At 39.3% G+C, this 279,578-nt stretch overlaps 8 protein-coding genes across 22 annotated transcripts; 6 read left to right on the top strand and 2 right to left on the bottom strand.

Annotated features, from left to right (window-relative positions):
- The first annotated feature begins 7,645 nt into the window (after positions 1–7,645).
- On the top strand, positions 7,646–25,897 carry LOC121525423 (huntingtin-interacting protein 1-related protein-like). Its single transcript, XM_041811420.1, has 33 exons — positions 7,646–7,726; positions 8,022–8,085; positions 9,383–9,525; positions 9,608–9,664; positions 9,994–10,074; positions 10,174–10,250; positions 10,337–10,398; positions 10,522–10,662; positions 10,744–10,801; positions 12,176–12,251; positions 12,715–12,852; positions 14,372–14,485; positions 14,579–14,762; positions 14,846–14,934; positions 15,052–15,168; positions 15,299–15,397; positions 17,408–17,602; positions 17,808–17,918; positions 18,010–18,204; positions 18,297–18,444; positions 19,808–19,894; positions 19,966–20,073; positions 20,174–20,310; positions 20,542–20,652; positions 20,747–20,805; positions 20,908–20,938; positions 21,028–21,090; positions 21,215–21,315; positions 21,413–21,518; positions 21,827–21,950; positions 22,993–23,054; positions 25,057–25,647; positions 25,759–25,897. Exons 1-33 carry the CDS (start codon positions 7,646–7,648, stop codon positions 25,792–25,794), a joined length of 3,846 nt encoding a protein of 1,281 aa, XP_041667354.1. The 3' UTR covers positions 25,795–25,897.
- Positions 25,898–28,322: 2,425 nt separating this feature from the next.
- Positions 28,323–53,340, top strand: rilpl1 (Rab interacting lysosomal protein-like 1). 5 transcript variants are annotated; one of them, XM_041810949.1, is made up of 10 exons: positions 28,323–28,872; positions 34,317–34,464; positions 36,044–36,162; positions 36,389–36,634; positions 39,933–40,103; positions 42,988–43,038; positions 43,124–43,278; positions 44,872–44,976; positions 47,207–47,294; positions 49,264–53,340. In XM_041810949.1, exons 1-10 carry the CDS (start codon positions 28,585–28,587, stop codon positions 49,267–49,269), a joined length of 1,377 nt encoding a protein of 458 aa, XP_041666883.1. In that variant the 5' UTR covers positions 28,323–28,584; the 3' UTR covers positions 49,270–53,340. The 5 variants fall into 5 exon arrangements, with proteins under 5 accessions (XP_041666883.1, XP_041666882.1, XP_041666885.1 ...); XM_041810948.1 differs by lacking the exon at positions 47,207–47,294; XM_041810951.1 differs by lacking the exons at positions 39,933–40,103; positions 47,207–47,294.
- Positions 53,341–62,131: 8,791 nt separating this feature from the next.
- Positions 62,132–75,147, bottom strand: kmt5aa (lysine methyltransferase 5Aa). Its single transcript, XM_041810563.1, has 7 exons — positions 74,892–75,147; positions 70,746–70,896; positions 70,373–70,658; positions 70,192–70,279; positions 68,831–68,890; positions 68,352–68,542; positions 62,132–68,112 (listed from the first exon to the last, which is right to left on the bottom strand). The coding sequence occupies exons 1-7, from the start codon at positions 74,898–74,900 to the stop codon at positions 67,902–67,904; spliced, it is 996 nt and encodes a 331-aa protein (XP_041666497.1). The 5' UTR covers positions 74,901–75,147; the 3' UTR covers positions 62,132–67,901.
- Positions 75,148–77,440: 2,293 nt separating this feature from the next.
- On the top strand, positions 77,441–100,256 carry sbno1 (strawberry notch homolog 1 (Drosophila)). Of its 6 annotated transcripts, XM_041810557.1 has the most exons (34): positions 77,441–77,764; positions 80,412–80,531; positions 80,627–80,725; positions 80,840–81,067; positions 81,210–81,345; positions 81,697–81,797; positions 81,964–82,060; positions 82,337–82,497; positions 82,825–82,958; positions 83,060–83,150; positions 83,233–83,394; positions 84,108–84,243; positions 84,352–84,457; positions 84,561–84,714; positions 84,814–84,996; positions 87,805–87,902; positions 87,988–88,139; positions 88,226–88,435; positions 88,516–88,686; positions 88,770–88,939; positions 89,060–89,191; positions 90,351–90,486; positions 90,610–90,722; positions 90,836–90,907; positions 90,992–91,091; positions 91,178–91,252; positions 91,360–91,506; positions 91,708–91,802; positions 93,532–93,618; positions 94,081–94,218; positions 94,307–94,383; positions 94,781–94,974; positions 97,223–97,371; positions 97,459–100,256. In XM_041810557.1, the coding sequence occupies exons 2-33, from the start codon at positions 80,412–80,414 to the stop codon at positions 97,363–97,365; spliced, it is 4,218 nt and encodes a 1,405-aa protein (XP_041666491.1). In that variant the 5' UTR covers positions 77,441–77,764; the 3' UTR covers positions 97,366–97,371; positions 97,459–100,256. The 6 variants fall into 6 exon arrangements, with proteins under 6 accessions (XP_041666491.1, XP_041666495.1, XP_041666493.1 ...); XM_041810561.1 differs by having other exon boundaries at positions 81,213–81,345; positions 81,700–81,797; positions 97,223–100,256; XM_041810559.1 differs by having other exon boundaries at positions 81,213–81,345; positions 97,223–100,256.
- A 2,474-nt stretch (positions 100,257–102,730) lies between these two features.
- LOC121525354 (cyclin-dependent kinase 2-associated protein 1) lies at positions 102,731–109,085 on the top strand. 2 transcript variants are annotated; one of them, XM_041811306.1, is made up of 4 exons: positions 102,731–102,937; positions 107,206–107,306; positions 108,226–108,352; positions 108,445–109,085. In XM_041811306.1, exons 1-4 carry the CDS (start codon positions 102,910–102,912, stop codon positions 108,510–108,512), a joined length of 324 nt encoding a protein of 107 aa, XP_041667240.1. In that variant the 5' UTR covers positions 102,731–102,909; the 3' UTR covers positions 108,513–109,085. The 2 variants fall into 2 exon arrangements, with proteins under 2 accessions (XP_041667240.1, XP_041667239.1); XM_041811305.1 differs by lacking the exon at positions 102,731–102,937 and adding an exon at positions 103,396–103,530.
- Positions 109,086–110,634: 1,549 nt separating this feature from the next.
- On the top strand, positions 110,635–141,173 carry LOC121525623 (M-phase phosphoprotein 9). 3 transcript variants are annotated; one of them, XM_041811694.1, is made up of 24 exons: positions 110,635–110,753; positions 111,535–111,806; positions 117,164–117,311; positions 118,973–119,062; positions 119,155–119,663; positions 121,518–121,683; positions 121,855–121,927; positions 123,738–123,841; positions 126,131–126,247; positions 126,420–126,877; positions 127,493–127,642; positions 128,461–128,548; positions 130,063–130,278; positions 130,386–130,433; positions 130,549–130,613; positions 133,403–133,504; positions 133,682–133,918; positions 134,007–134,173; positions 134,427–134,684; positions 136,719–136,836; positions 137,088–137,179; positions 137,682–137,884; positions 138,608–138,676; positions 140,259–141,173. In XM_041811694.1, exons 2-24 carry the CDS (start codon positions 111,571–111,573, stop codon positions 140,358–140,360), a joined length of 3,816 nt encoding a protein of 1,271 aa, XP_041667628.1. In that variant the 5' UTR covers positions 110,635–110,753; positions 111,535–111,570; the 3' UTR covers positions 140,361–141,173. The 3 variants fall into 3 exon arrangements, with proteins under 3 accessions (XP_041667628.1, XP_041667627.1, XP_041667629.1); XM_041811693.1 differs by having other exon boundaries at positions 121,852–121,927; XM_041811695.1 differs by lacking the exons at positions 110,635–110,753; positions 111,535–111,806; positions 117,164–117,311 and adding an exon at positions 117,714–117,867 and having other exon boundaries at positions 121,852–121,927.
- Positions 141,174–143,305: 2,132 nt separating this feature from the next.
- Positions 143,306–232,928, top strand: LOC121524995 (membrane-associated phosphatidylinositol transfer protein 2-like). 2 transcript variants are annotated; one of them, XM_041810664.1, is made up of 27 exons: positions 143,306–143,547; positions 159,690–159,717; positions 190,491–190,703; positions 199,190–199,404; positions 204,731–204,852; positions 204,939–205,172; positions 207,160–207,501; positions 207,589–207,684; positions 209,551–209,655; positions 209,769–209,833; positions 211,602–211,692; positions 211,986–212,139; positions 212,237–212,426; positions 212,511–212,630; positions 214,683–214,894; positions 215,657–215,832; positions 217,216–217,386; positions 217,505–217,645; positions 217,813–217,974; positions 218,772–218,920; positions 220,556–220,672; positions 221,737–221,853; positions 221,964–222,112; positions 224,100–224,249; positions 224,361–224,544; positions 224,624–224,752; positions 225,020–232,928. In XM_041810664.1, the coding sequence occupies exons 3-27, from the start codon at positions 190,626–190,628 to the stop codon at positions 225,386–225,388; spliced, it is 4,038 nt and encodes a 1,345-aa protein (XP_041666598.1). In that variant the 5' UTR covers positions 143,306–143,547; positions 159,690–159,717; positions 190,491–190,625; the 3' UTR covers positions 225,389–232,928. The 2 variants fall into 2 exon arrangements, with proteins under 2 accessions (XP_041666598.1, XP_041666599.1); XM_041810665.1 differs by lacking the exons at positions 143,306–143,547; positions 159,690–159,717 and adding an exon at positions 167,759–167,926.
- A 20,693-nt stretch (positions 232,929–253,621) lies between these two features.
- On the bottom strand, positions 253,622–273,501 carry LOC121524669 (kinesin-like protein KIF2A). Of its 2 annotated transcripts, XM_041810115.1 has the most exons (21): positions 273,339–273,501; positions 272,349–272,443; positions 270,339–270,458; positions 268,364–268,418; positions 267,757–267,879; positions 265,534–265,634; positions 264,950–265,045; positions 264,301–264,355; positions 262,737–262,899; positions 262,447–262,537; positions 262,285–262,348; positions 262,106–262,197; positions 259,914–260,056; positions 259,334–259,538; positions 258,895–259,005; positions 258,734–258,801; positions 258,493–258,582; positions 256,614–256,758; positions 256,358–256,459; positions 254,541–254,676; positions 253,622–254,360 (listed from the first exon to the last, which is right to left on the bottom strand). In XM_041810115.1, exons 1-21 carry the CDS (start codon positions 273,397–273,399, stop codon positions 254,275–254,277), a joined length of 2,202 nt encoding a protein of 733 aa, XP_041666049.1. In that variant the 5' UTR covers positions 273,400–273,501; the 3' UTR covers positions 253,622–254,274. The 2 variants fall into 2 exon arrangements, with proteins under 2 accessions (XP_041666049.1, XP_041666050.1); XM_041810116.1 differs by lacking the exon at positions 258,493–258,582.
- Between the last annotated feature and the right edge of the window lie 6,077 nt (positions 273,502–279,578).

Genomic DNA, 279,578 nt, shown 5'->3' with positions numbered 1-279,578 from the left:
AATAAAATGTGAAAAACAACAACAACAAAAAAGTAGCACTGATGATAAACGACTTGCCATTTCAAAAGTTAAAAAGATCAGTTTAAAGGCTCACAATCTGAGAAAAGAAAATTTATTGGTTCAAAAAGGTCAAAACATGACATTAAAATTGAAAAATAATGTTTATTTTAAAGGCATATATATTAGAAGGAGAGTCAAAATCATGAGTTTAAAAGGTCAAAATATGAAATAAAATTTGTAATCATGAAATTAAAAGTCAAAATATGATTCCAAATTTTAAACTGTGAGTCTACAAGGTCAAGCTATGGCATTATGAAGTCAAAGTTTGGAGTTGAAAATAAGAGGTAAAATACAAAATAATTGGTAAAAAGGTCAAAATATCACTCAAATATTAGAATACTGAATCTTTAAGCAACACCTTATCATTCACAAAGCAATCCTGTGGAGAGGCTGAATAGAACGTTGTTACAAATGCTGCACACTCTCCAGGAAGACAACAAAGCAGACTGGAAAGAACATCTTCCACACATGGTCCATGCATACTATTGCACCAGACATGATGCTACAGGCTATTCATCATTTTTCTTGTTGTACAGAAGACATCCAAGACTGCCAGTAGATCTGTTGTTTGATCTCAAGTCCACAGAACATAAAGAGACACGAGTCATTTGCACAGAAATGGTCATCAAGAATGCAAGAAGTCTCCAGGATGGCTGCAGAAAACAGCAATAGGGCTTCTGCAGAAAGCAAAAAGTACTATGACAATGAATTCAAGGCATTACTCTCCAACCAGGGGACAGAGTTCTTGTCAGAAACCTGTCAGAGAGGGGTGGGCCTGGGAAACTCTGTCCCTACTGGGAGAAGGTTGTTCAACGGTTCGTTGAGAGAGTTGGAGAGGGGCCCGTTTATAGGATCCAAGCAGAGACGGGCTCCAAAGCAATGCGTGTGTTGCACAGAAATCTCCTCCTGGCTGTGAATAAACTTCCAGTTGAGCAAGACACTCCCAAACAAACAAGGAAAAGACAAAGCCAAACAAGAACTGAAGACACTGAGACTGATGGAGTAGGGGTGGAAAGTTGTGATGATGAGGAATGGTATTATCCACGTAGCATCACTACCTTTGTCAACCAGAGCCATCCAGCCACAAAAATACCTGCAAAAGAACAAAGCACGACACTCAGGCCAACTGCAAAAGAGTTTGTTCCAACACCTGTTTCAACACCTGTACCAGCTGAACCGCCACAAGTCACTGATGCTGAAGACGAACATCTGTTGCCAGAACAAACATCACTAAATAAATAATGAATTATGATTTTTTTTTAAGAGGAGAATTGTGGCTCTACTCAAAAAGGTAGCTTCATTTAATAAAATCACTTAAATTCAATTTTTTTCAACTCAAGTTTAACAAGTTGCAACTTAAGTTATCTTCATGCAACTTGTTTAACTTGAGTTGTAAAACAATTCTGTTGCTTGCAACTAAATTGAGCAATTTCTAAGTAGGTCCACAGTTTTATAAAAAAAAAAAAGCCACTGAATAAACCAGTATCTGTTGAGCTAATGTGCAATACTCAGATTGTCCAGGAGATGGTGCTCTGCACACACAGTGACAAGAAGTCTTGTTCTGGCTAAGGGGAAAAGAGCCAGGAAGCCATGAAAACGTCAGAACAAGTTTGGTTTTGAAACTTTATTTGTGAATACAAATCTTATAAGCACATGAAGTTCCAAAGACAATCACTTTTGAGACTGAGCAGAACAATATAATAAACAAACAACAAAAGAAAATAAAGTAAAACAAAACAACTATAGATAGCCAGTTAAAGGGGGAAAGAAAGAAACAGTCAAATTCCAGAAGAAAAAAAAAACTGTTATAATTTCTATGTCCTGGGGTCTGATCAGAGGAGAAGACTAACAAATGCTCATAAAGACACTGTGCATTTTTAGCTTTGAAACCTTTTAAAGAATTAAAAAATATGGAAAGCTCTTTGAAAAAGACCAGGAAGTGTGGATTAACATTCATAAACTTACATTTATGAATAAAATGTTCTGCAAGGATTAATGCATTATTAAACAGAAATTCCACCTTTAAATCCTCCAAAAGTACACCAAGTCTTACATTATTATATGTTAATGTTAAAAAGGAAAGTTATGATCAGAAACCCATTTCTGAAACTTTTTCCAAAATAAATCAGAAGTATTACAAGAAAAGAAAAGGTGTTCCTGAGTTTCAATAGCATTTTTGCAGAATGTACATTCATTTGAATGGATATTAAACTTAAGGTGCATAAAATGTCTACATGGTTACATCTCATTCATTGTTTTAAAGTGCACTTCTTTGGCTTTAGGGGAAAGTTTCAAATACAGTGGTGTGAAAAAGTATTTGCCCCCTTTCTGATTCCTGAATTTTTTGCATATTTATCATACTTGAATGTTTCAGATCATCAAACCAATTTTTATATTTCACAAAGACAACCCAAGTAAATGGAAAATGCAGTGTTTGAAAGATTATTTAATTTTTTAAGGGGGGAAAAATCCAAACCTGAGGCCTGAGTGATTAAATTCATGACCAGTGCATAAGAGTTACCAGCAAAAAACAAACAGGTGATAAGAAATAAATTCAAGGAACTTTATAAGATTTGAACAATGGACTTCATAATTGAAAGTCTGCACCTCTATCACTTTACCACTTCATCAGCCTATCCAACCTTGCCAAAGTAATGTTATTTAAATGTTAACATTGTGCGTTGCCATTGAGCTCTGTACAAAACTGACAATCTTTGCTTTCCCCTGTTATTTATATAAATATAAATGTTACAGACCACTCCATCGATCTTATTGCTAACATCACATACAGCATCATAATGGAGATTTATGTTAAATACAACACCATGAACCACCGCTGTGATACCATTTTGGAGATAAGGAAGTCATTATTTTATTCACTCTTTCAATGAAAATATAAGTAATAACAATAGCAGTATAATACGATAACATTTCTCCTTCCACACTGCTTATAAAAAGCAGTTACTAAGTCTTAATTGCTGCCTCCTGTGTGATGCCAGTCTGATGAGAAAGGCAGCCTTGCCTGTGAGCCTGCGCTGAGGGCAACAGACCCAGCCTTTATGCTTACAGATCTGTACACACATTTGTGGATTTGTGCACACATTTGCAGATCTCTGCACGCATTTGTGGATTTGTGCACAGATCTTTGTACGCATTTGCAAATACTTTTGCAACAATAATAGCTCCATATCAAAGGTTACAAATGTAATCCAAGCAAAAGCTGCTCAATGAGGCAAGAGGAACATGAACAACCATGAATGAACAGAATACTCTTACATAAAAATGGTTAAAGTTGTCAGAGAATACGGGTTTCCTCGTTCCTGCTGTTGTTGCTGACGTCTGTGGTGATTTTCTGGTTTGGCAGCATACCTCAGACTGATCTGTGGTGTCTTTACTGCGGATGTGTGGCTCTGGGTCACTGTCATGTCCTTTTGTTGTTAATTCATAGTCTTTGGAGATCAGTTTTTCTTAGATCTATTCCTGTGTCCCTGTTTTTACTTTATTCGTTATTTTATTGAGACATTTTTCTTTTCAACTTCATCATCAATTCAAATATGATTTAGGGTGACCAGCTAACCTTATCTTTTCCATAAAACAAGTTCCAGTTAGTCTTTGGATAAAAATATGTCCCCTTTTTGCAGGCCTGCCCACAGATTTCGCTGGGCCCCCGACAAACCTAGAGAATAAGCCCTCCCTCGGTTGTGATTTATTGATAGTATCAATGTATCATTATCCCATTTTTGTCAATTTAAATCATATTTTATCACCTTTTGTGTCCATTTTTGCCACTATCCGCTTATTGCTGTATCTGTTAACCATTTTTTTGTCACTATTAACCCATTTTCACTGCTTTTCATGCCCATTTGTGTAATTCTTTTTTGGGGGGGGGCTTTTCATGCCTTTATTTGATAGAGGAAGAACAGTGGATAGATTCGGAAACAGGGAAGTGGGTGGGGAGAGACATGCGGTGAAGGGCCACAGGCTGGATTCGAACCTGGGTCATGGGTGGCGCCTTAAACCACTCGACCATCTGGGATCCCACATTTATGTAATTAAACTAAAAATGATCTGTGTTTATGCCCAACCAATTTGTGCCACTCTCCGCTGATTTTTTTGCCTCTGTTGACTACATTTTTGCCACTTTTTTATCCAATTTCACCATCCCTTTCTCATTTTTCCCACTCTAAACCTATTTTGCCAAGTTCCGCATATTTTTTCCTATTTACCCGTTTTGACCTCTTTTTACCCATTTTTGCCAATTTTTAATCCAATTCCACCATCTTTTCTACCCATTTATACCACTTTAAACACATCTTTGCCACTATTAACCCCCTTTCACCACTTTCCATGCCCATTTGTGCAGTTCTAATCAAAATTATCTATGTTTATGCCCTTTTTTTGCCACTTCAAATCCAATTTTTGCTTCTTTTCCCCACTTTTCCTGGCTCTTTTTGCCATAATCAACCAACTTGTGTTAACCCATTTTTGCCTGTTTTGACCAATCTTTGCCACTTTTTAATCCCATTTCACCATCCTTTTTTTTTTTTTACCAATTTATGACATGTTAAACACATTTTTGCCACTGTTAAACCATTTTATTCTGTTTTAAGAAAGGGGGTTTAAATTTTGAAGGCTATACTGCAGCATAAATAAACAACAATATTTGTTGCTTTGACAGGAGTGCTTTAAGCATAAAATATGGTTATCATAGCTTAACTTTTCTTGATCTCCATGGGCCCCCCAGTTTGGCTGGGCCCCAGAAAGTTACCCCTTTTTATGGGTGGCCTTGCCTGTTTGGAAAGGTAGTGTATTTTCATTTCAAAGATTTTGGTTAAAGTTAAATGGGTTAATTCTCCCTCTTCTTGAGCTAATCTAAAGAGTAAGGGGGCTGTAGATGGGTGGTAATCCTCTGTAGCTCCATGCATCTCTGTCATTTCTAATCATGCTCACTTTGCATGGATACAATCAAAAAAGGATCCCGTATTTCTTGTATAAACACATCCCGATTATATCAAGTTCTGCTCATAAAGAAGCTCTGACTGCTGTTTTACTCCACCTTTAGGTGTTGGATAGTAATATTCACAAATCTAAGTTTAAACCAATAACTAAATATGTATAATGTTGTTCATGTGTTATCAGGTGAATAAAAATCAGCGAAGTGACCTTCAGCTTCTGCAGTTAAACTTGGAAAGTGCCCGTGAAAACCTGTGGGAGGGCAGCAGTCAAGGATTACCTCCCAGGTGAATAATGTGCAAAGAAATAATAAAAAAGAAAAGGATTAGATTCAATGGACATTTGTGCAGAATCTAAAAGGGGCGGTGCCCTGGACTATCACTGGCATGGAGGCATAACAAACAAAAGTGTAAGATTATGCAAGTGTGTATTACTTTTTGTTTTTGTGTCTCAGTCAGGATGAAGTAAGATGTGCCTGTGCAGAAAACCGATCACCTTCATCAGTCAGAGGAAAGAATTTCAAACTGGCTCATGATGGTGAAACTTTACCGGCAGCAAACCAGCAACGGACAGCCAACAGTGACCGGGGAGTCTGTGCAGCACACCTGATGGATGTAAGGCCCTAAATAAACAGCAGTACGGTATTTTTTCTGCACAAGTGGAGACTAAGCACACATAATCAAATGTGGGCAAAATTTTTATCCCCCCAGATGAAAATTTCAGTGCTCTTAAGCAGAGCAAGGAGTTTTTAACACAGCTTTTCCAAACACCCTCATTTCATTTTGGATGCTTACATTATTTTCCTTTGCACACAGAAATTACAAAAAACTACCAGGGTCTGAATAAAGCTGTGTTAAAAATCCCTTGCTCTGTTTAACAGCACTTGGGAAATACTTAAAAAAAAATACAATTTCAGAGGGGAGCTGATCATTACCTCTGTCTGATCCTTTGGGAGCAGCATCCAGCTTTCCAGGACTTTGGATTTAGCTGGCCAGAAGCAACAAAGGGCTTCCAGACAAGACTTACTTTCTCTTTTTTCACTGTCTGTCTGCAGAGACGGGGAAAAGTTGAGGTTAAGAACAACATCTAAAGAGTGAGACGTCCGTTCATAATAACACCATTGTCAGATGGCAGGTGATAATTTCTACAGTTACTGCTGATTTTTTCCTGCTTCTTTGGGTTTGCTCTCCAGTCAAACTTTTTTTCTGCATTCAGCAAGGCCTGCCAAAACAGTGTTGGATAACACCACTTCTACACTCTTAAATTAGACTGCACAACTCAGTAGAGATTTGCTTAGTAGAGCATAAAGGCTGGAAATGGGAAAAACAGTTTGCCAAGCTTTGTCCAAAAGTGGCTGGTTTCAGTCATAAATACATATAAAACACAACAGAGTTAAGCTAATTGTGACTTTAAATCTAAGAAATAAACACAGTGCTGTAAATCCTCCTGCAGTGATGCTCAAAAGTCCTTTGCAGTCTGTCATTTTGAAAAATGTCCAATCCTTCTTCTACAGGCTGATGTTTTCCTATCCAGCCGTTCTCTGCAGCAGCTCCTAGATGAGTCCAGGCAGGTCATTCAGGCCAATACAGAGCGAGGGACCACTGAGTCTTTGTACCATAATAAGTACCAGACCTCCCCCCAACACTACCATCACCCATCTCCCCAAACATACAAGCTAGGGGAGTTTCAGTCCTCTTTATTCATGGGGTGTGGCATCAAGGGGTGTAAAGTGTTCAGCTGTAGCTTGGGTGTGTTAAGACATAACAGCTTTATTTTTTCTTTTACCCAACAGGTTGGTGAACTCCACCCAAATCCTGCCCTCAGCACAGTGCCTGCAAAGATGTGTGGACGACCTGACATGGACCGAAGCAATGTCAATATTACAAACTCGTTAGGTTTTCTGAATCAGTGTTACTACAGAAGGACAGGGGTTGAACTCAGCCGTCTCTCAGGGACATGAAAATCTGCCAATAAATGCATACTGTCATGAATTAATAGTTTATATACCTCTAAATCGTGTTTAGAAATTTGTGTCTCTATGTTGGGGTTTTTGGGGGATAAATTTTGCTTTAAAACTGTATTTTTTTTAACTCCCTGCAGTATTTTAAGAGTTGTATTGTGTGAGATGTGAAACCAGTCCTACAGGGCTGTTAGGTGGTGTGGCCTTGTTTTGTCTTTCCAGTTTCACTGCCTACAAATCTGATTTGTGACTCAGAGGAAGCGTGGATAGCTGTTTTAGACTTTTATTTCATATTTTTGCCTTTTTGTCACTACTTTTTCTATAAAATATTTATACCAAGTACGTGTAAGGCCTGTTTTGTTGCCTCATAATATCAGATTTTATTTTTCAAATGCACTTATTCAGTTATTTTTCCTCTGGTGCGTGTTTTTGCGCAGCTGGGATGGTTTTACGCATGAGCTAAGCTATTATGTTTACATCTCTGCTGGAGACCGCTGCTGTATTTCTGCTGGAAGAGGAGACTCTTTGAAGGACATGCGCGCGGAGCGTCTGGCGCACCTATTATTGTTTAGCAGAAGCACGAGAGCGCAAAGGTGAGGAGCTAAAACCTGGAGCCGGACTATCTTACATTTATACTTTTGACTCTTGGTTTGAGTGGACTACCGCAACAAAATGAGTAAAAACAAGAATAAAAGTGAAAACAAGACGGAAAAACAACTGGCTGCGGAAAAAGAGCAGTTTGGTAAACAACAGGTGAGTCATTATTTTAATAATTATGATTATCAAACCAGTTTTGAACTGTGAAGTACTAGATCGTGCTTTGGTCCTTCGGGAAATGTAGATTTATAACCTTATAGCAGGGCCTAAGTAATGCGTTTTATAGTAACATTTATATAAAAAAATATGGCGACTTAATAGCCTACTTTTAAAAACATGGTTCCAGAAAAAGTTTTAAAAGATTAAACTTATAACCCATGTCCTTATCTAGATTTAACATCTGTTTTCTAGATGTTAGCTGTGACCTGTTTACCTGTGTCTTTTCTTTCAGCTACAAAGCATCAGCAAGATCGTCGCCTCTTCTGAAACACCGCCCAAAGAGAAATATGTCCGAAGTATCCTTTTATGTCTGACGTTAAATTGATTTTTTTAAATTCCCAAACGACAAAACTACAACTTTAAAATAAAACTTTTACTATTTTTGCTGCAGGTCAATCATAGCCAGTTGGCAACAATACTGTTAGCATGCTAATATGCTAATGCTTAGCAGATAAGCCTATTTAATTCATCAGTAGAGTATAACAATGTAGAAGTAGTGGAATGTATTTTAGTTTTACTTTTATGACGATGAAGATATTTCAATTTTTTTATTAGTAAGCAGGAATTAAGCATGCTACAATACACCTGGGTACACACTGACTGAACACCTTAATCAGGTTCAGTGCCTATAAAAGTATCCCACCTTGGATGTTTTGCCCTTTTAGTGAGTTTATAAATCAGTCATGGTCAATATACTGTAATTTGTCTTTAGTGACAACCCCCCCCCCCCAAAAAAAAAAGCGGTTGTGACGCATCCCCACAACATGATGCTGCCACCACTGTGCTTCACAGTGGGGATTGTATGTTTGTGGCGGTGTAGTATTTGGTGTCCACCGAACGTAACTGGTCTGATGGCCAAAAGGACCATTTTGGTCTCATCAGACCAAAGAACTTTCTTCTCCTTGACCATGGAGTTTCCCACATGACCTTTGGTGATTTTTAGTCCATATTCAATCTGATTTTTCTTCAACAGTGGCTTTCTCTTTGCCACTCTCCCTTAAAGCTTTGACTGGTGAATACAACAGTTGTATGCAGAGGTTCTCCCTTGTAACTCCTTCAGAGTAGTCATAGGTGTCTTTGTGGCCTTTTTCACTAGTCTGTGTTTTGCAGAGTCACTCAGTCTGTGAGAACCGCCTGATCAAGGAAGATTCACACATGTAATATTCCTTCCATTTCTTGATGATGGATTTAACTGAACTCTGGGTGATGTTCAGTGCCTTGGAAAGTTTTTTGTATCCAGTTGCTTGAAGTGTTCTTTTGTCCTCACGGTGTAATGGTTGCCAGGAATACTGATTAATCAGTGACTGAACCTTCCAGACACAGGTGTCTTTATAGTACAATCACTGAGACACATTCACTGCACCCAGGTGATCCCCATTTCACTAACTGTGAGACTACTAGCACCAATTGGCTGTTGAATTAGGTCAGTCCCTTTAAAGGGGGTGAATATTATGCAGTCACTTTTCTTACATTTCATATTTTTGTTTAATTGACACTACTTTGTAGAAATATTTTCTCCCTTTTTCATTAAAAACACTGTACAGTGGTGAGATATTGCAGGAGTGTTGTGGGGTTTCCTTGACAGCTGTAAAGCCATCATCATGGGAACACATAAGGAGGCTGGAGCTACGACTTTCTGGTCGTACGCTCTCAACCTGCCTCTGTCCAGTAACTCCATGGTCAGCTGGAAGTTCTGCTATCTGCTGCACAAGGTTCTCAGAGATGGACACAGAAATGTAAGTTATATTATGCTATTTGCCTCTGTAATCATATTCTCCTCTGCATGTGTAACATCTGTTGTGTTGCTCTTTTTTTCAGTGTGTCAGAGATTCACACAGGTACTGTCCCAATGTCAAAGATTTGGGAATTCTCTGGGTGAGTAACTGCATTTTCTTATTAAACAAACAAATGAGTGCCACAGTTTAAATTGCCTACCACAACTTTTGCACTGAGTTGATAAGTTTAAAATGGAAGATGAAAAGTGTTTCAGTACATTTTTAAGAACTGTGTTTTTGCATGAATTTGGATTGATAAAATGTAGAGTCCAATAGTATGTTTTTTTTTATGTTTTATATCATCTACAACCATAATTTTACTATTTTCTCTGCTCAGAATGGCTCCAACTGTGCACCCAGTGTCACCATGTCATTGTGTTTTCATGAATGACTGGCAGCTTATTCTATATTGTTCATGTTATTTTTTAGGGAAGCTTGCACGATCGATATGGTCACATTGTCGCCTTGTCAGCCAAATATCTCTGCCTAAAAATGGACTTTCATGTGAAGGTAATTCTAAAGTAATATTATGGTTTATTAAATGAAATTTGGTAATCATAAAATCATAAAAATATGCAATTTCATGTATAAAAAAAATCTCCTCCCTAGCACAAGGTGATCCCAGGAAACATGGAGGTCAGTGATGAGACTTTAGAGAAAGAAGCAGGAACTGACATGACCAAAGTGTAAGTATTTTGAATATACGAGCCAGTAAGTGTCTAATAAAATCTAACATTTGCAAACTTCAAAATATTAATATCATGTGTTTCAGGTTGGATATGACACAGGAGCTGCTGGATTGCCTGGATGCAGGGCTGAAGATGTCCGAGACAGGTGAGTCCACTTCTTCATATGTAAAGGAATATATATTAGGTTGTATCTTTTTTTTTTTTTAATACGAATGCCTCTAGATTTGTTTTCAAATCTGTATTCTTGTTTTCTATTTCCTCTCTAAAGTTCTCCGTCAGCTTGATGCCAACGGGGCCAAATCTACAACTCCAGCTGGACAGTGCAGACTGACTCCACTGATCCCGCTCATCCTGGACTGCAGCTTCCTCTACCATTTCTCTGTGCTATTGATGTTCAAACTTCACAGCCGTGAGTGACACAGAAAATAATAATCATTAAAACAAACCTTTCTGTTCTACCCCTTAAATTCATCTCATCTTCTGTTTCTAGGCATTACACCGGATGCTCTTTTGGGCCATCGAGAGCGGTTCCGTGATTTATTTGCAGGGTAGGTTACCAGTGTTATCAAGCAGAAACTAGAGGCAAAAAGGTACTGAATTATCAAAAATTTAAGTCAATGAAATATACTGTTGCCATTTTTTGGTGTTTGTGGTATGCTAAGCATCATGATTTAATGAGTTAGTATATTAGCATCTTTAGAAAATTGAACATCATGAGAAAGTTCTTTTTTCCTATGTTTTTCTAGATTCATCTTGTTTGTTTACATTTTGATGATTATGGCTTACAGATCACAAAAATTTTCCATCTCAAAATATTAGGATTTCCAAAAAAACAGTCAAGCACAGTGATACCATGGTTAGCAAACCAGTTTCTAGTACTTCTTGCTTCACTGAGGGCAGGTGCCAAGGCCCGCTGGAAAAGTAAATTAGTATCTCCATAAAGCTTCTCAGCAGATAGAAGCATGGAAGTCTCTAAAATCTCCTGGTAGACAGGTGACAGTGTTGACTCTGGACTTGATAAAGCACAGTGGACCAACAGCAGCAGATGACATGGCACCTCAAACCATCACTGACTGTGGAAAGTATAAACACTGGACTCAAAGGACCTTGGATTCTGTGCCTCTCTGACCTTCCACCAGACTCTGGGGCCTTGATTTCCACATAAAATTCAAAATTTAGTTTGATCTGAAAACATGACTTTGGACGATCCAGATCTTTTTCTCTTTAGCCCAGGCGAGACCCTTAGGACGTCTGTGGTTCAGGATTGACCTGACACTAGGAACACAACACTTGTAGTCCATTTCCTGAACCTGTCTGTGTGGTGGCTCTTGATCCACGAACTCCAGCCTCAGTCCTGTCCCTGTGAAGCTCCCCCAAGTTCTTGAATCTGCTTTGTTTGACAATCCTCTGAAGGCTGAGCTCATTCCTGTTGCTTGCCCATGAACATGCTTTGATACAAGCTCTGAGAACAGCTTGACCTTTCAGCAGTGACCTTCTGTGTTTTGCCCTCTTTGTGCCAGTGATTGTCATCTGGACATTTAATTGCAGCGATATGGGAAAAGCAACAAACCTGACCAACACAGGCAGAAAACATGACAAACTCATTCTATGTAACTGTCTTCATAGTTGAGCTCTTTTCAGTGTAAACATTAGATGGTCTACTTTAATATTACAGGTGCTTTGGATAATGGAAATTACTAGAAACAGCTTCAGTTACTCAGCGGTTTTAAAGTATATTACTGCAGAGCAGAAAATTCATTTTTTAACTAGCCGTCTATCGGTCAGGCTGATTGTTACTTTTGGAATTTATAACAAAGTAGCTCAACAGTGTGCTTTATCTACTTTGTCCGACTTAACCAGTGAAAACTCTTGAATGCTTCATTTCTGTGGTTCGTTCAGTGTCTCTCATGTTTTCCCCTCAGCCTTACACAGTTCTTCAACAGAGCCAGAGAGATGGAGTTCTTTAAGACCGTCATTCGGGTCCCTGATCTCCCTGATGTGAGCATTAAGTTTTCTTTCATGTTTGTTTAACGTTCTCTTGTTTTGTTTTCTCCTGTCGTTAAATCAAACTTTTGTATTTCAAATACTGTAAAAAAAAAAAAAAAACTCTCTGTGGTAAAAGCCTCGCCTCATATGCACATTTGCACTAATCAGCTGTCTAAAATTATATTCTCCTTATGTAAATCTGCCCACATCGTTGCATATTTTATACACTGATCTTGTCTAGTCAACATTCTTGCACCCTTTGCACATCTTCTAACCATACTATCAATACACATCAACGTGTATATAGTAGAAAACATACCTACAAGAACCTGCACGTAAATCTTTATAGATTTTATTTGTTTTTGTATTTAATGTTTATTCTTGTACACTGAGAGCAAAGCTAACCAGAGTCCAGTTCCTTGGTGCATAAGCATACCAGGCCAATAATGCTGACTCTGATGTACCTGTCGATTAGGAGCCGCCAAACTTCCTCCGTGCTGCATCGTTGGGGGAATATAAAAAGGCGGTGGTGGTGATGCCGAACGAGGACCGCCAAGATGAAGAGGAGGTGGAGCCACAGCCTGAGATTAGAGAGACACAACAAATGCCACAGGTGAGAGTAAACAGACACAGTTCAGAAAGAAGATGCATTTTCTGGGAATTCCCCTCATATTTATACTTTTTGTAGACTAGCGACAGGCCCTGAGTCTACTAAGAACCTGGAGAAATATCATGGATTTTGAATGTCTGAGAAAAACTAAATTACATTTTAGTCTAATTTTAGTCATCTTAATGAAAACTAGACTTAGTGTTTGTCAGTTTTAGTCATCACAGATCTATTTTTGGTAAGTTTTAATCTAGTTTTAGTCATCACAGATCTATCTTTGGCTAGTCTTGGTCTAGTTTTTGTCATGGAAAAAAGGGCTGTCGACGAACATTTGTAGTCATAGTTTTAGTCAACGAAATTAACATTTGGTGGAGGGCTGCAGTGGTGGTTGTCCTTCTGGAACTTCCATCTCCACACAGGATTTTATAAAAACAGATAGATTAGATTGTTTACATTCTTTGAAACTCGTTTGTGTCACAAGACTTGATAACACAGATTTCTATCCAGTCACCTGATCTGGCTTTGACTGTCTACCCTCTGTAGGTACTGTACCACCATGGCTGTTGATGTTGTTTGGATGAATTAATTAATGTTTTTCTTTTTTTTTTTTGTTCAGTTACATATGTGTAGATAAAAAACAAGCATCAAATAAGATCATTTTTACATAAAATGTGTCAGTCAGCAACTGAAAAAGGAATAGGCTAAAGCCAGTGGCTAATTTCAGCCTGTCCTGTACCATCAAAGGATTAACCCAGTAAATCAGTAGTAGAATGAGAAACTAAATACATGATAGTTTAAATTAGAAAAACATTTTCATCAAGTAACCAGTTTTAACCAGTTCATCAGTCATTTAGTCCATTCCATAACTTTACTTCCAAAACTGACAAACATCTGTATTTCACGTTTGTTCTCACTTTGCAGGTTCCAAACATGAGCATCCCCCTTAAATTATAAATCCCCTTTCTTAGTTTAAAGAATTTTCAAATTCAGACCAAAATGCTCTTATGCACCACATGAAACATAATTTCTGATGGTTTTGAATATATAATGTCCAAAAATTTTAATGTGGATGATCCTATGAAAAGCAAACTGGTAGAATCACAGTATCATTATTTATTTATTATCCTAATAGCTTTTTATGCAGTTTAGTTATTGGATCTAAGTTAGTTTTATAAGTATTTCTCCACATGATAATATAAAGAAAGTTTGAAGAAAATCCCTTAAAGCATTTTTGAGGTATCAGATGTACAAGCAAGGAATCAACATGACCTTTAACCCCTGAAATCTAATCAGTTCATCCTATAGTGAGAGTTCATGTTTGTGTAAAGTTTGAAGAAAGTCCTTTTAAGAAAGTTGAGATAATGCATTCACGAGAATGACCCAAGTAGATGAACAGATCTATCCATCAGATGTTTATTGGTTGTGAGGAGGCACAACCAACAAACACTAAATGAAAAGATAAATATACTTTTAGATTTTCTATGTAGCAATGCTGTCTGCTTTAATTTTTCTGTTATCCTTGCAGTACTATATGCTGAGCCAAATGACAACACCTGAAGAGCAGAGAGAAATAGAGAACGACTGTCTGAAAAGAGAGCTGGAGGTGCTCAAACCAGAGCTGCAGCTCATCAAGACTGAGGTTGGTTTGAATCAGTTTGCCTGGTCAGCACATATTTCCATTTAAATCCTTGAATAAAAATGAAACACAGCCTTTTACTCCTGCTTTCCTCAGGCTCAGAGGGCTGTTACTGAGTTAAAGTCACAGGTGAATCGTCTGGAGGCCGAGGTGGAGGAGCAGCGCACGCACAAACAGATGGCTATGGTGGAAAACGAACACCTGAAGATGGAAGTAGAGACTCTGCGGTCTGCAAATGCTGCCAGTGTCGGGGCTCAGATTGGATTCAAAGAGGCAGATAGTGAGTAAGCATTTTTTTTTTCATGCAGAACTGAAATATGAATCTAAATCTTAATGAGGCATTGTTTCTTCCTCACTCTGCAGCAAGAGCTCAGGCAGCAGAGCTTAGATTCACTCAACTTAAAGAGAGACACGCAGAGCTGATCACCAGCCATGCCGACTTAATGAAGAAGGTGAGCTGTAGCATCATGGGTGTTAAGATCACATTCAAGGAAAAGTAATTTAGGAATTTGAATGGGTTGCAATGTAGAAGGATTCCTAAAAAGGTTTGTCTCCTTTTGTCTGTGCAGAATGCAGACACAGTGAGGTTGCTGTCCAGTACCAAACAAGGCCAAGATGATTTGCTGCGAGCCAAACAGCAGCTGGAGAATGAGCTGGAAAATCTGCGGCACGAGAAAAGAAACATGGTGCGACCTTGTCAACATGTTATACATAGCCACTCCAGACAATATGGCTTCACTGACTGATATAATCAGTTTCTACCAGGAATTTCTTGTCTGAAAAGATTCTCCTGATTCTGCCCTCTTTTCTGTTCAGATGAATCAGCAGCAGGAGGCTGAACGCCTCAACAAAGAACTTCTTGAGCAAAGAGCAGAGATGGCTCACCTTCGCAGCGCACTGGACAGTAAAGAGAGGGTGAGATTGAATGAAAAAAGTATTCAGACCCCTTCACTTTTTTCAGTTTTTTTTATGATGCAGCCTGATGCTGCAGTTGAAAAAAATCTTTTGTATTCTCATTGGTCTACACTCAGTGCCCCATAATGACAAAGTGAAATTAGACATTGACATAAGTATTCAGACTCTTTGCAAAAACACTCAAAATTTAGCTCAGTTTCCTCCTATTTCTCTTGATCGTTGCCGAGATGTTTCTACTCCTTGATTGCAGTCCACCTGCTGTAAACTGAATTGATTAGACATGATTTCAAAAGGCCCACACCTCTATAGAAAAAGCTGACAATGATTTCAGAGCTGAAACCGAGCCATGAGGTCAAAGAAACTGCCTGCAGAGCTCAGAGACAGGATTGTTGCAAAGCTCAGATCTGCAGAGGACAACAAAAAAATTCTGCTGCACCAAGTGCATAGTGGCCTCCATAATTCTCAGATTGAAGAAGTTTGTAACAAACAGGTCTCTTCCAAGAGCTGGTCACCAGACAAAACTTAAAGATCAAGGGAAACAGGCCTTAGTGAGAGAGGTGACCAAGAACCTGATGGTCACTCTGACTGAGCTCCAGAGATCCTGTGTGGAGATGGGACAGTTCTAGAAGGATAACCATCACTGCAGCTCTCCACAGATCTGGGCTCATGGCAGAGTGACTAGACAGAAGCCTCTCCTCAATGCAAATTAACACATGAAAGCCCACTTAGCTCCATGTGAAACATGGAGGTTTTTTGCAAACTTCTTTCATGTGTTTTGCACTGAGGAGAGGCTTCTGTCTAGCCACTCTGCTGTAAGTCCAGATCATTGGTAGGCTGCAGGGATGTTGTCCTTCTGGTACTTTTCTCCATCTCCACACAGGATCTCTTGAGCTTGAGTGCAAATAATACTTTGATACATTACCATTGATAGATATATCAGCAAAAATAAGTCAGAACATTGTTGTCAAATACAGGAAAGTAAATAACAGTTTAAGTGAATGCATCACAGATGAAGGGCACCATGGTAAGTAATAAAGAAAGGGAACACCTAGCTTTTTAGTTGGTACAACAATAAATAAACACTTGACTGTTCAAAGGTGCTTTTTGGTATAATGTAGGCCAACATTTCTACATTTAAGGAACTTCAGTAAGCAGAAGAGTTGAAGTGTCACTGCTTAAATGGACCTGGATAAGTGTACAAGTAAGTGAGTGCATTGCACTTAAAATGCAACTTAGTATTCTCACAAAAAACTGAATGCATCATCACTGGAATTCATGTTAGTGCAAAAGTGAGTGAAAGCAGCTCCATTTTAAATGAACCTCAAGTAAGACAACAATCTGTGAATGCATTACACTTCTAAAGCACACAATAGGGACAAAAGTAGATAGACATACCTAATTAAGCAAACGTTCTGTTTTTACTCTCAGTAGTATGGGAGGTTTAGTCATTAAGAGGCCTCAGGCAAAGACCAATAGGGCCTTTCACATTTAGCTAAAAGCAGTAATAGCAAGTGTGTGTTTTGTGGTACCTCTCTCTGGTATAAAAGTCAGAGATTTGCAGGACATACCAGAATCTGAACTATAGATTGACCAAGTTTAACAAAAAAAATGTATGCTCACTAATGGTGCAATATCTGTGCTTCTTTATCTGTTACTTGCATTTTACCATGCAGTAATCCACCAGTGCATTAGGGGTCCACTTAACTCTAAGCTGCTTCATGTGAACATATTTTGGGGCTTTTTTTTTTGAGACATTTCTGGAAAAGTCTTTAGCACCACCATGTGGTCAAGTCAAAAATTGTAAACTGAGCTGCTGCTCAAGCTAGAGGACTAATTAGTTGAACATTTGCTGTTAAGATGTTGTGAAGTTGAAGTATGAGGCAGACTAAAATTGAAATTCTTATGTCCATCTTAAGTATTTGCAGAATTGCAGTTTGCAACTTTATCCTGTGCTTCATGACCTTCAGACGTGTTTTATTCACCTTAATGTTTCTGTGTGATTGTCTCCAGGAGGGATCTCAGGTGAGCAGCAGCCTGGCAGCTCTGCAGGCCGAGCGGGACGTTTTGCTGCGCTCTGCCAGAGAGAAAGATGCGGAGCTGTCCTCGCTAAAACAGCAGGCCCATCATCAGCAGGGCTCCCTAGACCTGGAAAGAGACCGACTTAACCGGGAGATCGAGTCTCTGAGGGCTCAGCTGCAGCAGCAGGTAAGTCTGTTTGGATCAAAGATAAGTATCATAAAGATGCAGTCAACGGTGCATGTTTTTGGTCTGTGTTTTAGCATAATGTTCGTTTTCTGAATTTTTAAGACTTCTCAGATAGTTAGAAACGGTATTTCATGCAGAGGAAGCATTCACTTTTTTTAGCCCAACTTAAATGCAACAGAAATAACCTGGCCTCCTGTTTCATTAGCTCACCATCAATGCAGAGCAGAAGTTGGAGATCGACCGGCTGAGACGAGAGCTGGACTCAGTAAGAGGAGAACTGACAATTGCAAAAAACACCCTGCAGAGCAAAGAGATGGTATAAATATTTCCTGTAGCTTCATCCTCCATCACTCTTCATATGACAAGACACAGTGGGAGAAAAAAAACATGTCCTTTTTGATCCTCAGAGCGGGACCCAGCTGAGCAGTTCACTGGCAGGGCTGCAGGCAGAGAAGGACGTGCTGCTGCGCTCAGTGAGGGAGCAGGAAGCTGAGCTGAGCTCCCTCAGACAGCAGGCTCAGCTCCACCAGAGCTCCCTTGAGCAGGAGAGGCAGAGGAGCAGCATGGAGCTGGGGAGCCTGCACGCTCAGTTACAGCAACAGGTGCTGCACTGTGTTTTAGACTGCATGGTAGGGCTGTTACTGGTGTCTTTTAATGGATGGTTACTGATGAGAATGATTGTGTGAAACTTCAGGCATGTCGTGAAGGTGAGCTGGCCCAGAAGCTGCAGGAGGAGCAGTTCTCTCTGCTGCAGTGTGCTGTGGTGGAAGCTGAGGGCATCATACTGGACGCTGTGGCCAAACTGGATGACCCCATACATGTCTGCTGCATCAGCTCACCTGGTAATACCTCATTTACACCCTTTTATAGCCACATTTGTTCATCTGAGCTAATGCAAAGAGGATGTTCTTATACCTCTATATTGCAGTGTGATGTCTTGTTGATTGTGAAACAATCATATGGCTTGAAGATGCCATATAATCAGATTCAAGCAGATAGTACAGTTTCTATAGAAAGTAATCATCCCCTGGATGTTTTACTCTTTTATTGATTTAATAAATCAATCCTGGTCAGTATATTTTGGCTCTGCACATAGTAACTGTTGCCCAGGTTCTTCACCAGTCATAGCTTTATGGGAGAGTGGCAAAAAAGAGAAAGCCACAGTTGAAGAAAACTCATTAAATCTTGACTAGAGTTCACCAAAAGTCATGTGGGAGACTCCGTGGTCAAGTGGAAGAAAGTTCTTCGGTCTGATGAGACCAAAATGGTGTTTTTTGGCCATCAGACAAGACACCAAACACACCATCCCCACGTACACACCATCCCCACCGTGAAGCATGGTGGCAGCAGCATCATGCTGTGGGGATGCTTCTTAGCAGGCAACCAGCCCTGGAAGGCTTGTAAAGGTAGATGGTAAAATGAACGTTGCAAAATATTGGAAAATCCTGGATGACAATCTAATGCAGTCAACCTGACAGAGCTTTAGGAGTTTTGCAAAGAAGAAAAATTAAGTAAAATTGCAGCATCTAGATGTACAAGCCTGATTAAGACCTTCATTCTTCAGTATTGGGGGTTTCTGCTTGGGGAAATCCAATTTAATTTTCAAGATGGCCTCTGTTTGTACATGTAGTGAGAGTTAAATTACTTCCATCCATCCATTGTCTATACTGCTTATCCCGTCAGGGGTTGCGAGGGGGGGTGGAGCCTATCCCTTCTGTCATTGGGCGAAAGGGGGGTACAACCTGGACTGGTTGCCAGTCAACTGTAGGGCTGAGACATAGAGAGACGGACAACCATGCAAGCTCTGACGTACACCTTCGGTCAATTTGGAGTCACCAATTAACCAAACACCACACAGAAAGGCCCTGACTGGGAGGCGAACCAGGGACCTTCTTGCTATGAGGCAACAGTGCTAAGCCCTGCGCCGTGCTGCCCGAGAGTTAAATGACCAAAACTTGTGAATTTTCTCCAGTCTGATAGGCTCAAAATAGGCTGTAATGACTTCAGTCCCATTCAGTCTAGCTAGTAGTTGCAAATCTGGCACTGACAAGATTAAAAAAACATAAGTGTTTGACATCACCTATAGGTTTAAGAAATACTGCAGTTTACCTCTAATGTCATGCACTGTAATCCAACTTAATCCTCACTCCTTGATGTGTTGCTTTTTGTTGTAATTCCCTTATCAGTTCTCTTTTTGTTTTCCAGATTATTTGGTGAATCGAGCTGAAATCACCCTGGGTTCAATAGACAAAATGCAGCAGAGCCACATGCTTTACCTGGGAAACAGGAACGGTCAGTAAGCTGTGTCTTAAGTTGTAGATAATGTTTGTCCTTGTATCTAATTTTTTTCTGCTCTCGTGCAGATGCCAGCGGTTTGTTGAGAGCGGTCACACAGTTCTCCCACCTTGCTGCTGACACGATTGTTAACGGAGCAGCAACATCTCACTCTGCTCCAACTGACCAGGCCGACCGTAAGAGACTCATCCACACATCAGCTGCAAGATTATATATATTGAACACATTATGTAAGCCTACATTACGCATATTTTTGTCTTTCCTTGTGCTGTGCAGGTTTAACAGACAGCTGTCGAGATTGTGCAAACAACTGCCTTCAGTTCTTGAAGGATATGAAACTGCAGGCCAGCTTACCGAGAGCTGATCCATCTGCTGTGCGCTACACTGTCCAACGCCTTCTTGCTTTGGGTCAGGTGAGAAGGATCTGAAATCTTTATCTAAGTTCTTGGCTGTGGTTGTTTAGAAAATGGAAAAGAAATAGCATGTTTGATTGCAATGCTGGGTGGCTTGACTAATTTAAACCTCCCTTTTCAAAGGGTAATTTATCTTACGTAAATCTTTTACCAACATATTCTTCTGCGGGTATAACACCATGCATCTTATTACTTTGTCTCTATAAATTTGACTCCATGTTTCATCTTTAGGATTTGCGTCCCAAAGGACGGGACGTGCGTAAAGAGGAGCTGGGATCCATGGTGGATAAAGAGATGATTGCTACATCGACTGCTATTGAAGAGGCTGTGCTGCGAATGGATGTAAGGACACGCTTTATCATAGATATAAAACATTCAAATGAACCTAAACCTAGCTGGTAATGCTGATTTCTATGCTTATTTTCTTGTGTCTTAGGAGATTCTTCATCAGGCAAAGAAAGACACCAACGGTGTTAAGCTGGAGGTCAACCAGAGGTAAATCAAGCTCTTCATCATTCAGGAATTTCTAGTATTTTAAGCTTCTCTCTGTTCCTTTGTTAGAGCTAATCTGTGTGATTTATTTCTATTTCATCACAGTATTCTTGGCTCCTGTTCAGACCTGATGAAGGTAAAAATGTCTAGACGATTTTAATATAGGTTTATAAACTTTGATGTGAATTTATTCAGCATTTTTTCTGCTCTTATGCTTCCCTCCAGGCCGTTCATATGTTGGTGACAGCTGCTACTGACCTTCAGAAAGACATTGTGGAAGGAGGCAGGGTAAGTCAGAGTGTCACCTAAAGAAGACTTAAATTATTTTGATTAAAACGGCAGAAACCCTAGAGAAACAAAAACCAGATACAACTTAATTATCAGCAATAATTTCAATTTAATTCTCTCACAGGGGGCCGCTTCTGTGACAGAATTTTACGCCAAAAACTCTCGCTGGACAGAAGGACTTATCTCCGCCTCCAAAGCTGTGGGCTGGGGCGCCACACAGCTGCTGTAAGTGCCAATATAAATGCAGAAATTATTAGTTATACTAGACCTCACCATAACATCAAACTTTTTGATGAAACTTTGCTGTCTTTTTTAATATCAGAGACTCTGCTGACCGGTTTGTGGTTGAAAATGGTACTCATGAGGAGCTCATCGCCTGCTCTCATGAGATTGCAGCGAGCACAGCGCAGCTGGTCGCCGCCTCAAAGGTACAAAATGAATACACAACACTTACAGGAAGTGAAGTGCTGCATTACATGAAAGTGTTTTTTTAGCAGGGTATGCCACAGAATAGTATAACATGAAGTTGCTCATTTAGGCAGAGATTGAAGTAAATCTGTTACATGTACTCAACAGCTGTGCAGTTAAATTTAAAGTACTTAGTGGAAAACTTTAATTTTATTGGACTGTAAATTTCTATTTCTACACATTTTGGAAACATATAATGTGCTTTTTACTCCATCAGTGTGGTTCTATGACTTTTCTTAAATTCTGCTGTGATGTGTGATAATTTCAGGTGAAGGCTGATCGCAATAATAAGAAGCTGCAAACGCTGCAGCAGGCGTCTCGCCATGTCAACGACATGACTGCCATGGTCGTTACCTCCACCAAACATGGGCAGAGGAGGCTCTCTGACGAAGGTGAGAAAGAAGCTCCACCCAGGGTTCTTGCAGATCCTTGAAAAGTCTTCAAAAAAGTCTTAAATAGACTTTTAACATTTAAGGCCATTAAAAAGTCTTAAAAACTCCTCTATGTATTTTTACTTGTGCGAGGTCTTAAATTTAAAAGGTACATTGACAAATATATACATTATGTCTTCATTCAGTTTGTTTTATAGCTAAATTTATTCAATTTTATTTTTATTTTTGAATTTATACATTCAGAAGTTAAAATCTGTTAGGGGAATAACATTTTCTTTTTGTTATTAATCAATACTTACTGAATTTTCATCACATATTGTTTCATAAATTTTCACTGCAGGGAATAATGTATTCAATGCTCAGAATTTCCTCTGCAGGACCTCATATCCCCTGAATTTTTATCACTTACTGTGATTATATATTCCTTGTACAGTTGTAAAACACGAGTTCAGTTCCCTAATTTCTGAGTTACCAAGTTTGCAACCTAAATCATTCCTGCTAAAATATGTTATAAATATATATATACGGTATATTGATACAATACAGGCATGAAATCCCACGTGCCTTTCATTTTTGCCATGCAAAAAGTGAAATTCATTTTTTTTAGGGCAGGTCAAAAAATGGTCTTAAAAAGTCATATTAATTTGATTCTTTAGGTTATGGTTTATACAAGGCATGTATGTATCTGTGCTTGCATTTGCGGATATTTTTTCCTTGCAAATTAGTGTTTGAAAGAGAGTATCTAATGTGATGTCTGAAAGAGTGGGGGGAGGTGATGAATGTAAAAAAGGAAACATCTACAATATACCGTCTGTAATTTTTTCTGGCTTATGCTGCAAAAAACAATAAGATATTGTTAAAAAAAAAAGTCATTTTAGATTTTTAAAGGAGTGTAGTGTCTACTAATGTTGTAATATTCAACAACTAGTTAGTAGTTCCTTAGTTTTATATGCTCAACAGACGAGATGTGGACAATAAAACAGAATAATGTTGCAAACAGGGATTTGATGTACACATAAAATAAACTCTGATGTCCTCATAGGTATCATGGACTTCTCTGGCATGTCTCTGATCAAGCTGAAAAAAGAAGAGATGGAAGCTCAGGTAAAGCTAATGCTAACACCTTGTTTTGGTTCATTTTTTGTCTATCAAAGGGTAAAATTAGACCGTGGTGGGCATCCTCTGGCTAGGCTATCTAAGGGGCAAAGAAATGAAAACGCACCAACCTGCAGAAAGTTGTTATACACTGACAGTGTGACGGTTCAGTACTATGGTTAAGATTAACATTGATTTGTTCTGTTACTGACTCATGATAACTATAATCTTAGAAATAAACACTCATGGGGCACTGTTAACTGTAAACCAAATGTAATTGTAAGCAGAGGTGGAAAAGCACATGACTGTTGTACTCACTTGAAAGTACAGTTACTTTGGTTAATATTCACTTTGATTAAAGTTAAAATATTAGTCTATAGATCCACTCAAGTAAAGTATAATGTAATGGATTGAAAGTACTGAGGAGCTACTGCGTAGCTGTACAGTAAAATACAATATTTCCTTATTGGCAACTGGTCTCCTCTGGCAAGAACAATATGGAAAGTACACCTCAAAGTAAGGTGTTTACTTATAAAAAGGGTGCACTGGGCATCTTTTAGAAGCACCTTAAGTTACAAGCTGTAACTCTAACTCAGTAGGTAACTTCACTTAGGGTGCAAATGTGTCATACATCAAAGAATGAAGTTGAAATTATTCTTCAGGAGTTAAAATTAACTCTGAAATGTTTCATCCTGAGATATCTGCACTAGTCTATGCTGTGTATAGCAGCTGTTTTGTGATGTGATGTGGAATGATTCTCTCTATGTGCTACTTTGTAGTCAACAGAGAGGGAAAAGTACAAGGGTATTGTACTCAATATAAGTACAGTTATTCTGGTTAAAACTTATTTAAGTAGAAGTGAAAGTACTGATTACAAAATGTACTCAGAAAGCTCCTCAACTACAGTAATTTGAGTAAATGCAATTTGTTACTTTACACCCCTGGCTGTAAGTATAAAGATGTACTAAGCATAAAATTATTTTTTTGCACTGAGGGCACTTTTTGCATTCTCTCAAGACGAAACTGTGAAGGTTTCTGCAACAAATTCTCCCTAAGAGAGGGGCATTTAAAAGTTACTTCATCTTATTTTCTGCACCAAGAGAGCACTAGATAGGGTACTTTATGTGGCTTTTGCACATTTTCTCCATCATGTGCAAGATTCTGTGGCACTTTCTCCACTAGAAGGGCACCGCAGAGGAAGTTTGATCAAATAGCCTCAATTTAGAGGAAGTTTATAATGGACAGTGCAGACAATGGAGTCCATCCTGCAGACTACTATGTATATTTTCTTATTTTTAATATGCCAACAAGGATCCTCTTCCTACTTCCACATCTATCGTACAGTACAGCTCTGTGAAGGAAACAGGCCATGCTGCACAGATGCATGGTTTTTGAAGAAACGGGAGACATTTAGATTTGCAATAACAACTCTACTTGCATACACCGACCCTGTGCTCAGGCACTGTTGTGCTCCCTTCTTCACTGTACTATACTTGAATACTCATGCTCCAGACCACCTCTTCAAGGAGGACTCAGGCACAGTGTTTACACACTCAGACCCAGCCCAGATCCTACCCATAGAGTTCTTTTTCCTTCAGTGCATTTTCTCTGCTTTAAGAGCACCACATCCTTGGCACCCTGTCATATTCACTTCACTAAAAGTCCATCCTTGGGAGCCTTTATTCAGCTTTTCTCCTCTAGAGAGGCTCCCTATGTGATAAATGAGTACTTCATCTTGTTTTATCTGCCAATGAAGCACCATACATGCCTTGTAAAGTGCTTTTTATTGTAAGAGTATCTCAGAGGAAACTAGTAACACAATTTTTCAGCACAATTCTTCTTTTTTCCTCTCTATGAGGGTCCCTATCACATGTCTTCGTGGAACAAACACCACTAAATAGCTTTCTCTAGTTGAAGGGTATACCAGATGTCACTACTGCTGCATTTTTAATGGAGAAAGACTTGCTATGGTCATTGTTGTTGATGATATTCTGCTCCCTGGACCTCTCAGGTGAAAGTGCTGCAGCTAGAGAGCCAGCTGGAGCATGAGCGAGTCCGTCTGGGCGAGCTGAGGAAGAGACACTATGAGCTCAACGGCTCCAGCGCCGACGCCGAGGATGGACTGGACAGCTTCCCTCCACCGCCACCACCCACTCTGCTTGACTCCTCACCTGTACCTCCATCCTTCTCACAGACACAGCCTTACCTGAACACCCAGAGTTTTACAAACACCAACCCGTTCACGCCGGCTCCATCAGTCTCGCTGCCTCAGACTTACACTCCGACACCGACCCAATCATACACACCTCCTCAAAGCTACACCCCCTCCAGCAGCTACACCCCTCCTCAAACCTACACACCCTCCCAGCCGTACATCCCTTCTCAGCCTTATGTCCCACCTCAGCAGTACACACCGAATTTATCACAAAATTACTTAACCCCTCAGTCATACTCACTGTCACAACCTTCCTCAAACACATCCAGCCACACCCAAGCTCAGTCTTCACCACAGGCCAACCCCCAGAGCAGCTCCCACAGCCCCAAACTGTCCATAAGAAAACCCAACATCTTCACCAAATCTGGGAACTTGCTTAAGAATGCGGTAAGCACTTAAACCGATCTGTTTGACCTGAATATTATCAAAAATATGCACTGAATAAGAGGATGACTTCCGTGGATCGTGTCTGTATGAGTCTTTTTTTTCTAATTTCAGTTCAAACGAGGTGAAACTGGATCAGGGGAATCTTGAAGCCTGATTGCAGAGAATCTGACATCTTACCAAAACTCACTGGAACTACAAATAACCTTTATTAATGTTAGAAACACTGCCATAAAGCCTATCTTACCTGTAAAATTTATTTTGGAGCTTACAAACAGGATTAATGTGCAAATATATGGCCTTTGAACTTGTATATTTAATCATTCTAATGCCTTGTGCTTTGTTTCCATTTGCTGTTGTGTAATTAATTGATTTAATGCATTTAATAAATGTAATCCAATCCGCTTTATTTATATAGCACTTTTTAAAAACATTCAAGTTTACCAAAATGCTGCATTTGTACCAGGGCCAGGATTTACTTGGAAGACACTAAAGGGGCCACATTGCCCAAAAATTAAATTTAACCAAAAATTTTGGCAAAATTAACATATAATTGTTTAATCTTTTTTTTTGTCATTGAAAATGTAAATATTTTTTGGATTTGGCAGTGAGATCAGTCCCAATTGCCTGAACTGCAGCTGCCACTAGGGGGCGAGTGCCATATTTTGGCTATATATTTGTGGGGCTGGCATCCATCACTGGGTTTGATGTTAAAATGCTGTGTTGTGATTGGCTGGGAAGTTGGTCAGGAAACCAGTCTATTGTGGCTCTCTGGCAGGAAAAATGGAACCCTCACTGTGCCTAAAGTGGAAAGTTGAAGTGGAAAACAGCCACTCTAATCAAGAACTAATTCATGAGTATGTCTTTATCATGCATCATATTCTCTAATAATGACTGACGGGTGGATTTCTGTAAAAAGGATCAAACCTTAAGCCAACATTTAAAGCCTATTAGGATTTTTGAAATAACACAACACATTTTTCCTCTGCACATTTCAAAAATCTCCTGGGGCCATATGGGAAGCTGTGGTGGGCCTGATTTGGCCCCCGGGCACCAGTTGATTATTACTGCACTACACCACTGTGCTGTCTTATACTTTTTGTCAGTATGGGTTATAAACTCTCCAGGTGTTTGCAGTAAAATGGTCATGGTTTATGAACCAGTAGTGACTTTAAATACAGAAAGTCTACTCTGTTACAGTAATGTGAGTAAATATAATTCGTTACTTTCCACTCCTGCCTTTATAGAATTAAGATTACAAAGTTTGACTTGTTTTGCTCATCTTTACTTGTGGTGTATCCATGTTTCACTGGGTTGTGTTTAACTAAATGACCTGAATACATATTTAAAGATAGTCTAATCTGGTTATTCTGGTTAGTTTGTGGTTTTTCAGTGTCAAATCAGTGGTGCTGTAATCTATTCTCACAGCGACCTCATCTGTCTGTTATGTCTGTCATGCGCATTACAAACTGCAATCTCACCACCATGAAACAGCCACTGTAGACTCCCGTTGGGACCAAAGTGGAGCTTCATCAAGTTAGAAAAAGACAGACGGAAAAATACAGGATGTGAATACAGGAGCCTTCAATATAAAAGCACTCCAGGAAAGCAGTGGTCTCCAAAAAAGGTTTAAATTATTTTACATTTTTCATTCATTTTTATTTTAAGTTTTTAGTTTTCATTGTAAAAGTCAGATTAGTTTTAATTCGTTTTAATACTGTTGGTTTATTTTTCAAAACTGTTTCATGTTAGTTTAGTTTTTAATAGTTTTAACCTCCTGAGACCCTACATGGACATATGAGGACATTATGTTTTGGCTTACCTACAACGTATTTATAATTTCTGATATTAGAATTTCCAGTGGAATTTTTATGTAATTTGCTTGGAATTTTGTAATGCTGGAAAAATTAGCTTTCAAATTTGCAGGAGTTTAATGACAATTTCTCAGGATGTGTTTGTGCATGTTTGGGGACTGGGTTCTTTCAAATGTGTATGTATGTTCATGAGAATTTGAGAAATTCATTTGTAAATTTGATAATTTAATTAGAAAATTTAGCAGAATTTCTTTGGATGTTTTGGGGAATATGTTTGAAAATTTTCTATAATTCCCCCAATTTATTTTTTCATAAATTGGGGGAATTTATTTGTCAGTTTTTGGGGATTTGATCGGAAATTTTCGGTAGACTTTTCTTTGACTTCTGGGGAAAATGTGTTTGATTTTTTTTCAGAAAAAAGAGTGTCTGATGAAATGTTGGGCTTTTGTAAATGGAAATTAAAAAAAATATTTCAGGATTTTCACACACATTTTTTATAATTTCCTGGAAATTTTAAGAAACTTTAAAAACATATTCTTTGTGAAAATTATTTCTTACAAACAAAGGAATCGTGATTTTTTTCTGTGTTGTACAATAAGACAGACCTATTGTCCTCAAATGCAGAAACCATTTTCTGGTTAAAACTACATCCTCAATGCCTGTCATATTTAAGTTCTAATTAACCCTAATGGTACTGCTGATATCATTCGTTGTAGAATTTGTAATAGGCTGGTAGTAATAGGCCTAGTTGGAGTAAAGCAGAGGAAGGCATTAAGCGGCAGTGATTTTATTTTGAAAGGTAAAGTCGGAAGTACGAAGTTTCAATATGGCGGACTTGATAGTTGTGGTCACTAGCTTGTGGAGGGACAGGACAGGCAGGACAGCGATGGGCCACAGTCGATATTTATCTTCAGATAATCAAAATATAGTCTGGTTTCAACCGTTAGTGATGGAAAAGCGATAGTTATAGTGTTTTATGTTGTTTTACAGTGTATCAGTTTATAGTTTATGAACGTAAAGCGATAGAGTTTATCTAACTTAGCATAATTGTTCTTCCTGGGGAAGGAAGTTTTACTCTAGCGGAGGAAACATCATAGGAAGCCGGGCAGGGCCGAACTATCCCGACATGGAGGACTCCGGCTCGGCCCTGGAGAAAAATGTGGCCGACCTCACGGTGATGGACGTGTACGACATCGCCGCGGTGGTGGGCCAGGAGTTCGAGCGGATCATTGACCAGTACGGCTGCGAGGCTCTGTCCCGGCTTATGCCCAAAGTAGTGAGGGTATTAGAGATCCTGGAGGTGATGGTGAGCCGGAATAACATCAGCCCGGAGACCGAGGAGCTGCGGCTGGAGCTGGACAAGCTGCGGCTGGAGCGGATAGACCGGCTGGAGAAGGAGAAGAAGCACAGGAAGGTCTGTCCGAGCACAAACACAGGCCTGATGAGTAACTGATTACACTGTAACTTGTACTCTAACTTTACTGTAACACTCTACACATTTCAGGGAAATACTGCACCTTTTACTTCATGACATTACTCTGATAGTTAAATAATTCTTCTAGTTAGAGCTCTTGTAGAGAGATTTTAGCTTTTGAAACAGAACTAAATCAATAAACCCATTGATTCCCATGCTTTTGCTTTGCAAAAGCAAAAGAGGGCATCAGGCGTAAGATTTTTTATTTTCTATACTTTTATTAGTAATAACTGGAAGTAGGTAAGTGATCAACAGCAAGCTGAAGAAGCAGACCTCCTTTAAATCAGCAAAGATTCCTGGTTAGAAATACATTTAACATGAGAAAGAAATAAGAATAAGATGTTTTGCTTTGAAAATATGGGTTAATCATCTACAGGACAAAAGCAGCAAAGAGAAAGAGCTGCTAAAAGTGATAAAGGGGAGTTCTTCAATGGAGCTTTAAAGTTTGACTAACAATACTTCAGTTCTGCCTCCAAAAATATTGACAGACTGAAAAAAACACTGGTTATTAGTACATTTTTATTACTGTGTTATTACTAAACAATAATACAATTATGAAAGTATAAGGATACAGTACACAGTACAATTCAAACAGATAACATGGGCTAGGGGTCGCCAGATTATTGGCCTGACCACTGAATACGGCCGATTATCAATATCAGCATTTTATTTCACAGATAGTCAATAAAGTTAATAAATCAAAAATTGCTCTACTTTGGTTCCACAGCAGAGTGTGTCTTCCTCTCTGGCTTTATTTTCACTCACTAATTGTCCATTAAACAACACAATCAGACTGACTAGATGTCACAGTACTAGCCAATCAACAATCCTGGGTACTGCTCCTATTATCCTGCTTCTACTGTGTTGCTCTAAGCTGTTTCTCATGCTGATAAAGCAAAGACTAAAAAGTTTATTTTCCTTACTTTTTTGGATTATGCAGTTTTACTTTTGCAACATTAAGTACGTTTTGAACATCATAATAGATGCATATCAGTTCTAAATATTGGTTATCGGCCTTATAAACTACTAATAATCAGTATCAGCTCTGGAAAAACAATATCGGTGGACCCTTAATAGCATTTTAAATCAATATAGATAGTACATAGCTTATAGATAGATAATTTGTTAATCCTGAGGGTAATTAAAGTAATTCAAGATATGACAACATGGCAACAGTGATGTTGCTATGTGCTATTTTACTGGCTGAGGACGCTATGGACCTGTGATTTCTCCTGTTTGACATCAGTGAGTGAGGCAGTAACACTTATCATCATCACTTATCACAAATAAAGAATATGTGTTGTATTATTCATAACTATACAACTTAGAAAATAAAAAAAGCATTTGTTATATTTTTAAAGAAATGTAAGAAAATTAAATAAAGTACTTTATGTCCAAACTTTTGGTCTACTGGGGTACAGATGGTAGTGGTTCGTGCCCCATGTACATGGGCAGCCAGGGCTCCTTTCCTTTCCTGTTTTCATCGACAAAATCCCAACGTAACTGGCCTACAATCACTTGTTTTTGAAAAAAGGTCTATGTATAAATGATCCCTTATTACAACAGCATACTTGGACCACTCTTTAAAAATAAACGTAATAAAGAGGAGATAAACTAAAAATTTTCAAGTTTAAAAAGTTGTTCATTTAGGAGAATTTTTTTTTTTTAACCTTAATAGTCATAAATGTACATGAACAGAAATGTTGAAGTTTTGGGGTTTTAAGATCAAAAAGTTGAAAATTCGACCACTGTTTTTAATTTTTTCTTTATTTATGTACATTTTTGCCATTACAGTGTCATTAGTTTTTGAATTTTAAAAATGTCCTTTTTTGAGTTTCTATCATCAAAATTCAGGACTTTATAAACTTCAACTCTGAAATTCCAAGTTTGTTTTCTTGTAAATATCTGACTTTATAATTTTTTTTTTTTTTTCAAAAATACACTTTTTGCTAAAAAAAAAAAAAAAAGAGAGATTCTATTAAATTGTTCTATTTTGTAAAGGGGGCCCTAATATGCCTTCATACATTATGTTTCTAATAATGCTTTATTTTCATTAAAATATAAGTATGTACATCTAATTTTGACAAAGTCAGAGCAGACAGGGCTCTGTGTGTCCCCCCTAGGGGTGTCTGGACCTCAGGTTGGGAACCACTGTCCTACAGAACACTAGAGCTGAAGACTAACACAGAACTGTTGTTGACAAAGTTTGCCTGATAAGGGGCAATGAAAAAGACCAAGTAAGATCTGATGTGAGTCAATCAGAGGTAGGACAAGTATTCTGATTTGTTACTTATTTAAAAGTATCTACAGTAATAAATTGAAGCAAATGTATATGTCTTAAAATCATTCTAATAGCCCCTGTGACCATTAAGGATTCCTACATGTCAGAAGGAAACATTGCACAGCAAATTTCACTGCAAAATAATGCAACTGAAATTGAACTGATTTAATGTATAATCCCTTCAATCAGCTTATAGGTCATGATGCACAGATTAAAGGCTTCAAACTATGATTTTAAGTTTCTTAAGTTTCATTTGACCAGTCATGAGTTTTATGTTAGGGCACCATGCACAAGGGCTGACTGGCAATGCCATAATTTACACTGCAAAATCTACTGATTCATGAGAGTAGTAGTTAGTATCTCACATGCATTAGATAAATAAAGATACGTATTAATAACAAGAGACCTGTTTTAATGCTCTAAAAGGATCATTTTTAAATTGTAAGTACTTTAGTTTGTCATGCATCTTGCAAATAATACTAATTCTCTTGAAATGTTTAGTGCAGGACTTCAGTATAGACATGATAGAGGATTTTAACACTGCATAACTGATGCATTTCCATTCATTAAGCAATTCAAGTAATGACTTTTTTGGACTCTTCTTAGTATTATTTTATGTAATATGTTCATGATGAAGTTTTTTCTTCTCTTCATAAATATATGCATGCTAAACTTTACCTCAGCATAGATTTTTGTATACTTTTAGAGCCAAATATAAACAAAGGTATCCAGCAGTTGCACCTGCAGATTTGCATATCATAGAAAACTGTGTTGATGTAACTCTGGCTCTAAGCTAGTGCACATATGGAATATCCTTCGAGCGCACAAGTAAAGCTGATATGAAGATGTGGTCAGTAATCTGACCATGCCAGCCAGGGCAGGAAAATCCACTTTATCACACTCACGAGACACAGTTAATCAGTGTTCACTACAGCTCAGTCATCGTCACGAGAAACTCACACATGGCCGTTTTTTTATAGCTGTGAAGCAGACTGACTCTGAGCTTTAAAACAGCAATGATAATGCTGTAGAGATTTTGTTAGTCTGAAGAGATCCAGTTAGCATCTGGGTGCATTTGAGACTATGTAGGAGGATTTACAGGCTCTCCATATACGCGTTCTTTTTACTGTTAGTCCACCACATTTATCTAACAGCTGTTACTACTGACAAACACAGGTAGATCCTTCTCTTACCGGCTCGTCTCAGTTTGTAGCTGTAGCTCCTTATCAAACTCAGATTTCCCCTCCGACCTTTTTTTGATAAACTTTAGCAGTAATTTATGGATTTATGTTTTTGCAGCAGCACATTTTCCTTTCCTTTCATCATTGTGCAACTTTTTAAGATTTACAGGTGACTATGTTGGGGAACCCAACTCATGTGTTGAGACAATGAAATTAATTGTGTATATAATTATTTAAATCTAGGCTTAACTGAACAAGCCATATGGTAAAATGCTGCCTTTAAGGCCTGCATGCAACAAACTCAAACCTAAATGATCTGTCGCTATGAAACCATTCAAGGCAGTAAAAGTAAAACGCTGTTTTTGTTAAAGAAGTTTGGAGGGTTTTAAGATAGAGGGGTAATAGCTGTGTCTGGTTTATTGAAAAATTAATTTTAATTTTATTTTTCTGTAGGGAAACTTTCTGCACATGGGAATGAAGAGGATTGGGCGTGAATAGCCCTTTTCAAGCCCAGCAGCAAATTCTCTATTGTAATGAGGTCTGGGCTTTGACTCGGCCACTCCAGAACATTCACCTTGTTGTCTTTAAACCATTCCTGTGTAGCTTTCGCTGTTTGCTTCAGGTCATAAATCTTCTCCCAAGCTGTAGTTCTCTTGCAGACTGAATAAGATTGTCCTCAGGATATTAATAATTTATATTTTCCACATTCATTTTACCCTCTACCTTTACAAGCCTTCCAGGGCTGGCTGCTGAAAAGCATCCCCACAGCATGATGCTGCAACTACTGTGCTTTACTGTGGGGGTGGCAAAACATAGCGTCTCATCTGAGGGCCGAAAGCACCATTTTGATCTTGTTAGACCAGAGAAACTTTCTCCCACTTGACCATGGAGTCTCCTACATGCCTTTTGGTAACTCTAGTCCAGATTTTATGAGTATTATTCAACAGTGGCTTTCTCTTTGCCACTCCTATAAATCTGTGACTGATGAAGAACCCAGGCAGTTTGCAGAGTCTCTCCCATCTCAGCTACTGAAGCTTTATCTCCTTCAGAGTAGTGATGGGTGTGTTGGTGTCCTCTCTCACTAGTCTCCTTCTTGCATGGTCACTCAGTTTGTGCGGATGGTCTGATCTAGGCAGATTCACACATGTGCCATATTCCTTACATTTCTTGATGCTGGATTTAACTGAACCCTGGGGGATGTTCATTGCCTTGGAAATTTTCTCGTATCCATCCCCTGACTTCTACTTTTCAATAACCTTTTCTCTGAGTTTTCTTGGAGTGTTCCTTTGTCTTCATAGTGTAGTGGTAGCAAGGAATACTGATTAACTTGTGACTGGACCTTTCAGACACAAGGGTAAATATTTTTATAGACACTGTATAGATTTGAAAATTTCACTCAAGGTATACATTTCAAGGATGCTCATTTGCTCATAATGAAGTATTTTTACATTATGATATTGCAATTTAATTTTTTTTCCACCACTCCCTAGTCACCTAGAGTCAGTACAACAGCTCCATAGCATTCTAGCAGTAACATGTAATGTGATAATGTGGCAGTTAAATCTGTATTTATTCTGCTAACATCAGTGCCATAATCTGTGACATGTTACTCAGTAGTGTCTACATGTAGGTTTCATTCAGACCAGATTGTGTAATCTTGTATCCTTCCTGTAATCTGATGACTAATTGGAAACAAACACACATTTGATAAAAATAACCAGAGTGTGAGAGGAGAAACATTTTCCCGCTGAGTCGGGACAAATTTTCCGTCAGCTGTCATTCTGGGTCACAAAGTCCAGCGACCTACCTCAATAAAATCCCAAAACTAAATCTTAAAAAATACAAGCACAAGAAAATGAAGTGTTTTAATGTGGCTATAGCCAGCAGCCTAATCGTTTATGTTTTAATGTCTCTATATCTAGGAGCTGGAGCTGGTGGAGGACGTGTGGAGAGGAGAAGCTCAGGACCTCCTTTCTCAGATCGCTCAGCTGCAGGAGGAGAACAAAAGCCTCCTTACTAACATGTCCATCAAAGACCCCATGAGTGAGGAGGACCTGCAGCGGCATGAGGGTGAGGGGGGCGCTAGACCACATATTCATGCTTAAACACAACCTTCAAAGCTTTCAACTGTGCTACACAGTCCCCCATGTCCAAAAATGTCAACTGTTTTTAAAATAGCATTTTTTAAACATAATTTAGATAATCTAATACGATTTTATTTTTGGATTTACTTTATTATTATTATTATTTTAATAAATGAGTTATTATTTGTAGTTTTGCCTCAGTTGTGAGAATTTAATAATGATTTATTTTATAAGTTTGGAAATGTTTGGCAATATTTGGAATTGTGGCGTATAGACTCCCATTGTGATGTCTTTATGGACAGCAGGATAGGATACCCCCCTGGAGTCTAGACACTGGTGGTGGTGATGGAAGGAGTAAGATAAGATGAGTAAGAGACTTCCGAGGAGTAGATTTCAGAGGAGCTTGATCCAGATGCTGATGAGATTTAATGGAGGTGGCTGGGGAGGTGGAGCTATTGCACTGAAACGACAGACTGACTGTGAATATGACAGCTTCAGGATGATTGAATTGAGAGAAGTTGTGGCTGAAAGGGATCGGCTCAAAGCTTAAGTGAGTAGACGCCCATTGATGATTGAGGGGGGGCAGATGAGTGAGTGGTTAATAATGAATGAAAGGGTGAATTGAAATGCTGCTTGAACTTAAGCATAACCTTCGATAGAGAGAGCAGGCATTGAAACCGATACCTTGTGGTGAGGATCATGCTTGAAAATATTGAATGTATGTTTTTGTTGTCTTTAAATTAAGCAGTTTGATTCTTACAGAATCATCAGACCCAAACATTCCTTAATGCATCATTTAGATCTAAAATAATTTTATTGCATTCACTTGTGAAAAAAATAAATCTGCTGTTCATCTGTATAAACAACAAAGTTGTCTTTTAAATTCAGAAAGATTGTTGTTTTCTGTGATGAAATCTGTTGACCAGCAGAATATCTTTTCTGGTTTTGTACACAAACCCTCTCTCTCTCCCTCTATCTGCTGGGGACACAAGCCTGCAAACTCAAATAAACAACAAATACACACAGACACACAAAGGATGCTTTCTCTGGTGCCTGACGGAGAGCCAGTCTCGTCTCTGCATCAGAGGCTCTGGTGGTTTCACACAGAGGACACAGTCACTCTGACACAGTGTGCACAGAGCGGCCTCAGAGTGCCAGCACACCTGCTGCACCCTCTCGCACATGCAAACATACGTGCACATATACAGGACATACAGACGTGCATGAGCATACATGACAGCTAAATATCTGCCACGCCAAAATCCAAGACTAATTTGCAAATCTGTAATGAAGCATATCCTCCTGTATTATATCCTATCATATTACATCACATTGTACCATATCTTAATGTCTCACATTGTCCATCTGTACCATCGCCTATCTTATCATATCATATCATGTCTCAATAATAATATTGTGTACTACTGTAAATCAAAAGTTCGCTTTGTGCAAATCTAAAACTTTTCCTTTCTGTAAAAACAGACATACAGAATGCACACTTTTTCTCCTGAGAATGTGCTGGGGTTTTTTGTTTTTAAGCTTTCCCTCCTGTCTTCTTTATCCAGGTATGACTGAGAGGGAGAAGCAGGTGATGAAGAAGCTCAAAGAAGTGGTAGATAAACAGAGAGATGAGATTCGAGCCAAGGATCGAGAACTGACCCTAAAAAATGAGGACATTGAAGCAGTAAGACAACAAACATGCACACTCATTTAGTAATGTTTCTTCTTTCAAGTCTTCAAGGCTCAGAGACTCTACATTTATTGTTTACTCATGAGTGTAAATCTGAATGTAGGAGCTGCAAATATCAACTGCTGTGGGTGAGGGAATAGTAGGCTCAGATTCTGGCAATTCACTTTACAGCCTGCCAACTTTGTTTTGCCTTTCTCCCACTGTTTCTGTCTTTCTGCAGCTCCAGCAGCAGCAGTCTCGCCTCATGAAGATCAACCACGACCTGCGACACAAGATCTCAGTAGTGGAGGCTCAAGGGAAAGCACTGATTGAACAGAAGGTGGAGCTGGAGGCTGGTGCTCAGGCACGAGGACAGGAAGTCAGCGCATTACGGCAGGAAGTGCAACGCTTGAGGGAACGGCTTCAAGGAGACGCACCCACCCAGAACCCGGAGGAACCTCCACCTCAGCCCCCATCTCCTGCAGAGGTATCACAGCATAGTAAACACAGTTAAAGTATTAAAATAATCATAATAGCACCACCCCTCATTACACCCCATGTTATTCTAGAATTGCTCTCATCGCCAGCAGTATCAAACTCCCTTAATCTGACATTCTTTGCAACATTTGAACTATTTGCACCAATGATGAAAAAAGAATTTAAACAAATACTAACAAATACTCCAAAATTAAACTGCATACCCAGGGTTTGAGCACAAGAAATGCCAGAGGATAAATTGTTTTTTTATATCCTTATTATGGTCTGTCATTATGTTTAAATTGTCAACTTCAATGGTCGACTATCACCCCAATATAAGTGAAGTGCATCATGGGTTTAAGTCTGGTCTATTGTCCATCTTCATCACCTTTTTTCATTTTTAACCTATTGTGTCTTCACCACAGTAGGTTAAAAAAAATCCTTAGTAGATTTTGATCATGTGTGAGCTTTAGAGAAACAGGTGGACACACGACCTTTAGGAAGAAGCATTTGATTCATATGGCTACAAACATTAAAAATACACAATTGTTGTTTTTAATGTTTGTAGGCCTATAAATTGAAGGCTTTCTACATTTTTCAAACCAACTTGAGTGCCTGGACGGGAATCATTTATTCCAATGTTTTTGGTCTGATGTTTTAACCCTTTTTAAGGAAACGGTCTACGTAGGGAACAAGGGGTGGGGGTGAGGTCTTAGGTGACAAGACATAACATAAAAAGAACTGTGGAAGTAGCAGATGAGGCAACAGACTTCACTATACTATGATTTAATGTGGGTATTTGCCTATTTTTCACAGCTATGTGTAGCTTTGCATATTCACAGTATCAACAGAGTTGGGGATTTTTACATAATGGCACACAATGGAAATTTTATGGGCACAGGGATCTTACCAGTTGTTAGCTTTACTGTTTATGGTCAAATGTAAGTACATTTTACTGTATATTTCCTCGCAATAAAATATCATACGTTTTGTTACGTTATGTAAAATTACATTTCCAAGTATTACAATGCGTTACCATATGTTACAAAAGCATGCAAATTGATAAAAGATGATACAATACAAGACAGAAGTTGATACTATATGTTATGTTATGATACATTATGCCATAGTATGTTACAGTTCTTTACGATACAATATGTTATGTAATGTTATGATACAATATGTTACGTTATAATACAATGGGATCCAGTTTTTCTAGGACCACAGTACGGATTATATCATGATACACCAATTCAGCATCGTGCAATATGATAAACGATGATACAAGAGACACTATAAGATATGTTATGTGATAATACATCATGTTACGATATGTGACGTTACGATGTGTGACGTTACGATGTGACGTTACGATATGTGACGTTACGATATGTGACGTTACGATATGTGACGTTACGATATGTCATGTTACGATTTGTCGTGTTACGATATTTTATGTAACGATATTTCCTGTTATGATATGTTGTGTTACAATATGTAACATTACGATAAGTAACGTTATGATATGTTGTGTTACAATATGTAACATTATGATAAGTAATGTTACGATATGTTGCGTTATGATATGTTGCGTTACGATATGTTGCGTTACGATATGTTGCGTTACGATATGTTGTGTTACATTATTTTGCGTCATGATATTTTACGTTACCATGTGTTACATTAAGATATCTTACGTCATGATATGTTACAATACAATATGTTATGTTATGATATGCTATGTTATGATATGTTTTACCTGGGCTACAATACGGATAGTATCATGATACTGAAATTCTGCAGCACACCAGTGTTAATATTGAAAGTTTTTTGAAATTTTATTTTAGTTTTAGTCTTTTGATTACACGTCTTTAAGTTTTAGTCACATTTAAGTAATTTCTACCCTTTTTAGCTTAAGTCTAGTTTTAATTGAATAAAACTCTGAAATATTTTAGTCTAGTTTTAGTCCCTAAAAATTCCTCACATTTTAGTCTTTACTTTTAGTCCAAGCATTTATTTTCTTGCCTAAATCTGGTACCAAATCATGGTAGTGTGTTCTATAAACTCTGCCAAACCTGGGGTCCCTGCTGTCTACAGCTGAGAGGCAGGATTGCTACAGATGTATTACATTTTGACAAATTTACCCACAGCAGAGAAATATCTAAACTAAATTTAGATATTAAGTCAATTGAGTCATCAAAGATCTCTTTCTGGTTAGTCTTGGTCTAGTTTTTTTCATAGAAAAAAGGATATCGACGAACTATTTTAGTCATAGTTTTCGTTGACGAAAGTAACACTGAGCACACAATATGATACACGATGATACAATACAAGACACAATAAGATACGAGATGAGTCATTATGTTATTTTGCAATACGTTGTGTTTACAATAGGATATGTTATGATATATATATATATATATTATAATATAATACAATATATAATATAATACAATACTTTTTACATTATGGATGATTTGACTCAGCAATTCTGCAGCATGCAGTATGAAACAAGATAAAACAATATGAGAAAAGATACGATATGTTACGATATGATGCGATACGTTAAGTTGCATTACAATACATTATGTTAAGTCATATTATGATGTTTTACTTGGGCTACAATACGGATAATATTACACAAAGATTCTGTGATAACTGATTATAATAAGTGATTATTACAGGATGATAGTACAATGATAAACCACAATACCTGAGTACATAAAGAATATAAAATGCCCCTGAAAAGAGAAAAGTGAAGGATTAATGTGTTTATTCACTGTAAGTTGGTGTTAGTTTCTCCTTCTTTGACACTGTGCCTTTGACTTATTTCACCACTGTCTGATCATTCTGCTGTCATCTTCTTTATCCTCCAGTCAGTTTTGTTACATCAGTTAATGTTAACATCATCCATGTCAGAGTGAGGAGTCATGAAGAGGTGATATAATGAGTCAAGTTTGCAGGGAAATCTCTTTCAGTCCCTTATAAAAGAATTTTTTATACATATATTCCATAACTCTATCATAGGTGTCAGGACAATGATGTGTTGCCGTATTGATTTTTTTCTCCCACCTCTATTAAAAAGTGGTCATGTTTGTTAAAGTTAAAGGTGTTGATATGATAGTGAGAAATGCAGCTATACAGTCATAAAGCCAACTGTATGTTGGTTTTAAAAGAAGTCTGGGCTCTTATTTGTGAATTCATTGTAATAACCGATCATTTTCCCCTGAAACCATGTAGCAAACAAGCACATATAATAAGGAGTTTTGCTTTGTAAACAGATATTAAAGTGTCTTTTACTCCACCAGTGTGGTAAAGCTGCTACAGTGGTGGTTGGTGCTGAGGGCTGGTCAGACAGACCTGACCCCTCTGAGCTGACAGTGGGTGGGTTTGACCCTTCCCCCCGACCCCTGCCTGGTTCCCTCAGCCCGGAGGGACACGAGGATGAGGAGGCTGAGGACGAGGCAGTGTTACTCTGGGTAATACACAAAGGCTAGCTAGAAAACCAGAGTGCTGTGATTGTCCTGTGTCTAACTCCAAACCTGCACAGAGAAAAAGCGTATCATTAGAGACACAACAAGCTAGCAGACTAACATTTCTACGACCCATGAGAAGTGCTGGAGTGACTCTGCATGGGTTTTCAGGAACTAACTGTGTCAGTAGGATTTCACGCTGGTCAGCCAACTGGGTGAGACTTTGTGGACGACCGCACTGATGACCTTTATAAAAATAGATCCCTCCAGCTTCTTGGCTTTTAACAGCACTTGTCCTTTAAGTTGTCCTTTATTGCACCATGATCCAGGAATACTGACAGTAGTATAAAAAAGTTCATAGTCCAACTAAAATCAAGATGCATGCCTGTAAATCATGTCCTGTGTTTTTCTTTCAGCAAATCAATCAGATGCCAAATTGGTGAAAATGTATATTTTTAGTTCTGATATTGCAACCAATACAACCAATCATACTGCTAGAATTTATCTGGTAATGCATCTTAAATGGCTTTCTGTCCTTTACCTGAAGTTGCGTACTAACCAGATGTTATGCTTTATTGACAATAAAGTGTGGCAGATGTATTTTGTTGTTCTTTAAAGAAAAATACACTATAATTTTGATTAGATGGAAGATCTCAGTAGATATCCATTTATAATTGTTAACATAAAAAGGTAATGTTGGTATCCTGTTGGACCCAGACATAACATAATTCACGCTTCCTTCCACATAGTTTGCACATTTTTAAACCAACTTCACTGGAAAAACAAAACCTGCAAACACAAGGCAAGCTTACCTGAAAACAGAGTTTTCTACATTTTTTTGCAATCCATTAAAAAGAAAAAACTGAAATGTCACATTGACATAAGTATTTATACCCTTTAGCAGCAGTTTCAGCCTTGAGACTTTTTTTAAATTTGATGCCACAAGCTTTGCACACCTGAAGTGGGGGGTTTTCAGCCAGTCTTCTTTGCACATCTTCTCAAGCTCAGTCAGGTTGGATGGGGACCATCGGTGGACAGACATTTTCAGGTCTCTCCATATCAGTGGTTCCTAACCTTTTCTAAGTGCCCGACCTTTTCTTATGTAAGAAAAACTAAGCCCCCCTAGAGCCCATTTGGAAAAAGTACACATCAATTTTTTAAAACTTCTTTTTTTTTTTTTTTTTTCTTCAAAAATTACAGAAAATGCTATGCAGATGCATGGTTCACACATTCTATTAGTCTGTAAAGAAAAAAAACATAATAATGATCATAAAATAATGACTTCAAAAGAAAAAAAGGAGTGTCATGTTACATCACTTCTTTCAATCATTCTCTCCTTCATGAGTTTGTCTTGTTAAATGATCCATAAAGTTAACATGAATTTAAACTGTTTTCACTGACGAAATCCCAGCATTAGAGGCCTACATATTCTTGTTCTTGACAAAAGATTAATGTATAAACGATTCTAAATTAGGATGGTGTGTTAGGGCTACTATAGAAAAAAAAGAGGATCTGTCAATTTTCAAGAAAAATCAGACATTTTCAAGTCAAAAAAATGCTAATTTTGAAGAGAAATAAATATATATTTTTGACTTTTAAAGTCAAATGTACATGAACCAAAACATGGAATTTTTGAGATCATAAAGTCAAAAATCCAACCACTATTCAGTTTGGTTTCTGGTATTTCTTGACTTTACACTGTTGTAAATTTACAATTTAAGAAACTTGAAATTTTTCACTTTCTAATGTCAAAATTTAAGATTTTTTAAATTCGTAAATTTTTTGCCTCTGGTAAACTTTTTAGTTTTTAAACTCTGAAATTCTGCAATTTTTTAAACGTAAGACTTCACATTTTAAAAACATGTTTTTTCCCCACAAATTTTGACCTTTTTCATCAATAATAGACTCTCATTATTTTTTAAAAATCTTTTAGGTTTTAAAACACCGTTGTACATAACGTTTCTAATTACGATTTAAAAAATATATATATATATACACATACATACAATTTTGGCAAAGTCAGAGCAGACAGGGATCCCCCCCACTCTGGTCAACCCTGACCAGTCTCCCAGCCCCTGCTGCTGAGAAACACCCCCACAGCATGATGTTGCTACCACCATGCTTCACTGTTGTGATGGTGCTGAGCAGGTGATGAGTAGTGCCTGGTTTCATCAGACCAGAGAATCTTGTTTCTCACAGTCTGGGAGTCCTTCAGGTGCTTTTTTGCAAACTCCAGGCTGGCGTTCATGAATTTTGCACTGAGGAGAGACTTCTGCCACTTTGCATTAAAGCCCAGAGGTCTGCAGTGATGGGTGTCCTTCTGGAGCTTTGTTCCATCTCCAAACAGGGTCTCTGGAGCTCATTCAAAATGACCACTAGGTTCTTGGTCACTTCTCTCACTAGGGCCCTTCTCCCCTGATTGCTCAGTTTGCCTAGGCGACCAGCTCTTAGAAGAGTGTTCAAGAAAGTCTGAGTGTTTTCTGGATTCACTTTATTCATACATATAATAATACCATACGCTACAAACCTCAGAAGCTGGATAGAGGTAAAGGAGAATTAAAGTGTAGTATTATTCCCTTCTTAAAGGTAAAACCTGATTATGACTTTAAAGAAATTAAAATATATATGAACATTTAAGTGCGATTTCAGTTGGACTTGAACGACTATTATGGAAAACACTTTAACTGGAGTTGTTTTTTTGACTCAGTGCATGGGTGCCTTCTGTAAGCTGCATGTGTTTTTAAAAGTCTTGCAGATGTTTAACAGACGTTGAATGTCTCCAGTGTGCTGAGTTAAAAAAAACATAGTCTTAGCTCAAAGGGAGGAGGGAAGGGCGACTGTATTGGAACAAGGCCTGATGTCTGACTTAGAGTTCAATGTTTGCCACCAGGAGGCGATGTGCGATGAGGACATGCCTGCTGTGTTCCAATATTTTACCAAGGTATCCTCACCTCCTTCCCGCCTTCCTTCCTTTCTTCCTTTTCTCTGCTTTTGTTTCCTCTTTTGATGCATTTGTCTTTTGTCAGGAGGCGTTGTGTGAGGAGGAGTCTGGAAGCCTGGACCCTAAAGACCCCAACCGGCCCCGGTTCACCCTGCAGGAGCTGAGAGATGTTCTGCATGAGAGAAATGAGCTGAAGGCCAAAGTGTTCCTGCTGCAGGAGGAGCTGGCCTACTACAAAAGGTAACCATAGATCAGACGTATTTAAACAATTTACCACGATATCCTAATTTTAAATTAGATTGAGGTTTGTTTATGAATACGCATGCTTCTTTACTTTCAAATACCAGGAAATTAAAATGCAGAAACCCCTCTTCCTAAATTTTCTTTTGAAATACAGTATATGTTGTCAAATCAATCTGAATGGTCCATATTTGCATTTTAGTAACTTTGTAAGATATTGTTAAATCATATCAGTCAGTGTTTTGTATTTTTGTTTGGGAGCCGTCTTCTTGTTCATCTTACCAAAAGCGACAATGCTGACTTAAAGACCATGTAAAGTGAAAATAAATCTTTATTTTATGTTTGTTGTATGACAGGTCAATATGTTATGAACCCCTAAATCAAATTTCAGTCAAATAAAACTTCTCCAAGTTTATAAAATTTAGCCTCAAAATCATGAAAAACGAGGCAGTAGAATTTGCTCCAGAATGGTGTGGGCGTGTTTGTTGAATGAGCTGAAGCCACGCCCACTCAGGAGAAAAACGATCCTCTCTGACTTAAAAAAAAAATGCTACAATCTGAATAGAGGAAAGCACTCATGCCATTAGCCTGCCCCTTAAAGAGACAAAGTCCATTTTCTGGCTCAAATCTCTGTCATGAAACTTTAAATGATCCATAGACCACTGTGGCTGAAAGATTTGGGAAATTTACCTCACAATGAACATAATAACAGCATTTTACTGACTGTTATCTTTCAATAAAGGCAGTGACATCAGCTAACAACAGACTGGCCTGAGATGAACGGCTCTGTGATGTTATATTTTAGTGTTAGAGGGAAGGGGTCATTCTCCACTGTGGGCTCATGACATCACCAGCCCACATATTAGCCCCACCCACATTAAACCCAGCCAGGAAAGAGGTAAAAAAAAAAACTCTCTAATGGTCTAAATCCAGAATTCAGTCACATGCAGATCTCAGTGTTTTCACATTTTTACAGCAACCATATTCCAACATATCTGGTGTGTGGACACAAACTTTGGATTTCACTTTACAGGGTTTTTAACAGTTTAAGCTAGCTCTAGCATAGCTGGCAAAAGTTATCTGGAGTACCGAGTAACTGGGATATTAGTTGGGATGCTAATTTTAGCCACTGATAAACAGGATTTAATAAAATTTTAATGACCAATATCAATTTGGGTGAAAAGGTGTTGATCAACGGGTTGTAAAATCCTTAAGTGCCTCTTTCTTGTCATTGATTTTACTAAAAATTAGAACATAACAAAATAAAAATGTCATCTAGTGCTGGAGGGAACTTAAAACTAGTGATATCGACCTTAAACATATAACGAAATTGTTTAGTGGGATAATAAATCAATTGAGAAATAAGATTATTTTCTCATAGACCTTTAACAGTCCAATCAGCAGAGTCTCCCCCTGCTGGCAATGACAGAAAACATGGGTTTAAGGCAGTTCCCTTCCTAGACTTTTCAGACCCTGAGGCTCTGTACACTTATATAAAATGAAGCTCCTACACTGCGTCAGTCTGAAGGGACCAGTTCTTCTCATTACATCGGATTAATTTTACTTTGTTGAGAGTTCTTCTCTTTTTTGCAGCGATGAGGTAGAAGATGAGATGGTTACTCCCTCTCCGTCTCCCTCACCTGAGCCGAGGACTCGCTCCCGCTCCTCTGCACAGCCAGAATCTGGAATCAAACGCCTGTAAGTTGTTCTCACATCTGCAGACACTCTCAGGAATATGTGTTCATGAAAACACTCATACACAGCACCTGCCTTCACTTTTACTACTCAGCTGGTTGAAGTCAAAATCACTCGGTGTGGTCGCTTTGCATGCGCTGAGTCAAAGCTCTCTAAAATGGCCTCCGCATGCTTAAACATTTACATTTTACTTCTTTGGAGACATGATAGTGAATCTTTGGCTCACACTCAGTCTTTATGGTAGAAAAAAGTCACTTTATCAATGGTAAAAGATTGTTATCAGTTTTTTCTGACTGGCTTCAAGAGCTGTCTTTTTAGGTAGTATTTCAATTGTCTTGATTTTAAGAGATGGCTGAAGTAGAAGCAGTATTTTAATTAATTTTGAGTAGTCAGTCGAGCCAGCTTAACAGCTTGTTTTGGCTGAATCCAACCAGAAAGAAAACCTGTCAGTGATTCCCACTAGACACAGCTCATGTCTGTGCTTGCTTCCTGTGTTTCTGCATCCTGTTTGTCCTGAAAAACAACAAACCAGCAAGTTATTTAAATGTTTAAAGCTACTCTGCATAATAAAATTTGCTCAGAATTGTAATTTATATTTACAGGAAAGTTGGTCTAGTTCCAGTGACATGATTCAAGCTTTGTATGAACGTGCAAGAACATTATGTCTTACCTTTAAAGTACATTTAAACAGATTTCAACAAAACTGGTGACTTTACTTAGAGTGCGTCTTTGGTTGTTCTAAGGCGGGCAGGAAGAAAACAGTCCACAGTCTTACAAACAAAGTGGACATATACAGTCATGTGCTTGAGCTTTAGGCATTTAGGGCGCTAATGATGCATCACAGGACCTGAGGTGCCACAAGCTGGGGCTGGTGAGGGAGGGGTGACCAGAGTGCTGTCACTCAGCAGCCAGGGTCAAGCTCCACAACATCTCTTTTGTCCAGGCCTTTTCATTCCTGGTAATACACATGGAGACCACTGGCAGTTTCTAGGTCTTTGGGACATCCACAGCACAAACCAGGGCTCTTGGCAACCATGTTACTGGCCCACATCCACCTGACTCCACCCTAAAGGTGTGGACTTTATTTCTTCATCAGATTATTTTCCCTTGCTCCTGGTTTTTAAGCAAGGATATCCAGAGCAGGGCTGGGGTTGTGTCAGTCATTATTCCCGCCCAGTGGTGACCTCAGACAGCTCACTCACTACATCTACACCTTACTCTGCTCAAAAGGTGTGGGCTTTGTTATTCTTTCAACAGATTACCCCTGTTTTTATGCAAGGACATCCAGATCATGACCGGGGTTTTGTAAATCCCCCTTACCATCTAACGGCGCCCTCAGGCAGCTTGTTTGCTGCCTTACTCTTCCCTAAAGGTGTGGCTGTTATTTTTTTCAACAAATTACTTTCCCATGCCCCTGGTAATATGCAAGGATATCCAGAGTACAAATGGGGTTGCATCAATCCTCCTTCCTGTGCAGACGGTGCCCTGGGACATGCTTAATCGCCCCATCTACTCCTTACTCTGCCCTACATGTGTGGGTATAGTTATTTCTTCAACAGATTGTTTTCCCATGCCACTGCTTTTATGCAAGGACATCCAGAGCATGACCAGGGTTGTGTCTCTCCTCCTTCCCTTTCTTAGACTGCTTATTTGCCACTTCTACACCTTTCTTCAGCCTCATTTTTTGTCCAAAACATGCCTAAATGCCTAGCCACAAAGCCAGAAGCCCCCAAGAAATATCTTAAATACCTCACATTTAAAAATACCAAAACAAGCCTTAAAGTAAGAATCTGACTGCTTGGTCACCCTCTCATAGATGAATGTCCTTGCAAACAGCATGTGTTCATGTCGACGTTGTTTTTGTCCAGTGCAATGAGCATTTTCTTTGGTATAATTCCACATTTTGATGATTTGCACCAAAGAAAGAAGTTATCTCACTTGACTGTTCCACCCTCAGTTATCAGACTCCCACCTGTGTGCACAGTTATTGATTAGCAGGCTCAGGCACCACACATTATGCACAGACTCACAACACTGATAGTGCAAAGAGAAGAGAGTGTTTTCTACCCACACCTCCTAGCATGAAACACAGCATGACTTCTCTTGGTTTTCACCTTCACATGTGGTCAAAGGTTGATGTGGTCCCTGTCTCCCCCCCGTGTGCCCCCCCCCCATCCCTCCCCTCTCTCTCTGTGTATCTCTTCCTGTTTGTGCCTGTGTGTCTGTGTAACAGGATCTTCACAGCCATTATGCCGATGGTGGCGGCTGGTTTGATCCCAGATGACCCCACTTTACAGCCAATCAGACGTCTCGTATCTCTTGTATGACTCGTTATGTGGTTGGCTTCAGAGTCTGTCACCTCTTAGCTAACAAACCTCTGTCCGCTTGCATGTGCAGGGCCGCTTTTTTCCCACCCTTGTTGTATTCTGATTGGCTGATTGTGGGGCTGTCTCATTATTATATTGGGGATCACAAAAAAAATCAGCCAGTCAGAATATGAATGTGTAGTCTTGTTGCTTCTTGTCTTTTCCCTCACTGACCACAATAACAACTCCTCTGTACTCTAAAGTCATTCCACTGATTCTATGGCAGCTCACAAACTAAAATGCTTACAGATCCTATGCAGTAGTTAGCAAGTTTTGTTTAGTTACACAAGTTTAAGATAAAAATGAAAGTTAGTTGGGTGAAAAGAGAGAGGTGTTTACTGAGTTCTGCTTTCAGCTTATTGGCTCCTTTATTTCATTGGATGCCACCTAAAGAAGTCCTATCACAGTGGACTTGAGTGTAGTTGTGCTTTGCATTGCTTCTGTAGCTGACTTAACGCTGCTACTGCCGATAAGACACACAAAACTTCCCCTTCATATTGATAAAAATAAACTATTTCCCTACCCTGGTGCGTACCAACATGAGAGAAGGCTCTCACTGAGCTTTACGTCAGCTTTAAAGGTACAGAGCATACAAAAAGTATTCACCTACTTGGATGTTTTACTCTTTTAATGATTGTATAAATCAGTCATTGGCTTTTTGGCAAAAAAAAAAAAAAATCCAAGAAACCCTTTTACTGTCAAAGTGTGATCAGATTTCTACAAATTAATGTCAGTTAGATACAATTATGTAAGGTAAAATAAGCGACTACATAAATATTTACCTCCTTCAAGTCAGTAAGATTGTCTTCCAGGATTTTCCAATATTATTCATTTTACCCTCTATCTTTATAAGCCTTATTTTCCAGAACCATCTCCACAGCATGATGCTGCCACCACCGTGCTTCACAGTGGGGGTGGCCACATAGTGTCTCGTCTGATAGCCATAAAGCACCATTTTGGTCTCATCAGACCAAAGAACTTTATTCCATTTGGCTGTGGAGTCTCCCACATGCCTTTTGGTGAACACTAGCCAAGATTTTATGAATTTTCTTTAAGAGTGGCTTTCTCTTTTCCACTCTCCCATGAAGCTTTGACTGATAAAGAACCCGGGCAACAGTTGTCATATGCAGAGTCTCTCCCATCTCAACTGCTGAAGCTTGTAGCTTCTTCAGAATAGTCGTAGGTGTCTTGGTGGCCTCTCTCACTAGTCTCCTCCTTGCACGGTCACTCAGTTTGTGAGGACGGTCTGATCTAGGCAGATTTACACATGTGCCATAGTTCTTCCATTTCTTAAGGATAGATTCATCTGAAGTCTGGGGGATGTTGAGTGCCTTGAATTTTTTTTTGTATCCATCCTCAGACTCATATTTTTCAGTAACCTTTTCTCTTAGTTGCTTGGTGTGTTCTTTTGTCATCATGGTGTAATGGTAGCAAGGAATACTGATTAACCAGTGACTGGACCTTCCAGACACAGGTGTCTTTATACTGCAATCACTTGAGACACCTTCACTGCACTCAGGTGATCCCCATTGCACTAAAAAATCCAAATTACATTGACCATGACTGATTTATAAAATCAGTAAGAGGGTAAAAAGTTAAAGGGGATGAATACTTTTTAGGCACTCTATATACCTCTTTAAGTGACTTTATGAGTTATGCTGTAGGCATATAGCAAGTGTAAATAATCACAGTTTGTCCAAGTTTATGCCTAGTGTTGATTTCATGATGTTTTTAATATTATTATGATTTTATCACAGTATTTTTTTGTTTAAAGTGATAGTTTTTATTGTCGCCAATTGTAACACTCTAACACTGCTTTAAAATGACAGATCTTCTCTGCACCTTCACTACAATCATGTCAGTGTTATTTGTTGTCTTCTGACACGTTCCCTAACGATGTTCCCTCTGTCTTCTCTGGTCTCAGGTTTAGTTTCTTCTCCCGAGACAAACAGCGGAGCCTGCAGCGAGGCGTACAGTTTGACAGCTCGTGGGCGGGGAAGGATGACGTGTACACCGAACAAGCACAGGAGGCGTTACAGCACATGTAGGGACAGGACGCACTCCGAAACTGTTATAGCACTCCATGTCCATCACTCTTAGAGCATCGACTGCAATTTAAAAACCTCCACTAAGAGAATCTCACTGCTTAAGATCTCATTCTCACCTCTGCTGATGGAGAGAAGGTTGAAGGAAAGAGGAGTGGATGGACATTAAAGAGGCTCCGATTGAGATGAAGACATTCACAAAATCTTCCCAAAAAGGTTTCACCTGAAAGCCTTAGTAGGTTTCCATGTGAGTGATAGCACATTCAGACAGCAGTCAGACCAAACAAAAAGCTTCGCAACCTCTCAACAGCCCATGCGAGTAAAGCAAGTGCTCACTTTGTCTGTAGTAAATCTTAGTAGTTATTTTATTAAGTAACAGAGGCATCTTTCTATAAGAGCAACACAACTTCTTTGAGCTTCAGCAAAGAGAATAGAGGTACCGCTTTGTCCACAGGGGGCGCCAAAATTGAAACTGAAAGTTCCTCGCAGGAGCTTTAATTTGCACAGATTCATATGCACAAAAACAGCAAAAAAAAATCATGCAAATAATCAATTAAAGCATAAGGTTACAGCTAGAAAACAACCTTTAAAGAAGATAAAGTGTGCCACATAAATAGATGGATCACATCGCAATTCTTTCCTAAAGTTGAAACATTTCTATGAGTCTGCCCTGGACCAGGATGTAGAGAGGGGATCCTCGGTTTGTCAAAGTTGAGTTTTGCACTTCTTACATCATTGCATTGACTTTACATGTTGTAACCCCACTGAAGAGTGTGCTTCTTGTTTGGTCTGACCTTGTATTAAGATACTACTGGTGCTTTACACTGAGTGATAGATGAGAGAGAACAAGAGCGTGAACTCAAGTTGCATGATGGAGAATAGAAAGTTGTCAAAGGTGATTCATGAAGGTCGTGGTTAATGCAAAAATTGTGCTGCAACATTTTCTGCCTGATCTTAACAGCCTATAGATACTGGGGGTATTAATATAAATTTATTACATCATCTCTGATCAATTTAAAGGGCCAGTCTGCAAAGAAAACAACAATTCTGAGATTCAGATTTCCCTTTGTGCTTCATTTCTTGGTTTGAAGTGGATAAAGGCAGCTTGTAGGTCCATCACCAGCAAACTATGCAGCACTATAGATCACTTGTTGTGTGTAAAGTGAAGCTTAAACACACAATTTAAAAGCTGTGTACAAAATAATTAAAACAAAAGCACACAAATGCTTTCATTTATAAAGATATTCCTCATTTAGCATGGAAGCCCATTACTGCACAGAAACAAAACAGAAGTTATTTGCCACAATGAAAAGAGGCTTATTTTCCTAAAAGATCAAAATCGTGAGGTTATGTTTTAAGAAAGATTTTTAGGATTATGTTAAAGACAGAGAAGTTCCAGCCTAGTTTATACAATTATTAGGGATGCACAGTATTATCAGTGTGATATCAGTATTCGCAGATATGGACATTTTTGCGGTACAAGCAGATGAGAGGAAGTTTCAGGCTGGACCAACAACCCTACTGATGAGGACAAGATTATTAGCTCCCTATGAAAATGTCATTTTTAAAGTATTTTCCAAGGATGGAATATTTAACACAGCTTTTCCAAACATCCTAGTTTTATTTTGGATGCATTCAAACTTATTTCACAAAAACTAAAACTACCAGTCAGTTGCTGTAGTTTTCAACAAGTCTCAGACACGTCTCCTGAGGAATCCCAGCCCTTTCTTCTTTGACCAATCTCTCAAACTCCTCCAGATTTGATGGTCTTCTAGCATGGACTTTGGGCTTCAGTTCACCCCACAGATTTTCAATGGGAGTCAAGCCAAGACTTTGTGCAGGCATGTCAGTAAGGTTCACCTTGGTCTTCTGGAGATAGTTTTTCACCAGATGCCATGTATATTTTGGGTCTTTGTCATGTGTGAAGCCAAAGCGATGACCCAGGTTCACAGTTGCTGCTGACTGCTTGATGTTTTCTTTCAAAACCTTCACATATACTTCTTTCTTCATGATTCCTTCCATCTTTACCAGATTCCCAGTTCCAGACACACTGAAGCATCCCCACAGCATGATACTCCTACTGCAGCATCTCTGTGGTCAAAGAGCTCATCTATGGTCTGGTCTCATCTGACCAAAGGACATGTGTCCAGTATGCATTATCTTTCTCAAGGTTGTTCTTGGCATAATCCAGTCTAGCTTTAAGGTGCCCCTTCTGCAGAAGTTAACTTTTTCTTAGTCCATTCCTGTGCAGGGCTCTAGTGATGGTCTTCTTTGAGTCTACAATTCCTGACTTGTCTAAGTCCTTCACTAGTGTCTTGGCAGTTGTTCTGGGGTCTTTGGACACATCTCTCACTAGTTGTCTTTCCAGTCTTTGAAATCTTTCTCTTCCTATATCTGTCAGGTTTGTTTTAGACTGTGTAGCTCTCTTTGGATTTCTTCTCACTCCAGTTCTTGACACTTGCAATCAGCTTTTTTTCTCAAGTGTACACTGATTTCTTTTGGTTTTGCCATAATGCTTCTCTGGTGACAGCTCAAACCCTTACTGACATTTTTATACTACGTGTAAATTGGAAGATAACCCTCAGTTTTAACTTGATTTTAAAGCTTTGAGCATTACAAAGTTAAAGGACATGATTGGCAACAGTGGTTTGTGCTATAGCTCAACAAAAAGTTCAGTTCTAAAGAGGATAATAGTTTGGACCTTGGTAGTTTTTGATTTTAGTAAAGTAATTTTGTCTTTGTGTGCAAAGTAAAATAATGTAAGCATCCAAAATAAAAATAGGATGTTTGGAAAAAGTGTTGAAAAGCCATTGTTGTGTTTAACATTTGGGAAATACATCCAAAAAAATCATAAGGGAGTAAATAATTTTGTCCTGATCTGTAAATATTGGTATCAGCTTTTAATTCAAAGGCATTATTTAAATTCAAACTGTTTATTTTCATAGTGATGACATACCTGTAAATTCCAGAAAAACTAAATAAAGCATCTTGTGTGGAGGAGGAAAAATAACTCTATGGGATAAATTTTGTTCAATGAAAAGACCAGTTGTGTCTTATATGATAATATTTGTAATATTTTATCCTATTATTTTTATGATAATTGAGCTGTTTTCCAGTGATAAATCTGGCATTATTTACAAATTTTAAAAAGTCTTAAACTTAAAACTTTAATAGGATGTTAAAACAATGTTGTATCAAAATAAAATTGGCTTAAAATATGATTATTTAAAAAAAAAAAGGATTTGAGACAAGCATGTTCTGTGTTGTACTTTGTTGTCTTAACATTAGTTTAATGTCATGAATTTCCCCTTTATAGAAAAAGCTTCCTGTTTCATGTCTTTTTGCCCCCTTTATTATGACAAATTGTCCTTTTTGTTTACATAAATTGAGATAAATTACTGTCATGAGGAAACAAGCTCTGCATTAAGGCATTTAAAATAATTCTAAAGCTCAGATATTCTCTGTTTCTGAAGCTTCTGCATTTACATCTTGATTTCAGACCTTACATTCTCACACTTCTGTGTGGTGTGACAAAGTGCATTTAAATATTAACGGCATTTAAACCTCATTTATTCCTGCCCAGCAAGGTGGGAATATGACAACAACACTGTAATCCATGTGTTTTAAAGCAGCTCCCTAGTTTTACACATTTACAGTGGTAATAAGGATATTTATTTTTGGACGGTCCCTTATGACTGAATATCAAAGGGACTCTGACAATAGTCGCCAACACCACGAACAATTAAAAGGGATTTTTTTTCACAGCATCATGTCCAAATGTTGACTCCAGCTCTGATGTCCATCAGCTACTCCACTTTTTTTCCTGTTAAAATGCATATTTAAAAGATGTAATGAATAAATGAGTGCTTTATTTAACAAGCTGGCTTTTATTCAAACATGCCCCCTCCAAATAAAAATATCATAAAAGGTTTCAGGTGTTTGACTCTTAATTATTACCTTACAGTTATCACTCAGCATGTAGAAGAAGATATTATGTCCAGAGGTAAGCTGAAATGGACATCAAGTGTCAAATTTGTGTCTTCACACTGAAATAAAGGTTGGAAATTAATCTAACTTGATTTTTAAAGTGTTGTTTAGTTTAATTTGAGCCATATTTATGTTATATTTATATAAGAAACATAAAATTTTTAGCCTTATATGTAGATAACTGGTACATGCTTTTCCAAGAACTGTGCTGTAGTTTTAAGTAAAGCATTGTGGTATGTTGATAAAAAGATATTCACTATTTTGGTTGTTTTTTGTGATTTTGGAAAGTTTGAAATACAAAGCACTGAGACAGTGCAGCATGATTTCCCCTGCAGTCCTGATTTTTAATTTTTTTTGAAGGGTATTGATACATATGGCTGCACAGTGTGTAAGGTACAGTGGTTAGCGTTAACGCCTCATAGGAAGAAGGTTCCTGGTTCGAGCCCCTGTCAGAAGAGGTCTTGCTGAATGGAGTTCCCATGTTCTCCTGGTGCATGTGTAGGTTCTCTCCAGCTTCCTCCCACAGTCCAAAGGCATGCTCATTAAGTTAATTGGTGGCTCTAAATTACCCATAGGTGGGGGTGTTTGACTCTGTGATTGACTGGGTGCAACGTCACTTCCCTCTTTCCAATGTGACCACGCACCAAGGTTATAATAATTTTGGATTTTTCATTGGTTTTTATTTTTATTTCGTTGTCACTTTCTGTGTTCGATTTCAGTTCAGTTTTTATTAGTTTTGACTGCTGGTTTGTTAGTTTAGTTTAGTTTAGTTTTTATTTTGCAAAAAATGCTTCATATTAGTTTGGTTTTTAGTTTGGTGTTAGTTTTAGTTTTTTACGGATAGATGTCGGGGCCGAGTGAGAGCCATACATTTTCAAAAACATATCAAAACAGGCTGCTCTTCACTTATCACTTTATTTACTTAATGATGATGTTTGAATACAACTCCAGACATAAAACTACCACTATGTGAAGTCTTAGCCAATCAGATCAGGCAATTTTACACTCCCCAGACTTGGGTTGGGTTATCCCCCAGAAAGTTTGGGCAAAGTATCTGGATGGGTTACTCTGCATGTCCAAGGTGTACCCCACCTCCAGCCCAGAGAAGGCTGGGATTGGCTCCGGTCCTCCCTCAATCCTGCTGTATAAATAGTGGCTGGATGGATGGAGAATTCAAACAATTTCTGGATGATTACGTGTGCACACTGGATTAAAAGAACACAGATTAATAAAGTTTAATCTATTATTCAATCTAAGAGCAACACATCTGTTGCTGCTACCTGTCTCTATGTGAAGCCAGCACAAAGTTTAAATTAATTCATTGGGAAAAATGTTACGTTTTATGCATTCTACAACATGTTTTGGTCTTTAAAAAAAATACTGTTTCAAGTTTACAAGAGCTTTGTGGAACCCTACACCAGGGGGGATCAAGTACATTTGAACAAGGACCAGATTTAGTCTCGACAGAAACTCTGGGGGCCGGACATTCACATAAACAGACATTAAATAAATATTTTGGTCTGACTGAAAAATTATTATATTAGTATTTGTATTTTCTTTCAAAACACAGGACATTTTCAGTCTTTACCAGTGAGATCTATCCCTATTATCTATAATGCAGCAGGCCACAAGTAGACAGGCCTGACAACAGAACTGGCTGGGCCCCTGAAAATCCCAGAGAAGGGGCACTCCACTATTGTGATTTAGTACCAGTATGAACCCCATTTTGATACTTGTAAACCTTTGTTGCCCCTTTAACCCAATTTTTGCAAGATTTTAACCCCTTTTGAAACCACTTTCCTACATGTTTTTTCCGCTTTGTGCCACTCTTATCCATTTTTGACACTTTTCTTCTATTTTTTCTACTTTTAACGCCTTTTCATTACATTTTTTTCAACAATTTTTGCAACTTTAAAACCAATTTTGCCTTTTTTTTGTTAAAGGTTTATTTTGGGCATTTATTTTGATAGACGAGGATAGTGGATAGAGTCGAAAGCAGGGATGAGAGCGGGGGAGAGACATGCAATGGGGGGCCTCAGGCCGGATTCGAGCCCGGGGCTGTCCGCGTGCATGGGGCACGCGCCTTAACCACTTGGCCACCTGCACCCCCAATTTTGACATTTTTAACCCATTTTTGATACTTTTACCTCTTTAACCAATTTAAACCACTTTTCCTGCATGTTTTATCCTGTTTGTGCTACTCTTTAATCCATTTTTGCCACTTTTTTATTCTGTTTTTGCCATTTTAAACCCCTTTAATTGCTTTTTTTGCACTATTTTTTGTTATTTCTAACCAATATTTGATAAGTTTTGCCCCATTTTGTTTCCTCATTTACAAATTTTGACCACATTTTTACCTCTTTTCACCACTTTTTCTGCCAATTTTTCTCCCTTTTTGCCACTTATCACCCATTTTTGCTACTCTAACCATTTTCACCACTTTATCTGGACATTTTTGCAGCACTTCTGCCAACCTTAACCCTTTTTTAAATCTCTACTAATTATGACAGTAAATGTCAGTAAAAACAGATCAAATGTTCAGTCATTCTAAAACTATTTCAACATTAGTTGTTTTTAGGGATGGATTTAACAGCTGCAGACATTTAAAGCCAAAGGATATTCTTAAAACCACAGAATCTTCTTTTCTTCCTTTTCTGAATTTAATGATGTTTTAGGGGCCGGACAGGAAGCTTTGGGGGGCCTGATATGGCCCCCGGGCCGCCAGTTGACCAGTGGTGCAGAGGCTTTGACTGATGATTTTCTGCTCCATGACTCAGGATTGGATGATCTGTGTTTGTAGTTGTTTGTGCCTCTTTTGTGTTGTTTGTCTTGCAATCATTTTGCTGCACACTTTGGCCATACAGATCTTGTTAACAAGATTCTTCATTTCAATGAGGCTTACATGATCAATTAGACAAAACAAGTGTTCTTGTTGTGAACCTGTTTCCTACAGGTTTTTTTTTTTTTTTAGAAACCACAGAGATGTAGCTGATTTGTAGAAAGTGTGTTTGACTTTCTCTGCTCACACTTTTCCAAACATACCAGATTGTAGACCGTTTTTGTTATTCAGAGAATACTGTACAACACTGATTCATGACCCAGCAAGAGCAGAGAGAAATACCTTTAAAAGATTTGATACTTGGTCTGATAATGAACCCAAAGACTTTTCACCTGAGTTCCCTGTTAGTCAGCTTTAGCTGTAGATCAACACTCACTCAGTATTAATATGCTCAGAACCATGAATCATGGTGACATCACACTGAATAGAAAAGAAACTGGTTGATGCAAATCAACTGTAATAGAAACATGAATTTATTCGTTTGATTTGAACATTTATTTACAAAATTGGCAGGGGAATACAGACACATTCTCAGTCTTCTGTTGGAGAATTCAAGCAGCAGAGGAATGTCTTTTTAAACCACCTGCAGAATCGATAAAATGCAGACTCAGACTCCTCCTGCCTTGGAGCAAGGGGGACCTGAAGAGCTGCTCTACTGCTGGGCAGCTGAGCCTTAGCCTTACCCTGCACTGCGTCACTGAGGACCGGAAGAGGTGGTACTCTCTTCGGTTGCCCGATGATCACGCCACTCTCCAGGTCTGGAACCATGAGTGAGGGCTCAGCAGGTGGGCTTACAGGTGGTGATAAAGTTTTACACATAAAATCCATATAATCCCCTGGAAGAGGTGCAGAGCGCCTGGTCTGGTCTGGTTCTCGGATGGGCTGCTGGAACACAACCTCACCCCCCAAGGACTGAATCCACTGCTGAAAGTTCAGCTGGTGAGGTACAACGGAGTTGTGGCGACAGTGTCGCAGCAGTAGTGTCTGTCTGTTGGACTGTTGGAGGCTCTTCATGAACACCCTGACAGAGAGATGGATGTTCATCAGCATCATCTAATGGTGACGGTAGAGATGGAACCACGTCTGGTTCTTGGTCGTTGGCTGGCTGCTCTTCCACAGCCTCACCCCCCAGGACTGAACCAGAGAGAAGAGGTTCAGCTGGGAGGGGATCTTCAGGCTGTGGGGACGGCGTCCAAGCAGCGTTGTCGATCAGTTGGCTGGATTGCTCCTCCACAACCCCACCCCCCAGGACTGAATCCATGGCTGAGAGTTCAGCTGGAGGGGGATAACGGGTTCGTGGTGACGGCGTCTGAGCAGGAGGGTCTGTCACATCAGTAGTGAAGGCTGGAGGGTGGGCAGTGGCTGTGTTTGAGGGAGTTTTTGGCTCAAACAAATCACAGACATGCTCCACTGTTTCATCTGAGATCCTCTTCAGCACCTCTGCCTCAAAGCTGTTGAGCTTCATCCTCAGAATGTCAGCAGGGTACATGTTCCTCATCTTCTCCTCGATGGAGCGGGCCATGGCGTCTCTGGTGGGCCGAGAGAAGGTGGTCTGATGTAGCATGGAGGACAATGACGAGGAGACTCCATCCAAGACAGCTTTGGTCATGCTCACAGCCATCGTGGAGAGCTTCTGGGAGGGCATTGCACTTGAGTTGGTCTTCTTTGGCACCCAAAGCGCTTGCACAACTTTGGGCACCACAACCAGGACAACCTCGTGTGGGCTCATCTTTTTTGCCTTTGGAGCCTCCTTTAGGTTCTTCACCAGGACCCCGGCATGTTCAAGGGCCTGCTTGGAAATCTTCCAACTCCTGGAGGTGGCGATGTAGTCTGGGGAGTCGAGCAGTTTGTTTGCTGCCAACTCCAGATCTCGTTTCAGCAGGCTGTTGTTTACCTCCATCACTGTTTTGAGGAGAGGCTCTTTAACAAAGTCCTTTGCCTTAAAATCCCCGAGTTGCTCCCTCAGGGACTTCTGACTTTCCTCCACCAGCAGGTCGGTCATGTCTTCAGTAGTGACCTCAGACGAGAGCTGGTTTTTCTGCTGAAGGTGTAGCAGCTTAGCCATGACAGCTGCCTGGACTTGGAAGGACTCGGGGTGCCAGCAGATCTGCATGGCACGATTGTAAATCAGTTTGTTAAATAACGCCCTAATGGGATCATCTGATGGTGATGATGAAGATGGAGCCATGTCTGGTTCTTGGTCGTTGGCTGGCTGCTCTTCCACAGCCTCACCCCCCAGGACTGAACCAGAGAGAAGAGGTTCAGCTGGGAGGGGATCTTCAGGCTGTGGGAACGGCGTCCAAGCAGCGTTGTCGATCAGTTGGCTGGATTGATCCTCCACAACCCCAGCCCCCAGGACTGAATCCATGGCTGAGAGTTCGGCTGGAGGGGTATAACGGGTTGGTGGTGATGGCGTCTGAGTAGGAGGGTCTGCCACATGAGAAGTTAAGGCTGGATGGTGGGCAGTGGCTGTGTTTGAGGGAGTTTTTGGCTCAAACAAATCACAGACATGCTCCACTGTTACATCTGCGATCCTCTTCAGCACCTCTGCCTCAAAGCTGTTGAGCTTCATCCTGAGAGTGTCAGCAGGGTACATGTTCCTCATCTTCTCCTCGATGGAGCGGGCCATGGCGTCTCTGGTGGGCCGAGAGAAGGTGGTCTGATGTAGCATGGAGGACAATGACGAGGAGACTCCATCCAAGACAGCTTTGGTCATGCTCACAGCCATCGTGGAGAGCTTCTGGGAGGGCATTGCACTTGAGTTGGTCTTCTTTGGCACCCAAAGCGCTTGCACAACTTTGGGCACCACAACCAGGACAACCTCGTGTGGGCTCATCTTTTTTGCCTTTGGAGCCTCCTTTAGGTTCTTCACCAGGACCCCGGCATGTTCAAGGGCCTGCTTGGAAATCTTCCAACTCCTGGAGGTGGCGATGTAGTCTGGGGAGTCGAGCAGTTTGTTTGCTGCCAACTCCAGATCTCGTTTCAGCAGGCTGTTGTTTACCTCCATCACTGTTTTGAGGAGAGGCTCTTTAACAAAGTCCTTTGCCTTAAAATCCCCGAGTTGCTCCCTCAGGGACTTCTGACTTTCCTCCACCAGCAGGTCGGTCATGTCTTCAGTAGTGACCTCAGACGAGAGCTGGTTTTTCTGCTGAAGGTGTAGCAGCTTAGCCATGACAGCTGCCTGGACTTGGAAGGACTCGGGGTGCCAGCAGATCTGCATGGCACGATTGTAAATCAGTTTGTTAAATAACGCCCTAATGGGATCATCTGATGGTGATGATGAAGATGGAGCCATGTCTGGTTCTTGGTCGTTGGCTGGCTGCTCTTCCACAGCCTCACCCCCCAGGACTGAACCAGAGAGAAGAGGTTCAGCTGGGAGGGGATCTTCAGGCTGTGGGAACGGCGTCCAAGCAGCGTTGTCGATCAGTTGGCTGGATTGATCCTCCACAACCCCAGCCCCCAGGACTGAATCCATGGCTGAGAGTTCGGCTGGAGGGGTATAACGGGTTGGTGGTGATGGCGTCTGAGTAGGAGGGTCTGCCACATGAGAAGTTAAGGCTGGATGGTGGGCAGTGGCTGTGTTTGAGGGAGTTTTTGGCTCAAACAAATCACAGACATGCTCCACTGTTACATCTGCGATCCTCTTCAGCACCTCTGCCTCAAAGCTGTTGAGCTTCATCCTGAGAGTGTCAGCAGGGTACATGTTCCTCATCTTCTCCTCGATGGAGCGGGCCATGGCGTCTCTGGTGGGCCGAGAGAAGGTGGTCTGATGTAGCATAGAGTACAATGACGAGGAGACTCCATCCAGGACCGCTTTGGTCATGCTCACAGCCATCAGGGAGAGCTTCTGGGAGGGCATGGCACTTGAGTTGGTCTTCTTTGGCACCCAAAGCGCTTGCACAACTTTGGGCACCACACCCAGGACAACCTCATGTGGGCTCATCTTTTTTGCCTTTGGAGCCTCCTTTAGTTTCTTCACCAAGACCCCGGCATGTTCAAGGGCCTGCTTGGAAATCTTCCAACTCCTGGAGGTGACAATGTAGTCTGGGGAGTCGAGCAGTTTGTTTGCTGCCAACTCCAGATCTCGTTTCAGCAGGCTGTTGTTTACCTCCATCACTGTTTTGAGGAGAGGCTCTTTAACAAAGTCCTTTGCCTTAAAATCCCCGAGTTGCTCCCTCAGGGACTTCTGACATTCCTCCACCAGCAGGTCGGTCATGTCTTCAGCAGTGACCTCAGATGAGAGCTGGTTTTTCTGCTGAAGGTGTAGCAGCTTAGCCATGACAGCTGCCTGGACTTGGAAGGACTCGGAGTGCCAGCAGATCTGCATGGCACGATTATAAATCGGTTTGTTGAAAAGCACCCTGATGGGTTTGTAAATTCCTTTGCTTCCCTTGATGAATGCCATGGTAAATTCGTTTCTGTTTGTTCACAGAAAAATCTCACAAAAAAGTACACTAGCCAAACGATTTCCAAAATGCAACACGACAGACTCGAAAGTAGACCACTCGCTTTGAAGTTTCAGGCTGGACTTGAGAACAGAGACTAGAAGATTCTGTGTATGCTGTCATCGTGGCCAACATTCTGTATTTTAAAGCCATGAGTTCCAATATAGAACTCATGGCTCAGGACTCTTGTTGCCAGGGCAACATAACATAGAACAGCGGTTCTCAACTGGTTGAGTCACAGGACCCACCATCATCTCCTCAAGGAGAACTGCCACCCAAATTTTGGAGATCTTTTGGTCAATCAGATGTATTTGATAAAAAATAATACCCCACTTCTGCCAAACTTCACCCTTTTTTTTAAATCTCTACTAATTATGACGGTAAATTTCAGTAAAAACAGATCAAATGTTAAATCATTCTAAATCTATTGTCAATATTAACTGTTTGTGGGATGGATTTAACAGCTGCAGACATTTAAAGGCAAAGGATACTCTTTAAACCACAGAATCTTCTTTTCTGAATTTAATGATATTTTGGGGGCTGGACAGGAAGCTTTGGGGGGCCTGATATGGCCATAAACATACAATCACCAAAACAACAACAACAGAAAATTGTGATTGAAAACATCAGAATGAACACTGGGTATTGGTATAGGTGTATCAGAATAGGATCTGGATTATAAAGTGGATTGACATGTATCTAAAGAAATTTCCATGCAAAAATGAAGTGTTCAAGTCTGCAATCATCACTTTGAATTGATGCTCTTAATGAAAAAAAATATATGTTGTTTCCTTATAAGTTTGAACACACAGACAAAATTATGCTCTAGAGCAGTGGTTCTGAACTGGTGGGTCAGGACCAAAAATGGGGTCACAAAGCTGTTTCCTCTGGGTCGTGAATGAGTGTCAAGAAGAAAAGAAGTGGCTAAATGTTTATGATGTATAAAAGCCCTAAGTAGGGCTGAACAATCTGCAGAAATAATCTAATTGCAATTTTTTCCACAATATTGCGATTGTGATTTAATATGCAATCATTCTTAGGTCAATCTGAAGTATTTTTCAACAAATTCAAGCAATAAATAATTCCATAAATAAGACCATGTGCATTGAAATTATTTCAGAAGCAGTTAATACATAGCGTGAATCTGAATATGGGGGTGCAACAAGCTTTAAGCTATAAAGGAGGCAGCTGGGGTGGAGGAGGTGAAGTTGGCTACCAGCTGATCAAAGCTGGGGTATGATGTTCATGAAGTAATGCTAGACTTCATCAGTTTTATTAAGAATGAGCTAACTATTTTTGTCATCATTTGCTTTGTTTAAGAACATTAGCATCTTTATGTCACTAATTTTGATTAAGAAAAAAATACATAAAACACAAAAAGGAGGATTTTTGTAAACCATTATAAAAAATGACACTTGAATGTTTGCATAAAGTGCATAAAATCACTGCTGCTGCTGCAAAAATGATTTATTAAACCGGTATTTTGACACATTTCAAGTTAGAGAAATATTTTAACTATAATTTCCCAGCCCTAGCCCTAAGTGAATGAAAATATTATTTATGTTTTTTCTTGTGATGACAAGAACATTTCAGTTTTCTCAAGATACAACACATCCATCTCCTTTTGTGGAAGAAAAAGCTGGTTTTCCCACAATAAATAGGAAATTTCTTGAGAAATTGCCAAAATGTAACAATTTTTATGAACTACATCTAAGTGGTTGAACAACTGGAAGAATTTGGGTCATGATGGTGGTGGTTGGTCCTTATGCCAGCCAGCTGAGAACCACTGCTCTAGAAATATTATCTTAGCTTTGGTCAGAAAATGTAAAATCCATATGATCGTGATTTAAGAACAAAGAAATTGTGTTCCAAAATATTTTATCCAAGAACAAACAAGATTCTCACTTGTGTTTCTTGCATATCACATCTTTATTCATCAATGACTAAACCCCAGCATTAAGATTTATTCAACGCTACAACAGCAAGGACCAATTTTTTCTAAAATGGCCAACAGGTCAGTTCTGCCCCTCAGCTATTATTGCATTAGTTCTGAAGACTTCAGTAACCCTTTATATTGAGAACTTTTCACATGTGTGGATTAATGCTACAGTAAGAGGAGCCTGGGGAATGTGGAGAAAAACACACTTTGGATTTCAGGAATATTTTCACTTCTTATCAACACTGATAAATAATTTTAATGATTTCAATAACATACTAAATATTTTTGAAACCTTAAGACTGGGTGGCTCTTTAATATCTGAACACTTAAATATGACAAATGTTAAAATAAGTCTAAATAAGAGGGATTGATGAAACAGTATGAGAAGGTAAATTTATATCACATAAATCACATGTTCCAGTCTGTCAGTTGAATTTATAATTATAAAGACTGTTAAAGAGGGAAACGGCTAACTGAAGTCTTTTTATTTGTTCATCCTCATTTCTGAAACTTTAAGGTGTACTCTTGTTCACTAAACTTCAAACTTTGTTTAAATGAATAAGTTTTAAGGCTAAACTAAATTTGTGAATCAATATTGATAACGGCTAAAGTGGATTTGAAAATATTAACAGACTGGATTTTAAAAAATAATAAATTTCTGTGCATTTGTAGAGTTCAGTCTCAGTGTTACTGCACAAATGTTAAATTTTTTAAACTACTCAGAAGTTGGCTTGCATTTTTGTTACAGAAATCCAACCTGAATCAAACCCTCTGCTGTCATTTTTAATTCATAAGTACTCCGATTCTGCACAGAAATTTTGGAGTGCAACAGAGGGAATTAATCTTCATACTGGATTTATGACAGACATACAGGTGCATCCCAAGCAAGTAATAACATCATGTAAAGGTTCATTTCTCCCTTTGATTTACTTTAGAAAGTTAAACTCCCACATATTCTAGATTCATATTATACAAAGTGAAATATTCCAAAACATTTTTGTTTTAATTTTGATGATTATGGCTCACAGCTCATGAAAATCTAAAACCCACTATCTCAAAATATTAGAATATTTGCAAAGGTTTCCTGAGCCTTCAGTCTCTCACTCTGGTTCCGTTCACACAACCACAATCGTGGGGAAGACCGTTGACTTGACAAATGTCCAGAGGACAATCACTGACGCCCTCCTCAAGGAAGGTAAGCCACATAAGGTCGCTGCTGAAAGGGTAGGCTGTTCTTAGATTCTGAATCAAAGCATATCAGCTGCCTAACAGAAGATTTTAGAGCCCTTCCATCTGCTGAGAAGCTTTATGGAGATGCTGATTTCCTTTTCCAGCAGGACTCGGCACCTGCCCATAGTGAAGCCAAAACTACCAGAAACAGGTTCACTGACCGTGGTATGACTGTTTGATTTTCCAGCTGACTGGTCTGGCCTGAACCTTGTAGAGAATCTCTGGAAAAATGTAAGGAGGAAGATGAGAGACGCCAGACTCAACAATACAGCTGAGCTGAAAGCTTCTAACAGAGCAACCTGGTCTTCATAACATCCAAGCAGTGCCAGTGACTGATCGCCGTCATCATATCGCTGCAGTAATTTGTGGAAAAAGGAGCTCCAATGAATTATTGAGTGCATAAATGAGCATAATTTTCTAGCTGGTCAACACTGACTGATGATATTCCAATATTTGAGATAGTATTTTTTTTTAAATTGCTGTAATCATCAGGATTTTATGGAAGTTTTGCTTTTTGGATTAAGTCACAGGAAAAAAAAAAAAATTTAATAATATCCTTATTTTTTTAGATGCACCTGTGGATCTTCTTGAGTTGGTACCCAGATTCTTTTGGTGCTTTTGTGGTGTGCTAGGCTAGCTGTTTCCCCTCATTTTCAGTCTTTATCTTAAGCTAAGCTAAAGTAAAACAAGGGGTACAAACTCCCAAAACATCGAACTGTTCCTTTAATGCACAGCTTCAAAATTGTGTAACTTATTTAAAAAGATTGATTATAATTAAGATAATACTGACAATACAAAAGAACTGAGTGATAAAGAGAGTGCTGTACTACTAAAAAATATTAGAACAAATGTTGAATCATTGCATGTGTACTAGTAAGACTTTTAATTTTGCTACCTGACTTTCTTTGTATAATATCTACTGTTATAAAATTACAGTGAGTGAAATAAGTTAACCTCCTTAAGTTATTCAAAAGTGTTGTTAGGGATTCAAGCCTTCAATAGGGTTAGGGTTAGCTTGTTGCTGAGAGTCACAGACAGTCGTACAGTATCGAAAACAGTCGAACATGTTGTATTCTAATAAGATTTGTTTGCAAGAAAAATATGGAATATCGTAAATCTTATGCTCTAAAACTGAGTTTTATTGATTGAGTTTTAGTCCATTGTTGCTTTAATTTAGTGTAGCAGTGATTTCACCAAAGTAGTGTGATTTGGGAGCGCTACTGTGATTCATTACAGAAAAAATAATGAAGAAAATTCAGATCACCCATACCCTTAAAGAAAAATAATCATGTGTCTTTTGAATCTTCAGGACAAATCAAACCCAAATTAAAGTGAATAAAATAAACACAGGGTTAAATTGACCTTCTGGCTACAGTTCATGCAAAACACCCAGGAGACTTTAAAAGTATTAATAAATAAAGTTTGAAAAAAATGACCTGTTGGCAGTTCAATACTTTAACATAGAATATCTGATTGAGAAAATGTGACAACCGTGAAAACAAGAAGAACATTTGTGTATAAAACCTGCAAAAATCCTTAGAAAGAGCAGGAGTGTAAAAGTTCACCGAACCCGTTTCTGTTTGATACCCCAGCTCCTGTCTGCACCACAACACCCTGATTTCTTAGTGGTCGAACACAAAACGCACATTTAAATAGGATAGTTTTATGTTTTGGGATTCCCATGTGTTTATGAATACACTGAATATATAAGTGAGCACATGCCGTTTAAGTTTAGATATCAAGGCTGGAAAATGGAAAAGACCAGGATGCTATTGTTTGTTCGGTTTAGTGCTCTGATTATTTAAGCATAAATGGTGTAAAGTGAGCACTGTATTAGCCATTTTTACCAGTAAGGATATAAGTGAAGGTTTCCCACAGAGTCTGTAGGTTAACAACAGCTAGATAAATAAATATATTAACAAAGTGCAGTGATATAGTGGCAATAATTTGTATCTAAATGACCTTAACAGGACTTTAAAGGCATACTATTGGATATTCTGAATGCTTTTTTATTAAAAAATATTATATACCCTTTGTAAATATACTGTAAAAAAGCCCTCCTGAAAAAGAGAAAAGTAAAACTCCCTCTGAGTTTGTTGTTCTCAGCTCTGTGTTCACACTGAAAAGACAGCACTTCCTTCAGCTGGTTCGTGTTTTGCTTCGAAGCTCAAAAATGTTGAGAGGTAAATCTCTGACGGCCACTCTCAAAGACTGTTTATCCGAGACGTCGTCTCTTGTCAGAATGGAAATAAACACTATAACTGTGGAAATAAAATCCGATTAAACTTCCATTTAAGGTAACAGCTAGGATACTGAGAGTTAAAGTTAAAAACCTGACCTGCAAATCCTGATTAAAGTATGTTTAATAAAGCCGAGTAAACAGTTTACTTACAGGAAAAAGATGTCCTCCATGAAGACATTCTAATGCAGCAAATGTGTCTCTGATTGCTATGTAGATAATGTAGCTACATAGCTAATGTAAGCAAAGCTAAGCTCACAAAGCTACGTAAGCTATATCGTTACATTATCTACGTAGCCTTGTTAGCTTTAGCTAAATTTTCTTAAGTTCACTTTGCTAAAGCTAACTTAGCAAAGTTAACTGGTTAGCTTAAGCTACCAAGGTAAAGGGAGCCAACATTTGTGTAACTACTTCTCAAACGGGTTGATACATAATTTAATCCCAGTTAGAAATCTGACTGATTGTTTTTCCAGATGTATTTATGAAATGTTGCTTAGTCTGTAATGTTTGCAATGTGGCTATTTCCTGAATGTAACTGCCAGACTTTGACAGAGGCAGAATCTCACAAGAACACTCTGTGAGACTCACCGTCAGAGATGTACGGTCTGCAGCCAGACTGTCTAAACTTGTCTAGACTTGTCTTGTTAAATATTTTTCAGCCCTTTCTATTACTTTCTCTCTCAGAGAGTTACAGGCTTGCAGAAGTAGTGAAAGGGGAAGTCTCGAGAGGGATTAAAGCATTTGTTTTGGTCTGAAAATCTACTCTAAAAGCCTCTCTGAGTCCCCCAAAAAAGAAGATATTTACCTTACACGCAACTCTATGTAATGTCAATTATCCCTTACTTTCTTAATGAATATCTTCAATATTTCTTAAATAAATAATTTTTTGGTCAATTAAATGTCAGAAAATAATAAAAAATGATGGTAAAAGATTCCTAAAGCTCAGCTTCTAATGTAAACGTAAAGAAAGTACTCAAAACAGCTATCAAAATAACTTGTGAGTGTAGACAACTTTCTGATCAATTTTTGCAGATTTGTATATGTACCAAAGCATGCGTAAGAAAAAGCAACAAAAACCTGTATGCGCTTCAGGAAAACTTGAATTACACAACCATTAACTACATGATACTTCATATGATTATTAACTTAGTTAAAACTACAATATATCTTTAAATAAACTAAAAGAAAGCATGAAAATATCATAAAACTCTTTTCTGGTGTATTCCTATGTATGGTATTCCTTCAAGTATTTGTTTCATATTCATTATTTTACGAGTAGAAGTTAAATTATTCAACACAAAGTCATTGTTTTTGTTATTCAGACCCCAAAATGCAAAACTAACCATGAGTTTGGTGCACTTTTACACTCCCACCAATGATGTCCTGATGTCTGAAATTAAACTCCACTTGAACAGAGTGTGATTTTTAAAATGATTTTGTAATTTCTATCTCATACTTTTCTCGCACCCAAACACAAGTTTCTGGGGCCTTAAATACAAGTATTGCTAACTACTAATTAAGAAAAAGCAGTATAAAAAATGCAGAGCGTTAACTACCACCTGCATGCTGTAGAAGCATTGCTCTAATACAAAATGTACAAAATAAATGTGCTGCAAAACAACCAGAAGGTTTTATAGACTCATAAATAAAAAGTACTGAGGTTATTTGACCTCAATCAAAATGTCATAAGTACCCCTCCCCCCTCCTATTTCCTCAATACTAAAACAAAAAGGGTACACATTCTGTTTCTAAGGCATTTGTACACTAGTTGAAGAGAAACATGAGTGTTACTGTACGTTTCCCTTTTTCTTCTTTTGTTTTAAAGGAGAAGGCCTGGATCAATATTTGAGCCATGGGTGGGCTGCGATGGAGGCTTTACTGCGGTCTCCGTAGTCGTACAGAAGCTCTTCCCCCTCGTCGATGTTTCGAGAAGCGACGAGGATAAGGTGGGGGACGCCGTTGATGTCGTGGAGTTTGGTTTGGCAATTTCCATTTTTACTGTGGTTTATCAACCTGCCCATTCGACCAGTCTCTTTAGTGGCATCCACACTGTAGAAATATAAACAAAGGCTAATGTAAGACTTTATATCTACATATGTTTAATCTAGTCAAGTCTTACAAAGTAATATAAATTAGCAAAATCTTACCTACTTAACTGAAGAAGAAGATGTGAGAATTCTTTCTAATACTGTCATTTATTATCAATACTGTATATTACATGCAAACATATTTCATATAAGATGTTAAAAAATATGTCAAAAAAATGAAAAGGACTTAGTTTATCTTACCAGTAAGTTTTGCAAAGGTACTGGAAGTAGTACATGTAGCAGCCTGTTGCAGGGTTTTGAGCGTACTCGGTCTCCCTCTTCTTGGCGTCGGTGATCTGCAGCAGGTCTCCGTGATACTCAACCACGTACTCGCCTTTCTGGAAACACCGTGTCGCAAACACTCCTCTCCCCTTTCCTTCTATATGCTGCACCTATTGGAAAGTTTGAATACAAGGTTTTTATCATGACAAACAGCTTGAAAACTTAAATACTATGAATAACAGAGCAGGTTTCAATTGGCAGGGTCCATTTCAGAGAAATACTGTTTTTAATCAAGTGCAATTTAAACTTTTTAAAATTGCAATGTGGAAATGTAATCGTCTGAGAGTAAGAAACAAGACAAAGAGCTGCAAAGAGAAGGTGTTCTTTTCTTAGAGACCTTGACTGTGTCAAAAGCTGCAAGTGTTCTTGATTCCCTTGAGATGGAAACAGAAACTTACCTCCATTCCTTCTTCTATTCCCTTTGTGATGAGTTCGTCTAAGAGCTTCTTTTCTTCACACTGGTGACAAAAGCAGCATCAGTGAACCACATTGTGCTGAACATAAGGCAAAGTGGAGAAGGTTTCAAACACCCGTTTTCGACTAAAAGGTGTAGGGGAGGGGTCATCAACTACATTTGTACAAGGGCCAACTTGTTTCTATGTAGATACTGTGGGGGGTGGGCCGTTAAATGACCTCAATTAAAGAAAAAAATTCAGTTTAAATAGTTATATTTTCTTTTAAATGTACCTTATTTTTAGTCTTTAGCAGAGAACTCAGTCCCTATTACCTATACTGAAGCCAGCCACAAGGGGGCGATTGAGGTATTTAAGCCAATATTTCTGGGGCTGCCATGTATTTATATGTGAAAATGTTGCATCGTGATTGGTGAAAAACACAAGAAGGAAATAGGTCTTTTGTTTTGATTCTCAGGCAGTAAAAAAGAAACTCAGCCCCCTGAATTGTTTAATTTACACAGAAATCTGCAGCTTCAATCAAGGATGGACTTAACAGTATATGTTTGTCATGCATCTTCTTTGCTCATAATGGTAAATAATAGTTGGATTGTTGTAAAACTGAACATCAAGCCAATTTTTAAAAAAATCTTTCAACCTCACTTGTTTTTAGTTACTTAAATATCTGTAGGGATTCAAATGGATAAATAAAGAAAAGATTTCCTGAATACAGCAATATTTTCCCTTCTCAGCACATTTTCTGAAATTAATTGAGCTCCTGGGGGCCAGATAGGAAGCTGTGTGGAGTCTGATGTGGCCCCCGGGCCTCCAGTTGATGATCAGTGGTGTAGGGGAACAGGGCGAGAAAGGTGTGGTTGAAATCCTTACCAAGGAAATAGGGCTCATTAGTTTTAGTCACATTCTAGTAATTTCTAACCCCTACAGCATTAGGCGAGTTTTAGTTGACAAAAACCCAAATTTTTCAGTGTTGAATAAGAATTTCTTCTTTTACAGCAGATTTTCGGTATATTTGAATGGTGAGACGATGCTGCTCACGTCAGAGCAGTTTATTTTCAGATCAAATCAGAGATCAGAGATGCTGTACATTATGATTCTATTGGTTGAGCCATGTTCTGAGCCAAATACAGGTCTAAAATAATTTGCTAGTCTGCACAGTCGGTCCAGAAAGTTCACACCTGTATCGGATCAGTACCGGTACTTGGTTTCGGCCGATAGCCAACACTTTGGTATCGGTATCAGGAAGGATAAAATGGTATTGAAAAAAATCTCTTATTTTTAGCGATAAATGCATCTAGATTTGGGATTAAAACAAACCAGTAACAATTAAAGATGTAGACTCCTCTTACCTTCAGCTCTGTTTTACTTTTTCTCGAGCTTCGTCGTATTGGATAGTAGTCAGTAACTTTTCGGTTTTGGGAGTTTTTCCCCCCAGTGCTGGAAACGTAGAAAAGGACAAAGTAACTACATAAGAAAAAAACAACTGCTGTATGGATTAAGAAGGGAATTAAGAAGTAGGTTTCTGCGTACATTCTTAGTGTGGATTTCTTTCCTTTAACCTTGAGGCGGAGCCCTCTTCTGGGGAGGCTGTGGATGGGGCTGCTGTTGTTGGCGTGGAGGGGAGGGGGAGAAAGGCTGTTACTGAGAGTCAGGGGGAGATCCGTGGAGGAGCGGAGGCAGGGCTGAGGTTGGTGAAGCTGCAGAGGCGTCTGTCCATCTGACCAGCAGGGAGAACACTGGCTGTAGCTACTCTCCATCTCTGGGAAATCTGTCGGCGAGTCTTTTGGTGAGAGGTTGACGATGTTTGTTCCCTGGCCTGGAGGAAAAGAGGAAATGTGGAATGAAAAGATTTTATCTACAAACACAGAAATAAATACTGCAAGCTGTTGGAGGAGACACTCACCCTCTCCTGGCCTCTGAGCATCAGTTTGCTGGCAGCATATCGGCGAGCACCGTCCTTCCTGTGTCAGCTTGATCGTGTTTTCATCGTGAACTGGAGATATGGACTTTGAACAGCTGAGGACACTGATTGAGTGACTACTGCGGACAATCTCCTGTGAATAAAAGAATAAATGTTCCCAAAGTCAGAGGAGCCTTACTGGAGATTCAAATATAGCTTCCTTTACCACCAGCAAGGCTTTTATCCTCAGTGAGTGGGAGGGAGGAGGGTTGTCAACTCATCCTGCATGCTATGAGTAAAAGCTGCAAGTTTAGGATGACAACATGACTAAATAAAGAGAAACAACAAATGCAACACCAAAAAACACTGAAGTGTGCTTTCTCCATTTTCCACATATCTTAAATCATAACATATTTTATATGCCCAACATATGATGGCCTTCCTCAACAAAAGAACCTCACTGCTTTTGGAAAATGATGCTTTTATTAGTTGGGAAATCAGCCAGAATTCATTGGAAGATAATAGTTAATCAGCAAATATTAAAGGTAATACAAGCATATCAAAATAGTATTAAAACACTTGTTTTACCCAAGAGAAGGGCAAATGGAATATAGTGGCCAATAAAGCTAAAACTAGAGGGACACTGCTCTTTGAAGCTCCTGTGAGGAGTTTTAAACTGGTTACGTAAAAGACTGAAATCAATACTGAGCTGATGCCACTGTATTAGCTGAAAAAGTAAACAATACTATCAGGTAGAAGACCGCCATTTTTTATAAAATTATCATTAATGCCATGACTTCCTCACATAACTGTGTCAAGACACATTTTCAGCATCCAGAAGACAGTGCATTTTTATGTTTTTCCTGATTTCTTACAGCACAATGAGATGTGACATTTTGTCAGAAACCCCTTTCTTCACAGTGTGCACAAGACCAGAGAAAGAGACAAGGCAACCTGGTTTGTCCAGAGGGGGCGCCAAAATCAACAGAAACCAAAAGTTCCTCCAAGGAGCTGTCAGGCTTTTACCTGATATATTTCTAATTTTATTCCTGAAAAACAGACGCAGAAGTGTATCGCATTGATTTCTTCATTTAAACAGGCAAACTAAAATCAAGCCATTAATGTAAAATGACAAGTACGAGAGATGCCTCGGTTGTGAAAATCTCAGCTGACAGCAGAGAGGAGGATCGGGAGAGGAGGGTGGAACTTTCTTCCAAACGGGGAGGGCCAACCGAACCTGGGGGGCAGCGCCAACTCCCCACATGACATCATGAGGGGAGTTAGCACCGCCAGCTTGTTTCAGCACACATTTTCTGAAAGGTGGAGAAATAAGGTGAGGGGGTACTTGAGGGGATTGTGGGCAGGTCAGGGGCACAATTTTTTGTTAGAAAAGCCTGAAAAAGTGATTTTGCACAACATGTCCCGTTTAAGCGTGATAAATTAAATCCTGCCATTGATTTCGGGCCAATATGTAAAAAACAACTAATGTGCGCATATGTATCGGCACATATATACTCGTACCACATGGCCTGGCACAGCAAAGGCACTGCGTTCTGGTCCTCTCTGAAGTCAAACTGTTGAACTTGCACCGCATGGTGTAATGTGAGTTAAAAAAAACATGTTAATTCTTCTTTCTGTGTAGATCAGCGATGAGAGATGGTGAGGTTTAGGCTATCATTATCCAAAGATGCTGTATGCTGCAGTAGCAGAGTCAAACCATCAACAGTTTTTAAAAACATTTAAATCTTAATCTCTTTTTTATGTGAAATGTGATTGTGCTAATGGGTGCTTGTTAGTTATTTTAGGCCAGCCACACACTACAGGACTTTAAGCCTGATTTGGGGCAAGATTTGATTCCCCCGAAGATCGTCGGGGTGTATACTGACTGGAGCCTCGTCACAAACGATTATTTGTCTGAGTAGTCTGCATGTGTGTGGTGTCAACACAATTAATTTACTGCTCCAAAATGCGTAGCCTCCCAAACCCAGAATCGTAAATATCAAACATGTTTGATATTTACGATTCTGGGTCGTAGTGCCGCTGACAGAGTACCCACAACAACCAATGAGAGCGAGCACACCGGGTAGCGTCACCAGATGATCATACGTACTTTCACCGCTCACAACCATAAACACAACGGTACCTTAATTCCAGCCGGGATTTCGTCCTGAGTCTTTCCCTTGTTTTATGATTGTTACTGCACCTGTAACGCATGCCAGGACACTCTGTTGTGGAGAGACAGCAAGATGGTATCAACAGACATCCGTGTTCGTAGGCAGGTCGTAGGCAGGTCGGAAGGTGTGTGGTCTCCAGTGATCTGACAATCTGGCTGAGTCAACTAGTGTGTATGTTCAGAGGATTAAAGATGAAAAATCTTTGGAAATTGTTCCTAAGTCTGTGGTCTCCCACGGTTTTAAAATCGTTTCAGATTAAAAAAATCGTCTAGTGTGTGGCCAGCCTAGGCTATGAAGTTGTCTGTAACTTTGAATAAGCTTTTAGTTGAGTGAACCTGTGGCAGTATGAGACTCGCTAATGTTGTGCATGGAAATAAGTATAATTAAGAACAGTTTTTATTTGACAGGCAGCCCACATACATTACTACACATCCTTTATACGGCATTATAATAGCTGGGGATTATTATTTTCATATTTTCTCTTTAGGATGAGGGATAGAGAGGAAGAGAGAGGAAAAAAAAGAGATGGATGATCATTTGATCCAGATGTAACTCAGAAACAATGCTTCAGCTATAAATCACTTCCAGCAGCCGTGTAATCAATGTCATTTTTTTCTTTAGACTCAAACAGTTGTCACAGGGTTAAACAAAGTGCCTGCAGGGGTGCACTCTGCTCGCTGTGTTTGCACAAGCACGGTGGAAAATGCTCGTATAAAGTGTGTTTTAAACACCTTGCGGTAAAGCACTTGACTGGCAATATTCTGTCTAATGGTTGACCGTGAAAACAGATCAAAGTTATTTCCAACAAGTCACATCTTCTGCCCAATAATAAAGCTGCTCTTCAAGTCAACAGTTAGGGCTGCTAAATGCCAGCATTATATTATTAGAGCATATCAGATAAACATCTGCAACTGATATCTGCTCATTCCTTCTTTATTTCCTGATGCCCCATGTTTCTCAAAAGGGCTCATACCGATGTTGAACCGATGCATCTGTGCATCCCTATCAAGTACAGATTTAACAACCCTTTATTAAATCACAATAACAATAGGCTATGATTTTGGGGGAGTGCCAAGTGTCATTTTTTAGCTTAAAAAATACAAAATAATAAAATTCCTCAAGATGATACAAAGACATTGTGACTATTTTGTAAAGAAAACAATGCTTTACTTTCTTGACCTGCAACTTCAAAGTTATTAAGTATTAGTTAAATTTCTGAAGATTTTATGCAGATTTTACAGTTTTGATGTTGTTGAACTAATATAAACGATCATATTAGCTGATATCAATTCAATCCATTCTTATTAAGACTTAGAAAACTGTGGAAATTCGTGATGAAGTCGTTTAGTCCAGCCCAGTTCCTTAGTACATATTGTACTGTGACGTCTCATCTCTAATGACAAGCAAAAACCCCCTAAAACTAAGTCGCATTTATAAATATATACGTCGAAATTGATTTATCCACCGACCTCTTAACCCTGGCCAATATTAATCCACCGATAGTTAACTTGGTTAGTTTACAGTAGCATTGTTGTGGGTGGGGCCCTGAGGAGGGAGCATGCTGGATCCACACCCACAACCACACAGTCCCTTTAAACCACACACAAACAGGCCTTTTCTAGCCCTTTACCTACAAGTCAAAACCACTCCAATTAAAACATGTATCACGAGCAGCTCGTATGCTGTACAACTACTTTTAAACGGCGTATCAGTCTGTTCCTTTTGATATTTCATAACCAAAACACAGTTATGTATTCAGCTAGCAGACACATGAAACAAGCTAATGTTAGCACTCTTCAACAATAGGGCTCTGGTTTACTCTAACTACACAAAATAACAGTAGAAAATACCACAGAGTTGCACTGTTGCTTTTTAACTCTCTGACTAAGAAGAATCATAGTCAAATAAAGATGTTATCCACTTATTCTGTCTTTTGTAATCCTGGGTTTAGTGATGTCCTAACAGTCAAACTTACCCCGTTCATGTCCGACTTGTTTTCGTGGCTCCTCGTGCGGTTCTGTCTTCTCGTTTCAAGGAAAATAATAAATGAACTTTTACAGCAGGTCACGATTAAACCTATACCTAATCGTAAAGTAGTCTCCAGCCTGCACGGTGGCCTCCCTCCACGGTGGCTTTCTGCCCCCGCTGTTGTTTTTAAACTGCCAGCAGCTCAGCCGATGCAGCCTCCACTGATCCTGTCCGCCATGTTTTTCTCCATGTTATAATGGTGGGCGAGAAGACGAAGCAATGGCGCCCTCTGCTGGCCGGTAGTGAGAGGATGTTGTCAACCGCCCTCTCAAAATTTAGTCACAGTGAGTAATCATTTACCAAACTGTGAGAATGGTTTCTCATATTTTAACAAGGAAACATAAGCGTGGAAAAGTACAATTTAAAAACACTTTAGTAAAATTAGGAAAATGCATAGAAAGTAGTGTAGTATAGGCAGGGGTGGAAAATAACTACATTTACTCAAATCACTGTATTTCAGTAGTATTTTGGGTACTTGAATTTGTTTTGGTACATTTTGAAATCAGTACTTTTATTTCTACTTAAAAAAGCATTAACCAGCGTGCAATGATATTGTACTTTTCCCGCGTCTTTGACTACACAGTAGCACACTATAGCAAGAGAACGATTCCATATCACATCCCACATATTTTATGTCTGTTTAGTTGTGCCTGGATGTTGCCTGTTGTACAACGCTCTATTCTGAAGTTCTTTTGGTCAAATTTCTGTTGGATTGTTATTGTTTTGCACCATAAGTGAAGTTACTCACTGAGTTAGGGTTGCCATCTATTACCTTAGGTGCTCTTAAAGGACCCTTGGGTGTACTCTTCAGTGTGCATTGCGTTGTTTGTTGTAGACTCCCTGCTTTGTTCTTGCTAGAGAAGACCCACATTGCCATAGATATTCAAATGTTAATGCAGCACTGTCAAACTACAAAATATTAAACACTATCAATGTAATGCGGATCAACATAAACACTATAAAAGTGTTAAATCAAGCCCTGTATTTTACAGCTAATACAATATGTGAAAACGACTATAAAACTCTCAAAAGAACATTCAGAATGACTTATAGTTGAATTATCTTCCTGTTCACAATTTGCAGAAAATATTTTGACATGTCCTTATTGACAAGCCCACAATGACTGCATTACTTTGATATAGTCATCGCTGCATTAAAGTATTGTAAGAAAACCAGCATTTTATTTCCGTTTGCGCAGTCACCCTGATTAAACCTCAAAGAGACAGGATACTGAATGAAACTTCACTTGACCTTTGTACTTTTCATGTGTTCAGCACTGTACTTCAGTTAACTAAAACAGTTTACTGGTTTAAATATAAAACATCAAACACAACTTAACTTTCCCTGCACACGTGGTATTCAGTGCTTAGAATTACTTTGTAAAACCATGGTGCATAGAAGACCTTTTTGCAAATCTGCAAAAACTACAACACACCAAAAAAAAAAAAAAAAAAAAAAAAAAGAAAGAAAGAAAGACCCCAAAGACTCAGACCAATTCATAATATACAGCAAGACTTGGAAACTGTTATTTACCAAGTCAATATTTTTGGAGCAACTAAGATTACTGAGCCAGATTAACAAATATTGTATATTAGAATAGGAAAAATAATACACTGTCAAAGGGTTTTTCAACATACTGCTGTAGATATTTGATGTGTCTACCCATGCAGACAGATATTATTTTTTCCCACTATGTACTTTGATATAAGATATACAATATTTGGAGGAAAACCTAATTACCTTAAAAACAATTAACCTATTCCTCCATTTGTCCGTTTTAATTTTATCTTAGAGTAACATGTTTACCTGACATAACAGAAGTATTTAGAAAAAAAATTGTTTTCTTTTCTTTATGACTTCTCCATATGAAAAGTAATTAAATTTATTTGGTGCAGTATTTTATCCTCATTAAAATGAAAATGTCCTATAATAACTGCAAAAGACAATCTAATCTCAAGCAAATCTTTTAGAACAAATAAAACGTTTGTTTAAGATTTTAAAGTTTAACTTTTCAACTTTAGCTTGGGTGTGGAGCCCGTAATGAGTTGAGGGGAAAAAAAACAGAAATAAAAGCTTTGTGGTAAAGAAAAAAACAAACAAACCTGAAAGTATTTTTCAACAATATCACTTCCCCTGACTGTATAACCGGCTTCCTCAAATTCACATAACCTATGTTAGAGATAAGTTTTGTACTTTGTCAGTCTCACAGTTTTCAGTTCTACTGAATAATGCAATTCAATATCATACAATTGATTAAAAAAAGGATTTATAAATGCGACGCATACTTTATATCAAGAAAAACATTTGTGCGTACATTTTTTTAATTGTTTTTCTCACTGGCATTAAATATTTGTTTAAATTAAAAGTGATCTGTAAAAAAGATACTAAAAGATATTCGTTTAGTCATAAATAGAAAAAAACAGAAGCAGAAGAAGAAAAAAGGAAGAGGACAAACGGATATTTTTTTTACGTCGTCACTTCCTACCCAGGCTCCGCTGGATCACGTGATGCAGTATTAGCTCGTTGACTCTGCTATGTTTGTCGTTTGTGTTAACGTTTAAGAAATGCTAAATTTTTCGCTTGTAGTGGGTTCTTGTCATGTTAGGATGCCCTGCAGCTCTCTGGAGACCCGCTTTTATCGACACTGGCTGAGGAGTTTGACGGTAAAAACGCCCGCTGTTGGCCTACTCATCACGTGACCAGCATGCGGCTGAGCGTTTGATAAAAGATGGCGTGAGCGCGCGGCGGAGCGGAGAGGACAACACATCTGAAATACGGAGCACCGCCGACCGAGACACATCGCGGTTGTTAAACTGCCAGGCAAGTCTATTTTAACTCCCAGACTGTTGTTAAGACCCCCTTATCCTTCTGACAACACCAGCTTGTCGCTACGTGGTGACACGTCACGGTAATATAGAATTGTTTCCCCCCGTTTTAAGCTTAGTGTTGCTAATGCTAGCAACCAACAGCAATGACAGTGCGTGAGAGCACCATCAACAACATCTCAGCAATGCGAGTGCAGTTAGCTTAGCAGACTGGAGAGGTTTGGTAAGGACGCATTGTGACAAATGGTTAACGGTGGTGTTTTGTAAACTAAATTTTAAGCCCATCTAAGCTTTCTTGTACCTTTTAAAACCAACTCGACAAGTTTAAGAAGCACAGACGTAACGAGCTAGCTTACAAGTCGTTGCGTTTAAACGTTAACATCATGTACGCTGTTACCAAAGTTTGAGAGTCGTTATAGAAGTAAACATGCAGTTATTACATATTATATAGGGTTTATTTTCGCTTTTACGAGGTGGCCTACTACAAGGTAGGCATAACGTCAGGAACAACTGACATTTATGAGAACATCAAGTCTCCCAGTCGACCGTTAGTTAACATTCAGCGGTTGTTTTATCACCTTCTGTGATATTAAATGCCCATTGTATGTCACATTCGAAGTTGTCTCAACTCTATTGTAAAAGAATTGAGAAAGTCTAAAGTCATTGTCATAAATATGAAACCATCTGCGTTAGCTTTCGGTTATTATGCTGCCTTCACGTGCTCCTCGGAGTTCCCATGTGGGGAGGTTCTGTGTGTTGACGAGCTCAAAGTCGTGATGTGTAAACAGCTTCGATGGAACAAGAAACTTAGATAAACGCAGGGGTAAGCTGCCGATCAACAAGTGCAAAAAGTCTGAGCTGACTTTAAATTTAAATCTAAAGTCAGGTAAGCCAGCCAGCTATAAAATATTAAATATAATTACGTAAATCACGGTAAGCTAGTCAAAATAAAGCCAAAGCGTTCTTATCACCATCGTGCAACACGGCTCAAATTCTTAACTCATCCCTTAACTTTCTACGCTGCTAAGTTAGCTTTTACTTTAATTGTCACAGGTGGATGCGAAATTTTCCGATTGTTTCCACACCCCCTGAATGCAGGGTTAAGCAAGCTAGCATGGCTAGCTAAGCTGTGTCACCCTGATCAAACCGGGCCAGTTTAGCTGGTCTGAAAGCTTCAAGTCAAAGGTTAGCATGTGCAAATTGACCGTGCTGAAAAATGAACCAGAACAGCTAAAATACTGTCCTGTCATACATTGAGTGCATTTTTTTAGAAATAAATAATTATTAACCAGCGGCGCTAACTTGTAGACGAGGGTGGCTACATTCAGAGGCACCAGGAAGCTTCACGTACCTAGGGAGGGCATTGCTAACACGTGTCTTGTTTTGGGTGACTTTGGAACAAGTCTGTAGCCTGACCCGAAGTGCAAACATTGCTCCCATTTAATTTTTCTTTTGTTGGGATTGATTTTTTTAATTAAAGTTGCTTCCTGTGGTTAGAATTACATGTTATTGTTCCATTTACACATTCTGGATGTGTAATGTACACAGAAATGTCCCACGGTGGACATAACTTTACCTGTGTCTTTTATTTGCACCATGGAAAGATGTACTTAAAAACTGTGGATGAAATGTCTTCACTCCTTTATTTTTCACTGAAACTGGGCTGTGACTTTTTGTTGCAATCTGTTTTGGATAACACGCATGTGTGTTGTACTAATGTTTATACAGTTTTGTAAACAGATCTTTTTATGCTGACATTTCTACTGATGTATCTATTTGATATAAAAGCTGATATTGGCATAAGAATGTTTTAAACATATTAACACTGATGTGCTTATTACGATGCCACTTCTGCATCATAATTAATATTTACATAGCTAGGTCTCTTGAGAATTAATCCTTTTGTTTTGGCAGGATAATTAGTCTAAATAGATTGGACATGAAATGTAACAGACTTCCAGTATTCCCAGGAAAGATTTTTTTTGTGCATAAATGCAGTTTAAATTCTGTCAACTGAAACTCTGACTATGAATGTTTGCTGACTACCTTGTTTTTCCATGAAAAGACAAGACTGAGACGAGCTAAAAAACAGATCTTGGATTATTAAAAACTAAAAGTAAGTTTAGCTTTTGTCAAGGAAACAAAATCCAGACTCAAATGTTAGTGCTGGACATAAAAATACATGCTATTTCTCCACTGTGCAATGAAGGTCTAATTTTTTTTCCAGTATATTTTGTATGTAGAAATGACTAAAATGAAACCAAAACTAAAAAGAAAGTTATTCTAAAGACAAAGACTGAAACTAAATGGAAAGTAGCTGCTGAAATAAAATCTGCTTAAATAGGGGGCTAATATTGTAAAACATTGGGCCAACAAGTCTTTATTTACAGAATATGTTATAAAATAAAATAAGAGGGACATGGAAACATAGAGGGTACTTGTCTTTTTTTTTTTTTCTTAAAATGTGATGTAAAACATTTTGTGACAGTCAAAATTAATGTCAGTCATGTTTCTATTGAAAACTATATCTTTTAATAAACATGTTTTTTACATTTTGCACTTTTTCTATTTTTTTTTTCGTGTTGATTCACGAATAAGCAACACTGTACATAAAATGACAAGCATAAACATTTGTGTTGCAGATGGATCCGGGACAGGATTTGCTTCTTGCCGCCCTCAGTGAGAGTGGCATTTGCCCAAATGACATCGGTTTGTTTGATGCGGAATCTCAGGATGTTGCACAAGCCTCTTCAACACAGCAAGTAAGATGATATTTCTTCTTATCTAATGAATCATTAGAGATTTTTAAACATTTTCATAGCCTATTATCTATGTTTTGGGTCTGTTTCTCTTCTAGTCTATCTCCATCAATTCCCTGGATGTTGGCATGGCGACAGAGTCAGTGGAAGTTGTTCGGGCTGAGCCTCCAGCTCCAGTCCCAATAGTTACTATCAGGGTGAGATCACAGAACATTAGATTGCTTTATTAATAATTGAAGACACTTAGTTGGGGTGCAGCTCACATTTTTTTGTGGTGTCTATTAAAATATTTTTCTCTCTGCTCTCAACAGCACAAACCTCAGCCATCAACCACCACGTTTGTCTTAAATCAGCTGAATCAGTTGCCATCACTTGGTGGTGTTGTGACCAAACCATCAGCTACAAACAACATCAAACACACCATAACTGTCACCAAGGTGGTTCATGTCACTAACTCAGCCCTGCGTGGTTCACCCATCCCCTCCACCACAAGCATCCCCCCTTCGGTGTCCACAGTTGTGCCTTCTAACAGAGATCAGGTATGCTTTTAGAAACATTGTTTTTTATGCCCAATCTTTGACTCTATAAGGAACAACACAGAAAAATCATTTGGTTTATTCTACTGCCCTAAGGTTGTTTACTTTTGTTTTTTTTTTTTTGTTTTTTTTTGTTTTTTTTTAGCAGATTCAGCTAAAAGATCTTCTAAGGACTAGCAGTGTAAAGAGCACAGGCCTAAAAGGCAACAGCCTGATGGAGCTTATGAAGCTAAAGCCTCCACCTGACATTGCCACACCTGTGGCCACAGCAGCCGCAACAGGTAAGTGATTGTTTTATTTAATTTGGATCTTTAACTTGCTTTTCTTTTGTACCCATTGGGCTTTTTACCTTGCAAAATGTGATATGTTTCAAATCACCATACCTGAATGAGTTTATATGAAGGCTGTATATGAAAATAATGACATAGCATTCTGAAGCATTAATCAGTCTTCATCGTAGTTGCTGATATTTTTGATGCTAAGTTAAGATACTTACTGTGTTGTAGCATTTGCTAGATTGAAAACTTGACATTCAGTTACCCCCTCAGAGCTCTGAAACTTTCAAATGAGCATTTGTCAGTACTTGAGAAACTGAACTAACTTGCCTGGTTTTGTTTCTCTTGGTGTTTCAGCAGAAACCAACAATGGCTTCAAGAGGGAAGTTTTGGGTAAAGATGCTGCCAGGATCTGGATAAATGACAACATTAAAATGCAAAACTTCACACATTCACTGGTAAGCACTACAACATTGACTTGAGGAGATGAAGACAAATCCAATGGTCAGTTAAGGCACCATTAGTTCGTTTGAATCAAATATGGAAAGGTTCAGTTCATGCTTCAAAGCAGAATGATGTCACAAAGCTTTATGTGTCACATGTATGTATACTCTCTTTCTTCAGAAACCTCCAGGAATAAAAGAGGAGGAAGAGCCTGAGGAGGAAGAAGAGGAAGAGTTGGGTCATGCAGAGACTTATGCAGAGTACATGCCAATGAAATGTGAGTAAGGCCTGTTGTGTTTAAAACAATAGTATAGGAGAAAAACTGTTTTACAATCCAGTTAACAACATATGCGAAGAAATAGTCTGAAACATGCCTACCTTGGCTTATCTGGATAACACCGATGTATACCAAATGGTTAAGAGTAGCCATATTTATTCAGGAGTGTTCTATAAATCTAACCAACCTCTGAAAACAAATGAGAAACAGTGCTATGATCAGGCTAATTGAAACAGTTAATTGCTTGATCCACTGACAGTCAGTTTGTCCCTGCAGTAAAAGTTGGCCTGCGGCATCCAGACCCTGTTGTGGAGACCAGTTCCCTGTCTAGTGTTAGCCCCCCTGATGTGTGGTACAGGCTGTCCATCCCAGAAGAAGCCATCGATCGAGGCTGCCTGTCTGCACTGCAGCTGGAAGCCATCACGTATTCAGCTCAGGTAAGCAGCATTTGGGTTTAGTTCAGTAGTTGACAAACAGTAATAATCAACAGTTATAGGAGTGGGAAAAAGATCATTCAAAATAACTTAAAGGAAAAAAACTCAATGCATCTTTAAAATAATGTTTTATAGACTGTACTATATCGTACCGTATTACTCTTTTTAATAAAGTTGATTCTGCCAAAGTGAAAAGGAGGCGGACTCACTGTAAACGAAATCTACAAATGGTTATAAATGAAGTTATTTTACCATACCTTAAGTGTATCGGTTTGAAAGACAAGGTTTGGTTGTTTTAATTGACTGTTAATTTGCCTCCATGTATTACAGCAACACGAGACGTTCCTCCCCAGTGGCGACCGTGCTGCCTATCTGATCGGTGATGGAGCCGGTGTGGGAAAAGGCCGAACCATTGCAGGGATAATCTATGAGAACTACCTTTTAGGCAGGAAGAGATCACTTTGGTGAATACCTCATTACATTATTTTCAAACAAAAGTTTAAAATTTAAGTTTTCAGTCAATCATAAATACTCATTTTTCTGTATATCATCTTCTGTTGTTCAGGTTTAGTGTCTCAAATGACCTGAAGTACGATGCTGAGAGGGATTTAAGGGATATTGGAGCCAAAAACATCCAGGTTCACTCGCTCAACAAGGTGTGAAACTTTAACTTTATGCAACCAGTTTGTGCATTTATGTTTTATCAAATTGTGACTCACTTGTTCTTTGTACTTCTAGTTCAAATACGGCAAAATTTCCTCCAAACACAATGGGAGTGTGAAGAAAGGAGTCATATTTGCCACCTACTCTTCGCTGATTGGTGAGAGCCAATCAGAAGGAAAGTATAAGACCCGGTTTCAGCAGCTTCTTCACTGGTGTGGAGAGGACTTTGACGGAGTTGTATCCTTTTCAGAGAACCTAGCATTAGTACATAAAGGTCTTGGTAAGATAGAATTTTTTTTTTTTCCTGAGTTATACCTATTCGATAAAATTGAGTTAGAAGAACCTCTTCAGCTGTGTTTTTCCTGCAAGAACTTTCCCCAAGGAACCTTTCTAAAATCTGGTATGTGTAGTGACTACAGGTACCGGGCTTTAGATTCCTGGGATTTAATTTCCCGCCTTAAAAGGCCCTGTTTGGGGGCTGTAGTTTAAAAATAGTTGGGTTTGAGCTTGTAGAGCTTAACATTTCTAACTGATAGATTATGAAGGATTCTGTAGTCCAACTTCTAAAGAAAGATTTGCTCTTGTTGGCTGCTTTTTTGCTTGCTATGTTGTCACATTAGTGATTATCAATACAGACAACCTGAGTCTTTTCCATGCCTGCTTTTGTTGCAGTTTTGTGAAATCATTGCTTTCCCTCACCATGTGTTGCCATCAGTTTGTCACACATTTTCAAAATGATTTGCCAGATCTTTGTAGGTCTTTAGGTGGGGGTTGAATTGCAGACAGATGGCTGATATAGTTGCCAGAATCACATTTAAAGGAACACTTTCTCTCTCAGAATGTAGATCCAGGGATTAAAAATTGCAGCTATTTGGGTAGAAACAAAACCATATACTGGTTCAGTTACAGTTTTCAAAAATGTGGTTTGTTCCTTGACCGAATGTCTTCAGATTGTCTTTGATGAATGTCACAAAGCCAAAAATGTTTGTCCAGTCGGATCATCCAAACCTACAAAAACTGGGCTCGCTGTGTTGGAACTGCAGAACAAACTCCCAAAGGCTCGAGTTGTTTATGCAAGTGCTACAGGTAAGAAACAAAGATACTTGCTTTTAATACTTTGGCAGTCAGTTGTAAATATGTGGCCAGTTGGTTAGAAAATATCTTCTAACCTGAAATTGCAATTCTCCTCTCTAGGTGCCTCTGAACCGCGAAATATGGCTTATATGAACCGCCTGGGTATCTGGGGACACAAAACACCCTTTAGAGAGTTTGGCAACTTCATTCAAGCTGTTGAGCGCAGGTGAGTTTCTCTCTTTTCAGATGATGTTGGCAAAAGAAAGAGGTATCACTTGGCTTGACAGTTGACCAATCATTAATGTCCTTTGCTTTACCCTCAATTTCAGAGGCGTGGGTGCCATGGAAATAGTGGCTATGGACATGAAACTGAGGGGGATGTACATTGCAAGGCAGTTGAGTTTCACAGGTGTCACCTTTAAGATCGAGGAGGTTCCCCTGAGTAACAAATACATCAACATGTACAACAAGTCAGTGCGACTGGTAAGCCTAAGAATTAAGCGTTTAGATTTGTTTACCAAGCTTGTTCTTTTCTTTGCTCTTTCGGTTGGTAAAAAATATTTCTTCTCCTGCCTCTCCCAGTGGGTGACAGCACGTGAGAAGTTCCAGCAGGCTGCAAACCTGATGGAGGCAGAGCAACGCATGAAGAAGTCGATGTGGGGCCAGTTCTGGTCCGCTCACCAGAGGTTCTTTAAGTACCTCTGCATCGCATCCAAAGTCCACCGAGTAGTCCAGTTGGCCAGAGAGGAGGTCCAGAATGGAAAGGTTAGATAGCTTGTTAAAAATAACAAGGCTGAAGGCTGCATGACTAATTGATCAAGAATCTAAGTTTTTAAGTTTTATCAAATTTACTGGGATAAAATTCTATGGAAAACACACACCGTTCCTCTTTTAACCAGCCTGAACTACTGACAACACACTGCTGTGAGAAGCAGGGGAGTTACATTGGAATTTTGGAAGCTTTCAAGTCTACTAAAATTCAGACACATTCTTCTAGTTTAATTCTGTTTTCATTCTATGCCAGCTCGGTAGAAAGGTCTGGCTTCACCAATTAAGTTTCAACACACAAAAAGTACAAGGTTGTTAGGCGTTAAATCCACTGCAAATATTAAGCTATTGATGCAGCGGTGGCTTACATGCATAACAGTGTCAGAGGGAAATTTGTTTCTGTGTAACACTTGAATTTATAGAGGTGACCCCTGGGGCTGTAATGATTGCACCCCTGCAAAAATAAAATCTAAATTATTTAAGATGTTATCAACAAACCTGTTTTGATTGTTAGTGATACAGAGGTGGTGTAATCTTAAAAATGAAGGGAGATATCTGTTTAAAGAATAGTCTACAGCAGTGATCATTGACTGGTGGCCCAGGGGTCATATCTAGCCCCCAAAAGATTATTACATTTAGAAAATGTTAGGAGGAGAAACAGGGTTCCTGCAGATCCACAAAAAGTCTTTAAGTCTGTCATTGTACTTTTGAAATTTAAGGCCATTAAAAAGTCTTACTTTTAATTTCAAGAGGTCTTTCATTTTAGAAGGCAGATTGGCAAATACATGTCTAATTTTTCCTAGCCAAATTCAGTTTTAATCTTTTTTTTTTTTGCATTTATGCTTTAAGCATTTAAGCATTTAAGATATAAAGGAAATAGCATTCCATTTTTTTATTGATTATATATTTTGCCTTTGTAACTAAATTTACAACATAGTTGAATCATTAATATTTATAAGAATGCAGGTAATGAAGTGGAGGATGCTCAGTTTTGTTCAAGTTATATAAGCCTTGCACTGTTGTCCAACACTAGTCTACTTCTCTAACCTGTGGATTATTATGTTTCCCACCTTAACCTTTTTACAAAAACACTGTTCTCCTTTTCAAATGTTACTGTTGAGTCATCTCAGCATACCTGCTAAAAATGTTATGAATATCCCTATATGTTATATTGATTCAATAGAGGCCATAAATTCTCAAATTTGGGGATTTGTGACCAGAAACTTCTTGGCCCTATACCTTTTGACTTTTCATAAAACTGGCAGTAAATCAGAAAATTCAGTCTTGGTCCAGAATATTAAGAATCGCACATTTCTTTAATTTTTTTCTTTGTAAAAGTGCTACTCATTTTTCTCAGCTCAGATCTTTCAAAGTCCTTACAGTCTTAAATTAGATCTTTTAAAACAGTGGTTCTCAAACTGGGGTCCAGGGACCTCTGGGTGTCCCTGAAATAATTCATATTAAATTATTCAAGTAATGCCATGTAATTAAAAATCAAATAAATACACAGAGGGACCACGGCACCATAAAACAACCATACTTAACCAATAACTCCAACACAGTTCAGCTTTGGGCCAATAAAAACTCAGATATGATTGTGAGATAACACGTAAATGTACCGCTCGCCAAGCATAAAAAGAACCACAAGAGAAAGCACAGAGGGCTTCTTATTTGGCTGCTCAAAGGATCACAAAAAGTAAGAAGCCACACTCAGCTGGACAAGAGCTTGTATTTAGGTTGAAGAGTTTAAAATACAGCATCTAGGAGTACGAATGGCAGTAATGTTTAATCAGGGTGAGGGTTATGTGTGGGTCTTTGGACAATTTTATGTTCTGTAAGGGGTTTGTTTTAAAAAGTGTAGGATCACTGAATAAAGATATTTTGGTATCTTTGGTATCTTTTGTCTCAAATTAACCCCAAAACGATCAAGATTTAAATAGTTTTATCAGTAATTACTCGATATTCGAACCATTTGATTAGAAATGGACCTGTCAGCTATTATAAGTTAATGGGATGCATGATTAACATGTACTTATCAGTCCAGTCTCAATTGAATCTGCAGTTTTCTGTGTGAACTTTTCACTTCAGGCTCTTGGAGAGTGAGATTTTCCTGCCTGAGAATCAAAACAGAAGATCTATTTTCTTTATTTCCCTCCACCGCCAAACCTATGGCAGTCCTAGAAATATGTAGCTAAGATATTGTGATTGTAAGAAAAAAAAATGTCTACACGCACATCCAAACCTAGGTGGGCAGGTGCTGAGCCGAAGAAGAGACTGATAAAGGACAGAATGACGTCTCGCACACTGCAGGGCTCAAAAAACACAACAATTTATTGCACCAACGTGACGTTTCAGAGTTGCTCTACAACTTGTTTTTCTGTCCTTTATAAGATATCGAGATTGCCCATTGGTGATAGGGACTGATCTCTTTGTTGATGCTTAAAAATAACTTACATTGTAAAAGAAAATACTAATACAATAATGTTATTTGGACCAACATATTCTAATTTAGTTCATTTTGAGGTCTAGCTCCTAAAGTGGCTGTCTAGACAAAATCTGGCCCCTGGTCTACAACCTCTTGTGGGACTGGAATAAAAGAAATTAAAAAAATATACCTAATAATAATAAACCTGGCAGACTTAATACGCTGAAGCTGAAGCATTAAATAAAGTTTGATTTACTTGTTCTTGTTGTGTTACTTTTATAAGTGTTATATCTTTAAATGTGTTGACATTTTTTAAAACACTGAAGCTCAGTGGCATCTTCAGTCCAAGTGTCTAAACTACTGAGGTGTCTCCTCTGCAGTGTGTCGTCATCGGTCTTCAGTCCACTGGAGAGGCGAGAACTCTCGAGGCCTTGGAAGAAGGAGGAGGCGAGCTCAATGACTTTGTGTCAACAGCAAAGTAAGCATCTGAGGAACTAAATCTCATTTTGAACCTGTAGACTGTACTGTATGTCCCTGTGTTAAAATATTGTTTATTGTTGTAGAGGTGTGCTGCAGTCTCTGATTGAGAAGCACTTTCCAGCTCCTGACAGACAGAAGCTTTATAGCCTGCTGGGTATCGACCTCTCAGCCAAGAAAACTCCCTCTCCCAGTGAGACTGCAGCAAAACCAGAGCCGAAGGGCAAGAAGAGGAAAGGTAATAAACAAATCAAGCTTGAAGTTAATTGAATAACATCCCAGTAAATGGTAGAATCATTTACATATCTTTGATCATCTTTCCAGGTCCAGAGGTGAAAAAGCAGCCGAAGAAGAAGCAGCGTAAGCATGGAGGTTTATCAGGATCCAGCTCGGACGAGAGCCAGTCAGAGGAATCGGACAGAGATTCAGGGAAAGACTGCGACAGTGACGACAGCTTCAAATCTGTCAGCTCAGGGGACGAGGACGATGACTTCAACCCATTCAGAGATGAGTCCAATGATGACGAGGAAGATGGTGAGACATGTGAGGAACATTAAATGGAAATGATTTTCAATTAACTACAGTAATCACAGAAAAATCTTCCTCTGCCCCAGATCCATGGCTCATCAGAAAAGAACCAAAGAAAGGGAAAGAAAAGAAGAAGAAAAAGAGGAGGAAGAGTATCGATCCAGACTCCATTCAAAGTGCCTTGTTAGCTTCAGGGCTGGGCTCCACCAGGCCTGCGTTTTCTGCCCAGGTTAACCCCCCCAGCACACCTGCAACAGGTAAGCAATAAGTCACAGACTTGCTGCATTCTCAATAATCCTCTACTGGATTAATGAATGTTTTGTCCCTGCTTGTTCAAAAGTCAAAGCGGAGAGTCAGGACAGCTGCGTAACAAGTCAAGACGCAGTGGAGCACGCCCAGCAAATGAAGAGAAACTTGCTGGAAAAGCTGGAGGAGCTGGCTGAGGATCTGCCTCCCAACACTTTGGACGAGCTCATTGATGAGCTGGGGGGACCAGAAAATGTGGCTGAGGTAGAATATCATAGCGTTGTGTATTTTTCTTTCTTGGTTTATTTTTTTACCTTTAGATTTTTGGTTACCTTTAAGTTTTTTGTCTAATCTCCAACAAATCATTCATCACCTGTTCTCCAGATGACTGGCCGTAAAGGTCGTGTGGTCAGTAACGATGACGGCAGCATCACCTATGAATCCCGCTCTGAGCTGGATGTACCAGTGGAAATCCTCAACCTCACAGAGAAGCAGAGATTCATGGATGGAGAGAAGGTAAACACAAATGTGAATCATCGCTTTTAGGGGCTGGATCAACATTTGGGCCCTGTACACAAAAAGTTTTCAGGTAAAACGCAAAACTTTTGTAGCGTTTTGGGTGCCTGAAAACTGAACAGTTTGGAAATGAGCTCCAGAGTGAAAAGTTTTCAGAGCACCGCCATCTCCATGTAGACGGGCAAAATTGACACTTTCTGAAAACACGTGCACTATGGTAGCAGTCAATTGCCACGTGCAGTGTTGCAGCAGTCTGATACGAGCCATCGCAGCTCAAATCAAGCAGTCTGGTGTAGTCGCTTGTGATTCAGCTTGTCAAGTTTAGTTTAGTTTTTTTGGTTCATTTGACAGGGGCCATGCAGAACAAAACCGTTCAGCCAGAGTTGGCTATAAAGCTCATTTAAATCTGTGGCAGGAAGATGTAAAAAAATGTACAGTATGAATGATAAATCACAGATAGCTGTTTTTTTTTAGAAGGTTGCAAACTAATTAATGTGAAAAGGGGAGGGCTGTAAATGCCAATTTTGTTGGATAAAGTCGTGCTATTAATTTTGGAAGTTATATTCCATCTATCTTGTTTTTTTTTTTTCACTGATCATCATGATATTAACTTGTCCTCAACATCGTCCATCGTAGCGCAGCAGTGAAGTTTCACGACACATTTGAACACAAAAATGCTTTGCTAGCTCAGTCTTGTTATTATGAAGATATCTGGGAGTGATTAATTTTCCACAAACAAATTAAGCTCCTTAAGCCTTTAATAAAATGCAGCACTTCCTGCTTATAAGCGCAGCTGGAAAAAGGAGAGCCTTTTCAGAACAATATTTTCTATTTTCCCTTTTTAAAATATATCTGCCTCTTGGAAATGATTTATCCTATATCTTAAAGTTTTAACACAGAAATTTCAGCCTGTGGACTTTCTTTTGAAGCTGACGGGGGAGACAGGACTGAAGCTTTCGTGTTAAGGTTGAAGAAGATAATTATAATCACTTCTGATCTGACCTTTATCCGATGCTATTTGCACAGTAAACAGTACAGTACTTGCATGCTAATGCAAGCACAAGGGGTGTAATTGGAGTGTAGTTGTGAAGTAAAACTTAATCCAAAAGTCCGCAAACTCCACTTTTTCATTTAAGTAATGTTTTTTCCTGTTTTACAGAACATTGCCATCATCTCGGAAGCTGCCAGCTCAGGTATTTCCCTGCAGGCTGATCGTCGGGTGAAGAACCAGCGGCGGAGAGTCCACATGACACTGGAGCTGCCATGGAGTGCAGACAGAGCCATACAGCAGTTTGGTCAGTTGATACTAACCCTCTGTTTTTCAGTGTACCCTCCTGTGTAGACATAGGGCCAGTTTCTCTAGCCATGACTGTGGAATAACATGTTCCCTATAAAATGTTCTGTTTTTTGTTTAACAGGGAGAACTCATCGGTCAAACCAGGTCACAGCTCCAGAATACGTTTTCCTCATTTCAGAGCTTGCAGGAGAGCAGAGATTTGCGTCCATCGTTGCCAAAAGATTAGAAAGCTTGGTATGGACTAATTGGATGTATAATCATGATTCTTGTACTGTTTTTGAAGAAAGATTTGAAGAGTTTTAAACGTACATGACTCATTAATTGCGTGTGTCACATTTTTGTAACAGGGTGCTCTAACACATGGAGACAGAAGAGCAACAGAAACCAGAGATCTCAGCAGGTTTAATTTTGACAACAAGGTAAACACTTGAAGCTTTTTTTCTCAGATGTTTTCCTGTTGTCTTAAATCAGTTTTAACTCTTTCATGTTCATCTTTGCTGCAGTACGGTAGAAGCGCTTTGGAAATTGTGATGAAGTCCATTGTAAAGCTTGATTCTCCATTAGTGTCTCCACCTGCTGACTTCAAAGGAGATTTCTTCAAAGGTACCACTTACACCTTGTAGATTTTTCTAAAGCTATATTTAAATATTTTTTATGTGCTAAGTAATAATTACACAATTCTTTTGCAGAAATTCAGGGTGGATTGATAGGTGTGGGACTCATAAACATCGAGGACAGATCTGGAGCATTATCACTGGACAAAGGTGATTTTAAGATAGTTCATAACAACAACTAAGTATCTTCATGTTAAATCTGATGGCTGTGTACAGTTTCAGAAATATTTACCTGAATCTTATGCATGTTACTGCAGACTACAACAACATTGGAAAGTTCCTGAACCGTATTTTGGGCATGGAAGTCCAGCAGCAGAATGCTTTGTTCCAGTACTTCTCTGACACTCTGGGAGCCGTTATACAGGAGGCCAAGAAGAACGGCAGATATGACATGGGCATTCTCGGTAAGATTCTCATTATTCATCCTTTCCAACAGATAATTACAAGAACTAGGGCAGAAAGGATTTTTTTCATATCAAATCATTCAAAACACTATGTATAATGAAAAATCAGTTGTACGTAATCTCCCTGAATGTTTGATTTGAGAGCCTCGTTGGACCTGAAATGTTGTAAATATGAGTAAAAATGTCTCTGTCCTCCGTTAGATCTGGGCTCCGGGGATGAAAAGGTGAAGAAAGTGGACTGCAGGAAATTCCTCACACCAGGCTACACTACATCAGGACATGTGGAGCTCTACACGGTACGCTCTTCATAATATTAATCAGTAGTTTAAGGCATTGGTTCCCAACCTTGGGTACAGGCACCCCAGTGGGTTATCTCAGGGAGTGTGCAGGGCTTTGTCTGCTCAGACACCGTCATAATTAGATGTACATTTATTGTTTAAAGCCAAAATTAGAAACATAATGTATGACAGTGAATTAGGGTCATCACAAAAGATTTTAAATATAGAGGATCTTTTCAGAAAAAAATTGAGTTGGTTTTTTTTTTTGTTTTTTTTTTTAGAAAAATTATACATTTTTGGCATGATAAAGATGGATATTTACAAGCAACCAAACTTAGTATTTCAGAGGAAATTCATGGGAAAAAACACGTTCAAGTTTAAAAAGTCATACATTTTTACATTTCATAGATTTAAAGAGATGCAGTATTTTTAATTTGCAACATTTAAAGTTGTAAATTCAAAAGAAACAAAACTGAAAGCAGTGGTTTGATAGTCCCAGTTTACAGAAATGTCTCTTATAAGTATAGATAATTATTAAAATGTGATAACTCTAGGCTACTGTCACAAGTTTTTTCTTATTGATTAGTCCCAATAAAAAAGTATAATTTGATTAGGCTCTCAACTGTAATACTAGGAAGGCAAACAGCTTTATCTGCTGTGATTTTTCTTCTATGCAGTTGGCTATTTTGACTTTATAAGCTCAAAAATTCCAAGTCTTGGTTCACGTATTTATCCATAGTTTAAAGTAAAAAAAAAAAAATTATGTTGATTACAGACTGTTTGAACTTGAAAATGTTAACGTTTTCTCTTAGAAATCAGAGATCCTCTTTATCATTTTGTCTTTTAGAGGTGTAGTAAGGACCCTTTAAATAAGAAATAGGCCCGTTATGTTGTAATTTTTTCAGTTAAAGCAATTAAAATTGTTTCACATGGGGGCTGGGTGGCTTAGCTTTTCTTGGATCTGTGTAAGGAGGGTCTCATGGAAAAATACCAAGGTTTTACAAAGCACTTTGACATGTGCAGTGAAAAACAGAAGAACAAAGCAACAAAACCCAAACAAAAGACAGCAGAACAAATGACACCCAATAACAACAGAGCCCACATGGTTCAAGAAGCTGAACAAAAACCTGACCAAGACAATAATCCAACAACTTCATAAGACTTCAAGAATGCAGATATCATAAGATACTAGGCAAACTAAGACACCAGGAGGGTAAAGACAGTAAAATGGGATAAGAGAAATAGAATAGTGAAATGAATAAGTATAATGACAAAAGTATAAAAAAGGAAACAGATGGAGATCCACGCATTATAGAGAGGAAGGAAATAAAAATTGAAAATAGCCCAGAGGGCAATACAATAAATTCAGGCTAATAGGGAATAAAGCAAGTTAAAAAATAAGGAAATTAGATATCCTAAAAACTTAAATGGAGTGTATCTAATAAGATGTAGCCACATAAGAAGACAACATCACATAAAAGCAAGTCTGTAAAGAATCAGTTTTAAGAAGTGATTTTTAATAAAAGAGGATGATTCTACACGCCTTATCTCCTTGGGTATGTCTTTCAAAGTGGAGCAGCCCTGATGCAAAACGCTTGGTCACCTTTAGTTTTGAGCCTCGACTTACGAACAACCAGGAAGCCCACACCTGAGGATCTGAGGGTGCGGGCTGGCTCATAGAGGATCAGTAATAGTATAGTTAGATTGAGATGGCTTTACCTGACTTTGCACCTGTCTTTTGCTACAGGTGAGTGTGGAGAGGGGGATGTCATGGGAGGAAGCGACGCACGTATGGGCAGAGCAGAACGGACCAGATGACGGCTTCTATGTACAGGTGAGGAAAGCTTTTAGAGTGGCTTCTTTGGCATATTTAGAAATCTTGTTTTTATAATTTCAAAATGTGGATAACAATGATCTATCTTTGAATTGAAGGAAGCCGTTGATATTGCTCATGTATTAAAGTCTAAAATTTTGTTTTTAGAGTGTCTCAGGCAGAAACATCCCAAGATTCACGAAGGAATTAGAGTTATTGAACAGTCTTTTACAATGAAATATAGTTTTTAGCCCCTTCATGCCACACACGTGATCATGTGAGTCGAATTGAGTAGTAAGAATGCAGGGACACTGCCAAAATCTGACTAGAAGAGTACAGTTTATGAAAAACTTGATAAACACACTACTGTTGTGAAAGAAGACAACAGTCTCAAAGGCTCAGTGTTCCTGCCTGTGTGTCTTAAAATTTCAAGTCATCCCAGTGCAGCTGCCAAGTTTAATGTATTCTAATATCTTTTTTCAGATGAGGAACAACAAGAAAACGGCCATCCTGGTCAAAGAGGTGAACACTAAGAAGAGGCTCTTCCTGGTCTACAGGCCAAATACGGGTAAACAGCTCAAACTGGAGACCTACAGCGACATCAAGAAGAAATTTAAAAAGGTTAAACGATGTTCTTTTATACAAACGTCTAAGGTGTACACTTTGATTTCTGTGCTGAGTTATGACCTTTTCCTTTTCACCTTGTTAGGTCTTGTCAGAGGATGCCAAGCAGCACTGGACAGATCAGTACATGTCTTCTGCTAAAATCTGTTCTCATGCATACTGGTAAGTGCTAAAAATATCTCTGCCAAAGGTTAAAGCAGATGATATTCTATACTTGTTTAAAAATTCATCACAGCCTGAAGTTTGTCCTTTATTTGTAGACATGGAGCTTCACACTTGTCAATAAGCATAAATCAGTGAGCATCCCTGTTTGTTACATCAGCTAAAAATGACAGAAACAAGCTGTTTAAAATATCCTCAGCTTTCAAAATGTACATCTTTGTATGTGGGACATTTTTGTAAACTAAATATTTTTAGAAGTAGCTGTTGTCCATGAGAAAATACAGAATACCATCATCTTCAACCTAAATCCAATGCTGAATTGCACCAGTCTCTGTATACGTGGATGAAGGATCAGTTTTCTCTCATATTTATTTTTCTTTTGATACTGTGTTCACAGGCGTGGGAACTGTAAGAAAGCCTCAGTGGGTCTACAGTGTGAGATTGGTCTTCGGTGCAGGACGTTTTACGTTCTGTGCGGCTCGGTGCTCAGTGTGTGGAACGAGGTGGAAGGCGTCCTCACGCCAGTCAGTGGAACCAATGTGAAGGTGCAGATAGTCCGGCTCAGAACAGAAGATGGACAGAGGATAGTCGGTAAGCTGAAGAATTACGACTGTTTAAAGGAATAGTCTGGCATGTTGGGGAAATAAGCTGCCTTGCTTTATTGAAAGAACCATCAAATCCTCAACTTAACCTTTAAGAAAGAAGATACATTTGTCTCGCTAGATCTTGCCTGATTTGTATCAGCAGAACTGTCTGTTTAACTGAATAATGCTTTCTCTGGCCTGCAAAAAGTAGTTGTTTGTGCTTTTGTGCCTGATTGTGAGCTGTTGAGTGACATTATAAACTCAGACTGGGATGGTTTTAACATCAGAGGATGTTGGAGGAGACTGTTCAATCACCGGTTAACCGCAGCTTAACCCAAAAATTTTGGGACATTTAAGCTAAATCAAATTCACAGTGACTACAGCAACTCCAGTTAGAAGCTTGTTGTTAAACCATTGGCAGCAAAAACTGATAACTCTATTTGAATTTAGATCATGGCACCCTTTCAGTCAAATGTGATTTTTACTCAGATTACTCTGGAACTCAAGATTTTCCAACCTTAAAATATAACCCACAATAATCAGGCAAATCAGGAGAACAGAAAACTGCTAGATGAGCTGATTTGGTTGAATTGTACATTTATCCTTTTTAGACTGAATTGCTTGGATCTGCAGATGTTTTGGAAAAACACTTGAACTAAGAGTTTAGTAAATAGAAAAATTTATACCACTCATTTCTGTCCACTTAGAATCCACCAAAAGCTAATGCGAGATGTAAGTTGGTTTGCTTTGAATTGAATATTTAAATTTTTGACTATTCATGATGTATTTTTTGTTTAATCCATAAAAACATATTCTTATTAAATATGAAGGATAACTATTGGTACTGTGAAATTATTGGCATATTTTGCAAATATTTTTTTTATAGAATTCTATTATCTCAATAATATAATATTAACTGATAAACTCTCCAATGATAAAGGCATTAATTTACTCCTCACTAGACTACACATTCGGAAACAGTAGGTGGCGTCGCTGTACATGGCCCTGCATTAACCCTAAAGGAAGAAGAAGAAGCCTTCGAGACCACAGTGTAGACTAAACATGCCTTTACTAGTCTTTACTAAAATGTGCTCCTCAACAAACTCATAGGAAGATGGAACTATCATCAGTCATCATCCTAACGACACACTATTAACCGAATATAAAATGGCAGTTGCAGCTAGTATAAGGACCAAGCTGGAGCAGAGTACATCTACAGCAGGCATTTGAAAACAGAAAGTTTGTCAGAGACAGCCAAAAAGGCAAAGCTATTAATGACTGAATCAGTCTCTCAATCTGCCACTACTTTTTAGGCGTGGTCCTGCCTGCTCTGTTTAATGTGGTTTCCATCACAGTCTGATCAATAACATCAGTTTACCCACAGACAAAAACTTTATTTTTGATGTAGGATGCGCTTAACATTTTTCCTCTCTGTTAAGACTTGTGTCAGTGCCTATTTTTTTCTTTAAATGAAAAACACTAGCTCTCTTTAAGTTTTCAGTAAAAGTAACAGATGCCTCAGAACCTCTTTATCTATTAAGCATGACAGCATATTTAATGTACATATTGATGTTTTTCATCTGCAGACAAATCATCAACAGGCTCTTAACTCCTTGATTTTTAATGTAGGATTGCACTCTACCTTTTCTTTTAATTATCTGTATTTTAATAGGGAAACACGCCTGATTGGACAGATGTCAGCTAAATTCTTGTTTTGTTGATTTAAATGTCAGATTTGACAGTTTGTCAAGACATTTACCACGACAAAAGTAAAGAAAAACTGCTTTAAAACCAGAGTATGTGGGTTCTTAGTTTGTGATGGACTTTTTGGTGCAGAAATGTTCTAGTTGAAGTAAAAAAAAAACAAAATGCAGCTGTAAAGTCAGAACTTTTCTTTGCTTTTTGATGTAAACACAAGTGAAGTTGATTGTAAATGGGTTATAAATATCACTGCACACTATATATCGACCGATCTTACTATTGAAAAAAAAGAAATCTGTACTTATTGTTTATCAGCTATCAGAAGTTGGAAATTATAAGTTAAAAAGAATACTTATTGTGCATCACTAATTAATATATTGGATTGTTGGAAGGTTTCTATGAAGTTGTCATATTTGTGACAAAGTTATTAGTGGTATGGTTCTTCTCATGTTTTCGTCCAGAAAGAAAACTTTCAAGGAACATTCGTTCCTACAATACATGTTCTAAGTCTTTAAACTGTCACTCTAACAGGCTGATTGTTGTTTCTTACCCAGGACTGATCATTCCAGCCAACTGTGTGTCTCCGTTAATCAACAAGCTGTCAACGTCAGACCAGTCCCAGCAGCTCGCTGTGCAGGAGCAGCAAAAACGGCAGCAGCTCCATCCCCAGAGTCTCAGTCATGCACCCAACACATAGTCCAAGGTGGACCAGTCCCATCTCCAACTCCCCTTGAGTCCACGTCCCAGTCTGAAGGGATCTGACTCATCAGTCTCTGTCTCTGCACTGCAGGCTCCAGAACTACTGTCCCTGTTCTGCACCCTCATGCACCCTCACCACCACCAACTCCCGATGTCTCTGAGGGCCCGAGCTGTCCCACTGAACCGTGGCGACGCTTGGATGTGAAGCAGTGGTTTGTACAGAGAAAAGATTTCAGGGTTTTTTTCTTCTTTGTTTTTTTTAATCTCCAGAGACTCCTTTCATCTCAAGAGATTTGACAGGTGATGTTTTGTCCTCTGACATTCAGAGTGAAAAGTTTGTGATATATTGATGGAGTCAGAACATAGAGGGCATGTTGGCTTGTGGCTGTTGAATCATCCACTCCTCCTCTACTTAAAGCTGATTGGTTCAGACTAACTGGTATGAAGCAAATGCTTTTTTTTCTTTTCCATAAGAAAATCTACCTTAATTAACTCAAAATGGGCATTTAATGTTAAACTACAATTGCATATTTAAATGTATAATAGAAACCATCACTCCTCAGACATTCAGCACTAATGTTTAGAAGCATTTGTTTAGTTGACGTAGAAGAAAATGCAGAAAAAGTCCAGGAATCAAACTGTCTGATTCTCTGTTGTATCAGCTCTTTTCTTTCCAGGATCCACCTGCATCGTATTCTCTGACCAGCCTTTGTTTGTTTCTGCTTTGTCCTTTTTTTCTCAAACTAAATCAAAGCTCCATGGTTTGTTTTGTAGAAAAAGTCAGTTTCTTTCTTTATTGAGTGTGTTTACATGGACTTGGGTATTGTGGTTATGAGTGTGATACTGTGTTAACATGCCCACAGAGACACCAGGATTTTCTTATCCCTGCAGACATTAGAAATACTAGTATCTTTGTTTTTGATTACTGCATTGTATCTGAACAGGTGTCTGTGATGCTGAAATTCTTTTTAATCTGAGAAAAATGAGGCTACTGTGAATTATTTTGGGCTTACCACTAATAAAAGCCGACATCACATTTAAGATAAAGTAGATAGTTTATTCTGTCTCCAGAATAAACTACACTCGCGTTTTATTAGTGACTGAAACTATTAAACCGTTGACTTTACCAAACATATGAAATGAGCACATTTAGACACATTTTAACACCGCTGCAGCTCAGACACAGCAGCCTACTGTAGCTCTCTTTCTCTCTGGACAGAAGCAGACCAGCTGTGTCTGCGCCACACGTCCAACATAGTATCTATCGAGTATCTAAATAGTTTAATCAAAGGTGCGCCTGTGCAGGTTGTCTGCTCTGTAGCTCGATTTCTTTCAGAGTCCTCAAGGTAGCAAAACTGGGTTTCTCAAAACCGGGGTACTAAAACATCCCGTTTTCTGATAACATGCACAAACAGAAACTGGGATACTCAAGTCCATGTAAACACGGTCATTGTTGGTTGTTTTTCGACAGCCGTTGGGCACAAATGTACAGGGTTTTTGCAGTTATTTCAGCTGGTATCACAGGTTAAATATTTCATCATCTAAAATAAAAAAAGAAAATCCAGAATTGGCACGAAATCAACCTGTCATGATGACAAAGACAGGTTTTTTCTGGTCTTTATTTCTGTTTATCAGAGAGGCAGTTGGAAAATGGGGTTGTCTCAGTGCACATTTGTTGACCTGATTGTTTATTTAAACCTTTAAAAAAAAAAAGCACTATTGAGAATATCAGATTGGCAAATGATTTTGTTTTTTTGTTACAATTTATTTTTTCAGTGCGTGACAATAAAAATTGCCTGAAACCATAAAAATGGCAGCAATAATTGGCTGAATATTTGGCTAACGCCCTATGAAAAAAAAATTTGGTGGGGAGGATTTCATACTAGGAAATGGTAAGAGACGGGTGTCATTTTCTATATTGTCCTTTAACTCTTTTGAAGCCCTGTTAAGACCTGTCCTCCTGAACCCAAGTTTAGATAAATCAGTTGTGAGCACAGGAAAAGTCAAAGGCTAGAAATAAACATTAGTATCAACTAAAACTAAAATGAATGATGAATGACTGAGGAAGTGTGATGACCACCATCTTTGTAATTTTTCAGACAGCTTTCAGAGCTCTGCTCAGATGTACATTTTTTTGTTTTATTTTGTATAATTTTTAGAACAACACTGCTCAGGGGTTAAACTGACACAGAGACCCTCTTAAGTATCTGAAATGCATGACCATAACTCAAACTCTCCTCCTATACCTCCTTACTCAGTGATGTTACTCTGTGGCTGTGGTTAGCTGTGATGCAAACATGTCTCTCTGATCCCTCTGCTGTCTTGAGCCCAGCTGTAATTAAAAAGGATGATTGCTTCTGTTTAAAAAGTGTACTTTCCTGTTCTCAGTCGTTTGCTAGATCAGGGGACAGAGTGAAGGAAAGTGAGCGTGTAGTCCCTTAAGCTCAGATTTCAGATTTGGATGTATGTTCAAATACATTGCTGACCTGTGGATTAGCTCGTGCTAAGATGTGTTCACCCTCCTCTGTATGCGAGTCTTCAAAAACAGGTGCCGTCTTTGTACCATATCATTTTTACACTTTGTAAAGCTTAAATTCTTCTTACAGCACATGTCATTGTCTCCAAAAACCTCTGCATTCTGGTCACATCTTTTACGTTGAATAACCACCATTTTACTATGGCAACTTCCTGTTTTTATTTTGTCATGATGTGGTTTAATTGCATTTGAGTGCAAGAGACTGGCTCTACCCTGAAGTTAGAACACTTGAAAGACTTTTGTTTCCCTCACATTACTGCACGAGTTGCACTACTGACAAAGAGTTGTACAAAAATTCAACAGGATCTGTAAATAAATGAGTGTAATGCTCAATAAAGCTTGTTATACTTCTACTTTGTATTTTTTATATCCATGCATATATCAACTGTATTTTGTAGAGAAAAGTCAGAATTTAATTATGGCAAACAAGTTATTTTTGCTTCTTATAGCTCATCACTAGATTTTATGTATATTTTGTTTTTAAACCTTTTTGTCTATCATGGCATGTAAATGGGCATGTACGCCCCTTTTATAACCCCCTTTAAATCATGCTCTGTACTCCTGAAAGTCTCAATCACCCTGAGAAGATGTATGTGAAATATAAGGGTCCAAATCAAACAGAATGTAATCTGCTGTCACTTCCACAGACTCGGTTAAATGTCCAATGCCCAGAGCCGGCCCTGCCTGTCAGAAGATGTGGAAATGCAGCGGTTAGCTGTGGTTGTGATTTATTTTGAAGAGCTCTTCTCCTCAGGTGATACCCTTTACCTAAACCAGTGGTTCACAACTGATCTAGTTTCAGGACCTACAACCTGCTGCATAAGCAACCCAGATTTCTGAAAATTTTCAACAAGTCAGTTTTATATAACAATGAATACTGAAATTTGTATCTAATATGGAACAAAATGTGATCAAACAAATAGGACAAGCATGCCATTATAGAAACCCTAGCCTGATATGCATGCATATAATGTATTTTATTCTGTTTCCAATGGTAAATGTGAATTTTCAGAGATGTTAAGGAACTAAAACTAAATATGGAAACCATTTTTTTCTCAGGTTTAGCTCTCAAAAAACAAATAAAATGTACTTGTTACCATGGAAACACAAGGTTAATGAAAGTGTATGAATGTATTTGGGCTTTGGCCTTCCATACGTCACTTACTTTTAACCAGTTTTTTTCAAGACCCACCTAAAATGGCGTCATGACCCACTTTTGGATCCCAACCCACCAGTTGATTACCACTGACCTAAACCAAACATGTCTGGTTATTTCATGTAATTGGTGATCTTAATCTGAATGCTGTATATATGACAGGTAAAGTCTGGGTCTGTTCTGTGAATGCTTAGGATTTCAAAGGTAAAACCTGCCTTAACAAAACTCTGGGGCATCCATACTGAGCTTCAGTGTTTTACAGTAAAGGTTTCTGTATTTTAGAAAATGTGAAATGATTTGTTTATCATACAGCGTGACACAATAGTATATGGTGTGGTGCTGCAATTCAGATTTGATACAACACTCAAAAATTCCCATGGCTAAATTTCAAATTTTAGAAAATGAAATCAAAAATCAGTCCCAAACCTTGCCCAGCCATGTACAGCCATGCAATGGAGATATTAAACATTTTAAAAAGGATGTAAATCAACTTCAATTAGAAAGCAATTCATTGGCCTGTTATAAGTAATTTTAACATTTCAGCACTCAACAAATTGACATTAGTCACTAAAAGTTGTCTGATTTTTTTGTCTGTTAGAATAAAAAGAAACAGATTATAATACAGTTTTATCAAAACATTCTCAAACTAATACAAACACCATGCACAAAACACCCTAGGCATTAGAGGTTGAATGCAACTAATTACATTTACTCAAATTATTGTTATTCTGTATTTTTTAAGAAATTAAGTGATTTGGTTTATGAAATAAAGTTCTTTAAGGACGTGTTTTGCACGGCTTTCAAGATTAATGGCATTAATTGCAATCAAGCCACAATATGTGCATTAATGTTTTTTGTTTTTTTTTAATTGCACTCAATTGCAGGCTTTATTGCCACTTTCCAAAAACTTTAGTCAAGCCAGGTCAGCATCAAAGTCCACCACTACTCCTTAAGGTCTTAATTCACTGTAAAAACCTCACAGACCGCTCAGTGGACAAGTTTATTATCATTAACCTTTTTACTATTCACTTATTTCCTTTTCAGTCCATGACAAGTTCCTTTTTTATAGTAAAGTTCATGTTAAAATCTTTAATCCACATATAAAAAGACTGTGAGTCTCTCCCTTAATTTAAGACAGTAGAAAAATCCAAAATTACACAAACTAGATTCAAATGCAAAATCGTGGAATTTAAATTACTATGAATAGAGTGCAATTAATTGTGATTAACTACAGGAACCCTGAGATTAATCGCAATTACAAAATGTAATCTTCTGACAGCACTAGTATTTTTTGATCCCCAGAAACCATTTTACCTCCAAAGATAATTTTGACACTGACCAAGTGTGCTATTTGGTAATTGGTAAAATGGGACACCAAAAATTCCCCTTTTCAACAAATACTGATTTATAGTAATTTTGATACACAATTACTTATCTTTTCAAAATGGACATTACAATTACACACTGAATATATATATATATATATATATATATTTTTTTTTTTTTTTTTTTTTACAGCCAAGCTCTGCCATTCCACTTACTTTTGAGATTTTGCATTTAAGTGTCAACCCATATAGTCCTTTGTGGGGTCCATCCCCCTGTCTCACAGGGGTCCCCACAGGTCATGACACTGGGGGCCGGGATTGGGCCAGACCTGGCTTGTTGTCCAACCATGAGGCCATGAAAGAGGGCCATTATAATGATAATGGTCGCATCTTGAGACTTTAACCGACCCCAGCTCATCACATTTGACCCAGAGAAGTCCTCGAAACACGTGTGGACCCTTTAAACAACTTAAACTTTAATTCTTCTTTTCTTATTTGTTGAAGTAAAAGCTCTGAAGACCCACAATGGATGCTCCTACACAGACAAAGCCAGGTATAAGCAAACTTTTTTTTTTTTACATTTAAGCTCAAACTTAAACAAAAGCGTAATTTGTTAACAAACTTGGTCAAAAAAGATAAAAATGTAATTAACTAAAACTACAGAGAGTCCTGGTTTAAAATGCAAGTTCTGCCTTTAAAGCGGTGTGGCTTAATTATATGTGTAGAAAAAAAGTCTAACACCTCACATGTTCAAACACTTAAAAAACAGATAATGTTTAAGTCTGTCAAAACTCCTCTTTAAAGTCTACAATTCGATAAATGTGTACCGAATTTGTCAAATAAGTGTCAAAAACGGTGTGAAATCCGTGGGTTAATTCCGTGACTTAATGGTGGAAATCGCGTTTTTAACCGTTTTCTTCCCTTCTTAATAGCCCACAATGGATACTAGCAGTGTTAGAAAGCATAGTGGGTGTCAATATAAAGTGACGGCCATATTTGCCGGTGCCGCTGTTGTAAACAAAAAGTGAGAGACAGACGCTTCACTGAATTTCGGGTCATTTTTATTTCTTTAATTTACAATGTCTTTGGGAATGTCTTATAAACCCAATGTCCATCAGCACATTCCGGGAACTTCAGGGAACCAGGGTAAGGAGAAAAACCGGGGGGAAATCAAAGTATGCGTCCGTTAAATCGAGTGTTAAATTCGGGGTCTCGGAGAATACCTGGAGAAAGACCGTGTCTGTAGTTTTTGTCCAGTTATATATATAGGGTCAGATCCTGGGAGCTAGGCTAATTCATATCCGCCATTATTACTAATGTAAAAGAGCGCCATCCGTGATATCAGGCGGCCGCGAAACACGGTTAGGATGTAAAACGAGAAGGCGACGGTTCCTTAAATGTGGTTATCCGTCGTCCCGTGTCCTGGTCCCGCCGGTTGGGAGCCGTTACACGGTGACAAAAATGTATCACTTGTGTCTTCTTGAGCCAGCCTTGTTCCGTTTCCTCCATGATGCTCCTCGGTCGGAGCTGCTGATTGATCTGCCTCTGAATTTTTTTATGACTCTTCGAGGACATCTCGCGACTGAAAGTGAATACTGCAGCCGAACAAAGCGGCAGGGGAGCGGCGAGAGATGGGAACAAAACCCCACCAGCCTGTGTTACGTTGTGGGAATTTGGAATTTTATTATAGTAACAATATATATTTTTGTATACAAAAGTTTTAGGATGATTCCAGCGTTGGTCTTCATAAAAGTGCAGAGCTGTTATCTTTGCATAAAAAATTAGGACATATTAAAATCAAAAGTTGGGCAATAAAGCAAGGGGTAGCCAAGGACAACATCCACCAAACCTCTGCTTTGTTCTGGGAATTTGTAATTTTATGATAATAATAATATATTTTTGTAGACAGAAATTTTAGGATCATTCCAGTGTTGGTGTTTGTAAAAGTACAGATTTATTATCATTGTGAAAAAATTATCTTAATTTATCACAAATTAAAAACAAAGGTTGGGCTATAAAAGCAGGGAATAGCCAAAAAAGGAGAACAAAATCCACCAAACGTCTTTTATGTTATGTTATATTATTGGAATTTAGTGTTTAGTTAAAACAGGGTATCCTCAGCGTCTTAAGAAACATTTTGAGTTAATAAATTAATGTAGCCAAAATTAAGCCTTTAGAAAGGATTAAAAAGTCTTAATTGCAAGAATATGAGGTCTTATTTTTTTCTTAAATGTTTCGAGTAATCCAAAGATGTTGTAGGCTTTAAAATCAGAATTAAGGAGTGTTCTAAGTATCCTTAAATGGGCTTTTATACCTTGTATTTTTTTCTTAAAAACTAAATGTATGCTGTTCTTCTTTTAGCTTTAACTACAGTGCAAAACTTTCAAATACTGCTGCCATTAGTCTTAAAGATGCAATGTGTAACTTTTATCTTAGTAGCATTTTGACGAACAAATTTAGTAAAAATAAAACAATTTAAACATATATAGCTATCTAAACCAGTATTTTACCACCTGAATATATGTATTTTTAATTAATTTAAAATAAGCCTTTGGTTATTTATAGGGAGGGTCCTCTCCATGGAGTCCACCATCTTGGAATTTTTGCATCTTGCATGTTTCTACAGTGCCCCAGAAGGGACAAAATAACAGAAATAAATGTTCTAAATTCCATTTTTTGCCATGGTTACCATCAGAAATGAGCATTGCAATCTAAAGCCTGACCTTTAGATGTTGCTAAATTCCCCAATTTTTACACACTGCACTTTAAAGTAAAAAATAAGACCTTATGGTATGAGGGTTTTCTCATTGTCTAGTCTTAAAATGTCCCCCAAAAAGGTCTTATTTGCATAGTATGATAACAATCAGCATTTTCTTCTTTTTGTTGTCACATTAGAAATTGAGATGCAATAGTCTGAAAATGTAGGTAGTGATCTAACAAGGTCTTAAAAATAATGTCAGATCATCAATATATACCCTGTAAAATAACGATATATATTTAGTAGAGTTAAGTTTTAGGACAATTCCAATAGTGGTCTCTATAAAGGTACATAACTGTTTTCATTGCGTAAAAATATTCCTAACTTACAAGGGTAGAAAAAGTACATTTACTTTGATTACAACTTAAATAAAAGTAAAACTACTTGTTCACAAATATACACAAGTGAAAATAAAAAAATAACTAATTTAGAGTTCACCTTTAGTAATGAGTACTGTGTAGTTACTACACAAGGTCCTCACTTTCAGTATTTTTCAACAAACACAAGCAATTTATCATTTTATACTGTAGCAAACACAACAGTAGAAAGATCAAAAACTGTTCTTTCCTGTAGGCTGGGCATGGGTATGAATTAACATATCTTTGTTTTTTTTCTATTTTGATCACTCTAGCAAATTTACTGATTTATTTAACTTAAAGCCTTGTAACAATCATAAAAACTAGAGCTGAACAGTTTTGAAAAAATATCAAACTGATTCTTTTGACTTATGCTGCAGCTGCAATATGAATTGTTGTATTGATGGTAATCGTCATTTTTATGTTATTCTCATTTTCAAAGTTATAGGTAGGTGGGTAGTCTTTTATTGTCATTGCATTGCAAAAACACAACAAAATTACACTTGGCACTCTCCTCTGTAACAGCAAACACAGTTGTCCAAGGGGTGGTTAGAAATCCGCAGCCTCACATCGTCCATCCTGCTAGCGAGGGAGCGGGAACCTGCGAGAAAGATGCTCGGTACGTCAGGTTTGGTGGGGCCGCTCTTAGCCTAGCCTGCAGCCTGCCTAATTTGCCCCGCTTCCATGTTATTGCGCCAAGCTGTCTCTGCCTCCTCCCCACCTGGCTGTAGGTGCTCCACGTCCTCCTCTCAGTCTCTGAGCACCCCATTCTCAAGATAATCTCTGTCGGGAAAGATGTAAACTCTGTGGGCACGCATCCTTTGCAGTTGTCGAAGAAGCAGGTTCTTTTACACAGAATAGTAGGGCTTTGTTTTGCTACTAGTGATTGAGCGCCGGGCCGCTGCATTCATACGCGCCGCCCCATGCTGCCTCAGTAGGTAGCATTCAGCAGTCTTCTGTTGTGTTAGAAAACATTTACAAATAAAAAGAAAAGTTTTGCAAAATATTCTAGAGAAAGTTGCTGCCTCAATGTTAGCCTGGAGTGTAAAGCATAATATCTCTACTGGTTTTTGACTAATTTTAAAGAAACACTGCAACTTCTGCAATTTGGACATTACAGTAGAATCTATATTGCCATTTAATCTAAAGTTTATTTAATTGCCCAGTCTTAGTAGCCAATGAGAAGTTGTGCGGTAAAATATGATCTCTCCGTATTGGCAAAACAACATGATAATATGAATCTCCAAAAGGTTTCTTTTAAGTCAAAGTCACACCCCTATAATAAAACAACAATGCAGCTGTTGTGGGATGTGATGTAAAATAATTCTCTTACTGAATCCTGCTGTGTGTTCAACAGAGGTGGAAAAAGTATAAGAGTATTGTACTCAAGTAAAAGTACAAGTACTTTTTTTTTTTTAAAGAACTCAAATAAGTACAAGTACCCCCAAAAAACTACTCAGTTACAGTAATCTGAGTAAATATAATTAGTTATTTTCCACCCTTGGTACTCAGATTTGCTTTTCTGTCTTCATATAAAAGACTTTATGTTTCTTAGTGATTTCCCCTTGTTGGTATGAGTTTTTTTTTTTTCCAATGACCTCAAATCCAATGAGCCAAATGATGAATAAAGTAATTAGCTACACGTTAGTTATGGCAGTTTATGGGGCTTCTGGCATTGACTAATGCTTGCTTGTTGCTTCTCAACAGTTGGGAACCTCCAGTCTCCCTCAGCAGCTAACCTGGCTACAATGCAGTCCTACAGGCCTCTTTTGAGTGACTATGGACCTCCATCTCTGGGATTCTCACAGGTAAATCTCACAATCCATTATAGCCGCTACCAATTTAAGCAAAAACAGCTGTCTACAGAAAGAGAGGGGGGGGAAATGTTAAATGTGCCTTATGCATCTGTGAGATTTGGGATCTTATTTACTCTTTCTTAATTTCCAGCAAGGTTTCCTCTCTGCTGTTTCCTGCTAACGAGGCTGCTTCAATTATCTTAAATGAGAGTTCTGACTGTATTTTGGGTGCAAAAGAGGCTAATCTCACAACACAGCAGGGGGACGGATTGACAAAAAGTTCAGTCCTGTCTTTAAATGTTTATATGGATGACACACAGGGGGAAACCTGCAAGAAAGGTTTTATGCTCTTTCTACAGATTCAACAGTTATTCTGTGGCAGGTTATTAACAGTAACGTTGGAAAGCAAATATTATGCAGAGCCATGACATCTTGTCGGAGGGATAATGTCGATCAGTGTCGAGTAAAATATGGATTAGCATATCCTGTGTAAATTTACCTCATAAATCAGAAAATTCAGGCTCTGTTTCTAAATTTAGTAGTAGTTGTAATCTGTTTAAGTAAAAAATAGATTTATGGTGATCTGTTGAACTGTGAGAGAACTGTACAGAGCCTATAGATAATCCTAATTCCAGGTATATGGTAATTTTATGATTGGCAGGGGATGTTGGTATTTTATTTTTGCATTACTCGTGGCTGGTTAACTTCTTATTTACTCACCTGAAGTCTAGTGGTAATAAAAGTTTATAGGTCTATAGATTACCATAGGAATGTTGCACATCCATTAGTTTTGTTTCCTTGTAATTTTTGATGAATGTTTGTCTCTCCTCTTTTCTCGCTGTGATCTTAATTAGAAATAACAGATTACCACAAATATTTAATCTGAAGTGTGCTGAATTTTCTCATCTTGCTCTGTTTGCTCTGACTTCAGGGCTCCTCTGGCAGCCAAGTGCCTCAGAACAAATATGCAGAGCTGCTGGCTATCATTGAAGAGCTCGGAAAGGAGATCAGGCCCACATACGCTGGAAGCAAGAGTGCAATGGAGAGACTGAAAAGAGGTAACTGTTGACTGGGGTAGTTGCCTTAAAACTATTATTAAAATTATGCAGTATGGAAGTGTTTGTTTATCTAAATTTGTCTTTCCTCAAAGGAATAATCCACGCCAGAGGGCTGGTTCGTGAGTGCCTGGCTGAGACGGAGCGAAACGCACGGTCCTAGCTAATGAACACACCCAACACCCCCCCCACCACCACCACCACCGACCCCTGCAAGAAGAACCAACAGCGTGCGTTTCATGAAACAAAAATAAGAAACTTGCATGGCATTTCCTTTGAGAAAGAGGAAGTAAAAAGAGGAAAGGGATGGAAAAGAAAGCTCCTAGAGTGAAAAAGTTACAACTCATGACTCCTGAGGGATCATTTAAATCATATGTGGGTCACTGGAAATCAAACAGGAGGATGATCATGTGTTTTTACGTCCCACTTTGGGATTATTAAGTTTTGAATTCATATTTAAAATGTTGATTTGTGCATGCAAATGGGCCCGTGGGTATTGTAGACAGTGCATGGCTTGTACAGGGGTAGATGGAGAAGACTTCTTCTTGTTTTTGATAGTATTTGGTCTGATTTTCAGACCCTTATAACACACGTGATTGAGTGAGCAAGGGACAGAGATGTGCCAAATGCATCGGTTCATTTGTGTTGAGGCTGGTTTTGGTATAAAAAAAGGAAAATGCTGTTACCTGCATCTTTGTATGTATTTATTACTCAGTGTAATAAATTGTATTTTCAAGATAGCTGTCTTGTGTCATTCAGTGTATTTAAGTTATTGTACTCTACTAAGAGGTTTCCTTATCTGAAGTCATCGGCTTAACTTTTAATTAATCCAAGTTAAGTCTTCTGACCAAAAACAAACATAAGCAGTGGAAATTTTCTGGAAGTTGATCAAACTGGAGGATTTGGATTTAATAGTCTCTTGAGTGTCCTAGATCTTAATCAGATGTCCAGTAACCTTACAGTTTCTACAGTTTAAAACCAAAAAGAAAAACTTATTCTACATTAGAGATTTTTTTTTAAAACTAACAATCTATTTCTCTTCAGAATGAGCTGAAAATGTCTGCCATTTTAACAAAAGATGTACTTTATCTCTAGTTTCCTTTATGCTGTATCACTATTTACATTTGCCACAAACAATCAGATGAAGTAGCCATTAAATGTTTTTAAATATCTTGAAATATCAGAATAAACTGAAATAAAAGAGCAAGATTTCTTTCAAAAAGCATTATGTAAATAATAGGGGATGTTAATGCAAGATGAGTTAAGTCCTTAGTACTTAGAGCTGTAAAGTCAATGTTCCTACATGTTTTTAAAAATCAATTTTAAGACTTTTAAGTCATGAACTGAGAAAAGTTAAAACCACTTTTTGCACAGTAAATGCTAAAAAATGAAAGGAATATGAAATTTCTCAGTAAAACAGACCAGGGCTGAATTTTCTGAATTAACAAACTGTTAATGAAATTTAAAATGGTATGGGGCAAAAATTGTTTGGTCATAAACCCTCGAATTTGATGATTTCTGTCACATTTAATGCCTCCATTCTATCAGTATGCCGCATACTGATATTTATCAGAATCAGCAGCACATCTGCTGATAATAAGCAGGTGTGCTGGGATTACGCTAAACAATTTAACTATTACAAAGTAGAAAAATGCTTTTGTCAGGGAAACCTGTTAGAAGAAGGGTGACTTACATTGATTTTTTCAGTGGGCAACCTGGTAGCCCAGATGTTAGATAACTGGACGTTTGTTTAATAACAGTAGAGAGTGGGAAAGTTTGACTTGACTTCTAAAATGTAAGACCTCTCACTGTTAAAATTTAGCCTTTTTAAGGCCTTGAATTTTAAAATTGCAATTTAAGACTATTTAATGATAGATAGGACCCTGAAAGTGCATAAATATAATGAAATATTAACAGAACTTATTGACTTAATATTGAATTTATTATGCATGTCTCACATAGTAATATTAGAATTCATCACTTAAGGGATGATGTATCTTGGGGGTCTCTAATGCACCAAAATCTTTCCACCATTTATTCCGTGATAAATGAGTTATTAAATATCTAATCAATAAAAGTAGCACACAAACATGCACCTAAATGTGTAGAGAAAGATTAAAAACTCAGTCTACTTCTGTAATCCCACAGACGTTCATTGCTCCGTCATTTTTTGTCCCAACAGATGTGTACACCTCCTTCTGCTAACAGCCAATAGAATCACAGAGTGAAAGTGACGACCAATCACAGCGCTGCATTTCTAAAACAGAGCTCAGCCAATAGCGTTTCAGACAGTGAACGTTACAGCAGCCAGCTATCACTGCAGTGCAGTAGCCAACCAGGATCCAGCTAGCCAACTTGACTACTCAAAGGGGAATATGGATGAAATAATGATACTAGTCAACGGGTAGGTTCATTAATTTTTTAATTACGTCCTTCTGTACCACATGTTTTCTGTTAGATACGGGTTTTCATTCGGGTTTTGTGTGTAATCATTTCGCCCGCGTTGTCCCGTGCCTACGCTTTGCTTACAAACCTGTAATAAACCAACTTAGCACAACTTAGCTAGCTGGCTAACCAGTTCATTTCCCAGTCGGTGGTTGCTAGTTGTTGCTAGCATGGTTGCTAGATAACTGGCATGGGCTTTAGTGGAGTTGACAGGCAACTTTGTCGGTCTGTCCGCTTGCAGCATCAGTGCTACTGTCTGACAACGATGCTAAAGCAGCTACAGTGGCTTGTTTCATTGTTCAAGCGGCTGCAGTTCAGTCTACCATATATTGTCTACATCTTAAAGATCATGCTGTTTACAAGGTGTTTAAGCGATTATGATATTATATCAAAAAACTGTCAAATTCAAAACAAGCTCTGACACGAAGGAAACACAAGTCATGACACACACATGGGGATCGTTGACAGGAAGCTGGATGCTAATGCGTTGCATTTTACTCATTAGCTTGAATTGTGTTTATGTTTTGTTTCTGTTTTGGTATCGCTCTATTGTTGATGTAGGTCAAAACTGTAACATGGGTGGTGATTATTCTCCGCACTAATAGATGTGTAAGAAACATCTCAATCCTGCTCTCTCAGATTGTCATGGCAGTTGATCAACAGTTTTATTTGCATAAACACCGTATTTGCTCATCACATGTCTGACTCTGCCTCCTGTTTTCTGTTTTCTTGTTGTCTAGCTGTCACACTGACCCCCCCTGCCCGGGCCCATAAACATGTCCACAGATGACAGTGTCTCTGAGGATGTGTCCAGCTCGGGGGCTTTGAGCCACTGCCATGCTAGTGCAGATGGGGATGGGGGAAAGGAGAGTGAAACCTCTCTGGTGTCCTCGGAGGGGACATCAGCCTCTGGACTGGCTGTCTCCGAGGGCAGACGCACAACCTCCCAAACAACAGGAGGCACTGTGGAGAGCAGGCCAATGGACATCACACCAACATGCAACAAGATCAGGTGCAGTAACTAGTACCATACTCTGCTCACAGGTGCATGTCAGAAAATTAGAATATGATGAAGAAAATGCATTTTTATCCTGTGATTTAATTCAAGAAGGGAAACATCCATATATTCTGGACCAGTTTCATAAATGGTGAAATATTTCATGACTTTTTTGTTTTACTATTAATGATTAAAGCTTACAGCTCATAAAAACAAAAAATCCACTATCTCACAATATTAGATTATCACAAAACACCACTCCAGAAAAAGGATTTAAAGGCATAAATATTGACCTTCTGGAAAATTATGCTCATTAATGCACACAGTAATTGTTTGCGGCTTCTTTTGCACAAATTACTGCATCTATGCAACGTGTCATTGAGCCAATCAGTCCGTGGTGCTGCTGGGGTGTTATGAAGCTCAAGTTGCTCTGATAGCAACCTTCAGCTTGTCTGGATTGTTGAGTCTGGTGCCGCTCATCTTCCTCTTGACATTTCCCCAGGGATTCTCTATGAGGTTCAGGTCACGCCAGTTGGCTAGCCAGTCAAGCACAGTAACACCATGGTCAGCTTCGCTGTGGGAAGGTGCCAAATCCTGCTGGACAAGGCAATCGCAGCAGATGGAAGCATGAATTGCTCTAAAACTCCTTGTAAATGGCTGTCATAGTTGACTCTTGACTTGTTAAAGCACAGTGGAGCAACAGCAGTAGATGACATGGCAACCCAGACCATCACTGACTGTGGGAACTGAAAACACTGGACCCCAAGCACTGAAGGATTCTGTGCCTCTATGATCTTCCTCTAGACTCTGGGACCTGGATTTCCAAATGAAATCAACATTTACTTTCGTCTGGAAACAGGACTTTGGACTTCTGAGCAAGTTCTTTTTCTCCTAAGTCCAGATGAGAAGCTTATAATGCCTGTGGCTCAGGATTGGCCTGACAGGAAGAACACCACACTTGGACCCATCTGTGTGGGGTGTCTCTTGATCCACTGACTCCAGCCTCAGTCCACCCCTTCCTAAGTTCTTGAATCTGCTTTGTTTGACAGTCCCTTGAAGGCTGAGCTCATCCCTGTTGTTTGTGCACCTTTTCTTACCCCTCTTTTCCCTTCCAGTCAACTTTCCATGAAAATACTTTGATCTGGAACACACAGAAGACCTAATATAAAGCACAGTAGAACTAAAAGTAAAAATTACAAAGATATTTTACTATGGCAGTACAGCCTCTGAGAACAGCCTGACCTTTAAGCAGGAACTTTCTGGCATATCCTCCTTGTGGGGGTCAAGCCAGCAGTCTTCCCCATGATTGGGGTTGTGTACTGAACCAGAGGGAGAGAATGAAAGCTCAGAAAACCTTTGAAAATTAGACTTTTGTATTACATTCTAGGGCTGGACGATTAATTGAAATTTGATCGTGATTTCAATTTTGGCTTCTCACAATTCTAAAAACATTATAATTGAAGAAAAAGGATTAATGTGTTGCACAGCGTGGCGTGTATGCAAGTTCCTACGCTGTAAAAGCACCATGAATGCACCTGCGTTGCGTGCGCAGCTGCAGCAAGCGTGTGATGTATATGGATCAATAATACGAGCAGCGAGCGCTTAAAAACATGACAGAATGGCAGCCTTTGGTTGAGAAGAAGGGTAGGACATGGTAGGACAATTTGCATGTTGCAAATTTTACAGGAGTGCATGTAGATTGGGTTTTTAATTTTATTTATTGTTTTTTATTGCTATTATTTGATATTATTTTACTTGTTACTCATTTATTTTTCATTGTTCTTTTAAGTTGTGGTTCAATAAATACTCAAGTTTTGAAATCAATGAATAATTGTGCTTATTGATTGTGATTTCAATATCAATCAAAATAATCATGATTATTATTTTGCCATAATTGTCCAGCCCCACAATATTCTAATATTTTGAGATGTGGACTTTTGATTTTTATGTACTATAAGCTGTAATTAACAAGATTTAAACAAAAAAGTCTTCAAATGTTTCACTTTCTTTGTTAAAACCACAAAGAATTAAACAATTTATAAGGGGTAATAAAAATGAAAGTTCAGTTATAGTTAAGTTGAAAGGTGCTATTTGATCTGTGTCCATAAAAGTGAAAAGGAGAGAACCAGTCATGCTTTTACATAGTGAATAAACATAGCTTTTTCTCTGAGCAGAGGATTACTGTGAAAGCCATCTTGTCCAAGGGATCAAAATGCTTTCCTACATATAACTGATGTTAAATTCAGTTCTTTAAATTTAACCTATATACTACAAACCACCATTGATGTATTTTTCACTTCTGAACTTGATGGAACATGTATTGACATGCTATACTATTTACATGAAAGACATCATTGTACATCCCCTTTTAAAAGCCAAATCAGAGATATGATGGGATAATCCTTTACTGATCCCAAGAGGGGAATTTAGGCGCTGCAGCAAATCAAATACAAAAATAGCAAGGAGGTAAATCCAAATAAAATAGAGGACGGAATAAATAAGATACAAGAAGATAAATCAAATAGGAGGTTCGTGCAACTTGTAAACAAAGCAGTAAATGAATTATACAACAGAACTGAAGATGTTCTGTGTGGTATTAACTGCAAGTTAATGTAACAAGGGAAATAATAAAGTGATATGGTTGTACAGTAGAACATTGTATGATGGGATTATATGGACAAAAACAGAATGTTTAAGATATAATAATAATGATTAAAACTTCCATTTAAAGAGTTCTTTACAAATTAAAGTTATGAAAGGGCTTTACAAGGGCCTAAAATGAAGCAGGCAGAAGATAAACAAGCAAGGACAAGGACTGAGAAATTAAAAAAAAAAAATCTAAAAACAAGTACAATTCAAGTAAAATTTTAAATTCAAGTACATCATGGTAGGCTCGTTGATCAATGTGTGCTTACAGAATAGATTTAAAAGAGATCGCTGGCTCAGCTGACCTGATCTCCTCGAGCAGATGGCTCCACAGTTTTGGAGCCCTAACAGAAAATGTTCTGTCCCCTTTAGTTTTCAGTTTGGTATCTGGAACACACAGAAGACCTAATATAAAGCACAGCAGAACTGAAAGTAAAAATTACAAAGATATTTTACTATGGCAGTACAGATAATTGTGCCAGTTAAGTAGGAATATGTATTTAATGTATTATGTATATGTATAACATTGTAGTGTGACATGGAATTTACAATACGGTAGGTGAAATATACATTTAAAGTGCAGATGTATGAAATTATATGACATGACTGCAGGATATCTTTAGTTTTTACTTAGAAAGTAATCTGAGGTTTAGTATGCCTTAGAGCAGCAGTGCTCTTCGTGTGGTGCTGGTACCTAAAGGGGTTCTTAATGAGTGAAACAATGATATAACTTTTGTCTACTGTGTGGTAATGGCTTTCTTGCTTTTTCTCTGAGTCATGTCAAAGCAAAAAAATCGTTCAGACAGAGGAACCTGGTGGAAAAAATAAAACAAAAAAGGATTTAGGTAACCACTGCTGATTAGTCAAAGATACAAGCTGTTTACATACTGCATCCATGACATTTTGCATTAGTGTCCCAGTGTATGAGTTAACATTGCATTATGGCTTCAGGAAAGTGGAGGGGGGGCCACGAGGGCACAACTGAGCACACAGTGGGAGCTCCACTAAAACCTAGCACAATAAGTAAGGAAATTTGTGTTTGGTGGATTATTTGTTCTAACAATGCTTCTTGGAAATAAATCTTGAACTTTTGGAAAGCCTGTTTATTTACCTTTAAATGGTGCTGAATTTGTAAGGAACATGCATTTGTGGGATGAGCAGCAGAGCTGAGTTTGTGGGTTGTTCCTGTGAAAAAATTTGCCATATCTTGTTTGCCAATTTGTATTCTTCTCTTGACTCCTGTTTGGTGTTGGCAATCTAACATTTTATTAATTTTACAAACAGGAGCCTCAGCAGCGTGTAGAAGAACTGTACACAGCCACAACAGCCTGGCACCTCCCCCTCATACTGATCATCAGCCTAGTCACACACTGCTGTGGGACGGCATCCCATTCTTCAACTAGAAGATTTGACCCAAATCAGCCAATGTGGTTGTGTTGGTCACTCTGGCACCAACAGAACACCAAAGCTGATCCCACAAGTGTTCAATGGGGTTGAGGTCTGAATTGCATGAATGCCATTCCGTCTTCTCCGCTCACAAATTCTGGAGGTAGTCTCTGATAAACCCTGCTCTGTAGGGGCGAGAGCTGTCATCTCTATGTCCCAGACTGTAAGGATATGGAATTGGCACCTGATTGTCAGCACCTGGGGGAACAAGAGTCAAAAGCAACAGCAAAATAAGCTGTTTGGCATTTTCAGAGATGTGGAAAATCTTTTATGGACACAACCCACATACTCAGCTCTGCTGCTCATCTCAGAAGGCCTGTCCTTACAAATGTGGCGCCATTTAAAAGGGAAATAAACAGGCTTTCCAAGGTTCAAGTTTTATCGCCAAGAAGCATTGTTACAACAACAAAATTAACCTACCAGACACAAATTTCCTTTTTTATTGTGCAAGGTTTAGTACAACTACAGAGATGCCCAACCCAAAGCACTATTCTGCCTTGCAAGCTCCAGCATTACACATCACCAGCTTGTTCTCCTCATTACACCTTTATCATTACCCGTGTAACATCCAAACTAACAAAATTAACAAGTACGATGATTTCTCTTCATTTGAGCAATTAGTGAAAACCATTTTTCTAAATGCAGTTTAAGTACTACCTCTCTGTTCCGAAAAAGGCTAATGAAAAAACGTATCTTCCTTTAATTGCTATTAATCTTTTAACATACGAATAACATATGAATAGATGTAAAATACAGCCAACAGGAGACCCCAGATGCTGATATTGCCAGCAGTAATTTAAAGTTATTTAACATTACTCTACTTTTGGGTGGATGAAATTATATAAAAAAATAAAGTGTGAGTGTTGTCATACATTTAAGGATATAATCCATCTCAGAGAATGCACTGCCAACACCAAACAGCTGGTAACAAATCTTGTACTTCCTAACCCTTCAAGTTATCTGTACTTTCAGAATCATACACCATGACTATTGTATTTTTAAGGAGGGCTTTACCTTCCCTACAAGGTGAAAGTGTAATATTTAAGTTGTAAATTAAGCCTATATTGGATCTAGCTCAGCTGGTGCAGCATTGTAAATGTGCATGAAAAAACAGCACCATAAGAATGAACTTGTATTCCAAATAAGCTACGTGTGATCTTACACATAACTAATGCAAAGGATTTCTTGGCGAGAAATGCATCTATTTTTATCTTTGTCTTATGTATACATATATTACAATGGCTGTACAGCATGTGATTTATTATATGATTTCATTACAGAAGTCTGTGTCTGAGCACAGATGAAGCGTTTGAACAGGGAAAGAGCCTCCCATTCATCAACCCGAGCTCCCTGGAGACACTGCGGGCTTTGGTGCAGGAGATCCAAAGCAGTGGAGAGACGGACCCCGAGATCTGGAAGGACTGTGAGGTGGGGAATTATCACAGAGCCTGATAAACGAAATCCTAGTCCAACATGTCAATACTAGCTGATGTGGTTGGAACAAAGTTAGAGGTAGCTGTTATGGCAGTTGTTGTGGCTGCAGCAGTGTCTTTTTGAGCTGTCACTTTTATTTTTTATGCAGATCACACCTGACAGTGAGACAGACACATGCACCACACTGCAGCTGATCTTTTCAGACACAGGAGGTGATTTGTGGGTAATAGACCACTCTTATGTGCTGAACACAATGAAACCTCACTGAATCATTCATCAGGCTGAAGGCTGCTTAGTTTGCACTCCTGATCTCAAAACTGAGAATTGTTTAGCGATATCATGAGAGATTTCTTTTAGGTTTTCTTGCCCTTTAAATGCAAAACAGTGGGGATACAGGAAATGAAAATGGTTCTTCTCACCCTCAACGCCTGCAAACTCAGACATGTTTGGCAGGTTTCATCATGTGGACTCTCATGGGGATAAGAGGAGATAATGAAGTTCACATCATTCACTTCTGGAAGTGAAAAGAAATTGAAGTTTTTTTGTGATGGTAAGTCATCTTGATAAAGGGTTATTGTTAAAACATGGTTATAAATTAGAACTACCACCAGGCAGTTGCACGACTCTAAAGCCCGTTTCAGACTGGGAGTGTGACGTGCGCGTCTCGACCGCAACACGCATGGATTTTTGGTTTGGGCTTTCAGACTGCCTGCATGTGCGCAGCGTCTCACGCTGCTGATACGCCCAGCTCAGGCGCGGAGAGTTCAGAGATTCGAAGTGTTGCCTATTTTTTCTGCGCATCGCATGCGGCTGTGGACCATATTAGACAGGAAAATGATAAATAGAGAACCATTTTTTACATCGTTGTGGCAAACATGTACATAGAATATGTTTAAAATGTGTTTCTTGATAACCCTGAGGAAGGCCACAAGCTTAAATGCGCCTGTTTTATAAAGTTGTTCTCTAAAGATCAACTATTAGTGAGGCTTTATGTCTCCACACTGGTAGAATATGTCACAGGAAAGATAAACACCGTATGAATGCTTTTCTGGTTTGTGCTTTTTAAATTAAAAGCCTGTTTTTGTATTTCTATAGAGAAACTCCTTGGACCTGTACAGAATGCTTTTATTTTGAATAGTTCCTGACATACTTCCTCTAAACACTGAATCAATAAGCTTGTTGGGGGTTTATTCAGTTAAAACTCATGAAGAAGGACAGGGCTTTGAGAGCAGGAAAATGCGGCTGATACGCAGCAAACTCGCGCTCTGTGTGAAAGCCGTACCGGCAGGAGCCGGAGCTGACATGCGTGGTGCACGCAAGCAGCAAAACACGCTCCCAGTCTGAAACAGGCGTAAGGTGTGTAATTGCTGGACAGAGAAAGTGCAGAGGTGGGACAAAAAAAAAAATGGCTCTTGTGATTTCTAACTCAGACCATGTCCCTTCAAAATGTGTTCATTTCATTGTTAAGTCTCAGTGTGTGTTTGTGTAAATGTTAAAGAAAATCATTCAAATTCTTGAGATATCTCATTCTCAAGCAGTGGATGAATATGAGGCCAAGTGACCTTGGCCTTTGAACTACAAAGGCATAAAGATTGTGTTTCACATAATTTCATATCACAGTGCATCGTCTTCTCTGTTTGCTTTGTCTGCTAAAGGGTCGATGGCTACATCTGTTTCAGCTGGTTGAGAAGCAATACCAAGAGCAAATCCTCGCTCAGCAAGAACAATACCAGTGCCAAATACAGGTAAGCCTCTTTAGTTGTCATGTCTTTCCAAACGATCTAAATTAAGATATTTATTTATCCATGGTAATAATAATTCATTCTTTTCCTTCCAGTTGATTCAGGATGAAATTAAAGCTCTGGTTCAGCTCCAGAACCGCCAGGCCTGCATCCAGCCACACACAGAGTTCTCTCCAACTTCAGCGACCAAAATGACATCAGACACAAAGGAATATATTTACCCGCTTCTCCCTCCGGACTGCACGGTCTCCAAACATGTGGCCAGTGACAACGACAGCCTGGCAGCCCCTGCACACACCCCCTTCAGCTCTCCGTCACCTCCTCTCCCGAGATCAGAGACGGCCAACCAAGGGGAGGAGCGGGCGACCACGGTGCTCAGCAGTGGGTATGGGACTCTGTCAGCCTGGGAAACCGGTCTGGAACCTGCCGGGTCTCCAGGGGACAACGAGGATGTAGTTGAAGGGAGGGAGAAGCATCACTGGTCCCCAAACTTCCAGGAAGACCCAGAGACAGTTTTAGTCGGCTGCCAGAAGGATTATTCCAATGAGAGGACTCTTGTAGTGGAGGAGGCTAACCCATCAGTGCACCAGCAGAGAGCCGCTGGGTATGTCTGCGCCTTATATAAGAAACATTACTCACAGATCCCTCAGTAAGCTATCTTTAGATCTTAAAAAGTCTTTGAAAATTAACAGTTCTATTCGATTTGAATACACACACTTAAATTCAACCAGAAAAGAAAAATAGGGAGAAAATTAGAATAAAGTGCCTTTTTTTCTAGGCCTTTCTATCTTTATACAGAGTACAGGATGGAGTCGTAAAGCGGAGATTGGGAGATTGGGAGACCATGCTGTGAATGGCTGATGACAGAAATTGAATCTTGAGCCCCTCTCTGAAAGCTTAAACCTCCTTGCTCTGGACACACAATTTCACCACTGAGCTCCATAATTTACAGGTTTCATTGTCAGAGAATTAAAGAAAGTAATCATCTCTACCCGTAATTTGGCCAGTATTGTGGTTTGTATTGAATTATGAGTTGTGTGAATCATTATGTCCTTACCATTCATCTATTTTTGTGTCCAGTTTTTGCTTCCTTTCCAGGTCAAGGTCTTGTTTTATGATTGCAATGTCTGATCTTTTGACACACAAGTGCAGCTGAAATGTTAAAGAGATAGTTCCTCCTTTTTTTTTTATAGTAAACATATCAAATATTCAGTGAACTAGACACTGTTGATACCAGTGAGCATGGCCCCTTGTTTATTAAGAGCATAGGTGAAGTAAAGGCACAGAAGCAAAGTAATAACCCACTGTGGGCCATGTGTGCATTTCAGTTTCCTTAATGAGTCCAACTTAGGGTTGTCACTATACTATACTGATACAGAAACATGACTAATTTCAAATCTTTCTAGATTAAGCTAGCTAGCTAGCAAATCCTTCTAGATAGATGTTACACAGAAATGGTTTTAAGACAACAAGGTGAATGTTCTGGAGTGGCTGAGTCAAAGCCCAGACCTCAATCCAGTAGAGAATTTGTGGCTGGACTTGAGAAGGGCTGTTCACGCCTGCCTGAGCAGTTTTGCAAAGAAGAATGGAGTAAAAATGAAGTGTTCAGATGTTCTAGCCTGAGACCTATCCACACAGACTCAGTGCTGTGATTGCAGCCAAAGGTGCATCTACTGACTGACTTGAAGGGGTGATTATTTATGCAGTCACTTATTTTACATTACATATTTTATTTACCTGGCATCACTGAAGAAATCTGTTCCACTTTGACGTTAAAGAGGTTCTTCTGTTTTGTTTTGTCGAAAAAGCCAAATCAAATGGACCATGATTGATTTATAAAATCAATAAAAGGGTAAAACATCCAAGGGGATGAATACTTTTTAAAGGCACTGTAAGTGTAAATCAGGCTTTATTCCTACCCATAAAATATCAGTTTAGGTTTATGCTGCTATATCTTCTGAAGTTTTTAAAATTTGCTTGTTGACTCTGACTGCCCTTTGATGGGAATTATGATTTTCTTTACTTGACAACTGTCTTGTTCCTTCACATGCAGCGCACTGTAGCAGAGCAAATAGGCTTTAAATGGTCAGAACTGGGCAACGTTTCATCTTATCTTAATATTCTCAACCAGCTGGGGATTTGTCTTCTATGTTGATTATAGCTGGCATGGTGATGAAAATTTAAACTCGTATGTACCTTTCCTGTGAGTTTGTTACAGTATCGTTCTGCATTTCATGCATTGTCAGTCTTCTGGACACTTGTCTTCTCAGCCTTGATGCTTTGCATCATGTGCTGAAGATAACCCTGCTCCAAACACTGTAAACATGTATTCTGCATTCTGATAAAACATTTGCATATGCACCAACACTGATACCAATAGAACTGTGAAGGCCCATGTTGTCAGACTGATACACTGGTTAATCCTGTTCCTACTAACCCTGATCTTCTTTGTTTATAGAGCCAGCCAGCCACTGACCTCCTGGGCCCAGAGACAAAAACTCAGGTCCAAGAAGGGCAAAGCAGGGCACACTTCATCCCAAACCCCAGAGTGCCAGGAGCAGCCTCATGGCCTCAGAGAACCACCAAAACAAAACCACATAGAGGGCTCGGACTCCCAGGACAAGGTACAACACACTGCTGACAGCTGCCCTGTTAGGATAAATGAGATTTAACAGGGATAGTGAGATCTCTACACTGTGTCTGTGTTTGTTCTCAATGGGAATGTCTGTTGTGGTTGTCCTTACTGTGCTCCCTCTGCTAAATCTAATCCACTCATCTCTATTGGGTTTCAGCAGAGAGTGGCCAGGCCGTCGTCCAGCAGCTCCTTTCCCCTGAGGCGGAGTGACAGCCTGATGTCTGAGGCATCAGGTAACAATTTCCTCACTCAGAGCAAACACCCAACAGCAGCAGGACTCAGAGTTCTCCAAAATAAACAACACTTTCAATGAAAAATGAAGCCTAGCTGGACTTACAGGAAGAGGCTGTAGGATGGCACTGATGTGCTGCTGAGGGCTTTATTAGTTGGATGGAGTGAAACCGTTATCTTTTTTTTTTTTTAATTCCTAATACTTTCACATCTGTGTGCATGTTTTTACAAACACACGTAGAAGTAGAACGTAATTATTTCCACCCTGACATAATTTTACAAGCAAGACGAAACTGTCACTTCAACCAGTTATAGTATTTGATGTCTAACTGATTATTCCTAACCATATTTCTGCCCTTTCATGGCTTATCTTTTGTTCTATATTTATTTTCCTGTATTTAAAGGGTTATTAGTTAGATAATTTCTATTTTGCTGCTGGGAATCTGTTGCCTGATGTAAAACAAACATACCAGTAAGTGTTAGATGGTCCCAAATGTCTTGTATCCTTTCTCTGGCCCTCTGCTAAAGAAGTTGTTAAAAACTAGAAAAAAAGGCTTCAAAAGTGTCAGTTTTTGCCAAGAAAGAGGTGAATAGAGTGCATTTTGGGGACTATTTCAGCAGCAAAATGATCTATATGAATTTTGTCAACCTTTTTATATTCCTTGTTTTTGATGGGGTCTACTGACATTAAAACATATACTATCTCCACAGACTTATTTGTTGAATCAGTGGTTCTCAACATGGGGATTGTGAGACAATTAGAGGGGGTCTCCAAATGCCTTAAAAAATCTAAGAATACTTTTTGAATTATACTTTTGCCACTTTATACCTATTTTAACAAATTTTTGCCATTTATAACCCATTTTTATCAGTTTTAAACCCTTTCCACCTCTCTTTTCTGCCTTTTTTGTCTCTTCTAAACCAATTCTTGCCACTTTCTGCCTATTGTGTCCTCCGTTGACCCATTATTGCCACTATTAGCCGCTTGTTACCACTTTTTATGCTGACTTTAACCACATTTCACTATTTGCTATGCCCATCTTTGCCAGTTTAACCCATTTTTGCCTATTTTTCTGCCTCGGTTAACCTAATTTCACCACTTTAAATCAATTTTTATTCTCATTTTACCAAAATTTCCACCCATTTTTGCTACTTTAAACCAATTTCAACTACTTTTTAATCCCCTTTTACCAATTTTTATGCCCATTTATGCCACTTCAACCTGTTATTTGCCACTGTTACCTTATTTTTGCCACTTCTAACCCATTTCTGCTACTTTCAAAATCCACTTTCTTCACTTTTTCACCAATTTTTGCCATTCTTAACCCGTTTTAGTTCTGTTTCTAAGAAAAAGGATTTACATTTTAACAAGGCTATTTACTTAAGAAGAAAAAATAGAAAATGATATTTGTTTATTTGATAAGAGTTGTTATTATTCAGGTTAAATATGAAATGTGGTTATCACAGCTTAACTTTACAATGGACCCTGATTTTGCTGACCTCCATGGGCCCCAGAAGGCTCTCCCATTTATCCCCCTTATGGGTGGCCTTGTCTGCACATAATTATCCTTGATTGTGCTTGGCTGTGTTCAGCCACTTTCAGGTACTGTGGGGGTCCCGGTCTCTGGCACCTTTATTTTGGGGGTCATAGGCTAAAAAGTTTGAGAGCCCCTGCTTTAAATGAATGGTATTTGGGTTGCCATCAGTGCCAGACATGTGCAGAAAGTGTCATTACAAACAACTGCACAAATTATTAAACTGAATGATCATGTATAATGACAATCAAATAATTTCTTTTGCTCTCTGTTTTAGGATTCACTTATTGGCGTCTGAATGAGAGTGAACTGTATCATCCTCTACCAGACAGCTTTGACAGCGGCGCCTACCTCCTTCTACAGGAGGCCTCCATGAGCCTGGTGAGCAGAAACCTTAAAAGGATTTTTCAGTATTTTTAAAGTTTTGTTTTTATAAGGTACTTGGTGGTAGCAGTGTAATTAGCCTACAAAGATTTCAGTGAGCTTTGCCTACCATCTACGTGCTCTCAGCGTATTTGAACAGCTGTTTGGGTCTGTTGGCTTCCTCAGAGGAAACAACAACAAACTAAGCTAAAACAAAAATGACACAAAACAAGTACAACAAAATAGACAAATTAAGGAACATTCTGCCAAAACAAATCAACCAAAAAATCCTAATCAGACATTTAGATACAGTTATCAACATGTCAGCAATACTGAGACCATTAAAAGGGTTCTCTGATGAGCTTGATATCAAAGTCTGAAACTAAAAAAGGAAACCATTTCATGTCGATTCATTTCTGTCTCTAATCTGTTAATAAGATTAACACAGTACCTGAATACCACCTACATGCACACATTTTAATGAGAACATCAAACCTGTTTGCTGAACTTTTGTCTCCCCCTTGTGGCAGTGAGTATAGAGTATAGAGAGAAATTATCAAGAACTGTGGCATCTGTTTCTTTTTGTTTTACCATAATCCTTACTTTGAGCACAAAGTTTCCTTCTGTCTGGAGTATTAGAGTAATTCTTGGATCCGTTTTTAAGTTTGTTATTATCCATGCTGTTGTAGTATTCTCTATTGCTATATTTTTTCCTCCTTTAGCTGTAGAAAACCTGATATTTACCAAACAAATTTTAATAGACAAAGATAACCTGAGTAAATAAAAAGCCATCCAAACCTACTTGGCCCTGTGTTTAAAAGTAAATGCCCCCCCCCAGTCTGAAAAGCTGTGCTCAATATAACTAGCCACATCCAGGTCTGATTATTGACAGAAATCCTTTAAATAGAGCCTGTCTGACAAAGTAAAGTAGGCTAAAACATCTCAAAAAGCAACACATAATGCCACGATCTGAGATGAGAAACAAAGTCATTGATATCCATCAGTCTGGAAAGGGTTTTCAAGCCATTTCTAAAGCCATGGGACTCCAGCGAACCACAGTGAGAGCCATTATTCACAAATGGAGAAAACTCTGCACATTGGTGAATCATCCCCAAAATGGATGACTCATACAAGAGGACACAAAAGAAGCCAGAACATCTAAAGACCTGCAGGCCCCACTTGACTCAGTTAAAGTTAGTGTTAATGATTCAACAATAAGAAAGAGTCTGGGGGAACATGTCACCCATTGGTGAGTTCAAGGCCAGAACCACTTCTGACCAAAAAGAACACAACGGCTCGCTTCACATTTGCCAAAAAACATCGTCTGTATCCCCATGATCAATATTTTGGGTTGATATTCTGTGAACTGGCAAGACAAAAAAATGAACTTTTTGGAGGGTTAGCATCCCATTACCTCTTGAGCAAAACTAGACAGCATTTCATAAAAAACACCATGCCAACAGTCAAACATGGTGGTGGTAGTGTGACCGTCTGGGGCTAGTTTGCTGTTTCAGGACCAGAACGACTCGCCTTAATTGATGGAACCATGAATTCTGCTGTCTACCAGAAAATCCTGAATGAGAAGGTCTGGCCATCAGTTCAATGCCTTAAGCTCAAGCACACTTGGGTAATGCAGCAGAGCAGTAATCCGAGACATACCAGCAACTCTCCCTCTGAATGGCTTTAGAAAACAACTAAAATTAAGGTTTTGGGGTGGCCTAGACCAGATCTGGACTCAAATCTGATTGGGATGCTGTGGCATGACATTTAACAGGCTGTTCATGCTGCAAAACCTTTCAATGGCTGAATCTAAACAATTCTGCTCAAAGACTCATTAGTAATTATTGCAGATGTTTGCTTGTGATTGTTGCTGCCTAGGATGGCACAACCAGGTATAGGGTGATATGATTTTTTAACATAGGATCAGGTAGGTTCGGATGGCTTTCCCCTCAATTAATAAATCATCATTTAGAAACTGCATTTTGTATTTGTGTATGTTTGTTTTTCTGAAACATTCAAGTGTGACAAATATGCAAAAAAAAAGATAAATCAGGAAGGGAGGAATCACTTTTTTGTACCTGTACCTGCACTCAAGTGTAGAAAAGTATCCTCAGACACCAGATTGCAATACATAAAAAGATGGACCTCATGTTTCTAGGCATGGTTTTTCTAATTTTTGCACTTATTTCTTGCTTGAATGTAACAGCATGAATGTAAAGTCATGCTCAAGCTTTAACAGGTACCAGTCAGATTGCTCTGATTTGTGTTTGCCTTTCTTCATAAACATCTCATCTCTATCTCTTTTAGACTCCCTCTCAGGAGCCTCGACTGTCCCTTAAAGAGATCTATCAGAACAAGCAAAGAACAGAGTGTAAACGTTCAGACTGGGAAGGTTCTGTAACATCCAGTCCAACGTCACCGCAGGTACAACACTTTGTTTATTAATACTCCTTTGAGGACTTTTAAGGTGATATAAAACATAGTGACATAAATATGAAAGCTTTGGAATAGCCGGATGAAACAAAGAACAGGGAAAGATACACTACTGTACCATCCAGAGACCTTCCTCCATCCTTCCTCTTTCGTTGTGTTTCAGGTTTTGATGTTGGACCCTGCAGCAAACCAGCGTCACTCAGATCGTACCTCCGGCTTCACCTCGCCCTCTCACTTCAGCAGCCCCTCGTTCGGCACCCAGCCCCACCTCTACCCCCGAGTAGGGACCCCGGTGACCCCCGACAGCATGGTGGAGGGCAGCCCAAACCCTGGAGACACAGACTGCATCTCTGATACCTCCAGTGTTTCCGCTGCAGGACCGTCTCCGTCTAAAGTGCACACAGTGTGGGGAAAACCCGTCCAGTCTACCTCCCAGGATCAGACACGCACATCCAGCCAGCAACGCAGAGCCAGTGCCCCCTTAGCCAGCGAGGAGGAGGGCAGCCACACCCACACCAGCACCCTGAAGCCAGGTTCAGCCTCTGGGTGCTCTCTGAGGCCTGCAACCAGTCCACACATGGATAGGGCTTCATCAGTAGAAGATCCTGTTGTCCTCTCTCTGTGAGTTTGTTTGCATTTGTAAATGTATTGGGTGGTGTAAAGAGGATCTGTTGAACTGTTGAATGTAAACAGCATCCCTGTGTAGGCTTAAGTCTTCCCTAAGGTCGCCTCTCACATGGAAAGCCTTTTAAAGTCAAGTGGTTGCCCAGGTTCAAAAATACCAGAATGACCCTTTAAATAGTTAGCTGTCAGAATAAAACAAAACATGCAATGAAATCATGCTGTTCTGAACTTCCTTTACTCTCTGAGCAGGCTCTCCTTTTCCATGCTTTTATGATTAAATTAAAAGATGCCGTTACTGTTGTTACGCGACGATGATCAGAGGGAAAGTCATTTATTTTTCCTCCATTGTACCAGGGAGTCAGCTCAAGATCAAAAATCTCTTTTAAAATAAAGATCTGGCAAATATGGCAGCCATACAAAATCACAAATGTATTACAAACATCACAACATGTAGAAATCACACGCTTTACAACAGGTAGATAGGTATTCAAAAATGCCTTTGTTAACAGTCTTATGAATCTCTTCTATTTGAGTGTCCAATTTTTAGGTCATCGCTTTTTAGTGTTCCACAGAGGTCATCATTTATTCATTCTTTTTATTATTTCTTGTCAGAGTGAGGCAGAACATGAGGGAAAAGCACGCCAGACACGTGGCTGATCTGAAAGCGTACTATGAGTCTGAGATCCAGATCCTGCGAGACAAACTGAAGCTCACAGATCTGCCCCAGGATTTAGAGAAGAGCAATCAGACCCTCACAAAGAGGTACGTACAGGTTTGCATTTACAGTGCATCCATCATTTACTTTGTTACATGTATACTGCACATTATATTTCAGTAAAAATATTGTCTACATAAGAAGTGTATCTTAAGTTCGACGCACCTTATATGTTTATCAATGCACAAGCATCAACAAGACACATGTAATAGAACATAATAGTCTCTATTTAACCTGAGTCTTTATGTCTAGTCAGCTTAAATTGTAATTATGATAAAGTTAATGAAAAAAATCCTGCATTAAACAAACTTTTGTGCTGTGTTAATTTGACAAAAAAGATTGTAACCACGTTTCCATCAGGTGGTCCTGTTTGATTGAGTACAGTTTGGTATGCTTAGTTTGCGTTTCCATAAACACCCGTTCTCTTACGATAGGTGGACTGTAGAGAATATGCATGTGACGTCAGAGGCAGCGCAAGTCTCTGCTGTTCCAGCTGTGGAGTTGAAGAAAGTTTGTACTGATGACAGAAATCAGTAGGGTGTTAACAGTGAACAGCTTTGTTTCAGACGAAAGCTGCTGTGTTTTAATAGCTATGTATATCTTGACTACGTTCACTGTGATCAGTACAGGTCTTCAGCCGATGGAGAAAGCCTTGTGCCCCCCTTAAGATTTTTTATTTGGTTGAATATTGAAGTTATTGGGGTGCGATGGTAGTCGAGTGCCGCATGTCTCTCCCCCACTCTCATCCCTGTTTCTGAGTCTATCCATGGTCCTCCTCTATTCAATAAAGGCACGAAAAGGCCTCAGTTTAGCTTGTTTTTATTTGTTGGCTAATAGTGTATTTTCTCGTTTTGTTGATTCACAGATGTAAACAGCTGGAGAAAGCTCTGGCTGAGGCAAACAGTCGAATTCAAGAACTGGAAGCAACAAACAGCCTGCTAGAGAAAAAACTGGTATCTATTTTCATGTCATTACTACAGTGTGTGGTAATATTTAGTTTCTCTTAATCAGGCCAACATCTGTTACATGTGTATGCATTTCCATGGCATTTAGTTGAAGAAGTATTTGGTCATTTTATAAAATTCAATGTAAAATTTTTCATGAATGCTTTTGAAGATTGGAAAAAATCCTGGCTGGGATTAAGAACATTTTTATCTCTCTGTACCAGGGGTGTCCAGACTATGGCCCCGGGGGCCAAACTTTTGATTGGCCCCAAACAAATTCTTGAAATTAAATGAATGCTTATTCTGTAAACAAACATTTTGACAAGACACTTTTGTTTTCTTGACTAAACTGAGACAATACTGTAAATGGTAAACATACAGGCAACCAAAATTCTAATCATATCTTGATTTACTTGATTAACTAAGCCTTGATGGATTACAGCAGCAAAAGCAGCACCAATTACGTTCCAAGGGCAGAGCCAGTGTTATCCAGGGCCCCCTGAAATCTGACTGGCCACCCCAAAATCCTTAAAATGATAGGCTACTTGCATTGTCAGCCATTAAATAGCCATTCTAGCATGCCTAATCACTAAGCATAATGTATAGCTGCACCTACATTAGACTGTGTTCACTAACTTCAATATCCTCATGGTGGGGCAAATGAAAGTGGCTCCACCATTCTGATATAATTTATTTCTGATTGTGGCCCCAACTGGAAAACGTTTGGACACCCCTGCTCTATACTTATATTTGGTCTTGAAACAGGTTTTTGAATTTTAAGTTTATTGTTGTGCAGGTAAACCTGAACCTGTTAGCACATTTTGTCAAAGGGAATAAACACCCCTGTTTTACTAATTTCTTGAAACAAATGACTTTGGTCTTTTGCATCCCTCAGCCTCGGATGAAACACTTTTCTGTTTTTGAAGAATAACAGCAGGAGGGAAACTGTGCCAGACAGATTTGCTCTGTTTTGTTAGAGCTCTTTCTTTTTCTCACAACAGATTTTGATTAAAGTGTGACTGAAGATTTGTAGTTTTTTTTAACGATTCATTACTTTTTCAAATTACTATTATCATTAAATTAAACTAGTTTGTAACATGCTGAACCAAAAGGCAGCAAAGAATTGACACTGTAAAGTAAATAGTGCGAGCTCTGTTGTTCTGTGAAGGGGATTTTGGAGAAAAGTAAAAAAGCAAAGGTAATTAAAGGTGAGGAGGGGATTGTCTGGGAAAGGTGGCTGATGGCAGATTACTTAAAGAAAGTCTACATCCTGAGTATTAAATCATTCAACATATTTAATCTGCTCTGATTTCTACTCTTCACGCCTTCTAATTAATCCACAAGGAAAAGCTGCATTGAGTCCAATTTGTAAAGGCCAGTGAATACTTAATAACCAGACATCTCTATTTAAACCTGCACATTCAGAGTGAATGTTCCCTTTCACTTCTTAATCTGTAACTCTATCAAAGGCTTCACTCAGCCAGGACTGGCTCTTTAATCCTGATTTGACTTTCTGTTGTTAGGCAGAGTGGCCGGAGCGGTACGCCGTGGCTGGTGCTACTGTAAAATCCCTGCAGCAGCGACTGGAAGACAGCAAACGCTCGAGCATAGAGAAAGACGCCCTGACAGCACGTCTGAAGAGCCATGTGCGGCAGCTGGAGGAGGCGGTGCAGAAAGCAGGCAGGGAGGCTGATGAGAAGGAGGCGAGGAGGGAGAGGGAGTACAAGATGCTGCAAGATGTGAGTCTGTTTGTAGAATATAATAAAATATTTTAGCACAATAAGCATAAAAAAACATCCTCTTTTATTTTAACTTCAAGTCAAATGTAACTTTTTTGTGCCCTCAGCTGCTTGGAGAATATGACTCTTTGGCAAAGGAGCATGAGGGAGTGAAGGTAAACTTTCTCTTCCTGGATATTTTATCTAGAGAGATCATAGAGTCATTGTTTTAGCAGTGACTCAACAACTTGTGTCTCTTTTTAGTTTTTAAACTAATTTTTTCATCTCCAGAATACCCTGGTGTCAACAGAGACCAAGCTGGTTGATGCAAATGATCAGATATCTGAGCTGAAGAGGTGAGTGGATCAACAGTAAGATTCTGACCTGTAATGATACTTGATGAAGATCACTAAGGGACAGTCTGAATTTACAATGCTGTCAAGACAGTTACTGAAGAAATTCAAAGAAACTACAGAATAATTAAAAAACTAGAAGAAGATTAGTATAACGCAATTAAACTCATCAAGCTGGGGAGTATTCTGACAGGAATAGTCAGGCTTGACACTAAGGGTCATTCATTGGATTCAGCAGTTTGTAAAAGAGCTACAGTAGAGTGAACAGATTGATCAATTAGAGTCTAATGGCCGTCTCTTCCCTGTCAAAAGTAGATAATATTGGCTGAGACTGTGTAGAGACTCTCCTTTGCAGTTTCAGACCCGCCTTCAAATTGGCATCAATACAGGCAGCGTGTGGCTTCTTATTCGGCGGATTTACAGACAGCTACAGTTTGCAGGATATCAATGTATGTCATAATACGGCTTTAGCTCTGAAATAAATGATCTGGAGGGCATGCAGCTCTAGCAGAAAATGGGATAAGGAGATTTCAAGAGCTCAAAGTTGTCACTACAATATACAAGCAAGTCTGACTAACATTTGACTTGATTAAATGTCTGGTCAATGTCAGAGAACCAAAACGGATTTAAAGGATGGCTTATAATAAAACAGCTCTTACTTAGGTTTTGTTAGACCCAGTTATAGAATAGCACAAAGCTAAGACATGATAAAGAAAAGAAACAAACCAGAACAATGTGGTGATGCAAGGATATTTCAAGCATTGAATAATGTGAAAAACACAGATAGCTGTTTTTTAAAGACTATCTAAAGGATTAGGGGGCAAAATGCAGTAAGAGAATATCTCCAGCTTCATGAGCTAATGAAGTCAGGAAATGTCCAGATGATTGTTCTAAAGTCTGATGAAACTAAAACATTAGAGCAAAATTAGTGACAGATAATGACAGCAGAGAGAGGCACTTATTCAATGGAGGCAGGGTTGAGTCTGACGTCAGATGTGGGTTGAAATACCTCTGTGCTGAAGAAAAGTTTCCACTGAAACTCTCTGACATAAAGAATATTTCAGGCTGCACATCTATCATATATTTCTCAAACAAATAATTATTTTTAGACCAAATAAAACCAGACTTTATGTAGAAGAAATCGTGTTTTTGTTGCTGGAAAAAAAATCTACTGCCACTTAGAATGAAATCAGATGTGTAGGGGAGAACGGGGTTGGTTGTCACACTTTTTACACTAGTATGAATTGCTCGTCAACAAAACATCTTTCAATAGTCATTCTGAAATTAAATTAAAGCTTAGGGTGTTGGCTTGAAAAATGTATCCCTCTCAGTTTCCAACCTATCGAAACAAAGAGGTAATTAAGGATCAAAGACAGTGTGACACATTGTGACAACCAACCACATCACAGGGATGGTTGAAATGTGAAACTTTAATTACATTGATAAGTTGACAAATACATAGCTTAATGCATCTGAACACAAAATGAGCAAGGAACATGGACAGGAACATCTTTAGGCCAGCCTACAGGCCTATAGCAACATAAAGAACTAAACAAACAACCCTAACAATAATGTAGGCTACATGAATTCCCTATCTGAGCTACAGTGATGGCAAATGTAGGGTTCATGCACTACAACTAAGCAGAGCTTGTGTGCCTACTGGTTGCACATCCAGCATTTCTCCCATACCTCCCCTGAATGGCTATGAATTGAGCCGTAGTTATGTAGATGTTCATGTCTTGTCACATGTGACAACCTGAAAGAGAATATCAAAACCAACCCCAACCTGAATTTCTTGCCAGCATCAAGGCTAACTTTTTTAAAAAGTTAGCTAACTAACAACAATCTAAACTATAGCTTTCCCTTGACACTTTTTAAGGGTAACAGTTGTTTGGTTATCAACCAAATGTGTAAAACCCTGGAAGAAAATTCAGAGTGGCTAAATATTTACAATTTCACATGAAAGACCGAAAAAGTCCTCTTATCTCCAGATCCGGAGAAGACAATATAGTAGGTGAGCTTTGGTCCTAATTCTGAAAATTTCCACACTAAATTTTGGGGGACAGCCCCCTCTGGTGTCGAGATATAATGAATGTGACAACCAACCAGTGTGACAACTAACCCTGTCCCTGTCCCTGTCCACCAAAGAAGAACATAATACAAAATATTGAAATAAATCTTAGAAATGTGCCAGATCAGGTCATTCATTCTAACATACATATAATTTTATTTACAGTAAAATGCACAATTTTGCACCATACATGTATTAATCTCTGAATAGTTTTGAGGACCTGTTTGATAATTTTACTGGCCCCTAACTGCTCTGATAGCAGCCTTCAGATTGTCTGTATTGTTGAATCTGGCGTCTCTTGTCTTCCTCTTGACATTTACCCAGAGATTCACCATGGTCAGCAAATGGGTTTCTGACAGTTCTGGTTTCACTGTGGGTAGGTACCAAGTCCTGCTGGTAAAGGAAATCAGTATCTCCATAAAGCATTAATCAGATAGAAGCATAAAGTGCTCTAAAATCCCCTGGCAGATGTGGGAGTAATAAGGTGATTTTAAAAAAAGCAAGAATGGTCTAAATTTCAGGGCTGCAAACAAGAAGCACTTTAGCGTGAAAGCAAAACTATTAAACTTGCTAAACAGCAACATCTCAACTTCTTTTATGGAGCTGTATTTTCTGGCTAAACAGGAAATAAATCAGCAGAAACCAAAAAAATTAAACAGAAGGTGAGTTTCCCTCTTAATTTGTGTCTGTTCTTAATTTTGCGTGTCTCTGTTCCTCTCAGAGTGATCTCTAAACTGGAGACTCAGGTGAAGCAGCTGGAGCACGAGAACAATGCAAGGACAAGACTTACTTCCCACAGCAACACACAACCCTCTGGTGCTGGGTAAGCTTTCAGTATACTGAAAATGTTCATTTTTACATATCTAAAGAAGTATCTTAACTGTTTCCTTTAAAATATTTTCAATATGTGTAACATTTGAATTTATTTCAGAAGAAAAGCTCTATACAGTAATAAAATAAAAGAAAAAAAAATCCAGTTTCCCTCTCCTTGTGTCCCCAGTCTTTTCCACCACCCTGACCTGCTGCTTTCACCCAGTAAAGGCAGGATAGAGCCCGACGTCACCCACAGAAAATCGCCCTGTCCTCCTTCTGATCAGCTTAACAGCGGCAGGAAATCTCCGTTCCTTCAAACAAACCAGTCGATTGTCCACAAGAAGTCCCAGTATCCAATCAGCGAGCAATCATTAGGAATAGGGAGTTCTGTGGATGTCTGTTTGGGAGGTGACAGTGGCTGGAGGTGGGGTTTTCTCCTTTTTTTCAGGGATTTTTTTCTTAACCAATGTGCATTAATGTTTCAGGTGAGTAACTGAGCTTCTGTTCTGCAGGTGTGCTTCACCCCCTGAGTGTGAACAATCCCTCCCTCAGCCCAGACTCCAGGAGCAGAGTGGCAGTAGAGAGACGGGACGAAGAGAGGCCTCCTGCTCCCTGACGCCCATGATGAGAGCCCTAATCGAGCTGGAGGAGACTAGAGCCACCGAGAGCCGGGCCCCCTGTAAGAACAGTACCACCAACAGTATCACAGCCACTTACAAGGCCCAGAGCAGCCTGATTAGTCCTTAAATTAAAACTCCTGTAACAAGGTGATAGAGGTCACTTAGGTGAATCAGAAAGCTTCCATTCCCAGAATAAATGATCATTACAAAGACCAGGATTATTATTATTACTAACATCTTTGTCACACATCTAAACACCAAATCACGCTGTATACAAAGCTCACCATTTCTCTCGATGGTTCCTTTCTGCAGGGGTTGGCAATCAGAGGACAACAGTTGGGTTTGTAGAGCGGAGGCACAAAGAGGTGATACAGGAACGAGTCACGCTTCAGACCAACAAGGAGGCAATCAAACCTGGAGGAGCTGCTACTCGAGCCGAGCGAGGAGGGTCAAAAAGTCTAAATGGAACAGCAGCTCTGCTGAGAGCTCAGAGGAGTCTGTCTCCAGAGGGCCACAGATCCTCCTCACTGCCTCCTCCTGCACAGAGACAGATCCCCCCAACTACACCCAGTGAGTTCCCCCAGCCGGCTCACACCCACCTCCCAGACAAGTATTTCAAAATCTGACAGTCACAACTGCATCTTTTCTGCCATATATCTGCTTCTGTTCTGTGTTAAAAGGGTTAAAAACATTCAACCCTTTTATAACTCATTTAGATGAATTATCAGGCTAATTTAGGCTGTATGTTATATTTAAGGGCTTTTATCCAGAGCTGTTGTTTATGCACTGGCAGTGCTAATTTTTAGTACAAATCCATTGTAGTCTATTGTTATTGGCACTCACTGTCCTGAGCGCAAAAACGCCCTTGGCATCTGCTGTTCTAGGTTGCTGCACTCAGACCACTCTCAGTTTAAAATAGTTCAACTTTTGGAGTGACACAGTGCACATCACTCTCTCTCTCTGATCAATCAAAATCAAGAAGTTGTAGAACATCTGACAGCAGCTTTGTCAAGCTACAATGATAGAGGAGCCAGTGACCTGACTTTGTCTATTTGAGGGTACAGTTTTCAGGTCTAAGGGGCTGCTATGGCAAGGACAGGATTGTGAGGATATTATAGTGGCAATGACCTTAGACCCTAAACCTTCTCTGTGGTAGGTCAAATTTCATTGAGATGTAACTGTACCCTCAACTTATGATATGGTACATATCACAGTGGGTTTGCAGTACCATTTTGCCACCATTTCTACTGTTTTCTCATTTTATTAAAATGAAATTGAGCTCAATTTTATCAACCCTTCAAGCCCTAAGCCATTTTTAACCATTTTGTCTCACCTGGACTTACTGTCTTAAAAAAGCTTGTAAAAAATAAATTCTGTGGTGCACAGTCAAGCTCTAAACATCTGTTTTTTCAGGACAAACTAGGCTTTAAGAGTATGTGTGCTGCAGCAATGACACTGGAATTCTAAAAATAGTTATGTGACTATAAAGACAACATAAAAAATAAACTAAAATCAAAACTCAAAGATTTTTAGGTGTGACACACAGCCAACAAAAATGACAGAGACTTTCTCTTTACAAACTTGTTCTCCAAACTCTTCGGGACCAAAATGTGACAAAAAACATTCAACAATTTCCCACATTTATGAAAAAGTCCTTGTGCTTCTTTGTATTGGCTCTATTTTTGCCATTATTCAAAGCAGTTCCTGTCTGCAGAGACACAGAAGGCCACATCACAGGCCCTCAGTCTCTCCATTATGAGCTATTCAGGCTGTCTCCTTCATGATCTTAGTGTTAAGACGTGCAGTCAGACAAGGCATGACGCCATGATGGAACAGCCTGCCATTGGTTGTCACAAAGCATTGTGGGATACAAAGTGGGGTTTAGCATTAGCTGCTAGCGGCAGTAACAATCGAAAATTGATTTAAAAAATGGACAAAAGGCATTTAAGGTTGGATTTACTGGTGTGGATTTAACCTTTAAAGACTTTGGAAAGTCAACCAAGTTCCAAGCTCGCTAGAAAAGCTTCCATAAGGAATTCCAAGGCATGGATAGCGCCTTTAGAACAGCAAAGCTTTAAGCTAGCTTCAAGAGGCTATGATGTACAATTCAAATGTTGTTTAAGTTTTAAACTGCATCACTTCTTGACGTTTGCAACGATGCCAGTCTCAGAGGGTTGGCTTAAAATAAAAATGCAAAATAACCTTCTACTGAGATAGCACCCATTTTTCCTCATTTTTCGATGCTTGCTTGAATCCACTTTTAATTGTATTGCCAGGTATTGTTGCATCCCTGCATGTCATAATAGCCATTTTAAGTGCCCCAGCTCTGTGTTTCAGATATGATTTTCAAACACTTGGGTTCTTGGAGGCTGAAAAAAATAATAAATGAATAAAAAAAAATCTAACTCTAGCAGGAGAAATACAGTTTACATGATCAAATATTCTTATAATAACATATTTTTACACTTCCCTGTATTCTTAACCTTGAAAGGGTTAAATCTTTCTGTCTTAACCAAAAACTGTCTGTGGGGATCTAATGTTTAATTACCAGTTAATTGCTGTATCAACATTATAATTAATGCTGCCCTCTTTTCTTTCTTCCAGCCAAAAGAGAAACTCTTCTCATGCCTCTGTCTGCAAAATCGAGTCCCAAACGCTGCCCCACAGAGAACTACTCCACTGCTTTTGGTCGCCTGATGCCGAGAGAGGAACACATCAAAAGGTTAGACAGAAAATATCAACACAGAATAACTGAGTCATAAATGGACAGTTTTACGCTCTTACAAGTACAATTAAAGAATTAATATCAGTCCCAGTAAAAACTGAACTATAAAGAGCTCAGGAAGGAAAACTGGAGCTCCCTAAACAAAGTTTTTTAATTAAAGATTCTCATTTTTGATCTGAAATCGCAGTGACTACATCACATAAATGAAAATAAAGAATCATGTTGTGTATGTTCTACTATCTCTGCAGGTTGGATGGACATGTTGACCAGAGACGTCATTCATTACACAGCAGCAGTCCCAGAAAGAGGCTCCAGTTCACATCTGCAGACAGAGAAAATGGTAAAATATTCAAAGTCTTGTACATATTTTAAAAATTTTAAATTTGAGAAAGTGAAAAACCTCACTGACTATTCAAATAAAATGTCAGAATGAGCTTTATTTCAGGTCTGATATTCTTGTGTGGTTTTACTAGATGTATGTGATATTTCTGGTTATCTTAAATTATTCATAGCTTGGTTTAATGCTGGTCTGCATGTCTGAGTAGAGATCAGTCCAACCAATGGTCGTACTCAGGTGTAAGGGAGAGGTGGGAAAGAGGGGAGCCAGAGCACTGAGGGACAGCTTTGTTTTGGTCTGAGAGACCGGTGCTAAAGTGCAACATCAAGTGAACATCCAATCTAAAAGTTGTATATTAAACCTTTTTTCTAAAATTATTGTTGGGCTTTTTAGACATCAGTTTAATATCTGAGAATAGGAGGAGGAAACATTTAATGCAAGGTGTATATTTTTGTCAGAAAGGCAGCTATATCCTGCAACTGTTTCTGTTTCTTCCTCCCCTCAGGCCTCCAGCAGCCTCCAGAGTCCTCGGGCAGCATGAATCCCCCAGAGGGAAACTCCCAGCTGGGCTGGGAGGAGCAGGCAGCCTGTGGTGGGTCTGATCTGCAGGACCCCTGTGAGGACTCGGCCCCTCTGCTGCTGGACAGACTCCACTCGCTGGCTGAGGCTGAGAAACTGTTTGACGAGCTGACACAGGAGAAACTGCAGGTGGGTTTTGATCAGAGAATTTCACATGTAAACACGTTACACAGATTAGTTTCCTCTTAAAGATCCTGTGATGAACTTTCAGATTGTTTTGATTTTTCAGGGTGTCAGTGGGGTCTTAAAACATATTGACAGATCAATTTAGCAAACATTGTTCGCTAGTTTTAGTGCTAAATCCTTCTTACTTACAATTCCCTACGTGCCCCTGTCCCTCAGTACCTTTCAGACTCCTTCACCTGTACACACTGACCCTGAGCTTCTGAGCCTCTGGGCCTTCTCACTCTTCCCAACACCAGACTCTTTACCTAAAGAGACAGAGCTTTCAGTATTAACACTTTTAACAATACTCAAATAACAGTATTGCTCATTGTAACTCTTTGCTTTTAGCAGAGTATTTTCCCAGACTAGTACTCGCCTTTATACCCAAGCAGCACAACACTAATCCCCCCTCTCATGGCCTCTTATGTAACACAGACTGTATTGTTTTTGTACCACTGTTAAATGACTTCTATTTTTAGGAAGTTCATATCCCTACACCCCATCAACACACTCCATCCCTTCCCTCCCCTGGGACATCTGCTTCTCCGTTCACAAAGTACACACTCATTATTTACCATCAAACTAATCTAATGAGTGAAAGTGTTTCAGTCCATCATGTTCAGGTGGTTTCATCAATCAAATAATTTTTGTTAATGAATTATTAACTTCTGTTGTTTTTTTGTGTAGATTGAGGCAGCTTTGAGCCGCATGCCTGGAGCAGGAGGAAGAGTGAGTCTACAGACCAGATTGGACGAGGTAAAACACACAAATATCAATTACAGGTCCTAAAAAATGATTCACCCCTTTGGATGATTTACTCCTTTATTGATTGTAGAAATCAATCATGGTCAGTATAATTTGGCTTTTTTGACCATTTTTCTGCAAAAACCTCTTTAATGTAAAAGTGAAATCAGAATGCTTCAAAGCAATGTCAATTAGATAAAAATATGAAATGCAAAATGAGTGATTGTATAAATATTCATCCCTTCAAGTCAGTATTTATTAGATGCACCTTTGGCTGCAATCACAGCACTGAGTTTGTGTGGATAGGTCTCAATCAGGCCTGCACATCTGAACACTGAAATTTTACTCCATTATTCTTTGCAAACTGCTCACACTCTGTTAGGTTGCACAGGGATCGCGCATGAACAGCCTGTTTCAAGTCCAGACATAAATCCTCTATTGGATTGAAGTCAGGGCTTTGACTCAGCCACTCCAGAACATTCACCTTGTTGTCTTTAAACCATTTCTGTGTAGCTTTCTCTGTATGCTTCAGCTCATTGTCTTGCTGGAAAATAAATCTTCTCCCAAGCTGTAGCTCTCTTGCAGGTTGAATAAGATTGTCCTCTAGGATTTTCCTATATTTTTCCACGTTCATTTTACCCTCTACCTTAACAAGCCTTCCAGGGCTGGCTGCTGAGAAACATCCCCACAGCATGATGCTGCCACCACCATGCTTCACAGTGGCGATGGTGTGTTTGTGGGGATGTGCAGTGTTTGGTGTTCACCAAACATGGTGTCTTGTCTGCTGGCCCAAATCACCTTTATGGTCTCATAAAGGAACTTTCTCCCACTTTACCATGGAGTCTCCCACATGCCATGTGGCAAACTCTGGGCAAGATCTGTTTTCTTCAACAGTGGCTTTCTCTTTGCCACTCTCCCATTAAGCTTGTGTGAAGACCTTGGGCAACAGTTTGCAGTTTCTCCCATCTCAGCTGCTGAAACTTGTAACTCCTTCAGGGTAGTCATAGGTGTCTTGACGACCTCTCTCACTGGTCGTCCTCTTGTACGATAGCTCAGTTTGTGAGAACGGCCTGATCTAGGAAGATTTACACATGTGACATATTCCTTCCATTTCTTGATGATTGATATAACTGAACTTCGGTGGGTATTCAGTGCCTTGTAATGTTTTTGCACCCATCCCTTGACTTATACTTTTCAGTTACCTTTTCTTTGAGTTGCTTTGAGTATTCTTTTGTCTTCATGGTATAATGGTAGCCAGGAATACCTTTTAGACACAGGTGTCTTTATACTACAGTTACTTGAGACACATTCACTGCACTCAAATGATCCTCATTTCATTAATTGAAAGACTACTAGCTCCAGTGAGCTGGACCTCTGCTGAATTAGTCCAGTCTCTTTAAAGGGGGTGAATATTTATGCTGTCACTTATTTTGCATCACACATTTTTGTCTTATTGACAATACACACTGTGCAACTCAACTTCAAAAATACCTTAATATCCCTTTAACTTAAACACAAAGCACAGCTGAAGAAATACCTAATCACACTAACTGATTCTAAATGTGAACTCCGGCTCTGATCCCCCCCCCCCCAGGTGGCCTTAGAGAATCGTCTGGAGAGAGTGAATCGTGAGTTGGGATCGATCCGCATGACCCTGAAGAGATTCCACGTCCTCCGCTCCTCTGCCAACATATAGCAATGTCTGTCCTTTTACATTGTAGATGCTACGACTTAGTGTCTTGATTTTTTACAGTGCACTGATTGTCTTTCAGTCTCTTCCTGTGCCATAAACTCATCTGTACAGCAGCGTCTTTTTATACCTATTACTTATTACTCTGGGATATTTTTTATATGTCTGAAAGATATTACAATTTTTGAAGTCTATTTTTAGTAAAACACAGATTTGTAAAGTCGTTTACTTTTTTAGTCACAGAAGTATAAATAAGACATGTTTTAATCACCATATTCAGGTGTGGATTTTTAAAATGTTTCAGTGTAAATTGAACTTTCCAGCAGGCACATTTTTCCACTCGGAAAATCTCACTGCCATTTTTAGTTCATGTGATTTCAGAACATTTGAAATATTTTTATTTTTTCATTTGACACCACTTGAAGTCTATTTATTTAATGTTATATTCTTTTTCAGAGCATTTTATGTTTTTGTTTTTGTTCTAACTTCTTTGTGATTTTTTCCTTTCCGGGCCAAATGTATGAGACACAAAGGAAGCCTTTACTTGAATCAAAATGCCTTTTTTTCTTCGTTTACTTTCCATTTTTACTCGTCACTTTGCTTTTCAGCCGTTCTTCATTCGAGCCACCTGTAAAATCAAAACCAGCACACCTTCCAAGAACACACACCAACATTTCCACACAAATCCTCGGTGAGTGGATTGATGCTCGTGCATGGGGTTTCTTGCACTGCTTCTATTTGCCATGCAGATTTTCCTACCTGACATGAATTTCACTGGAACTATAATATTGTTGTTGCACAATAAAAAATAAACTTTGTTTTGATAACTATTGGTATTTCTCTGCTCAATCATTGCAGTTACATGGAAAGTGCATGCTGATGGCATAAAAAAGATAGAAGTTTTGGTCAAGAATTTAGAAATTAAACTTTACAGTTGCTGAAATTATGATAGTAAAAATAGAAAAAGATCAAAAAGTTGTGTAGTGGAGTTTACTGTGAACTATAATTTAATGACTATTTATAATAAAAATCTAAAGTCTTTAATGTGTAGCAAACACATGTCCCAAACAAAATGTTGATGATTGAAGTGGATTCTCACCGGAAAATTATTTTGTCAATTACATATATCAAGTTTATAATGAAGTATTTCTATTTGGAGAATAGAAATTTAAGTTTATGAGAATAAAGCTGTAATATTACAAGATAAAAGTGTAAAGTGTAAAGTTGTAAATTTTGTTTATGATTGTGATTGATTTTTAAAGTAATAGACTAGACCAGGGTTTCCCAAACTTTCAGCTCGTGACCCCCAAAATGAATCAGAGATCGGGGACCCCCACCTTCCCTTGAGGGGGATAAAGTGCATGATGTTGCACAAAGCAGCTTGCTTTTTAGGTACTATTTATAACTTTTACTTACATTTAAGCACAAATATCACTTTGATAACCATGTTTTTATAAATTGGAATCATTTTGACATTTTTTTTTACAATGATATACAAAATGTATGATTTTAAATCATTCAATTTTTTTTTCTTTTTGGAAAGCATCCTGCGACCCCCCTTCACTGTCTCACGACCCCCCTGGGGTTCCCGACCCCCACTTTGGGGACCACTGGACTAAACTATCAGCAATGCAGCAGACCTGTGCTAAAGTAAAGACTCATTCTGGAAGGCAAAATCTTAAAACAAGCTCCATTTTACCAATCTCCCTTTGACTGTAGTCTCATAAAATCAGGTCTTTAAACTCATCAATTTATGGTAATAATCTTGGAAATTTTACAACTTCAATTTCTCGAAGGTAAGGTGTTAAACTTCTTAATCTTATAATAACTGAAATTATTTTTTTCTTTAAATAAGTTAATTCATAATGTTAATTCTGTAAGTTTATTGAATCACATTAAGCCTTCAGCTTGCACAATTAAACTGTTTTTCTCTCTGCAACTTTTTCTTTCTAATGTTTTGACTGGATTCACATTAATTTGTATTGTATTCTTTGACACTAATAGGCTATTATGACTTTAGTACCGACATAGTTTTAAAGATTTTTTTCTTTTGTGTGGCCCTTATTTAACCTTGCAAAGCAGATGCATACACCCGTTTCCATGTTTCTGGCCGACCAGGTTAGCCCTTATTATCTATTGTCACCATTTCAGACCTTCTCAAGTATGTATGTTTTTAATCATATCTAAATTTCAATTCAAGCATTGGTATCCTCAATAAATCAATATATATCATATATAATCAATATATCTGTGTATGCACAAGCCCTGCAGTCTCATGCCCTTATGTGGGCATCAAAAGGGCTTATTAAGAACAGCTGGGAGCTTCAGTGAAGCCAAAAGTACCAGAAACTAGTTTACTGACCATGGTGTTACTGTGTTTGATCGGCCAGCCAACTGGTCTGACCTGAACCCTGTAGAGAATCTCTGAGGAGGATGAGAGACACCAGCCTTAACAATACAGACGAGCTGAAGGCTGCTATCAGAGCAACCTGGGCTTCATAACACTCCAGTAGTGCCACAGGCTTTGTGCAGAAGGAGCTCCAACCAATTACTGAGCGCATAAATGAAAATGCATTTCCAGAAGGTCATTTCTGTACCATATAAAGCCTATTTTGAAAGGATGTTTTGTAATATGCTAATATTTTCAGATAGTAACGTCTTTATTTTTGTGAGCTGTAAGCCGTTCATCAGGAAGTTTCACTTCTTGACTTAATTCACAAGAAAAAAGGGAACTTTTTCATGATATTCTAATAGTTTTTAGCTGCACCTGTGTTTTTTATTACCTGAGTCTTCCATTGAAAATCTTACCTTTTCGACGCTGGTGGCTGCGGTCCTCAATTCACCACTTGGAGGCGCTTTTCTAGCTCAGCGTGACAGGAGGACGTCCTGTCTTCTGATGTAACCGTTAACCTGGATCTCTCACCGGCCACCGGCAGCACAGTACGGCCGTGTTTGATGATGGAGGAGCGGCGGTGACTTCGGCCCACGGCAGCCGGACTGAGAGGCGCTCACGACGCGGAATGAACGCTCCGTGTTTGGGGGGGAGAAGAGGACGGACACCCGGCTGTGTTGAACATAAACATCATCACGGAGGCTTGTGTGAACATAACGTTGCAGCTTCGACAGTGACGATGCGTCCGCTGCTTCCACAACGTGAAAATCCGGCTGAATAAACCGGGGCTGCAGGCTGCAGGTGAGTCAGTCATGTTTCACTGCTCGTGCATTTCTCCTTGATTAATTTCTCCTTTATCCTTGTTGTGACTGAATGGGCTGTATTGACCAGGTGGCATCCATCATTGTAGTTTAAACTCTACCACAGTGAATCCACTGACCAGCCAACCAACAGAGCCCTCATTTGATTCTGCAGGGAATCATGTTTGCCTTGATAGGCTCTTAGATTATCACCAAGCATAGCAATTATAGGTTGCAAAAGCCTGACACTCGTTCTTCTTCTTCTCATATTAAACAAAAACACAGCAGGTCTCATATCTGATATACCACACCCATTTTACATTGCACAGGGAGATAAAATCTGTGTTTCAGTGTGCATGGCTGGATAAACCAATTACTGAGTCCTGGGGCTCGACCTCTGCTCTCAGGCCCCCTATGAGACCCCGGCTGCCCTCCCTAAAGAGCTGTGTGAGCACTATAATCATCAATAATTAAAACTCCCTTCAGTTGTCTTGTTCTAAAAGTCATAACATGAATCACTCCTAGCTTTGTACTAATGGGCACCAATTTTTAAAGTGAATAAACCACAAATTGATGCTGTGAGTTACAAAGTCTGCAAGGTGCCAAGATTCCTCTCAGTAATTCAAACTCCTCCATGTGATCAGATTGGATTTATGCGTCATCAACTATGCTGTTGCGGTCACGAATCAGGCTTCAGCAATTTGCTTATGATGCAACCTTCAATGCACATTTATGAGAGGTGTAAATCCATCCATCACGTCCCCTTTCACACTGTCGCACTGTCAATTCCCGGTATAGAACTCATTTATCATCGGGTAAAAGTTGGTGAGCAGCTGCTGGTGGAGGCGTTGATTTTGCTTCACTGCTCTGCTGCACCTCAAAGACTCAGATTCTGATGTTAGGAGAGATAGAAAAGACACTTTGAAATTGTTGTGGTTTGTTTGTCCTTAAATCTTATTCAGGCATCAACATGCATAGATGATAATAAGGCCAAAAGTAGGCAGTAACTCAAGCTGGGTAGAAAGTGAGGCTATCCTGACGCTTTAAGCCAAAAGACAAATTCTAGCTGATTGTAGTTTAAGACACCTGTGTTTGGAATGTCCATCAGTATTACTGGCTACCATTACACCACAAAGACAAAAGAACACTCCAGGCAACTCAGAGAAAAGGTTATTGAAAAGTGTAATTCAGGGGATGGATACAAAAAGATGCCTAGATCAGGCCGTCCTCACAAACTGAGCGACTGTATGAGAAGGAGACTAGTGAGAGAGGTCACCAAGACACCTATAGCCACTCTGAAGGAGTTCCAAGCTTCAGCAGCTGCGATGGGAGAGACTCTGCATACTACAACTGTTATCCAGGGGTTCTTCACCAGTCAAGGCTTTATGGGAGAGTGGCAAAGAGAAAGATACTGTTGAGGAAAACTCAGATTAAATCTGGACTAGAGTTCACCAAAAGGCATGTGGGAGACTCCATGGTCAATTGGAAGAAAGTTTTTTTGGTCTGACGAGACAGAAATGGTGCTTTTTGTTCACCACAAACACACCATCCCCACTATGAGGCACAGTGGTGGCAGCATCATGCTGTGGGGATGCTTCTCAACAGCCAGGGTAAAATAAATGTGGCAAAATATAGTAAAATCCTGGAAGACAATCTTATTCAGTCTGCAAGAGAATGGAGCAAAATTGTTAAGATGTGCAAGCCTGATTGAGACCTATCCACACAGACTCAGTGCTGTGATTGCAGCCAAAGGTGCATCTATTAGATACCAACTAGAAGGGGTCGAATATTTATGCACTCACCGATTTTACATTACATTTTTTTATTTGACTGACATCACTTTGTAGCAGTCTGTTTTCGCTTTGACATTAAAGAGGGCTTTGGTAAAAGTCTAATTATGTTGACCATGATGGATTTATAAAATCAATGAAAGGGTAGAAACTCCAAGGGGGTGAATACTTTTCACAGGAACTGTAGCCTCTTACAGCATGGCTGAACAACACGCCATAAGAGGCATTAGAAGAGGTGTGGCCAAATACTTTTGTCCATATACTGAATATATAGCATTAAGATAAATACTTTAGGCCACCCAGGCCTTGGGGGAGTAAAATGTTTTTGTTTGATTGGCCAAGACTTAAAAAGATGGTTGTTTTAGGTCTTGAGTTGTATCAGATACTAAATTTGAATAAAAGAAATACAGAGCAAAGGTTAGCCTTTTTTACATAGTATCCCATATTGTTAAACAAAAACAAAAAAAGAATCTAAAACCAAAATAAAAATAAAAACTAATGAAAAATCCCAAACTGTTATCAACTCATTAATATCCAATCAGATTGAAATGCCGTGCTTAGACTTGGGTCAACACAGAGGCAGAACTTTATCCGGCTCTCTTCTGTCAAAGGCTTGCCAATACAAAGCACTACACTTATGTTTCTTGACCTTCAAAATAAAAGCACTAGACATGTCACACTGCTTAGGGTTAGGTTGAAATCCACAGAGCAGAGAGGTTAATGTTTAATGGATGAAGTTTCGACAGCGAGAGTCCAATGGGAAGTGATACCTAATGCCTGCATGCTGTCAGAGTGACCACCAGTTCTCTGGGCTTCCAGCTGAGTCATCAGTTTGCATTAGAAAACTTCCTGCAAGACTTCTTTTTTTCATGCGTGGACTGTGTTTTTGCCAAATTAGCAACTTGAGCTTGGAGTTAGTTCTCTGAGTTGGATTGGATTGATTTCACACTGAAAGCTGTTTGCTTACATTAATTAAAGCTAAAATGTGGTTGCATGATAGCTGACGGTTCTGTTTGGACTTTACTGCAGATTGTATTCTTGCATTGTATATTGCATGCTTTCTGTTGTCTTGTACAGGCACTAAAATGCTTTAGATGCTACTTCATAAACTACAAATACAAATCAAAACAATTTCAATACCAATAGGTTATTTTTTCTTTTTTAAAAACATTCATCTTACATTGAAAAACACAGCAGAATTTCCTAGAAACCCTGTACAAGAGTCCTGTGTAGTCTGACCTACAGCCTTGAACGTAAATATATTTCTATTTTAGGTCACCTCTTGCTTACTCACTGAAAGCCTTTGCTGTCCCCGCTACAAATGTTCTGTACATCCTGCAAACAATGCCGGCATCCACAGAGCTGGAGCTATTCTTAGACACTGAAGGTGAAAACACTAAAGGGGGCTGTTGCTTTGTGTGATCCTCACCTTGCCTTTAACATATTTAGACGGACAATGTGCTGAGGCAAAACTCTCGAGGAAGGAGGCTTCAAACCCCCGGGGAGTTCTGTTATCAGGCTCACTGTTGTCTGGGTAGCAGGGATGTCTGAACCAAGTTTTGGACCTTAACCTACTGGTCGCCCTAGAGAAATAGTCAGAGCATTATAAATGTCCTTTGATTGTGTCCCCCAAAGGCCTGGATGATATGGCCTGAATACCATATCAACTGTATTTTTTAAAATGGTATCATATCGCTGTATTGAAATTGAAAAGAGATGATACGTTTAAGGAAGTTGAAATCCCCTTCTCTGCCCACTTCTTTGAATCATCATGGAATTAAAACAAGCAAATCATCAGTTAAACCCCTCTTGAAACAGTTGTTTAAGTCTCTTTAATACTTGTTGCTGTATTGCTTAGCTGAAGGAAAACCGTCTTGAGCTCAGCTCGTATTGAAGCCCCAAACAGGCCAATGGAGACACCATGCAAAACAAACACTCGTTTCATGTTGCTGTTATTACAGACATCCAACTTGGGGAGAGGGGTGTGGCTGCAGACTGTACAACTATGATGGACACCCTCAGAAACCGTTCACCTGAGACGCCTTCCTTTTTAGAACGGAAATACGTGCTAAAACTTTAGAAATAAAATTGGATTAAACTTCTGTTTAGGGTTGGGGTAAGGGTTAGGATACCAGCAGGTAAAAGTTAAAAACCTGATCTGCAAAACCTGTTTACAGATATTTTAGTATGCAAGGTAAACAGTCTGCTTACAGAGAAAAAGCTTGTCCTCCATGAGAACATTGTAATGTAGCAACTGTTGCTTACGTAGCACCATTAGCAATGCCATAAGCAATGTAGAAAACCTAGCTACATAGATAACACAAGCTGTGTAGCAAATGTAGCTAAAGCTTAGCTCACAAAGCAGCTATCTATTCTATCTCTTGTCTATCTTGTTAAACTTGTCATGCTGCTGTCTTGGCCAGGGCTCCCTTGTAAGAGAGATTTTTGTGTCTCAATGGGAATAAATCCTGTTTAAATAAAAAGAAATAAAATCTCTGTTACTATGTTCTCTGCATAGCTATATTGACATTAGCTACCTAAAGCTCACATTGCTAAAGCTAACCTAGCTTAACATTAATTAAGCTGGCATAGCTATGTTACCTTTAGCTACATTTGCAAAAGTTCACATTGCTAAAGCTAACTTCGATACATGGGCTTATGTTTTAACGTTCATTACTTAGCTAGCATAGCTATGTTAGCTTTGTCTACATTTGCTAAAGTTCACTTTGCTAAAGATAACTTAGCTACATTGGCTTATATTGTAATGTTCATTACTTAGCTAGTATAGCTATGTTAGCTTTAGCTACATTTGATATCATGTTGCGAAAGTTAACTTAGCTACATTGGCTTATGGAGTTACATTAACTATGTAGCTGGCATAGCTATGTTAACTTTAGCTTCTTTGGTAAAGTTCAAATTGCTAAAGCTAACTTGGCTACATTGGCTTATGTTGTAATATTCATTACTTAGCTAGCATAGCTATGTTAGCTTAAGCTACATTTGCTAAAGTTCAATTTGTAAAAGCTTACTTAGCTACATTGGCTTATGTTATAACTTTAAATATGTAGCTAGCATAGCTATGTTAGCTTTAGCTATGTTTGCTAAAGCTCACATTGCTAAAGCTGACTTAGCTACATTGGCTTATGGAGTAATGTTAATTAGGTAACTGGCATAGCTATGTTAACTTTAGCTACATTTGTTAAAGTTCACATTGCTAAAGATAAGGTTGCTATAGCTACATTGGCTACATTGGCTTATGTACTAACGTCAGTTACGTAAAGCTCATGAAGATAAAGTGAGCCATGTTGGTCTAACTACTTTCAAAACGTCCATACAAATTTAATCCAGGATTAGACCTCTAATCTTTTTCTTTATTTTATGTATGAGCAACCAGCACATTAAAGCTACAGTCTGTGAAAGGGGCCACCAGAGATGGATGGTCTACAGCCAGGCTGTCTTGAACTTTGGGAGCAGAGATCATTTATCTCATTACTATTTTTCACATTAATCGCACAGATACAAGTGGGTGATGTTCGGCTTGTTGTCTGGCTGCTCTTTAGTGTCAGAGTGAAACATGGTGATTACTGGACTCAGACTGAGCTGCTGTCAGTCACGTATCACTTTGTTATAGTTGCAGGGTTTTTAACCTCCCATGTGCTACACAACACAACATGAGCGTTTAAACGAGTGGTGACGGTGTTACAAAAATCTGTTCCATCATGGCTAAAATGTTACTGGTGACTGTACTGATACCATTTTACTGCCCACCACCAATCCTCTGTAGATTCTAAATATCTGTTTTCTATATTGTTTGCATAGAAACAGTAGGTGTAGAAAAACTTTACTCCAGTATAAAAATGGGAACTTCATATTTTCATACCAGTCTGGATACAAAAATCATCAGGGGTCATGTCTGCTTCTAGGAGTCACATTAAGGGGAAAAAAGGCTAATGTTCCCTAACATGTTGGACATCTAAATTTTCAATGACTAAAATTGGTTTCATGAATTAGTTATCAGTCTCATAGCCTACTAATAATCAGTATCAGCCCTGAAAAACCAGTATGGGCTGACCCCTAACGCTTAGAATTATACATGTCTTTACATGATTTCATAACCATCCATTTAATAATTGATGAGAGATTTCAGTCTAAACCAGGAATGGGCGGTAATATAGTAATACTGTACCCCAGGGTATTTAAAACAGCCACGCTATGGCTTAATTGTATCATGAAGAAGGTTCAGTGTAATGCGGCGTGTAAGAAATGCCTTAAGAATGTGTGTCTAAACCCAGCAGCAATGCTGCCTGTATGTGAAGATACGGCTAATGATATCTGAATAATTAGTCAAATAACTAACCTGTAATAAGAAAGACTTGATATTTATATATGCTCATATAACCACGTGTCACAGGATGGCCCAGCGCTATGGTCCTCTGTAAAGCCAAACTGTAAAACGTGCAGCTCTGGTTTTAATGTGATCAGCAGCAACGTGAGTTCAGAAACACTTCAATTCTTCTTTCTTTGGGTGAATCGGTAATGAGATGTGATCTGAAGTTTGTTGTTTATAACATACATGCAACATCAGGCACCTTAGTAATTTTCAAAACATTTAAACGTATGCTAACTGCTTTTTATGGGATACGTAGATGAAGGTCATTTGTAGTCGTTGGTTGTTTAAGTTGCTTAAAATATTTACAGCCAACCTTTATCTGTGTAAAAGCACACAGAACATGACATAACATTCCTAGGTTCTGTCTGATAGTAGCTCTTGATTAATCATTCTCACATAACCGTTGGGCAGGAAGGAAAGAGAGCATAAGAACGCTTTAGTGCAAGGAGGGAGAGGGGAGAAAAAGAGAGCAAACTTGATTTAAACCTCTGTCCTAACACGACTCTGTTTACCTGTGCAGTGTGAAAACAACGCTGCAGACATAAATCAATGCCAGCACTCCTATAATACATGTCTGAGTTGTTGGTTGAGCATGTTCTTTATCAGCTGCAATTTTCCATTATTTCTATCACGTACTCTAATCTTGCACATGTATACCACTCAGGGTAGACCAACATAAATGCCTACAAGAGAGAATAGCTGAAAGGTTCTTAGTGTACCAGGAAGTCCCCTTCCATGTTTGGTATATCATCCATTGTGAATTGTGGTTCTCTAACTGAGTCAGTAACTTCACTCATGGTGCAAAAGTATCTAATGCCCAAAGTCGCTCTGGGAAAACTCTGCAGATTAGGGGATGATTGTTACGTATTCTCCAATGCCATTTTTTCATTTCTGATATGATTCCGAGGTGTTGGGTATCAGTAGATACCGAGTACCAATCTGATACCGGTGTGAACTCTCTGGACTGACTGTACAGACTAGCAAATTATTTTAGACCTATATTTGACTGAGAACATGACTCAATCATAATGTACAGTATCTCTGTGACCCTAAAGTTGTTTTTCTGCTGATTATTGAGTTTTACTGCTAAATATTAAAATAACAACACAGGGGGCTGCATCACAGGCTCTCTCTATCACCATTATGCTCTATTCAGGCAGCATCACATGATTTCAGAACAGCCTGCAACTGGCTGACAGACCCTCACAAAGGGTAAACAATATGGTGGTTAGCATTTGAGTTAGCATTGGGGGTAGCGGTAATAAATGATCATAATTCGATTAAAATGGATAAAAAGATGTTCAGTATCAGGTTTACTAGTGTGGATTTAATCATTAAAGTCTCCAAAAGTCACGCGAGTTCCAGGCTCGCTGAAAATGCTGCCTCAAGGGATTCAAAGGCGTCAATAGCGTCAATGGGAAAGCACAACGGCTAGCTTCAAGAGGAATAACAACTAAGAGGCAATGATTAATGGTTGAGAAGTTATTTAACTTTTGATATATTGTGTCACTTCTTGTCGTGTACGACAGCACTGGCCTGGAAGGCATTTTAACGATCACATTCACAGAAAAACTGTCTCACAGACACCATTCTTTGCTGTTCTAAAAATGGTAGCTTGTGCATGACGTGTTTTCTGGCAGTGAAGAAAAATTGATGTCTGGTTCACAGCGCTAACATTTAGTATGGCTAAACAAGAAAACGAAAAGCTTAAACAAACAGTATGAGATTGGTGCATGAACTTGTGTACCCGCCGATATCAATACCTGCATTTTAAGCTGTATCGTACCTTTGGTACCTTTTGCCCTAAAAGTAATCCCCCATAGAGTTTAGTTACTTATCCTTTTTATGTTAAGGATGGTCTGCACTATTAGGAGTTTTCTAACTAAGTCAGTAACTTCACTCATGGTGCAGAAAAATGACAAAAAAAAAAGCTTAAAATGATTAAGTACAGTTTACTTGAAATTAAAGATACATTCTACCAAGTCTGGATGTTTTTACATACACATAACTCAACACTCTTAGCAACCTTCTTCTGCTCGATCTTACAGTGTATAGTCGTAGGAAAAGTTCAGCAATTGCACACACAGTTAGTGTGCATCCTCTGTATGCCACAACTTTCTGATGCAAATCTTGAGCCAAACTATCAAGAAAATTTTGATTCATTAGACACATCCATCCAACCATTATCTATCTTACTGAGCTGTCATTGGTCTACTGGTGGGGTGCAATCTGGACAGAACGCTGGTATAAAAAGACAAACATTAATGTCTGTAATCACACACACAGTTAACCTTACCAGCATGTCTTTGGACAGTGGAGGAGGTTGGAGTAAAAGCCCATGGATGATGGGGGATCTATAACGTTTTTTCAGTGAGAGACAGTGTAAACCACTGCACCATGCAGCTCTGATTATGAGAAATATTAATATCCCTATTAAAAAAAGAGAATTTAGGGGGTTGAACTCATCATCTGTGATGTAAAATGAAAGTTTATGCAAGATTTTATAGTACACGATGTACTATTTGTTGAGAAAAATGAGTCTGGACCAAAATGGTAGACCTGGCCCAGTGTTCCCATCATATCAGACTGGATTTAAGCTCCTAGCAGGGCTAAAATTATCTTACTGATTATCTTACGATTGCACCAGCTCATTAAATTTGTATCATGCAGCTTCTTAATCAACCCAACCATCGGATCCGTTGCTTAATGTTCTGGTCCTGTTTCCTCCCATTTCAGGTCCAATATGCATGAATTTAATGTGTGTGGGACAGAAGATGGAGCCTCACAGGATCTGATTATGGAGCCAAAATGATTAGGTTTGCTTTAATGAATGCTGTTAGGAAGTGGCCACCGCAGAAAGAATGAGTCACCATATTGATTGCCGCCCTGCTCCTTCAGTTGCTCCTTCTCACTAGAAACCTCCCAACCCTCCCCTTCTCTCTCAGCCAAGTCTATCCATTCAGACTTCAGTTTCAAATTCATGTTTTTGAGTTCATTTTTCCTCTTCATCTCAATGTGAGATGCCAGATCCCCCCCCCCTCACTTCTTTCCCAAAGATACGTCAGAGAGGATTTGCAGAGGGGCATGCAGCCGCACCGAGGGCTGCATACCAATAACAGCATGACTCGCTCCAGTCTGGATGAGAGAGAGAGAGGAAAATAAGAGGAAGGGGAGGAGGAGGGGGGGTCTTGTCACGAGAAGCCACGTCATCACAGTGTGTGGAATCTATTTTTAGCAGCGTAAACAGAGGGATTCCAGCCCACTGATCATGGCTACACAGCGAGGACTGAGAGGTGGGAGGCTGGAGACACTCTGGATGTGAATGAACGACACTTTCCATTTAGTCCTGACTGTCTGCCTCTTGCAGCCGCTCCCCTCCCACCGCCTTGGCCTGTCGGGGAGAAACACTGCGCCACAAATAGACCAGCATGCTCCCAGTCTGACGCTTTCTCCTCCTGTTCACATGCATGAGCATATGTACTGTCTCTCAAATGCAGGAAGCATGCATCACATCATATCCCAACAGGTTAAAGATGGCTTACAACAGCAGATGGAATTGATTTCAAAATAAATCAGATGATTGTAAAGTGTCACGGCAGGTGTTTCCATTTCTAGTTTATAAATCAAAATCTCTTTACTGGAACACATTGATTGTACAGGGAATCAGCTTGGCTTAAAGGTTCAGATATGACCTTTCTGTGTGGAGTTTGCACGTTCTGTCTCTCTGGGTGCTCCTGTTTCCTCCTACACTCTTTAGGTGACTCTAAATTGCCCATAGGTGTGGGTGTGAGAGTGGCTGCGTGCCTCTCTATGCAAGAAAGTAGTCCAGGATGTACCTGCTTTTCACCCAGTGACAGCTGGGATTAGCCCAAGCCCCTGGCTGTGATTAGCAGTATACGGTGCCCCCTTCACTTTCTTCAACTTTTTTATGTTGCAGCCTGATGCTACAGTCAAAAAAATCTGACAAATCTACACTCAGTACTCCATCTTGACAAAGTGAAAAACAGAGTTTTGTTAGAAAAAAAAAACAACTGAAATATCCCATTGAAATTCTTCCAGTTTCTCTCAATCTTTGCTAAGATTTTTCTCCACCCTGACTGGAGTCCGCCTGTGGGAAATTAGATTAAACAGATGTGATTTGGAAAGGCACACACCTCTTTATAGCAGGGTCAGAGACGGGATTGTTGCAAGGCTCAGATCTGTAACCTGAAATGAACCTCCCATAGACAGCGTCGTTGTAGCCCCAAACCGAGCTGTAAACTTAATGCTGTTCTTTGTTCTTCTTTTAACAATGAAATGTCTTCAATTTCTGATAAAACTGCAGCGTCCACGCTAATCTCTTCTGTCTCATTGCACCGGCCTCTTGTTGCTGCTCACTTACATCACGACTCTGTCACGCCCGAAAGTACTGCCCCTTGACCCTGATTGGTCCTGTCACTTTCTAAATGGACCCAGACTGTTCAGATGGGAGCTTTGCAAGATGGATTCACCAGTGAGAAACACAGAAATGGGCAAATCCATCTGGAAGACTACAAAAATAGTTGCTGCATTGAAGGTTCCCAAGAGATTGGCACAGCAAGGACTCTTTCAAGAGCTGGTCGTCTGGCCAAACTGAGCAATCAGGGAAGAAGAGCTTTAGTAAGAGAGGTGACCAAGAACCTGATGGTCACTCTGACTGAGCTCCAGAGATCCTGCGTGGATATGGGACAGAGTTCCAGAAGGACAACCATCACTGCAGCCCTCCTATGATGATCTTCATAGATAGTAGAGTGGCAAGATGGAAGTCTCTCCTTAGTGCAAAACACATGCTGAACACAGCTGAAGAACGACAGGAAATATGGGGGGAGAGAGGAGGGAAAGACATGCACCAAACAGTTCCAGGACTTGGAATCAATCCACCAAAATCAGGGTCCAATTGCCAGATCTTCAATAATCGACATTCATGTTTTAAGTTATATGCTTAGGTGTGTTTTTTTTTTAAGCTTGTTTTATGAAAAAATGCTATTGGACTTTGTCATATGCAAAATTTGTTACAGAAAATACATTTTAAGACATTATTTTTTCATATTAAATACTATAAGTCAAAATCTTTTAGTCACATGTTATGGAAAATACTCAATATTTAGCTATTTTCTCTGCTTTTGTTTTGTTTAATCCACAATTTTACTGAAGATAAGGTTCTGAATATTTCTGTCACCCCTGCCTCAAACTGACTGACCTGCATTCAGACCCACACCGTCATGGTTTCCAGCTGGCAGTCAGACGGTGCCGTTGCAAACATTTTAAATATAGATCCATACCTACATGACGTCCCTGGTTACTCCTTAGGGGTGTTTCGTGAGTCATGGTAGGGGAGGCTGGGGGGATTCAAAGCTGTCACGTTTGACCACGTTTGCCATGCTGGCTTTGAGCACTTAGTCTAATTAACAGTCCAGAGGCTTTGTAGGGATGCAGCCAGGCGTTGTGTCCTCATCAAATATTCACACACACACACACACACACACCCACACACACACACACACACACACACATATATTGAGCAGTGTGGATCAGCTCCCTGCTCACCTGATACTCTGAGCGTCACTGCGTTAGTTAAAAGTAATCTCTGGGTGTCTGTTTCCTCACAGATTGGACTGATTCATCGTCATCGTAACAGCTCTGCAAGGCTGCTGAATTACGCTGGTGCAAAGTAGGCTTCATGTTTACACTTTCTGTTTGCCAACATTTTCAAAAAGAAACAAAAGAATACAAAAAAGGTGCTAATGAGAATGTCTTCAGTTTGGCATGAAATACTTGGATATTAAAAAGTTAGACGTGCTGTGAGTGGGAAAGCTAAGAACAGTCCCAGTTAGCCTGTTTATTCTTAGAAAATATGATATGATAGATCAACCATGGTCAATATGATTTGGCTCAAATGATTGTAGTTTAAAGACACCTGAGCCTGGCAGGTCAACTCAGAGGTTAATCAGTATTCCTGGCAACCATTACACCACGAAGAGAAAAGAACACTCCAAGCAACTCCAGGAAAATATTATAGAAGAGTGTAAGTCAGGGGATAGATGCAAGTAAATTTCCAAGATGCTGAACACCCCTCAGAGTTCAGTTGAATCCATCATCAAGAAATGGGAGCCATATGGCACAGGTGTAAATCTGCCTCGACCAGACGGTCCTAACAAACTGAGTGACCATGCAAGAAGGGGACTAGCCAGAGAGGCCACCAAGACAGCTATGACTACTCTGAAGGAGTTATAAGCTTCAGCAGCTGAGATGGGAGAGACTCTGTATACACCAGTCAAAGCTTTATGGGAGAGCAGCAAAGAGGCAAATGTCACCATCTCTGATGCTTCTATTGTGTGTAAATTGTTTTGTTCTGGGTGTTTAATACATTTTTGACCGGGATGTTCCCTTAGCAGAGCTCAGCAGTTTCCTGTCGGACATTGTGAATGACACTAATCATGAGATGGAACTGCAGTCTTTAAAGACACTTAATCAACAGGACAAATCAAAGTGGGTTTAAAGGTCTGGATGCACTCTGACTCGTAAATTCAAACGGTCCTCTGAGGCTCTGGAGTCGGGCCAAACAGTAATGGCATTTTCCTCCAGGAGTGAATCCTCAGCTTTTTATCTCTGGGTGTTCAAATCTTCTCGGCTCAACAACAGTTACACCTTCTGCTCTGCCTCTCCCTTCTCTGCATCTCTTTAAAAACAAGCTCTTTCACCTGCTCCCCCTCTTCTTCCTGTGAGCAGGTCTGTGAATTTTAATGCTTGGATGTCAAACATAAAAACAAGTTTTCACGCCTCCCTGCTCCTCGTTGCTTTCTCCTCACATCTCGGTGCCTCCTCCCTGAGCCTCTGTTCATGACGTTGGATTGAAAGGTGAGGCTGTGAGAGGAGGGGAAATGCTGAGTTAATGAAGAGCTGGTAAAAAGGAGTCTGTGTTTGTGGCTGATGAGGAGTCAGCAGGTGCTGAGGCGGCCTCTCTGATCTCAACAGCCTGCTGCTTTTCTCATGGGAGATAGCTCTCTGTGTAGCCATGATCAAAAAACCTTTATTTATAATTTACCAACCCGCTAACAGGTGTCACACATCTAACAATCATTTGTTAGCACTGTAGACTTCATAAAGGATAGCCACTCAGGAGTTTGAGATTTTGCACGTCTATAGTTGCAGCTTGACATGAGCAAAGGCCATCAGTTAGCGGTAGCATGGTTAGCAACAGGTAAGTGTAATTAATGGTAGCAATGATACCCTCTGTCTGAAGTGACGGATTAAATCAAAAGCTTTAAACTCAACCCACAGCAGGACTGAACAAAAGAGACTGTGCATCATCTTGCCCAGAGGTAGAGGAAAAATAGACCACACTTAATGAAGTTTCTAACATTATTAGCACTTCTAGCCTACCTGCGATGAATTTTAAGTGTTCTAATGATGTTTCAGAGTTGGTAAAAGATGTGTTTTCATATAGAAAAGGGTGAAATGCGTGTGAAGCACCCACTACTCACCTGGAGAATGCTATGAAGGTCAAAAAGTGCCTGAACTGCTTCTTGTTTACTGAGATTTTTAATATTGTGGTGGAAACCCTGTATGTTGCAGAAAATCTGGAGAAAGTTTAACAGTATTAAGAAAATGTTCCAAGTCAATGTGAGTAAGATACTTAGCCCCAGTGTGCTCTTGCTGCTGTGTCTGCGGTGTATAGCTTCCCCACTGCATGATGCTGCCACCACCGTGCTCTCCACTGGGGATGGTGTGTTTACGATGATGTGCAGTGTTTGATGTCCACCAAATATAGTAGCTGCGTTTCCATTACCCTCAGAGATGTGCAAAATCTAAACAGCGTGATAAAAAACTGGTATTGGAAACACCTGAATTTTGAAAAACCTCTCAAATATCACTTAAAAGTTTTTATGCTCTCATGAGGAGGTTTTTCAGAGGTTTCAATACAGAAGAATGTTGCAAAACTGTAATGTAACCACTATTTCTGCATTTACAAGTCACAGGACATAACATAGGGTGTCACATGACCAGTCACTCCGAGACAACATCTACGGTACGTGTGGACAGAAGTGGAGATGAGACTTTTCTTAACATCATACTTACACGTGGCTTTTGCCATAGATATGGACTTTGCCTCTGAACTATCATCCTTTGCCTTCGTCTTTTGTTCAGAATTATCAAGGCAACCGCTGTAGATGTGATCATAACCGTACCAACATGCAACAGGTTTTGAACGTCTAGGTTTGTTGCAGCGGATTCATACGAGGTGAGATTTTACAAGAATTGCAAGGCTCATACCCAAAAACTGCCTTTAATGGAAACACATTTAAAGCACAATTTTACTTAGTCGAAATTTAAGAAGTATTGCTTTTATTTTTTGAAAAACTGTAATTGAAATGCAGCTATTGTCTTCTCTGATGGCCAGAAAGCACCATTTGGTCTCATCAGACCAAAGAATTTTCTTCCACTTGACCGTGGAGTCTCTCACATGCCATGTGGCAAACTCTAGTCCAGATATAATAAGTTTTCTTCAACAGTGGCTTTCTCTTTTCCACCCTCTCATAAAACTTTTTACTGGTGAAGAACCCTTGCAACACGTATTTTATGCAGAGTCTCTCCCATCTCACCTGCTGAAGCTTGTAACTTCAGAGTAGTCATAGGTGTCTTGGTGGCCTCTCTCACTAGTCTCCTTCTTGGACAGTCACTCAGTTTGTGAGGACGGCCTGATCCAGGCAGGTTTACACATGTGCAATATTCCTTCCATTTCTTGATGATGGATTTAACTGAACTCTGGGGGATGTTCAGTGCCTTAGAAATATTTTTGTATGCATCCCCTGACTTATATTTTTCAATAACCTTTTCTATAAATTGTTTGGAGTGTTCTTTTGTCTCATGGTGTAATGGTAGCCAGGAATACTTTTCAATCAGTGACTGGACCTTCCAGACACAGGTGTCTTTATATTACCTGAGACAAATTCACTCCACTCAGGTGATCCCCATTTCACAAACTGTGAGACTACTAGCACCAATTGGCTGGACCTCTGTTGAATTAGGTCAGTGACTTTAAAGGAGGTGAATATTTATCCAACCACTTATTTTGTATTACAAATTTTTGCCTAATTGACATTAATTTGTAGAAATCTGTTTTCACGTTGATATTAAAGAGGATTGTTTTGAATTTTTTTTGTCAAAAAAGCCAAAATATGTTGACCATGAATGATTTCTAAAATCAATACAAAGGTAAAACATCCATCCATGCATCCTCCACCATCAGTGTTCGAATATGTTGTAAATAAAATGGTCCTTTGAGTGGTCAGAAGACTAGAAAAAACACAACACAATTTACCAATCATAAAACAGATTGCAAAAGTAGCAGGAGGTCCAGATGAAAGATAATTTACCACTTTAAAATGTACCCCACCATCGCTGCCATTTACTGGCACCACTGGCAGAGCAGAGCGGTTTGTGCATCATCACAGCTAACCCCTGCCAGCATCCCCACCACAACCATTATCAGACTGATCTCTGCCATCAACCCCTCCCACCCTCCCTTCCACCTCCACCGCCGCCCTGCGCTAAAAATAGTCGTCCTCTCTCATCAGCCAGTCATCACGTCAGGGCTTCGTTCACTCTCATTTGCTGCACATGCCTCTCTTTATGTTGTGATCTTTGACAGCATCCGAGCCAGAAGCTCGTGCTGAAAATTAAAGTCCAAGCTAAGTTAATTTACAGTTAATCAGCTTTAAGTACAGATATCTGTAATTCTGTTCTCTGGTTTGTTTCTTCTGCTTTTAAACTGGATTTAGGAAGGAAACGGTTTCAAAACATGACTTCTGCTGTGAGTGTGAGACTTTAGCAGACTACAGAGCTGTGTGCCCGTTTAGATTTAATCCTAATCTATGTCACTGTGACTGAATAAAACAAAATAAGCTGAGAACTGAGTCTCATTCAGAGTTTTCTCTTTCACAGGGGACACATCGCTGGAGATGGACTTTAGGTCAGTGAAAATCTTAATATTTATTATTAGGTAGGTGGTGTTTAAGGTGGTATTTAGACCTGTCACTTAGACGAAAGCAGAGCAGCAACAATGAAAAAGTCTCCCGTGTTTCCATTATTCTATGATATTAAAGAACAGTTTTAAAACATGTCCAGTTTCACATGTAACATAACCTATACTGCCAAAAGTATTCACTCACCCATCCAAATAACAGAAATCAGGCGTTTCAATCACCTCCATGGCCACAGGTATATAAAATCAAGCACCTAGGCATGCAGACTGTTTCTACAAACATTTGTGAAAGAATGGGTCGCTCTCAGGAGCTCAGTGAATTCCAGCGTGGTACTGTGATAGGATGCCACCTGTGCAACAAGTCCAGTCGGGAAATTTCCTCGCTCCTAAATATCCCACAGTCAACCGACAATGGTATTATAACAAAGTGGAAGCGATTGGGAACGACAGCAACTCAGCCATGAAGTGGTAGGCCACGTAAAATGACAGAGCGGGGTCAGCGGATGCCGAGGCGCATAGTGCGCAGAGGTCGCCAACTTTCTGCAGTCAATCGCTTCATGTGGCCTTCAGATTAGCTCAAGAACAGTGCGTAGAGAGCTTCATGGAATGGGTTTCCATGGCTGAGCACGCTGCCACTGGACTCTAGAGTAGTGGAGACACGTTCTCTGGAGTGCTTCTGCGTCTGGCATTCTGATGGACGAATCTGGGTTTGGCGGTTGCCAGGAGAACGGTACTTGTCTGACTGCATTGTTCCAAGTGTAAAGTTTGGTCACGGGGGGATTATGGTGTGTGGTTGTATTTTAGGAGCTGGGCTTGGCCCCTTAGTTTCAGTGAAAGAAACTCTGAATGCTTCAGCATACCAAGAGATTTTGGACAATTCCATGCTTACAACTTTGTGGGAACAGTTTGGGGATGGCCCCTTCCTGTTCCAACACGACTGTGCACCAGTGCACAAAGCAAGGTCCGTAAAGACATGGATGAGAGAGATTGGTGTGGATGAACTTGACTGGCCTGCACAGAGTCCTGACCTCAACCCGATATAACACCTTTGGGATGAATTAGAGTGGAGACTGAGAGCCAGGCCTTATCGTCCAACATCAGTGTGTGACCTCACAAATGTGCTTCTGAAAGAATGGTCAAAAATTCCCATAAACACACTCCTAAACCTTGTAGAAAGCCTTCCCAAAAGAGCTGAAGCTGTTATAGCTGCAAAGGGTGGACCAATGTCATATTAAACCCTATGGATTAAGAATGAGATGTCACTTAAGTTCGTATGCGAGTCAAGGCAGGTGAGCAAATACTTTTGGCAATATAGTGTATGAAAGTGACATTTCCTTGTGCATAAACCTTATACCAGCCTTCTGCAGAAAATAAAGATGACCATATAACAGGTTATTTGTTTAAATTTCACACAAAATAAGACCAAATGACAGCTATTGAGTAATGATGCCACTTTTTGTAATTTTGCTCCCCTTTTATGCTGGCTGATATCAGTCTCAAGAAGCATTTGATTTATTTCTAATTGTGAAAGATTACCTCAGTAAATATGGCACTGACAATAGGGGAATACATGCGGCCACAAATGGAGTTTTCAGCTGGACTTGAAGAGACTTTGTCCTGCCAGCCTTCTGGGAGAAGTTTGAGTGAGTCGATGACTGAACATGGCTGGTAATACTCAGGAAAGTCAGCATGAGCAAGCGGTCATGGGTGATGAATCCAAATTTCAGGACAGTCTGCCCCAGAAACTCCCTGATTTACATATTCACTCGTCATCAGCAGCATGAAGTTTTCCCTGTTAGTCACGATAGTGTGGGGAAGGAGGTGATGCATGCTGCAAATCTTAGAATAAACATTTTTGCCTATTGGAATGAGAAAATGAGCAGTAAAGAAGTCACTGGGGATGAGCAGAAAGAGCATGAGGCAGCTTCTTTATGGAGCACGAGAACTGCACCAGTTACTCACCGGTGCACAATAGAAACGCAGTCACCCTCGCCCACACGCTGGCCATGAATTTTGAAAATGTCCTGCTGCATTTTCACATCAGGAAATGGAGATTTTTCAAGTCCAGTCCAAGTATGGAAAAAATGCTTAATACATGTACATGCTACCCCAATACAAACTGCCCCAACCATTAAATCGGCTATGAAACCTGGAGTAAGATAAATGAATAAATAAATGCCCCTCTGGGATTCAAAGCCAGCACATGCTGCAGCAGCCAGCGTGACGTCCTGACAAATACCGTCAGTCAGATCTGAGGAGGCGGCGTGCAGAAACCTGCAGCCAAACAGAGCTCATGTTTTCTGTTTGATGCTTTCAGGATGAGTAACAGGAGCGTCTGCTGAGGAAAGATGTGTCTGACAAGATCACAAATTAACAGCCGTAATTGTGGCAGATGTTCAGGTTTAGAGCTCTGTGTTTGTGTGGGCTGATTCTGTTAGCGTGTGCTCTGCTGATGCTCAGATAAAGTGTGTGATGGGAGGAGAACCTGTCAACAAGTCATTTCATTCTGAGGATATCTGCAGCTGTTAGATAAAACCAGGAAGCAAGGAAAGCGACGGTACGAATCACAGGGCTCCTTCTCATTCCCTGCATCACTTCGGTTTGACGGGAAGTTTTTATCTCAGTAGCAGAAGTTTGCCTTTTGTGATCGGCTCTTAGAAAATGTCCTCAGGTTCTTGGTTTTCCTGCCGTAGCTGCATCTGAAATCTCCTTAAAAGGTGAAGCGGCAGTCATGTGATCTCATGGTTTGGCTGCAGGTGGGATATTTTTAACCTGAAACCCACTGAGACGCGTCGGCTGGATGTAATTAAAGAGACGTTTATAAAGTGCAGACATGTGAGTCACAGTTTATCCTCCACTCGCAGCATTCGCTCCATGCACATCAGGTCTCATTCACAGCAAGAGCTCCAGTCTGCCGCTCATGTATGAGCATTTAGTACCTTCGTGATAACAGACAAAACATTGGGTTTTCTTAAAAAATCACCACACACTGTCTTTAAGGTTTTATTTGGAAATCTGTGAAGCATTAGTCTTCATTTTTAGAAGTACAGGTGCATCTGAAAAAATTAGAATATCATGTAAAAGTTTCAATGGTTACAGCTCCCAGCTCACAAAGTTAAAAAAGGGTTTGCAAAGGTTTCTTGAGTCTTTACTCTCTCACTCTGGTTCAGTAGTAGACATGACCACAATCATGGGGAAGACTGCTGACTTGACTTTTGTGCAGAACACAATCACTGACATCCTCCACAAGGAGGGTAAGCCACAGAAAGTCAGAGCTTAAAAGACAGGCTGGTTTCAGAGTCTGTTTTAAAGCATTTTCATGGAAAGTTGACCAGAAGAGAAGAGTGCAGTAAGAAAGGCTCAAACAAAGCAGATTCAGGAACTTAAGGGATCTTCATAAGGAGTGGACTAAGGCTGGAGTCAGTTGATCAATAGCCACCACACATGTTTGTCGAGGAAATGGGCTACAAGTGTTGTGTTCCTTTTGTCAAGTTAAGTCCAGAGTCAAGGCTGTCAACCGTCTACCAGGAGATTTTAGAGACCTTCATGCTTCCATCTGCTGGGAAGCTACATGGAGATTCTGATTTTCTTTTCCAGCAGGACTTGGCACCTGCCCACAGTGAAGCCTAAACTACCAGACACTGGTTTGCTGACTGTGGTGTTACTGTGTTTGCTCGACCAGCCAACTGGTCTGACCTGAACCCTGTAGAGAATCTCTGAGGAAGATGAGAGACACCAGACCCAACAATACAGACAAGCTGAAGGCTGCTATCAGAGCAACCTGGGCTTCATAACACCCCAGCAGTGCCACAGACTGATCACCTCCATGCCACATCACTTAGATGCAGAAATATGTGCAAAAAAAAAGTGCTATTATGAATCCTTTTTGGACTGATGTTTATGATATTTTAATATTTTGAAAAAGTGGATTTTTAATTTTTACCTCTGCCAAGGAGGGTTTGTTCATTAGTTAGTTAGTTAGTTTGTCAGTTAGTTTGTTAGCAACATAACTCAAAAAGTTGTGGACGGATTTTGATGACATTTTCAGGAAATGTCAGAAATGGCATAAGGAAGAACTGATTAGATTTTGGGACTGATCCGGATCACCATCTGGATCCAGACATTTTTTAAAGGATTCTGTACATTGGGAGATAGGGCTAATGGCAGAGGTACGCGCTCTCCGAGTGCTTTTCTAGTTTGAGATGAAACTAGAATATATGGCAATTTCACTTTTGAAGTCAATCACAAGAAAAAAAAATGAACTTTTTCCATATATCCTATTCTATTTTTTGAGATGCACCTTTGTACTCAGTGGTGTTCCCTTGTTTTCCAAACAGTTTCTGGAGTAATCAGGTTTGTTCCTGTCGACACTGTTTAATTAATTGATAAATATGAAGTATTTGCTGTCCCAACACAATTAAATCACAAAAAAGCCAATATTTAATACTGGACACGATAAAGTTAGAGTTATAGTGTCACATGTGTCACATGTTTTATTTCTATTTAACTTGGGCTGAACAATTTGGGAAAATAATGTAACTGTGATTTTTTTTCCCAATAATGCGATTGCAATTTGATATGCAACTATTCCTTAAGTTCTTCATTTTATGTATTTTCCAACAAACACAAGCAATAAATCATTATACATTACAACCAAAACAATATTAAATCAAACTAGGGCTGAAAATTTTTGAAAAAAATGTCTGTCATGATTTTTACTTGTATTGCAAATTGGATATGAATAATTTTATTGAAGGAATGATGATTTTTATGTTACCCTCATATTTAATCAGAAAAAAAAGTATAAAAATTAAGGTAGTAGGATTTTTTGTATACTATTCTACTATTCTGGGTCTTGAATGATTGCATGACATGTAATGCATAACATCTCTGCTGCTGCTGCTGCAGAAAGGATTTAAAATGGTATTTTGACTCAAATTTCAGGTTAAAGAAATATTGCAACTTCTGTGATTAACTCAAATTTTTGATTAATTGCCCGGCTCTAATTTTAACCATTTCTTAACAGTATAAAGCAACGATAGGAGTGACTGTCTAATAGATTGTGGTGTTAAATTCCACTGAAGGAAAAGACATCCTGGCTGAATTTGTTTCTGGGGTCCCTCCTAGCTGCCCCTTTAGTGTTGGCTTTAAATTTATTGGGTTTTCACAACTATGCAAGGATTTTTAGGAATGCAGCATTGAATGTTGTACATGCAGTTTGAATTTGGTCTAGAAAAGCTCCATGCATTCTAGATGATATTTGATGTGACTTCTACTTCTTCCTTGTGATTTCAGAATAGTCAGTACCCATGAAGTTGCAATCCTGACATCTCAAGGTTTCAGTTCTCCTTCATTTTGTTTTTTTGCACAGTCTCGTGTTTAGTCCTGTCATGTTAGTAACCAATTGAACATTTTCTCCCTTCCTCACCGCTCCCCATTTGTAAAAGACTTTAGCCGTTTTTCTGTGCTTTCTGGAGTCAATCACAGTTCCAGACAGTAATGTAGGATTTCTTAGAACTTGATTCATGGGTGAAAAGTTTAGGTGTGACTTGAGTCCTCTCAGCTGGCTCGTTCAGGTTTATGTGACAAAGACAAACAGCAAGATGGTCACGACGGCTCCCAGAGCAGACTCACAATCACCAGAGCAGGTGAACCCCGCCGGCACGCAGATTAGAGTGATTCATGCACATTTTCTGCATGGCTTCACAGCAACAGATTTATTTTCTTAGAAAATCACATTTCAATTAAAAGTTCTCAGAATCTGTCAGACTGTGAGGGCATTTCCAGTGCACAGCCCTCTTCAGGGCACCCCACAGATTCTCAGGAGGATTCAGGTGTGGGCTCTGACTGGGAGAGCCCAACACTTCAGTATTCTTCTGGTGAAGCCAGTATTTAGTAGGTTTGGGTTTGTGCTTTGGGTTTTTCTCACGCTGTAAGGTGGAAATGGGCCCTTCAGCTTCAGCTTTCTAGCAGACAACTGACGCTTTGGAACTTTTTTATAATTCAGTCCACATTAGCTAGTACTAAAGCCCCAAAGCATGATGCTGCCCCCACCATGCTTCACTGTGGGTGACCAAAATTATGTATGGTGTAATACGAATAAAAGGTGCTTTAATGGAGGATTGGTCTAGGGGTGTGCATACTTATACAGCCAACTTTTTCTTATTCTTTGTTTTTTATTTATTCCTCCTTGTTCTCAGTTGAACTCTATTTGTAATAAGTTCCAGTAAAGGTGGAAAAACAGGGCATTCCATCAGGGATGTGTGGACTTTTTAGAGCCACTCTACATACAGATCATTCATAAAGTATTCAGGCCTCCTTCATTTTGTTCAATTTTGTGATGTTGCAGTTGAAAAAGTTCCTTTTTATTCTCATTAATCTACACTTAGTACCCCATCATGACAAAGTGAAATCAGAATTTTATAAATTTTTGCAAATTGATTAAAAATAAAAACTGAAATGCCACATTGACATAGTGTAAGTATTCAGACACTTTGCAAAAACTCTGGAAATTTAGCTCAGGTTCCTCCCACTTCTTTGATTCTTTGCTGGGATGTTTCTACACCTTGATTGGAGTTGATTGATTGGACATTATTTGGGAAAGCCTGGTTGCTCATATGGAGTAGTGTGCAAACTCCAAGGGGGTTTTCACATTTTTTTGCAGGGAGGAGCGGCCTTCAGTCTGCAGTCCACATTGGTGGAAGGCTGCAGTGAAGGTTGTCCTCCTGGAACTGTGTCCCATCTCCACACTAGATCTCTGGAGCTCAGTCAGAGTGACCATCGAGTTCCTGATCACCTCTTTTGATGGCCTTTCTTCCTGATTGCTCAGTTTGGCCAGGCGACCAGCTCTTGAAAGAGTCTGTGCCTTCCAACAATCCTCTTTCTGAGCGCTGCAGGCAGTTCCTTTGACCTCAAAACTTGTTTTTTTTTTTTTTGCTCTAATATGCATTGTCAGCTATGAGGCCTTCTATAGAGAGGTGTGCACTTTTCCAAATCATGTCCGCTGAGTTTAATTTACCACAGGTGGACTCCAGTCAAGGTGTAGAAACATCTCAGTAACAATCAAGAGAAACTGGAGGAACCTGAGCTAAATTTAAAGTCTAAAGACTTATGCCAATATGTTATTTCAGTTTTTTATTTTTAATTTATTTGCAAAAAATTCTAAAATTCTGTTTTCACTTTGTCATGATAGGGCACTGAGTGTAGATTAATGAGAATAAAAATTGATTTTTTCGATTGTAGCATCTGGCTATATTTGGCGGTGTGGCTGTTCTAAAAAAGTGAAGGTGGTCTTATTACTCTTTAACACTTAATAAGTCAGTTTCTCTTATCATTCCTTTGTCATGGTAGGTAATTAGGGTAATTGAAATTAAAATGTTTTCTACAATAAACGCATAGAAAAGAACAATTTTTTTAAAAATATAAATCAAATAATAGCAGATACACACAAGAAGTTGTTTAACAAGCCTTCATAGAAAGGAAATTACTTCAGGTTTTTATTTTTTAGAGGATCTAAATTTGAATATGAATCCTGTTACTAAGGGATTTATGTAAAAGGAGGGAGCCTAGGAATATTTTACTCAAGTGTTTGTATAAATAAAGAGGAGTATGACATTTATAGTGAAATTAAAAGCAGGCCTTTTTGTTGCTTCCTTTTTTTTTTTTTTTTTTTTTTTTTTTTTTAATTTAGCAGAAAAATTCCTGCACATCTGTGTGAAACTTGCTGCCAGCATGACGATCATTAAACCAACAGCTGACTGTCCGTGCTCAGAGCTGACTCGGGATCAGCGCTGAAAAAAGAAATCAATCTGTTGGGCTGCACCAGCGTCTCCCTGCATCACAACAAAACCAGCCAATCAGGGCTCAGCCTCATGCGTCTCCATGGTAACAGAGCTGCCTCACTCTGGAGGAGGTGGAGACAGAGGAGGGGGGGTAGAAAAAAACGGAAGGGGGGGGACAGAAGAGGTGGACGAGGGGAGGAAGAGGAGAAAAAGGGAGGATTGCTACTTCTCTGAGCCCACAGCGAGGATATAAACACGGAGCTCCTTCCCCCGATGAAGGGGGGAGGACTGGGTGACGGGAGACGGCGGCAGCAGGTGCAGGGATGGGGAGGAAGGATGTCTGGGCTGCTGGTCTCTGTGGGACTTCTATCCGCAACAGTCCCTCAGCTTTCACTCTGTTTCTTGGCTGTGGTGAGGTGTGTTTTCTTGTTTTCTATTTAAAAGAATGCAAAGAGCAGTTTCCTCTCAGCAAACATGGACGTCTGCCCGTTTGGCTCGTCCAGACTGATAGATGCAAAGCCACGGTGGGTCTGAGGCTCTGCAGGTGGCTGCTGTTTAAGGCGGGGACTTTGGTAATTTCCCCTGTAATGAACACAGAAATATGCTGAAGATTATGTCGGCCTTTTCTCTGAGTTTATGTGTGAGTTATGTGAGACATGTTTATAAAGCAGGTTTGATGGTTTGGATGTGCGGCACGTTCAAGGAGTTTTTCATCTCAGAGTGGTGCGTGCTGCTAGGAGGAAGTAGTGGAAATCAATCAGTGAAGGAGGGGGTATTTCTGCACAGAATGAGCTTAAATAACATTTGAATCAGAGCCTCTCTTCATAGTTAGCCACTGTAAAAATAGCACCGCAAATGGTAATCCAAGATAGATATATTTAGATAGTCTGCTAGAGATGTAGCAACAAACTCAGCTCATGACATGTAAAAGACGTGTGTATTTTTGATGATTTTCTCATTTTTATCTAGCCTTTACATTTGTAATAAATTTATGTATCAATTCTCTGACAGTGAAAATGCAGAATATGTAAGGTTGTATAGTTATATAATTATTTTTTAGCCTAAATAATAATAGACAATAATAATCCCTACTTTATAATAAGACATTTCTCACCTCAAAATCTTGACTTGTTCTCACCTTTTTTTTATCATCATATTTAAGTCTTGTATTCAGCTAATAACATCTGAGAGAAGTTAATAGCAGATTACACCAGCTGCAGTTCAAAAAAAGAAGAATTGCAGAACATTAACTGCATTAACTGTTCCAATCAATGTAATTTTTGCTGATTTTTTATTTGTTTTAGTATCATTGTGTGGTGTGGTTATATCCTTAGGAACTTTTTTATTGCAGGTTGCTGGCCTTTTACAAGAGACAGCATCCATGTCACAACGCCCTGCAAGCAGCACGCTAGGATTGGACTGTATTAATTTTTAATACCGTTAAACCCTCCCAAAATTTTACCGGTGTATACGGTATTACTTCCAGATGTTTAAGAAAAACCACATTATACGAGCACTTGCCAGTGTCCCTGTCGGCATTCATACCTTTAATCAACTGTAATAGAGATCAGCTGATCACATGCAAGCCCTCATCAGCAGACAACCAGCTGATTTGCTCTAAGCACGTTATTTGGCCAGTTGTTAGACTACTCTCTGCCGCTCTCTCTGCAAGCTGCTCTTGCAACCCTCCTCCACCCCAGCTCCTACTTTCTACTGCTTCTGACTTAATCAGTGTCATTCTGTTGCTCTGCTCTGGATTTTTTTGCTGCTTCTCTCCCTGCCCACAGGAAGAGCAGGAACGTGTGCTGTTCCTGCTTAATGCTTTCTACGTATGGAAGGGCAGGGGGATCCTAAAACAGCCACACCGCCAAATATAAATAACAGCAATAACTGCTAGTAAAGACATATTTATAGCTGATCCTGACTGAAACGCTCATAAGGCAACATTTACAGGGGCGCTGGAGTGACTTACAGTCGCAGCATTGGTTTCACACTTCATTGGTTTCCTCCCTTCCTCTCAGCAGTAAAAATTAGGAATGATTAATATGGCTGTCAAGATTAATTGCATTAATTGCCATTAACTACAATCCACAATTAGTGCACTCATTTTTTTAAAATTGCAATTAGTCAAAGATTTATTGTCGCTTTCTAAAAACTAGAGTTGAGCCAGGTCAGCGTCTCCCTGCAGCCACAATGATGTAAACTTAGTCCACCACTGCTCCTTAATTCTCATTTTATTTTAAATCCTCATAAATGGCTCAGCAGACAACCCAAGTCATCTAAACCATTTGTGATCAAGCATTTACCTTTTTACTGTTCACTTATTTCCTTTTCAGTCCATAACAAGTTCCTTTTTCAAGCTCATTATAGAATCCTAAATCACTTTATAAAAGCAGGCCTGTATCCTTACTGGAAGTTTCTTACACTCGGTTTAAGGCAGTAGAAAAATAAAAAATTACACAAACCAGTTTTGATTGCAATATAGTGGAAAAATGCTAGAACTAGGGTGTGATTAATTGCAATTGACTTTTTACAGCCATAATCCAAAATCATCATATAGGACCTGGGAATGTGAAGTAATGTTTGCTTTCAAACAAATAAATATTGGTCTTAAATATTATTCATTTTTTGGGGCGCAGGTGGCCTAGTGGTTTAAGGTGCGCCCCATGTATGCGGGCGGCCAGGGCTTGAATCCGGCCTGCGGCCCTCCGCCACATGTCTCTTCCCACCAGTGTTAATTTCGTTGACTAAAACTATGACTAAAGTATTCGTCGACAGCCTTTTTTCCATGACAAAAACTAGACTAAAACTAACAAAAATAGATCTGTGATGACTAAAACTGAAAAAACTCAGTTTTTGTCAAAATGACTAAAACTAGTCTAAGATGTAATGTAGTTTCTGTCAGACATTCAAAATCTGTGAAATTGGGTAAATCTGTCAAAATGCAATGCATCTCTAGCACACTACTGTGATTTGGTACCAGATTTAGGCAAGAAAATAAATGTTTGGATTAAAAGTAAAGACTAAAATGTGAGGACTTTTGGACTAAAACTAGACTAAAAGGTCTTGAGTTTTCGTCGACTAAAACAAAAAAGGTTAGAAATAACTAAAACGGGACTAAACCTAAAATGCATTTCCTTTAAAGACTAAAACTAAGACTAAAATTAAAAATAGCTGCCAAAATTAACACTGCTCCCAACTCTCTCATCCCTGTTTCTGGTTCTATCCACTGCCCTTCTCTGTCTAATAAAGGCCCAAATAAACCTTTAATGAAATATATATATTTCTCATTTTAGCGTTTTAAAACAATGGTGAGCTCCATCCAGCTGTGAGCTCACTTTACAGAAAGCTTTTAGAAAATTAGACTATTTTATTGCCTGAATAAGCAAAAAAAAGCACAGATTAACAATCTAAAGATAAAGATAAGTTTAAGGTTTTAATAAACTTTTAATGGTTTTCATTTTGCCTGATTCTTTTGCTGCAGCATGCAGCACTTATTGTTGTCATGACTTTGTAGTTTCCCATCACTGATCTACACCCAGAAAGAATTTAAGTGTTTTTAAACTCATGTTGCTGTGCATCACATTACGGCCATTTTGCATGCTCGACTTTAAAGGGGAGCAGAGCACTGTGCCAGCGTCGTGCCATGCCATGGAGTGCATGTATATATGTGGCAGTATATATATGCTTGTTTGGTGGAAATGTGCACACATTCTTGAAGTTTATCATACATGTTTGCTCATTACACAGCGTTGTTTTCTTGATGGTAATTGAAGCAATCTCATCGCTATTTTTGATACCCTGGGATGCCGTATTATCCTGCGGGACTCTGTTGCTTCTTTTCAATGCTGCTCAGTAGTTTTCCTGACACTTGTCCGGTGTGGATTTTCATTATTTAAGGTTTTATGAGACTAAAATCAAATATACATTTTTACCTTTCCACCCATATCTCTGGAGGTTTGTGGCTCCAGCTGATGGTGATCAATCCAGGTGCTGTTTGGTACTTTTCCATCTGTGATTAAACATCGACTCTACCGTGAATTCCTGATCCTCAGGCTTGCTTGTTGGTGTGGCAGACATAAGCTCATTCACAAGCATGTTCCTCCAGATGCAGAGATGTGTTTTTGTTTTAATCCCTTTGTTTCTGTCATTATTATTAAAAGACTAATCCCGTCAGGGGATCTTGTTGGCGCAGCACGACTCATCTAGCTCCTCTAACCACTGAATCAGTTGCATCCTGGTGCATCCCTCTGTGATGTGAAACGCAGACGTGATGCATCGGCTTCTCATGCTTGAATTTTTCCAGCGTGTGACACAACACATGCTGAGAGATGTGCTGTACAGTATGTGGTTTATGATTTACATTGTATACTCAGTCCTGTATTGTGTGTACAATGTCAGTTCTGGAGAATTTAAAATAGCTTTGCTGTTCATGAATTAAACATGAGGCACATCGAACAGGGGCTTATAAAACCTCACATATAAACAGGTTTAATGTAAGGTTGTGAATGCCTGTGTGCAGGGATGGGAAGGGAAACTAGAGTCAGTGAGAGCTCCACAAAATGAGTAAAGCTGCCAAAGTAAATGGCTGAAAAATGTTAAAGCCCCTTCTAAAATAGAAACAAGCAAGGACAGAATGTTTTCTCTTCATCCTGTGAGCTTTTTAAGGCAGGAAATACAATTGATAATGGTTGATTTGACATTAATTTCATGTTAAAGCTTCTCTTTATTCATGAACTTTTTATGCCGTAGGTTAGATTTGTGTTGTAACAATGCTGTAACCTGACACACCACTGTTTCATATAACCATTGCATTTATACCTCACTTTTATCTGGGAAACCTCCCATACTAAATGTTAGGCAGGAGAGGACTTTTTACAAAATTCTCCAAAGATGATTGGACAAACATTCTCTCAGTCACATTCATCACGGACCAATCAGAGTGACAAATGAGGAGGTGGACATGCATAGCTCCAGGAGAAGCCTGAGATCAGATGACAGGCAGTCGTAGTTTATTATTAATAGAGCTTGTTGGTGGATAAAACTCATGCTGAAAAAAATGCTGGTTGTGACCTAAAACTGAGCTAAAGGAAAGTTTAATATTAGACTTGATGCCTCTCTTTTTGCAGTTATTGCAGTCTCGTGATTTGAAGCTGTCATAGTCCTGAACATCATTCTGGTTTTAATTAAATAAGGAATAATAAATTGAATCTCTGCAGAATGTGGATTCAAAGCAGTGGTAGCTGCAGAAAAGCTTTCAAACGGCAGAGAGGAGTGTGAATGGCTGGCTCCGGAGATAAGTGCTTTCAGCTCTTGACATTCAGGCTGAGACACTCACAGTCTGTCTCTTCACTGCACACAGGGCTTGAGCTTAATGTGAATGGGTGGATCGTAGGCTGCTGTTCGTTTTTCAGGGGGTCGGCTGAGCAGTCAGCCTGTGGGAACAAGCTGCCGGCAGGCCGTGCTGTGTTTAATGAAGCAGAGCTGTCTTTCTCTAAGTCCGTAGCCTCGGTGGAAAATTTTGTGAGATTTATCCTGTAGGCCTCTCTGTCTGCATCACACAGGACTGTGATGGAGGGCAGCTGGCAGCCGGTCAGACTTTTAGAGCAGCAGATGAGACGTTTGCTTCCTTTGTGAGCATGCAGTGGATGTGATTTTGAACTGTGAGCTTAAATCAGCGTGATCACATGGTGTCATGATCAGGATGGAAACTCAAGATCTTTATGTCAAACTGCTACGTTTGATATTTACAATTCAAGAGTGGGAATACCTGCAATAACAAAAACACTTATTCCGAGTTTATATGCAGTGCTTAACAAATTTATTAGACCACCCTAACCCTAACCAAAGTAAGGTTTATGCCACAGCTGCCCTAAATTAACAGCATTGGTAATTACCAAAATCATTTTTTATGTTTCTGCAATGGTTAATACACCAATATGTAGAAGCTCTTTAACCGAAGTGATATTTTTAATGCTAAAATATAATTATCATTGTTTTCCATGAATTTTCAAATTTACTGATTTATAAAAAAAAAAACTGAAAAAATAGTAAAGCACATTAATATTTCTTGATTAATATGTCAAATTATAGTTATTTACTTGCATTCCTGAACAGAAAAATTAGTTTTAGTGGTTGAATGTTATGCTTAATTATTTTCTGACTTCTCAGAGAAGCCCAGTGAGCCGACTTAAATTTGGGTGAATTCAGTTTGAAATTCCTCATTCCTGTTCAAAATGGTAAAACGTGGAGAGCTCACTGAAAATGAAAGAGTCCGCATTAAAGCACTTCATGATGCTGGATGGTCTCTGAGACAAATATGACAGGTGGTCTAATACATTTGTTAAGCACTGTGTATATATATATATATATATGCAAAAATATGTTTTCTGAGTTAATTTACACTTTGTATAGTGTTGCTATTTTAACTCTTTTGCAGTGTTAATTTTTAAAGGGGACATATTTTACCCTTTTAAGACAAGTTTATATTGGTCTCAGAAGTCCCCACAACATGCCTGTGAAGTCTGTTGCTGAAAAACCACTCCAGTATTGTATTTTTGCATGTCTAAAAATCCCTCTGTTTCAGCCCTGCTCAGAAAGAGCTCTTTCTGTGGCTTCAAATGTTACTGAGTTGTCTGACTCCGCCCCTCTCAGGAAATGGATGCAGCTCTCCTGATCTGCCAGTTGAGAGGAAGATCAGGAGTGGAGGGTGGAACTTTCTTCCAAGCGGGGAGGGCCAGCCTAACCTGGGGGCGGTGCTAACTCCCCACATGACATCATGAGGGGAAATTCTGAGAAAAGCTTGTTTCAGCACACATTTTCTGAAAGGTGGAAACAGAGAGAATGTTTTTTTCTGGCACTTTGAGGGGATTGTGGACAGGGGCACATATTTTTGCTATAAAAAAAAGCCTGAAAAAGTGATTGTTGCATAATATGTCCTCTTTAACACTCACAGGGTTGCAATTTTCGTTTTGACACATTGCAGTGCACGTTTCATACTTGAAAATTCCACCTTTTTTGAACACCCATGGCAAAGTCACATGTCTAAAAATTAGTACACTAGACTTTACTGCATAATAAAGGTAGGAAGTGACTAACTCAGTGGATAACTTCACTCATAGTGCAGAAGTGTCCAACATTCAAAACAACAATAAGACAGTGATCCCTGTGTAGCAGGTAACATCTAAACACAAATAAATACATGTAGAAAATATCCAAAACACTCTACCCAAGGCATGATGGGAAAACTCTGCTCCAATCTGCAATGGCAGTTGGCGGAGTTTAGATCAGTTGACTCTTTAACAAGTTGGACCAACACTGATCAATACTGTCAAATAACTCAAACACTGAAAGCCTTTTAACTAAAATTAAAATTTGGGAGTCAAAATCAACTCTGAAATGTTAAACACTGAGACTTCAACACTCCAGTTTTTGCTGTGCACATTTATAGATCACAAACATGGCAGCAAACGTATGCCTTGGACTAAGAGAAATTTTTTATAGTGAAACTAACTCATATGATTGTGGCAGTTACTCTAACTTGACTTAAAAGTCTTCCTAGTTAGCACAGCACAGTTTCACAGCTGCTGGAGTCAGCCTCCCTTTGGCCTCATTTAAACAAACTCTATTGAAGAGAGTTAAATAGAGGTAAACAGTTAAACCTGATTTCCTCTCTGTTCCTTTTCTCCCTCTCTCTCTCTCTCTCTGTGAAATTGGCCGCCATCCTGGGACAACTTTATTTAGGCTTGAACTCACTGGACATTTCCAAAGTAATGAGAGGGAATGGAGCCATATTGAGAAAGAGAAACTGAAGGATGTTGAGATGAAACGCATTACATCACGTATTGATAAAGTACTTTCTGCTATGCTGAAAAAAATGTAATTGAAGTTGGTGGTCGCCTGCCAACTCTGGGTCCAGAATTTAATATTACTCTTCTCAGTGTAAGTGCTCAGTTATTAGTAAGGACTGAAGTGAACCCTGCTTATGTCACTACTTGGCAATTTACACTAGAATACACACAAGCTTATGTAGAGGATGCTCTGTATGAGAAACAAAGTGTGAAACAAAGATGAGTTAGAGTAACCTAAACTTCATTATATTTGATGTTTCCTGACAGATATCAGAACGTAGTTTAAGTTTTATTTTATGTCTAATTGAAGTTTTGTAACATGGTATGTGTGGCTGCAATGGGATTATATGATATTCTTGTGCAGTGACTATATAAAGCTTCTGGTGACTCATTTAAATGTTTCTAATGCTCAGTCAGGTAGATTGGTTTGTTGATTGGCTTAGAAATAAGGATGGGCAATATGTCCTAAAATTTATATCTTAGTTTCTTGGTTTTTTGTTTTTTTTTTTTTGCTCTTCCAGCATCAAACTGCAGTAAGACACAGTTGAAAAGCTTACGCATCCAAATGCATTTTTAGATGCTACAAACCCACTTCTTCCCCTGCCTGTCAAGCCTGTCATGTTTGAGCATGCAATCACAGAAAAATGATTTCGTAAGTCTCTCTGTGTTCACTTCTTTGTAACTGCATCTACAGTTTACAGTTTGATTTCTCCTGCTGAGGTGTGCCAAGCTGCTACTGACAACGCCACATTTCCTGATGTGGGAATTCACAATCAAACCAAAACAAGAACTATGGACTTTTATTGTGAAAAACGTGTCAGAAATAATGTTTTATTGTTGCTTTAACATGGCTTCAACAGAGGCGTTGGTGAGTGTACGGAGCTACCGTGTTTACAGCTACTTCCACTTTTCCAACCTTGTGGAACGCCACAGCTCACTTCTTTGAATCATCGTGGGCCTAAAACAAGTGAGTCATGAGTTAGAAATAGGGATGTTCCAATACCATTTTTCCATCCCGCTATGATACCGATACCGAGTACTGATCCGATACTGGTGTGAACTTTCTGGACTGTGCAGACTGTGCTGTCCAAGATTATTTTGGACCTATATGTGACTCAGAACATGGCTCAAAAAACAGAATCATAGTCTACAGCATCTCTTTGATTGCTCTGTGAATTTATTTTCCTGCTGATTATTGAGTTTTACTCCTATATATTAAAATAACAACAATACAGGGGGCTGCATCACAAGCTCTCTATCTCTCTCTCCATTATGCTCTATTTGGGCAACATGGCATGCTTACAGAACAGCCTGCTACTGGCTGACAGACCCTCACAAAAAGTAAACAATATGGTGGTTAGCATTCCAGCTAGTGGTAAGAAATGATCTTGATTAGAATAAAATGGATAAAAAGGTGTTCAGTGTCGTGTTTACTGGTGTGGATTTAATCATTAATTTCTCCAAAAGTCACATGAGTTCCAGGCTCACTGAAAATTCTGCTGCAAGGGATTCAAAGGCATCAATAGTCAATGGGAAAGCACAAGGGCTAGCTTCAAGAGGAAAAACAAGTAAGAGGCAACGATTTATGGTTGAGAAGTTATTTAACTTTTGATAAACTGTGTCACTTCTTGTCGTGTATGACAGAGCTGGTGTGGAAGGCATTTTAACGATCACATTCAGAGAAAAACAGTACACAGCCACCATTTTTTGCTGTTTGAGTGGGTCCCTTAGTTCTTCTATGCTGCTCTAAAACAGGGTAGCTCGTGCATGCAGTGCTTTCCAGCAGCAAAGAAGAAATGATTTCCGGTTTATAGCGCTAACATTTAGCATGGCTAAACGAAGCAAAATATTAAGCTAAACCAAATGTTATCGATACCAATACCAATACCGATACCAATACCTGCGTTTTAAGCGGTATCATATTTCTGATACTGGTATCGGAAACGGAACATCCCTAGTTAAAACATACCATTAAACATAATTGGTGCAGGCTGGGCTCAGGATCCATTGGTTGTTTGCAATCACATGCCGTTCAGGGTCAGGAAGTGGGGGACAGCTATAGGAACTTGAACATCTAGCATCATCTGAAGGGAGACAAGAGTCTAGGGATCTTGTACTGAGCTAAGAGGCTAGCTGAGCTCCTTTAACAGATGGAAAAAAAATCCTCATTTTGTCACAAATATGTCCTTAATTTAAGCAAGGATAAACTATCAAACACATAAACCTTGTGGGGCAAGCAATCAAGTGATGTGCTGTTCAAGAACGAGCCTGAGCTACAAAACGGCTCTCTAATCTGAGTCACGGCAGCTAGCTCCTGTTTGAGTGTCAACCTTTTCCTCCATCCTTTTCTGTATCTAACCTTATTTTAAAAAGCCGAAGTGGTGCCAAAAAAAGAACTGTTGGGAAGCCAAACAACCAGCTCTACTGAGCTGAGCCAAATGATCTGGATCTCTTAAAAGAGACAGATTTCTCGTCATGATGGGCTGGTTCTTGTATCAGAATCCACAGAGTTCCTTTAAAGCACTGATTATCAACTGACAGCCCGGGGGCCATATCAGGCTCCCCAAAGCTTCCTGTCCGGCCCCCTAAAAGATCATTGAATTCAGAAAAGGAGGAAAAGAAGATTCTGTGGTTTTAAGAGTATCCTTTGGCTTTAAATGTCTGCAGCTGTTAAATCATCCCACAAACAATTAATACTGAAAACTGTTTTAGAATGACAACATTTGATCTGTTTTTACTGACATTTACTGTCATAATTAGTAGAGATTTAAAAAAGGGTTAAGGTTGGCAGAAGTGCTGCAAAAATGTGCAGATAAAGCAGTGAAAAGGGGTTGGAGTAGCAAAAATGGGTGACAAGTGGTAAAATGGGTTGTGGAGTGGCAAAAAGAGACAAAAATGGAAAAAATGGAAAAAATGATAATTAGGTTGTGGAACTTTTCAGTTTTTGCATCAAACCAACAATCAATCAGTCAATCAAACTTTATCGATACAGCACCTCTCAGACAAATTCAACTGCAGTTCATGTTATGGGGTATTTTGGCTTCACTTTTGTACAGCGAAACAAAGGGTAGACATACTGCCCAGATTCTTTCTTGAATCCTTAAAGAGAAATCTAGTAAAAATCTCACAACATTGACACCTTCTTTGATACCATGGCAGCAAAAACTTGAGTCCTAAACACCTGGTGCTGAGTGAGATGATGATGTTAATGAGCATGCATGCTCTGAATATGAACGCTGACTGTCAGAATATTCTTTGGATGTGGGTCTAATTTAAAGCTAGATCACACAAATGTCCTCATAATGCATTTTTTCCATCTAATGACTTGTTTAGTTGTTTGAAAGAAGAGATCTTGTGGTCTAATAGGATGTTTCTTTCTGTGTAAGTACAGAAGTGAACCCATCATGCAATTTTGCATGACAAACACAAGATAAAACATGTTTAATGCTAAAATCTTGCATTGAAAGTCACTCAGTGGTTCTTCAAGTGTGTAACTGGATGGGGGTTGGATGCAGGAAGGCCTGATTATCATAGAAAATATAATATGGCTTTATTGGCAAAGTAAAAACAGATTCCTACAAAGTAATGTCAATTAAAGACAAATATATCAGGTAAAGTTAGTGATTGCATAAATTTATTCAGAGGTCCAGCTAATTGGTGCTCGTAGTCTGACAATGAGTGAAATGGGGATCACCTGAGTGCAGTGAATGTGTCTCAAGCTACTGTAGTATAAAGACACCTGTGTCACTGGTTAATCAGTGTTCCTGGCTACCATTACACCATGGAGACAAGAGAACACTCTAAGAAACTCAAAGAAAAGGTTATTGAAAAGTATTATGCCAAAGTGTCTGTGAGACTCTATGAAACATGCATGTTTTGTCCTGTTTCATGGTTTTGTTACACCTTTTGCACCGTCTTAGGCCCAAGCTCTATTATTTATTTTTTATCAAATACATCTGATTGACCAAAAGATCTCCAAAATTTGGGTGGCAATTCTCCTCGAGGAGATGATGGTGGGTCCCGTGACTCAACCAGTTGAGAACCGCTGGTCTATGTTATGCTGCCCTGGCAACAAGAGTCCTGAACCATGAGTTCTATATTGGCACCCTGAGTCCTTCCAAGTCCAGGCAGCTGTCATGGCTAAGCTGCTACACCTTCAGCAGAAAAACCAGCTCTCATCTGAGGTCACTGCTGAAGACATGACCGACCTGCTGGTGGAGGAAAGTCAGAAGTCCCTGAGGGAGCAGCTCATGGATTTTAAGGTGAAAGACTTTATTAAAGAGCCTCTCCTCAAAACAGTGATGGAGGTAAACAACAGCCTGCTGAAACGAGATCTGGAGTTGGCAGCAAACAAACTGCTCGACTCCCCAGAGTACATCGCTACCTCCAGGAGTTGGAAGATTTCCAAGCAGGCCCTTGAACATGCCGGGGTCCTGGCGAAGCACCTAAAGGAGGCTTCAAAGACAGAGGTGCTGAGCCCACGCGAGGTTGTCCTGGGTGTGGTGCCCAAAGTTGTGCAAGCGCTTTGGGTGCCAAAGAAGACCAACTCAAGTGCCATGCCCTCTCAGAAGCTCTCCCTGATGGCTGTGAGCATGACCAAAGCCGTCCTGGATGGAGTCTCCTCGTCTTTGTACTCCATGCTCTATCAGACCACCTTCTCTCGGCCCACCAGAGACGCCATGGCCCGCTCCATTGAGGAGAAGATGAGGAATATGTACCCTGCTGACACTCTGAGGATGAAGCTCAACAGCTTTGAGGCAGAGGTGCTGAAGAGGATCGCAGATGTAACAGTGGAGTATGTCTGTGATTTGTTTGAGCCAAAAACTCCCTCAAACACAGCCACTGCCCACCCTCCAGCCTTTACTACTGATATGGCAGACCCTCCTGTTCAGACGCCGTCAACAAAAACCCGTCATACCCCTCCAGCTGAACTCTCAGCCATGGATTCAGTCCTGGGGGGTGGGGTTGTGGAAGAGCAATCCAGCCAACTGAACGACAACGCTGCTTGGACGCCATCCCCACAGCCTGAAGATCCCCTCCCAGCTGAACCTCTTCTCTCTGGTTCAGTCCTGGGGGGTGAGGCTGTGGAAGAGCAGCCAGCCTACGACCAAGAATCAAGCATGGATCCATCTTTAACATCACCATCAGATGATCCAATCAGGGTGTTTTTCAACAAACCAATTTACAACCGTGCCATGCAGATCTGCTGGCACCCCGAGTCCTTCCAAGTCCAGGCAGCTGTCATGGCTAAGCTGCTACACCTTCAGCAGAAAAACCAGCTCTCATCTGAGGTCACTGCTGAAGACATGACCAACCTGCTGGTGGAGGACAGTCAGAAGTCCCTGAGGGAGCAACTTGGGGATTTTAAGGCAAAGGACTTTGTTAAAGAGCCTCTCCTCAAAACAGTGATGGAGGTAAACAACAGCCTGCTGAAACGAGATCTGGAGTTGGCAGCAAACAAACTGCTCGACTCCCCAGAGTACATCGCCACCTCCAGGAGTTGGAAGATTTCCAAGCAGGCCCTTGAACATGCCGGGGTCCTGGCGAAGCACCTAAAGGAGGCTCCAAAGGCAAAGGTGCTGAGCCCACGCGAGGTTGTCCTGGGTGTGGTGCCCAAAGTTGTGCAAGCGCGTTGGGTACCAAAGAAGACCAACTCAAGTGCCATGCCCTCTCAGAAGCTCTCCCTGATGGCTGTGAGCATAACCAAAGCGGTCCTGGATGGAGTCTCCTCGTCATTGTCCTCCATGCTACATCAGACCACCTTCTCTTGGCCCAACAGAGACGCTATGGCCCGCTCCATTGAGGAGAAGATGAGGAACAGGTACCCTGCTGACACTCTGAGGATGAAGCTCAACAGCTTTGAGGCAGAGGTGCTGAAGAGGATCGCAGATGTAACAGTGGAGTATGTCTGTGATTTGTTTGAGCCAAAAACTCCCTCAAACTCAGCCACTGCTCCCCCTCCAGCCTTCACTACTGATGTGACAGACCCTCCTGCTCAGACGCCGACACCACAACCTCCTCATTCCCCCCCAGCTGAACTCTCAGCCATGGATTCAGTCCTGGGGGGTGGGGTTGTGGAGGAGCAATCCAGGCACAGCACAGACAACGCTGCATGGATGCCGTCCCCACAGCCTGAAGATCCCCTCCCAGCTGATCCTCTTCTTTTTGGTTCAGTCCTGGGGGGTGAGGCTGTGGAAGAGCAGCCAGCCAACGACCCGGAACCAGACATGGGTCCATCCCCACCATCACCATCAGATGATCCAATCAGGGTGTTTTTCAACAAACCAATTTACAACCGTGCCCATGCAGATCTGCTGGCACCCCGAGTCCTTCCAAGTCCAGGCAGCTGTCATGGCTAAGCTGCTACACCTTCAGCAGTAGAGCAGCTCTCATCTGAGGTCACTGCTCCAAGGCAGGAGGACCAACCTGCTGGTGGAGGACAGTCAGAAGTCCCTGAGGGAGCAACTTGCTGGATTTTAAGGCAACAGAGGACTGAGAATGTGTTAAAGAGCCTGCTCAATTTTGTAACAGTGATGGAGGTAAACAACAGCCTGCTGAAACAGATCTGGAGTTGGCAGCAAACAAACTGGCTCGATTCAGAGTACATCGCCACCTCCAGGAGTTGGAAGATTTCCAAGCAGGCCCTTGAACATGCCGGGTCCTGGCGAAGCACCTAAAGGAGGCTCCAAAGGCAAAGGTGCTGAGCCCACGCGAGGTTGTCCTGGTGTGGTGCCCAAACTGGTTGTGCAAGCGCGTGGGTACCAAAGAAGACCAACTCAAGTGCCATGCCCTCTCAGAAGCTCTCCCTGATGGCTGTGAGCATAACCAAAGCGGTCCTGGATGGAGTCTCCTCGTCATTGTCCTCCATGCTACATCAGACCACCTTCTCTTGGCCCAACAGAGACGCTATGGCCCGCTCCATTGAGGAGAAGATGAGGAACAGGTACCCTGCTGACACTCTGAGGATGAAGCTCAACAGCTTTGAGGCAGAGGTGCTGAAGAGGATCGCAGATGTAACAGTGGAGTATGTCTGTGATTTGTTTGAGCCAAAAACTCCTCAAACAATTCTCCAGCCTTCACTACTGATGTGACAGACCCTCCTGCTCAATATTGAAAATTGTTTTAGAATGACAACATTTGATCTGTTTTTACTGACATTTACTGTCATAATTAGTAGAAATTTAAAAAAGGGTTAAGGTTGGCAGAAGTGCTGCAAAAATGTCCAGATAACGTGGTGAAAAAGGGTTAGAGTAGCAAAAATGGGTGATAAGTGGCAAAATGGGTTGTGGAGTGGCAAGGAGGGACAAAAATTGGCAGAAAAAGTGGTGAAAATAGGTAAACTAGGAAAAAAATGGGGCAAAAAGTATCAAATATTGGTTACAAGTAAAAATAGTGTGAAAAAACAATGAGAAGGTATTAAAAAGTGGCAAAAATGGATAAAAGAGTAGCACAACAGGGATAAAACATGCAGGAAAAGAGGTTTAAATTGGTTAAAGAGGTAAACAAAAATCAAAAATGGGTTAAAAATGGCAAAATTGGTTTTAAAGTTGCAAAAATTGTTAAAAAGTGGTTAAAAATGGCAAAAATAGGAGAAAAGTGTCAAAATGGGTAAGACTGGCACAAAGGGTATGAAATGTGCAGGAAAAGTGGTTTCAAAAGGGTTGAAATTTTGCAAAAAAATTGGGTTAAAGGGGCAAAAAGTGTTTACAAGTATCAAAATTGGGTTCATACTGGTGCTAAATCACAATAGCGGAGGGCCCATTCTCTGGGATTTTCAGGGGCCCAGCCAGTTCTGTTGTCAGGTCTGTCTACTTGTGGCTGCTGCATTATAGATAATAGGAATAGATCTCACTGGTAAAGACTAAAAATGTCCTGCATTTTGAAAGAAAATGCAAATACTATAATAATAATATTTCAATCAGACCAAAATATTTATTTAATGTTTGTTTATGTGAAAGTTTGGCCCCCAGAGTTTCTGTCGAGACTAAATCTGGTCCTTGTGCAAATGTACAGTCATGGACGAAAATATTGGCACCCCTGGAATTTTTCCAGAAAATACACCATTTCTCCCAGAAATTGTTGCATTTACAAATGTTTTTGGTATACACGTGTTTATTTTCTTCATGTGAATTGGAACAACACAAAAAATCTGAAGAAAAAAGACAAAATTGACATAATTTTACACAAAACTCAAAAAATGGGCCGGACAAAATTATTGGCACCCTTTTAAAACTGTGGGTAAATCATTTTAGTTCAAGCATGTGATGCTCATTTAAACTCACCTGTGGCAGTAACAGGTGCTGACGATATAAAAATCACACCTGAAGCCAGTTAGAATGTCTAAAAGTTGACTCAACCTTTGTGTTGTGTGCCTGTGTGTGTCACACCAAGCATGGAGAAGAGAAAGAAGAGCCGAGAATTGTCTGAGGACTTAGGAAGCAAAATTGTGGAAAAATATGAACAATCTCAAGGTTACAAGACCATCTCCAGAGATCTAGAAATTCCTATGTCCACTGTGCTTAATATAATTGAGAAGTTTATGACCCATGGAACTGTGGCTAATCTCCCTGGACGTGGATGGAAGAGAAAAATTGTCAAAGCATGCAACGCAGGATAGTTGGAATGGTGGATAAACATCCTCAGTCAGCTTCCACCCAAATTCAGGCTGTCCTGCAGACTCAGGGTGCAAAAGTGTCAGCTCGGACCATATGTCGTCATCTGAATGAGATGAAGTGCTATGGCAGGAGACTGAGGAGAACCCCACTGCTGACAAAGAGACATAAAAAAGCTAGACTGGAGTTTACAAAAATGTACCTGAGTAAGCCTCAATCCTTCTGGGAGAACATTTTGTGGACAGATGAGACTAAGGTAGACCTTTTTGGAAAAGCAGGTCGTTCTACTATTTACAGAAAATGGAATGAGGCCTACAAAGAAAAGAACACAGTACCTACAGTCAAACATGGTGGAGGCTCAAGGATGTTTTGGGGTTATTTTGCTGCCTCTGGCACTGGGTGCCTTGACTGTATGCAAGGAAACATGAAATCTGAGACTATCAAAAAATTTTGGGCCGCAATGTAGGGCCTAGTGTCAGAAAGCTGGGTCTGCATCAGAGGTCATGGATGTTCCAGCAGGACAATGACCCGAAACATACCTCAAAAAGCACCAAGAAATGGTTGGAGACAAAGCGCTGGAGAGTTCTGAAGTGGCCAGCAATGAGTCCGGATCTAAATCCCATTGAAAACCTATGAAGAAATCGCAAAACTGCTGTTGCAAGAAGCACCCTTCAAATCTGAGAGATCTGGAGCAGTTTGCAAAAGAAGAGTGGTCCAAAATTCCAGTTGAGAGGTGCAAGAAGCTTGTTGATGGTTATAGGAAGTGATTAGTTTCAGTTATTTTTTTTACGAGGGTGTGCAACCAAATATTAAGTTGAGGGTGCCAATAATTTTGTCCGGCCTATTTTTTGAGTTTTGTGTAAAATTATGTCAATTTTGTCTTTTTTCTTCAGATTTTTTGTGTTGTTCCAATGCATATAAAGGAAATAAACACATGTATACCAAAAACATTTGTTGATTGCAACAATTTCTGGGAGAAATGATATATTTTCTGGAAAAATCCCAGGGGTGCCAATATTTTTGTCCATGACTGTACTTGATGACCCCTGCTTTAAAGGTTCCCGCTCTCTCTGGGGATGTTGCCTTTGGTGGAAAAGCACCTTTTGTTGTTGCAATGCCTTGGCAACCAAAACTGTAAATCTGAATGTTTGAGTTTTTTTTTTTTTTTCATGAACATTACAGTTTAGCAGTCATGATGAGAAAAGTGGAACTCTTAGAAAATGGGCAAAAAAGTAGACCGTGTTTGAGGAAGGCATTTAGTATGCCTCCTCAGTTGCCATCAGAATTCTCAGCCTTACAGATGATCTCAGTTTGTCCTTGGTTAAATAGCCTGCTTGCACTGACTTGATAAATTGCCTTATTTCCAGGTAGACAGTCTGATAAAAGCAGAGCAAACCAAAACAGTCGAGTTGAAGGGTTACAATCAGACACACCGCTTCTCTAACATTCATATCTACAACAGTAAAAAGGGCTGAAACTAGCCTTTTTTTGTCAGTGATGATTCATCTGATTCAAAGTGAATTTTCATGAGTCCGATGGTGATTTTTATACAGATGTTGTACTGGTCAAACCAGCTGTCCTAAGTTTCTAGTGATGTCTTTCTAGTAATGAACTCTAATAACGTCATCCCTCTAAAGTAGTCATGGTGTTTAGTTGGTTTTTGTGTTTCTCAGTGACTGCAGGCTGCAGCTGACGTGCTGACTCACTTGGCTGAAAAAGGCAAAGTAAAAAAAAAAAAAAGGCTTGATGTTCATGCACGGCTTCAACGGTCTGTCTCTACTTTGTATAACTGAACATGTGTCAACAAATGACTGTAAAGATCAGACTGGGAAGTAGAAAACAGTTTGAAGCAGCTTCTTTACAGAAATGTAGCCCATGTTTATGCACATGTTTATAGGGCCTATGTGTCAGTTTTCTCTTTGTCTCTTTCTTTACGGTACTTTTTATTGACATTTCTAAATCTTTATAGATATCTTCTCTTCTGGAAGCTGCAGTTGTGTTCTTCTTACCTGTATTCCCTCCAGTTCAGACCTTAGGACTCAAAATGAGGTCTAATGAGAACCTCTGGAGAGTAGTGTGGATTTCATTGTTCGTTCAGTTTTGTTGTCTGTGGCTGTTGTTTATTTGGTGCATCATGGGAGTTAGAGAAGAAAGTAGAGGGTATTTCATGGTGAAAGCCTTACTGGGATATGGAAGACTCAATGATAGTTTTTTGTTTTCTTTTCTTGTGGCTTCTAGCTAAACTTTGTTAACTTGCAAATACTACTGTTTCATATAATTCTACTGTATTTATTATTTATGAAAGACTTCCTATTCAACCCCTTTAGCAGTTTTGAATGGCTTTTAAGATAAATTAGTTTCTAAAGAATAAGGTAATTACCTCATAACAGGTGGGCATTTTACAGAGTAATTACTCACAAATACTAAGGACGTATTTACCAAGTACCAATGTATTATTATCAAGTAATTCCTTGTAATATTGTGTCAGTCCTCTGGTATTTACATGGTGTTTTACCTTAACCACAAACCTTGTAATACTGTGGCAATCTTCACGTAATTACATGGTATTTTACCTTAACCATAACTCTTGTAATATTGTAGCAATCCTCACGTAATTACATGGTGTTTTACCTTAACCATAACTCTTGTAATATTGGGGCAATCCTCTGGTAATTACATGGTGTTTTACCATAACCATAACTCTTGTAATATTGTGGCCACCCTCTGGTAATTACATGGTTTTTTTTACCATAACCATAACTCTTGTAATATTGTGACAATCCTCTGGTAATTACATGTTTTTTTTACCAAAACCATAACTCTTGTAATATTGTGACAATCCTCTGGTATTTACATGGTGTTTTACCATAACCATAACTCTTGTAATATTGTAGCAATCCTCTGGTATTTACATGGTGTTTTACCATAACCATAACTCTTGTAATATTGTAGCAATCCTCTGGTAATTACATTGTGTTTTACCTTACTCTTAACCCTTGTAATATTGTGGCCATCCTCTGGTAATTACATGGTGTTTAACCTTAACCATAACTCTTGTAATATTGTGGCAATCCTCACGTAATTACATGGTTTTTTTTACCATAACCATAACTCTTGTAATATTGTGACAATCCTCTGGTATTTACATTGTGTTTTACCATAACCATAACTCTTGTAATATTGTGACAATCCTCACGTATTTACATGGTGTTTTACCATAACCATAACTCTTGTAATATTGTAGCAATCCTCTGGTAATTACATTGTGTTTTACCTTACTCTTAACCCTTGTAATATTGTGGCCATCCTCTGGTAATTACATTGTGTCTAACCTTAACCATAACTCTTATAATATTGTGGCAATCCTCATGTAATTACATGGTGTTTAACCTTAACCATAACTCTTGTAATATTGTGCCAATCCTCTGGTAATTACATGGTTTTTTACCATAACCATAACTCTTGTAATATTGTAGCAATCCTCACGTAATTACATGGTTTTTTACCATAACCATAACTCTTGTAATATTGTGCCAATCCTCTGGTAATTACATGGTATTTTACCTTAACCATAACCCTTGTAATATTGTTGCAATTGTTTGGTATTTAGGTGGTATTTCACCCGAACACTAACCCCCTAACCTTAAAAATTACTTAAAAATCCTTCAAGAAGGACTCACTTTAATTTAGTGAGCCAAAATAAAAAAATTACCTGGGAATTATCAAAATTGTAAAGAAATATCTTCTAATTTCTGAGAAATGTCTTGGTAAAACACAACCTTATCACCAGAGAATTGCCACAATATCATGAGAGTTAGGCTTAGGCCTGATTTTGATGCAATATTGGTTTTTGTGTCTGATTTTCCAGTTTTTGCACCTATATAAGCCAAAAATGTCCACTTAAAAACAAAGCAAAAAATAATACAGAGACGGCGTCAGCATATTTTTTGCTTTAATCTTTCAATCAACAAGTTCTGATCAGAACCACCAATTATTCAATTACTTTCAGGATGTGACCCTTTAAGTGCCAGTTTGAATACATGGAAATCACTTATCACGCTGCAAGATTTTTAATTTGATACCACACAAAAACTAATGATGATTAAAAATACATGTTGTTGCTAATATTTAACATACCAAAGACTATGCTTAAAAAATCCTCAAGCCACCTGACTTTTTTATTCAAAAAATAATTCATTTTTTTGTGTTTTTTTTTTCCATGAAAACAACAGTGACTTCTTGCAGGTGTTTTAAGGGATAAAATCCCCAAATATTTGGTCTTTTGTTCAGGACTGAAGTTTTAAAAATTAATTAATCAAAAAATTGGTGAAAAACATTTTTGTCAAATTTTTTAAATGAATGTTCTTCACACTGGACATTTTTCTTAAAATTAAAAGTGGTAAATTATAATACATAATATAACTATATACTTACAATACACTGCTAATGATGGTTTTGCAAATATTCATCTCATGGCAGAAGTAATATTGGTGACAATATTGACACCGATTTATTTCCCACCACTTATATGATGGTGAATATTCTAAGCTAATGAATGCATGTGCTAATGAAGCCAGGCTGCGTTCACTGTCACTCTGTTCTTCCTGACCTCTACTCTTCATCTGCTGCAGCATCACCACCAAACATGCACGGACTAATCACGCACAGATGGACACACTGTGTGACACAACCTGGACACACACACACACACACACACACCTCTTTCCTGCCTCATGGACACAGCGTCAGATTTACAGCCCACTTAATCTGTCTCAGATTAAGTAGCCATCGTCATGTGACCTCCTCGCCTTCACACTGTCTCCGCTGTTTAAACAGACGGGTGTGAATGCTGCTATAAAGGGTGGTGGTGTTGGTTTTTTGGGAAGTGGACAAGCCGTCAGGTTTAAAACTGTTCTCTTCAAGGAAATGGATTAGAGATAAGCAGCTGAAGAAACATTTTTAGCATTTATTTAGGGAAAATACCTCATTATAACATGATTACAGTCAGATACAAGCACAGTAAATGAGTGACAGGAATTTGTTTTTGTGATACAGTTTTTCATGTTTTATTTATACCTGGGTCCAGCTGTTCAACAGGCTGTCTTACTGTCTTGACTCATCATCCATTGAAAATATATCACACTGTACAGAACCTTTAATACAACAAAGGAAACCCTGCACCGCTGAACAGCTGAAAGCATACATCTAGAAGCTTTCAGCCTTCAGATACTAGAAATCCATCTCCTCAGTTCTTAAATGCACAGAGTTACAGTCTACAGATGGAAAACATGCTGCATTTTAATCAGCTTCACTCAGGGGACATCTGTCAAATCAGACATTGTTCCCTATTGAAAACTGGTTATTAGAAGACAGCATTACTCAGTTAAAAAATAGGAGCTACTGCTTATTTATCTGCAGCTAAAACACGTCAAAATGGAAATGGTATATGCTATCATGTTTAATAAATGGAGAGGTTTGGGGGAAAGCTGTGTTATTTTTTAAAGAGAGCTGATGATTTTCATAAAAATTGAAAATATGCACTGATGTAGGTAGGGACGCAATAGTATCAAAATGTCACGGTACACTGGTCCATGGTACAGTATTTATTGCGGTATCAGAAAAATAAAATAAAGCAAAACAAAAAAAACAAAACAAAACAAATGAAGACTTGGAAAAACAGTGATGTTGGCATTTATCAAACGACAACAGTTAAAAGTTGTTAAAGGGAGTTCTGTTAACCTAAAAGTCCAATACAAGCTATTTCAACTCAATTTTTCTGAGAAATTGGGACACATTTTTAGTTTTAATTAAACACTGTTCATTCATCTGCAGCATTTTCCCAGAATGCTCTTGGGCATTAGACACTATTGCACTGTGAGTGAAGTTACTGACTCAGAGAAGTCCCGCTTGTGGAGAGCAACAACAAAACACAAAGGATGATAAACTGAACCTGAACCTTTAAAAAAGTTATTTACCCACTTTATCAGTTAGCATATTTTTTTATACAATGTTTGATTTGAGTTTTACAGTGTAGTAATGGTTGATATGTATGCTGAAAGTCTGATTTGCTGTTGAATGTCATAAAGAGGAGTTAAAAATTCCTACAGGATTTGTAAAACAATTTTAATACAATTTTAAATAAAGATATCAAATTGATATAAACTATCAGGAAAATTAGATACTCTACAAACAGTTGGATTTAAAGACTACATTGACTACAACTTGGCTGAATCTTCTGCATGTGGCACAGTCTGGATTTAGGTTGCCAGGGGATTTCAGGGATGTTGCTGGGTCAGTGGATTACCTTGTAACAGATCTGTGGGCGGGCTTTATGACACACACCGGATGTGTTGGCTTGTGTACGGAGGTTTAATCCTTGAGACAAACATGCTAACTCCTCTGCTCGGTTTGTAAGTCATGCAGGAAGCTTAAATCTACGTTTTCTATTTTGTTTATTTTTGTGCTTTATCCCACTTTGAGTCTGTTCTGTTGTCTGTTTCTCCTCCTCCTCCTCTCAGGTGTGACTAATGCTGCCTCCCATCCTCGCTGTCTGAACATGCTGCTCGCGTAGCGAAGCCGACCGTGAGGAGTGTCTGCCCTCTTACAATCCTTCCCCTCTGGATACAAACACATTGCTCAATTCAAGCACAACCATGCTGATCAAGGAGTATCGTATCCCCATGCCGCTGAGCGTGGAGGAGTACCGCATCGCTCAGCTCTACATGATCCAGGTGAGTGCTTTTGCACAATCACACACTTTGACTAAGAAAAAAAGCTGCTTATGTGTCTCAAATTAAAGGATTTAATAAGGGATGTCTGTGTGACACTGTAAGTACAAGAAAGCACAAAATCAGGTGCGTTCTCGGAGATGATGTGGCAACAGCAGAGGTTCAGGTCTTTGGAGAGGTCAGGAGTTTAAGGTGTCATCATGTCAAGCTGTTTCAGAGCCACAGCGCTGGTTTAAGGGTCGCAGGGGGAGCGTTGTCCAGCAGGCCAGATGGTGCTCCATATGCCTGTGGATTATGTTCATAAATTTGTGCAAATATGCACATAAATATTCTACAGTAAAGGGGGACTCAATGCAATAAATGCAGAGAAGAGAATACAGCCAACAGTTGTCCGGAACAGGAAGTTCATGGTGATTATTATGATAGTTGTGGCTTTGAGTTTAATGTTATGAACGGAGGAATGACTCAGTTTGGTCAGGGCTGTCCTCTAAAGGTCAATGAGCTGATGCATCACTAGATAACTAAACTAAACATGTCACTTTGGGTCTTAGCTTTCATTGCTTTTAAACAGAGATGGTTTATTTTTTGGGCACATAATGTTGCTGAACCTAGACCTGACCAACTGCAGCAACCCCAGATCATAGCATTGTCCCCATAGGCTTGTACAGTAGGCACTAGGCATGATGGGTGCATCAATTCACCTGCCTCTCTTCTTACCCTGATGCGCCCATCACTCTGAGAGTCCAGAGTCCAATCTTTATGCTCCCTTGCAAACTGAAGCCTTTTTTTGCATGCCAATGATTTGACCCTACTTAAACAGACTAACATCTTTTCCACAACCACAGGATGTGTCTTTCCACATGGTTAAGAAATGAGAAGTTACTCATTGCATCGGCTGGGGTTAAATAAGTTGTTGCCAGCTGAAAGATAATCGCCCATGCAGTAATTATCCAATAGAAGGCTCGTACCTATTTGCTTAGTTAAATCCAGGTGGCAACTTTTTTTTTGGCCAGGCAGCGTATCTTATAACCTTGTTAATAATGCAGATAATGTACTGTGATGTGCATCTGAAGTGGCATACAGGTGCATCTAAAATATGTTAATGATTATAGCTCGCAAAAATAAAAAATCCACCATCTCAAAATATTAGAATATTGAATAAAGTCCAATTTGCAAAGGTTTCCTGAGCCTTCATTCTCTCACTATGGCTCAGTGCACACAACTGCAATCATGGGGAAGACATCTGACTTGACAAATGTCCAGAAGACAATCACTGACACCTCCAAAAGGAGGGTAAGCTACAGAAGGTCACTGCTGAAAGGTCAGGCTGTTCTCCAAGACTGCTTCAAAGCATATTCATGAAATGTTGACTGGAGGGGAAAAGTGTGGTAAGAAAAAGAGCACAAGCAACAAGGATGAGCTCAGCCTTCAGAGGATTGTCTAACAAAGCAGGTTCAAGAACTTAGGGGAGCTTCACAAGGAGTGGACTGAGGCTGGAGTCAGTGGATCAAGAGCTTCCACTCAGACAGGTCCAGGAAATTGATTAAAAATGAAAAAAGAAGTCATTGGGATGCTGTTAGCCATGTTTGTGTGCCCCATGTACAGAGAGAGTTGTCCTCGATGCTGCCTGGCTTTAGGTCCAGCCACTGTTATTCCCCTCTCTCTCTCCTCAGTTACCAACTATCCTCTGTCCTGACTCAGTAAAGGCCTAAACAGTTTGAGGAATCGATGGCATGAGTGATGTATGCATGCTAGAAACCCCTTTCTCTAAAGCTGTAATAAAGCTTTATTGTTACACTCAGTTAAATCAGGCAATGAAGGAAATAAAAGCTGACAATTTAAACTACTAAATCTATAATGGAGCAGAGAAAACCACAATAATTTCAGATGAAAACAGCAGAAGTTTAAAGAAAACAGGCCCTCTGTAACTGAACTTCTACTGCATATGTCGATGCATACTCACACTTCCATCGTTGGTCCCGCCTCTCGCTCCAGCATCACATTTGAACACCAGGTTACCGTGGTAACCAGTGACATCAGCTGCAGCATGGCAGTGGCTGCCATCATTTGTTTGTGGTGCGGGAGAGAAATAGAGAGAGAGACAGAAAGAGGGGAGGGACAGTGATGGTGCAGACGACGTTGCCATGACAACATTACGTCGAGCTCTAAATACAGTAGGTGGTTTGAGTTTTTATACATGAATCAGGGGGAGGACAGGATAACAGGAAAGAGATTTTTTTCCTCTCTTTGTTTGTTGATTCAGGTGACATCATTACCATCAACACAAACACTGTAGTGTAATCAGACTCGGTGTCATAATTACCAATATGCTGTCAATAACAACAGTAGGATTTAGTTTGATATTTATAATACCAGTATAAATAATTGTAGCAGTTCCAAAAGCTCAGATTAAACAAGTGTATTTATCTAAGTACTAAAGATATCTCAATAATCTTACTGTAAATTAGTCCAGATAAAACTCCAATATCAAGATAGAAAACATAAAAATAAAACCAACAGTTCTTCTGAGGGTCATCTCTGCCAGTGGAGCAAGAAAAATATACTTTCTGTGTCTTATAATGACGTGTAATAACCGATTCAGATGTAGACATGTTGTTTATAAACCCTCTACAACAGAAATTTCTTTACTCCATTGGCAGATATTTGACTTTTGATCGGATAAATCCTTTTTTTTTTTTTTTTTTTTTTTGAAATGTGGAATATGCACTATTCACAGTCCGATGGGATTAGTATTACCCAGGGACCTCTGGTAGTTTGTAATAATCTTGCGGGACGTCTGTGTTTTTTAATCCTATGTGAATTGACCATGTTTGTAATTTTTGGAGTACAATTCCAGGGCAAATTACCTACTGTATATCAGCATGCACAGAGGTCCATCAGTGAGATTTTTTTTTGTGCTTCATTCAGTGAGAAAACCCTCAGAGTCCCTGTGCCTGTTGGCCCTTGGGCCTGTGCCCATAATGCCCCCAGGGTAATCTGGACTAGGTTGCAAGTAGAGCTGCTGTAATGCAAGAAAAAAAAACTTAAAGCCCCATTAATAAAGCATATTTCTCTGCACGTAGGTAGAAGTGAAACAATACAACAGAAAATCCGGCATGCTTCAAGTCTAGACCGTAATCTTTGTTATGTGGCTTACAAAGACCCATTAATCCCCTATGACTGCAACATTTTGCAACATTTAGCAAATGAACAGTAGTGAGTAAAATCTGTCTTTAAACAGCTGAATCAGACTCATGCTGAACAGCCATCTGCCAAAACTGTGTTGGGGTGTGAGGAGATAAAGAGTGAAGCAGAAAGAGATGAACAAACATGGTAGCAACAATAGATGTTTAAAACTAGACTGATCTTTTTTTAATCATCCTTGATAGCTATGATGATCATGAAATAGAGAGGACTGATAGTGGTAAATATGCAGTTGAAGTCGAGCTGCACTTAAATTGTCATGGCCCAGCTAGAGACAGGCACTACAGGTTCGAATAGGCTATAAATGCTTACTTCATACTCATTCCCAATCCAAATAAACTTGATAAATAATAGGGCTGAATGATTTGCAGAAATAATCTTATTGTGATTTTTTCCCCCCAGTATTGTGATTATTATTAGGTTCCTCATCTTATGTATTTTTCAACAAATGGCAGCAAAAAACATTGTATATTATAACCTACATTCAGCTAGGAACACTCTCATCACACATTTTACCATGTTATGCAAAATGGAGCTGAAGTTTTACTTGGAAGAGAAGGCTCTGCTGAAAGGATGCTCCCTGAGTTATTCAAGTAGCTGCTTTGGCTTTCCAGGGAGTGCAGAGCTAGAACGCCCCATGTGTATAGATGGGAATGTACTGTATATTGTAAACAATGAAATGATTTGGTTAATCAGTATTCCTGGCTACCATTACACCATGAAGACAAAAGAACAGCCCAGGCAACTCAGAGACAAGGTTATTGAAAAGTATAAGTCAGAGGATGGAAAAAAAACATTTCCAAGGCACTGAACATCCCCCAGAGTTCAGTTAAATCCATCACCAAGAAATGGAAGGAATATGGCACATGTGTAAATCTGCCTAGATCAGGCCAGCCTCACAAACTGAGTGACTGTGCAAGAAGGAGACAAGTGAGAGAGGCTTTTAAAGATGAGAGAAAAAGTAGGAAAATCCTGGATGGCAATCTCATTCTGTTTGCAAGAGAACTATGACTTGGGAGAAGTTTTTTTTACAAGCAAGAAAATGACATGAAGCACACAAAGAAAGCTACACAGAAATGGTGAGGGGGATGTTCTGGAGTTACCGAGTCAGAGCCCAGACCTCAATCCAATATAGAATTTGTGGCTGTACTTGAAAAGGGCCATCCATGCCTGATCTCCATGCAACATTACAGAGCTGGGGCAGTTTTGCAAAGAATACAATTGCAGTGTCCAGATGTGTAAGCCTGACTGAGACCTATCCACACAGACTCAGTGCTGTGATTGCAGCCAGTGGTGCATCTACTAAATGCTGGCATGATGGGGGTGAATATTTATGCATTCTAGACTGAAGATGTTTTTTCTCCGAGTTTTAAGTGTCCTGAAGGTAAAATATGTTTCAGCTTTTGTAGAGTCTTGCATAAATTCCAGCTCCTTTTGCAAGCTTAGCAACAGCAAAAACTACTAAATCTCTTTGCAAATTTGTGATTTCATCTTCTTTTTTCCTTCAGTCTAACTAAACTCCACTAAAATCAGTTTTTGATTGTGATGACACCGGCAAACCCACAGCTAAGCAGATGCAGCATCCTTGGCTCTGGAAAATTTCCACTGTTCTTGCACATGAAAACTGTGAGGCTGCAGAAAGTGAAGTGAAGGTTATATTTACATAAGGTGGATAGATGTATTCAGTGCAGACCAGGTCAAGTCTTAACTCTCCGTTCTCAGTGTTTCTTCCATTCTTTAAAGTTTGAAGTCCCTACGACCTTCAGAGAGTATCAGACTTAATGGAATCACCTCTGTTGTTTTTATAAAGATGCATACATCCCTGAGGAGCAGCTGTATATACATTCAACACTTTGCACTCTTTGCTCCGGGCTCTCAGACGTGTGTCATTAATACAGATCCTCAGTGCAGCAGCAGAGGGTAATTTAAGGCCCTCAGCTCCTCTCCTAAATTACATTACCTGCTAGATTACAGCAATTTTCCAGCTGTTTGCCTCCTCTGACCTTCATTACTGATAGCACCTCCCCGAAGTCTTCAGGAGGGAGAGCTGCATGTTCAATCTGAGCTCTCATTCTTGACCCCGAGCCCCCCACCCCCCCATCCCCACTCTGCCTGTTAATAATGATCACCATGATTTGTATTCACACGCTGCTGTTCCTCGACCCGCAGCAAGTTACAATAGAGGGAATAAAACAGCTATTCAATCATCCGCCCTGAGCAAGGATACAGTGTCTACAGTCGTCTGACAGTTATTGCACAGACTCAAGAGGAAGATTAAAATGTAGAGGCTTCTGCAAACAAGATTTCAGAGTTAATTCATTTAATAAAACTGCAGAGCAAATAGGAAGGTAATGTATGTGTCAAGTACCATTTTACATCACTGTAATGTGATGTTGGGTCATTTAGGATTGAAGTATACTGCAGACTCACATCATTGACACCTGAAAACATCTGCTCCATCGTCAAGGCGTGTTTCTAGAAGGGTCTCTGTTTAATCTGCTGGATTTAGACCTTTATTTTATGATGCAACTTTTGGTTGCACTTTTTTGGATCATTTTATCCATGACAAAAATAATTAAATCAACTCTTGCAGTGCCTGTAAAAAGTTTTCACTCCCCTGGATGTTTTGTCCATAAACTGGTTTCATAAATCAACCAAGTTGCAGTTTTCTTGCAGACTGAATACGCTTGTCCTTCAGGATTTTCCCATGTTTTGCTGTTTTCATTTTACCACTACAAGCCTTCCAGGGCCGGTTGCTGAGAAGCATCCCCACAGCATGATGCTGCCACCACTGTGTTTCACAGTGGGGATGGTGTGTTTGTAGTGATGTGCACATCACTTCTCTCCCATAAAGTTTTGACTGGTGAAGACGGGACACAGTTGCTGTATGAAGAGTTTCAGAGTAGTCTTAGGTCTCAGTAGCTTCCTTTTTGCACAGCCATGCAGTTCAGTGCCTTTGTGTTCTTTTGTCTTCATGGTGTAGTGGTAGCCAGGAATAGATTAACCAGTGACTAGACCCTCCACACACAGGTGTCTTTATTCTACAATATCTATGAAAAGATTTGAGGGGTCAGATCATCAGCTGTGATTTTGCTGAAGGAGGTGAAATTCTGAAAAAAATAGTTTTGTGTTTTTTAAAGGCTTCTTCAAAGTCCAGCTCCCCTGAACTCTTCTAAAACCTAAACTCTTGTCTAAAACCTAAACTGGCCACCGAGTTTGGATTGTTTGACTCTGAGGAGATGATCTGTGAGGAGGAACTTGATGAGAAACAGACGGAGAGCATAAATAAGATGTGCTATGTGAGTGAAAGAATGAAAAGACAAGCAGTTTCTTTTTTCTTCCACATGGCAGTAGTTTCCTTTCCAGCTCATCACTTTGCTTCTGCTGCATCATCCATCCACATCTACGTGGGCAGAGGATTTCACAAGGTTAGACAAGACCGTAAAGAGAGACAGAAGTACTGTGTCAGGCCTGCTGGCTTTTAATGTGAAGTCAGGCAGGTGAGCAAATTGTTATAAGATGGACCTGTCCTGGCTCTGTTTGTTTTATTTTCTGAAAATTAATGGAAGAAAAGAAGTCAGTTGTTCACCTCACCATTTAACCCTCTGCTATTACACTGGACATTTATGTCAAAAAGAGTGAATATTTCACGTTTATTTTGGGATCATTTTGTCTTTGTCACTGCAAATAGGCATCATTTTTTTGCAGGAGGTTTTTTTTTTCTTGAAAAATTTTTAAATTTCAAATTAATTTTTAAGAGCTTACAGTTTACGCTGTGCAAATTCACTAACCAATTAAGCCTTTTGTGGACAACAGCTGCCCACTGTGAAAAAAGTAATAATTTAAGAATTATATAAAAAAGAAAAATTCCTATTTTTTTTTTTTAATTCTTATTCTTTGCACCAATTTAAGTCCTGGCCTAAACTTATAATTTCATGAGTTATTTTCTTAATTTCTTTTTTCAAACATAGTCCTGGATATCTCACAGACAAATAATGTATGTCAAAGACATACAATTTACACAGTTGAGTATTTTCCATGTTTTTGGCTCAAGTCTTAAAATCAACTTCAGTTCTGATCTAAACTACCAAATACTAAATTATTTTCTGGATTGTAACCCTTTAAATGCCACAAAAAATGATTTATTTTATATATAATAAATGGTGAGAGGCCTGAGGGTATTTTAAAAAATTATAGTGTCAGATGTGTCAAAGATTTCCAAGACAAGAGATTATGAAGCATGATTAGTTTTTTAAGTAATGTCCGATGTAAAACTTTACTCCCTTTGAGCCATTTGTGGCCAAAAATGTCCCATTTACTCCAGTTATAACCGTGATTTTAATTTCTCAGCCATAGCAGAATGAAACTATGAATTTTGTAATGTTATTGATTCACTCTGAAGAAAAAAACAGAAATACAACAAAATGTAATTTGATGCATTACTGTTTTTTGTGTAGTGTCAGATTTAAATCTTTATTTTCTATTTAGGCATTGGTAGACAAAAATGTCCACTTACGAAAACTGTTATCAAAATATAGTCCTGATCAAAACTACCAAATAATAAATTATTTTCTGGATTTTAATCCTTTGTATGCCACTTTGAATACATGGTGTCACTGTTTTACATGGAAATCAAACACAAAAATTCGTTTTTTATTTCTAAAGAAAAATGAGGGGGCTGTTTTTTTTTTTTTTATTATTATATTGTTGGCTGTCAAAGAATAAGCAACAAAACTGATTTAGATATATGATCAGTTTTTTGTCACATCCAAATGTCCCATTTACTCTAATTATAATCATGATTTTTAATCTCTCAGTCATAGCAGAATAAAACCATGAATTCTATCATGTCAGTGATTCGTTATGTAGAAAAACAGAATAACAGTCACGTTTGTTGACTCTACAGAAAAACTAATCGTGCATCAAATTAATTTTGTTGCTAATCTTTGACACTAGGACTAAGCTATAACTAACTAAATGAATTACTGTAGCTATGCAGATGACACACAGCTCTACATTTCAGTGACCCCAGGTTAGGGTTAACATCACACCTTTGTCCTCTTTACCTGCAGGAACTCTTTCCAGACCTCTCTGTTTCACATGATTTTACATCCAAAGTGGACAGTGGTGCTTTTAGTATTTCAACTGTTTGGCTGCTTAATATGCAGACTTTGAAAACCAGTGTTGTTCCAGTTGCAGTGGCATAACTCTAAGCATAAACTTCATCTCACCCTCCTCTCTCTCTCTCTCTCTCTCTGTCCTGTCATATTTCTGCCACTTTGCAGAAAAAGAGCCGAGAGGAGAGCTGCGGCGAGGGCAGCGGGGTGGAGATCCTAGAGAACAAGCCTTATGAGGACGGACCCGGGGGTTCGGGTCAGTACACACACAAAGTCTATCACATCGGCAAACACATCCCGTCCTGGTTCTGTGCCATCCTGCCTCAAGCTGCTCTACGAGTGGAGGAGGAGTCCTGGAACGCCTACCCCTACACACGGACCCGGTGAGATGACCACACCAGACTCAAACCAACAGATCCCTTTGCTTTTCACAGCAATTCGCATACTTTTTACAAGCTTTTCAATCTTTTCTAGGCCTTCTCTTTGCCACAACATGCAGCCTTGAAACATGTTAAAACAGCTGCAGTGGATCCCTCTAGGGAAAATGATCAAAATGATTACACCAAAGTACCTGAATAATAAAGCAAAACCACATGCTTTTATTCCAGTTTTTTTACTTTAGAACAAAAAGAATCACCTTTGAGATTGACCTTTTCATTGAAATTAAGATGCTTTTTTATAAACAGCAGAAGCTATTAAATCACTCTGTTACATCGACCAGAGTTTATTGACTGAACAGTAATTTTTATTTCACTGAACACCAGTGTTGCTGGCCAATCACTGCCTCGATCAATCACTGTAAATTCAGGTACAAGAGGCACTTTTAATACCTATTTTTACATCTAAACTGTGAGCTTTGGTAGCTTTGAAAAAGGCAATATAGCAGCCATTTCTGTAAATCAAAAAAAAAGTAGTTAACAGTTTATTTTAATGGCCTGTTAATACCTAGTGCAGATATTTTACTGTCTAACCATAGTTAGGTGTTTTTTAGCTTCTGTGTACAGCTTTACTTCCTCCTGCTGGAGAAAATATATGAGAATGATAAACAATTATACACCTTATAGCTTAATAAATGTTCTGGTGAAGTGGTGAAACAAGCACTGAAGTACTGTTCAAGTATGGTTTGAATTCTTGTACTCTAAATGGATTTGTCAATGTGACATGACTTTGTTGTACACTTCTACTAAAGGTAATCTCTAAGGAAGAAGAGCCCTTCAGTTTACATCTTTAGTCAAGCTTAATAGATTTCTGATTAAGTTCAATTTTTATTCTTTAAACCTAAATCTATGCTCTCTTTATTTTGACTGCAGTGCAAAACTTGTGATTATGTACTTCTAGATTGTGGTACGGCTCCTTTATGGTTGTTTAAGTATAAAAATCTGACCTTTTACTGTCACCTAATTTTTGGTATCAAGCCAAATTCTTTTTTTCTCATAGTCTGATCTCAAAATGCTCCAAGAAAGCTTGTTTTGCATACTTCTACTTCTAAAAGACATACTACTGGAATTTTCTGGTTTATCACATTTTTAGTTTGTAGTTGGCACATAACATGCATGTAACTGTGCAGTTGACAGGTTAAAAATTGAAGGTGCGATCGGGTTCTAAAATCTACAAAGACGGCCTTATCAAAGATCTTCAAAAGTATATCAGAAAATGGGGAGAAATCCAGGCACTCCAAACATAAAAATAGTAAATTTGAGGAAGGAAATACTTCAGAAAGCCTAGCCCTGATGAAGACCGATCTGGCTGAAACATGTTGGCTTTTTAAAATGATTTGGCCATTATAGTAAAGGCTTTTTAAAGTGTTCCCTACCTCATTTTTTACTATTTTTGTGTTTGGGGTGCCTGGATTTCCCCCCTGTTCTCCAAGAGCTCCCAACCTCAGTTTATTACTGAAGCGCCACCATCACACTGGGCAGCCAGTCAACCACCCTCCTTTGTTCATTACGAGGAATTACTTGATAATTGATACATTACTACCAGGTAAAAACGTACCTAATATTATCAAGTTATTGGTTGGTAAAAGTCAATTTATAACTAGGTGATTTTCACTTATAAATGTAATATAACTGGGTAATTATGGCCCACTTAAATAAAGTGCTAATAAGTTGGTATTCTACCCTAACCCTAACCCTCATAATATTCTGGCAATTCGGTAATTTGACAATATGTAATTTCTTAGTAAACTAGATAATTTCTATATTTGTTGCTTGATATTGACCAGGGATTTTATTTATTTTGGCCCACTGATCTAAAGTGAGTCCTTCCTGAATAATTTTTAAAGTAATATTTAGGGTAAGGGGCTTAGGGGCCTAGGGTTTCGAGGGCTAGGGTTAGGGTAAAATACCACTTAATTACCAGAGAATTGCCACAGTATTTGGAGGAATTACTTGGTAATCAATACATAATTATCAGGTCAATGCTTCCTTAATATAATTAAGTTATTACTTGGTAAAATGTCAACTTATTAATAGGTAATTACAATGGAATTACTATAGAAATACTAGGTAACTAGGGTCTACTAAAATAAAGTGCTAACCAAAAGTATATTACTCTTAAAAAAGGTCATACTCCTCCAGGGATCCTTTCTGTGAAGTGTCAGCAACGTAAAACAACAACGGGAGCTTGTCAGTGGAAAAAATAGCAGCCGTTACAATCACTCACAATCATTGCAACCTTTTTCTCTGCTGTCACTGAGGCAATCTACAATTGTCTTGTACCTAACCCTTACCCTGTATGTAAAATAAGAGCCCTGGTTTAAAATACAGGATATCTTCTTCATGTAGAGACTGTGATAGAATGTGAAATATAGGGGAGCAGGGGATTAATGGACTTGATTAGATGCTCTTGATTATAATCCACCCCATAAAATGTTTGAATGGAAAATGACTCACCACAGGTATTAAAGATGATTAATGCTCGCTCAGTTTGAAGTAAACTATTAGAAAATGGCTCTGAAACCAGCCTGAGCTAAAACATTTGCTTTTAGGCAGCTGGCATCATCTCCAGTCCAAGGATTGACCTCTGAGTAATAAAATGTTGTTAATAGTTTTTATTGTACGGCTTTTAATCCCATAAATTTAACAAATGAAACAACCTCATCCTGGTTTTTGCTGAGGGAAGCGTTTTGTTATTTGGAGTGGTTTCAGCTGAATGATCACATTTTCATTAACAGCACGCACCGTTGCCAACATTTTATGTTCGCCTGATTTCTTAATATTTCACACTGCTCAGTCAAGTCTATTTTTTTATGCCGGTGTGGCGTTGCGTTCTTGGCACTGATTTTTGAATTCTCATAGATTAGATATGAGGGATTTCATTAACAATTTGTAGCTCCTCCATTAGGACATTAGAGGCCTTCAATATAAATGTTTTTATCAACCTCTCACTGAAAGAAAGGGAAGTTTTTACATTTAAACAAATATTACATCCAAGTGTTTTGATAGTTTTTCTGTTTTTGTGAAGTTTTCTGTTAGTTTGCCTGGTTGTTTTTAACCTTTTGGCCTAAAGTAGGTGGAATGAGATGGAAATTACAGATTTTTTTTCCATTGATTTTTCTCTGTGGATATCAGAGTCTTTATTTTGTGCCAGAAGTTTCTTCATGAAATCAACCTCAGTCTATCTGACTATAATGGGTCTGCAGATCCTCTCACTTAAACGCGTCTTTCGGAAAAAGCTGGTGATTTTCCTTCCTCCATGTGAGCTAATTTGCACCATTTCCAGCTGAGCTGTCTCGAGAACCAATACTTGCCAACATGAAGCCTGAAGGAATCCGAGTTTAAAGCTAAAAAAAAGAGAATCAGAAAAGAACTGCAAGCAGAATGGAAAAAAGAACTTTACAAAGTAAGAAGCACACATGAAGCTCCCTCTTAAACTGTGTCTGTTTCATACAGTGCCTATAAAAAGTATTCACCCCCTTGGATGTTTTACCCTTTTGTAAATTTTATAAATCAATCATGGTCGGTGTAATTTGGCACTTGTGTCTGGAAGGTCCAGTCTCTGGTTAATTAGTATTGTTGGCTACCATTACACTGTGAGGACAAAAGAACACTCCAAGCAACTCAGAGAAAAGGCTGTTGAAAAGTTTAAGTCATCAAGAAATTGCATCCATCATTAAGAAATAGAAGGAATATGGCACATGTGTACATCTGCCTGGATCAGGCCGTCCTCACAAACTGAGTGAGCGTGCAAGAAGGAGACTAGTGAGAGAGGCCACCGAGACTCCTATGACTACTCTGAAGGAGTTAAAAAGTTCAGCAGCTGAGATGGGAGAGACTCTGCATTCAACAACTGTTGCCTGGTTTCTTCACCAGTCAAAGCTTTATGGGAGAGTGGCAAAGAGAAAGAAACTATTGAAAAGAACCCAGATTAAATCTCCACAAGAGTTTGCCAGATGGCCCTTTGGAGACTCCATGGTCAAGTGGGAGAAAGTTCTTTGGTATGATGAGACTGAAATGGTGCTTTTTGACCACAGACACTATGTTTGGTGGACACCAAACACTGCATTTCACTACAAACACACCATCCCCACTGTGGCAGATGGTGGTGGCAGCATCATGCGGGATTCTTCTCAGGAAAATCCTGGAGGACAATCTTATCCAGTCTGCGAGAGAACTACCGCTTGGGAGAAGATTTAAGGAGATTTAGAGAATTTGTGGCTTGACTTGAAAAGGGCTGTTCACGCCTGATCCCTTTGCAACCTGACAGAGCTTGATCAGTTTTGCAAAGAGTACAATTGCAGTGTCCAAATGTGCAAGCCTGATTGAGACCTATCCACACAGGCTCAGTGCTGTGATTACAGCCAAAGGTGGATCTACTAAATGCTTACCTGAAGGGGGTGGATATTTATGCACTTATTTTAATTTAAATATTTTATGTTTGATTGACTTTATAAAAATCTGTTTTCAAACATTGTGATGTTTTTTGTGAAAAAACCTAATTTTATTGACCTTGATTGATTTATATCATCAATAAAGGGTAAAATATCCAAGGGGTTGAATACTTCTCATAGGCACTAAATCTGTTATTTTGACTATCCATGATAACTTATGCTGGATGCACTTGGTCCATCGCAGTCCCCCATGCCCCAGATGTCCTGTCTCGTCATGTCTCCGTACTCTCCTTGGCCTCAATCTTACATAACTCCTCTCAAGTTCTTGAGACAGAGATCAGCAAAAACACTGACGTCACAACATTAATCAGCACATTGGGTTCAGATGAGTTCACTATCTTACAGTTATCCTTACAGATGCTTAGCAATGCAGTCCAAACAATGACCATGTGCCCCAGTGCTGTTTATCAGTCACCATGCAGTCATCTGGGGACAAATCAGCCTCTTTCTGAGTTTATGGTAACTGCACTGCAGAATTTATATGAGTTGTCATGCACAAACTTAAGTTTGTCTGTAACTATAGCGTTGACATTCCTATTATTTTCATAACCAGAGTTAAAATAGGTCTGGGCCATTCAAATGCTTCATACATGTGCAGACAGTCTGGATCTGTCACACAGGGTGAGGCTACAAGTGTTGTGTTTTCATCAGGTTATCATTGCTTCAGCAATTCTGAGAGGAAGCTTTATTTGAAGTTTGAAGTTTTATTGTAGTTTTATTCATACAACCACATGCCCAGCGAACATGAGCTTGCCTGAGCAGGTGATGGAGGAAGGTGCATCATTAATATTGACACCTCTATGCATCATGTTTCTCAGGTATACTTGTCCTTTTGTGGAGAAATTCTCAATAGACATCGAGACGTACTATAAACCAGATACTGGAAACCAGGTGGATGTCTTCAATCTGTCCTCTGCCGAGAAGAGACAGAGGACGATAGGTGAGTCTGTCATCATTCACACAATGAAAAATCACCTCTGCTACCATAAAAACGCCATTCATAATGATGTTTTTGTCCCTCTGCAGACCCCATAGACATCGTCAAGGACTACATTGCTCCTCATGAGTACCTGGTGGAAGAAGACCCAAAGCTGTATCAGTCTGTGAAGACGAAACGCGGCCCTCTGTCTGATGACTGGATCGAGGAGATCAACCAGAGCCCAGGCCGCTGTCCTGTTATGTGTGCCTACAAACTCTGTAAGGTGGAGTTCAGATACTGGGGCATGCAGTCCAAGATCGAACGCTTCATACACGACGTGGGTAGGTATAACAGAGGGAAAGTGTGTCCTTAAGAGGGTTTGAATGGCTTCAGGGCCACTTTTTTCTCCTGTTTTATCCTATAAGCCAAGTGTTTTTCTTAAACTCTACAGAAACCTTAAGAAATCAGGAAACCAATGTAAAAGTTTGGCTTAATTCCAAGACAGACATAAGATATTTTGGGATCTCAAAGGTTTACCTTGAAACATAATATCATAAATTTTTGTACAGGAAAAGGAAAAATAAACCCCAAAAAGTCTGCTTTAAAAATAATTGAGACAGTTAGCACCGGTGTAAAACAGAAAGACGACAAAAGAAACCCCAGAAACTTGGTGACAAAAAGGGGTCTTTTTGAGATGAAAAATTCAAATAATCTACAAAAAGTTGGAGATGAAATTCAAATGTGTCCTTTAAGGCAGGGGAATGAGCCAGAAAGTTCCAGCAAGCTTTTAAAAGTCCTGTATTCAAACTAAAAGTGAACATTTTGTGAGTACAAGGTTATAGAAAAGAGGATTTCTTCAAAGTTGCAAAAAAAAAACCATAAAAAGTAAGGAATAACCTCAGGAAGAAAGAAAAAGCTCATTTTAAAAAATATTTGTTGAATAAACTGCACAAGGAGGTCCCAAACTTTTTAGCCCAAATCCCCCATAATAACAGTACCAAAGACTCCCCAACGACTGGGGACCCCCACTGTACCTGAAGGTGGCTGAGTCATAGTCAAATACAGCCATGTTTGCATTTTTCTATTTTAAATTCAACATTTTTATGCATAAATATTTACAAAAATTGGTGAAATATACAATTTAAAATCATTTAAAAATATTCTTTATTTTTTGGAAGCCATCTCGCGACCCCTTGAGGGGTCCTGACCCCCAGTTTGAGAGCCATTGTACTACACTATTAGGTGCTTTAAAGTAACAAATCTTCTATAGCATTTAAATTTGATTTTAATATCAACAACGCAGATTTACAGGTGCATCTAAAAAATTTCTAATATCATTAAAAAGTTCATTTTTTGTGTGATTTAATTCAAGAAGTGAAACTTCCATATAGTCTAGATCAGGGCTATTCAATTACAAATTCAACTGGGCCAAATTTGATAATTAAAAAAAAGGAGCCAGTCCAGACATGTTTGCTGCCAAGTTAGCAGCTGGTAATTTCAAATTTAGAACCAATACATATCAATTTGATGAAAAATATGCACTTTTTATTCATAGACTCCCTTTTAAATTTGGCAACATGACAAAAGCACATCAAAAATGCACAAAAACACAACAACAGAGCTGTATTTGAACATAACCTGAGGAAGTAGAATGTTTTTTTCACTTGAATCAAAATGAAATAAATAGAATGAAAAAATAAAATGAAATTCTGTAAATAATAATTATGGTCACATCTTACCCAGGCATGTCTTAAAGTGCATAAAGCCTAAATTAGCACCGTTGTAGATATAGTTGAAAAGGACATGCTCTGTACTTGGTATCTTGGGGCTGCTTCTGTCAGCATCAATAGCCACAGAGTGTTTCATTCATTCAAAATGGAATAAAAGTCTCAAAAATGGGCAGAATGTGGCAAAAAAAGAAGTGGCAAAAACTGGAAGAAAAGGGGCAAAAAAGTGCAAATAAGGGCAATAGAAATATTCTGACAAAAAAAAAAGTTTGACAATTAAAGTCTACTGTATGTGTGGAAAACAAACTTATAAATGTGACTTGCAATGTGTAATTTCTGAGGTCAGAGTTTCTCTTTTTTAAGGTTTTCTGGGGAGATAATATTCCAAATTAAAACAGAAAAGAGCCACAAATCATCACAAAAGATGCACTGAGTATCACTGCTCTAAACTCTCATGTAGAGCCAAAAACTGAGGAATAAAAGAGCAAATTGTGTTTTCACTGACCATAACTCCATATTTTAAAGGTTATGTCATAGAAATCCAATTTGTTCCCTCTAAAAGGATTTTACCTGCTTCTAAATCCTGGTTTGTGTCTCTCAGGTCTGCGTAAAGTCATGGTTCGGGCTCACAGACAGGCATGGTGCTGGCAGGACGAGTGGTATGGCCTCACCATAGAGGACATCCGGCAGCTGGAGCTGGAGACGCAGCTGGCTTTAGCGAAGAAGATGGCCCAGTACAGCCTCAACGAGGAGGGCGGACCAGAGACCAATGGCTCCTCTGTGAACCAGGATCAGGATCAGGGAGCGGACGTGGGGGGGTCGACTGCAGAGACAGAGGGCGAAGGAGTGGGGAAGCTGGGAGATGCACTGGAGACACGAGGGGAGCTTACCAAGCAGTGGTCCACCTCCTCCAGGTCGTCCAACAGATCATCAAAGAGAGGAGGTGAGAGTTTTAATTCATTTATTCAGCAGATATAAACTCATTTATCATCAGAGTAGTCATTTGATTAATTTATATGTTTGTTCGCAGGGAGTCCGTCTCATCAGAGCATCTCAGAGTGGAGGATGCAGAGTATCGCCAGAGATTCTGAGGACAGCACAGACGACGAGTTCTTCGATGCTCACGGTAAGTCATCGTTTTCTGCACAAGACGTCAGAGGTAGTGTTGAGAAGTCTGTCCCTCATTTTGGTGTTCTTGTTCGGTATATGATTTAGTCTTTTCTCATGTCAGAGTGTATTAATAAACTAGCGCTGTCAACATTTTTAGATGAAAAATGTGCTAAAAATCTGTGCTGATTAATTGCACTCTGATGCCATCACACACCCAGCTGAAACAGCTTTGACTGGAACACGTGGATAAACTTGCTATGCTCTTAATTTTATCATTTTATTGTTAAATCTGTATTCTACAGACTAAACCATCCTGGATTGACTAGTAAGGGAACAGTGTGCATTCAGTCTCAACTTCTTCTGTTTCAGAAGCTAGTAGAAAGTTTCGATGGCATTCAGAAGCCCGTCCTTTCTGATTGTTTTGTTACTATTATTATTTAATCCACCCATAATGCAATCTTTCTCAAATTATCCACATATACTAATAATTGCAATTAATTCATTACAATTGAATTGAATTTATTGTATTGTTTTTTAAAGTGACTGACAGCAGTAAAAAATGTTAAATATGACTACATTATTGAATCATTTCATCTAAATTTGAGCCTTTAATTCCCCCAAAACTACTACACTGTAGCTAAACTTAGCACAAAAAGTCAAGAGATTTGTGTTTGATTGATTATTTCTTTGTTGTAACAATGCTTTTTGGCAGTAAGTCTTATACCACTGGGTAGTCTGTTTATTTCCCTTTTAAATGGTGCCACATTTGTAAAGATCATGCATTTGTGGGATGAGCAGCAGAGCTGAGTATGTGGGATGCAGCCATGAAAAATTTGCTAAATATTCTCCACCAAACAGCTTATTTTGCTATTGCTCAACTAGACCGTTTTCTCACCCTGTCAGCACTTAGGAACCAGGCCGGGCTCTACAGATGTTTTCTTTTTTTTAAGTTTTTTTTTTTTTAATGCTTTTATCGAGAGAGAACAGTGGATAGAGTCAGAAACAGGAATGAGAGATCAGGTAGAGACATATGGGAAAGTGGCACAAGGCGGATTTGAACCTGGGCCACCTGCAAACATGGGGCGCACCTTAAACCACTAGGCCATCTGCACCCCTATGTTAGACAGTCAAGGTTAGCCGTACAATATGGCTGAGGACTCTCTGCCCAGACAAAAACAGACCACACACAGCCGATCTTTGGTCTCATAGGGCTACTAGGTGGCCTGCCACAATTGCCCATTACCGTCAGGTCTGTTTGTGCTGGTGTTGGCAACACATGCACTCGAACCTGAACATGTGGACGAACATCCAGATTCTGCCCATGGCAGTTGGATTGTCTTGCCAAAGTGTGGAGAGGACGTGGAGAACCTTTTACTGATTGCTGCACCGAGAGAGTAACATCTTTTGGTGGGGGCAGTGTGACATGTGGGGCAGCATCTCCCTTTCTCTCCCTCCTGGCAAATTGCCAATATGCCTTGTTTCTTCAGACTTCAATCATCCAATCCTCAGTAAAAACACCAAACAAGAGTCCATGTCAGAATAAGCTGTTTGGCATTGGCAGAAGAGATTTGGCAAATTTTTCCTGTGTGCAACCCACATACTCAGCTCTGCTGCTGATCCCTCAAATGCATGATCTTTACAAATGTGGCACCATTTAAAAGGGAAATAATCAGGCTTTCTGACAGCATAAGATTTATTGCCAAGAAGCATTGTTACAACAAAGAAATATTCTACCAAATACAAATTTCCTTAATTTTTGTGCTAGGTTTTTATATACAGTAAAATCATCTCAAAATGTACCTGATTAGAACCAGGGACAGGGTTGAATATACTTGTTGTTCAAAAAGAAATTCAAAGGTCGTCTTCTCTGTGTGTCTCTCAGAGGACTTCTCAGACAATGAGGAGATGTTTGCCAAAGAGATCACAAAGTGGAGCTCCAACGATCTGATGGACAAGATTGAAACGATAGAGGTGGACGAAGCTCACGGTAGGATAGCTGTTAACTCACACTGAATCTAATTTTAGGTATTACTATAAATGCTGTATCAGATTCTGTGCTCTGACAGACAACACCTGAATGATAATATGATGTTTTCACAGAGACGTTGTACCAGGAGTCTGGCGGGGAGTACGCCGTGATGAGTAACGAGGAGAGGGTCATGGAGGTAAAGCTTCACATAAATCCCTTTATAAAATAACTCTTGCATAAACTCCTCCTCCTAGATTAGCTTTCTGTATCTTGCATGTGGTGTAAAATTAGAATCAACTTTCTGCTGAGGCCATCAGATGAGTTTTTATTTCACCAGTTTTAAAGGCTAAGTTTTTATGAAACCTGGTTGGTGGTTTGGATGATGGGGGTGAGAAAGTCTTTGCTTTTCAGTCAAATCTAGGCCACGGATGTCAGAGTGAATTTATTTAAACTTGACAGGGAAGAAGTGATTTAATTTTAAAGTGCATGAATAAGATGTGCTGCTTAGAAAGTTTGTAAATGTACAACATTAATAAAATATGAAGCTTAATTTATCTGACTGCATAGCTCAAAGCAGAGACACAGCTGTACATCAAAATAAGTGTGAAGTTCACATCTTAGGACCCCATTTGTTTCCAATAAAGAAGAGCAAACTGAATACTTGTAGCAAAAGCACAGCAGAATATGTTAAAACAAAGATGAAATCCTGCTGACAGGAATAGCTTAACAACAAACCATTGAGTAATCAGTTTAATTGTTACATCATTGAATAAGAAAACTCTGATCGTTATATTCAGATTAACTAAATTACTGTCTGAAAGGAAATACTTGTGCCCTTATAAAATGATAAGCACTCAGTGTGTAGACCCCTAATCTTAATTTATTCCTCCAATCATTACTGAGAAGTTACATAACCTACCACATGGCCCCTGGTTGCCACAGCATCACCACTTCCAACAGACCCAGGCTGTCTATATGCAAGCTCCAGGTAGGGAAAATGCTGCTACCTACCCTACCACATGGCACCTTATTGCCCCCAAACCTGACTACTTAGACTGAAGGGCTGCAAGAGCTGGGACATCACTGGGGTTGTCAAGAGGAAACCTCCCATCAAAGGTGTTCTGTCCAGTCAGTCCCCTGACACCTCAGTGAGGCTGGGCAGTGAGCTCTGGTAACCTGGAGCCACCATCCTCCGTGCCAGTTCCTTTATTTTACACAGTTACAGTTAACAGATTTATCAGTGCAATGCACATGTGATGTGGGGCATTTTACCACAGTGAGCTTGAGACAACACATGATATTTTACACTGAATGTTCCATTTTTTGATTTTCTATTTTCTGACACTCTGTGGCTGTTCAGTAGTGACAAGAGTAACTCTGTGACTTTTTAATGGTCACCAAAGTTATTCTGTGACTGTTGGGGGTCATCTTATTAATTTGATTACTGTTACTTGGTCATCTGAGAGAATGAAAAGAAAACTCAGACAGGGGAATCAGAGCTAGGTTGAGGTCCTAGCACTCACCCCTGGAAAACTGGACTGTTTCTTTACCTTTCTGTACCCCAACTTTTTCATCTGGCAAGAGAAGATGAGCAGGTTTCTTCTTCCTTTGATAGGGCTCCCACTTGGTATTATTCCTCCTATTCCTATTATTCCTGACTAATTTTAACTACTTCCTTTGACTTGTACTCTACTGTCTTTTGCAAACTCTTGTCCTTTGTGGCTTAAATCCTTAACAAACAGTCCAACACCACCACAACCACCAAATATTCTGTTTATTGCGAGTTAAAAGAGACCTGTTTGTCTAGTTTGATGCCAGTTTACCCATTTATGAGTTTATGGATTGGATTCAGCATTATCAGTTTGGTGCTGATTTGTTTTCCTGTCTTTTCTTTCACTTTTCAGGTTTTTCCTATAAAAATTCCTGGCTCATTTTAACCCTTTTTTCCATCTTTGTCCCCACAGAATTGCTCATCTCAACAGTGCGTCCAGCCATCTAAAATTCATGTCCTCGTTCTGGTCCTTCATGGAGGAAACATTCTGGACACCGGCTCTGGTATGGCATAAAATAAACCAACAATAATGAGGACAGTTGTAGTAGTTTGAGAAAGGTGTGAAGTTTGAGAAAAGACTGTAGTATGAAAGCAGCAGCTCCAAATACTCGTAGACTGCTGCTTCTCTTAGCTTGTCCTTTGCACTTTATGATATGCTGGATTGTTTTTAGCTGTTGTCACTTGAAACAAGGTCAGGAAGCAAATGTGGTTGCAGCTCAGTGATGATTGGATCTTAAAATATCTGTAGACAATGATCCAGAAATATAGCATTAACAATTAAATTGTTTGTTTAAAGGCGAGCAAAACAGCAAGCAGGGAGATGGAAACACTCTGAGTGGAGCCTTTGAGACCGTGATGAGGGTCCATTACCCCGCCGCTCTGGGCCGCATCGCCATCCGGATGGTCCCATGTCCTGCTGTTTGTGTTGACGCATTCTCGCTCGTCTCAAAGTGAGCAAAACTTGAGAATTTTGTCAGTCTACCCTGGCATGTGTACAACCTGAAAATGTTTAACATGAGATAACGATGTGTCTGCTCTGTCTGTCAGCCTGAGTCCCTACAGCTACGACGAGGGATGTCTATCCAACAGTCAGGATCACATCCCTCTGGCTGCTCTGCCTCTTTTGGCCACATCCGCACCGCAGTACCAAGACGCTGTCGCAACCGTCATCCTACGAGCCAATCAGGTGTACAGTGACTTCATTAAGTCTTTAGAAGGAGAGACTTTTAACGGCCAGGTGAGAGTGGAACCTTGCTTTTTGATGCATGTAGACAGCAGGCTGCGTATTTTTGTAATGCTTTTTTCTGTCCTTTATTTCCAGGTGTGTGTCATTGGGGACTGTGTCGGGGGGATTCTGGGGTTTGACGCTCTCTGCAGCAGCTCTGTGATCGTCTCAGAAAGCCAGAACAGCAGCAGACGGGGCAGCGCCATCAGTGTTCAGGTATCACTATCAAATATCTTACATCAAGCAGCCCTTATGCTCTGTTCCAGATGGCGTAGGACTAAAAAGTATGCAACAAAGTGAGAGCTGGTACGTGTAAACTGAAGGGAAATCTGTTAACCAGGACTTTAACAGCTGTAACTAAAAATAACTCAAGTATGGAGGTACTCTCTGTTAATGGTAAACCTTAATAAATACATATGCTCCTCTGCTTAGGTGTCAAAAAACTCGTGTTGTTATCAAGTTAATCCTTTCTGAAAGTGATCCTCTCTTCTACAAGAGAATATGTACAGTTGCTCTGTCACTATCAGCCCTTTTTTCTGATAACATTTGATGTTATTCACCTGGAATGCCTGAATGTTTGATATTAGAAAATTTAATCTGCAATACAGACCTTTACTGGAACAAGCATCAGAGAATAAAACACAGTTATCTGCTTTGTGGGGCTGAATGCTAAGGTAAGCAGCATAATTTGCTAATTCTACAAAACTCTGATGTGCTGAAATACATTAAAGTGACAAAAATATGGTATTTGCATTGAAATGATTTAAAATACTCCTTGCAGGTGACTACTGTCACAGTTTTGTGCTCTATTTTGTCCAGGTTATACAATGACATGTCATTTGATTACCTCCTCCTCTGATTTATCGGGGAAAATTATATTAAATACCACTACAACATAAAATAAATCAATGTGATCATTAACTGTAATACTGTACAATAACTCTAGGACCATAAGAGTCCAGACTCACACCTTTGTGTGGCTTAAGTTAAATGCTAACATCAGAATGGTAGCGTGCTTAAAATGCTAAAGCTGAAATTCTGGTGTTGTCTGGTTTAAAGGGGACATATTTTACCCTATTAAGACAAGTTTATATTGGTCTCAGAGGTCCTCAGAACATGCCTGTGAAGTCTGTTGCTGAAGAAACACTCCAGTATTGGACTTTTGCAAGTCTTAAACCCCCTCTGTTTCAGCCCTGCTCAGAACGAGCTGTTTCCGAGCTGAGCCGCCCCTCTCCTGATATTGATGTGGCTTAATGGATATGGCTCTTCTGAATCTCCTCTCACCTGGCAGGATTAGGAGAGGAGGGCAGAGCTTTCTTCCAAGCGGGGAGGGCAAACCGAACCCACATGACATCATGAGGGGAAAATCTGAGAACGGCTTGTTTCAGCACGCATTTTCTGAAAGGTGGAGAAAGAGAGAGGGGGAGGAATGGATTTTTCTGTTACTTTAGGGAATGGTGGACAGGCCAGGGGCACATATTTTTGTTTAAAAAAAAAAGCCTGAAAAAGGGATTTTTGCATAATATGTGACCTTTAAAGTTATCTGTATTTATCATCTTTGCTTGGTGTGATAGCATGCCTAAGTTTGCTAAGCACTTGACACGAAGCTGTTAATCATAGAAATATCATTAGATAAGTAATATTATGGTCAAAGCCAACTACATACAAATTATAATGACCTGATTATGACACTAGAAGAAAAGTTGTTCACAAATACTTTAAGTGTGTCCTAAGAGAGTTATGCAGGTGCATTTCAAGACTTTTTTGTTGTAATCTTAATGATTACAGCTCATGAAAATTATGGAAAAGTCTAATTTGCAAAGGTTTTCTGAGCCCTCATCCTCTCACTCTGGTTCAATACACACAACCACAATCATGGGAAGACTGCTGACTTGACTCTTGTCCAGAGACAATCACTGACACCGTCCATAAGGAGAGTAAGCCTCAGAAGGTCACTGCTGAAAGGGAAGGCTGTTTTCAGAGTCTGTATCAAAGCATATTCATGGAAAGTTGACTGGAGGGGAAAGTGTGGTAAAAAAAAAGAAGAACAAGCATCAGGGAGGATTGTAAAACAAGGCAGATTCAAGAACTTAAGGGAGCTTCACAAGGAGTGGACTGAGGCTGGAGTCAGTGGATCAAGAGCCACCACACAGACAGGTCCAGGAAATATACTCCAAGTGTGGTGCATTTAGTTTTTAGTGTGGTCATGAACTTGTAGCTAAAGAAGATAGTCTTTGACCCTTTTCTTTTGTTTCTCTGTTTCTTCAGGACACAGATCTTCTTTCTCCAGGTATTGTCATAAACAGCGTCTCTCCTTCATCGCCATCCCTTGAAGGAAGCCGCCATCTCAGCCGCAGCAACATCGACATCCCTCGCAGCTCCGGGCCTGATGACCCCAAGAGGCAACTTCCACGCAAACGCAGCGACTCGTCGACGTACGAGCTGGACACCATCAAACATCACCAAGCCTTCTTGTCCAGGTGAGACACGGAGAGTGACACTAAAGTGACAAACTTTTCAGCCAAGTCATGCCAATACAGACAGGTAACTTACATGATTATTGAGTATGCTTTTTAAGAAATATCTATTTTTTTCTTTTTGTAAAATTTCAGTTAAAATTCCATACAGGTGTCTTTTCAAAGCCTGGAACGTCTGTAGCAGTTTTCTCTTCAAAGCCACTTCACTCAGATTTATCAACAAAAAAGTTTTAGATTCAGTCTTGTTTCACACAATCACTATCCTGTTAATTTCAGATGCTAATTACACACAATCAAACAAACTAAAAGTTCCAGTGGACTGACAATTCCTGTGTTATGTAATGTAGAATTACTGCTTTTGTCAATGCAGTCATGGGGTTCAAAAGTGAGCAGTTAAACTGGTATTTGTGGTTACAAAAGCATTTAAACATAACCCCAACTATGAGGTTTTAGATGCAGGAATCCTTTGTTTATTTCCTTAAGACTGTGAAATTATTTTGCAACACTTGAGCCTGTTATAGGCTGCAGGCTTAAGAAATAAATTCCAAAATATTTTGCTCTCTTAAGACATGAAGCTAAAAAATGAGAAAACAGGGTCAAAGTACCAAACTTCCCTGAAAAAATGATGCAAAATATTTTTACTTTTTTAATATTTTTACCAAGTTTTAGTGTAAAAATCTAACTGCATTTTAAACTTAATAACTTTGTGATTTAAGCTCCTGAGTTAGGACATAAATAGTGATTGTTTATTGTCTCTCTGAGCAGTCTTCACTCCAGTGTTCTCCATGGGGAGCCCGGATCACGGCGCTCCAGTAACAGCACCATGCTGGAGGGAGGATCTTTGGGAAAGTTCGACTTCGAGGTGACAGACTTCTTCCTCTTCGGCTCTCCTCTGGGGCTGGTGCTCGCACTGAGGAAGACTGTGGTGCCCTCATTAGATGGTGAGGAAAGTCTTTTTTTAAATTTTGTAGTGCTGTTGTTTGATCATCATGCCTCTAATGAAAGTTTTCATGTAGAGAGTGTTTTACCACATGAGCAGGAAGTAAAATGTGTTGCCTCTGATGTTTTTTCCTGTAAGATCAATGTCTGCAGCTGTAGGTGTCAGAGGTCAGAGTTCAAGTCTCTGATCCCAAAGGCTGAAAATATTCTGGCTGAGATGAGACAAGGATGTGATTAAAGTCAGAGCTCACTTGATTCTCACTGTACTGTTTTTCCTTTGGGCTTTAAAGAGCAGAGGCTGCTGAACTCTGAATACACAGCGCCTTTAAAAAATGAATAAATACATAAAAATATTTTCACCCCCTTGGATGTTTCATCTTTTTATTGAGTTTATAAATCAATCATGGTCAATATAATTTGGCTTTTTTTTTGAGGAAAAATTACAAAAAAAATCTCTTTAATGTCAAAATGGAAAACATTTTTACAAAGTAATGTCAATTAAAGAAAAATATTTATGCATAAAAATTCACCCCCTTAAAAGTGACTGACCTAATTCAACAGAGGTCCTGTAGTCTCACAATTAGTGAAAAAGGGATCACCTGAGTGCAGTGAATGTGTCTCAAGTGATTGTAGTATAAAGACACCTGCATCTGGAAGGTCCAGCAGCTGAGGTGGGAGACCATCTACCCTCCACCTGTACAAGCCTTCCAGGGCTGGTTGCTGGAAAGCATCCCCACAGCATGATGTTGCCACCACTGTGCTTTACAGTGGGGATGGTGTGTTTTTGGTGATGGACAGTATTTGGTGTCCACTAAACATAGCGTCCTGTCTGGTGGCCAAAAAGCCCCATTTTGGTCTCATCATACCAAAGAACTTTTTCCTACTTGACCATTGAGTCTCCCACATACCTCTTGGTGAACTCTACTTGAGATTTAAATTAAGTTGTCTTCAAAGCTTTGACTGGTAAAAAGAAAGAAACAGTGCAACAGTTGTTATGTGCAGAGTCTCTCCCATCTCAACTGCTTGAAACTCCCTCAGAGTAGTCATAGGTGGAAATGCTTTTGTATCCCACTCCTGACGTAAACTTTTCAGTAACCTTATCTCTGAGTTTCTTGGAGTGCTCTTTTGACTTAATGGTGTAATGGTAGCCAGGAATACTGACGAACCAGTGACTGCACCTTCTAGATTCAGGTATCTTTAGACCACAGTGACTTTAGACACATTCACTGCACTCAGGTAATTGAAAAAGCCAAATTATATTGACTAAATCAATAAAATGTGGGTTAGATACTTCTTATAGCCACTGCAGATCTGGATGACTGCCACTGGTTAGGTTTTTCATTTCTTTTTATAACCCTGACTGTTGGCTTATTTCCCCTGTCTAGTGTCTGCTCTGCGTCCGGCCTGCCAGCAGGTCTACAACCTGTTCCATCCAGCCGATCCCTCTGCGTCCCGCCTGGAGCCGCTCCTGGACAAACGATTTCACCTGCTGCCTCCTTTCAGCGTTCCCCGTTACCAGCGCTTTCCTCTGGGTGACGGACACTCCGCTCTCCTGGGTGAGTGCTTACAAACGTGGGCCATTTGACTGTAATTTTTCAGTGTTTATTCTTTGCTCTGAAGGGGAAATTCTTTTGTCTTTCAAACCTTTCGCCTTGCTTTCATCTGTCATTGTAGTTGACACCATTCAGAGTAACCCTCAGCTTCTGATGGAGTCGAGTGGCTCAGCATCACAGCGCTGTCAGGAAAACACCGTCAATGAGACGTCTATCCCTGTGCCTGTTTTAAACTGGCAGAGCTCACAGCTCCACTCTGAGAGTATGTATCTGTTTTTAATGCTTTATTCCACCTTTTTTATTACAGTATGAGTCTTAGCTCCATCTTTTTGTAAGATTTGGTTGTTCATGTTGACATGATGTATAGAGAAAGAGAGCTTTTGCTCTTTGCCCTCCTTGTTCCTCTAACTCCTCTCTTCTGTCTCTCAGCGGATTCTCCTCACTCTCACATGGTTGTGGACAGTCAGTATCCCTTCTCCACATCACCTGGAGTCCCTCACCATCGGTGTAACCGTAGGGCGAGCGAGGCCAGCCTGGCCAGCCAGGTGTCCGGGTTAGCCGACTCTTACACCGCCTCCAACATCGCAACCAGTGAGTTTACTACCTTAGCTTCTTTGTGTGATCCATGTTTTGTTCTACCAGCTGACATTTTAAGTGTTGACGCTCTGATTTCCTCCCTCCAAACATCCCCCCCTCGTGAAGTCAGCACACCCAAACGGCCGCGGCTGCTGACCCAGCTGACTCTGCCCTACAATAAGTTGTCATGTCGGAGCTCGTCCTTTCGCTTACGACAGAAAATCCGACAGGTGTTCCCGAAGTCCAACGGGATGGATTCTGAGCAGAGCTCGCTTGTTAGCTCTGACAGTACCTCTAATGCCACTTCCGACCTCACCGATGTCACCTCTGACATCACAGACCTCAACTCGGTGCCCCCATCACCCAGGGTGCTGAAGAACGTAGAGCAAGGTATCCTGGGATTTGCCGTGTAGAGGACATGGAGGAAGGATGCAAGGCTCCATCCTCATTTCCTGTGCTCTGTCCTTCCTCTCTCAGATTAATCTCCTGAGTAGAAACAAGATCCAGAATCCTTTGTGTGCGGTTGTTTTTTTAGCTCAGTTTCTTGCGAAGGTTTTCTACATTTTCCAGAAAAAAATAGACTAGGTTCTCCTGGATCCTGAGTTTTTTTTGCAAGTGTTTCAAATCTCTGTAGAATTAATTAGTTTTCTCCTTTTTCAACCCTTAAAACTTCAACTTCCTGCTGTTTGTGAAACTTTACATCTCTAGATGAGCACAACTTAGATTTGCAGTGGACACAATAAGCAAACTTCAATAGGCTGAGTTCCATATTGTTAATTCTCCATCCTCTCCATGTTTCCTCCCATCTCTAGTTGCTTCTCGATGGTGGGGCAGTAAGAGGATGGACTACGCCCTGTACTGTCCAGACGCCCTGACAGCTTTCCCCACAGTGGCTCTGCCTCATCTCTTCCACGCTTCGTACTGGGAGTCCACAGATGTTGTCTCTTTCTTATTACGACAGGTTTGTAGGGTTTGCATTACTGCATTTTCGTCTTTTAAGCCATACTTTGGAATTCGAATTCAGAAAATATTTGATGAATTGCAGTAAAAGGTAGACAACTTGGCCAAGATCAGCTAACTTATATGAAAAAAATCTTTGATTTTTCTGCATCTGGTGAAATAAATAAATATCTTAAAAAAAAAAGAAAAAAAGAACATCTGATCCACAGCTAGCATAGGAGTTACATTATTGTTTCCAATAAGGAGCAGTGCATTCAGAAAGACTTCAGACCCCCTTCACTTTTCTCAGTTTTCTTAAGTTGCAGCCTGATGCTACAGTAAAAAAAAAAAATATTTTTATTCTCACAAATCTACTCAGAGTACCCCATCACGACAAAGTGAAAACAGAATTTTCAAATTTTTGCAAATGAATGAAAAATAATAAACTGAAATTTCACACTGACATACGTGTTCAGACCCTTCGCAAAGCACTTCAAGTTTAGTTCAGGCTCCTCCCATTTCTCTTGATCTTTGCTGAGATGTTTCTACACCTTGGTTGGAGTCCACCTGTGGTAGATTAAACTGTTTGGACCTGATTTGGAAAGACACACCTCTCTATAGAAGGCCTGACAATAACCAAGCCATGAGCTCGAAGGAACTGCCTGCAGAGCTTAGAGACAGGATTGTTCTAAGGCACAGATCAGAGGAAGATTAAAAAAGGATGTTGCACTGAAAATTCCCCAGAGCACAGTGGCCTCCATAATTCTCAAATGGAGGAAGTTTGGCACAGCCAGGAAGAACTGGTTGCAATGCTAAAACTGAGCAATTAGGGTAAAAGGGCCTTAATAAGAGAGGTGACCAAGAGCCTGATGGTCACTCTGAATGAGCTCCAGAGATCCTGTGTTGAGATAGGGCAAAGTTCAAGAAGGACAACCTTCACTGCAGTTCTGCAACAATTTGGCCTTTATGTTAGTGTGGCTAGATAGAAGCCTCTTCTTGGTACAGAATGCATGAAACCCCAACTTGCATTTTGCAAAAACTCCATGTGAAAGCCAAGTGGGCTGGTACTTGTATTCATGATCCTCAAAGGGTGACTCCCAGTAACTTTGGTGATCATCTGACTGAGCAAATCACAGACATACGCAACCTGGGCATGAGCGATTTGAGAGGGTTTCTATTCTTGTTTGCTCATTAAATCTTAGCACCTGCAAAACGTCCTTTATAAAATCATGGATCTTTTCAACTAAATCTTCAGCTAAAGCCATTAATGTAGACTTTTTATCCCAGAGCCAATGTACTCCACACTTCAGCCAAAACTGCAGCAATTTATCATCAGTTAAAATTGTTAGTTTGAACAATGCAAATTTACTTTAATCTCTGTGAAGATCCAGAATATAATGATGAAGAATTGCAACAGATGGATGCCATCTGATAGAAGCCAGGAGAGTAAAATACCATCTCAGATTTCACCACACTGTTGCAGCAGACCGCTGTGTCATCATATTATCTTTGGCCGAGCTGTAAGTGCTGAGGCAGCAAAGAATCCCGGCCAACGAGGAGATCAGGATGACTATTAAACTAAGTTTACTGTTAAACTCTCTAAGGGAGTATAAAAATGTGTTGTAGGTTTTAGATTAATACATATTGTCTTCTGTAGGTGATGAGACATGAGAACTCCAGTATCTTAGAGCTGGATGGGAAAGAAGTGTCTGAATTTACGCCATCCAAACCTCGAGAAAAATGGCTACGAAAGAGGACTCATGTAAAAATCAGGGTAAGTCTTAATTGAACTTTGTATTTTTTTTTAATGGCATTTCAAAACAAATCAGCTGTATAAAATGTTTTTTCCTCCCTTGCAATTATGGAGAGATCCTCACAATTAAGTTCTAGCAATCATTTAATTAGAAACCTCTTTAACTGTTGAGATGTAAATTTAGTTTTAGTGCCAATGAATGAACATTAAAAACCCCCAAATCAAAAGCCCTATCACACTCATGCAAAAGTTGTAAAAATTTCCTGAATTTAACAGGGTGAGATGCATGTGTGAACACAGACATTTGAGATTTTCATCCAGACCTCACTCTGAATTTTTCCTGCCACCATCTGAGAAGTTTACAGTTTGCCTGAGGGACAGACATGAACAAGCAAGTCAGCAAATATTCTGGGTAGATTACCTTGAAGTTTTCTAGAAAAACTCAGGGGTGCATGTATGGAAAGGGCGAAACAGAAAAAACTCAATTTACCAGTTATTTACACTTTTGCTGCATTCTTAAGAAATACATTAGTCCCTTTGTTTTAACTGGTTCATTGTGTTGCATCAATATAAAATGGAACTGCTTGAATTAATTTACAGGATTCTCGGTATTCATTTTTTGTTTCAGATGTACCTGTTTGTCTTAAGTACTGTTGTAAATGAAAAATCTTTTACCTATGATGATTTTTAATACTGTTTTATAGGTTGTTTAAATAAAGATTGATTTTTTCCCACAACTGTTGGTCAAAAACTCCATAAGGAGAATATGGTTGCCCAAATGTTGCCTGATAGATGGACCCCAGACCAAAATAACTCCACAGCTGGTAAAGTTTAAGCACTGAGCTTAATTAACATTTTAATCAACTTTGAGCTTCCCTCATTTGAACGCTGGCAGTTTCAACGTTTAAAGACCTGATGCAGAGACTTTTGAAAATAATTCAAATTGAAAAACTTGGAGGTAAAAAGGTCAAATCCCCCACAATCCCTAGTTAAAATGACATCAAAGCCGTAATCCCAGTAAATTTAACATGCTGACAACATGAGTGCACGTATTCTGATTTCCTGTTTTGTCCCTTTTGCGTCAGAATGTGACGGCGAACCACCGTGTGAATGATGCTGTGTTCACGGAGGACGGAGCCCAGATGGTCACGGGGCGTTTCATGTACGGCCCTCTAGACATGGTCACCCTCACTGGAGAGAAGGTAGTGATGACGCCCAGCTGTGATGCACCAAAAAAAAAAAACCCTCCTACATAGCTTATGTAATGCTAACACCATCCGTGTCATTAAGGTCATTGTGTTATTTCCTGCAGATTGACATCCACATCATGACCCAGCCTCCCTCTGGAGAGTGGGTGTACTTTGACACAGAGCTCACCAACAGCAGTGGACGCATCTCTTATGTAATCCCTGAGAGCAAGAGGCTGGGTATTGGAGTGTATCCTGTCAAAATGGTGGTCAGGTACGATCAGTCTCTCTCTAACTCAGGCTGTCTGGAGGGCTGGGGCTGCATGATGCAGGTCACCAGGATGCAGAAAAATGTGATACCTTTATGGTGGAAAAAATCAAATCCCTGGTTCAGATGAAAAATGGTTTCATTTACTGGATTTACTGTGTGTAGTAAACTAGAAGGAAAATATGAGGCCAGCATAGGCCATGCTATAATGGCAGTTTTTACATCCCTGTGTCAATTTTCTCCACTGATTTGATTTAGAATTGTTTTGGAGTCTTTTTGCCTTTATTTAATAGGAACTGAAAAGTGTCAGGAAATGTGTGTAGAGAGAATGGGCACCTATGCTACCAACTAACAGGACCCAATTTGTCATTTTTCTTGAAAGGAATGACACCTTAAAGGGCACTTAATCATTGTAAAAAATCTTTATTTAAAAAAAAAAAAATCCTTGAGGGCTATTTACCCTGCTTTCTCCCCCAAGGTACCACCCCAAAAGTCCAGTGCATATGAAAAGGTTTCACTCCCTTGGATGAGGTACTCTTTTCTATTTTATAAATCAGTCATGGCCTTTTCACAAAAAAACATACAAAAAAACTCTTTAATGTCAAAGTGAAAACAGGTTTCTACAAAGTAATGTAAATTGATTAAAAAATAAAATATCCCTGGTTATTCAGTATTCCTGGCTACCATTACATCATGAAGACAAACGAACACTCCAAGCAACTCAAAGAAAAGGTTATTGAAAAGTCCCCTGGAGTTCAGTTAAATCCATCATCAAGAAATGGAAGGAATGTGGCATGTGTAAATCTGCCTAGATCAGGCTTTCCTCACAACCTGAGTGAGCGTGCCAGAAGGGGACTAGTGAGAGAGGCCACCAAGACACCTATGACTACTCTGAAAGCATGTGGGAGACTGCACGGTTCTTTTGTTTGTTGAGACCAAAATGGTGCTTTTTGGCCATCAGACAAGACACCAAACACTACACATTACCACAAACAAATAATCCCTACTGTGAAGCACAGTGGTGGTAGCATCATGCTGTGGGGATGCTTCTCAACAGCTGGCCCTGGAAGGCTTGTAAAGGTGAAGGGTAAAATGAACTTGGTAAAATATAGTAGGACAATCTTATTCAGTCTGCAAGAGAACTGTGGCTTGAGGGAAGACATTTTTTTCAGTGAGACAATAACCTGAAACATGCAGTGAAAGCAACACAGAAATGGTTCCAAGACAACGAGGTGAACGTTCTGGAGAGGCTGAGTCAAAGCCCTGACATCAATCCAGTAGAGGATTTATGGTTGGACTTTCAAAGGGCTGTTCAAGCCCAATCCATGTGCAAACTGAGCAGTTTTACAAATAAGAAGAGTAAAATTAAAGTGTACAGGTGGGCAAGCCTGATTGAGATTGATTGCAGCCAATGGTGCATCTATTAAATATTTATCTAGTCACTTATTTCCCATTACGTATTTTTATTAAATTGACTTTAATTTGTAGAAATCTGATTTCACTTTGACATTGAAGAGTTTTTTTTTGTAAATTTTTGTCAGAAAAGCCAAAATATATGACTGATTTATAAAATTAATACAAGGGTTAAACATCAAAAAAACAATTGTGTTTCTCCATTCACACATTATTTGGCAAACAACTGTGTTGTCCTGACTCAAAAGACATCCTACTAAGCCCTTTATACATTTTCGTTTGAGGCTATTGCATCCCTCTTTCTACAAAGGCCATCCTTTGCTGGTTGGCATCCTCGCTGGCCTTGTGTAGTTGTTTCCATTAAAGTTGCACTTATTCACATTTTCTCCACCAGGAGATCATCTCAGAGCTCTGAGTTAGATTTTCTTCATTTGAAGGGCGCTTTAGCAGCTTTTTAGTCTTTTTACTGCCTTTCCATGCTTGAATCCACTTTAGTCATAAGTCCTTTAGGTAAAATAATCATGATTTTACTTGTTTATTTCCTCTTTGACACCCCCCCCCCGGCTCCTGTCGTCTTAAGGGGTGACCACACATTTGCAGACAGCTATCTCTCCATTGTCCCCCGAGGAACAGAGTTTGTCGTGTTCAGTATTGACGGATCATTTGCTGCCAGCGTGTCGATAATGGGCAGTGACCCAAAGGTTCGAGCAGGAGCTGTAGACGTGGTGAGGTAGGGATCCCCCCGAACTTTCGGTTGGTTTATTTCACAGCCAAATGTAGATTCTTACAGGGCATCGGGGAGAAGAATTAATGCAACTGCTGAATGTCTGCTTTTTTGCAGGTACTGGCAGGACTTGGGCTACATGATCGTGTATGTAACAGGTCGCCCTGACATGCAGAAGCAGCGTGTGGTAGCCTGGCTTTCCCAGCATAACTTTCCTCATGGTATCGTCTCGTTCTGCGACGGGCTGGTTCACGACCCGCTCCGGCACAAGGCCAACTTCCTCAAAGTACTCATTAATGAGGTAAGGAGGGCTGAAAGTCTGAGGTGGTTTTATAAAGATGTCCTTGAACTGGTTTAAAGCTGCTTTCCTCTTTGATCAGGCTCACATGAGGATCTTTGCAGCATACGGCTCCACCAAGGACATCTCTGTGTACTCGACTATTGGCCTGCCTCCATCACACATCTACATCGTGGGACGGCCCACAAAGAAGATGCAGCACCAGTGTCAGGTATGAAGGTTATTTGGCTACGTATGCCATTTCTCTGAATTTCTCATCCTTATATGAGTCAGAGTTCTAGGCAGAGTGGAGGGAATTGTGATCACTTATACATGATTCTGGATTTTACTTATTTTTAGTTAGAAATAATTCAGTCTTAATGGTTCCTTTTTGGGAGTTGGCTTCTTCTGAATTGATAAAAGTTTACTTGCTTCTAGATCCATGTTTGTTTTTCATGAGTAAACCTCATCAGTCTAATCAGCCTCTAATTTCTTCCAGTTCATCCCAGATGGCTACGCCTCCCACCTCTCCCAGCTGAAGTACAACCAGCGATCTCGTCCCGCCAAGTCGCCCAGCAGCCGCATGGTCCTCCGCAAGGGCAGCTTCGGTCTGGGCGCAGCTGGGGGAGACTTTGTCCGTAAACGGAACCACATCTTTCGCACCATCTCCTCTCAGCAATCCGGAGGGGCGGGGTCTGCCTCCCCCAACCAGTCATGCCGGACCGAGCGCACGCTGAGCCAGTGTGAGGTGGAGCGGGATCGAGTCATCTCAGCCGCCACGCAAAGGAGTATGAGCATAGCTGCGGGATGCTGGGGCCGCAGCGGGAGCACCAAGGAGGGCAGCGGAGGGTTACACGGCCATAAGTGAGACTTGGAACGGGGCTGTGGAATAGAAGGACTCCGCCTGTGCCACCATGATCTCTGGACTGAGGAAAATTTGGAGGAAGAGGAAGTTAACGTAGGGTTTGTATTTTAGAAACTAAAGGGGAAAAACACAGAGCAGGATCCGTCCAGGAGGAGTGGATTCAACAGGCCAAGAGGAATCCAGAGAACAGCAGATGGTTCTGTAGCATGACTCTTTTACAGTAATACTTTTATAGGAAGCATCACTAATTATTCAAAAGACAAGGATTAACAGAAATATTGTAAGCCTTAACTAATCTCGTGTAACGGGACAAACCCTTCACCTCCCTTATCCAAACTCACACTGTCCTAGCATTCACACTCATGAGCTCAGGACGAACTGCAGATTCATCATCACACTGGCCAGTTTAAATGGCAGCCACGGTGGAAAGCCACCAAGATTTGCTTTGTTTCTGTTCCATTGTCAGCTAAAAAAAAAAACAAAACAAAACACGTTTTTAACACCACAGTTTACCCAGCTATGACTGGCAATAACATCACAGACAAAGAAAGACAGGAAAGAGATAAAGATCCATGTTTTCAGAGTTAGTTCATCCAAATTACCAAAAAGAGGACGTGATTGTTATTTAAAGAGTTGAAAAAGTTGTTGCATAAATCTGTATATAGCCAAGTTTGTGTGCAGACTAAATGAATTAGACTTTTTCTAATGCTGCCTGCATTGCTTGATTTACTAAAGTAAGTGAGAAAATATGACTTTTGAATTAATTTGGATGAACCGACGTTTTATTAAACTCCAAGAGCTGCGTGTCAAATCATAAGGTACATCATGGTATTTATATTTAATAATACAATCCTATCAGGTTGCTTGTGTATTTTGTGTGACACTTTGTAGTGTTTTCTCTCTGTGTGGCCTCTGGGCCATCAGATCCAAGGCCTTAATATCCCAACAAGACACTTTCTCCACAGCTGGAACAGGAAGCAGAAAAAAACAGGGCATGCAGCATTAAAGCAACAACTAAAACTCTGTACAGTCCACAGCAACAATCCCTTTATAGATTCATCTGCTTGCAATACCTCGGATCCACCTGCTGGTGGCATTCTGTTTCCTACATGTGCTGCTGCAGGGAGAAACTCCAGTTCCCCGGCTTTATGCTCTCTCGCTCACAGGATAAGAAGGAAGGCTTTTTCATGTTTTGTTTCTGGCTGGACCCTGAGAGAAGGACAGGCAGTCTTTCCTTATGATTCTCACATTCAGAGACCTGGTAAACTTTCAGTGTTTTACCAACTGGACTGAAGAATGGACAAGAATTGATTCAGCGTGAACGCTGAACAGACTGGACCTTCAACCTTTCCATGATGAATGTGGACGTGCCCTGATGAGAGCTACTATTAAATGCTTTTATCTACGGAACTGTTCAGTACAAAACGGACAAAAAAGAAGCCACTTCACACCTAAAATCACAAACTCTGAGAAAACTGTCAAGATGTTCCTGTTCTGATGCCAACCTTACTCAACGAAAGGTTCACAATTTTTCAAGTCAGTCCTCAGAAACAATTGGATGCCCTTGTTTGCTTGCTTTTGTCTTTCCTTGTTTTCATACTGGCTTAGAAATATTTTTCGTGCTTCAACAGAAGTTAATGCAGAACAGATGCACCTCCTCTTGCATATTCATAACTTTCTATTTCTTTACAAAGAACCCTACATCAAGGGGTTCTCAACTTCTCAACCACCCAAAATAAAGGTGCCAGAAACCAGGGACCCCAACTGTACCCTAGGGTTGTGAGCTATAGTTGAACACAGTCATGCACATTCAAGAACAGTCATGTGCAGATGTACTTTTTAACGATTTTATAAACATTACTTTGATTAGAGAGTAAATCTCACCAAATTACCATGATTTTTTTAAAAATATAGTCTGGGGCTTTTCATGCCTTTATTTCTAGAGAGGAAGACAGTGGATAGAGTCGGAAACAAGGATGAGAGAGATGCGGCAAAGAAGCCACATGCTGGGGCCACGTACATGGGGTGCAACCTAACGGCAAGGCCAACTGCACCCTATGTTTTTATTTTACATTAAACTAATTTTATGCATATTTTAAAGAAAATTGCTAAAATGTACCCTTTGAAATCATATGAAAATATTCTTTATTTTTTGAAAGGCATCTGGCGACCCCCTCTCAGTGTTTCACGACCCCTAAGGGGGTCCTGACCCCCAGGTTGAGAACCTCTGGCCTACATGATAAGACACGTTCATCTTACTGGATAGATATTTGGGTCTCATATGTTTATTGAACAAAACAACCTCACTAGATAACTGCATTTTGAGAACTTTTGAAATTCTAATCTCACCAGGAGGCCACCATGTTTAAGTATGCCAGGTGGTGTGATGTCATCTGGCTTCAGCGGTCCTCTGCCTGTACCATATCTATGCATCAGTTGGCCATCAAACCTATTTATTATGAAGATGATTGCACCTTTAGTGAGGAGAAAATCATGAAGACATTACTCTGAGTGTAAATTGAAGTAAATGTAGTCATAGAGGCAAAAAGATGGCGAGTTGAGCTGATATTATAGTGTCTGTATTAGTACCTGCAGAGAGAGAGAGAGCCCACCTGGATCACTTTAGAGTTGTTACTAGAGTCGTTAACCTGGATTCACCAGAAGGTGTTTCCTCCTGGACCTCTCTCGGTTTGCCATGTCTGCGTTGTTTAGATTGCCGTTTAGGGCCAACCCCTTTTCTACTCCTTTCTCTTGTCCCTCGAAACAGAGTGGTAGGGTAAGGGGTGAAAACATTCCCCGAAGAAACGAGATGCCACTTGATTGCTGTTATGTCATCACACATCGCCTATAAATAGCTGCGTCAACAGAGGTGATAAAAGTTGACATAAACAAGATGCCCTCGTCAAATCTGGTACAGTCAATAAAGTTTGGAGCATCTTTTTCATACTAGGGATCTCTGTATCGATCTTCTTCATGTAGTCTGTTGTGCCATTTCCCAGTGAACATGGTGCATGGTGGGAAATTCATCATCCCCTCAGTTTCAAGTGTGGTCCTAAAAAATCAGCGTTTCTAGGGCTATGTAGCCCTTAGCTCTAGCCCCTGATTCAAAAGAGAACTGAAATACCCCTTTACCTGACCTGAACGTGCAAAACTAAGGGGAACGACTAAGATAAGGATGGTTTTCCAGCTTCCTCCTTGGCACCACTCTCAAACCAGCTGTCTTCTCTGGGTAGAATCCTAATGTTGCTCGCAATGGCATTTGTGTAAAGGCTGTTTGGTTTGAAAAGTCTAACCAGGCAATTTTGGCTGAATTCTTAAAACTGAAGACATGAACCAGGTTACATGGAACATTCGCAGAAAGAATATCACTGCATTTCATTCTTGCCATCCAATGTTATGAACAATTTATCATGTGATTTTTCTTTATATGTACAGAGACTCATGATAAAGGCTTGCTGTTGCTACATACAAGAGATACCACTATCTATCCAGTATGGTGAATTTGTCTGATCATGCTGGGATAGCCTAAATGTTAGTTTTTCTCAGAAGAATTGAAATTAATAGGACATCTGAACAAATTGTAGCTCTTTCAAAAACGTAACTGTTGTTTTTAGACACCAGAAATTATAGCAGTCTAATTTCTCATCAGATATGCATTAGGTCTAAGATGGAGAGTGTACCTAGGAATAGGGCATTTTTTAGCCTTTGTCATTGGTGGTGTACCACAGGGCTCAGATCTACAGTCATGGAAAATTATTAGACCACCCTTATTTTCTTCAATTTCTTGTTCATTTTAATGCCTGGTACAACTAAAGGTACATTTGTTTGGACAAATATAATGATAACAACAAAAATAGCTCATAAGAGTTTAATTTAAGAGCTGATATCTAGCAATTTTCCATGGTTTTCTTGATAATAATCAAAATTACTTAAGTTCTTACATCAATATCAATGGCATTGTACTGCCAAAAACAGTGCTTTTAGGCATTCCATGTTTTCTTTTCTGTCTGTTAGTCACATGACACACACAGGAGTTAGTACTTGATTGCATAACCATTGTTTTTGATGACTGCAGCCATGCGTCTTGGCATGCTCTCCACCAGCTTCTGACATTGTTCTGCTGTCACAGCAGCCCATTCCTGTTGCAAAAATTCAACCAAATTTGCTTTGTTTTTGGGCTTGTGGTTCTCCATTTTGAGTTTGATGATGTTCCACAGGTTTTCAATTGGATTTAGATCTGGTGATTGAGCAGGCCAAGGCATGGTTCGAATGTTCTGGTTCTCCATCCAGGCTTTAACTGACCTTGCCGTGTGGCAAGGAGCATTGTCTTGTCTACCATGTTCGGCTTGCTTTTTTTTGGTGGAATGAACGGCTGTCTTGGAGATCTTCAGTTTTTTGGCTACCTGTCTCTGACTCATACCAATTTCCAGCAGTGCCAAGATGGCTGCCTTTGTGGCTTCACCTAATTCTTTTGTTTTAGGCATTATGTTAGAGCTGACAACTTCTGAGTTGTGCTACAGCTTGAATGTAAGCAGTAAACCACTCTAGGCCTTTGCATGTGCAGTGCTGCATATGACATGAAATGGCCTCTTATCTACCCTGGGAATACAATTAAGCTTAAGCATGTCAAATAGGACATAAAGTATTATGGAATCAGCTGCATTTTTTGTCATGTTCATTGTATTCTTCAGGTAGTGTACCTTTAGTGGTATCAGGCATTAAAATGAACAAGAAATTGAAGAAAACAAGGGTGGTCTAATAATTTTCCCCATGACTGTAGGTCAGGTTTATTTTCTTTATATTTCTCTCAGCAGAATAACAGTCACAATCTTACTCAAAACTATGCTAATGACACCAAATAGAAAATTGTTATAGACTGACCCTATCTATTTGCACAGAGGCAGTCCAAGCACTGCATGAATATCCTTTATGTTTAAAAAAAAAAAAAAAAAAAGCACAATCCGAGCAAAGTGGAGACCATTTTCTTGAGAGTCTGTCTTTACATTTCCTTATATATGCTGAATATTTTTCAGACTTTAAAAAATCATGAAAAACACAATGAAGGGGTCCTTTATTGCCGGTATGAACAAGAGTTAAACAAAAGCAGGCAAACATATTCTTAATGTTCCAGTGGACACCTGTGTATTGTCTTAGGTCAGACTGAGAAATGTGAAATAATCCTTTAAACCCTTAAGAGCTTCTGAATTAAGAGTGTGTAGAGAGGTTGAACATCTGGTTCACTTTATCTAACTATGCTTTTATTTTATTCTTAGCTTCCACTCAACACAGGAGTGTTTTCCCACTCTGTGTGATCAGTAATGTCTTCAACCCACCACAAAAGCCAAAATCCTTATTTAATACTGTAGTCAATCAACTGTGTAACCTCATTGTTGTTTTTTGCACTAGTTTACAGTGGAAATAATCTGTAGTTACCATCTCAAGTTTCTGCACGTGAACAACAGTGTAGGACACAGCACTTTTTGTTCATTTTAGGGTATACTGTTTCAGCAGGTACGCACACGTCTGTACATTTTGAAAATAATGTATGTAAATGTGCCAAAAATAAGGTTATGAGGAGTATTTAAACCAGGGGTTTTCAAAGTCTGACACAAGTCCCCCCCTCTTTAAGTCTGTTGGTTAATTATGCACTGGTTTGGAACTTCAGCTCCCATAATGCTTTAAGAAACACAAAAATTGCAACTACAATTTATGGCCCAAATTGTGCAGAGAAACTTATAAATTGATGTTTCAAAGTTTATTCATGGTTGACCTTGGAGGAATAATAAGCTCGGTATGGAAAGGCTGCATTGATCAAAAATGTATTTAATTTGAACAGAAAATAATTGCAATTTATGGAAAAGCTTGCTGACATTTTAGAATCATTCATGAGCAGCCTGTCTATAGAGCAACTTGCAGGTTGGAAACCCCAATGAATCACCTTGTAGGAGAAAAATATATTTACACTTCTTTCAGAAAGTACTCAGACCCCTTTCACTTTTCTCCCAATTTATGTATTTGCCAGCCAGATGCTGCGGTGGAAAAAATATTTTTTTTTATCGTTAGTGAGCTTCACTCAGTGCCCTAACATGACAAAGCAAAAACAGAATTTTTGAATTTTTTTTGCAAATTTATTAAAAATAAAAAAACTGAAATATTGACATAAAGCAGACCCTTGAAATTGAGTTCAGGTGCTTCCCATTTCTCTTGATTGTTGCTGAGATGTTTCTTCACATTGATTAGAGTCCACCTGTGGTAAATTAAGTTGATTGGGCATGATTTGGAAAGGCATAAGTTGAATCTGCTGCCACACTTTTAGCCACTGTTGCTGCAGCTCTGCAGATTAGTAACAAAAATCAACAGAAAGTGCTACAGGCCTATTTTTGTATCCCTCCCTTTTCTTTCACCTCTCTTTCCTTTCCAAGGGGGGAGTCGTCTCACAGTTTGAAAACCCCTGATTCCGACGGTATTCAACTTCTATGACAGAATGAAGGAGTGAGACTACTGATAACTGATTAGACTGGATTTTGATTGTTGTTGACTTCACCTTCTAAAGTCAAACGTTGCTCATGTATGAGAAACAGAGACCTGAGGATGTCCTTTATTTAGTGGTGCAAAGGCTGAGTGTGTTGCTGTAATTATGGTCAATAAGCTATTTTGCAAAAAAAAACTCATGGACTTGTTCATTGAGTTTTTGTTGTGCTGTGAGTGGCAGGTTTTTGGCTACAAAGACGTTGGTTCCCCTTTAGCCACCCGGCTGCTCAGTTGAATGTCTGCCCATTTGGATTGTGAGACTGTTCAGGAGCCATGGATGTGTCACTGTATATACTGTAAAGATGTATATGTAGGACTTCTATGTTTAAGAGTTATTTATTTACCTAAAGGTCATTACGTTACTCTGGAAATTTCAGGTAATATATATTTGAAATATGTAGCATTTTATTTGTCACTTTGGTGGTCATTCAGGCTATGGACCAACACAGGAAGGCTGTTCTTTGTTTTGACCAGTGCAATATTCCAATCACATCCAGGAAGAACCATTATTACAGCAGGGGCACAAAATACACAAAGCTACAAGCAAGTCGTAGTCTGGATTCACTTACACCACCTGCTGTTGTGTTTCACACCTCATAAAAAAGTCTTTGTATCGGAGCTAATGTGGAACTCTCTCTTTACAACAGTACACTGCTGAGCATTTTATAGGACTTACTGTACCTATTTTTCAAGTATTTTACAGACACTTTGAAATATAACTGGAGACTGTTTTTTTCAGTCCGCAGTGGGTGCATGAAGAAATAAAATCCCATAACAAAGCAGCTCTATCTAACAAGCTGTTGCATGTAATCAAGCCAGATTGGAACTAATTAACCTTCATGCTAACAATAATAAACAGGTTGTGTTGTCCAATATGTCCTCAGTGTTGTCTGAAGCATACTTTAAAACATCTGCCGAATACATTTGTTTTTTTGTTTTTTTTTCAGGTATTGCCATGTGTGGATAAAATGTAAAACTTATGGAATTCTATGGAGATAAGCTTAATTTCCTTCAAAACAATAAACAGTATGATTTCTAATAAAGTACTCTTTATAAAGCTACTGATTTGAAACAGCTTAAAATTATTGGAACTACACTTTTTCCCCCCTCTTTTTTCTTTTTTTGGTAAAGTATGTCAAGAATGATAAAACGGTAAAAGGAGCCAGTTGGCTTGGCTTAGCAACAAAATAGGAACAAAGGGACAACAGCTAGCTTGTTAGCCAGCTAACTCTAGAGGAAAGACATGAAACTAAATGAGCTAACTGAGGTTACTGTATCACTAAAAGTAAACAAGGTGGCATGACAAGTGTAGTGTGTTCTTTTACAGTGTTACAAACTAACAGAAGAAAAGAGTTACGTATAGATCAGAGTGGTGCAATGTTATTTCCTACTTTCCAATGTGGTCACGCCCCAATCTGGGGGAAAACAGGCCCTTTTGTGTTTTGCACCTTAAACAATTAAGAAGCCATAACTCAAGGCATGTTTTGTTATTCTCAAATGATGAAAGAGTGTCTAAGAAGAGCTATGTGTCTTTTTGCTGAAACAGGCAAATGTTGGACCTTGGACTTTATTTATTCAGCCTAATTTCTTATATATTTATTTTTATTTATTTCTTTAAATAAGCTATTGTATTTTTATTTAAATGTATTTATGTTAAGTTTATTTGGTGTTTGTTTACATTTGACACTAAATGAAAGTTTTAAATTTAAATCCAAATCAAACGTCATGTTTATTTTGCGCGCCCAAAAATTTTCAGGAAATGTCAGAAATGGCATAAAGAACAACTGATTCAATTTTGGGAGAGATCCAGATCACCGTCTGGATCCAGGAATTTTTTAAAGGATTCTTTCCTATTGGGAGATCGGGCTAATGGCAGAGGTCTGTGCTGTTTCAGCAGTCATCACTGAAACGTCTTTCAGTTACAGCTCTGCACCCCTCCTCCCTGCCCGTCTGTACACTTTGGAGAAAAGCGATTAGGCTAAATTTACATCTTTAATTTCATATGCATACATTATTTAAAGTCTCATAGAGTTATCACTTCAGTCTGTTTCCACAGTTCAGATGGAGATGATTATTCATGCATTCATTTCCTCCTGTTTGGACTATCCTAACTCACTTTTCACCTGTCTAAATAAAACACCTTTAAGCCAGCCAGCTTAGTGCCGGTTCCCTTTGCAGCCCAAGCCTGTAGCAGCATAACTATCTAAACCATATCTTTAGGATAGTTTTAACAGCTTTGATCCTGTTTTATTTTATTTGTATGGGTGAAAGTAACTTAAACTAAACACTTGTCCTTTATAGCACACTCCTGGACCTGAGTCTAGTCTTGTTTTTTTTCACGTGTCCAGAATGACACTAAAATAGACCTTGAATTAAGAGCTGGTCCAAGTCTAAGCCAGCCCTAACTATAAAACCTATCAGAAAGTTCAGTGTCAAGCCGACACTTAACATACTTACATGATTATGTACTTAACATGTGGAGGGAAATTTTAAATCCTGTTCTCAATTTATAAGAAAAAGTGCAAAAACAAGAAGACTTGTAATCTCTGTTCAAAGTCTTCTTTTACATTTTACTCTTTTTCCTCATTATGAAGGTGATAATAATACAAATGTATTCAAACATAATTCATGTCAGAATACAGTATACATTTGCTGAGAATATGCTGTTGCAATCCTCCACACCTTTTCTGTAGTTCCATTTAAGTCCACAAGATGGGGCTACAAGCAAATCTACTTGGACCCGGCCTAAATGGCCTGAGGCCTGAAGTCACAGACAGCTATTATACAGCATTTGTCAGTGTGTGTTTGGGTAAGAGTATACATACTGTACCTGCTGGTCTTTTAAGAGTCCACGATGCACACTGATGGCCACAACAAAGTCTACTAGTCTTCACAGAAGAATTTTTACATCATGGAGCACCGTGAAACTGAAACAAACAAGACTGTTTCAGGTTTGAATAACAATAAATCATATGTAATCCTACATATTTCATAGAATAACATTTAACAACTCATGAGCAATAAAATAAATTTTCCTTCCAATCACAGGCAGACGCAAGTGGCTTTCACGTGAGAGCAGAGTTACGTGAGAGCAGCTCAATGATACTACTGAATGATTTTAAAATAAAGCACTGTATTTTCAAAGTAAAATAAGTACTCACAATGCACTTACAGTGCCACAATATCGTACCAAATCAAACTTCAAATAACAAACTAAACATCATTTACAACATTTTCTCATTTTCTTCTTGAAAGGATAAACAATATAATTGCAACATTTACAAATATTGACTGTGTTCACCTGATGACCAACAGAGAAGTGAGCTGAATTGAATGCCATCTGCACCCAATAAATTAGAACCAGTGTGCACTGTTTCTATATTCATAAATTAAAAATGTGGGGAAAGTGGATCAATCAAATCCTAAAACTACATGAGAAATATACCTTTGACTTTGTTATGTGTGCTCATCATGAATTAATTTCAGATCAGTGTAACTCTTATAACAAAGAGTATGTTCTGAAGTGGCTTAAAATTATTATCATTTTTTAAAGAAGTCATCGGGGCTGTCTCTGACTGAACACTTACACAGTGAAAATTGGCCAGATTTTTCTTAGTCATCTAACTTGGGACTACAGGGAGGAAAAATACCAAAATATCAGTCTTTCTTTCAAAGTGTGTGGCCACTTTTCACTCATTTTTGATGCTTTTTCAACATTTTTGGCACCTCCAACCCATTTGCTGTTACTTCTTAGACATTTTTTGCCATCTTTTCTTCTCCTTGTTGCCTTTTATGCCTATTTTGCCCCTTTACACCCATTTTGCCACCTTCAACTTAGTTTTATTGACACTTAAACCCTTTATTGCCACTTTTCATCACTTACATTGTGGCTGTTGCAAGCGGATTTGTCAACAATTGGGCTCTTTGCTTGAGTAGGCTTGAGGAACACTGCTCTACATAGATGTGTTCAAATTCAATGTGAACATATGTCTGAGACAATTGTAAAATAGCCATGCTGTGTCCTCAGGTTGGTTGAACGCCTTGAATGTGTGCTCATTGACAGTATAGCCTAGTTTGGTGAAAAGTGTCAAGCTGCCAGACCACTTTGCAATGTGTTTTTTCCAAATGTAAAAGGCAGAGTGACATCGTGCACAGAACAACGTACCAGCCAGAGAGCTTTGTTCACGGGTGCGGCTCCAGCCCCCCAAACCCCGGATCCTATACCAGGCGGATCCAGGGCCCCACTCCGCCGGGGCGCGAACCCACGAACTCTAGCTTCAAGGGCGGGCGTCGTTGCGACTGTGCTATCACTCTGCCTGGTGCAACTTGGAATTCGGAGGGCATTTATTTTTTCTTTTCTTTTTTTTTTTTTAATTATTGGTAACACCAGCAGATGCTTGTATGCTGCGGGAACTGGCGAATCGTTTGAAGATCGTATTAATTCTTTGTGACACTTTCAATCAAATACAATAGACCCATTTGCAGTCGACGTCATCAAAAATATGCGCGCGCATTTCGGCAACGGAAGTGGCTCTTTGCTCCGCCTACTGAACCGTGTAAGTCAACGTTCCTGCTAAAAATTCAGTTTACAGCTGCTAAAAAATGTCCGCTTGTTGCGTGGTCGGTTGCCGGAACACCTGTGTTCCAACCGTGGATAATACTTTTATCGGATTCCGACTGGATCCCGACCGTTTCAGAGCAACCGGAGGCGTCTGTGGCTGCAGGCTATAAGACGTCACCGGGGAGACCATCAGAAATGCTCGCGTTTGCAGCGCCCGCTTTATATCAGGTAAGTTCTTACTACACCATGATAAAACTTGAAAACAGTTCGATGAACTGTACATAAAATATATACTTAAGTTGCAAAGCCGTAAACTATTCATAAAGATAACGGATGGTTAGCTGTAACGTTAGCTAATGTTAGAGTTAGCTAGTAAACAAATCCTGTGTTTTGTTTACAGGTGAGGCGTCAATGGACTCCAGTAGTCCGGATTTTGTCCCCTCTGTGTTTGTTTACAAAAGACAAAGCCAGAAACCCGAGGCAAAGCTGGAAAGGTACAAATAATTTGACCTTCTACTTATTTTTTTTTGCAGTGCTATGATGCTCTATGCCTAAGAGCTCACAATGTTTAAATAATCAAGCCACAAATCAACGCAGTGGCTCTGGAAGTGGACATGTTGTTAAAACAGTCATACATTTTATCAGTTCATTTGAATTCATAAAGAAAGCTTTAGCAGAGTCATTGTTGTATATTTGTCCCTCTTCACCACTTAGCATAGCATTTAGACAGGCACTCAACACAATCACAACATCAACAATAGTTTGTGGGGAGAAGGGAAAAAAGTTTGCAACTGTTTACATTTTTGTCTGACTTCATATTTATTAAGAAAGGTGCCATCATTCTTATAATCATATATGGCACAAGCACTGATGCTTTTTGTTTGACTACAGTAATGTAGCCATATTACAGCAACTGACTTTCATATACTTGGTTTGATTATACATTACTTCTGTTTATGTTTCTGCTTCAGGTATCAGAGGAAAAAAAAGGAGAGATGACATGATCAGCATCCCACCAATTCAAGCTGCTCCTTCTAGAGGGGGCTGCATATATGGTTTGACCCCCAAAAAATTCTAACAAAAGGTTTCTCAGTGATTTACAGCAGTATCAGATGTACTTAAAGACATACTAAAAGTTCACCAAAGTTTGACCACTAGAAAGGTGTAATTTTCAAGATGGCGGCTGTCAGGTCCTTAAAATGACCATTACTCCTTTCTATTCCTCCTAGACCAGAAATACTGGTGCCTGATACATGTTTTGGCCATGTAATATTCTAACTAGCATATTTGCATGATAGATTACTGATTACAAGTAGAATTATATATTAAAGCAGTTGGTTACATGCATATTTATACAAGAAATAAGTACAATTTCCCTTAAGTAATTGCATATTTCACCTTTCTCATATCGTTTTGCGGAGTGTTGGTGGTTTTTATGGTTCATAACAATTCTTTTGATTCCAATAAAGAATAAATTCATTAGAACTGTGTGGTACTGTACACCGCTTTCCACATTATTATGCAAATGTTATTGTTCTCTTATTTTCCTAAATATTAATGCAAATGACAGTCGGAATATTTTAGAAGTCATCAGCCGTTAAAGCATGATTCAAATGTTTTTGAACAAACTTCATAATGATAACCATTATTTAAAAAAATAAAAAATAAAACCTTAAAATGCACTGTTCCACATTATTAAGCAGGCCACAGGTTTCAGTAATATGGGAAAGAAAAAGGATCTCTGCTGCCAAAAAGTGTCAAATAGTCTAATGCCTTGGACAAGGAATGAAAACAGAGATATTTCATGAAAACTTAAGCATGATCATCTTACTATGAAGAATTTGTGGCTGATTCAGAGCACAGACGGGTTCGTGCAGATAAAGGCATAATGAGGAAGGTTTCTGACAGACAAATTCATGGAATTAAGAGAGCAGATGCTAAAATACCATTACGAAGCAGCAAACAGGTATTTGAAGTTGCTGGTGCCTCTGGAGTCCCACCAACCTCAAGGATTCCCCAGAGGCCTGCAGTTGTGCATAAACCTACTATTCAGCCCCCCCCAACCAGTGCTCACAAGCAGAAACGGTTGCAGTGGGCCCAGAAATACATGAAGACTCATTTTCAACAGTCTTGTTTACTGATGAGTGCCGTGCAACCTTGGATGGTCCAGATGGAGGAGTAGTGGATGGTTGGTGGATGGCCTCCATGTCCCAACAAGGCTGTGACGTCATCAACGAGGGGGTGGAGTCATGTTCTGATTGATTCTCACAATTCCCAACTTGACATGGTCCACAAGCAGGCGTGCATGGTAGTCCATATGCCCTGCAACTGCACCGTTGTGTTCAGCAGGCAGTTGTGCAATTACAGTGGATCATCTGCAGGAGGCTTTCTGGGACAGCAGTCTTACTGGTCATAACTGGCAGGAACTGGTTGTCCACCAGTTGCCATCTCCAATCCACTGTGTTCATGTCACCTTCCTTTCCAATCCACACTGTGATCTGGAAGTAAACTCTTTGGCAGTGGTATTTGGTTGAGGAATCCGTTGGAGGCAGTCTGGGGTAACAAATTATTTGGCTGTAACAATTTTCTTCCTAAAAAGGTTGTAGCGCAAAGAAACAAGTGAATCTGTACTCTTTCCACCAAACAACACTGCCATGCCTTGGTCCCGTGGTCCTCTATGACATTCCTTGCTTGATGTAGGAGCAGAAACACATTTGCACAGGACTGGATGGTTGATTCACCATTCACAAGTTTCTGGAATGCTGTCTATAAGTAGTCAAGGATGAATTTTGTTTGAGTAAAATGGTATACACTGTGCTGCCAACAACATTTCAATGAGGCAAGTAATTTCAAATGTCGGTATTCTCTTCTGCCATCTTCTGAGTTGCTGAAAATTGTGAATTTAGTTTTGTTGGGTTAAGTATAATGCCACCTTTATACTCAAAAAACATCTATAGAGGATGCATTCTGTATGTATCACCTTATTCAAATTGAAATGAGTGACCATTTTAGAGGATTCACACACAGGCCTCTGTTCGGGCTAATTCAGAGTTGTTTTGGAACAAAAGTTATACAACTCCAATTTAAGTTACTTTTGGGTGCAATAACTTTTACTTTGAATTTCAAGTCTGTGTTTTAGCAAACATGGGTATGTGTCCAAAAGCATGTACTGAGAAGGAGTAACATGACATGGCTAAATTGTTTACATCTCTGGTTCACCCCAAACAAAGATAAAACCTTACAGTAATCTTGTAAAATCATGTATTCCATAAGTATGTAATCATGTCAGTGCAATTTAGACAAGTCCAATAGTTTTATAGACCTGGAAAACATGGGATTAGACACCAAGATTGGCTAGGTCAAATAATGAAGGAGTTAGGATATTTTAAGGGCTCCTGCATCAAGCAATTTTAAGGACTTCCTGCCTACCTTGGATGCCATCTTGAAAATGACACCTTTCTAGTGGTCAAACTTTGGTAAACTTTTAGAATGTTATTAAGGACACCTAATACTATAAAAAAACAGCGGAGAAACCTTTTGTTAGAATTTTTTTAGGGTTAGGTGTTTTTTTTTCATATATGCAGCAGCCTACTAAAGCGGACACCATTCTCTTTACTGAACAAGGACATAACACAGATCATTGTTATGGTAAGAAAACATTTTTTTCAGTTGACAGATTTATATGATCATGAGTATGCATCTGTTGCTGCATGTGCCAATTGTTCTTTTTTTTCTAACTTACAGCTGAAGAGGATAGCTCAGTCCCAAAGAGGGACTATGATGAACTTTTTCTGAGACACCGGCAACTTCAGGAGGAATATACCTATCTGCGGCATGAGTTTGACCCACTGCGGGCAGAAAAGGAAAAACTAAAAGGAGAACTGCAAAAATCTACCTTTTCTTACGACACTGTCAAGCGCAACATTGGACAGTTGATTTTCTTCACAGGACTTACAACCGTTATCTTTGATTGGCTGATTTGAAAAATTACTGGCAGTATGGCTAAAATTAGGCAAAAACTTAGTCTGGAGGACCACCTACTGGTTGTGTTCATGAAATTAAGGCTTGGCCCGAGTCATATTGACTTAGCATATAGATTTAAAGTATCCAAAACAACAATATCAAATATTTGCCGGAGCTGGATACCTGCTTTAGCCATAATTCTTAAACCACTAGTCAAGTGGCCTAGTAAGGAAGCCATACTTAAAAACATGCCCAAAATATTCAAAAGTAACTTGAAAAGATGTAGATGCATCATAGATTGCACTGAAATTTTTATTGCAAGACCTGGTAATCTAACTGCCAGGGTCCAGATATGGTCAAATTACAAACATAATAACACCATAAAGTATTTAATTGGCATCACTCCAGCTGCGGCAATATCATTTTTGTCTCCTGGGTGGGGTGGAAGGGTTTCAGACAAGCAAATAACCAAAGAGTCCAGCATTCTAAAACTTTTGGAGCCCAAGGATGCGGTTTTAGCAGATAGGGGATCTCTGATTAGAGACGAGCTTACAGCCTATGGTGCCTCCCTACCAATCCCACATTTCACAAAGGGAAAAAAGCAACTTCCTGCACAGGAAGTAGATACATCCAGACAACTGTCACGTGTTAGGATCCATGTGGAGCGAGTCATTGGGCGGTGGAAAAACTTTTAAGATTCTACGAACAGTTATCCCACTGTCACAGGTTAATATGTTTGATGATGTTGTGACTGTGTGTGGTGCCCTCACAAACCTCTGCAAAAGTGTTGTTCCAAAAACAAAAGGTCCTGGATAAATACATTTGTCTGGTTTATCTTAGGGATAGTCAGTTGAGACACAAAGCGATGTCTCCACATGTTTTTTTTAGTAAATGTCAGTACATGTAAATAGCTCAGTATTTTCTGTAAAGAAATAAGAAAAACAATGTTAAAGTGAAATATACAGAAATGCTAAATGTTGCACAGTCGTGTTTATTAACCAGCTATACAATGTTATCATGGGCATGAAAAATGACATGAATGTACACTAACTTTGTGAAAACAATTAAATGAAAAGGCTTCATAAATAACATAATAGCCCATTTGAAATAGAAGTACTAATTTTGACACGTCAACATGAACTGTATAAATATCAAAAATATCAATCAGAACAAAATGCATTCTAAACTTCAAGAAAACATGTAACATTTGTTTTTTTCTGAAATGTCCTTGAATTTTATAAGTACAAGCAAAGGGGGAGATAACCAGGAGTTTCTGAGAGGAGAATCTCTATCTTTTTAACTTTCTTCACTCACAGACCTAATTAGCTTGCTTTAAAAAGTGGGAGATAGTTGTTTAATAATAATACCCGTTTCCATTTTTTAAATGTTATACTACTACATGAAAATGCCAACAACATGAAAATGACCAACTTAAACAACACAAGACTGTCACTATGAGCACATAGCAGAGAATGACTCCATATTTCTTTTCAAAACAGCTGTTGCATTGTACTTTAGTTTAGGTCAAATCTCACGACAAACAACCTGATTGGAGGTCCATATTTTTTCTTGTTGTTATTGCATGTTAAGTGGAGGTCATATTTCACTGTGAAAGTCCCTTGGGTATCAGAAATAACTACTCTGTATTTTGATTAAATTATTATTAAGACTTACTTTTTACTTTTACTAGAGTAGATTTATAGACCAGTACTTTTACTTCTACTCAAGTAAATAACAAGAGTAACTGTACTTTTACTTTTGTGTTCAAAAGTCTGGTACTTTTTCCACCTCTGCCTCCATGTTCAAGATAAAAGTGCTAGATGTCAATTTTTTCCAAGTGGAACCTGAAATTCACAGGGTAGAGAATGAAGTATTTATCAGATGCTGTGTGAGCAGAGAGCATGTGATACTGGGCGATGAAATCAATATCTGACAATTGCTGTCAGGACACAGTGTAAGTGATTCAAATGTCAAAAGTAATTGTTTCATTGTATTTTTCTATTTTTGAAATATAACACAGATAGCATTGTTAAAACATGCTCTTACTGATGAGTTCAGTTGTTAATAAAATGAACAATGGTTAATAACCCTGGTGTGTTCTTTTCCTTCACAAACCAATTCAGACAACAACAATGAAGAGTGCAGGATCCTTTACAGTGATCCTTTCCTTTATAGTAATGTTATTTATGAACTGGTTCATTCCAATATGAGATGTACAATTTTGGAAATGTGAGTCTTTGTCAGAAATACATGTCATTTGGGCAAATCATTTAACGTGATATTTCAGCTACTGAATATTTGTCAAAGCGCTTAAATCCCCCCCCCCAAAAAAAAAGGTAGAAATCTGTTCTAGAAAACATTGAGCTTTAGCTTAACAAACAACTGTCTATAGACCCATTCAGAGTTTGTAAACAGTGATGATGTATGTATGGGTGCGCATGCAGCTGTGCATTAAGGCCTTCTGTAGTTTGGGGATGTAGCCATAGTCTTTCTCCACCTTTGCAGAATGCAGGCTCCACTTCCTTGATTTCTTGTTGAGCAGCTTTCCTATCTGAATATGAGAACATGAACAAAATCATTCTATTTACTGATAACATCATTTTAAAATTCCTGACATAGAAGTGTCAAATGAAAATTTTTACAACTTGTGCTTTAGACATCCTGGCCTCTTGAGTAAACACTTCCACTTATATAAAAACTACCAATACTGTTATTGTGGACATGCCAATTTCCAAAGCTTATTCAATGGAACCATCAGCTTTCTTTGCACTGGTCAGTGGATATGGTAGTGTTAATCCAACTCAACTGATGAGTGAAAATGAGTTTAAAAAGAACATAATTCTTAATACGTTGTGGATCTTATTTCCCAGGTTCTTTGATCGATGTCACATGTGAAGGGTGTCTAGCTCAACTTTACTTGTACTTGCCTTTGCCTGTGTGGGCCATTGACAACAGAGATTTTTAAGCATGGATATTTGAAACCTTTCAGGACATTCTGACACACTACATATGTTCCACGTCAATGAGACAACTCAAAGTAAATGTATTTACTGAAGAGTGAAGCTACTTGGCAGAATTCACTCAGATTTCCCCCTAAACATTGCAGGTAAGGACAAATGATTTTATGATACCAGCTTGAAATTCCACAAACATTTCTAAGTTTGTACGTCATGGAGTTTCAGTTTTGTTGAACTCCTCTACATCGATGCTGTCCTCTCTCGGATCCAGTGACATCATACTACACAGACTGTCATTAGGGAATAACATCACATAACTGAACATCAGTATGTTTAGGCCAGGATGTAAGCACTAGGCATACAGAGGATAACTCATATGCTAACAGTTCTCCCTTTCAAATCTAAAATATACCTTGCACTGAAGTCGCTGCACTGCTTTGTCCTCACTGCTGCTGCTTTCTAGCTCCTTAACACCAACAACAGAGAAGTTGTCTCTGAAAAAAAGGTAGCAATCTGTTACAGAAAACATTTACAGGGCATTCAGAAAATATTCAGACACTCTTCACCTTTCTGTTAAGAGTAATATTCATCCCCCAGCAACCGAAGCTTACCTACCATTAGCTTTATGCTACGGAGCTTTTCAACATTGAAAAATGCCGCAAAACGTCAGCGTTTAGAAATCTACATTTCCCTAAAAAGCTCATACAAGCGCTCCAGTTCAACGAGATCCATCCTTGAAATGCTTGTCATTTGTCCTTGTTTTATTTCTCCTGACATCGGCTTTCCTTCCTTGTGCTGCTTTTCAGTGTAGGCTGTCATCTCTTCATTGTAAGCTGTCGTTTTTAGTGTAAGAACAACAAGATTTCTCAGGCCGGTGGGTCCGCCATTATCAACTTGTCCCTTGGCGTCATTGGCTGGTAGCGCCGCGCGAGATTTCAAACGTCATAAAACGGGATTTCACCTTTTTCCGCTGGATCTCATTGCATTTGATTCAAAGTGTCCGCCTGGGTGTTGTGGATTTAAATAAAAAAAGAACGGTGGAGTACGTCAGTAGGTGGAGCAAAGAGCCACTTCCGTTGCCGAAATGCGCGCGCATATTTTTGATGACGTCGACTGTAAATGGGTCTATTGTATTTGATTGAAAGTGTCACAAAGAATTAATACGATCTTCAAACGATTCGCTAGTTCCCGCAGCATACAAGCATCTGCTGGTGTTACCAATAGTTAAAAAAAAAAAAAGAAAAGAAAAAATAAATGCCCTCCGAATTCCAAGTTACACCAGGCAGAGTGATAGCACAGTCGCAACGACGCCCGCCCTTGAAGCTAGAGTTCGTGGGTTCGCGCCCCGGCGGAGTGGGGCCCTGGATCCGCCTGGTATAGGATCCGGGGTTTGGGGGGCTGGAGCCGCACTCGCGAAAGAAGCTCTCTGGCTGGTACGTTGTTCTGTGCACGATGTCACTCTGCCTTTTACATTTGGAAAAAACACATTGCAAAGTGGTCTGGCAGCTTGACACTTTTCACCAAACTAGGCTATACTGTCAATGAGCACACATTCAAGGTGTTCAACCAACCTGAGGACACAGCATGGCTATTTTACAATTGTCTCAGACATATGTTCACATTGAATTTGAACACATCTATGTAGAGCAGTGTTCCTCAAGCCTACTCAAGCAAAGAGCCCAATTGTTGACAAATCCGCTTGCAACAGCCACAATGTAAGTGATGAAAAGTGGCAATAAAGGGTTTAAGTGTCAATAAAACTAAGTTGAAGGTGGCAAAGTGGGGGTAAAGGGGCAAAATAGGCATAAAAAGCCAACAAGGAGAAGAAAAGATGGCAAAAAATGTCTAAGAAGTAACAGCAAATGGGTTGGAGGTGCCAAAAATGTTGAAAAAGCATCAAAAATGAGTGAAAAGTGGCCACACACTTTGGGGTAGCAAAAATAAGAAAAGTGAAAATCAATCAATCAATCAATGTTGAGATGAATAGAGAAATAATTATGCATAGAAATAAAAGAATGAATAAATAAATGCAGGAATAAATAAATGAATTTAAAAAAGCAAAAAAGTGGAAACATTGATGTATTTCTTTGTCTTTTTTTACCTTTCATGACTCATTTATGTTTTTCTATGCTTCTAAATTAGTTTATTTTCATATTTCCATATTTATTTCTTCATTTTGACTTTGAAGTCCATTTATTTATTTCCATATGTGTACATGTCTTGAAATTGCACTTAATTTAAATAACAAGCTGGTTGAAAAGTGTTTGAAAATGTTCAGTTTTTTTTTGTGTGTGTAAGTTCCTGTGTATTTTCTCGAAGGAAAAGTGAGTGAATGAAGCAACATGTGTTGAGCTAATGTGCTATACTGAGTTTGTCCAGGAGATGGTGCTCTGCACACACAGTGACAAGAAGTCTTGTTGTGGCTAGGGGGGAAAGAGCCAGGAAGCGATGAAAACGTCAGAACAAGATTGTTTGGGTTTTTTTTTTTTTTTTGAAACTTTATTTGTGAATATAACTCTTGCAAGCAGATTAATTTCCAAAGACAATCACTTTTGAGACTGAGCAGAACAATATAGTGAACAAACAACAACAAGTTTAAACCCCAAATGTGTTGTGTGCTTTTCCAAAAGCGTCATTGAACACCTTGAAGATGGAATTGAACTGTTTAAATGAGATATGTTGGCAGAATGGTGTCTGGAGATGGCATTGGTGTTAATCCAAAAGATGTTGAAGCTGTTGTGAAAGAGAGAGAAGCAAAAACAGTAGGTGAAGTGAGAACCCTACTGGGCTTTCTAAGCTACTACAGGTCTTTGATTAAGGACTTTTCCCGCTTAGCTTAGCAAGAGCCTTGTTTGAACTATTGCAGAGTCCTAACACACAAACAGCTAAACACACAAAAAAGGAGAAGATCAGGAAAAAAGTGGACAAAGGGCAGTTGTCATGAAAAACAGCGATAAAGCGGACCTCAGAACACCAGGCCATGGTTTGGAGGTTTGTGGACATGCTCACTAATCCAGCAACCCTGGCATACCCAGACTTGGAGCTCCCCTTTGTGTTACATACAGATTCTTCCGATGAAGATGTTAGTGCTGTACTGTAACGACATCAGGGTGGGAAGTTACGTGTCATAGCTTACAGATCCAGAAGTCTTACTCAAGCATAGCGTAATTAGCACCTGCACTCTGGGAATCTTGAGTTTCTTGCATTCAAATGGGCAATCTGTGATAAATTCAGGGACTACCTTTACTATGCACCAACTCTGGCAGTATTTACCCACAACAAGCCACTTACTTGCATCTTAAGTACAGATACTACTTTTAGGAATCAACATTTCCCCATCTGCACCCTCAGTGTATTCAAGACTGTTTTTTTTTCAGATAAAAATGTAGCAAAAACACATTTGTAAGATGATGAAAATTTTTTGTCTTTCTTTTGTTGAGTTGTTTGTTGACTATATTGTTGTGCTCAGTGTATTGTATTGTGATTTGTATTGGCAAATAAAGTTAGCAAAAGCCAGCTGTTGTGACGTTTTGATGGCTTGGAGGCTGTTTTTCCCCTTATCCAGAAGAAGAGCTGCTGTGAGTGTGTGTGCAGGGCAGCATGTGATGACCAAAGTGAGTATAGCAGATTGGCGAATGCTGTGTTTTTTTTTCCAAATGTAAAAAGCAGACTGACAACGATGTCTCCTGCAACGTAGGTCCGCGGGCGCGGCCCGTAACTCCAACATTTATCAATTACCGTTATTACCAAGGAGTGCCGCTTACCTCGACAGGGGCGCGAACCCGCGATGGCCTGCGTCGGAGACGGGCACCTAAGCCATTACGCTATCAGTCTGCCAAATATAATAGTGAAGTCAGAAGATATTTAACATTTTTTTTTTTTTAATTTAAATCCACAACACCCAGGCGGATGTTCGCATGCTGCGGAAAGTGGCGAATCGTTTTAAGACAGAATGGATTATTTGTGACATTTTGAATCAAATCAAATCCAGCGGAAAAAGGTGAAATCCCGTTTTATGACGTTTGAAATCTCGCGCGGCGCTACCAGCCAATGACGCCATGAGACAAGTTGATAATGGCGGACTCACCGGCCTGAGGAATCTTGTTATTCTCACACTAACAACGACAGCCTAGGTAAGCTTCGGTTGCTGGGAGATGAATATTACTAATAACGTCATACGTACTTTTGTAATGTACATGGTTTTCTTATGATAAAAGTCGTATGTGGAGTTAAGATGTTGAGATTTGTGAAGAGATAGAAGCATGTACGTCGGCGGTATGTGACTGTGCTGTTCTAAGTTTAGCATAAAAGCTGTGGCATGGTTGATCGTCACCGGCCAGCGTGTATTTTTCTTTTCACTCTTGCATTTATTCCCGCTATGGAATTGTGTTGTCCTGACATTTTCTTTGCGTTTTTATGTAAGAATTTGTGATGTGAAACCGGTGATATGTGGCAGTGGTGAGCATAGTTTTACATGCTCACCTTTTCACCTCTGGAGAGAAAATGTGAAAGTGTGTGCAGAGTTTGAGATTGGTTGGAAGATTATTCCATGCTTAGCCACCCTTAGGGATACTGCAGTCTCCACTGGAGGCAGACCTTGAAGATCTGCTTATATGCTCAGAGCGGAGTGTAACAAAGCTCTTCAGTGGTGGAGGAACCACATTATTGATTATTTTGTATACTAAACGTACATCTGAATAGAGGATTAAATGATCAAAGCTGAACATTTTATAAATGTATATATTTAAGATAAAATCATTCCTTTATTAGTCCCACAAGGGGAAATGCCAATAAAACTATATACTTCTATATACTATTCATTTACTAACATCAGCATTATTATGTATTGGTTTAATATATAGGATTACGTAGGTCTGACTGATGGCCCAAGGTTCTGGAAGTGTCTTTTCAAGGAAGGCACTCGTGTACATATGCTTTGGAGTTTCCCAAAAGCCAACGATTTTTGGCCAGGGATACGTGTCACCATAGGGAAAATTATTGGCCAGGACATCCCCTTCACTCCTAGTTTGTTTATCTTGGGAGACCCCTCTGCTTTGAAAAAGTTAACTCCACCACTTGCAAGTTGGACCCAGACTGCCCTTATGCTAGGGAGGAAAATTCTAGTAAGGGAGTGGAAAACTTCCTCTGCACCTGCTCCATCCTACTGGCATACATTTGTCAGACACCTGGCTGCCTTAGAACGGTTATCCTGTAGGCTCCTGGATAGGGTGGAGCTCTTAAGAACTACATAATATTCTGAACTAGAAAAGCACTTGGAGAGCGCAGACCTCTGATATTAGCCCTATCTCCCAATAGTAAAGAACCCTTTAAAAAATTCCTGGATCCAGACGGTGATCTGGATCACTCCCAAAATTGAATCAGTTCTTCTTTATGCTATTTCTGACATTTCCTGAAAATTTCATCAAAATCCGTCCATAACTTTTTGAGTTATGTTGCTAACAAACTAACAAACCCTGCTGATCACAAAAGCTCCTTGGTGGAGGTATTAACTGTGGCAAGCATTGTACAGTAGCCTATTTAGAGGGGAAAGCATTATTTAAGCTGTCTATGCATTATCGTTAAGATAAATCTTTATTGTCTCTGAGGGGCCATTTGGTTTGCAACCACAAGACGAACATCTTCCACCATGGACTGGAGGAAGAAAAATGCAGGCGAGGGAAGAGGACCTCCCGCCAGAGAACCTTACTGGACTCGCCAGACACACAAAAACAACAGGTAAAAAATGTGATTAATCTATCCAGTAAACAGCTACCTGAACAGTGTCTCAATGCCTTAAGCAAAGGACTCTCTTTTTTCCCCACCACACAATGTAAAACTTTGACACAGTGGTTGACCTGCATAAATTCTTTCAGACATTGAAACTAAAAAATATCCTACAGTGCTCTTGATAAACAGCCTTCTTACCCTACTCGTCCTGTGTTTCAAGGTACTGATGCTCTTGAAAATTTACCCACACCAGAGGAGACGTTAGACCCCAGACCTGCTACTGGACCCAGAACTTCTTTCAGAGGTAAAAGCACTTTCATCCCTCCTCAAAAAAGAAATGGCTCTCTAGACACTCACTGCAGATTAGTGGAGCAGGATGTTGCCCTCCTAAGTAAAGACAATATAGAGTGGCTGACAATTTATCTAAGGAACAAAGGGATGAGTTGGATAACCTAAAACAAGACAAATCACTGCTCATCCAGAGTGCCGATAAGGGTGGGTCCATTGTTGTTATGAATCGTTCAGCATATGATGAGGAAGTCCAGAGACAATTAAACAACACTACCTTCTATTGAAGACTGAACCATAATCCCACGCTGGATTTTCAACAGCGTATAAAAAACAAACTGAATTCTCTCCTGGAAATGGGTGAAATCACTAAACAAGAGCACTGTTTCATGGTAGGTCAATGTCCAGTCACTCCTGTCCTTTACATTCACCCTAAAATCCATAAAAGTTTCACCCATACACCTCCTGGTCGCCCCAATATTGCAGCCATCGGTTCTCTTACAGAGGACATTTTGGCCTTTGTTGATTATTTTCTCCAACCACTTGTCACCGCTTTACCATCCTACACTAGAGACTCTATGGAGTTCATCAAAATGATTCAATCTGTCCAACTGAGTGACAACTGTTTTTTGGTGACTATGGACATAGAATCACTCTACACTAATGTTCCTTTTGAGGGAGGGTTACATTCAGCTGAGTTTTTTCTCAATCAACATTCTGACTGCACTCCTAGCTCTCAATGTCTAGTGGACCTTATTGAGATTGTGCTTACATCAAACTTTTTCTTTCTGGCTCTGACTTGTATCTTCAGGTGTCAGGCACTAGCATGGGAGCGAAAATGGTCCCTAGTTTCGCCTCCCTCTACTGTGGACTGTTTTAAAAGGATTTCATCATGAACCCTCATCGCAATCCTTACCTCTCCTCCATCTCTAACTGGAGACGATACATCAATGACATCTTCTCCATCTGGACAGGTACTGAGGCCCAACTGAAGGAGTTTCACAACTTCATGAACACAAATAATCATCCCCTCAGATTTTCTATGGACTTTGATGCACACAAAATGAACTTCTTGGACATTCTTGTTTACAAAAACTTTAATAGACTGGAAACAAACCTGTACTGCAAAAGTACAGACAGGAATTCTATATTGCATGGACAATCATTTCACCCTATTTCTCTCGAGAAGAGTCTTCCCATCTCTCAGTTTAGCCGCATCCGTCGCATCTGTAGCACAGATGAGGACTACCAGGTTCAAGCCTCAGACCTAGTTACACGGTTTGAACAAAGACATTACAAACAGGAATTGGTGGAACAAGCACACAGGCGCTTTGACAATGTAACACAAGCTGAATGTCTCAATAATACTAGAGCCAGATCCTCTGAACAAAGAATCGATTGCATTGTTCAATATTCTCCTCTTGGTAACAGCCTGCAGTCCATTCTCAATAAACATTGGAATATTATAGCATCAGATCCATCACTCAAATGCTTTTCCACACCACCGCATCTTGTTTACAGAAGACCACCTAACCTCAGAAATTCTGTAGTACGTGCCTACCTCCCACCAACCACACAGCCCCATTTTTTACAGTCCATCCCTTCTGGGAACTATAGATGTGGCAGTTGCCCTCAATGTAACTTCACCTATAAGACGGCCACCTTCAACCATCTGCAGACAGGGAAAGTCTTCCAACATCAAAGGTGTCATCACCTGCAACACCAGGAATGTCATTTACATGCTCAAATGTTCTTGTGGCTTAGCATATGTGGGTAAAACAACAAGAGCTTTGAAAAAAATGAATATCTTTATACAGTTATTGTGAAAAAGATTGTCACTTGTCTTCAACTGACAGGGGTTATTCATTACCTTTTTTTTCGATATTTACATTCAGTCACAACCGGTAGTATGAGTCTTTATACAGTTATTGTGATAAAAAAGATTGTCACTTGTCTTTATTGACAGGGGTAACTTACTACTTGTTTTCTACATATCCCTTGCATGTCACTATGATGATGGTGGTTTTCACCCACCCTTTGATATATTTTGACTCATTTCAAATTTTGATCATAGACTGTGATTTTAATATTGTATACAGATCTAAAAAATATGTGACTTGCTGATGTAGATATTGCTTGGTATGTCTTATCTTTACACTGACATAATAATGTCATATGACTTGTCAGGTGATTCAGACTATACATATATGGAGGTGCATCCCCTGTGTCTATTTGTCTGTCGAAGGGCTTGGGCCCGAAACGTCACATGTGGTGATAATCTTCATTAAATAAGCCTTTGGAGCAGCTTCTGGTGTGCGGACTTATTCATCTGTTTTTCCTGGGCCATTTGTTTTGCAACAGATGTTCACACAATCCATACACAACATCAAAACACATAAATACATACATGTTATGCATAACCTCCATGGATTTCATCATGACAGATGGGCATTGGGATCAATACATTCAAACAGTCCAACAATCAAAAGTTACAAAATTGCAATTGCGCACGCAAAAAAACCCATGACATTTGATTTGGATTTGAATACAAAACTTTAAATTAATGTCAAATGTAAAACACCAAATCAACTTCACATAAGTACATTTAAATAAAAAATGCAATAGCTTATTTAAAGAAATAAAAAGAAGAAATTAGGCTGAATAAATAAAGAAGGTAACTTAAATCAAAAGTAGTAACAATTTTGTTAAATTCTGTTCCTGCAGAGTTTGCACCCTTTCTCGAGGCATTTTATTTTATGGGGCTTCCAAAAAAAAGAAAAAAAAAAGGCCTAAAATTGATATCCTGATATATTTTTGCTATATCCTGATGCACGATATATACTGTGATATTTTGAAATGGCCTCTCTGCAGCTGTATTTAATTCAGCCCCAGATGACACTAGTTTGATGATTAAAATAGACTGTTCTATTGGATTTTTAATAAAATTGTTTGCAGAAATTAAAAATAAATATAAAGTCAAATTTAGCAGCTTGGATGTTCTTTACTCAATCTTTTGCTAATAAATCAAAAATACATAAATCATGAAATACTCTGTCTTTTACAGTGTATGGAAAGTCCTTAAATGTTTTCTATGTTATGTTAACTATTGCGGATTATAAAATGAACATTTCCCTCATTAAGGGTGAAGCAAACCTCCACAAAACTCACCAATCCTGCATGCAGCTTAAGGCCAAAATCCTGCAGTCTAGTCCTCCATTCAGGCACAGCTGTGATTATATTAGTCCGTTATCTGTGCTGATGAATGCTGGACCAGTTTCTGACAAGTTCATGACACAAGAGCATCTTTAGACCTTATTCAATAAACTCTCCTGTCATTCCTGGCAGGAACCGGCCGGGCCGCTACGTTAGCTGTCCCGGGAGCCTGACACAGAGGCTGCAAGTTGCGGTGATTCACCCCACGCCGGCGGGGGCAGGGAGAGCAGATGCCACGGGGCCGGCACACCTTTCTCAGGCCGACAGGTATAAGCCAGGTGTCGACAAGGTCCAGTGAGCTCTGGGAAATAGACTATGCATCACTCCAAATTCAGCCCAAGAAGGCGTAGAAAAGCACTTCAGGCTGGCTTTCAGCCTTACCAGCCGACTGCTGCGTTTTCCTCTGCGATGGAGACGCTTATGCCGAGGAGGAGCCAGGACACGGCAAAGGTGAGCCGGGACCCTCCCCAGGAGCGGGGGCAAAGATCCACGTCCACCATGATCCAATTTTACTAGATCTTCAGCAGAAAGTCTAAGATCCAGCGGTGTTTGGCAATCATACACCAGTAATGAGTCGACATTCAGAGCAAAAAGTGAAACAAACAGCATAAACACACACAGCATTGGTCGCGACAGACGGCAGGCCACGCACCCAGGCGCCATCTTGCAATATCTACTCCAGGTAACGTTCAGTTCTTTGGAATTTTTAGTATTCATCCCCTGACTTATACTTCTTAATAGCCTTTTCTCTAAGTTGTAGTGTTCTTTTGTCATCATGGTGTAATGGTAGTCAAGAGTACTGATTAACCAGGGACTGGACCTTCCAGACACAGGTGTCTATGCACTAAAATCACTTCAGACACATTCACTGCATTCAGGTGATCCCCATTTCACTAAATGTGGAACTACTGGCACCAATTGGCTGGACCTCTGCTGATTAAGGCTAAAAATATACAAAAACATAATTTTCACAGAATAGACACGAGTAGAGCAACAAGAAGTATCTTTTCTTTATTTTGGCAAATGGATCATGACTGTCTGTGGTTGTTGTGTGGAAATTTAGAAGCTTTACCTTTGATTATTGTGCCCCCTGCAGGCCACTTTTTGTAATTCATGTTTAGTGTTTTAACCCTCTTCTCATTCAAACATACATAAGTTACTTACAAGATCAACAAAAACACACAGTGGCTTATTTTACACACAAACTCGATATGTCCTGTTCCCCCCCTGAGCTGAAACATGCGGACGAACAGGAACAAAATCCTTCAAATATTGCACAAAATGGCAAAAGTTGTCTATAAAATTGGCCAAAGTGAGGATACGCTTCAATTCAACTCTATAAAAATGTATTTAAAACAAATAAATATTCACCTTTTTTGTTTAAAATGAAGCACTTGTGACTCATCACACATAAAAAACCTTGTAAATAGACTTCACGAGAGGATGAAGAGCAAAGACAGCCTGCTCTTTGGTTTAAAGGGGGACGGATGCATGAAGGGAAGCCATGGCAGCCTGTACAGAAAAGAGGAAGTGGAGGAGAGACCAAACAAACAGAGACAAGTCGTAAAATTACAGCCGAGCTAAATCAGCTCTTTCAGTGACCTTTTTCCAGTTGATATTACAGTGAAATATCAGATATGTGTGGCTGTCTATAGTGCACGAGGCCTCTTCGGGGTTATCTGTTGGCTAGCTTGCTCCTCTTCTTGTAGTGCAGAGCGGAAAGACTTGACTTTATCTGAAAGGAGAAAGAAAGCAACAAAAAATGTAAAGGCATAAGTACATGTTAGACCATTTACAAGCTTTAAAGATCTTTTCAGACATTACTTGACATGTGTGGTGTAAGTGATTCATTTTTGTCAGATTTTTGGCACCCCTTCCAGATAATTTCTTCACTTTAAACATTGATTCATGTTACCTCTGAGCTCTGTGAGAATGTCAATCTTCTGATCCAGAATTTGTTCTAGTTGAGTTGCAAATGATTCGACATCATAGTCCACCTCTTCAGTCATTTCCAGAAGAACCTTCTCATCTTCAAGCCAGCGGATCGACTCCTGTAAGGAAATAGTTTGATACTCTCTGTCAGGGGTCATCAACATCATGGGAGGCTTTGGAGGCCGGACTTTCAAACAAACTAAAATAAAAAGACATTTGGTCTAATTATCATATTTCTAAAAATATATTTTCTTCTGAATATATGCTTTTTTTTAGCCTTTTAAGTGCATTTAGTTCCTATACCTTAGCCGGCCGCTAGGGGGCGATTGAGATATTTTAGCTGAATATTTCTGGGGCTGTTTTGTTCGCTGTTACTGAGTTTGATGCCGTGTCATGACTGGTGAAAAACCCTGCAAGGAACTAACCTTGCAAAGCAGATGGATACGCCTGTTTCCGTGTTACTCACTGGCGAATCTATCTTGCAAAGCTCCCATCTGAACAGTTTGGGCCCAGCAAGAAAGTGACAGAACCAATCAGCATCAAGAGGCAGTACTTTCGGGCGCGGCAGAGTCATGACGTATGCAAGCAGCAACAAGAGGCCGGTGCAATTATAGTGGAAGACATTGGCGTGGATGCTGCTAAAGAGCCAGTTTTATTAGAACTTGATGACATTTCTTCGTTAAAAGAAGAACAAAGAACAGCAATGAGTTGATTTCTTTTCAAAAACGACAAAAGTCGTGTACTGACATGTCTACAGTTGCCATGGTTCGCATTATGCAGTTCCTCTGTAGCAGCTACAATGTCACATGTTTTGTTGCTCTGATTGGCCCTTAAAAATGTGACAGACAGAACATTTATCCAATCACCCTCAGAGTTTTTTTCAAAGGCTCTGCCCTTTCCCAAACACTGTCTATAGGAGGTTTCCCAGATGGATGTGTGAAAAAAATCCATCTGGTGTGTCAGGTTAGCAAGGAATAGTTTTTTTAAATATTGTCCCTTATTCTGATGAACACCTGAAGTAAAACCACAGTTTTAATCAGGAATAAACTGATAAATATGTGTTTGTCATGCATCATATTTGTTGATAATGGCTGACAGGTAGATTTCTGCAAAATGGATCTGATATTAAACCAATCTGGATATAACTGCTTCATTCACAATTGTTTTGGGGTTTATTTTATTAGCTATGGGGAATTTAAAAACAGATAAACCAGATATACTTTAACATATTTTTCCCTTTGCATATTTCTGAATTTGACCATTTTCTGGGGGCCGGATGAGAAGACGTAGGGGACCTGATGTGGATCTTGGGCTGCCAGTTGATGACCACTGCTCTGTCATTACAAAGGGCTACTTTGGGATTTGGGTCTGTGAAATGGCAAGAATCATGATCTGTAATACATTTAAATAAAAAGAAGTTTCAAATCCAAACATTGATGTAAATTGTGATGCTTCAATCATTTAACCAATCTTTATTTGTATAACACCATTTCCTGGCCCATTGCCACTGTTGCCATCACCAGGTTATCATTAACTTTAAATTTAATGCAGTGTGCTTTTAGATTTATAGTAAAATAAAATAATTATCTTAATGTTTGGGTATGAATTTCAGTATTTTTCTTTTACTTCTAAAGTTCATGCAGGGATCAACCAGCCATAATGTCTTATCCAGTCTATCATTTCCTTCTTTTCTCTTTAACTTCAAATGCATCTGTGAAGAATGCATCCTAAATATTTAATGCTGTAGTTATCCTGATGTACTGCAGACCTACAGCTTTTTAAACAAGAGCTCTAGTGTACCTGAAACACTGCCCTGTGGTCCTCCAGAACCTGCTCCTCCATCTCCACCAGCTGAGAGACCGCTTCATGGAAAGTGAAGAGCTGCGGAGAAACCTCCTCCTCCTACAGAGAACATCGACAGATGTGACTCTGCCACAACAGTCTACAGCTCGGTATATAGCTTTAAATCTTTTCAGTCATGTAAAAAAATGCGCTCTACAAATGAAAGAAAGGGTTTATATTTTGTCCTTCAGTGTCTAAAGTATCTGATTCTTACGTTTTGTTCACAGAGCAGCTTCAGGTCGTCTCTCTGGGGAGAACTCCCGACTCCCCACTGAGCCTCCAGAACCTCCAGCTGGTTGATGTGTCCTCCCTGACGGATGTCAATGGCAGCTGCAGGGTCCACCACCAGCTCCTTCACTCTGAAAATACAATGGTGCTGCTTGTGAGACAAATAGCAATAAAAAAAGTTTATACTGCATTTTGACTTCCCTACATCAGCTGCAGCTCTCAGCTCAGAGCTCTCAGGTCCCTACTGATGATAGTGTACAAGGGGCACAAATATGACATTTCAGCTTTTAAGAAGACCTTCATTTTTTCCAATCAGACGCTCCTGCAGTTATTACAAACAAATATCATTTAAAACGGAACCAACAGAGGACATGTTGGGGACTATTTTTTAGCAGTGGATTAATCTCCATTGTTGCTCTTTGTCCTCTTTTTGGCTTTGCATTAATATGAATTTATATCTGTTTTTGGTACATTCAGATACCAAGTGGCAATCTTTAATGCAAGGAGTCAATGCACCTCAGATGACTTTTTAGTTTGATACCTCAGACAGCATACAGAGATGCTCTAGGATGCCTTCATCCAGATTGGATTTGTAATTCACAAGCAAGAAAGAAACCACCTCGCTTATGTCAAAATAGGGATGTTCCTAGACCACAAAAATCCCATCCATTTAAACACATTTGCATCCAGCCAACTAGTCTTAAGTCAAGTAAAAATAATTCTGTAAACCAACTTCACACTTGGACGGTAAAACAACTTCACAGCGTTTGAGTTGGTTTAAGAACAAGGCTAACAGTAGCAGTGCTAGCACCACAAGAATCTGATCTTCTTTGCAGGTTAATGTCCACAGTCTTGTGCTGAATATTGCTAAATACTTCTGTTATATGCAAGTATAATCTCACATAGCCTCTAGACAACTTTATCCCAAATTTCTGGCTCAAAATAGTACAAAACCGTGCTGTTCTCAAGAGATGCTATCAGTTAGCAGTTGTTTATACAGATGAAAGAGCATTGTCCCAGTAAGGCAGTAATTATTGAGAAGACAGAGTCCAAAAGTGGTGTCTGGTTTACAGTTCAGACATTTAACAAGAGTCTGATCAGGATTGTGGGCCTGAAATGCTAAAAAATGTTAAGTCGTTTTACCAGCTCATTTTTCTGGTGCTAACTACAAAATGATCCAATTTTCACCGCTCAGCTGGCTCATCACAAGCATGCCTGCTTAAAAAGCCAAGCCCTTATAAGTGGCTCATTTCTGAACTGAGCACCACAACTCTCTTCTTCACTCTTGAGTGCTGTTTAAACTGAGTTGCCATTTCAGTCAAAGCAGTACTCCACATGGCTTATTCTGCTAAATAGTATAATGCTGTGTCCTTCAAAAGCATTTAGATAACAAAAAGGAGCAAAAACAGCTATTAGTGTCTATCGTGTTGTATCATAGAGGTGCTGCTAGCCTCTTGGCTTGTGGCTAATTCACCCCCATTCATTAGTATTGCCAGAGGCTTCACTGCACACAGCATGCAGGGATCCATAGCTATGGTAAGTCTGTTATTTGCATAAGAGACAGGAATATGAGTTATGATGGCAGGTTATTTAATGGTGTCCAAATGCCTCAAAATGGATCATTTATGACATGCAAACAGGGTTTATTAGTACTTAAAGCAGCAGTAACAAGGTAGGAGAAGAAACCTGCTGTACATACATAAAGACTACTAAAACTCGAGTCCTGTTTTTTTGTTGGCAACTTCTGAGTGGACAAGTAGCACAAAAACGTAATAAATAGATTATGTGGGATATACAGGTGGGAACTTTTTCTGGGGGGAGCTATAGGGAGAAGTGATGACAGGCTTAGTATAAAGTAATCATACTCATAAGATGGAGAGAGCTCAGAGCGACCTCCTCCGCCCCCACTCTGAGTGAAGGGAATGTCAGAGGGACTGATTCCAAACTCCTTTACTCTGGAAACACGATGGAGAGACACAAAAGACATCAACCACAGAAGAAGAATAGACAGGAGAGGGTGATTAAAATTGGCACAAAATCTCCCATTCATTTAACGCAGATGTTAGTAAGTGTCTTCTAATCACTAAGGTTTTTAAAGTGTTTTACCTGTTGGCATATCTCAATGTGTTCAAGGTGTTTTCACATGACGCCATTCCAGGAGAGATTGTTGCAATCTATTGAGGATCACAACAGAGTTTTTAAAAATTTTATATTGAAATATCAAGAGAGAATGCAGTAATGTACGGACAACTATAGTTCTGTCTTACCATGCATGTTCTAGAGTTTTCTCCAATGAACGAGTCCCTCAGCACCTGGGTTAACTTGCTGGCTCGGAACGGGGTGTGAGGTTTGTTTCTGCCCAGGGCTCGAATGCACTCCTGGAGGAAGACGAGGAAGATTTTTACCCCACAGAAACAAAACTATCTCAGTTATGGGAGGTCAGTAGGGAATAAACAACATAAAGATGTGGCTGTGGGGAGTTCAATGCACATTTGTACACTGCCCTACTTTTAAAAACAGTTAATTTACCAATAAGTGGCTGCAGATGAGACTGCATCAACAACTGTCTGCTGCACTTAGATTTAAACTATATTTTCCAATCCTCTTTGATGTCTTTACCTATATATGTTTGTGCTTCTAGTCAGTCTGGAAATACATTTTAATGACCACTACTCTAAAGTATCTCTTAAGTACTGAATAGGAAACCTTTAATGCCAGCAGACTCTTGTTGATCTCAGCTCCTTCCAGGCGAGTCTGGCGGTCGGCGCTGGATGTGTCGGCTCCTCTCTCATTCCCTGCCAGGTCAATGAGGGAGAACTTTCCGTGCATCTTTCCCCGCCGACGCAGGATGATCTGGAAGACAGCGTGGCTCCGAGAGGAGTGAGCGTTAGCTGAAGTCTGACCAGAAGTCCTGATAAAGAGGGAAAAACCTATGAGGGCTGGTCCGAACTTCTCTGATCAATATTTATTGCATCTGGCTACTTGAGCTATTGATCTGCTAATGTACTCTGACTATATCTCCTAAGCAGTGGTGGAATTTAAGAAATTACATTTGCTTGTTGTAAAATTTATTTATACTTCTACTTTACTACATCCAAACACCAAATACTGAACTTTTTACTCCACTTAATTAGACCAACTACTTTAGTTACTAATCCATTTAATATAAAGGGGATCAATCATCCTCTATGAAGAGTAAACTGATGTCGGAACTTTTGGTGCAGCAGAATCTTCTAGGAGTGTGGTATTAATACTTAAAGAAAAGCATTTCAATGATTGCTTTTACCTGCAGCTGTTTCCTACTTCGATGAGTTTGAGGACATCCTCTGTGCATTTCACCTCCCTCTCCTGCAGCCCGACCACCTGAACCTGCTGCTTCCCATCCTCCAGCACCCGTAACTTGGCTTTTCGGTTTAGAAGGTCAAACACCTTTGAATGCCAGCACAAAATAGATTGGTATAACAAATCTGACCTCTCAACAGCAATCTATGTGTCCACGCTTCATTAAAACTACGATAAAACAGTGTTCAATGCTGCAAATATTCACAAAGATCCACTGGATAAAGACAGAAAATTAAATTCACAATCTAATCACATAAAATTTGTAATAACTGAATTTAATTAACATATTGAGATTGAAATTGAGCCTTTATCATCTACCCATATACATTTTACACTCCAAAGAATAGCAAAAGCTGCCATAAGAATGTGATTGTTACATAAGTTGTCCACTAGAGGGCTCTCCAACATTTAAAAAAGCATAACGAATGACAAACAGACTTTTGCACCTCATGATAGTAAAGAAGCATTTAAGCAGTTGTAACAGAATCCTAGTTGTATGCTTTTCAACATGGAGTTAAAAAAAATAAATATTTATGATGCAGAATATAGTACTACTTTCTATCAATGCAGCCAAATGATATACAGGTGCATATTAGAAAAATAGAATATCATAAAAAGTTCAATTTATCCCATTATTTAATTCAAGAAGTGGAACTTGCAAATATTCTAGATTAATTTCATACAAAGTGAAATATTTCACGTCTTGATGATAACCACTTACAGCACACACAATCAAAAATCCATCATCTCAAAAAAAAACAAACAAAAAAAAAAGAACATCACAAAACCAGCCAAAAAAGGATTTATAATACAGAAATGTTGACCCTCAGGTCAATTATGCTCCTTTACGCACTCAGTAATTGGTAGCAGCTCCTTTTGCAAAAATTACTGCATCTATGTGATGTGGCATTGAGCCAATCAGTCTGTGGCACTGCTAGGGTGTTATGAAGCCCAGATGGCTCTGATAGCAGCCTTCAGTTCATCGTTATAGTTGAATCTGGTGTCTTATCTTCCTCAGAGATTCTCTACCAGTTGGCAGGTCAATCACACACAGTAATACCAGGGCCAGTAAACCAGTTTCTGGTAGTTTTGGCCTCACTGTGGTCAGGTGCCAAATCCTGCTGGAAAAGGAAATCAGGATCTCCATAAAGCTTCTCAGCAGATGGAAGCATGAAGGTCTCCAACAGGAGCAGATGACATGGCACCCCAAACCATCACTGACTGTAAAAAACTGAAAATACTGGATTTCAAGCACCTTGGACTCTAGGTCTGTCTGATCTTCCTCCAGACTCTTGGACCTTGATTTCAAAATTAAATGCTAAATTTACTTTCATCTGAAAACAGGACTTTGGACCACTGAGCAACAATCCAGTTCTTTTTCTCCTTATCACAGGTAAGATGGTTGTGATGTTGTCTTTGGTTCAGGAGTGGCTCTACATTAAGTACACAGTACTTGTAGCCCATCTCCTGGACCCATCTGTGTAGTGACTCTTGATCCACTGACTCCAGCCTCAGTATGCTCTACTAAAGCTCCCTTAAGTTCTTTGAATCTGCTTTGTTCAACAGTCCTCTGAAGGCTGAGCTCATTCCTGTTGCTTGTGCTCCTTTTCTTACCACATTTTTCCCTTCAGTCCATGAACATGCTTTGATACAGCCTCTGAGAACAGCCTGCCCTTTCAGTGGTGACATTCTGTGGCTTACCCTCCTTGTGGAGGGTGTCAATGATTGTCTTCTGGACAACTGTTTAATCAGCAGTCTTCCCCATGATTGTGGTTGTGTGTACTCAGCCAGAACGAGAGAACGAAGGTTAGGGAAACCTTTGCTAATTGGACTTTTCCACAGTATTTTAATATTTTGATTTTCATTTGCTGTAAGCTGTAATCGTCAAGATTAAAACAAAAAGTCTTGAAAATGTTCACTTTGCAAGAGATGACTCTAGAACATATGGAAGTTTCAATTGATGAATTGAATCACATGAAAAAAATTTTTTTACTTGATATTTATTTTTTAGATGCACCTGTAGCTCCTCTTATTTCTTTATGAACATGAGCCCAACATAAGCATACCACTTGAATCTCATATAATTCTATTTGTAAAGGCAACCACTTGCATGTCATAAAAATGAAATCATCTTGCCTTTCCGCTGTAAATCTCAAAAAATGTGGCAAAGATTTGGAGATCCAACTTCTTATAATTTGGCTTCTTTATCATGAGAAAAACATCTCTGGCTGCACAAGGAAAGAGAAGCAGAATTAAACTGAATCCAGAGGAGCACGGTATCTGATTTAATTTAGAGACTTATGGAAGAAACTAACCAGACAGTGCATAGATCCCTTTAGAGCAGTCCTGGTTCTTTCCAGAAAAGTCTCCCCCCATTGTCTGGAAGGGAGAAATGACAAAAAGAGAAGAGCTTCAGGATAAAATCAACAACAACAAACCTATTAGAAACGTATTAGATTGACAGCGGACGCACTCACATGTGTTTTTCCACTTCCAGTTTGTCCGTATGCAAAGCAAGTTGCCATCCCACGCTCAAAAATTGTCTCAACTAGCGGCTGAGCAGTGAACCTGCAAGAAGAAAAGTCTGTTAGCAGGCAGAAATATACTGAAAACATGAAGAATTTAAATTGTATTAAAAAACTATGGAAACCTATAAATAGCATAATGTTGTACTGAGCATGCCTATAAGGGCAGGGGTCATAAAGAACTGGTAACAACCATTTTTTTAAATATTCACTCATATTTTGGTTTCAAACCAACATATCACCTGTAAACCATTTCATTGGTGGAGTTCTCATCAAAGGCGTAGTCAAATCTGAAGGTTTGGTTCTCCAGGTAGCGTGTCAGGTCAACTTTCTGTTTGGGCTCGTGGACCATCACGACGTCCTTACTGGGGATGGTGATCACGTCCAAATCCTTCAATGACAACTCTACAGAGAAAAGAGAATAGGGTTGGCTGGTATCCAAGTTTTAGTACATGGGGACAGACAATCAGATGAAGTTCTGTTACTTTGTCCTCTCCCTCTGTGCACAACGGCAAAAATATGCTCTCTTTTCCTCCCTTGCTTAGATGTTATTTAAGAAACAATAAGCAAAAACTATAATCAGATGGTATCTAGGAATGTGAAGTAATGTTCTGTGTGCTTTAAACAGATAAACACTGGCTGCATTTATATTATAATTTATCATCCATTTGACTCAAGCAGGCACTCATTGCTAGGTGAAATAGTTTGTAAATCCTATACAGTAAAGATAAAATCATCTCTTTTCAGTCGCAGGGGGCAGGTACACCTTTCAGGTGGTACAACAAATGGAAACTGCCAACTTTTATTTCACCATAAAACTCGTGATTTTTTATTGAAAATATATTCGTCCACTTTGTAAAGACAGCAAAGGAAACAATATCCAAGTCCAAGTATTTGCCTGATTAATTTAAAAATAGTTGCAAATGTCAGGTTGTCAAACTGCAAAAAGTGAAATACATAATATTTTTTTAAAATTGACTTTAATTCTAAATAGGTGAACAAGGTATCAAATATTTTAACAAACATTATTGATAACAGTTCAGCTGAGGAGAGCGGGTACACTTTTCATATGTGGTACATCCAAGATGAAATGGCTACATTTTTTTTTTTACAAGAAAATAATTTCTTTTATTTTTTAAAATATATTTATCCTCTCTCTGACAAGAATTAAAGAAACAACATGATTCAACATATTTGCCTTTATAATTAGAAATTACTTGAAAATGTCTGATGGCACAACTGCAAATGAAAAAAGCCTTACAATGTACAGTGCTTAACAAATTTATTAGATATTTGTCTCAAAGACCATCCACCATCATGAAGTGCTTTAATGCGGACTCTTTTATTATCAGTGAGCTCTCCACGTTTTACCATTTTGAACAGGAATGAGGGATTTCAAACTTGACAAATTTGACATATTAATCAAGAACTATTAATGTGCTTTACTACTTTTAAGTTTTTTTGTAAATCAGTAAATAAGAAAATTCATGGATAACAATATTTCTATTTTAGCATTAAAATAAAATTTGGGTTAAAGAGCTTCTACATATTGGTGTATTAACCATTGCAGAAACATAAAAAATGATTTTGGTAATTACCAATGCTGATAATTTAGGGTAGCTGTGGCATAAACCTTACTTTGGTTAAGGTTAGGGTGGTCTAATAAATTTGTTAAGCACTGTATGTCACTGACCATTCATACATTTTTCAAACATTTATCAATTCTCTGCAATAAAATGATGAAATTTGTCATAGTAACACAAGATGTACTGTAAGAGCTCACCTGATGATCAAAACTACCCTTACCTTTTTTATTAAGGGGACGTGCACGTACACACACACATATCCTGTGCTCTTCGATCTGAAACATTAGGAGACACATTTTACTGAGTGGTGTGTTTTGTTTTGTTTTTTTTCACCCTTTAGACTGGAAAGATTTCAGCCTCTATAACTACAATTCCCCCTCTTTATTTCCCATCAACTAACCTTCAGGTTAGAAACAACAAACAAATATCTTTCATGGCTTTTCATGAGATTTTTTGTTGCACATCTTACTCACTTCCCCTAAATACAGCACATTTGGTCTATTTGAAGACTTGTGATAAGAGGCTCTGAGGGGTTTAAAAATTTGGCTGCACAGCAGGAATGTGTATTAACTAGTGAGGTTTTAGTGGAAAAACTCAGGAGGAAACACTCCACAACTTATGTTAGAGCTTGTTTTAATCAATGATGCTATGCTCCACAACAGATGAACAAATCTGAGTAATTTCTGTTAAGATTAGCCAAAATATTTACCCAAAGGAGTCTCATGCATGCACCTATATTTTATATCATTAATAATACATAAAAGTCTTTTATCCATTGTCTGTAAACCTCCATTAAACCAGACAGTCGTATGTACTGACACATTTTGTGAAGTTGATATGAACTACATACTTGATCTAACCAAACTTACCGGATCGTTGGTGGTTAAAGGCCTGTAGTCTAGGCTGGCTCTGAAGTCTCTGATCATACACATGATTTCATAGTTTGGTAAATTAACGTCCACCTCCTGCAATGACATGGAAAGGTTGAAAAAGGTAGATGTTTACTCCCAAAACTCCAAAAAGGTGAGAATGACTTCCCTGATCCATAAAGACAGTGCAGAAAAAATATACTTTTCTGCAGCAAATGTGAGAAATCTGCTTTTTGTGTGAATAAATTTCACATTTTAAATTTCCTACTAGAGCTCTATAAATATCCATGACCATATTTTGCCTTATTTGAATGTTATTAATCAGAAGTAAAGTCATGCAAACTCTTTGATCGCTGACACATTACTTCATTTAATTACGATGCCTGTGGCCGATGATGCATGATCATGCATGATCATGTATGAGTGCTCACCCTAACTCTTAATGTAACACATGAATAGAAATTGTATGACATGCAAAACTTTTTGGAAGCTCATCATGATTCAGTGTGCAGCACAGACCATCATTATCCAGTCTATGTACACGGTTAGTAGGTCTGAGTGTACTGTGTGTTTTTCCTCCTCACTTGTGCCCTCTTCTCTCTGAGCTCTTGTTGCTGAAGTCGCCTCTTCTCTCGTTTCTCCTGCAGCTTTTCCACTTCCTTCACGCAGTTTGATTTCCTCCGTGCTAGAAAAGAGAGAGAAAAATACTCTAAACAATCCAAAACAAGCCAAAAAGACTGTTTTTCCAAGGATAGAGCTGCTCCTTTTCTGTAAACCATCAGATAAAATGGTGTCTGGGTGCTTAAAGTACAGATTTATCTTCATTTTCACCTCAGCCTGCTGACAAATGAAACCAACGTGAGGTATTTGGAATTGTGTGCAAAGTTTACCTCACAAATTACCTGGTCCCTGTTGACATCCCTTTATAAAATAGCATTTCTACAATTTATACAAGTCATTTTTTGCTGTGATTTATTCAAGAAATGAAACTTTCATATGTTCTAGATTCATCCCATACAAAGCAAAATATTTCAAAATTCAAGATTTAGTTAAGATTGAAATTAAATGTATTCATTTAGCATGCACCATTTTTACTACAGCTGGCTGCAAGGTTATTTTAGTTAACTAAAAATAACTTAGTAACTAAAACTAAAATGTAAAATCAGTTTAGTTAACTGAATAAAATGAAAACTAACTAAAACTGTATAGTGTTCTTACAAAACTAACTAAAATGAAATAAAATTAGGTTTAGTTTTAGTCTTTGACCCAAGCATACTGACTGACATCAACACTCAAGCCGGGAGAGAGTAAAATTGCCTGATTTAATTGGAGACAACTTCCCACAATGGTAATGTTAGGTCTTGAGTTATATACAAACATTAAAGTTTAATAATTACAGTGAAAAGTGAAGAGTCCCTTTTGGTCTCGTCCCTGGCAGATACCCCACATTGCCAAACAAACTAAAACCAACACTAAAACTAATACAAACTAAAATAAAACAAAGCATTTTTGCAAAATAAAAACCAAACTAAACTAAAAAAACAGCAGCTAAAACTAATCAAAAACTCAACTGAATTTTCAAACAAAATGTAAGAACAAAATAAATATTAAAACTAATGAAAAATCCAAAACTATCATAACCTTGGCTGGTTGATGTGTGCATTTCTGTAAAAAACAGATCCAACATTACATCATTCCTGATAAAACTGTTGCAATTTTGATTGTTCTGGGGTTTATTTAATAGCTGTAGTGATTTAAAAGACAAAAGATACCCTAAAAACCTAGACATTTATTTTCCTTCTTAAATTTTCTAAATGTTTTCATCTTTTGGGAGCCAAATGTGGAGCTTTGGGAGGCCTAATATGGCCCTCAGGCTGCTAGTAGATGATCACTGCTTTAGAAGATACTCCTGAAAATGTTGACATAGCTTTTAAGCAAAAACGAAAGAACATCACAGATTTTGAATATCCACCAAAAACTTTTAGTCTTCTTTTAGTCTCCTACTAAACTAAACATACTTGTTGTCAGTGTTTAAGTCACCAAAGATCTATATTTGGCTAGTCTTGGTCTTGTCTTTCTGATGAAATTAACACTTAAAGAAAGATGTAACAAACAGCTATAGAAACAGCAAATGCATGTTCTTTAATATCCCTGTCTTTATAACAGCTTATATCCTAATGAAAATACAGAACGATGTTATTGCACGTCACTTTTTGTGATAATAAACAGGACTAAGATAGAAAACAAACACCTAGAAACTTGTTAAACTATGGTTGTATGATTCAAATGTTAACAGACATTTTTAAAGCCTACAAAACTCTGCATTCATTTTAAATGACTTCCTGAATTTTTGGATGAATCCCAAGATTTATCCCAGAAAGAAAACATATAACGCTCAGCCTTAAGTGGATTCCAGCTAAAGTATATTTTATGAAAAAAATGTAGTCTTTAGGCCAAAGTAGTTAAACACACAGGTAATCTTGCTGTTTAAAATGATTCCGTAGCTCTAACCCAATACATGGGTTTGGTTTTGTTTTTTTTGTGACACTTCTGCAGAAATACAAAAAGAAGTGAGTCCAGAAGCAAAGCCAGAGAGCAACTGTGAAAGAGCCTTTGAGGCCTCACACTCGCAGCTGTGTGGGAACATGACATCACTGTTGTTGGCCTCCATCATAAAATACCAACACACACACAAGGTGACACACACACTGGTCTCTGGAAACTACCTTTAAGATGAGTGAACTCTGAAATCTGCAGACTCAAATAAACTTTAACCTGCACGAGTCTGGTTAAAGAGGAGGTATTACCGTTCTGCTGCTGGATCAGGGACTGGTTGAGCGCAGCAGATTGAGGGGGGATGGCAGGTGGGGGGGGCTCTGCAGCTTGGCTGTGCTGGCTGGGACGAGCACGGGTGGTTCCCACTGCTGCAGCTGAGAAAAACACAGACCAGTATATTCATCCATCTGTGCAAGTAGAGATCACTTAAGCAAAATAACGAAACAAAGAAAGATCTGCTGTCACCTCTTCATGATGGATCAGAGTTACAAAATGTGTCACCTTTAACCGTCTGCTTCAACATTTTGTTTCAGCTTTAACTGCTAAAAAAATCCTCATCCTAAAGCCATTTTTCTTTGCACATACATTTGCAAAAACTAACAGACTAGGTAACTAGTTCAACATGCTCAATGTATGTCTTTCTTATTAAAAGGTTTGCGAGAAATAAAAACGTCTGTGGACACAGAAGGTGGAAGAGCAGCTTTGGCTCTGATCATTTTTTATACATCTGTACAACATCACAATATCAAAAACTCCAAAGGCAAAAATGTGAGAGTAACATGACTCAAACAAGCGGATGTAGGGCCTCAGATCAGGAAGTGTCAAGATACTCAAACCCCTATCTTAAAGCAAACTTACCTCGATTCTCCCGTGGAGCATTCTCAGCTTTGGGTATTGCTGTAATCCGTCTAGTCTATACAAAATAAAAAGACATTTAACAAACACCATAAATAGTTACATAGATGTAAGCTGACTGACTTTGCAGACCAAGAAACAGCTGATTCAAGCATCTGAAAGCTATGCATCATCAACTTATTATCTTTAGAGGTTTATTAGAAAAATCTGTAGCCCCTTTTATATTGCCAGTTCAGGGTGGGGTATTTACACCCCAATGACGACTTTCAGATAGCCGTAATGAGGGCATCAAGTTGACCCAAATCGGTAAAGGAGTAAGGGGGGTGAGACTGGATCAGCATAGACTTGGAGCTAGAAAAGTATTTGTGCATGTGAAAGTTTGTGCGTATGCGAGTTCCCACTCTAGTGCTTCAGTAAAACCATAATACAATGTTAAATTACACACTGGAACACCATTGCTATGCCGATGCAAATTATACATCACAACTAGAGATGCACTGATTGCAATTCCACTATCTGATTTTATCCTGCTCTGACCTGCTGATACTGGTTTTCCTTCTTTTTTTTAATCATAATTTATTTTTATATTTTAGTTTTTGTAACAAACACATGGAAGACAGACAGGTTCATCACATAACAGACAGACTGATTTGTCAGCACATAATATTGAACTTAAACTACATACAAAATAAAATAAAACAGAGACAGGAATTTGGATGGGTCACAATAAGGTAATAGTTTACTCTATTTGATATCAAAATTGCAACTTCTCTTTTTTCCCTCATTCCAAAGAAGAATGAAATGTGTTTTTCAATCCCAATTTTCCAACTTTTTTTGTTGCTTAATATTAGAGAGGTGTGCGTATTGCAAAAACTGAAATATCCTGGCTTTCTAAATCAAATTTTAGCTATAGCTTCTTTTCACAGGATAATGTGGCCCATTCACATTAAGGGTGATTAATCTCTTCTCTTAATGCTACATTAAATTCAGTAATTATGTTTCAACTTTACCCAGATATCTGTATTTTTCATGATGGCCTGAACTAATGAACATTTGCCTGTGAACTGGTATGAATTTTAACAAAACGCAACACATACTAAACAAAGCCTGAGTTCCATCTGTGAAGTGTCATCTCAACTTATATACTGGTAGGGGAAGCCTTAGGGCCTACAGGGTCCCCTCCAAGTGCATGCTGCAATTTCAGATAGATTCCAATCAGAGTAGTGCACATAGAAAAAGAAAATCAAAGATAGATCCGATAGTGGTCACTTTAAATGATACATCTCATCCTGTGGCACAAGGAAATGGTCACCAGGAGGTCACAAAAAGTCTAAATAATCGACTGATGACATACTATTCCCACAAGATCATGTAATTCTCTAATGATCTTGTGCCTTCTGGTCTCAAGAAGCTCAATGCTGCACAACACTATAGACAGGCTTTCAGTGTGCATGGTCTCTCTCTCTCTCTCTCTCTCTCTCCTTCAGTCCGAGCAAAACCCCCTGCACATCAGATCACGGTGCAGCCGGTGTATGCAGAAATTTAAGGTAAACTGGTCATGTGAAAGCATCTGACACAAAATATGTTGTATTTGAGAGGACCGGCAGTTCACAAGTCAGGGTGAGGCAGGATGAAAATCACACGACTCCATTTATCCTCTGAAAAACTGGTGCACCATTAAATACAACTAACAATCAAAAAAGGCCTCACATGCAATAATCAATATTAGAATTACAGGTAAATTCTAAAACAAAATGCAAAACAAGATCGATTTTAGCCAACTTTATGATCTATACATGAAAAAAAAAACAAAAAGATACTGTACACATTTTCAAATCTGCAAATTAAAAACCCTAATACCGCTCACAAAAACCTAAATTCAAACACTAGCTGATAAAGCTACTCAACAGTCAATACCTGTTCTCTTTAAACCAGAAACAACACTTGCATGATGAAAATCAGAAAACTGATGGCAGACCTTGGGGAGTTTGCTGGTTTTGGCAACACTTGAGGGAGGAAGAGGAGTCTCAGGACTCTGTGGAATCTCTTCATCAGGAGCAACATCTGGATTCAGAGCAAACACGCTCTCCAGATCAATCTAAAGAAGAAACACAACAGATTGTAATATTAGGATTTTCTTTTGTTTATATATGCTTTACTTACTTTTTAAAAAATATTCGGTTTGGTTATACTTTCCATAATCTTGGGATCAATTGGAGAGCTCTAATAACTCCTACCTTAATATAGTAGAAATATACTTTGATATAATGGACAGTCTATCTGGAATCAAAGTAGGTAATGTTGTAGATATACAAGTGCATCTCAAAAAATTTGATTATCATTAAAAAAATCATTTTTCCTGTGATTTAAAAAAGTTAGACTTCCATATATTCTTGATTCATGTCATACAAAGAGAAATGTTCCAAGACTTTTTTCTTTTAGTTTTGATGATGCTTACAGCTCACAAAAATGTAAAATGCACTATCTCAAAACATTAGAATATTGTGGAAAAACTCCAATTTGCAAAGGATTCCTGGGTCTTCATTCTCTTATTCTGGTTCAGTGCACACAATCACAATCATGGGGAAGACTGCTGACTTGACTCTTGTCAAGAAGACAATCATTGACGCCACAGAAGGTCACTGCTGAAAGGGTGAACGTTTACAGAGTGCTGCATCCAAGCACAAAAGTGTGAAAAGAAAATAAGTACAAGCAACAGGGATGGGCTCAGCCTTCAGAGGATTGTCAAACAAAGCAGATTCAAGAACTTGGGAGCTTCACAAGGAGTGGACTGAGGCTGGAGTCAGTGGATTAAGAGCCACCACACAGATGGGTCCAGGAAATGGCTACAAGTGTGTTCCTATTGTTGAGCAAATCCTGGACCAAAGACAATGTTATCAGCGTCTCACCTGGGCTAAGAATAAAAAAACTGGACTGTTGCTTAGTGGCTCAATGGCCTGTTTCCAGAGGAAAGTAAATTTTGAATTTCATTTGGATATTAAGGTCCCAAAATCTGGAGGAAGATCAGAGAGGCAAAGAATCTAAGGTGCTTGAAGTCCAGTGTTTTCAGTTTCCACAGTCAGTGATTGTTTGGGTGCCATGTCATCTGCTGCTGTTGGTCTACTTCACTTTATAAAGTCCAGAGTCAACAATGTCAGCCGTCTACCAGGAGATTTTAGAGACCTTCATCCATCTGCTGAGGAGCTTTGTGGAGATACTGATTTACTTTTCCAGCAGGACTTGGCACCTACCCACAGTGAAGCAAGAAGTACTAGAAACTAGTTTGCTGACCATAGTGTGACTGTGCTTGACTGTCCTGACTACTGGCCTAACCTGAGCCCCATGAAGAATCTCTGGGAAAATGTCAAGAGGAAGATGGGAGACACCAGACTCAACAATACAGATGAAGTGAAGGCTGCTATCAGAGCAACTTGGCCTTCATAACACCCCAGCAGTGCCACAGGCTGATTGGCTCCATGCCATGTCGTACAGCTGCAGTGATTTGTGCAAAAGGAGCTCAGCCCAATCACTGAGTTCATAAATGAGAATATCTACCTGTCAACATTTGTTTTATAAATCTTTTTTTTGACTGGTGTTTTGTGATATTCTTCTATTTTTTTAGATAGGGGATTTTTGATTGTGTGAGCTGTAAGCTGTAATCATCAACATTAAAACAAAAACATCATGGAATATTTCACTTTGTAATGAATCTAGAATACAAGGAAGCGTCACTTCTTTTCCATGATATTTAATTTTTTTGAGATGCACCATAGTAAGTTTTAATCTAGGCATTTCCCTATGCATTTTTAAACTTGCTCTCATACTGCAAATGTACTACATTTGCATCTCTATGTCCCGTCATAAGAATGTCTGCCAGGCCACCAGTCATTTCCAAACACAATGAACAATCACAAAAACACAATTCCTGAGCAACTTATGCACTGAGCAGAAAATTACTGGCAGAAAAACTACTTTATGTAGCTTGTACCTCTTTTCCTTTTGTGTCCCCATTCTCAATCCACTCCACTGTCACACTCTCATTGTCCTCATGCAGTGATGTGACCATGGCCTGGTGTATCCGTCCTGCAGAGAGAGGATGTCAAAGAGATGCTTGGCCTGCTCAAGTGCTTGCTCCAGAGTTGGAGTGTATATATATATATATATATGCTGCTTTAAACCACAGAGGCAGGCATTAACACATCTAATGAGGCACTAACTAAATATATCTCCAACTCAGCAGGCAATTTCTGGATCATTTACCACAACAGATAAGCTTTAAATCAGTGCAACATATAAAGATTTTTGCAGTTTAGCAATAAAATAAGGATGCTGGATGCAAATGGGTGTGGCTCATGATGGATGATGATAAGACTTTTTACTCTGACACCCAAAACTTTCATCAGCTGCATCAACTGGATGTAATTTGACACTTAAAAGCAAATCAGTCTTGTGATAATTGACATATGTATAATAAAAAGGCTAATTTAGTGTGAGAGATGGGATGGATGCAGTAAGAGGGGAGAGGCCCCATGCATGCAGAACATCCTCCAGCCTCATGATTCACAGGCCACTGCCGAATGATGCAGCACAGGAGGATGGTGCATTCAGGGAGAGTGACTGGAGGGGTTTCAGCCATGATGCGGAGAAAAGAGCAAGCAGGGAAGGTGTCATTTTTTTTTTTAACAGCCGGACAGACGCACAGGTGGACAGACCCACCCGGCTGCTCCCCCCCTCCCCGGCTGGTTCGGTGACTGTGACTGACAGCCTGCGAAATAACAATATTCTTCTCTTTTTCAATGTGCTAACAATTCCCTCGGCAGATTTTTACACGACACTCCGTTTAAAACGGTGCTGTAGCCGGCTAGCTAGCTGCTGCGGTGGTCAGCGGTAGACGTTAGCTCCTCTCCTCCGGATGGAGCTCGGTGTGCATCTCCACTACTCTGCGTATGTGTGTGTGTGTTTGGAGCTAGCTACGTACCGTCGCTCCGTTTTATCTCCACGTAAATTCCCACGAAGATCTTCCCGAAAATACCGGCCATCTCTCCCCCTCGTGCGGTGTTTCGAGTGAAGGTGCGCGCGCGTGTATGCTTGTGTGCGCGAGCCTGTCTCAAGTTGTGTGCTGCTGCAGAAACTGAGGTCACTAACGGTCAGTCATAGGAGAGGCAGCAGGAGAGGAGAGGATGAAGCTGCGCATGCGCTGATGGTGTCAGTCTGAGCAGTTGGATGTAAGGAGCATCTTAGATAATTACTGAGGAAGATAATGTTGTCGGCCAGTCAATAAAAGTATATTAAAAAAAGGAAAGCTAAAACGTAACAATTAAAATATCTAAACTGTGAGATAAAATTCATTAATATATGTTAGAAAGGTCGTTATAAAAAAACTTCATATTTTTGAAAATTATGACATTACAAATAGATTATTGAGAGATTTAATAGTATTAATTATGACACAAAAAATAATTCTAGAGTGTAAAGTACTAATACGGTTGAAGACTTAAAGGAGAGATTATTTCCAGAAAAGAATCACTATTATGAGAAATAATTGTACAAAATCTATTATATTATATTATAGGGACAAAATATATAAAATAAATGAAATTTCATGAGCTGTCTTGTTGCAAAAGTGTCATCTATCACAGTATCATGTTTGAAGTCACTGAGCTCTTCAAAAGGGCCCATTTTTTAATCACAGATGTGACAACAGGCCTAATTGAAACACCTGAATTCAAAAATTGACTGGTGTGGCCAAATTCTTTTGTCCATATAGTGTCCGTATGTTTGTTAGTCAAGACTCACAATGGATCCATGTATTCTTAACCTACAGGAGTATTTTCAGCTATTCTGTTTCATGTGTCCTAAGAATATCTTATCATCCCCTTTAAGAAATAACAAAAACAGATATTAATGTATTCATATGATTATTATTCTCTGTTTTCCTTTTTTTTAAAGTAAAGATTTTTTTTATTCTCAGAAAGATTTCAGTGGCACTGAAGCACACAAGCATTAAATCCCCAATGGTAATTGTATTATTATACCTTAAATGAATTCTAACTTGATTACACGTAAATTTCTTCTATTGCTAAAACGTACAGTACATGTTTCCCCCGCAGAACAGCAATTCATCAATCATATTAAATCTATAAGTTTTACTTACAGCTGCTTTAATTCTAAGAAAGCATGCAGCCATAGATTTTCTCCCAAAATAGAATAAATTATCTAAAACTGACAACAATTTAATTAAACCTGGACTAATTTAACCTACTTATAAAGAATATGATATCGTTCTCCCCTGACACCAGAATTAGGTTTCTGATTAGGTTGATAATTTAAAAAATACATTAACACATAGTATATTAATATAGAAAAGTGATTTGAGGTCATGTTTGGGACCTTTACCATTATGGCCACAAGGTGGCAGCAAAGGTCTGTTACAGGAGTAGTACATGCGCTGAATCACATTGAATAGGTGTTGTGGAGTGCAGTAAACCAGTCCATACATTCATTATTCCTGCCCCAATTGTGTCTGTATCATTATTAGTGCCATCACTGACAGCATTTAAGTTTATCATATCTAAAGCATGAAACAAATGACCCTATCCAATGCAGCCATTTGACCCTTCAGCAGGGTTCTTAAGCTTCACACAGCATCTTTGCTGGCTTCGCCCCCTTGAACAAACGACACTTGAAATCTAGCTCAGGTGCCTTCTATTTCCTGGGTCATTACTGAGATTTTTCTAAAACTTTATTGGAGTCCATCTGTGTAAATTGAATTGACTGAACATGATTTGGAAAGGCACACACCTCTCTATAGAAGGCCTCACAGCTGACAGTGCATTATCAGAGTAAGAAACAAGCCATGAGGTCAAAGGAACTGCCTGCAGAGCTCAGAGGTAGGATTCTTGCAAGGTTCAGATGTGGGGAAGGCTCCCAAGAGCACAGAGGCCACCATAATTCTCAAATGGAAGAAGTTTAGCACAACCAGGACTCTTCCAAGAGCTGGTCATCTGGCCAAACTGTGCAATTGATGGAGAAGGACCTTAGAAAGAGAGGTGACCAAGAACCTGATGATCAGTCTGACTGAGGTCCAGAGATCCCATGTGGAGACGGGACAAAGTTCCAGAAGGACAACCATCATTGCAAAAACCAACGAGGAAACCAGGCACCGCTCATGACCTCAATTCCATCCCAACAGTGAAGCATGGTGGTGGCAGCATCATGCTGTGGGGGTGTTTTCAGCAGCAGGGACTGGGAGACTGATCACAGTTGAGGGGAAGTTGAATATTGCAGAGAACAGAGATGTCCTTGATAAAACCCTTCTTCGCAGCACTCAGGACCTCCGACTGGGCCAAAGGTTCACCTTCCAACATGACAAGAACCCTAAGCACACAGCTGAGACATCAGGAGTGGCTTTGGGACAACTCTGAATGTCCTAGAGGGGCCCAGCCAGAGCCCTGACTTGAACCTTATTGAACATCTTTAGAGAAACTTGAAAATGTTTGTCCACCAACACTCCCCATCCAAGCTGACTGAGCTTGTAAAGAGGAAGGGTGGAAAATCCCCCAATCCAGGTGTGCAAACATTGTTGTGCCATATTAAAAAGACTCAAGGTTGTAATTGCTGCTTAAGGCTTTTCAACTGAGTCTCTTCCTTTGGTAATGCTTGCAGATAGATGATGTTCCCTTTTCGTTTTTCTTTTGCCTTTTGTCTCTTGACATGGGCATTTGTTTGATGCAGGTCTGGCAATGTTGCCCGACAAAGCTATCAAACAGTAAAATAAACCAAACATGTTAGCACTTAGATATCAACCTAGGGAAAGAATTGGCACCATTCCAAGTGGAGTTAGCATTATACTGTTTGGGTAAATGCTTATATTAAATGAATATCACCAGAATTCATTTAAAATACCAACATTTGTGATTAGCAAGGCCTCTATATTGCCATCACTTGTCACCAGAATGAGAGACCTAACCCAAGACCCCCTAGCTGTGCTCATTGCTCTCCCCAAACCGTCTCTGTTGACTGAAAACTCATTTTATTCACACTTTCACCATTAACAGCAGACATCCCCCCTTAACACACTAGCAAGTCCCGTTGTTACCCACCATCCCATCCCATCCCTGAGGTGTCGGCCATCACTGCCTCCCAGAGATGTTTCCCCAGCAACCACAGCCTCCCCCGTCAGACTAGGTAGTAACGTTTTTCTGTTTGCTCTGCTTTCTGGAGGATTAATGAGCGTGTGTTTAAGCTGTAGGTGTGTTGTACTGATACAAGACATAACACAATGAATTACATATTGTATACCTATGAAAGGATACCTTTCATTTAACCATCACAGGAAAAATGCCCCTGAGTTAATTTGGCAGCAAATACAGACTGAATCCAGACCAGCTCTGTGTGCATGCATGCATATTTCTGGAGATCACTCGCATTATTTTACATACCAATATTCCATGTAGAGCAGCTACTGCAAGGGATCTATTTTGCAATCATGGATAATTCATGATCCGCACAGACACTGCATATGAAAATCCTTTGAAGACGGTTTGGGACTGGGGGAAATTCCCCTTTCTTCCACTTGCGTTCACTTTGTAAGGCCGTGCTTCTTCTATTTCAGCGCCTGAGAATTCACAAAGTGAGGTAATGCTATTTTCTATCAGACACCATGACTCACCTGTGGTGTAGAAGCTATTATCAGCCTCTTGTGTTACATTTACATCATCCTGCAGTGGTTTCTCTCACAAGTGTAATGACATTTAAGGTATTGATGACTTTGAAGATCTTATACTGCTGATGTCTGCCCTCTAGTCTGGCACAGAGAGCTGTGAAGTGTGGTGGCTCCACCTCTGACTTCTTCCCAGCTGAGTCTGGGGTGAGGCAAGGGTGCGTCTTAGCCCCTATGCTCTTCAGTACCTGTATGGACTGGATAATGGAGCTGGTAACAGGGATGGTGAACTGTGAAGTATCATTTGGTGATGTCCAGACTTAGCTGATGATGCTGTGGTGATCCTTGCAGAGACTGTAGATGTTCTTTTTGGGGCTCTTAATTTGCTGAGTAAGAAGGCTAAAGAGTCAGGAATGCACGTCCTATGTCTAAACAAGATCCAGACATTTGGGATGCCTTGGATGCTGTCATAGAATCTGTGTCTGTGAATGGTGAGAGCATGGAAGTTGTAGAGAAGATCACCGACCTTGGCAGCGTAATCCATCGATCCACTGACTGGGAGGCTGAGGACAACAGACTTGGACTCAAACATGGGGTGATGGCTTCGCTGAGCAAGACAGTGTGGCATTCCTGGTATCTGAGCATGTGGACGAAAGTCAAAGTCTTTTGGTCCTTGGTCCCTCTGGTGTTACCGTACTCTTGTGAGGCCTGGATGTTGACAGGCCAGTCAGTCTCTTGCCAAATACTTTTGCCCATATGGTGGCATCTTTATATTTTACCAGTTTTAATATTTTTACCTATTTAACTATAAAAAATGTCTGATGCCAGGACATCCTTTGTGACTCTGCGCTCACCTGTATGAAACGTGTTATTCCCTACAATGTCTTCAGTTCCACTGCTAATTATTAATCACTGTCGACTCTGAAGTAGCTGTCCTGAGAGGTCTGAGAGGATAAAGGAGGCAATCAAATTACCGTCCACTTTACTGATTTCATTTCCCCGGCAGAGGCCTCAGTCGTACTGGTTTCTGGCAAAAAAAAAAGATGGGGCCCTTAGTCCTGTTCACTGGAGCTGCAACATCCCCCCAGGGTTTCATTGACAGTTATAGCTATCGTTTCTCCTCCCTTGATTTCATTTAATATGAAAAAAGAAGTTATGCTTGTCATTAACATTGTGAGCTGTTCTCTCATGCGTAGAAATAATCCAGGATATTTGACCATGCTAAACAATGTCCTTGTGTAACTGTGGAGGTCAATCGGATGTGAAATGAGATAATTAAAAATTCATATAGCAGAGAGGGGTCTTTATTTAGGCTACAAATAAAAGAAGTGCTGCAGGACATTACAGTGAAAACCAGGGCACAGGCCAGAGACCTTTAATTGGAGAGGCAGAGACTGAGACGAGGAAGACGGAGACTGAGGGAGGGGGAGGAAGCTGCTGCAGTATTTAAGGTTGAGAGGAGAGGGAGACTTCTCCGGGGATGGGGCACTTTTCTTTGAAGTCTGTATTGGGACTGTGTGCAACATGAAATCCCCCCCAATCCTTCGCCTATCAGGCTTTCATTACAGCCCTGTTTGCTCATTATGTTTTCATAGGCTGATCCCAGACGCCTGAGTCAAATCTATGAGCCCAGGAGAGACAAACTCCGGGGGAATAAGGAATGAGGCAGAGATGTGGTTTCAGGTCGGCTGACGTGGATTCCCGTGTCTGACATCAAAAATGCTGCTTTGAATCCGGCTTTCATATTTTGACATGTTATTGTGATTCTGTGACTGACAGGTCGCAATGAGTTAGCTGATAACAAGCAAGCTACCTTCAGTTCAGTCTGTTTTCTTTAGCTAACCTAAACCATCAGCTTCTTATTATACTTCTCGTCCTCATTTATTCCAAAGTACCGTGCCTTTCTCTGTCATAATAGAGCCATGGCTTCAAATTATGTCAGGTATATGAGAAAGAAAGAAAATCTACTTTTAATGATGCTTAGCAGACTTTCTTATACTGTTTTGGATCTGGGCCTTGTTTTTGGAGGTTAAATCTTTGTGTTAGCATACTTGAGATTGATCAAATATATATTTATTAGTCTTATACATAACAGCATTATCAGGATAAAAGATGAAATTCACTATTATAGGTGTAATCAACTGCTTTATATTATATCCACCCCCTATAACCGCTGTAACGTAATCATTAGGGCCTGAACACCGAGGGTACGAGAGCCCTATTAAAATTGAAAGGGTTTTCATTATTTTTATTTTTATTAAATGCAAGGTCGATCTATGTTCCACAGATGGTCTTATGGAATCGCCTCAATAGCGCCACCTCTCGTGCTTCTATGGAACAGCCTGAACAGAGACTATGACCTAAAGTTATGATCTTTGGTGTGTAGAGTCAGCTCAAGGAGCTCTATAAAAAAGTCTGTAGGAGCAAATCTCTATCTCCAACAGGAATTCCTCTTCCGGGGTCAAACTTGATCATCCTAATTTCTTTATATAATTTTTTAAATGCAACTAAAAAAGTTACAGAAGAACCTGAAGGCAAATTAGCATCTATAGGGGC

The sequence above is a fragment of the Cheilinus undulatus genome, linkage group 17 (genome assembly GCF_018320785.1).
Source record: "Cheilinus undulatus linkage group 17, ASM1832078v1, whole genome shotgun sequence".
Classification (NCBI taxonomy): Eukaryota; Metazoa; Chordata; class Actinopteri; order Labriformes; family Labridae; genus Cheilinus; species Cheilinus undulatus.
This window is presented reverse-complemented; position numbering and strand designations above follow the sequence as displayed.

Excerpts from the sequence above, each read along its gene's own strand:
- LOC121525423 (XM_041811420.1), top strand. The coding sequence starts at position 7,646 with ATGAGTAAAAACAAGAATAAAAGTGAAAACAAGACGGAAAAACAACTG. Across the intron at positions 10,802-12,175 it reads TTCCGTGATTTATTTGCAGG|CCTTACACAGTTCTTCAACA; the intron begins GTAGGTTACCAG and ends TTTTCCCCTCAG. Across the intron at positions 23,055-25,056 it reads AAGAAGAGATGGAAGCTCAG|GTGAAAGTGCTGCAGCTAGA; the intron begins GTAAAGCTAATG and ends TGGACCTCTCAG.
- rilpl1 (XM_041810948.1), top strand. The coding sequence starts at position 28,585 with ATGGAGGACTCCGGCTCGGCCCTGGAGAAAAATGTGGCCGACCTCACG. Across the intron at positions 36,635-39,932 it reads AGCCCCCATCTCCTGCAGAG|TGTGGTAAAGCTGCTACAGT; the intron begins GTATCACAGCAT and ends TTACTCCACCAG. Across the intron at positions 44,977-49,263 it reads GAATCTGGAATCAAACGCCT|GTTTAGTTTCTTCTCCCGAG; the intron begins GTAAGTTGTTCT and ends CTCTGGTCTCAG.
- kmt5aa (XM_041810563.1), bottom strand. Across the intron at positions 70,280-70,372 it reads AAGAAATCCACACTAAGAAT|CACTGGGGGGAAAAACTCCC; the intron begins GTACGCAGAAAC and ends CTACGTTTCCAG. Across the intron at positions 68,891-70,191 it reads AAAGTAAAACAGAGCTGAAG|TGTGAAGAAAAGAAGCTCTT; the intron begins GTAAGAGGAGTC and ends TTTTGTCACCAG.
- sbno1 (XM_041810557.1), top strand. The coding sequence starts at position 80,412 with ATGGATCCGGGACAGGATTTGCTTCTTGCCGCCCTCAGTGAGAGTGGC. Across the intron at positions 80,726-80,839 it reads TCCCAATAGTTACTATCAGG|CACAAACCTCAGCCATCAAC; the intron begins GTGAGATCACAG and ends TGCTCTCAACAG. Across the intron at positions 94,384-94,780 it reads ATCTGTTCTCATGCATACTG|GCGTGGGAACTGTAAGAAAG; the intron begins GTAAGTGCTAAA and ends CTGTGTTCACAG.
- LOC121525354 (XM_041811305.1), top strand. The coding sequence starts at position 103,464 with ATGTCTTTGGGAATGTCTTATAAACCCAATGTCCATCAGCACATTCCG. Across the intron at positions 103,531-107,205 it reads GGGAACTTCAGGGAACCAGG|TTGGGAACCTCCAGTCTCCC; the intron begins GTAAGGAGAAAA and ends GCTTCTCAACAG. Across the intron at positions 107,307-108,225 it reads CATCTCTGGGATTCTCACAG|GGCTCCTCTGGCAGCCAAGT; the intron begins GTAAATCTCACA and ends CTCTGACTTCAG.
- LOC121525623 (XM_041811693.1), top strand. The coding sequence starts at position 111,571 with ATGTCCACAGATGACAGTGTCTCTGAGGATGTGTCCAGCTCGGGGGCT. Across the intron at positions 121,928-123,737 it reads CCTGATGTCTGAGGCATCAG|GATTCACTTATTGGCGTCTG; the intron begins GTAACAATTTCC and ends TCTCTGTTTTAG. Across the intron at positions 126,878-127,492 it reads GATCCTGTTGTCCTCTCTCT|AGTGAGGCAGAACATGAGGG; the intron begins GTGAGTTTGTTT and ends ATTTCTTGTCAG.
- LOC121524995 (XM_041810664.1), top strand. The coding sequence starts at position 190,626 with ATGCTGATCAAGGAGTATCGTATCCCCATGCCGCTGAGCGTGGAGGAG. Across the intron at positions 204,853-204,938 it reads GAAGAGACAGAGGACGATAG|ACCCCATAGACATCGTCAAG; the intron begins GTGAGTCTGTCA and ends GTCCCTCTGCAG. Across the intron at positions 224,250-224,360 it reads GGAGCTGTAGACGTGGTGAG|GTACTGGCAGGACTTGGGCT; the intron begins GTAGGGATCCCC and ends GCTTTTTTGCAG.
- LOC121524669 (XM_041810115.1), bottom strand. The coding sequence starts at position 273,399 with ATGGCCGGTATTTTCGGGAAGATCTTCGTGGGAATTTACGTGGAGATA. Across the intron at positions 259,006-259,333 it reads AGAGTCTGCTGGCATTAAAG|GAGTGCATTCGAGCCCTGGG; the intron begins GTTTCCTATTCA and ends GTCTTCCTCCAG. Across the intron at positions 254,677-256,357 it reads ACCACAGGGCAGTGTTTCAG|GAGTCGATCCGCTGGCTTGA; the intron begins GTACACTAGAGC and ends ATTTCCTTACAG.